The sequence below is a fragment of the Lepisosteus oculatus genome, chromosome 8 (genome assembly GCF_040954835.1).
Source record: "Lepisosteus oculatus isolate fLepOcu1 chromosome 8, fLepOcu1.hap2, whole genome shotgun sequence".
Taxonomy (NCBI): Eukaryota; Metazoa; Chordata; class Actinopteri; order Semionotiformes; family Lepisosteidae; genus Lepisosteus; species Lepisosteus oculatus.
In genome coordinates, this window is record NC_090703.1 from 36,882,550 (window position 1) to 37,164,283 (window position 281,734).

Consider the following 281,734-nt stretch of genomic DNA (forward strand, 5'->3'; position numbering starts at 1 on the left):
TAGCTTGACAATGTGACATGTCTACCGTTCGCTAGTTATGTGGATCTAACAGACTCAAAACCAAATAAAATACAAATTATGACATTATTACGCATATTGTGCATTATTACAATGACCTGACTAGACGTACCCCTGTTTTGAGATCGGTTATCCTACTCTTCTTTTCTACGCTTTAGCAACATTATACTGTATGCTCGATTAGATTGGTTATTTTATTTTAACTGGACTTCTATTAGGATAATTCCCAGGAGCAACAGAAAGAGCCACTACAGGGAGTTTTTTGCTCACATTTGAACATGCAGATTAAAAATGTGGTGTTGCACATTGAGTGGGCCCCCTGGTGGCCTCGGGGTCCTAAGCAGTCACCTAGTTTGTCTATGCCCAGGGACAGCCGTAGGTTTACTGAGAAAAGGGCCTAATAGTATAATAAGGGGTTCTCACACCTTTATTGAGGGTGGCAGAGTTGGACTGCATATATTTTAAAGATATATAATGGGGGAGGGTGTGAAATTAAATAAAACAGAAAAGTACTTAATTGATTTTGTTTATTTTGTGGATTGTGTGTTTTTCATTCTTTATTACTCTTTTTTGTCTTCTCCTCTCCACTCCCCACATTTACATTAACACCTGGTATTATGGACAGATGCTCACATCTGAGGTTCTGTACCAACAGTTGTGTTAAGAGTAGTTATACCAAAATGTAAGATCAGTGAGAATACAGCATGTTTGAATACTGTTTTAAGATACAATGTACTCTAAGGCTTAAATACTGTACAAGGGTACCCTTTCCACTTTGTTTTTAAGAAAAGATAACACTCTCTTGAGTTTTTCTCGTGTTTCTTTTGGGAGTATAGTGACTTGATTCATTTTATTTTTTTATACAGTAGCTTCAGGCCCTTGTGCAAACTATACAGATGAAGCAGAAAGCAATACATTTAAATATTTCAGCTTGATGACCTATGAAGATTCACTAGAAATAAAGAGAGAATCTCGGGAGTACCAATATCTGTCTCTCCCTTATATGAAAGCCTTCAGCTCCTAAAACTGAAGTGAATCAAACTAAGTCTTCCACCCTGTACAAATGGCTTTTAAGACATTAGAAATTCAAATCTGACTTAAAGTATACACATGACTTTCCCTAGAGGCTATTAACCTCCAATATTCAGGAAGAAATCTTAACAATACTGTATTCTTCATATTTGAAATGTCTCTGCTCAAGTACATTTATAGTACATACCTCACGGGTGGCCGTATTTATTTCTACAGAAGGAGGGGGTTAAAAGTCACAGTTCATTAACATATTATAAAATACCCCCTGGCCCTATACAGTCTTTAAGACAAATTCACAATGGGGTCCCGCACAGCAAATGATCCAAATGAAAACTGTGATTTCATGAAAAGACATGAAAAGAGTAACTCATGGAGCTACACTATCTCTTGTGGTTGTTTAGCTGAGTATTGATAAAAAATATATCTTCCAAACGTCTGTGTTCTGTGTGAAGGCTTTAAAGTGATCGGAAGCTTATTCCATATTACTTATCTGGGGTAAAGAAAGTCACATACAGGATTTATTTTGTAGTGTTCAGGGAAAGGTGATGTGAATTTAATCAATATTCAATAGGACTGTGAACTGTGTAAGGCTTTGAGTTATTACATTAATGGTGGACTGTAGTCCTGTCGTCAGTGTACGGAAGCCAATGAAAGAAAAATTACTTTTGATGTCTGCATAACTAAAATGTGAAGCACTGTTCAACAACCCCAGCAAGTTATCCAATACAGTGTAGAAGCCAGCTCTGTTTTAATTCCTATTTTTCTATTCATTTTAAATCTCATGGGTAGACAACAGAATATCATCTGAAATAAATGGTTAAAAAGTATATTTAGAATTACCCTGGATGTATTTCAGAAACTTCTGTAATTCTGTATTTCTGTACAGTAACTTCTATAACTTCTTTAAGGCAACTGAAAGTTTGAACAATACAGTATTACTACATTCAGCTGGTAAGTAGAAAGAAGAAGCACTGCTTCATCTGTTTAGGAGGATCAAACCGCCCTCCTTCTCTCAACTTTTTTTTAAATTCTCATTTATTCATTAATAGGTTTCAGCCTTTCACAGATATCCCTTTGTTCCCATTCTCACCTTCTCTGTCCTTTGTTCTCCTGTGCTTTATATTCCAGCCTACATTTCCCTCCTGCACACCTGTAAGAGGCTCAGCAGCTGGGACATTGTGTTTCTTCTCTCTACTTTTCTGCATGGAATCAACCTTTTATGAGTTCCTGATGCACATTGATGTAGCTCACCACTCGCCTCACCTCTACATTCAGTTGTTAAATCACAGATTCATCCATATATGAATCTTCTAAAACCCCTTTATCCAATATAGGGTCCCAAGGGACCTGGAGCTTATACAGCACCTACAAATAACAGATGCAAGGCAGATATACACCCTGGAGCTGGAAGGGATGCTGGTCTATCACAGGGTTCATACAGACAGAAACACACACAAACGCACACTCACACCAGGGCTGCCAATTTTCCCAGAAGACAATCATCTTACCAGTTTGTCTTTGGACTGTGGAAGGAAAAACATGCAAAGATGGAAAGGACATACAATCTCCATGCAGATACCAGTCTGGAATTGAAACTAGGGCTCCAGCTCGGAAAAGTAGCAGTGCTAACAACTGTGCCTCCTTGATGCCCACAGAGAATTCTGCTTCTTTAATCTGAAACGTGTGGTTTGGATAATTTTAGCAAATATGACCTAACTGTTCACAATTAACTGAATGAATGTTCACACAAGTCACCTAATGTGGTGCATTGCAGAGTAGTTGCAACTATGTACTTCGTGCATTTTAGGAATTCTTAACTTAAAATGTACGCTCTAAACTACATTGATGGCTATGACGGAAAAATAAGAGTTCATAGGGAACACGACACTACTTTAAATACAATTCATGTTATTATGGATAAGAATGGGTTTATGGCTCCATTTAAGCATCGACATTAAGTCAATACGATTTTATGCATACAGTTAACAAGTTTTAAGGGATCCTCCACTGACTTTGTAAGCAGACGTATTTTTTCTCTGTAATTCCGCTGCTTTCCCTTTGAATTCATTCTCCTTTATACGTCTGTTTTATGTTAAACATCATACCCGGCATAAGAACCGAATGGATCGCCTTGACGACGCCTAATAAATTATCAATTAGCTGATTTTTACAGGTTATAATGCTATTTCCTGCTAAAAACTCCTGCGATAGTTGATTACATAGTACCACGCAAAAAGGTAAAGGATGAAATACATGTATCGTAACTCTGGAAAGTAATACATTCTGCTTTCAGAGATTTAATCGTTTCTTGCAATTAGGGTTTTTTTTTCTGAGAGCAAACGATTTATTGTCTAGAGAAGCAGAACCCGAATGGAAACACGGAGGTTCAAGTGTGTTTTGCAGTTTTAAAAATCGAGTTTTGAAACACGCACAGAGCTACAGTACTTACCCACCTTCTTATTGGAATTCTGAATCTGGAATGAATAGGGGGCATATTTTCTTTGGAGATTCTAAAAACCTCAGAGTTTATCCAAACCTCAGATCTAAAACTTAGCAATTTAAACATATTTCACACTGTGGTGAAGGTATTTGCCTTGGTTCTTACCAAATCTATACGTACTTCTTATCTTAAAATAGACTCTGCAACTGTTGTTTGTAATTCCTTATCTGTATCTCACTTAAATCAAAACCGATATACAGTAGATTAGGGACCTGTGATATCACTGTATTTCATTTTCCAATAAAAACATGTCTTTTTACAAACCAGTCTATTCTTTCTTCATCTCCGCAGCGACAGGTACAAGTTCCAGCTACAAGTCGTTGTGTCCAAAAATAATGTATGAATGTCCATGGTTGTAAACTGCAGCTGCAGACGAGGTTGTCAGTAGCGGTGCGTGTAAAGTTCTCCCCCTGGTGGTGATAATAAATCTAAACTGATTTGACCTAATCATTGTACACTTTTATGGAATTATGATATGCAGCAGTTACAGAAAATTGTAAAGACTGTAGATTCATAAAACTATATGTAAAGAACAAAGAACACAGAAGTACAGACTAGTGATATAAATAATATGTTTGCAATGTAACTCATACATTCCATAACGACTTAGTATTTTACTACAAAATGTAGGACAAAATAAAAATAACAACATCTAAACTAATGAAGACAATGTCCTATTTTTAAAAGACTGTGCATATTTGTACAAAAAACACGTTTCTAATCATATTTGTCACATCTTTTACATGCATCAGTTTTATTCTGCCACATCCTTGGTGTGCAATTCTATACTGGTTTGTTTCGAATCTTGAATACATTCTTGAAGAATAACCTTGAGGTTTAGCTAAAAAAATGCTACAGTTTGGAAGGCTAGAATGTGCACTGCCCTATTAACTAGAAACAGAACATGCCTATGATTTTGTTTAATGGTTTTGTTTAATGATGTCACAGTACAGCATGGTGGCACAATTATTAATACCTTGGAGTCCTAGGACCCTGGGTTCAGTGCCAGAATAGCGGTTCTGTCTATGTATAGTTTGTATGTTCTCCCTGTATTTGTGTGAGTTTCCTCCTGCAGCCCAGCATCATTGTGCTAGGTTTACTGGCCCTGCATGTGTATGTATTTGTTTCTGTCTGTCTTGCGATTGTCACGATCGTCATCCCTCCTCTAGTGGGCACTCCGACCCTTTTGTATTTCAGTTTCATTTTTACTGTATGTTCACCTGCCCCTTGTTCCCTGTCTATTATTTAAACCTTGTGCCTCTGAAGCTCAGGGCTCTGCATTGGAGGATGGACGCCCGGAGGCCTGGAGGCCCGGATGCCCACCTACAATCAAGTCGCCCCACGTCCACTGCTTGAAGGCACAGGCTTCCGAACGGCGTCCTGACCAGCTGAGTCCGGGGCTCGGAGCACCTGGCCTCGTTACTCTACTTTTAACTTCCTTGTTCCTGGTTCCATGTCCCCATTCCTTGTTTTTATTCTTGTCGTCATCTTGGATGGACCTCCCAGTTTTGGATATTGGACTGTGCCCTGGTTTCCCTATTTGGACTCGTTCGCCTTCACCGCACCCCCTGAGCACCGGATCACTGTCGTCACGCCCCCCGTGTGTCATCCTGTCCTGAACCTGCCGTCTTTCCCACGGTGTTCTACTCCAATCACTTCCGGATTATACCGTCTGCACAGAGTCCTAAACCACACACTTCACGGGAGTCAGGACCAGCTCCCGTTACAGTGATGGACTGGCGTCCCTTCCAGGTATTGCTTGCCAGGATAGGCTCCAGCTCCCTCGCAACCCTGACTGATTGATTTGGTTACAAAATGGATGGAGGTGGTGTCACATAAAGTATATAAGATTTACTTACATTAATGTAGAACTTCTTTGTTCTCAAAGGATCAATCTCAAAGTGTTCTACATATGGTATGAGACTCACGTCATCCATCTCTGACTCACAGCCCCCCCCTGGAAACACACTACTGCCAATGTGTGCCAGCAACCCCATACACTACAGATCAGTCGTAGAATAAGAAATTGCCTGCAGAGTAAGAAATTGCCATGCCTGTTGAGTTAAGGGGGAAATCTAATAATACTGGTTTGCATAAGCCCAAAGCAGAATTTTGCAAGGATCCCAGGATTCATACCCTACTCTTAGGAACAGTGCTGTGGGATCTTAAATAATGAAATAGACAGGATCTTGATAACTCCTACAGTACAGTGTCCCTTGTCAATGTACTGTGGGATTGTTTTGAAAATTTTGATCCAGCGGAAAGATAACCATCTATTGGTCCACCAGCATCACAGCTGGAACCTTAGAGGTATCCCATCCCAGCACTGACTGGCCCCAGCTTTGTTTAGCTTCTGAGATCTGTTGAGACCAGGCTACAATTGTAATGCTGTTCTTGATATACACAGTAGCAAATCAAACATTCTGCATAAAAGCTGTGAAAACCTGTCTTAGAAATGTAATTAAATTTAAATTTGACATGAAATGGACAGTTTATAGTGGAATATTAGTTTCCTGGACAAGAAATCTATTACCTTATCTTCAAGGAAGCAGTCCCTCGGATCCACTGTTCCTGAGGTACTATTTGTGTGGAGTTCTCCCCAGGTTTGCATGGGTTTATTCCAGAAGCTCCAGTTTCCTCACACTGTCCAAAAATATACTGGTAGGTTAATTGGCTTCTGGGAAAATTGGCCCTGATGCGAGTATGTTTGTCTGTGTGTGCCCTGCAATGGACTGGCATTCTGCTCAGGGTGTATCCTACTGTATCTTGCACATAATGCTCCAGGCCATAATGGAACTGGATAAGTTGTTATTGAAAGTGATGTGATGTGATAAGCATACAGTTACTCAGACCCTCCTAGACAGTGAGACCTTAGATCTCAGGGTGAGATTAGTGGTGGCAAATTCTTAGGGGAAAATGGATGGAATAAAAAAACTAAAATTAATACTTAACTCATTTCATTAGCAGACTCAATCATTGTTGATCCAGGCCACCCATAAAAAGAAGACAGACTTTTCAAGTGAATTGACAGGATACAAACTTTCAAAAAAGGAGAAATTAGGCATGCACTTAAATGGACAAATAAAGAGTTGGGAAGGCAGTTTAGCTTCAGGGTTGTTCTGTATGCCACCAAAATGCGCATGTACAGGGATGGTTTTGTGTGCAGATTTCCCCTGCTATGCTACCAACAAAGGTGGAGCGCTTATATAGAACTATTACTGTCCAATAGCTACAAACTGTAAATTTTGGCTCCTTATATGCAGCTAAAGCTATGTTTCTCACAGTAGATAGGGGAATGAGGAATTTCTTTGTTTTGAAATGCTTTGAATGTTCTGAAACTCAAGAATACTTACTCCTGCAATCTGTCTAGGACACAGTACTCCTGTATTCTTTGTCTTAATTTGTATCACATAGTCCAATTTAAGTTTCTTACTACCCTTATTCTTGGAACCCCTCACAACCATACATTAAATATAATACATTTTGGAATTAAAGTCCTGCAATAACAATTGTAATGTACTATATTAAAAGAAACCAAGCAGCAGACACAAAAAGCATTACAGAACAATCCTCCCTCCCAGAATGCAAAGGCAACTTGTGCTATTGCTCGGTTTCACTATATGTGAAAGAATGTATTGGCTTCCCTTGGAAGATTTTCAGCTTCGACAGGTAGAATCAAAATTCTGTTCTCCTAACGGAAGAAGAGATATCTGCACCAGGGTGAAGCAGTTTCTGCACTGTACATAGAGAGGGATAGTTCTGGAGGAACAGCAGTCAGCCTCTGTAGTCCTGTGGTGGCATATGCAATCTCTGGCAGTTTGCTGGATGAGCTAGCAACATGTTAAAGGAGTTTAAAAATACGTGTACTGTATGAGGACTGTTCATCTGAGAGCCAGATCCAGCATTGATCCTATGTGCTCTGTCCGATTCAATGTGCTTCCTGGTGCTCTACAAGAGGGGACATTTTTTGAGACACATCTTTTTAAAAAGAGAAGAAGAATGCTGCACAGCCAAAACGTTGTGTCTCTTTTTTTCAGAATGAAATAAACCTTTACTTGTACCTATTTAAACTTCTTCAAGGTAAACATTGCAATTGTTTTTGATCATGGGATCACCTACATCTCAGAAAACATCCTCTCTGCTTTGTAGCTGGTGATTTTTACACTGCCAGGCATTACACATTATTTAAACTCATGGAGACACTTCTTAGTCACCTGTAGCTGTAACAATATTTATAATTAATTTAGGAGGGATCTGCAGAATTTTGTTTTCAATTTGACATTATAGAGTTAGAAAAAGATCTAAAACAGCACAAAAGGCACTTGAACAGATGTAGGGGATCCTGTACACAAGACTCCTTCTCCAGTAAAAGAGCCTGAACAGGGACACCACATTTTATAGATGACAAGAGAAGTGTTGTCTTTTAGTGGGAACCAGATGTCGAAACTCCTGACATAAGACACAATACCTTTATTTCATATCATAAAGATCAAAAACCATACATGCAGACCCTGAGTCTGAGTCCGTATCCCAGAGTTTCAGGCTTCACATGTAGAGTGTATGACTATGACAATAGTATTTAAAACAAGCACATTTCACTGAGCTCTGATGTATTTCATGTACCGATTTCCCCCATAATAAACTGAAGTCCAGTTTCTCAAGAATGTGACCAGAGCTCCACACAGGTCAGCACCACCATACTAATAACTACTTGTAGACTAATAACACCAACTAATTGGGGAGTCTAGTCTTCCCCATGTCTAATAACTCTGTCGTTACCATGGCAACGTTCTTGCACAGCTACCCCTTAGGTGGCAAGTTGCCACAGTAACATGGAAGGATTGCATTAATCACTAGTATAAGATTTGTACGATAACTATGCTCTTCTAGTGTGTAGTGTGATGCTACTGCAATTGTAGAATTTCTTTTTACATTAATAATGACTTCGTTTTTACTTAAGTTGCAGTTTCACCTTATAAGTGATCAACTGTACTTAAATATTCCTGGCTTAAATAAAGTTAACTAAGTCTGTGCAGGGCCTAATGAATAAACACCTGGTAACAGAGGTAATAGAGACTCTGATGGTCTCCTATTAGTCCACAGGTGCAGTCTATTCTTTAATTTCCTTCTGATAATGCAGAGTTTGCTGTATTTGGACTGTCTTAAGACCGCCCTCTGGCAGCTTCACCTATTTTCACAATTTGGCTGCCTCATTACACTACAACACGCAAAACTTTTAGGCTTGGAGATAGTTTTACAGGGCATTAATTACTCCAAGTGAACCTAGATGGGTGAAAGCCAGTTAAGATATCTTTGCAACAGCTGCAGTTGATAAAAATGAAGAGTCTCCACATGTCTGTGTCCTGAGAGGCACAGAAGCACTGATGTTCTCAATCATCATTCTTAACAAAAAATTAGTCTAAAATATGCACAATAACAAAACAAATGTGAATTATGGTTATATATTGAATTTTACTGTAAATGCAGAATGATGGATATTTACAGTATTTAGCACAATTCAAATTAACATAGGTGATTGGCATGTTAATTACTCTTTGTGTAAAGGCAGCTTCTAAATCATCTATTCAATTCAATTTATTTTTATAAATACAACAAGGTGGCCCCAAGGCGCTTAACAATGTAAGTCACCATACATGTTGTATGCACAAGTCAGGAAATACTCTTAATGGGATGCCAGTCCATCACAAGGCACACACAAAGACAGACATGTACACACTCACACCAGAGCCAGTTTTCCCAGAAGGCAATTATCCTAAGATTTTATCTTTTTACTGTATGAGAAGACAGGAGCTTCCATAGGAAACCCAGGCAAACTGGGTGAGAACAGCATTTTCTTGTTCTGTTCTTAATCGATACAAAATGTTTAGGTCGCAGCAATGGCACCTGGAAAAAATTGCTGTTTTATACTGTCAAAAATAATCACCTCACCATTCTTTCATATTGTAACCTTTCTTCACCATATCATTATAGTATCTTATAGTACATATTGCATGGTTCATATCTATCAAAAACATATTGTGTGTATCCATCTCAATCATACCTACAGATACAGACTCATACACACAAAACAATAATTACAAACGTTTTCTGTAAAAGCACCTTTTATTTGCAAAACAAAATCTTGGAAGTCAGCTCTAACCTCTTCATCAGCAAAATGTCACTCTGCCTGTCAACAGAACAGATAACTCTAACTTTTATTTGGAGCATTTTAAAACATTCAGTTTTTTTAAATAAAATGTGAACAAAACTGTGCAAGTTACAAGTAATGTTAGCATCAAAGCATTTTACTCTTAACATTTTTTCCCCCATAGCTTACAATAATTGAAGCAATCTGAAAATCACCCAGTAAAGGTTATCTATTGGGAAGCTGGTTTTCTTGGAGTGGGCCAGAGAAGGCAATGCACAGAGTGCAGGGTAGAACTCTGAGCTTAAGACTGCTCTGTCCCTGTATAGCACAAAAGGTTTTTTTTTTTAATTAAAAAAAATATTTTTATATTTGGGATAAGAGGTATTATTATTTGCCTATCATAAGTGCCTTTATAGAAAATAATTATTGGGACAACTGTATTCCCTGCATAAACATTAAGTAAAGTTTTTTGCTTATACTCAAATTACCATCACAAATGGTCAGTTCCATCAGACTCCCTGAAACAGTACCTTTTGTTTTGCTAACCCAAACTTTAAAACTCTGGACAGCTTCATCTATCCGAGTTTGAAATGAAAACTGGTTTATTTTGCTCACCGACCAGAGATGGAACACTTGGGATATGAGAGAATCTAGTGGGTTTTCTGAATTTTATCTGAAACTTGATGTATTGAAAAGATGAGTTTATGGTGAAACTGACTGAATATAAATCAAATAAAATTCTAAAACATAAACATTGTACTGTATGCCTAAACTAATGTTATTACTTTAAAGGTCTTGGTCTTCTTGGTGTATTCCATTAAGCTCTTCAGCAATTAAGCAATTCTAAATCCAAAGTAAGGCTGCTTTGGAATGAGATATGTTTCAGCTGGGCACTCTTGGTGTAATTTTAAAACTGCCAAACTGCAGAGCAACGTCTTGAACACATATTCAATTCAAAATAAGCAACTGACAGAACTGCTTTTGGATGCAGAGTACTGAAATGTTTTGAAAGTACTCTACGGAAATAAACAATGCATGTAACATTCATACAAGAAGAGAACACATGAATAAATGCCTAAAAACATTAATTTATTTCTAGTGCTATATCTTTAGTTGTCTTGAATAACAGATTAATGATGTTTGGCTTTAATAGCATCACGTACATCTTGAACAGTATGATGGGAACTATTAACCCATTTGACCACAAAAAGAAGAAAAAACACAGAACATCAACCAGTGTGCTTATTCTTTGATTTAGGGCTTTTAGGTTATTAAAGGCTTTGAGAAAAGTGCTGCAAACGTGCCAAAGAAAACTGCTGTAACTCACAGAGAACAGTGAGGCTCAATATAATCTTGGTTATCCTGCACTCCCCCAGTTTGAATCCTAACCAGGACATTATTTTGTCTTACGTTTTACCTTAAAACTGCTTCACTGAATTAGATGACAGTATCTGGTGTTTCCTGTTCGACGTGTGACTAGATGACAAAGCCAAGATCACAATCCCATTCCAGATTATGAAGTACAATACATTTCAAATTCTACAGTCTAACTTGTAACTAAGGCTGAGGGTGAAGATACTAGTGAATTATCCATTTGACCTTGTTTTAGATGTGTGAAAATGCATATATAATTTACTTGGGGACAAAAAAATAAAAGAAAATAAACACATGAAACATCAGTACAGAGAACTCTGATGAATGCACTCCCATGCATTTAAACTTAAGGCACTTTTTATAATTTGGTTCAAGTGTTCCACTGGTTAGGCTTCTTGCACGTAGAAGACCACAACAGACCAGATGAATGCCTCTCCTTTGATGGGACAGTCAGATGCAGATCCCCATTCTCATCTCCCTTTGAGGTCTTTTTCTAACTCAGAAGGAAACTGCAACAGAAAATAAAACTGCTGTTAACCGGTGAAAACTTTTTGTTGACTGACAACTAGTATTGAAATGCAACGCATCCATTATGCCCCGTGAGAGATTTAATAGTACAGTGTGAGCAAACTCACATTAATTTACATTGATCAGTCACCATAAATGGCCTCTCAAAAAGGAAATGAAAGCAGTACACTTGACTAATAATGGTCAACAGAGTTCACTAACCTTTTCAGGTTTAAAAAATAATGTACATAGCAGAGACTGGCATGGACATCCAAAAGCTTTGGTGATCGCTGGGCTTAAAATATCCTTCCTATATTGGGTCTCTGTACAAGTCAGATATTGATAATTTGAGAATTTAAAGAAAATAGGGCAAATAATACAATACAATGGCTTGAATAAGTGTCCCTTTTGCTGGAATAAACTTTAAAGAAGTGTAGCATCAAGCCTTTTCTTATCCGACAGGATACTGAGGTTTGAGTCCCCTCAATGGCTCAGCTGGTAAAGAAGAGCACTGTGGTGGTCACTAATGTAAATCATGAGTTTGTTGGTTCAAAGCTTCCAGCTTGGGGGAGAGTAATATAGCTGATTAGCTCATTTTGTTATCCTAGACACATTGAATAGCTGATGTACCCTTAGTTTTTCCAATAGACATACACATCGTATGATATTTCCTATCTATTAGCTATGAAATCCAAGATTTTTGCCGCATTCTCAAGTGTGAAATCTCCTTTCTTTGAACTAAGCATAAACAAAATGTACCTGAACAAGCTTTTTTGCTACATGTTGAAGGGACCTTCCAAATCTGAAAAAATTGCATTTTAAAACCTTGATACATGTAGGCGTTAGGTGCTCTCACCTGTAAGGATATCCATGGTATTTGGCTCTGAAAATCGACAACAACCAGCTAAAGAAAAACACCACCAACGCAACGCCAGCAACACACATGACTGTAGGTAGACAGAACAGAAAAACAGCAAATAATCAAAATGGCTGGCTTTCACCAAGGGAAAGAGTATGTGAGTTCTTACTTTGCATTAATCTAGCCACACCACTTGAATACTGGCTAAGTGTTTAATGTACAGTAAAAAACACAACCTGCTACAGCTGTAAAATACAGCTAGTTGTTCTAATACAGGGCTTCAATCCCTTAATACATTAGACAGCTGTCAAATAAAAAACTGAATGATTGGGGCTTGTATTTGGATTTTGCCAAGGAACACACTGTCGTTTAACAACAAATGACATAAAGATTTGCACTAATATATTGAAGGGACTCATTCATTCTGGTTTAGTCTGGTTAAACCAAGAAGCACAGAGTTAAATTCAAGCAAATGGTAAACCCCACTAATTAAAGTGGGACATGCTTCAGATATGTAATTATATATGTGTTACATAAATCTGCTGGATAAAAGAGAGGTGGTTACCAAGGAGCACTCCCAAGAGCTGGAGATGAATAAGCTCCTGGAAAGCAACCCGGGGAAAGGAAGCCTTCTCTTAATACGGGAACAGAGATATTTCTCCATCAGGTAAAAATACGGAAATTGATCATCCCAGAGAGGGAGAAAATGAAAGAATCCAGAATCCAGAAAACTCCAGGTGTCACTAAAGGCTTGATATCTGGTCCCACTGCCTCCAGAACTCTGCATCTTCAGCAAAGTAGACTTTGGGAAGGCCTGGAGTAATGACACCCCAAGAGAATGAAAAAAAAAACCCAAACACCAGCTAAAAAGTGCTGGGAAACCGCAAGTTGCAGGTGGTGGCTGACAGGTGGTGAGCTGTGTTGCTTTTACGCCAAACATATCGTTTTGCATTGTGGCCAAAAAGTTCGATTTTGGTTTCATCTGACCAGAGCACCTTCTTCCACATGTTTGGGGTGTCTCCCAGGTGGCTTGTGGCAAACTTTAGACGAGACTTTTTATGGATATCTTTGAGAAATGGCTTTCTTCTTGCCACTCTTCCATAAAGGCCAGATTTGTGCAGTGTAAGACTGATTGTTGTCCTATGGACAGACTCTCCCACCTCAGCTGTAGTTCTCTGCAGTTCATCCAGAGTGATCATGGGCCTCTTGGCTGCATCTCTGATCAGTCTTCTCCTTGTCTGAGCTGAAAGTTTAGAGGGACGGCCAGGTCTTGGTAGATTTGCAGTGGTCTGATACTCCAAGATGATCGCTTGCACAGTGCTCCTTGGGATGTTTGAAGCTTGGGAAATCTTTTTGTATCCAAATCCGGCTTTAAACTTCTCCACAACAGTATTACGGACCTGCCTGGTGTGTTCCTTGGTCTTCATGATGCTCTCTGCGCTTTCAACAGAACCTTGAGACTATCACAGAGCAGGTGCATTTATACAGAGACTTGATTACACACAGGTGGATTCTATTTATCACCATCAGTCATTTAGGACAACATTGGATCATTCAGAGATCCTCGCTGAACTTCTGGAGTGAGTTTGCTGCACTGAAAGTAAAGGGGCCGAATAATTTTGCACGCCCCACTTTTCATTTTTTTATTAGTTAAAAAAGTTTCAAAAATCCAATAGATTTCGTTCCACTTCACAATTGTGTCCCACTTGTTGGTGATTCTTCACATAAAATAAAACATTTATATCTTTATGTTTGAAGCCTGAAATGTGGCAAAAGGTTGAAAAGTTCAAGGGGGCCGAATACTTTCGCAAGGCACTGTATATAATTAGTACTTATATCCACAGCACACACCTAATTAAGGGATTAAGAAACCAGTTCAAGAATGTACCAACATCTGATACCTGGCATGTACATTCTTTTTCCTATCTAGAATGGAAGTAAGTAATGTACAAACAAATCAGGCCAATAATCTTCTAGCTAAAGGCAGAAAAGATCAAGTTCTCTTCAATTGAACTGCTCTCTTTTCAGATTAAAGGTCTGACATGGTATGTGGTTAAAAACACAATAATGGAAGGCAAAGATGGCCTTAGGCCAAATACTTACTCTTCCTTTTTCCAATTTCCATATCTGAAGTTGCTGCTTCATGCAAAAGTACCATTCCCAAGGTGACAGCAGAATCTGAAACAACTAATTAAGGAATCAGTTCACGAGAACCAGAGGACCTATCATGGTCATGAATGAGAGCTAGTCCAGCAAATACACTTCACAGGCCAGAGAGACCTTTTTTCCACCATAGTTCATTTGCATGCTATACAATTCTGCAACCAATTTAAGAGGTTCTAAATGCCCTGGTAATAAAACAATTCTGGTTGATCCCAGAGCCTTCCCACAGTGACTTCATTGTCCTCACCACAGGATGGGCTTTGGAGAGCTATCTTCACCAGATGGTGGCTAACCTGACAGTGCTGGGTGATTACCCCAATAGTGCTAACAAACCTGACATTGCTGGGTGATTACCCTAACAGTGCTAACAAACCTGACATTGCTTGGTGATTACCCCTATAAAGCTAACAGACCTAACAGTGCTGAGCGATTACCCCAATACATCTAACAGACCTAACGGTGCTTGTCGATCACCTCACCCACCTTACAGTCTGGATCTAGCATCAGGTCTGATACTGGACTAGGATATATATTGTTTTGAAGCTTTGAATTCTACAACCCCAAAAATGCTAAATATCCAGACATTCAATCCCCTCACCTTTAAACATGAAAAAATGGTTTAAGTCAACTATGACAAATTAATAAACAAATCACCCAACTAATGTTTGTGATTCACACGTTTGTGATTTGCTGTAACCAATCCCAATTGCACCATGGAATTTGGTGACATAGCATTCAAGTATGATGACTACTTGATCATGTGTGGCAACTGTGCAGTATTTAAGCAGACACGTGAAGCAGTCACAGATTAACAACAAACAAGTCTACAATATATCCCACACGCAGTGATGCCATGATAACACAAACATATTCAAAGGTTGAATGCTTTAAGCTTGAATGTTTCTAGATGTTGAAAATTGGCTATAGAGTATAGATATTCCTGAGATGTAAAGATGTCATCTGCAATATTCATGGCAGTGCACATGCAGGAGGCCCAAGTCAGGGTGGACATGTTTCGTGGCGACTCTGTAATGATCCTGAGAGACATCCACTCAAAGAACACATCAGGGATAATTAAGAACTTGTTTCCCTGACAGCCACTGCAGACCAGAGACTTGTATGCTGCTCTATTTGTTTTAGAAATTAATGAGCACTAAAATATTTGCTCGCTGAATCTGAGAAGTGAAATTTAAACCATGAACATTAAAATATTTTCAAATACTCACCCCTAGCAATGGCAACCAGGTGTAAGAGGCAGTGAAGTGATGACTCAGGGACTAATCAGAATAATGTTGTCAGAGGTAATATCCCAGTGCCAGAATAGTGAGGATGTGCAAGGGGACTATGTTGAAAATCAAGTCTTTTCCATTGTGCAGGATACTTAACAAATTAACTTTACCTATTGACTTAATTCTTGTGTGTATGGTGTAGTATTATTTCATTTTCCAAGGTATTCAAACTCTTTCTCATTAATTAACTTTTTCATGCTGCAAAGCTGCATTTTGAATTCAGAACTCAGATGCAGAAATTTGAGTCTATGGTATTAGGTTTATATCTCATGGATGGCATGAATGTTATCACTTGTGACACAAATGTGGCATCACTAATAGAACTATAGCCTGGAATGACATTTGTACTCATTCTGTTTAGACATGATACGTGTGCTTCATTTGCCTTCTCAGCATTTTTATTCAAAAAAGCTGCATTCTTTGGAGCTGCTCCATAACGGACTGGCTCATTCCTCTGCAGGCCTGCAGCTGAAGGACAATGTCCTTTTTCATAAGAAGGTCAAAGTGTTTGTTCTTCTATGCCAAAGTGCTGTTTCTTCTCGTCTTGTACGTGTTTAGGTGGAGATAGCGCACTTGTAAGTGTAACTAGATACTGATGATTAACACACATACTGTAATATAATAATAATTGCTTACACTTATATAGCACTTTCCTGGACACTCCACTCAAAGCGCTTACAGGTAATGGGGACTCCCCTCTACCACCACCAATGTGCAGCATCCACCTGGATGATGCGACGGCAGCCATAGTGTGCCAGAACGCTCACCACACATCAGCTATTAGTGGGGAGAGGGCAGAGTAATGAAGCCAATTCATAGATGGGGATTATTAGGAGGCCATGATTGGTAAGGGCCAAGGGGAAATTTGGCCAGGACGCCAGGGTTACACCCCTACTCTTTTCAAAAAACACCCCGGGACTTTTAATGACTACAGAGAGTCAGGACCTCGGTTTTACATCTCATCCGAAGGACGGCGCCTGTTTTACGGTATAGTGTTCCCATCACTGTACTGGGGCATTAGGACCCACATGGACCGCAGGGTGAGTGCCCCCTGCTGGCCCCACTAACACCTCTTCCAGCAGCAACCTTAGTTTTTCCCAGGAGGTCTCCCATCCAGGTACTGACCAGGCTCACACCTGCTTAACTTCAGTGGGTTGCCAGTTGTAAGTTACAGGGTGATATGGCTGCTGGCAAATACTGTAAAATGGAGCTTTAAGACACCATTTTATAGAGGTGTCCACTATTGTTCTTTGTAAAATCCAAAATTTTTATTATACCTTTACTTACTTTTTCTTTATTCGTTTTTTAACGAACAAAAATCATGTTTAAGGAAAATTTAAAAAAGAATCCTTATAGTAAAAGGATACTGAACAACAGAACAATATGAGTTTCAGCAACAAACTGGGCCTGACTGCTGCCATGGATGTAACTCTATAAGACAAAAAAAGGATTGAGAAGGATTGAGAAGTATGGCTGAGAAAATTATCATTTCCATACAATGATCATTTGATCAATTAATAACATTTCCCATGGTACAGCACAGAATCACAGTTTTAAATGTTTTTTTTGTGATCCCATTTGTATATGACACATTTCAACACAGTTGAAAATAACTCTTCAGTTAATGGGAATTATTTAAAAGGAAACCATGGGAACTGCATATTATAAAAGTGCAGTTATAAAAACAGCAGGAATGGAAAAGTACATTGCTGGCATGAAAACAAATCTGAAACTATATGGTGATTATTAAGTATTTACATGAAAGGTAAAACAATTGTGATAAGACCATCATATAATTACATTATATTTTATCACATCATTATGTAATTAAACAATAGCTTTGGAGACCACTGAGGTCTGTAATAGAAAATCAGACACAATCATTAAATGACAATTAAATTAGGAGAAAGGAAAGGCCAAGACAGTCCTGGTCCCTTCTGAAAATGTACATTATGCAGAAGTGCCATGAAGAGACGTAACTATGCTTACCATTATATGTGTTTTTAACTGAGCTACCCTCTGTTAATGTTACATTAATAGATTATGATAAGCTTTAACAGCAGTGAAAGCATGGGTAAGAGGATAAGCTATGCCCATACATTACGTATTTCAGTACTTAAACACCCTTTTAAACATTTTAAAAGATCTGTGGTACATGTATACTAGTACATGTATCAATCAAGTAGATAGCTACACCAGCATGTGTAGGCTGCAAAGGAACAAGTAAACGTTTACTCCCTGTTGAAAAGAGAAGAAAAGAAACACAATGTTTCGGCTGTGGAGCCTTCTTCAGGTGTGGGACGCCCAACACCCAAAGAAGGCTCCACAGCCGAAACGTTGTGTTTCTTTTCTTCTCTTTTCAGAATGGAATAAACCTTTATTTGTTCCCATGTATCAATTAATCCGGGACATCCTGTTCCTATCACCTGTAACTTAATACCCAAGACAGCATTCTGATGTGGGTGTAATATGGTACAGTATTATTGGGTATGACCTCTCAGATCATTATGCAATCCTGGCTTTTTTGCAGGCATCTAAATGTTTAAATTATCATTTGTGTCTATGTAAATGTTGCATATAAAACATTCATTTTTAAATAAGTATGTTCTAAATATTTGGAAATGCACTGTCTATAACCTACAATGCATAGTGGTCTAATCCATACACAGATACTTCTTATTTCATTGAAGAAACAGTGCACTTGCTAAATGAGCACAACCTGGATTGCCCTTTCTACAGTAGTATCACAGCTTTCCTACAACATCAATATTATTTATTTACACTGCTCTAAAAACAAGAAGAACCATGAAAAATGACCCACTCCCACAAGCAGATTAGGAGTTTCTGAATTCACTAATCAAAGGGTTACATGTAATTTCAGTTCTGTAAAGAAGAATGTCAGCAGTTTGACTGCAAATAACAAAAGACAAAATACACTGATCGTGTGTTAGATAGCCCTTTACAAATCCTCTAAAAAAAACGAAAAAGATGATAACGGGAAAAAAACAAAAGCAGCACCACTGCAATGGTGATTCTTAAGGCCGAGAGTTATAAAAACGTCTGAATTGTCTGAATGTCAACTAGATCACATTACATCTTGGACCTGTGCAGTACAACTTTCACAAAGCACTTTCTTACCACTTGTCCCGTGTGCGGATTCTTGTGAGCATACGGAGGGCCACGAATGTGGTTCCACATCTGTCCTGAAGTCATGATCAGGACAAAGCACTGTTGAAATAAAAGCAAACTGGTCTACAAAGTGCCACAGAAGAGATGGCAATTTACAGGTAGGGGGTCTGATGAATCCGAAAAAGAGGAATTTATTTAGTTTACGACTCAATTCATTTCCCAGGCTTAGAAGGTTCTAAAAAACAAGTTCATGTGTCGGGGCTTACATAATTACTGCCAGTTGCAAATTAAAATTAAGAATCATCACAGCTTTGAGAAGAATGAGCGAGGATCCAAACTTTAATATGGAAATATTTAATATAATTTAATATGAAAGGGGACACTTAAGTAATAGAACTATCCTAAACATTTATATTTGGTGTGTGTACCTCTTGGCATGAGATCATTTGGACATTTCCACTTTTATAATACTCATAAAAACATCCATTTTCTGCGGACCACAAATCCTGGTGAAGGTTTTATGAAGCTAGTCTGTCTCCTAGAAGCACAGGGTTCAATGTAGCACTCAGTATACACAACTCCTTTGTTTCAGTCCATTGCAGAGCCATAGAGAATGGAAAAGTTTAGAATAGACTAGGAAATTTAGCTATCAAGTCCTCAGGATGTGGGAGGAAAACCAAGTGTGCACACAAGGGGAGAACGTCCAAACTCCAAACAGAAGGATGCCCAATCGCACAATCAAACCCAGGACACTGGCACTCAGCGGGGCAGCAGTGCTAACTGCCATGCTCCCCATTTGGGTTTTAAAAACAACCGATGAATAGACATTCATTCTACTGTACGTCTAATAGAATTGTTCTAAATACTTACTAAAGCAGCGAATGCCCAGGCATTTTTATTGTAGAGAAACTCCAGGTTATTTCTTCTGAGATACACAAGCCCTCCAATCACAGCAAGCAGGAAGCCTAGCATCAGAGGACCAGCGTAATTTGGAGGCCTGATAACTCGGATCTGGAAAGAGGAAAAACAAAATAAATTGGAATATAACTACTTTTAAAGCAATTTATGTTAGTGGGAAGGGTATATATGATGCTCATTTTTTAGCCCTCTTCCTTCAATATATGTCTGAGATTGTTCTGAGCTTGACAGCTTTCTGTTTCTATCGTAATTTGGTCAAACACCCTCACAGTCATGATTTACAAGATGTCTATTAAGTGCCATATAGCGTTTAAAACAACTCTATCTTGGAGCAGGCAAAGTGCTCTCTCAGTTGATGCATTATGTGATGTAACTCCTGAACATGCACAATAAAAATATAAAGCTTACATCATAACATAATAGCAAGGAATACATGCAAACACATACTATACATAAATACTATAATAATTTAAAAATTAACATTAATAGACTAACTCAAAAATACCTCCCTACATACCACAAAAACAACAGGCACCAGAACACATCATTAAAAAAGTACAGGAAGTATAATAAGGTACAGTTTACAATTAGCATTGCATTCATTTACTTAAATGTATAATGATTTGCCATAACCCTGCAAGCTGTCCACTTGGAAATGTCAGAGGGGAAATATGGAGGTTGACAAAATGTCCTAGTAAGTGACTTGCTATATCAAAGACCCAGAGTTTCATTTAGCAAGCAAAACTACAAATACGTTTCTATAAATTGGTTCACAAAGTCTTAGGTTCAAAATTTGTTTTACAACTGTGATAATTCTAAGTTTCACAGCTGGAGAAATTGCTTGTTGAAATATTCAAATTATATAAGAGGAACCACCCAGAATTGAGTAAATTGAACATGGTATGTGTTTTTAAGTTTTGAATTAAGAGAAAGTAGTACAGAAAAAAACAATTTCATTATTTGTTCTAGACATTTACATATTGGTATAAGCAAATTACACACAGTACTATTAAAATATTCAAACCTCAACTTAATAAATCTGTACTCTGAAATGCCATAAGTCAAAACTGACCCTTTGTTACACCCTAGTGCATTGGTTTTCTAGGGAGAATGAATTCACTCTAGCTGTACAAGCTCAAATAATACTTTTGCAAAGCAAAACAATTCTGGCACCATTAAGGACCAGACTTAAACTGGATGCTGCTTTTACTGAATACTACTTAACACTACAGAACGTATAACCAAGCAAAATGTACATTTACAGAATCAAATATAGAGACCCAGAATTGGAAATGAGTTTTCCAATTGCATGTTAACATTTTAACACGCACTTGTCAGGATGGATAAGTGTTCAAACAATGCAGATCACATTTAACAATCTAGTAAATGTAGCCGTTCCAAACACAGATGGCCAATACGTGTATGCGACTGCTTCAGAAACACTTAATTGCTGTGTTGTGACAAACTATTATTTCTATATTGAAATGTTCAAGCCATAAAAAACCCACAACACCTGACGTATAAAGAGATTTATCTCTACAGTTAAATGTTTGGCTTCATAAGAACTGAAATCCCGTCCATGACTGTGTTACTCTGTGGTTTTGACAGGTCACAGTATTGAGAATATTATCCTCAGCTTACATTGACGTCAGTTCTGTCAGCAATCCAACGGGAAATCTGTTCAGCTGCAAATCCTCGCACCTGGAGCTCGTATGTGTCAGCTCTTTTGGGCTTTCCTTTCGGGGGAAAGTGCATGAACGTGGGTGCAGAGTTCATATTCAGCTGCAGAAACAAATGGCACAAGATGTGGTCATACATGGAAAAGTGAATTTGTGCTTTTTGTACAAATTGCTATCTCTGCAACGTATCAGAAAGATAATTGAATCCCATTTGAAAAACATGACATTTGAATTGTGAATAAAATAAATCTGAACAAGGAAGTCTAAAAGAATCTATTAGAACAGCACATTAAGAGACTACTGAATTATACAATTCAGAAAAAAACAAGAAATTAAGATAAATTATTTTTTCTTTAGAGCTACTTGAGAATTGTATAGTTATTAATATATAGGTCTCCATTAATTTATTTCCTTTGATAAGGACACATCATTCCAAAAGATGAGAATAGTTAAGGTGTGCCTCACCTCAGTACATTTGCAATCGTCTCACAATTTGGTCTAATTATTTTAATTTGATTAATCTTTCTGACTATACCAATCCTTAGGGGCAGCTACAAGTTTAGGGGCTGCTACGTGTTTCAAGACAGAGGAAATATCTGTATTAAGGATTAAGAAATACATAATGTAAAGCAAGGCTGATGAAACTCGAATGACCCGATCTATGGTGACCTTTCCTATATAGTACAAGAGGATAGAAACAAAAAAGACAAGTACCATGTGAAACACGTCTGAGCCATCATCAAAGTCAACAGTTGCAAAAAAGATCTTGTTGGTGAAGGCACTAGAGTAACGCCACGAATTGGCCAGGATCTGATATTCTTCATCTGCCTGCCTGCACAAAGAGAGATTAAAGTTTACAAGGTGGATTTGACCTTATTAAAAGAACATCAGTATGCTATTACTCTTATAGAGATTAAATAGTATTAACTACTATATGTTGTCAATCAACTGTCTTTAAAGGGGGAAGGCCAGTTAGTTGACCCCCATTCATAAAGGAAATTATCTGAATGTGTTGCCAAGATTCAGGTCTGGTATTATTCTTTCATATAACTTATCTACAAGCTTGTAAGTGGTGCAGGGGGCTGCATGATTGCTGTGGGAGAGTTCCTAGAGGTATATCTATCTGACACCCCTGTGAAATTGCATTATATTTTATAGATTTTTCTACCAATTATTTAATAACACCCTCCATATTTGCAATAGCCAAGTGTGATTTTCACATCTCAGCTCCCAGTTATGGACACCGTGACCGCACACGGGGGAGGAAGAGGAAGTGTAAGCTCACTCCTTTGACCCCTCTATCCTTGAGTCGTTCCTCCTGTAACATGACAGGTGACACAGCCCCAATCTAGTATTTACAGTGCCTTGCGAAAGTATTCGGCCCCCTTGAACTTTTCAACCTTTTGCCACATTTCAGGCTTCAAACATAAAGATATAAATTTTTTATTTTATGTGAAGAATCACCAACAAGTGGGACACAATTGTGAAGTGGAACGAAATCTATTGGATTTTTGAAACTTTTTTAACTAATAAAAAAAATGAAAAGTGGGGCGTGCAAAATTATTCGGCCCCCTTGCGTTAATACTTTGTAGAGCCACCTTTTGCTGCGATTACAGCTGCAAGTCGCTTGGGGTATGTCTCTATCAGTTTTGCACATCGAGAGACTGAAATTCTTGCCCATTCTTCCTTGCAAAACAGCTCGAGCTCAGTGAGGTTGGATGGAGAGCGTTTGTGAACAGCAGTTTTCAGCTCTTTCCACAGATTCTCGATTGGATTCAGGTCTGGACTTTGACTTGGCCATTCAAACACCTGGATACGTTTATTTGTGAACCATTCCTTTGTAGATTTTGCTGTATGTTTGGGATCATTGTCTTGTTGGGAGATAAATCTCCGTCCCAGTTTCAGGTCTTTTGCAGACTCCAACAGGTTTTCATCCAGAATGGTCCTGTATTTGGCTGCATCCATCTTCCCCTCAATTTTAACCATCTTCCCTGTCCCTGCTGAAGAAAAGCAGGCCCAAACCATGATGCTGCCACCACCATGTTTGACAGTGGGGATGGTGTGTTGAGAGTGATGAGCTGTGTTGCTTTTACGCCAAACATATCGTTTTGCATTGTGGCCAAAAAGTTCGATTTTGGTTTCATCTGACCAGAGCACCTTCTTCCACATGTTTGGGGTGTCTCCCAGGTGGCTTGTGGCAAACTTTAGACGAGACTTTTTATGGATATCTTTGAGAAATGGCTTTCTTCTTGCCACTCTTCCATAAAGGCCAGATTTGTGCAGTGTAAGACTGATTGTTGTCCTATGGACAGACTCTCCCACCTCAGCTGTAGTTCTCTGCAGTTCATCCAGAGTGATCATGGGCCTCTTGGCTGCATCTCTGATCAGTCTTCTCCTTGTCTGAGCTGAAAGTTTAGAGGGACGGCCAGGTCTTGGTAGATTTGCAGTGGTCTGATACTCCTTCCATTTCAAGATGATCGCTTGCACAGTGCTCCTTGGGATGTTTGAAGCTTGGGAAATCTTTTTGTATCCAAATCCGGCTTTAAACTTCTCCACAACAGTATTATGGACCTGCCTGGTGTGTTCCTTGGTCTTCATGATGCTCTCTGCGCTTTCAACAGAACCTTGAGACTATCACAGAGCAGGTGCATTTATACAGAGACTTGATTACACACAGGTGGATTCTGTTTATCACCATCAGTCATTTAGGACAACATTGGATCATTCAGAGATCCTCGCTGAACTTCTGGAGTGAGTTTGCTGCACTGAAAGTAAAGGGGCCGAATAATTTTGCACGCCCCACTTTTCATTTTTTTATTAGTTAAAAAAGTTTCAAAAATCCAATAGATTTCGTTCCACTTCACAATTGTGTCCCACTTGTTGGTGATTCTTCACACAAAATAAAAAATTTATATCTTTATGTTTGAAGCCTGAAATGTGGCAAAAGGTTGAAAAGTTCAAGGGGGCCGAATACTTTCGCAAGGCACTGTATATGAACATCACTCTCCAGTGTAATAAAGGTAACTTACTTGCACACCCCACACTGCCTCTGAGGCTGCAGAGCAGTAAACATGACCACCACAGAGTAGTTCCTCGGGGGCGCTTTCACAAACCGTCGAAACTTCTCCCCATTCATACGAATGACCGCTCTTTTACCAGCCCAGTCCATCAACTGTCCCACCTTCTCGGACAGCATTGCCTGAAGGAAAAGAAAAAGATTCCAATTTCATTCAAAAGCTACAATAATAATATTCTGCATGTATTTAAAAACGTTTAAATAAACTATATAGAGGTGGCACAGTGGTAAGTATTACTGCCTTGTAGTGCTGGGCTCTGGGTTTAATTTATCTGTGTGGAGTTTGTATGTTCTCTCCATGTTGAGTTTTCCTCGAGGCCCCTCTGTTTCCACCCACGACCCAAAGACATACTAGTAGATTAACTGGGAAAACTGACCCTGGTGTAAGTGTGAGTGTGTGCATGTTTCTGTCTGTGTCTGGCTGGACTGACCAGCATGTACCCTCCTCCGTGACCCTAACAGAAGCAGTTAGAAAATGCATGAATGGGTTTGTTGTATATTCACAGCCACAACACTTTGTATAGATTATTTAGAAGTTGCCTTTACACAAAGAGTAATCAACGTGCCACTTACCTCATCATTCTTTTTAAGAAATCCAATATAAAATCATCAATTAAATTGGTTTTGTTGTTGTTCATATTTTAAACTGATCTTCTGTTAAGAATAGATGTTATCAGTAACACTGCTGAACTGTTGACAGAATTGATAGCAGGACTTGTGATCAGCTCACTTCTATTACTTATCAGCTGTTAGTGGCAATTAAACAGGGTGGCAGAATTGCACTGCAGTGAAGAGTATTACTGTCTTCCAGCCCCAGGGGCAGCAGATCAACTCTGGCCTCAATATTCTGCCTGTGGGCAGTGTGCATGGTCTACCATGTTCATATGTGTCTGAAAAGAGAATGTTCTCTTTAAATAAAGATAATTTGATTTCAGATTTCATTCAGAATTTGGACACAGAAAACCAGGGACACAAGAACATATTAAAATTAATAAAATGTGTCAATTTAGGACAGAAAATGGGAATGTGCCTATGATCAGAGTACTGGGTATTGTGGAATATTGTGGAATAACATACACAGTCATGTTTTGAAAATTATCCTTAGGCTCATTCAAGAAGGTTTAGAAAATCAGTAAGTTATTAGTCACCGCATGCAGTCCATCACAGTAACCACATAAGCCTAAGGATAATTTTATAACAGGTTACAAACGAAAGGAAGCGTCTGGACCAGCCTGCATAGTTACAATGATTGCTGCAACTTTATTTATCTGTAACGTCATTTGCCTTTTCTGGTCATTTTAAGAACACTTTCAATGTGTCATATAAAAACCTTATTCATTAAAATTGTCCAACTGAAAACTGCAATGGGATTTTTTTTTTACTTAAGCTTCAACAGCAAAATATCCTTTAATAAGTAAACGAAACGCAGGGTCTATATGTCAAAGAAATAATAGAAAACTCTGTAACTTCCTAGGAGATTTAGTTAATGCTATTACAAATTTGTTTCATTTATTGCTTATTTTTTCCAAGACCTTACGGAAATATAAATACTTGAATTTAGTTTCCCTGTAGTCTATCTGCTCAAGATTAAAATATTTCAATTATTTAGCGTGTCAATACAGTGCAATTAGTTTAAGCCCGGGAATGCCTGGTCGCACTTTGGACGATTACAGACCATATATTTTTGTAAGATAGTAACCAGAGTCGTACACAATATTCTGCAAGAGGTCTTACTAGAATAGTGTACAGTTTTAACATAAGAGTTACTTGCTTCATATAGTTTCACTTTCAAACTATAAAGAAATTGGAAAATGTCCTAAGGTGTCTATAAATACTGTAGCTTTTCGCTCAGTCTTTTTGCTGATTGGGATAATCAATGATATCGGAATAATCGAGTACATTGCCCAGAAAGTTTATCCCAACGCATTTAAAACCTAGAAAATTGTGATCCCGTTTACTTAATTACGAAGAACATCAACAATATAACTTTTTGGAGATGGATTGGAATCTACTGAATGAAATGAAGCCTCTCAAAACACTGAAAACCTGTCACTTCCTGATTAGTTAACACACGAGTCACCATAAAAGTGCAGATACTCATTTATATTAGATCCCACTTTACAATTATAATGTGCACAGTGAGGCTGTAACCCACCTCTTTTTTCTTCTGTCCATGTGTAGATATTCCGCAGAGTACTAAAATTAAAACGGTTATATACAAAACTTTACACAAAGCCATGTCTCCACTTTTCAAAAGAGACCGAACTAGTGCTTTAATCGTATACATTACGTATGGCCTAATTTTCTGCTGTAATATTTCTATTGGCATACTTTTCTGTCTATCGTCCAATCAGAAGCCCGTTGTCATGTATATGACGTAAAGAGGCGGCCAGGTTTTATGATTGGCTACAAACTAAATTTTAGCCAACGAATCATCTAGGAGCAAGCTGTTGCTCTGTCATTTGTTGGAAAGTGCTTTAAGGAGGGGCTTAATGAAAAAAAAGTTGTAGAGTTGTATAAAATACAGCAGATTTTTACAGACAAAACTTGAAACGTTTTTGCTGCTTTCATTTCTTAGTTAGAAGTGGCATCTATTTATTTTTACAGAATTTATTATTTTGTGCATTAACTGATGAAGAAAACAAATTGCGTGTACGTTTTTGCTAAATTAACCCTGTAACTTTGCGAATACAAAAAATCGACATATTATCAGCTCGAAAGCACGCAGCCCATCCTAAAGTACCTTAAAAGGGTAACAGTCTCCAAATGCTCACAATGTTAAATCTGGTCTGTCAGCATCTTGACCAAGACAGACATTTGTAAGAATCTTATTTCTTGATTTTCCCTCTGCTTTTAATAAGATAAGATAAGATCACTTTATTTATTTATTAATTCCATATACAATTTCTTGTATTAGGAATTTGTCTTTACGCATGCCCCAACACAGTCTCCATGAGACACACAGACAGGGAGAGAAGTATTCCTTACACTTATGGACACTCCACTCAAAGCTCTTTATAGGTAATGGGGACTCCCCTCCACCACCACCAATGTGCAACCTCACCTAGATGATGCGACAGCAGCCATAGAGCGCCAGTACAGTCACCACACACTAACTATCAGTGTGGAGGAGAACAGTGTGATGAAGCCAATTTATACATGGGGATTATTAGGCAGCCTTGATTGGTAAAGGGTAATGGGAAATTTGGCCAGGGCCCTGGGATGACACCCCTACTCTTAAAGAAATGGCCTGGGATTTTTAATGACTACAGAGAGTCAGGACCTCAGTTTTATGTTTTATCCGAAGGATGGCGCCTTTTTACAGTATAGTGTCCCCGTCTCTATACTGGGGCATTAGGACCCACAAAGTCTCCTGCTGGCCCCACTAACACCACTTCCAGCAGCGACCTTAGTTTTTCAACAGGAGATCTCCCATCCAGGTACTGACAAGGCTCACACCTGCTTAGCTTCAGTGGGTTGCCAGTTGTGAATTGCAGGGTGATATGGCTGCTAGCATTAAAATATAAATATAACTATAAATATTCCCTAGGTTAAAAGGGGTTTATCCTTGTTAGTGTAGACATTTTTAGAATTGCTGTCAGAATTATTGGATCCCTTGTTTCTAGAACTTGGTGCAACCTCCTCTGACATGGATAACAGCACACAGCCTTTCCCTATCGTGTTTAATAAGGTTGGAGAACACACTGGGAGGGATTTTGGACCATTTCTCTATGCAGAAAATTTCCAGATCACTGATGTCCTTATGGACTGCCCTCTTCAATTCAGACTACAGGTTTTCAATCGGGTTTAAGTCTGGAGACTCAGACATAGATTTTGTTTTCAGTCAACCAGATCTTTGTTGATTTTGAGCTGTGTTTACGGTCATTGTCATGCTGAAAGGTCCATCAGTGACCAAGTCACAGCTTTCTGGCAGAGGCCACCAGGTTTTGTCGAGTCTATGATGCCACTGATCTTAACAAGGACCCCAGCGTTAGTGGCAGCAAAGCAGACCCATAATATCTACGATCCACCACCACATATTTACAGTAGCTAGGAAATTATTTTCTTTGTATGCATCTCCCTCTGACGCCAAATGTCCTGATGGTGTAAGTGGCCAGTGAGTTCAGTTTTGGTCTCATCTTACCATAGCACCCTCTTCTAATCAAATCCCCTTGGCGTCCGGCAAATTCAAGCCGCTTCGATTTATTTCTTCTTGTCAGCAAGGGCTTTATTCTGGCAACCCTTCCAAATAGTCTCTTGGCATGGATGCAGCTTCTAATTGTTGATTTGGAGACTTGGTGACCCCAAGATGCAATCAGACGCTGCAGCTCTCCAACTGTGATCCATTGTTTCTTTTTTGTCTCCCCTTCAAACAGGATGTACATGTGCCCTTTTCCTGGTAAGTTAACCACTTTAAGTGGTTTTGAATTTCTTGATTACAGCCCTAATAGTGCTAAGTGGTATATTTAACCTTTTAACTTTGAACCATTTTTTGTATTTTTGTATTCATTACCTGATTTGTGATTTGTCTCTTTGTCTTCCCCCATGGTGATGGATAACAAAAGGTTTTGTCATACTAGCTGTTGAGAAAGTATAGCTGAGTATAATACCTATACTATCTCAACAGCTGCTAATTGACTGCCACTCGACCCCCCCTATTATTTTAGTGTACTGTGCACACCGAAGCCCAGGAGGAACTATATTTCGTTCTCTCTGGTAATAATAATTGCTTACACTTAATAATTGCTTTTCTGGACACTCCACTCAAAGCGCTTTACAGGAAATGGGGACTCCCCTCTACCACCACCAATGTGCAGCATCTACCTGGATGATGCGACAACAGCCAGAGTGCTCCAGAACGCTCACCACACATCAACTATCAGTGGGGAGGAGAGCAGAGTAATGAAGCAAATTCATAGATGGGGATTATTAGAAGGCCATGATTGGGAAGGGCCATTGGGAAATATGGCCAGGATGCCAGGGTTACACCCCTACTCTTTTCGAGAAACGACCTTGGATTTTTAATGACCACAGAGAGTCAGGACCTCGGTTTTACATCTCATCCGAAGGACAGCACCTGTTTACAGTATAGTGTCCCTGTCACTATACTGGGGCATTAGGACCCACATAAACTGCAGGGTAAGAGCCCCCTGCTATTCCCACTAACACCTCTTCCAGCAGCAACCTTAGTTTTTCCCATTTCCCATTGCTTAGCTTCAGTGGGCTGCCAGTTGTGAGTTGCAGGGTGATTTGGCTGCTGGCTGGTGGTACATTGTATAAGTGTAGAATGACAATAAAGTGAATCTTGAACCTTGAATTTCCATTACCCCCATTTGGGAGACTCCTCTGTGTCCACAGGTGTGAAAGTAGCAGACTCAGAAAATCTTTAATACCCTCTTTAAATTCTCTCTGAGAAAATGTAAAGTAACTCTCTTAGCTCCTGTAACTCTATTTTACTGTCTGCTTTGTTGGTAATGTTTGTCTCTCTTGTTGTTATTGTTGAATTGTTTACTGTGTTGTAAAAGTTCCCCTCTAGGATAATAAAGCTATAATTGAATTGAAAACATTCCACAGAGGAGATTACAAGGACATTACTGAAATTTACAAGAAGACCCTGGTACTGCCTATTAGATCAAAGTTAGATAAATATCATACTGATGTGGTTTTAAGGGAAACAATGGAAAAGTAAATTGGTAAAATGAAAAAATCGAGTTTAGATTACAATTAATATTTTAATTCACAATGTACCTATTTGTTATGTTCAAGATATTTTTACTGATTTCAGTTTTACACTTTTATTTCTCGAAGCATTTTTTAAATCATTCAAATAAGCTATTTTCTGTAGTCCAGCACCACTCATTTTGTAAGGAAAATTACTGCCCACTTGCATGTCGTCTTACACTTCCCTAAATTCCCCGGTTTCTGAAAAATCATAAATAGAATTGAATACTGTGCAATTCTATTTATGATTTTTCTGCTCCTATATTTTCTGACAATGTGACATTTGCTAATTATACCAAGTATATGTTATCAAAAAAGGATGATAAATGAGTCAGTTTGAGGTTTATCAACTTATTAGTGCTGTTATTTGGATAATATCTGTTTTGTTTTACTTCAATGTTTATTTCATTATATTTTATTAATAATACCTTGCTTGTTTTAATAATTATACTCCGATAACATTTTACCCAGGGGATCCCAAACCACTTTCTGTAGAAAAGGGCACCCACTTCACCCACCAAGTACTAGTGAGGTATCACTACTTGTGATACACTGCAATCACTGCAATCATTGTGCTCCAGCAGCCCCACTACACAGCAGATGAAGTGGAGAAGTGAGAACTGATATAACAAGTTGAATTAAGGCCTAAATTCAAGCAGGCCAGGTTGTGGAGATCCAAAGTCGAATTTAGCCAGGACACTGGGTTGACTACCTTTACTCATACAAAAAGTAATATGAGATCTGTAATGGCCATTTAGTCAGACTTCTGGAACAAAACCATATTTTAACATCTCACCTCAAAAAAGTCATTTACTGGTGCACAGTGCCCCTATGTAACTATGCTGGGCAATTGGTTTGAAGTTTCTGGTCTAGAAGTAAGAGTGCCAACGACTAACCGATTCGTACCAAGCACAGCAGCAACCTAATGTACAGTGCCTTGCGAAAGTATTCGGCCCCCTTGAACTTTTCAACCTTTTGCCACATTTCAGGCTTCAAACATAAAGATATAAATGTTTTATTTTATGTGAAGAATCACCAACAAGTGGGACACAATTGTGAAGTGGAACGAAATCTATTGGATTTTTGAAACTTTTTTAACTAATAAAAAAATGAAAAGTGGGGCGTGCAAAATTATTCGGCCCCTTTACTTTCAGTGCAGCAAACTCACTCCAGAAGTTCAGCGAGGATCTCTGAATGATCCAATGTTGTCCTAAATGACTGATGGTGATAAATAGAATCCACCTGTGTGTAATCAAGTCTCTGTATAAATGCACCTGCTCTGTGATAGTCTCAAGGTTCTGTTGAAAGCGCAGAGAGCATCATGAAGACCAAGGAACACACCAGGCAGGTCCGTAATACTGTTGTGGAGAAGTTTAAAGCCGGATTTGGATACAAAAAGATTTCCCAAGCTTCAAACATCCCAAGGAGCACTGTGCAAGCGATCATCTTGAAATGGAAGGAGTATCAGACCACTGCAAATCTACCAAGACCTGGCCGTCCCTCTAAACTTTCAGCTCAGACAAGGAGAAGACTGATCAGAGATGCAGCCAAGAGGCCCATGATCACTCTGGATGAACTGCAGAGAACTACAGCTGAGGTGGGAGAGTCTGTCCATAGGACAACAATCAGTCTTACACTGCACAAATCTGGCCTTTATGGAAGAGTGGCAAGAAGAAAGCCATTTCTCAAAGATATCCATAAAAAGTCTCGTCTAAAGTTTGCCACAAGCCACCTGGGAGACACCCCAAACATGTGGAAGAAGGTGCTCTGGTCAGATGAAACCAAAATCAAACTTTTTGGCCACAATGCAAAACGATATGTTTGGCGTAAAAGCAACACAGCTCATCACTCTCAACACACCATCCCCACTGTCAAACATGGTGGTGGCAGCATCATGGTTTGGGCCTGCTTTTCTTCAGCAGGGACAGGGAAGATGGTTAAAATTGAGGGGAAGATGGATGCAGCCAAATACAGGACCATTCTGGATGAAAACCTGTTGGAGTCTGCAAAAGACCTGAAACTGGGACGGAGATTTATCTTCCAACAAGACAATGATCCCAAACATACAGCAAAATCTACAAAGGAATGGTTCATAAATAAACGTATCCAGGTGATTGAATGGCCAAGTCAAAGTCCAGACCTGAATCCAATCGAGAATCTGTGGAAAGAGCTGAAAACTGCTGTTCACAAACGCTCTCCATCCAACCTCACTGAGCTCGAGCTGTTTTGCAAGGAAGAATGGGCAAGAATTTCAGTCTCTCGATGTGCAAAACTGATAGAGACATACCCCAAGCGACTTGCAGCTGTAATCGCAGCAAAAGGTGGCTCTACAAAGTATTAACGCAAGGGGGCCGAATAATTTTGCACGCCCCACTTTTCATTTTTTTTATTAGTTAAAAAAGTTTCAAAAATCCAATAGATTTCGTTCCACTTCACAATTGTGTCCCACTTGTTGGTGATTCTTCACATAAAATAAAAAATTTATATCTTTATGTTTGAAGCCTGAAATGTGGCAAAAGGTTGAAAAGTTCAAGGGGGCCGAATACTTTCCCAAGGCACTGTACACCTTTACCAAAAATCTTCTGGAAATCTAAACACTATATTATGAAACACCATTCAGGAGAAAAGTATTGGGTAATAAACAGCGATGTGAAAAAGAAAGTACTCCTCCTTATGGTTCTATAGTTGTACATATTAAGACATACAGTACCGTACCTTTATCTAGTTCTCACCAAATCATAGTAAGTGCCCCTTGTGATTCACTTACATGTGGAACCTCCTTTAGCGGTAAGAAAATGTTTCCTGTAAGAGTTTATCAGTCTCACATTGCCTGGGAGGAAATATGGCCCACTCATTACAAAACTGCTTCAGCTTGGTGATGTTTGAAAGCATTAGTTTCTGATTCTTTTCTTTTTCAGCCATTCAGTCATATGGCGTCAATGTGTTCTGGGTCGTTGTCCTGTTGCATGAATAATTTTTGGTTGGACAGATGGTCTCATAAGTTCCTCTAGAATTGTGAGGCGTCCAGGTCCTGCAGATAGAAAACAAGCCATAATCATCACCCTTCCACCATCATGCTTGATAGTTTGTATGAGGTTCTTGTGATGATGCACAGTATTTGGTTATCGCCAGACATGTCATTTTGCATTACAGCCAAACAACCTCACTTTGTCTTGTCTTCTCAGAGGATATTGTTCAAGAGGCCTTGTGGTTCATTCAGGTACTGTTTTGCAAACCATGTAGCAATGCTCCTTTCAGAGAGAAGGGATTTTCTCCTGGCTACCCTTCCACAAAAGCCATTCTTATCCATTTTTTTCCTAATGGCTGAATCATGAACTCTAACGTTTACCATTTTGATAGATGCCTGTAGATGTAGCTTTGGGGGTCTTTGCTATCTCTAGGAGCAACACATGGTCTGATCTTGGTGGGAATTTCTTGGGATGCCCAATCCTAGGTATATTGACAGCCATCTGGAACTTAACTATCTTTCTCACTATGGAATGATAGACTTCATACTGTTTGTAAATGGCTTTATAAGCCTTCCTAGACTGATGAGCAGCAATGATTCTTTCTCTGAGACTGTCTCAGATATCTTTTGACCTAGGCATGATCTAGGTGCTCCAGACCAAACTGACATAATTTCTGATTTTACATACAGATGGAAGCACTTCCTGAAGATCAACTAATCATGTGCAGCCATTAAGCAGTACCTGGTTCTAATCACTTTCTTAACCGATGTGGAAGCAGTAAGCGTGCACTTACTTTTTCACACAAGGTTTCATCTACTGTTAGCATTTCTACCTCACAGCGCTGGAAGAGGTGTTAGTGGGGCCAGCAGGGGGCGCTCACCCTGCAGTCCATGAGGGTCCTAATGCCCGTGTATAGTGATGGGAACACTATACTGTAAACAGGCGCTGTCCTTCGGATGAGACGTAAAACGGAGGTCCTGACTCTCTGTGGTCATTAAAAATCCCAGGGCGTTTCTCGAAAAGGGTAGGGGCATAACCCTGGCATCCCGGCCAAATTTCCCATTGGCCCTTACCAATCATGGCCTCCTAATAATCCCCATCTATGAATTGGCTTCATTACTCTGCTCTCCTCCCCACTGATTGCTGATGTGTGGTGAGCATTGTGGTGCAGTATGGCTGCCGTCGCATCATCCAGGTGGATGCTGCACATTGGTGGTGGTAGAGGAGAGTCCCCATTACTTGTAAAGCGCTTTGAGTGGAGTATCCAGAAAAGCACTATATAAGTGTAAGCAATTATTAAATATTAATTACTAATGAACCTGATACCCTGGTTTCTTTCAAGAAATGGCTGGATGAGATCCTTGGATCAATAAACGACCAACTACCAAATGGGTTAGATGGAAAACTTTCTTATTGTCTTGTGTTCAATGCTTCCGTGACTAGGGTAAGTTCTGGGTTACCATAACCCTACATAACTAGGAATTAGCAGTTTTCAGATAATGAACAGGTTTGATATCACTTAATATACCATTTCAGGGAAAGGGAATGAAAAAAACTGCAGTTAGGTCGGTCAACGCATTGTTTTTTAAATTATTTTAACAACATAAAGCCAGCTCATCTTAATAATATGTCAAAAATTGTTAAAAGCACACATACTATGACTAGACTATTAACCGAATCAATATTAAGTGTGTCATATTATTTTAATGTAGCTACAAAACTTTATGAAGCAATTTACGATGGTGTTCAGTATACAAAAATAATAGCGGTCTATGCAAAACCTCACCCTCTCACACATACACAAAAAGTCTTCAGAGGGGAAATCACAGCCGCACTTCATTAAAACGTAAAATGAATGAAACAAAAATAAAGAGTTGGCCAATCAGAAGAAAAAACAATTCTCTATGCATAGTGTACCAATGATATTCAACAGTTTATACGAGAGCCGCGTCTACAAACCAATGCACAATGAGTTTTGCGTTTGCCCAGTCAAAAAAACCCCGCTGCTCTCTGCTAGTTTAGCCAATCCGGCAGCAGGTGAAATCTGAGCAGGGTGCGCCATTTTAGTGCGTCTCTAGCCATCCGGCAAGATGGCGGGCTTGCTTTGTCTACCTGGATCTGGTTAATTCAATATTCCTGTTTTTTTTTCAGTAGAAACCGGTGAGATTATCTGAGACATCAACTCCAATGAGAGGCGAAGCGCGCCCCTCGTGTCTTCGATCGGCGAGAGATGACCGCAGAGATCAGGAGGTACGAGTGAAACTAAAAATTGGCTTATTTATTATGTGGGCCTTTTTTCTGTGGAAACCCAGTATAGAATGTTTAGTGCGCACTAGCGTTATATGCATTAGCACCGGTGGTGCACTTATCGTGTATTTTGAAGTATATGCTGGGTTCTCCCTGTAAGAACGATTGCAGGGTGTAGTTTCGGATGGAGGGTTTCGTTTCAGACACCAGTAAACTGCATTATCTTCCGTTTTATATTTTTATAACCACTTACGGTTCTCACTTGCGATTGTGCATTTTTGTTCAAGCTGCATGGTGCTCGAAACTGACTTCATTTTATATGGGTACACCATCACTCCTGCACAGTTATATTGTGTAAAGTTTTTAAAATGATTTTGCAGTGATAGGATGCAACAACAATGCATGTGCAGTATGAAGCGAACAGTGATCTCATTAATGTATCCAGTTCAGTTCAAGTCTGTTGTTTACCTCTGTCCTAGATCGTTTCAAATGATTTCTTAGGTTTCGACATCTTCCAGGATCCTGTTGTCCTCAAAGTTATCATCAATAATGTGTCTATTTTGAAGGGCGCTCTGAAAGCGTGGTGATGCTATCAATACAAACAGTGTTTCCCCACTCCGCTTTTGCGCTTTGGGATTTGTGGGATTGCAGTAATGATCGAGCATAGATCTCCTCTAAGAATGGAAGAATAGAGAATATTTTGTGAGACGTTTCCAAGAGGTCTATATTCAGCGTTTTACGTGGGTACATAATGATTAACTAAAAGAAAATGAAGCCGTTTACTGTGGTTTTTGCGATGGTGTCGATTTATCTTTTAGTTTTTAAAAAAAAATAAATAACTTGGAGGCGAGAAAATCGTTAATTTTTGTGGTGTGCATTAAACTTCCGGTGCTCAGAAAAATCCGCAGCTATAACAAAAGTTGCTGTCAAAACTCCATTGCAGCGCTTGTTTGGATTTCCCTCCGAGTAAGAACCTGAGCAAGAAGATAACGCACCACGGGTTATAAATATTCATGCTCTTGTATATAAATATTGACACCTCTGTCAATTCTTGCGTTTAGAAAGCTATTAGGATGTCGAAAATATTCATTGTGCATTTGTTTTTAGAAATTTGTCATTTTTTTCTGACACAAAACGCTTGGCATTTCACAAGCACTGTTAGTTTTTAAAATGACCGACGGTTAGTGTTTAATACATTGCACTTTTAAAGATGTACATAATAGACTACAAAGCTGACGGCCTGAATTCAGCTCATGCGTTAAAAGTTTTTTGTTTGCCTAAATGTCTCTCTGTTGAGCATGACTGAATTTTGACATAATCAAGGTGTTTGAAAATCTGAAACATTGTTTCATGGCGTTTATGTTTATAAATCTCATGTTCAAATGTTCAAATCTAGATATTTTGTGATATAATAACTCTGAATGTAAGTAAAAAAAATAAAGCATTATGGACGAATTGAGCTTTCAGCCATGGTCATCCAAACAATACGTTTATTCTGGCAGCCTGACATGTATGTCCACTGCTAATAAGACGGGTTGTTTAAACAGACACATTTCCGTACTTGGTGTGATCGTTTTGCAGTTGTGGTTTTGCTGTATTAATGAACATTAAGCAATGGTAAATGTTAAAATGAACTTAAAAGTTGAAAAGTTTTAATTGCTTGCTGCCAAGTTCTTCTGTGAGAAATGTCAGTATTTAACCACATGGTTATGTTGTCTCTGAAAAGGAGAATCCATTCTTAAAGACTCCACAGATTTGGAGATCTACAGTGATTTCCTGCTGCTGTGTGGTGTACTTTTTTTTGTCACTGTTTCTTCTTAATTTACTGGTCACACTGCTAATTATCCAGGGACTGTAGAAAGTATGCATTTCAAGTATCTCTGTATTGTACAGAAACATGAATTTAACATTCATCTTATTATTATCCATTTGTTTGGCTGATGCTTTTGTCCAAAACATCTTTCATTTGCACAGCAGAGTATTTTACGGGAATAATTCAGATGACCTTGGTCAAGGGTACAACACTTGTGTCTGACCTGGGATTCGAACCCAGAGCCCTTCAGTTTCAAGTCCCTTAACCACAGTTCCACAATGCTGCTCTCCATACTTATTCTTCTGTCTGTCGTGTTAGATTTTATGTTACACATTTACGAGTCCACAAATAAAGTGAACGTGAACAATCTTCACAGTTGTCATCCTAGAACAACATTGTGGATTATAAATGAACTTTGATACCATCCCATTTCATCCCTGAGCATGCAGAACTGTCATGACTCAAGTTTCATTCCTCGATGAGCTTTCTCTGTTGGGTCAAAAAAAACCAAAAGGGCTGTGAACTTGTGGTCATTCTACGGTAGATCAAGCCATGCAGCTTGGAGTTGGGCTTCGAACTGTTATCCCGTATCTACAGTCCACATCCTGCAGTCAGATTTTCAAATGTGAAAGAAAACTCTCTGAGGATGGAGTTGAAGCAATGAAGCAGAAGTCAAAGTAGCAGGTGGCACTGCTAGCTTGCAGTTCCATCAACGACTCTGGTCTCAACCAACACTGGTACTGGGTGGGCATCTGTAACCTTGGGAAAAGGTTTTAGAAGTGTCTGGATGTGTTAGGGAACTATGTTGAAAAGTCTTGCCCACCGCTGAATCATGTTTATGGAGGATTATTTAAAAATTCACTCTATTGGCTGTAGATGCCTTATACAAAACCATTGGTTGATTCCTTGAGATGGGAATTCTTAGATTTTTGTTTTTCTAATAGGATTTTGTTAGTTGAAGTTTGATACTGTGATTACTATGGTACAGGGCTCAGTATGTTTGGGGAAAATACAATCTACTTTAAGACAAGAAGTTTCCTACAAAAGTATGAAGAGAATTTGCGTATATTTACTGTGAGTTAAACTGTGGATACAGATTCTTTGTGTTTTATGTTAAAAGAACAATTACAAAACAGCAACTGGTTAACTCTCAGTAAAAAAAAGGGCTAGATCTAGAGTTTCTCCATTTTGTGATGTTTTTTCTCCATTTTGCAAAAACACAACTTCGATGATCTTTTAGAGACATTTTTAATTTAATTTTAATCCCAATGGAGGCCTCTTGTCACACAAAAAGTAATCATTTAGTTCTGTGGGTGTGTAAGGGATAAATACCGGACAATCAGTTAGTTTTGATTGGTTGCCTTGAATACTTTGTATTTGCTGCATAGTTGATCGTGAGTTATGATCAAGTTTCCTATCGATTTGAATAAAAGATAAATAAGAAGCCTGGACTTTTGGCACTCAAACTAAGTTAGAGTACTAGTAAGTGTGATGGTAGTAGAAAACATTAGTGGTGTCTCTGAGCATCAAAAGTTATTCATAACTCTAATTGTGACTCCTGATTGTGTCTGAGATGTCTTAAAACTTTTGCTCAGCAATATTAATCAGAAGAAATGTGGAGAAAGCTGTAATTTTAAATGTGTTTTTTACCAAGAGCAAAGCTTGATGGTGTCAGATTAAAATATTTAAGCAGGATAAACCCATTGTGGTTAAAAGGTTCCAGACCATGGACCCCATTCATCACTTGTTTAAGAGAGCTTTCACACCCAATTCATTTGAGATGGCTGGCTTCAGATTTTGTTTCTTTCAAACTCAGATATTCGAGCTTTTTTTTCCCCCAACTGCTTTCATGACAGAAATTTTCAAATAAACTAAAGATGGAATTCTAAAGATTTCAAGTTTTGTTTGCCGGGATTTTTGCAGCTAGCTTTAGCACAGTGATTTCTTTTCAAGCGAACCCGATTGTCTTAATCTGTGTAAATTAGTATTATTATTTCTGTTGCCTCTGTAAATTTTAGGCTTAGCAGAGTAAAAAATGCAAAATGCAGAACTGCTTTTGAATAACAGTAGCAGTCCCTAACAGTCCACTTATCAGTCATACTTTTTTTGAAATATTGCCATTTTGTAAAGATGCATGGAGTTTGAGGGTGAAGGTGTGGGTCAACGTGCTTGAATTGCTTTTACAGCAGAGGAGCAAGCCAAAGCAATGATGTCATGTGTTAGGATGAAGTTGTGTGGGTGACTATATCTAAGGACTAGATAAAACAAGCATGAAAGTATTGTACTAACCATGTGAAGTGTGTTGGCTTCTGCTTATCTCTTGTAGCTGTGGTCTTTGAGACTCTTATTTTTGTTTCATTGTTTACCACTGTGTGGTTTTGCAAAAAATAACATTAACTGGCCTTCTGGCATCTTATCTGGCATCTTCTTTTTAAAGGGTTATTGCAGTCCCATTTTCTCCGATCATTTATTAAACCTTGGTAACAAAATACAGTCTTTGACGTTATAGAAGAATGTTACAAATTTCTATTGGATTAAAAGGGATGTGTTCACAAGCCTGTTTTTTTACAATGTAATAAGGCTGCATCATATCACTGGAAGTTTTGTTGCCTCTTTCTGAATTGCAGAACCTGGTGCTGTGCAAACTTGTAAATTGGAAGTTTTACAAGTTAATGTGTACATTTTACATTGAAATGCACTCACCAGTGCTGATTCTTTCTAACCCCAAAATATTAAAATAGCATTTAGTTTCCCCTGTGTAGTATTTCTATCATTGTTATGGCATTGTAATTGGTTAAAGGTTTAAACAAAATGTATACTCTTATAGAACAATTTCAATAAAGCCTTGGTTTGAGGCAATGGCTGGTTTGAGACCACTGTGATGCGATGATGTTGTTTAAAAGATAACTTTTTCTGGGCATCTGGACAATTGCACATCGGAGTTACTCAATAGAAATCCATTAACTTCAGCAGATCTTGTTTCAGTTTAGTACCATCTTCACGGAATGCTTTTGGAGACCGGTTATGAATTCACAATGAAGTGGAGAGAACTGTATTTTTACCAGATGTTCTCCTCTCTTGCACCTTAAATAACCTGTTCAACAGTTTGCCCCAAGTCATAAAATCATAGTTAAATGGAAGGGAACACAGTATATTACAGTATCTGTTATCTTTTGAAATTAATGTGCATATTTCTTTTTATTTCTTCACCCAGATTATTTTTGAACGACAGATATTTCATATAATTAAAACGTGATTTCAGCTTCATGTGGTTAGCTATTGCAAAAAAGTGTTTTGGTTTTCAATTTGTATAATGGCATTCCCGGCTACCATTAGGAATTTATCCTTTATTCTCTGTAGTGAATCCATTTCTTGCTTTTTAAAAAACTTTTGCTGTTTATGAGGTTGTAAAACCTCCTTACTCAGACATGCTGCTGGATGCATTGCCATGGTCTTTCTGTAGTTGTGGCTACAAGAAAAACGAATAACTCTGCCCATTGCCTAATGGACCTAAGCAGGTTTTGAATCTGTTGTCAGGCTGAAGTTTCTTGGCTTGGTTCTGTTTCAGCTTGGTTGTTTGCCTATGTTGGGCGCACGAGATGTTACTGTAAAACCTTCCTGATGGGCCAGCTCTATGTAGCATGGCAGACAGCCACATCACCTTGTACAATGTGCAATACAAACGGGCTCAGACCTTACAGCAAGAATCCAGGGAAACAGCCAGTGCATGGAGTCTGGAGCTTTGGAACATAAGGTTTTTAGGAGATTAATCAAAAGTGACACCATCGGTGGGTATTACTAGCATGAGAATATCAGATGTTACGTTTCTAGGAAAATTAAAAGTCCGCAGATATGCGTCAGTAAATGTATTGCAAAAGGAGAAACGGAGAAATTACGAGGTATTCCTGAAATAGTTTGGAAACTGTCCTTGCCTAGGACTGTTCATCTCAAAGTAACTTTGTGATGGTGATAAATACTTAAATGGTATACTTTGGCTTTGTCTTTGTTGTTGTTTTGCTCCTTTCTTCTTCTAATACAGAGCATAGTGGAGGCTCTGGTGTCTTGTCTGAACATTGAATGCAGAAAACCAGTTGTTTTCCACCTATGTGATTCAGACTTGCACCACCATATTGTCTCCAGCTACTGCCCTCTTGAATACCCCCCTCAATAATTGAGGCCATCAACCAACTGATGATAGCCATTCCAAGGCCTCCTTCATCCCCTGAGCGATAGAAGAAAACAGAGGAGGGTAGGTAGGGCAAATGGCAGACTCCTCCTAGATCATGACCTCATCGCTTTTCCTGGTCTGTTGCATCAAAGACCAGTGGCTGCGGCCACCCCCTCTTCTGGGGCATTGAGCCCCAGCAGAGGCTATGTGCTCTGATAGTGCTTCCCTTCTGGACACTTGGAAGGATGCAGCAGTATCCTCCTTTTCTGGGTATAGTACAGGACCTAGTTGTCCTCCACCTATTCCTCTATTGTTAGTAGACTGGCAGGCAGCCTCTTCTACTCCTGTGTAAGAAGACAGTTAGGCAGCCTCCCTCTCTTCATCCTCTTCCTCTTCCACACTCAGAGGAAAGTCAGTTTTGAGGCAAGAATTGAAAGCTTCAGAAGAAGATATGCTGTAATATGATCAGGACGAGTATCCCAAAGACAAGGTGTCACTGCTAGGAAAGCTCAGTGCCCTAATGTACTATGTGAAGTCCTTGAACATTGAGGAGTCTAGCCAGTGGAACAAAGTAAACAAACTGGGACATGAGTCGACAGTAACTCTTCAAGCCCGTGGTCAGGAGACAGACCATGCAGTGCCTGGTAGGTCAACTGGAATTTTTAAAGTCAATCCTGTAAGAGACTGGTAGCCAGTGCAGGTTGTTCAGCATAGGAGAAATATGTTTGGATATTTTAGACTTGGTCTGTATCCACTTAGCCCAGTCCTGGGCATACTGTAGTTTCTTGGATGACCCAGCAAGTGACGCATTGCAGTATATAGTAAATATTACCAGGACCACGTTATCAAGTTTTGAGGAGATGAAAGCATGAACTAATTTCTCAGCATTGGTAAGAGTAAGAGTGGAAATGTTTCAGAATGCAAGAAGGATGTGCTCTAGACTTATTTGAAAGATAGGGTAGAGTCAGAAATCACCTTAAAGTTTTTAACAGAATGCGATGGAACATTTTTTGTATCACCCAAAGTCAGTTTTAGACAATTCTATTTTGAGACCTGAAGGGGAGAGCCAATTAAAATCATCTTGGTCTGATGCTTGTTTTTTAGTCTTGTTTAATTAGCAACACTTTGGAGTCATTCACAACTGTATGTCTCCTAGACATTTGATTAGCATTGAACAAGTAGTTGGAGAATTCAGTGATGCATGCAGGTAGATTGGATTATCCTCAGCATTGGACACCATATTTTTTGTAACCTGGCCTAAAGTCCATATTGAAAAGATAAGGGTCAAAGGACTGAGCCCTGAGGGACTCCAGATCTAACAAGGGCAGGATTGCTTTTTAAAGTTGATATGGTTAACAAATTGTTGTCTGTCAGAAGGAAAGGCTTACACCTGTCTAATGCTCCTGTCAATTAATTAAACTGCCATGCTTTACGGTGTCAATGGCCGCGGTAAGATCGAATATTAATATTTACTACTAATAGTAATAGTACTTTAACAACTGACTAACTCTTCTTTTCCTGGTTTGGGATAATCTGGCATTGTTAGTTATCTAGTCACCTTGACATATTATACCAAATTAGGAGGCTAGGTAAATACTAGAAGCAATAGATTATTTCAGAAATACTAAAGTTAAAACTCAAAGACCAAATCATTGCTGTTTACTGGAGACATGTTTGGGGTTTTGTATGCTATAAACATAACCTGAAATACAAAATGGGAAACGCTGAGCTAGAAGAGGCTGTGAAGAAGACTTGGGTGTAATACTGTATGCCAAAATAATCATTCCTCTAATCAATGTGGGTAAGCAATTAAAAAGGCAAAAAATGTTGGGCTATATAGTTAAATGTGTAGAATTTAAATCAAAGGATGTGATGTTAAAATTGTGAAATGCACTTCTAAGGCATCATTCAGATAATGTACAAATTTGGGCACCACATTCTAAGAAAAGATAATGCTGTTCTGGAATTGGTCCAGAGTGAGGCAACACGATACGTTCCTGTGCTTAGGAGAGTCTGACACTGAAGGAAATGAACCACATTATGGTTTTGTAAATGCTGTCCAACCATTTCTCTCCCTTCTGCTGGTCAGGTGACTAAGGATGGCAGGTTATCTTCATTGCATTCTGGAGAATGTTGTTCAGATGAACCACCATCTTGTCTGAACATAACTGCCATTTTACAAAGGTGACCCATTGTCATTTGAAGAGTACAGGATTGTCAAAAATACACTATTTAATGTAGCTAATAAACCTGTTTAGTGAGACAAAATGTAAACTGTTGCAGCTAAGTTCAAGGCAATGCAAATGTCTTTTGACTGCTTATCTTTTTAGAAGAATGTGTTCCCTATAATTCTTGGGTTTTGTAAAATTTGAAGATCTGGCATCAAGCACTGCAAAGATGTTTTTCATTTTGCTAAAGCATGGTTATTTCAGAATTCTAAGTGTACAATGAGGAATATTTGGCAGTTGTATGACTTCATGACATAAGAAAGCATCCTGGCCTCATCTGGTTTTGGACCTTGCAATTTTTCTATCAGGTTGGCTCATAAAAAAAAAAAACAGTGACAGTGAACATGGGGGCCATACCCAAAGATTGGAGCAAAACAAAAAAAAGGGAACTTGCACTGTTCCTGTTCAGCACCTTCATGGAATTTGTCAGAAGGCCTTAGGTTGGAGAGATATTTGGCAAATGAAATGTAACATTGGCAGTGTAAAGTGATCCATGAAGGAAGCAAGGACATGCACGGCATAACCTATAGATGATTCTGAGCTATAAAACATTACATTATGTGTTTATGTAGGTCCCTTCTATGTGCATGGAACAGCAATTAATATAGAGGGCTATAAAAATGTATATTTTAAATCGGTGGCTGTTAGCTGTACATCCACGCTGTAGAAGCGTTAGTACATTGTTGCCTGATTTTGTCAAACCACAGTAACAGAATCCAGAATAGTTTCTGATCTCGGAAGCTAAACAGAGATGGGCTTGCTGAGTTCTGGGATGGTGGATCTCTAAGAAGAATGAGGTTGCTGCATAAGTGTTGTTGGTGGACCAGAACTGGATTGTACCTTAAAGTCAGCTTTACTTCTGTTACTCAAATCTTGGAAGGTTCTAGAAGTACAGAATTTAAATCTGATTCCAACCTTGATTCTTTCTTTTCAGTAAGAGCAAGTTAAATACGTTGGTGAAGAAACTGCATGAATATCTCGCCCATTCATCAGAGGAATCTGAAGAAACCAGTTCACCTCCAGCTCCTGACAGATCACTGGGTAAGAGGACTGAAACAGTAGGGGCAGTGAAGTGAGGGAGATGTGGTAGCACTGGGGAGATTAAAGATTGATTACTATTTAAATATACTGCAATGTATTGATTAGAGTGGTACAGAAATTGGTAAACTAGGATATATGTAAAGTACCTGACAATTTTTTTCACTCAACTCAATCTGGAGTTGAAAGTTTTTAAATCAACTTAATGCTATATCCACATACTGTACGACACCTGCCTATTTGACCTGCAGATTTTCTGACATGCTGTGAACACTGACAGGAGAAGAATAAATAGTCTCTCACTATGAATACATTAATCTCTTTCGTGATCCGAATTCGGTGACACTAAGGTTCAAGCGCATACGCTCAATTCCAACGCTGTCCCATTATTTTTTGGAATTACAGATGATGCATGCACATTTTTAAACGGAATATTTTACTGAAAACTCAATTTGAATGATCATATGAGTGATCATTTATATAATTAAATGGACGTAATTTGCTGTTTCCCAAAATGTGAACGATTTAAAAATTAAGGTCAGGATTATGTCCCTGTGGTGTTAGATTAAGCCTAAATATGTTAGAGTTTTTCAGCTCCATGTTTCTTCTCATAATTATAATTTGTTTTGGGCATGTTGATACCAACCAATAATTCTTATTTTTTTATCCTAAATGTCAGAAATATTTTAAAAAAATCAAGAAAAGGGGATATTTTTGCCACTATGGGTTATAAATGAAACTGTGTCATATGTGCTCTCTGATGTCTCCAGTATGTCTAATGTAGGCATTTCTTTATTTTCACAAGGTAGTGTTTAGTTTCAGAGCTTTTCCACGCAAATAATTATTGCTGCTTTAATCTGCAAGTTTTTAAGCCTGTGGATTGGGAACAGTGTAAAGGACTGGGCAGTTATAAATGTGCAATTTAGAAATGCAGTCTGTATTTTTATGGTTCAGCATATGTGACCAAGTTGTTTAAATGCTTGCACTTTACAAACAATATTATCAAACTACAGTAATGAAGGCTGAAATCTGTACTCCATAGATCTTTGGTGTAAAACGGGTAATGAAATATTTCAGTAGATATAGTAGCCATGTCCCATCAGCTGTTATCCTTTGTTGAAATGAAATGGTCTTTTATGAGATATCAAAGAATGGACTGACTGGACTGCATGCATTTCTTTGCATTAGTGTCTTAAGATGTGTGTGCACATTTTTATCAGGTGCAGGGTAGGACATCTAAGTACATTATGCTGCAATACATACAGTATGTGTTCGTGCTCAGTAAACTTTAAACTCCAGGCCTCCAGCTGCAACTAGAAATGAGTGTAACTAAAGTATGTTTTATGCTTCTTTTTGTAAATACATAAATATAACATGAATACTCGGCTCTTCAAGCAACTTCATGAGCTTAGCACTCAGATAATAGGACCGTACGGGTGGTGACTATCTTAATCAAGGTGAAAAATGTATGTCTAGTCGAATGCCTTGTCACAAACTTGTATTTATTTTTTTGCTTTGTACCAGTAGCAATTGTGTAATATTGCTGATTTTGGTTAATCTAGTATGGATGGTCCTTTAAACGAACAATAAGAAATGGCAACGTTCTGCACAAAGTAAGAATTAGTAGGTCTGGGATCAGAAGAAGGCAAACGCTGAGAACAGTGGTTTGGCAATATAAGAACAGTTTCAGTTTGTGCGTTCACTGGAGTGTTTGAAAATGGTAACTGAAACAGCAGTGGCAATTATAATATTTGAATGATTTTAAAATGCTTACTAAGAAATGTCTATATAATAATTAGAGGTGCCCACAGGCTAAACATTAGTAGAACATGCAACAATATATTTGCAGACTTGCGTAAGCAAGTAACTAGACAATTTCCAACAGGTGAAATATGTTGATCTGAACGATTTCTGAAAGTAAAGGCTATGACAGGCTATGAGATTTGGTGTTCTAGGTGATGGCCTGGATCATGGAAGTAGCTGAATGCTCTTATAATTTTTCTTCTCTTATAATTTGTGACCTGCGATAATTACAATTTGACCTTATTTTGCAAAGCATTCACTCCTTTTTTTAAAATCATACAATGATTTCTACTATGTTTATGTAGGCTTTGATGTGGTGTGACACCTTGTGATGAAATGCCTGATAACCAATGATAGTGTAGTACAGTATGCCAGTGTTCTATTGTATTAAGTTGCATTTCAGATTTATAGAAAGTTGGCAATTAGAATGTAGATTTTGCATGCTATACCCACCATTTGTTTTCATAATTTACAATACCATGTGTCCATGGTATCCAGTAACATTTTATACACCTGTTTTATGGAGTTGAGCTCCATAAAACAGGTGTTTTATGTCTATATCTTATAGATGAGCAATGGATATAGACCATTTTATTTAGGTCTATATCAATTGCTCACGTTTCAAAGACGGTTGGAAATTGAGACCAAAAATGTTTAATTTCCGCAGTTTTCTGTTAAGGAGCTGCCAGGTTATTGGACCCTCCTCCTGAACTTATTCAGGTGCACTGAACTACTGTTTTTTATCCACAGGTAAAATTAACAAGAGTTTAATTAAATTGCACAGAAAGGACCAAGTCATGGAAGAGGTATGTTATCATGGTTTTCTCATGTTTTATAATTTAGATTTTTATAAAAAGATCATTTTTATGTAAACTTTCCATCTGAAAGTGAAACAGTGGTTACTTACCAATTCTAATGAAAGCAATCTAAAGAATAGGCGCCAACACCCAGTCCTCAAATATGTCATAACTGTTGACAACCTGTCCAATGTGAAGCCTGCTTTTTATGAACCAAATTACTTTATTATATGTGTAGTTAAGGGTGAGTAGCAGAGTAATGTTGATAGCACCTGGGAAGTTTTCAAGTAGCTTATCTCATGAAGATCTTCAAGTTAAGGTTAGGTGAATCCCACTTTTATGATTTCCTAAGTTCTCATGGTGTGATTAAATGCTGCTGAGGTAAAGGTGGTTCAGAACTGGCCAGGGTCTCTTCAGCATACTGTGTAGCATCCTTGAATGTGTTGGTTTATAGTCCCACACTGCGGCCTGAGTTACTTGTCCTGTGCCACCTTAAGTAATCATCTGGAAACCCTCCTGTTGTATTTTTCTATTTTTTTTTAAATGAGATGAATGAACCTCAGGTAATGTTTTTTTTGCTAAAATGTCAGGATAACAGAAGTATTTGTTCTTCACAAGTTGCAAGTTAAAATTGTGACAAAACTGTGATTTCTTACTATTATGCAGTATTGTATGATGTAATTCTTAAAGGAGAAGGTAATGTTCATGAGGCTGTAAGATAGACACTCTGAGGCATCACCTAGAAACCCTCCCACTGTATTTTTTTCTCATTTACAAAAGAAATGAACCATTTAAATAAGAAATTCAATGTGGACTCATTCTCAACATGCAGCTATTGTACCAGGCCTCCACCAGTGAAACCATCAGGCCTCAGCAAAATCAAAGGATTTTACAGCTGACAGGCAGCTAAGCAACTCATGACATAGACTTACTACAGGAAGCAATCCAGTGGGTTTAGGTGAGGAGAACAACATCTCTGACCCATACCAGCCAGTTTTCTGAACCCGGGTCTCCACAATTTACAACCTGTACTTTCAGGCTGGTGGTATATAGTAACAACCAGTGCTGACAGATTGTTCTGTTAGTGCAGAAAGGGGGAAGAGTTCAGTGGTCAGTGTTGCACTGGCTTCTACTGAAACATGTACACAGATTCTGGAGTTGGCAACTAGCCTAGATGGTGATTCCTGGATGGGAGAAACTTAGAAAAGTCTGCTTGCCCCTATTTTTTAGCTATTGTGCTGAATATCCGTTGGTATTCAGCAGTGTCGTCAAATGTCCAACTGAGCTATTTCAGCGATCGGGCTAAATTACAATTGGGAGATCATCACAAAACTTGTCACATTGCAGAGGAGGTCTTGGACTGAATTCTGGTTTATGTAGTCCAGCACTTAAGTGGTGATCCATTAATTGTCAAGTAGTTTGGGTCCTGGAGAGCATTGTAGTATCCCTTGAGCAGCAGCTTTTATATTGCTTCACTATTGGTGATGACGGGTCATGACGTCATCAGATTTAGTGGGCGTTGACTCGTGGCATGTTCGTCACTGGTGATCCTCTCTGGGCCCGTCAGTGGATTTATGAGAGATGACCACCAGCTTGTGTCCGAGTCCAGATATGCCTCCCTCTTGGAGCTGCAGACTAAGAGGCGTCAATGTAGGCACTCTATCACGGGGAGGCGTCAAAATGAGTCCAATTTATGGTGGCCTGTTTTGTGTTAGAGTCCCATCTCAACAGCATTCCTAAGAAGCTGAGTCAAAGGATTTAAGCAGTCCCAGGGTCTTATTTTCAGTTCAAGGAAAAAGAAAGATTGTAATCTTTCTGAACACATAATTCTTAGCATATTCATAACCTTGGAGCTGCAAACAAAATCTTTCTCAGCAATGTTCTTCTGTAATATATACCATGAATGTGTTTTCAATCCTTAAATACATTTGATTTGTTGTAGGTAGATAGTAAGGTAGGACGTATATTACAGAATATGTAAACTTGCATGCACTGCATGTTCTACAGTTTCTGTGCATTTAAGTACAGTTCTGTGGATAGTAAATTAAAAAGTAATGCACAGTTAGGATATCCATTAAATTACTGTGGAAATACTTGTGCCAATCTAGAAATGCTGTGTAGAATTCTTTAATTTGCTGTATGATTCATGCTGTGCCACTTAACATTATTTACAATCAATTCCAGCCATGTTATTTTTTTATTGAGAATTATAATCTGGTCTGTCAACTTGGTATAGACAGAAATATCTGGTTTTAATTACTCTGAGGTTTTTCCACATACATCCTAAATTGTATTTTAGGATGTGGAGCTTCATCAGTGTGCAAGCTGAAACTAAATAACTAGAAGTTAAATCTTATATTTAAATCTTATATTACTGTATGTTCTAATACACCCCTAGATGTTTGGATGTTTTACATAGCTTGCTGTTCACTCCTGGCACAGAACCTATTAAAGTTGCTGAGGAATAAAAGAAAAGCATCACAAAAAGCTGTCCCTTAGTGACAGTTATGTTTTAAATTTTTATTATTGTGGTACCACAGAATCTCACCCTGCAGGTACAGAAAACGAACCCATAACAGAATGGAATTGACCGGTGTTTTCCTTGCAAAAATCCATTTAAAAATAAATAGAACTCCAAGAAATGTTTATTCTAGTGTGAAGGACACTTGGCAGACTCCTTCAATTAACCAATCCAAGCAAAATAATTGCACATCACTGAAAAGTGTTTACAGTATATGTGACTTAATTTATATTTTGAATAACTTGGTTTTCCATAATTACATATCTATTTTTATTGTTTTAAAGTTTGAAGATAAAGCTTATTTTTTGTTCAGGGTTTTGCTCTAGTTGCTTTAGAAATTTTGCGTGAAACATTTATGGCTCTGGACAGCCCAAACATTTTTCGCCCAGTATTCAAAGGTTGTTTGCAAAAATTGTGGTATGTGCTCTTCTTAAGTCTTCCGATTCTGGTGCTCTTTCTGTTCTTACTCTCCTTGAACTCAATGTTGCTTTTGACAGTGTTAACCACGACATCTTACTTTCTAGTCTTGAGGCTATGTTTGGAGTTTCCGACATTGCTCTTATAAATGGTTCAAGTCTTACCTTACTGGTTACCGAGACTTTGTCTCTCTTGGGGGGGTTTCAGTTCTAAAGTCTGGTGTTCCTCAGGGCTCGATACTGGGCACCCTGCAACTTCCCAGCTGTTCAGTAATTAAGATCACATGTCTGAATTTTAATTTCTGTACTGATGATACTGGAATAATGATGATTTTTATTGTGGTTATTTCAGCCTTTAAATCTCAGTTCCTGAAGTTTAGTTTGAGCTTTTGCTTGATGTTTATAATGTGCCTCAAGGCCAGGTTTTCACATGCTGTGCCTTTCTGGTTCTACAGCCTGGCAGCTCCTTGGAGAGAGCCAAGTCTCCGTCATCGTCCCGGTCAAAGAGGTTAGTTCTGCTTTCCATCGTTTTCATAAAAGACAGTTCTTATAAGTGTATCCACGGTAAATTTCTATGGTTGTACTTTAGATAGATACTTTATTGATCCCGTGAGGGAAATTGCAGTGCAACAGCAGCTTAACACAGACAACACAGCCACAGTGTAATGAATGATACAATAATAATAATACAATACAATCAGTACAGTGGGAAGTGCACTAAGAAGTGTTACTCACAGTCCAGAACACACAAAGAACAAACCAAAACAGAACAGTACACAAAAAAGTCGTATTGCACAATATGACTATAAATATAAATGTATTGCACAGGTCCCTGGCATGTATTGCACAAAAACGGTTGTAAATGGGAAAAGAAAAAGAACAAATGTATCAGTTAACTGTTCAGTCCAAAAAGAGGTAACTGTCAATGTTGCCTCTGCCTAGACGCGAGGTGGATGTGTTGTACAGTTTTATGGCAGAAGGCAAGAATGACCTCCTGTAGCGCTCCCTGTCGCACCGCGGATGAATCAGTCTATTGCTCAACGTGCTCTTCATTTCTTCAAGCATGTCATAGAGGGGATGGGAGACGTTGTCCTCTAGTTTGGACACCATTCTCCTCTCAGCCACTACATCCAGGGGGTCCAGGCAAGACCCAATGACAGAGCTTGCTCTACTGATGAGCTTGTTCAGCCTGTTAGAATCCACTATTCTAATCCCAGAGCCCCAGCATACCACCGTGTAGAAAATGGCGCTCGCCACCACTGACTGATAGAACATATGTAGCATTTTACTACATACATTGAAGGACCTGAGCCTCCTCAAGAAGTAAAGTCGGCTCTGACCCTTCTTGTTAATGGCCTCGACGTTCTTAGACCTTTCCAGTCTATCGTCGATGTGCACTCCCAGGTACTTGTACGAGTCCACCATCTCCACACCACTCCCATGGATAAAGACAGGAGTAGGTTTGACCTTTTTCCTCCTGAAATTTACTACCAGTTCCTTCGTCTTTGTTACATTCAATTGCAGGTGGTTCTCCCCACACCACTCCAGAAACCTGCTGACCAGTCCTTTGTAAGAAACCAATACAAAAAATAAAGTGATTAGATGGTGGTTCTGTGCTTTGTGGAAGATATTTTTACAGTGGAAGACTTTTTTTCTTGTTCTCCATATACAAATAAATTTCACTGTGGTGAAATGTACTCAACTGGAACACATGAAAACTTCCACCTACTCACTGTTCATTCCAGATTTCCTCTTGAGACTCCAAATATACCATTTGAAGGCTGCTTTCTCTTTGCCAGGGGTTTTGTGAGTTTGGGTGTTGTTTGATGTTTGCAGGTAATAGACAGGTGAAGGTTTTGGTACAGGTTCTGAATCCAAGAGCGAGTATATTTCTAAACGCTTAAACCTGTCAAAGATGTAATTGTTTGAAGTGCTTTAACTTCTTATCCATCTTGAGCCCACAAATCTGCCTATCCTGGGGAATACCCTCGTTGTGTAACCTTCAAGACTTTCAAGAGAAATCGTTTTTTTTTTTATTTGAGCATTTTGTTTATTTAGAACAGGCCCAACTGCCTTATTGTGCTGTATCTGTTGCTGTTCATGGCTTTGGCTCTGACAGAATGATTACAAATGGCAGATATCTGCACGGAAGCATCCATACAATATCCCAAACATGTCTTTCATGAAAGCAAAAGATTGTTTTGCTCATCATGCAGTTTACCAGTGTGCCCATTTTGAATCCACATTTTTGACACTTAAGAGTAGTTCCCACCAGGTGTTCAACAATACCAGTAAATACTATTGATGTTAAAAGATCATATTCTATCCCAAAACATTGTTAGAGACAGTGGCACTTCATTAAGATGGCAAACCTCTTACTGTACAGCATGTTGTACCAGAATGAATTGGAGATTAAAGAATTTGCTTATTTTAAAAGGACATCTTTTGATTAACATTTTATCTATATTAATCCCCACATTAAAGATGCCTTCAGGTGTTTAACTTATAGTCACAGAGGAAGTTGGGAAAAAATGGTCTGCAAGTGATTCTGTAACTTTAAACAAGTTACAGAATCACAATATATACACATATAGAAATTCTTCTAATGGTATGACTCCTCTGGGTGTGCAACAGCCTCTTCCGTCTTGTTTTAAAATTGAGCTGGTTGTGGTCTCAACCAATACACCCCATCCTAGGGGAACCTGTTGAGGTACACCAAAGTCATGGTCTTTAGTGCACTGCTTTTTTTCCATGATTCTTTGAAATAAGTTGAATTGAGGTGTCTCTTTTCTATCTTTTTTCCTCTCTTTATGCAATGCATCGAGTGTCATTTTAACAGGGAATGTATTTTCTAACTTGAAGGCTTGTTGAGGTTTGGAATGTGTATCTGCAATGAGACAAATTTCACAAAGTGGAAAATGGAAACCATAATCGTGTTGCATTGCTGCCAGTTCTGAACTAATAATAATCGGACATGTTATAGTGGAGTAGGACATAAATAAGTGGCTTGACTTTTGTATTGCACTTTGCTTCTTCATATGAAATGTAAATGTAAGTTGTCAGTGTGTTACAGTATGATCTTCCTCAGGTCCTCTTTTGAGTACTAAATTTACACCTTTCATACAGTAATCATTCTGTCAGCATTTTTGAGATATTGCAGGATAAATTTTAAAAAAATCCAGTTCAATATTCCTGCCCCACACTTCCTGGCAGAAAGTTTCACTTTGGATTATTTAACGTGAAAGATAACATTAAATTTCAAAGCTGCTGATGTGGTTTAAATGCCTAGTGTGCACAAGGCCTTTGTTCTGTCCTCTCTAGATGTTAAGATTATTTTCAGAGATTATTTTTCATACTAGCTATAGTAACCAAATCTAGAATCACTGTAAGTGTAATTCTTAAACCGTCACCCCATGAAATAGAAATATCCATCGGAAGGTGAAAGAATAATGTAAAAGTGGAATATCACAGGGTCAATCCAGCAGTAGTTTTGTAAAAGTGAAAATTTGTAATGAAATTTGTGAGGACTCATGAGCAGTGAGTACGAGTATATTTAGTACTCACTGGGTTAAAGTCTACAGCTTTCCATTTAATATGTTGATGATAGGTACCACTTGTCTTTTACAGGAAGCCTTCAGTGGTAACCAAATACACTGGAATAGATGATACAGATTCTTCAAATGAAAGTGGAAATGAAGATACAGTGCCCAATGACAGTGCTTCAGAGAGTAAACTGGATGTAAATAGATTGCCAAAAGGTAAGATTTATTCATCCTCAAAATTTAGCCTTAATCTGTACAATCCTAAATTTCACTTTGCAAAGAACAAATGAAAGCTTAAATGATTAGCTGTGTTCACTATCATTGGAAATTACATTTGAAAGACATCAGGAATTTTGAGTACTTTAAAGGGAACCTGTTGTTTTCAAAAGAACAGTTATGAACAGAATTCTGAAATTCAATCTGTAAGGATACCACATGCCAAAGGTTGATAGTTTACCAGCAGACCAATACTCCCTCATGTTAATGACTGCACATATGTGCGTTTACACTTGTAACAATGAAATTGTTACAAGACCCAGCAATATTTTGATATTGATAAGAACCCTTAGTTTGCATTCAATAAAAAGTTGGAAAATTCCAATGTCTACAAAATGTTTACATTTAATTAGCTCTACCTTAATAATAACCTTAATTATTTACAGTTGATTTACAGTAAGCACTTTGCAATATTAAGATGTACCTAAACTAGTTGCAGTGCATCAAAAGTTTGGAGCTCTGAATTATGGTTAAATTAAATGGCTTTTTGCTCTGCTGTATTGGAAATATTTGAGTTTCCCATGTAAACACCATATTTAAATAACATTAAGCTTCTGTTGGAATACTGGGGGTGTGACATTCCGCAGAAGTTCTTTGAATACAGAGCTGTGTAAAAAGCACCTTACAGATATTGCGTATATCCCAGGGTTTTCAGAGGTGAAAACTAGAGATGGGAGGGGGGGGTGCAAATTGCAAAAAAGGCCCCACCAAGAAAGAAGCACAGTTTGTAACTATTAAATTAAATACAAAACCGTACTCCTTCATGTATGACCATGGTCATGTGGGAAGCTGCTTTGACAAAATATGCTTGTGTGTTATAATCCTCATGCTCAATGGACACAGGGTCACCAGTATAGATATTGATTATTTATTGTGCCTGGTCTATCATAAGCTTTACTCTGGCAAGTCTGGGTCCTACTCTGTCAGGTTCCCAGTCCTGATTGTACAGTGTGGACTCTTTGGTAAATATTTTATGGAGGGTTCCTTGTCTCTGTTTTTTATTGATGATTAGAATTATCCCATTTTACACACACCTACACCTACATTATGAGCTTTATCAACAAAAAATGTAAAGTATTGGCAGCATTAATAACCCTTTTTAGAGTTTCCAGGCATATACTTGTTTTCTGCTCACAAATAAGTTGCTTTAACTGTTGGGAACTTGTCAGGGGATTCTATTTAAAGGTTTGAGAGCCTCAATCAGATCCTCTCTTAGACTTCACATCAAGAGACTGAATATTTCTGCCTCTCTGCATAACCGTACTCCTCAAGCCCTGCAATGAGTCTTGTGGGTCTTCTCCACCTTAGAAAATGAGAGTGAGGTGTGGAAAAGGAGGAAGCAGAAGATAATCACAAAATCTCTCTCTCTGAATTCCACTCAGGAACAGTGGTGGTTCAGCCAGAACCTGTGTCAAACGAAGTGAAAGATGATTTCAGAGGCCCAGAGTTTAGAAGCAGATCTGGCAAACCTAGACCAGAACTCTCCAAAAAACGAGGAGGTGAGTAGAGCTATGATAACTGAGTCTTTTTTTAAGGGAATACATACCTGTCAATGCAAGTGGGTATTGGTTTTCATTTTCTTTCTGGAGATTTTCTTCTTTTTTTTTCAGGGATTCATAATCTCTTACAATACTTCAATTTATGTGGTAAAGTATTGGTATTTATTGTATTATGAGCTCTGTAATAATTCCATTTGAAATACACAAACCAGCCATCCTCTAACTGGCCAATCTGTCCCTAAGGGCTGTACACTGAAACAATTCTAATCATCAGTCCTAATTTAGCCTAATTTGTTGCATGTGGTATGCTTTTGTATTTAATAATATTGTGTGGGTGGTGACTTCCTGGCTGAGTTGCTGTCATCCCTGCACAGATGTTCCTGATTGGAGGAGCTTTGGAATTCAGATAGTTGATTGGAGAGATACCTACAGTTGATAGTTACACAGCTATTTGTAACATGCAGCTGCATTTTAAAGGCTTTTCAGTAAAAATATTAGCTGTGCAGATGTTTAATGTATCCACTTTGAAGTTCAGTCCAGTGTGAAAATTTCAAGGTGCTTCACATGAATATAACTTCAATCCACAAGCAATGCACTATGCTGAAGGAATTTAAAAAGACAAACTTAGAAGATCATCAGGCTGCCCTTTTCTTTTCTCTCAGCTGTTTATGGTGCAATCATAAGAAATGTGCCTGTCCTAAACACAGATGATTTAAAAACATGCTCCTAAACGCTTTCTGATTCATAAAGCAAACCTTTCCTGGTAAAAGTCACATATTTTCCGGTGTATCTCAGCCTCCACTTGACCACTATAAATATGATTAAAAGCATCTGGTCCAAAATGCCATCTTTGTTTAAGATGCCCACCTGCATTATTTTTATTTTTAACAGACGAACGTTTACATGGAATTGTCAGCTGCACCGCTTGTGGACAACAAGTCAACCATTTCCAAAAAGATTCCTTTTTTCAACATCCTGTGCTTAAAGTGCTTGTTTGCAAGGTAGGTTTATGAGTAGTTGGAATGATTGTGGCACACCTGCTGTCATCATAATGTGAATACCTAGAGGGCATCTTTCAGTTAAATGGGAACTAAAGGACAGTTTCTCAGACCGGTTATTAAATCTCAGTAACAAAGTCAATTCATTGGGGGTGTAGAACAAATTTACAAATTTATAATTCAGCACAAAGTTGCGAACTTTGTGAAAGTACTGTATGTCACAAACCCCTGGTCTCCCCACGGACAAGAGTTCCCACAAATTAATGGGAAGCAGCCCCATCCTGTTCCCTAGTCACTGTATTGACTGTTATGTTATGCAGTGTTAGAGTAAATTAAGTACAGGTACTGCAGCAGACATTTCACTACAATAAGTTTCCAACATGACCTGCATGCAGAGTTAACAAGTAAGTTCCATTTATTTGCATATCTGTCTTGAAGTCTAGAGCAATATTTCTATTGGGTTGAAAGAGATGTGTTCACAAGCCTGCTTGGTTACAGTGTAATAGGGCCGCTTCACACCATTAGAAGTTTTGTTGCCTCGTTCTGAATCGCAAAAAATGACGCTGTGCACGCCTGGAAATTTCATCTACGATTTATGTAAATTAGTGGTTTTGCAAGTAACCGTACATTTTGCTTTGATTGCGATTGAAAATGTACTCATGGATTCTGATTCTGTCTAGCCTATCAATATAAAAATAGCTTTGTTGTTCCCCTTTAATTTGCACAGTGGTCGAAACCTCATTACTTGCCCTTTAAACTGTTTTGTCACAATTTCCCATGCTTCTTCTTTATAATCAGCACATTGTAATGTGCTGATTGTTGGATGAGAACACATTTTAGATTAGATCTTTTAATTCAGTTTAATTAAACTAAAAACCCAGACCATAAATGAACCAGGATATAAATTATTAAATGTTTTAATATAGGTATCGAGTGTGAAAAGATTTCTGTAGGATTATTGTACATTGGCCTCTAAAATAATCTTACATTTTTTTTTATAATACTACACAATATAAATTCCATTAATTGTAATTACTAATCAGGTTTACCTTATATTGTGGCAGCTATCACAGATGTATAAAGAATTCCCTAGGTAATATGTTAACTATTGTAATTAATTTTTGTTTGTGGATTTAACATTAATGCTTCACATTACATTTTAAGTTTTGTCCATGTTAAGCTGTGGGGACAGAAATTCCCCAGATTTATATATCAGAATTTTATGTTGATGCTAAAAATATCTTTTGTATGTTTGTAGGCCTGCTTCAAGTATTACATGAGTGATGACATCAGTAAAGATGCCGATGGGATGGATGAGCAGTGCAGGTAGGATGTTAAATATGTAAAATACAGTGCTAAAAGAAGTAGAGCACAAGGAGATTAGCATGCATTCATAAAATCATGTACAGTTGCATGTGGGGAAAATCCCAGCTGAGTGGAGGTTGTGTGAGTAATATTCTTTGAATGTGATCAACAGTTTTTCTGTAATTTTGTAGCAGCTTCACGTCTCAGATGCTTCACACAACACCTTTTCTAGCTCTGAGGCTGTAGAGCATTAAAATTTAACCTTTAAATTCCATTTGGAAACCTTGTATCTTGAGCTTGCCTGCTCAAACTGTGCAGTATGAGGGTGAATTGTATGAAATGTGTTTTTTAAACTCTTTCTTAGTCCTGTTACTATAAGTATGAAGAAGACAAATTCTCATTTAAGATTTTAAACTGTATTTTACAGTTTAGTTGAGTTATTGTTACTGCAGTATGTCCAAATTCAGCAGCCAGAATCCTGACCAGGTCTAGTGCAAGTGATCAAGTTACTCCTATCCTGGAGTCCTTGCACTGGCTTCCTGTCAAATTCCGTGTGGACTTTAAAATCCTCATGCTCACCTGTAAGGCTCTGCATGGCTTGGCACCTCAGTACCTGTCTATTATCGCCTTACTCCACACCTCGCAAACTTCGCTCTTCTAATTCTGGTCTCCTAACTGACCCCCAAGCCTCTCTACATTGTATGGGTGACAGGGCCTTCTCCTATTATGCCTCAAACCTCTAAACTCTCTGCCCAAGGATATCAGAGAGTCACCTTCTCTAAACTCTTTCAAATCCAGAGTCAAAACCTTCTTCTTTAGAAGAGTGTTTACTTAACTGGTTCCATTTTTCACCCCTCTGCTTTTCTTAGTACTACCATCTATGGTCTCCTCTGTGTATTGTAATTGTGTTTTATCTTATGTATTCTTCTTATTTATTGTTGTTGTCATTCTGTAAAGCGCTTTGAGAAGCCACCTTTAAAGGCATTATATAAAATAATGTTTATTATATTGTCATTATCTTCTGATGAATGCAAGGTTGTGCTTTTGATTATGAATTTATTTACATGTGAAATTGATCCTTTTTTTTTTCAGGTGGTGCGCCGAGGGCGGTAACTTGATTTGCTGTGACTTTTGTCACAATGCCTTTTGCAAAAAATGTATTTTGCGTAATCTGGGAAGAAAGGAACTGTCTAGCATCATGGACATCGAAAGCAAGTGGTACTGTTATGTATGCAGTCCAGAACCTCTACTGGACCTGGTTACCGCTTGTGACAGTGTGCTAGAAAACTTGGAGCACTTATGGAGTCAAAGCAAAAAGAAAGCAAAAGCTGAGAATGACAAATCAAACCGGGATGAGAACTCACGCAAGCATGTGCAGAAAGATAAAGCTGCTTTAAATGGGAAGGAGAATGGTTCAGACAACCTAAGTTCAGGGACTATTACTTTTTCTTACAAAGCATTGAAGGTACCAAAAGAACTCATTAAAAAAACTAAAAAGCTAGTGGAAACCACAACTGGTTTGAATGCTACTTTTGTCAAATTCATACAGCAGGGCTTAGAAGAGCAAGGAACCAACTTGATTAGATTAAGACATTTGAAAGCATTTAAATCAGTATTAACAGATTTAAAGAAAGCCCATTCTGCGCTAGAAGAGGCCTTGGAGCAGGAATTCAAGGGCTTAGAGCTTTTAAACGGAGATGAGACTGTCTGTGAGGTCAATAATGGTAGCTTAAAGCCACAAAAGGAAGATACTGATGGTGAGTTGTTTGTTACTGACAGTACAGATGTTGGCTTTCAAAAAAAAGATGACCCTGAAGTAGAGGACACTGTAGATTTTTCTTCAGTGGATGCTTTGGAAGAAAATGAACATGGAAACACTGAGTGTGCTGTCCAAGATGATGCTGAAATGAGAGAAAGTCCCGCACCCTCCCCTGGAGAAACTGACGAGCCCATGGAAGCAGAAAGTGAACCCAAAGAAAAGAATTCCCGGGATTCTGAAAGGAGCTCTGACTGCGAGGAAGAGTCAGCTCCAGCCTGCGAGTCCTCCCTTGATAAGGAAATCGTCACGGTGCCTTCTTCTGTCCCTGACGAGCTTTTTGAAATGGCAGACTCCTCTGTCGACATTTCTGATATGCCAGACGAGAATGTACGCAGTCCTTTGGAATCTCGTAAAACTTTGAAATTGCCCAGTATAAATTCGGTTAAGTCCTCAAATTTAGACACACCCACCGCCATGGTAACTAAAGAGCTTGTGGTGAAGTTGACCCCTGTGCCACTGGATGGGTCACCAAGTTCCTCCTCCCAAAGAAAAGAGGACCAGGAAGATGAAGACTGTGAAGAGGAACCTGCCCATGAAGAAAATGAGGACTCGCTTGCACTTGAGGAGGGGCTAGAGAATAGACATTCTCCTCGAGTCAAGACTACACCCTTGAGGAGGCCCGCTGACAGCAACAGTGTGCAGACGCACACACCTGACAACAGCGAGAGCGACACAGACCATGACGGCCCTGGAACTAAGCTGCAGTCCAAGCGTGGGGAGAAGCCGGATGGGCCATCAACGAAGGGGAACAGAAAAACAGTAGCACGGCCTGCTCAGTCCAGCAAAAACACAGAAGACTCGGATTCTGAGGAAATTCCTGCCATCCTACTGCAGACAGCAGCAATGGCTCCCACCTCCCCTGAAGCAGAAAGTAACGAGGGCTCTCCTAAAAGCGTCAAGAGGAAATGCTTGTTCAGCTTAAGGAAAAGCACCGCGCCCTCTCAGGACAAGAAAGCAGCCAAGCGCAAGTTGAAAGGGTCATCCTCCGAGTCTGACCCTGATGTGAAGGGGGTGGCCAAGAAGGCTACAGCTGCAGCCAAAAAAAGAAGGCAGAAAGGTTCAGACTCCTCAAATTACGACTCTGACCTGGAGAAAGAAATGAAGAGCCTCAGCAAGCTGGAAGCTTCCAAGAAGGGAAGTCGGCGATCTAAAAAACAGAAAGAAAAGGATGATGAAAAGGTATCGACTTCCCTCTCTAGCGCATCGCCAGATGAATCTAAAGAAAAGTCAAAGACTGTCAAAGCAAGAAGCAAGGCACAGAAACCCAAGAAGACTGAAGAGTCCTCCTCCTCCCCGTCCTCTTCCAGTGAAGATGAGAAGGTGCCAGGGGAAGACAGGGGAGAGGGCAGCAGTGACGATCAGAAGATTAAACCCATTGTAGAACAAATCACTGGGCCCAAAGTTGAAGCATTTTGCCAGTCATCAGGTATGTTTTAGACGACGCTTGTGTTGACACCACTGCTTAATTCGTTCTCTGCCCAGCGACGGTGCTGTGAAGGTTAAAGCTCATAACTGATCCATTAAAACCAAAATATCATTAGTTCTGTTAATTCACTTGCTTGTGTAACTCATTGTTTTATGCATATACAGCAGGGTCTCGACAGTGGTGTCTGAGAATTTAACAGCTGAAGGTTGTTAACCGCAACTTTGAAATTAGCTGCACAGCAGATTAGGATCATGAGACGAAACTAGCCAGTGAGCGCGCCTCACCCTGACACTTTCGCAATTACCCATTACATCCACATCTCAACATCGTCCTGTTTTTATATTGTAATGAAGACTCCCGTTTCGTGTTGGCATGGGGAATGACAGGCTGGAGACGACTTTACAGGCTCACTGACCGTTTTATTGCCCGTTTTATTATAGTGGGGCGTGATAATCATGGAGGTGAAGACAGAAAGTGTCAGTTCATGTTTTAGCTGGTTGCTATAGGTTTGTAATTTCTGCTGTTTATTTTAGTTGATTAGTATTAATTTAAATGAACTTTTAGCCAATGCATTAGTTCTTTAATTGACCTATGTAACCCTTCCTTATATGCTTTTTTACCATGAGTACTGTATACTGTAGTACATTATGAGATGATATGGGGATGGGCTTTGTTTATATGCGAATCCAGCTATTTGCAGCAGTTCACTGTACCAAACCCTCACGAAAGTCGAGACCATACTGTATTTGATTTTTATAAGGAACATCTAGCAGAATTAAGGTTACTCTGCACTAGTCATGTGTTTACCGTTTTTTAGGCACTTCTGCCTCCCTGATATGACCTTGTTGTGGTCAGTGATGTTATCTACAATGGCAGCACACGCCTGTTAGTGAGAGGCTCTGCGTATTGTTCAGTTTTTTAAGTCAGCAAGTAAATGGAGTGTAAAACACTGCTATATAAAAATATGCTATGTAATGCTAGGTACGCGTTTCATTTATTCAATACTAAACCAATATGGTGTCCCAATAGCCCGCTATACCCCAGACATAATAGGATGGTTGTAGAGCTGCGGAGGGGCCTGTTAGTCCCTAGTTTCTGTGAACTGTCATTCAAATTCTACGGTTGCAGTGCTTGACAAATCGATGGGCTGGACAAACAATTGGGTGTCAAACCACTTTTTAGATCCTGTTTGGAGTGAAGTTTATTTAGAGAATTGTTTCAAAGGTGAATTGCTTAAAACTCACTGTGGAAGTGAAGCACTACAAGGTGCTTTACAGGCTCCGGTGTTCATCGCATAGTGACAGTGACATAGCCTGGAATAATAATGGAATTCACATAGAATTAAATGAATTAAATAGTACGTTCTTTAATTACTGACCATATTCTTTGTCTATGTGGTTTTGGCGGTATATTATCATTGAAAGATAAGGAGAAGAGAATAATAATAATTGCTTACACTTAGCGCTTTTCTGGACACTCCACTCAAAGCGTTCTACAGGTAATGGGGAATCCCCTCCACCACCACCAATGTGCAGCATCCACCTGGATGATGCGATGGCAGCCGTAGTGTGCCAGAACACTTGCCACACATTAGCTATCAGTGGGGAGAAGAGCAGAGTAATGAAGCCAGTTCATAGATGGGGATTATTAGGAGTCCATGATTGGAAAGGGCCAATGGGAAATTTGGCCAGGAAACCGGGGTTTAACCCCTACTCTTTTCGGACGGTGCCCGTTTTACGGTATAGTGTTCCCGTCACTATACTGGGGCATTAGGACCCACATAGAAGAATGAGCGCCCCCTGCTGGCCCCACTAACACCTCTTCCAGCAGAAACTTTAGTTTTTCCAGGAGGTCTCCATCCAGGTACTGATCAGGCTCACACCTGCTTAGTTTCAGTGGGTTGCCTGTTGTGAATTGCAGGGTGATATGGCTGCTGGCTGAAATGGTGGAAAAGCTTACTTTAGGCAGTGGTTCAGGACACAGATGAATAAAACGACTAGTATAGATTAGTATCTGTGGAAAGATGGGTGTGGGCTTAAACCACATGTCAGAAGCAGTGTAGATCTGCCTTTATGGCTCTTTTTAAATGCAAGAGGTCACTAAATATAAATATCGGTTACCTCTTCCCTCAATGTAATTAAACAGAACCATCAAAACAAACTTCATTTTTAGATTTAGGTATGCAAAGTCAAACGTTAGCTGACATGTACATCCGTTAATATTGATACTGTTTGTTATGCAGGCTGGGTTCCTGACACAACTTTATTTTATGGTCAGAATTCCCCACACTTTCATATTTTTAAGTCTACTCAAATATTCATGCAAACAAATCCAAGAACTAAAAAAAAATATTCACACATGAGCAGTGAACAAGCTCAGGTGTTAATGTTTTTAAAAATCAATACAGATGTAAAACACTAATAAATTTTCACTTCCAGTTGATTTGCTAGAAACACATTTGTGACTTGCTGGCCATGCAACATATGTGTATTGTATTCAGTATTGGAAATTTGACTTAGTAAGAACTCTGCTAATTTAATAACTTTTATGTATAAAATTAAATTATACCATGTGGCATGGAGGCATTGTTTCCTCAGCGCTGGGAGAGGTGGACTGCAAATATTTCATATAGATAAGGGAACGTGCTGAGCAGTGTTAATCACTAAAGTCATTGTCACACCAAATGAAGCAAGTTATCCACAAGGAGTGCAATATAAAAAAACATTCTCCAACCACAATGAGAAGCATTTAAAAGTAAAAGATACGAGAATGTGTAATTAGTGTTCATTTGCAATTGCTCAATATGTTTTATGCATGCTAATATATGCAAACGATGAAGAAAGATATTACTGAGGGGATGCATGCGGTATTCAAAAGATCTTCCTAACAAACATAAAGCGCACCTTAACTCTCTTGTTATCACTGATAGAAAGCAGATGTAATTAAATACAATCCTTAGCTTTGGAAATGCTGATATGCTTTCAAACCTGCAACCATGTTGTATCTCATGACTGTGGCACTCCTTGAAAAGTTACAAATATCATTTATTAGAGAGCAAGAAAGGTACAGAGCTGAGAGGACTGAGTTCACTGAAAAATACAACGATACAAACAAATGTGTATCAAAGGAAGAAATGTTCAGACATGTTAAGCAGTCTTTTATAGCACAACAGAATTTTGCTTGGGAAATTTGGGGTACAGTTTTTGGCCACAAATATTTGTACTTGTTTAATGATACATTTTTACACAGCAGACACATTTTTATAAGTGATATATTTCACTGTAAAGGTTTGCGGCTTAAAAAAATTGTTAAAAATGTTTTAATGATAAAATATTTACAATATTTTGTTATGCTCCGAAAAATGATTGTTCTCCTACACTTTCCCTCACTTCTATGCTTTATAGCTGTACCTTTTATAATAAGTGGTCCCTGTGTTAATTGTAATTTCCTTAAGACACACCTTATCTTAGGGGTACTGGGTGTTTAGACACCCTTTACCTACTCTTTGAGTAGGTGACTATAAAAGCTGAGCTACTCTTTGACAGACAGCCTTCTGAGAACACTTGTCTTGCTACATCAATTAAGAATTCATCACCTTGTGAATACTGCCTTACGTATGCTTGATAGACATGTCTTACAAAATAGTTTTTACACCTGTTTTTTTACACTTGATTTTTAAACACCTTTTGTGAGTAAGACGGTCCAGCTTTTAAGGCTAGCATAGGCAATAGACTTGCCCAGAATGCAGCAGATTCTCTTGTTCTGTACTTTTAAATTATTAGGCAGCATCAGTAGTAAAAAAGACAGATGACTATTGCTGGGAGACATTGAGTGCAGGTGGTTGTTTGATCTTAGGAACACTTTGAAAGTATTTCGGATTCATTGATGCATTTGATGAACTTTAACAATCAGTAAGGATAGTGGTTAGTAAAATAAATTGGTAGGAAATGCCAGTTGCTTTGTACACTGCGTTTGCAGATGTCAAGAAACCTTGCTGAATTCCTTGCGAGAGAATTAACCATTGAGTTCCATGTTGGTTTGAATGGAAATATTTTCCTACAATTCTAGCTTAATGCAGAGCTGCTGTTCTAAATTGGCAATAATCAATCTTGGTCATGGATTGCCACATTCTGGTATGTGTTTCAAGACATTTTTAAATCTTCCATGGTTGAAAATGGGTTATATTTAAAACAAAATGCTTTTATTAAGTGAGGAGGAGCACATTTTGGAAGATAATGTGACAGCTGTGTACTGGTGCAGATTATGGGCCTTGATCACTAAATGGATTATCACCATAGGTAAACTAAACTGCTTTGATCAGTTCATTTTTACTTATTGATTCATTGCATCGTATAAAAGCTAAACTTATATTCTTACAAATGGTCTATATAAACAGGGCATAAAACATTTGTTGCCAGAGCTTTGCGTCCCCCACAGGTAATTAAGATTGTGTCTCTACATCAGCAGAAAGTTTGGGGATCAGATAGCAGATGATCTTTACTGCTAGGCCACGGTGCTGTTTGTAAAGATTAATGTTGTAAAGACTAAAGTGACCAGCTTTTGTTCTCCGTTTTAGGGGATGAAGCAGAGGTCAAACATGGTCCTGCATCACCTGCCGACGACGACGACGATCCGGAGAATAGGTATGATTCCAAGAAAATGGACATAACGATTATAACACACCCTAGGCGTGGGGGCAAGGCAAAGCATCGGAACTTCAAGCGGGGTGCAAATACCGGGACCTCCTGCTTTGTCAAGACTCGGTCACAAACGACTTCCTGCTGCCTTAGCCAAGCAGCCACCAAACACAGACCTCTATTGCGGCAACGAAAACGTATGAGATAAACCTTTTTACACACCTTGCTTAGGGTGTGTTATAAATGTTATAGAAACGTTCTGTCATTTTGGATTGTTTACTGAGCAAACAAAACAGGACCATAATAGAAAATGCTTTAGTCCTGTGGTTTACTGTACAATTAACATATGCAACTGGTCATCCTTAAACTGAACATTTGGTGCCGGATGGCTGGGCCACACTAGGTACACTTTTAAACGTCTGTAGCTAGAAATGTTCTTCACACATTTAATTTTTTCAAAGTAAAAAAATGCTGTCACATTTTTGCACCAAACTGTGCTTTAAGGATGGCTGATTTGTACACCTGACAACATTAATGATCACTGGTTTCAGCTTAGAATTTAAGTGTTAAATAAAACCTTACTTGAAGTATTGTCCGTTAAGGGGATGGGTTGTGTTAAGTCTTTCATTCTTCTTTCCTAGTTCGGTATTATAAGTATCATTGAAACATTCGTTCTGAAATGCTTTTAGATTGCGATGTTTTGTGCCTGGCTTTTGTTAATGGAAAATGAAACTTTTCAGTAATATTTTTCTCTTATAAAGAAAGGCATGAACCAATGTGGTAGAATTCTCAAGTCATAATAAATCCCTGATGTTTGGGAATCCTGAAATACACCAAAAAGAATATTCAATGTTAATTTTACCATAGAAAAATGTATTTAGTCGCTTAAAATGTAGTCACATTTGTAAATAGTCTAAAATAATTTATTATTATAATCAAAAATACATTTTAATATAAAAGTTGGTTCACCACAGCTGGGCATTTCTTTATAAAAGCCTCTTGGTTTTAGAAATTATCGGCGAAATGGAAACACATCTATAGCCTACACTGCAAACATCCAGCTGCTACTGTTGCAGTTTAAATAGGTAATACTGTAATACTGAGGTCTGTTTATTTGTATGAAGAGAGGCCCTATGTCAAAGTATTTCTTAATTTCCTTATATGATGGAAACAAGTTCATGATAAATCTTTTTATAAAATAATTAGTACTAGAATGGAACCTATTTATACCTGAGGAAAAAGAGATTAATGTTTCTTTGGATCAATACCTGACTTGCATTTGTTATATAGAGTGCTGCACAGACTATTTTTTGATTGACAAATGTGAAGTGGTAGAATTCCTATTGGACTATGTGTATAAAAAGGGTGGTATCTGAGGCTTTTGAGTGACTTGATCCTGTTAGACTTGTTTGTCCAGAGGTTTCCTAAGGGGCGCTGGTGAGTTTATACTGAGCTTTCCTGGATTTGCTATGCAGCTTTGACCCCAGTGGCTTCCTGTGTATTAAGTGATGTTGCCATTTTCTTCTTAATGGCAGCATCAGGTGTCCTTCTGATGACATAGAATTTCTGCTGGTGCTGAGCTGTGGCCTGCTGGTGCACTTTCCACCATGTTTTCATTTTATCTTGTGCTGAGTGAAGGTTTTTTGTGATGACCCAAACCTATCAAAAGAAAATCTGGACTCACTGACAGGTTCGAGAGCACTGGAGTTCCCAGAGTTAGAAAGTAGTCCCAGAGAAGAGGATGGGGGTCCTGCAGCTTGAAAATAGCAGGGTGTCATCCAGGCTAGTTGAGTATTCCCAGTAACACTACAAGAAAAGGCCATGCCCTCAAGTGTAGAGGTATTTGGAAAAAGTAGCCCTTTGTGTGGTGCAGGAACTACAGCTATCATAAAGGAGGTTCCTCTCCTTCAGTTGCCTCTAGTATTGATTTTCTCTGTGGGTGCATAAAAGCAATCAAAGTGTCATTACCATTCAGTCCATCATGGACGTTTGGATCCTAGTAGCTAATTGGTCAGAGGGTCTCATCTGATAATTTTTTAAGAGAAGCCAGTGCATAGTTTTTACGGAATTGCTAGACAACTCATTCCAGATTCCCCAAACCCTTTGTGTAAAAAAAAAAAAAGTGCCTCCCTCAATTTAACATTAATCTCACATGTCTAAACACTTAAACATGCACATTCATGTATATACGTGTAACATATATGTATTATATGCTGTACTGGAAAGTCTACATGGGGAATTTAATAACTTTTATTTATAAAATTAAATGGTACCAGGTGGCATGGAGGTGCAGTGGTTAGCATTGCTACCTCTCAGAGCTGGGGCCCTACCTACCAGTACTGGGCTGCTATCTGTGTGGAATTGGTATGTTCTCCCTGTTAGTGTGGTTTCCTACAGGTGCTATATATGAATTTCTGTCTTCTGGAAAAGAAGTGTTACACGAACAAGAGTGTAGAAATCCAAGTGTAGAAAGGACGGTTAACTCCTGTTAACAGCAGCCCATGTTATATGTTTCACCCATGGCTATATATAAGACAGGCTTGCGAGAGTTCATGAAATGAGTCAGATTAACAGGAGAAGAGGCGGAAGATAAAAAAAAACTACAATACCCAAATGTGCTGTTTCCTCACTGCGAGTTCTCTACATGATGGTACATGAGATACATGTTGAGTCTACTGACTCTTGTATCAGCTATGGGCGATAACAGATTTTCAAGAAAATTAAGATGCACATTAGGACAAAATGGTCTGACTAGCCCATTTTGGCAAATCAGCAAAAGACTCCACACAACTAGCTGTCCATTGGACCATTTTATGCTTCAAAATTTCCAATACATCCTTTAGGTATATATACATGTGTGTGATTATATATTTACTTTGTTAATTTGATTTTATATATGCAATGTGGGTTTAGAAGGCTCTTCAGACTGTCTAGCATTGTGAAATGACCAGAGATAATTAATATTCACATTCCCATAATCTTCAGATATGTCATGTTTTATTTGTGCAGAAATGTGTATATATATATCCTATCTGAAACTAGGGGTGCCTTGATATTCTTCATCAAGAGCTCAAGATACAAAAGGGTTAAAAGTAGGGATCCTGTTTTGGAGTCTGTTGTTAAGTGCATCTTCTTGCATGACTGTCTCAAATAAACTTGTAGGACTAATCAATCATTTTTGATGTAAGCCAGCAGAGAACCTAAATTTACAAGACAAAATCCACCTAACTGGAACTCTCATGCCCAGCTTGACAGCATGCTACCAAAACTATTTTAGGTTGTTAGCTTTGAAGTCGCACTTTATTATAGTTATTAGGGATTCTCATTCCTAAGACATAACCAGTTTAACTTGATTTCGCATCCAGTCTGTGACTTCGAGTTAAACGGAAAGCTGCCTCAGTGGGTCGACTGTAGCCAAACAGATTCATGTGCAATCAAAGGAAAATGCCAAAGAGCTGGTGTTGATGCTCTATATACATGTACTTGAAAAAAATAAAACTATGATATTTACCTTGTCTAGTTTGTTATGGTTTCTGCTGCTCGATGATTAAAGAATGGTAGCCGATGCTACAGGATATAGTCCAGCTCTTTTCTTTTTTTTAGTTAGAACACTGTGAAATAGTTTTGTTTTCTGCATACTCTAGCACAAAAATAAGCACCGAACAGTGGGAGCCTGCACATTGTCACCAGTGTGTTCCCGAGTGCATTCAGATCCCGAACTACAGATCAGTCTACAAGTTGAGACAGATCCTAAATTCTTCATTAAACTAAAACAAAAACCCTGCTACAACTTATTTTGAAGAAGGTACTCTTTGAAGGTCCAGGATGATCCCAAATAGTAATAATAATAATTGCTTACACTTATATAGCGCTTTTCTGGACACTCAACTCAAAGCGCTTTACAGGTAATGGGGACTCCCCTCCACCACCAATGGGCAGCATCCACCTGGATGGTGCGACAGCAGCCATAGTGCGCCAGAACGCTCACCACACATCAGCTATTAGTGGGGAGGAGAGCAGAGAGTAATGAAGCCAATTCATAGAGGGGGAGAAGAATCAGTGGACATCTTGAGGCTGAGACTTGTCCTCTGCAGTTAACTGAGGTGTAAAGAATTAAAGCTTCTAAAGAATTAGAAGCTTCTGGATGTAGCTTAGTCAGTGCTCCCTGTGTGTAGGGGCAACCAAGCATCCACTGCTGAAAATGGTTTCACCTTCACTAACATAATCTCATTTAGAGCCTTTTAGGGTTCAATGTTGCTTATTCCTTTCTATTTGAAAGTAAAATTTTACTCATAAATTGGCTTCACTAACTTTACTTGGATTTACTACCTTTCGTGTGATCAGTATGAATATTTTTCTAATTTGAAAATGTATCCAACCATGTTAGGTGCTTATAATATTTGAAAAGAGAGTAAAAGGTAGTTTTCCTGCAGGATAAAACCTTGAGTCTCTATAGTGTTGAGAGTTGCAGCTTAATAGTGGAGATTGTTTTCTGAAACAAATCAGTTTGCTACATAAAAGCAGTAGATATATTAGAATTTACTTTATTTACTGATACAAATGTATCTGCTTTTATAAAAGCAACATAAAAAGTGGCGTAGAGGTAAGAGGAAAATTAAGACAGTGGTAGATTAATATTTGACCAAAGAATGAACAACCAACTCGCGAAAGTTGAGTGAAAATGACTTTGTCAAATTTTTATCTCAATTATCTTGAAGTGTGTCTTAGTTTTTATACTACATCAAATGTGTAAGCAAAGTATTAAATACTACTAAATATGACATGATGGTGTTTAAGAAACCTCTTCATGTCAACTACTACATGTGCGTGAATGTAGTATGCAATTTTTGTTAAATATTTTTGATTTTTTTAAGTAGCTGGGAAAAGGGATCAGAAAATCACAAATCAGAAACCACAAGATAAAAAAGGTTTTCTAAAACAAAATAGTAGAAGAATTCATACGAGTGTGGCATATTAATGAATTTGAGTAACACTCAAATGTCTAGACAGTTTTGAAATATTTTTTTCAAACAGCTGTAATTAGGAGTTTTATAACTGTGGCAGTAGGTGACTGTTACAGCATTGTATTCACATTGATACAGTAAAATTTCTCTTTCACGTTCTGAGGTCTTCCATCACTGAAGAGCTCAGGCCTCAGTCCCCATGACTGCCAGTGCCTAGAAGAAGCTACTGTGTGGTTATATGTTTAGGCCTGAATGCTGGAAGAAACGGCAAATAGGCAGATATTCACCACGGGGTGGCTTTGTGAGGTTTCTTTTATAAAAGATAAAAACAAGCTGCTATACTTCTCATGAGTGTGGAAGATCTTCATTTCAAACCTGCAAAAATCACTTGTATTACAGAAAAGTTGTCTGTGACAACAATAGCACAGTTTTCTCTAAACGGAGTTGATACAGGAGGTTGGTGAAAGCCCTGAAAATGTGCAATCACATGTTAAAAAGCAAATCAGTATGATTTAATAGTTTGACAATATTTTTTTTTAATGTGCCTGCTTTTTTTACCCTTAATTTGTATGCCTGGTATGTATGCTATCATTTTGTGTGTGATGTGTTAGGTGCATTGCAAGAGCTATACTTAATTTGAAGTATTGCAAAAAGGTCATCGTGATTTTTGTTTTCTGTAGTTTTTTCTTTATTTTTAACAATACGTCTTACGTCATCCTTTTAGGCATGCCTTTTTATTTATAGGACAATACGTTGCAGCTTGGTTCTTGGACTTTTCGTTTAAGATTTTTAAACATGTTTAATCAAAACAGACTTGAAATAGAACTCCTTCTGAGTACATGAGCCCTGCATCTCTGTGTTGTGTTATATATACATTTGAGGTTTACTTATTTTACTGAACACTCAAGATGAAATGTTTGTATCTGATGTTATGTTCTATTTAATGTTTTGTGTCACTCAAATACCATTATAGACAATTGTGATTTTTAGATATTGGGGGTTAATTGGGAGAAATGCAACCTTTGTACTGAAGCACAGCAGATTCAATTTGAATTTCTCAGCCTAGTCAGGTTTTGTATGGAATTGAAAATGGTCTATGACATCTTTTCAGTTAACACAAAGATTGTTTAAATTGGAGCAGTTTATATATTTTGTATTGTTTAACTGAAGCAGTGTTTGAGACTCTGTATCTTATGTAATATTATACCCTTTTATTTTTTTATTTCATTTAAAAGACATAAACATTTGCACACACGTCTGTCTCTTCAATGCAAATAGTTCAATTCATCATGATATTACCACATAGAGATAAGGTGATATATCTGCTATAAATGAAAATTCTCCACATGGAATTTCTAATTATACTAAAATCTATTGTATAAAATCTTACAACAATGAAGTGAAGGCAGTGTTTTTTGCATTGTGGTTTTGTAGTTCTCATATGAACAGTTAAGCAGGAAGTTAATTTGTTTCTTTAACGTGTTGATTTTTATATGTAGTGTTTACATGTTTTCTTGGCTGTGGTAGTGTCAGCATGAATTAAAGCAATTTGCATCGAAGAACTTCTGTTCACAGCTGTATTCAGCATTTCTTTTTTTTTAATTGTATCTGTGACAATGATAGGCATGCTTTTTAAATGAGTTACGAACAAAAAATGTTTATTCATATCTGTAAGAGCTTAATTGTGAAAAGACACCATTCATTGTAATAAATGAATACTATAAGTAGACTTTTTGTGTCACTTTTGTCTCACTTCTTTCTTAAAGATGCAGACATTTGTAACACTAGTATATAGTATGGTGCGGTGAAATTTCACAAGAAAACCAGTTCAGCTTCAGATCACTATAATCGAAACTGTTTAGACTTCAATAATCTGAAAATATTACATGTGCAGGTTTAAGCATTTAGTATGTGTAGTATAATTTTAATGTTTTGTAGCTTTAACAAGATTTGGGGAATTTAAATCCAACAAAATTGATTTTTCATCAATAATATGGAAACATAAAATTCCACTTTTGTTTTAAGAAGGAAGTTAAAATATTAGTCTTAAACTTTAGCAGCAAAAATGCTATGAGATAATTCCGTTTGTTTCCCATATCAGACTAACTGCAGCATCCTTTCATTTTGTTTTTTTCTTGTCATTAGCAACATGGCTGGTGCCTAGTATGTAGTTAGCATGGTTCAGCTCTGACCAGTCTGCTTATTTGTAAGTTGAACTGACTGTTTAAAAGAAAATCTGTCCTTTAAATGGCAAGTTTTGTTCAGAAATTAAAAATTTTCCAAAGCTTGTTCCTGAATTTTCACCAAGCCTAATCTCAAGAATCCCGGGAGCTCTGTTCTTTCGCCTTGGCTAAATTTCGCCCTGGCTTCTTCTTGAAATAACTTATCAAATTCCACTTTTGGTCCTATGTTTCCCTTGATCATCAAGTTTTTGCTTAAGACTTACATTTTCAGTACTGCTTGAGGATTTTGAAGACAAGAATCACATGAACCCTCTATTATCTCCTGGGTGCAGTCTGTGTTGTGGTGAGTTTTATGTTTTTAAAAGAGCAGTGAGATGAATCCACTAAATTACTACAGACACTGCACAAAAAACAACTAGATATTAGGTGAGCATAGGTGTTTTACTGTATGTATGGCAAAGTGTTACAAACCTATTAAATGTATTTTGTAAATATCTCACATAATGTTGTATAAAACCATAGGTTGAGGCTTGTTGAATAGCAGTGTCCTTAAGTGCCAAGCACCATCATTACCTTTTTCTTTTCATCTCGAGTGTTGGCAATCTCTATATTGTGACAGTCTCTTAAGCGTGATGGAAGCAAGTAAAGTTCATTGAGCAAAGCCTGTGGACTTTTCATCTATCAGATTTGAGCATAGGAGGAATTTAAAATGAAAGCATCTTGTGACATCTTTATATGCCAGTTCTGCTTTACTGTCCCTGCAAACAGACTGAGTGGCCATTTTTGAACTATTTGAAAATTCCATGGGTGGCACAATTTGCGCAGTAGTAAGCATTGCTGCCTCACTGTGCTGGGGCCCTGGGATCAATTCCAGGTGTTCTATCTGCATGGAGTTTGCATGTACATCTCGTGTTCATGTGGGTTTCCTCCCACAGTCCGTTGTCATACTGGTATGTTGAATGGCTTCCAGGGAAATAAATTGGCCCTGGTGTGAGTGTGTGTGTCCTGCGATGAGTCCAGAGTGCTTTGTTCCAGTTGCATGCCAGTATATGTTCCCACTTGATCCTGTATTGGATAAAGCAATTAGAAAATGGACAGATTAACATTTAGTGCCATCATAGGATGAATTGTGTTTGAAGTTTAAACAGGGATTCCTTTTCACCCATCAATTGTATTTCCTAGGCCCTGGAGAATATATGAATTAATCAACAGAGATAGTGCCTTTTAAACAAGCCCCTGCATATGACGCGCTGTGCAGATCCAGAATTTGAATTGTTTGACTAACTCAAAGCTGGCAACATTTCTAGCGGAGTTGTGTTTCTGAAGTTGCTAGAAAGGTCAATATAATATGATTAACGGGTGACATGTCGAGATCCACATGTTTCGCTTTTTATATCTTGTAGTCCTTAGTGATAGACCAGCTTCAGAAAACACATAGGTTCTTAAACAATGGAAGAGAGAAGCAAAAATACAATGGTAAGTGTTTGCCAGTTCTCTTTTGGTACATATTCACTTTTTTCTAAAAGCAGTCTTTTTTTAAACAAAGACAGTGATTTCCTTATTCCAGACTCTTATCAAGTTGGTCATAGCTTATTAATAGCTAGGAGGCCAAGCTTTGTATTATGGACTTCTCCTAGTAAGCAAAACATAGTTTTGTGAGTTAATGGTGCTGTGTGGTTTGTGCTGTTTTAAAGAGAAGTGGAGATTTATTTGACAAACTGTTGTCCTGTACTGTGAAGAGATAAACCCATTCCTCTGGGGAATTCAATGTAAAAGAAACAGCTAATGCGTTGCTTTAAATTATGTACAGATGTGTTTTGCAATCAGAACACCTAGAACTGCAGCACTTCATCTTATCAGATTTTTGTTGTCCATGATCCCACTTCGATCTGTTTCTTTGCAATAAGTGAGAAATAGAAGATTATTTGTTTTGTTTCTTTCACTAGCTTGGTCGAAGTGCTTCTTTTCAGTGATGTGTAGATCCCTGTCTGTTCCAGTCCACTGTAAATCATGTACTTATGGTGCATGTGAGAATTGGTGTTGGAGTCCCACAAACATTGGTGTCCAGTCTGGACGCACACTTGTTTTTTCTCATTTTTTAAAAATGTCTTAAGGTTGTTAGTGGCTATGCGTACAGCACTGATATTACAGAAACATGTTGCTTCTCTAAATGCTGGCACATATAAAGTCAGATTTGGTCCACTGTGCCATAGTGCACTTGACTGAACCAGTTATTTGCATATTTAGTTTTTGACAATCCCTTAATTCACCTGTGGTTATGACATCTGAACCTAGAGCAACAGGCCTGCCCAAAGAAGTAAAAGATGTTTCCACCTACCTGGGTTGTTCTGTCCTGATTTCCTATTACTGGCTTTCTGTTGCTTGTCAGTGCGATTCATCCTAGCCACAGTTTGAACTCAGATATGCTTTAATGACAATGGGTAGCAAGACTGGCCCATGCAGAAAAGCCTGGCTCTGACCTTGACCTGTTTTAGAAAGTGGGTGTAACAACCCTGAGCATTATGGAATAACAATGTATTAAACTCCTGTTGTACATAGTTCTGCTGCAATGTATGTGTGACCTACTGGTTGTAGTGTGTAGAATGATATTTTTAATACAAAAGAGCTTTTAGACTGCAGGAGGACCAGTTAACAAGGATTTTGGGGCATGACTTCTGAGTAGATTTATTTATAAGAGTAAATAATCCAAAAATGAAACACTTGATACAGGCATGGGTGAATCAGTAGTGAACATAAAATCCACAGTGTAGGAACACCAACTTTGAATTTAATTCAGGACTGAAGACATCAGAGGATTACTGCACTAGTAGATTTTAGTAATGGAAGAATACAGTAATATGGGGAAGCACTTTCCTGTGCACTTCTCAAAGGTTTTTATCCGTTTAATGTTAAAATGTTATGTTTAAAGTTAGGTTCAGCCTTTTTATCTGTTGATGATGGAAGGTAAATGAAACCTCTCAGAAGGACAAATGAACTATACGGAACAAAACCTGTCATAATTTTGTATCGGATATGTTGCTAAATGAGGATACAGTACGGTAGAATTAAAAGCCCATCACTGTGCTTTGAAAACTCTTGTTGCTTTTCTTATGGTATTTTCTAAGAAACCTTGAGTTCCTTTTGTAATTTGTATCATTTGAAAATGAATGGTTAGGTTTGAAACGACAACTGCTGACTAAGAAGCCCCCGTTTGTTTAGATTTATTTCTATGAGCTATGTTTTACTCAGTCAAATGTTTATTAGCTTAATCTATTTTCTGGGTCAAAATGCTTATGGTCAAAATATGGTTTTCTTTACCCCTCGTTATGTAAAATGACCTGCTTTTGCATTTAAATGTGCATTAAAATTACAGATTCTGATATGTGGAATTTTATTTCTGTATGTGTGTGAATCTGTATCTGAGCAATATAGAAATATAGGTTGTATATAATATATAGGCTGAAAGGGCTGTCAATGGTGACTTAGGATGCTGATTAACCTTAATTGTTATTTTATTTCTGGGTTATCAAATCAGTATAAGGAGCATTGTTCCCTTTGTTCAGTCTTCATCAGCCATAAAACCTTAAAGAAACAGTTACTGATGTTCATTCATCAGATGATTAGCTCAAATGTCCAGTTTTGTGAAACTATTTATAAGCTGTGCACCTCTCTACATGAATGTGTAACCAGTACATAATGAAATAAGATTTCTGTATAACTCTTAATTAGATTGGGTGGCTTCTGGAGAATCTGAACTGGCAGGCTGTTTTTGTTTTTCAAACACAACATTACAGACTTTTTTCTTTTTCCTCATTCATGAAAGAATCGCAAAGAAAATGCTATTGGCCCAAATTAAAGCCAATTACTCATCGGGAGACGACGGCTCTTCGGATGAGGAGGAATCGGAGAAAGATGGCAAGAAAACAACAGAGACCGTGGAAGAAAAGGAGGAGAATGGTAAGTTGTTGTTTCTGGGACGCAGATAGAGCAAAATGGTGTAACACTTACTCTAAGACAAATAAAAATCTCTTTGGGAATTGTGTTATAGCGGTTCAAGTCTCCCCCCCCCTCCCTTTTGAATATATGCCTTTGAACAACATATGAGAATTGTACTGTTCTCATAGCAGCACAGGGGCGATTGAATCTATTGTACACAGTACATCCTGAGTTGGCACTGTTGGCAGCCAGTTCATTATGGTATACTGTAGGCCTGTAGGTCATACAGCAGAGACAACTTAGGAACAGCAGACTTATCACAGATATGCCTGATATCAGTTAACAGATATCACTGAACCAGGGATTCTGTAGTGTGTAGCTGTGCTATTCCAAACTGAGGAAGATAGGCTAAAGCCCAGGTTCACACCAGCATTCTCTGGAACCGGGATCTACAGTACTTGACAATTTATTCCACATGAATGCTTGTTTTCCACAGGAACATCTTGGAGTTCTAATTTGCCTCTCTTCTGTATTTGTTTTGCTTTAAAGCCTCTTCCAGAATTTGTACTGGAATATGCAATTTGTTAGGTAAATGACACGCCCAGGAAACCTGGAACACTTCAAACTTATCAGCTCTGAAAAAGTTTTGGGATTTGGAGAAAACAATTTTCTGTCTTGGGAAAGACCGTGGCAAACTAAAGTGTACAGTTGTTTTGTTTTTGTTTTTGTAGACGATACAATCAATTGTCTATACATTAAATAAATAGGCCTTTTAAAACAAACTTCTCCAGAATCACAAAATGCGCATTCTAACCAGACAAATTCCCCCCCAAAATTTTTAGTTAACTATGAAAAGTAAAAATTAAAAAGACTTTCAAATTACAGCCAAAACTGTCTCTACTCGGATATCCACAATCACTTAAGTGGGTGAAACAAGTTCTATTTTGCTCCAAAGAAGGAAGACCGATGAAATGAGCTGAATTAAAACATTTTGTGTGTCAGACATTAGTTTACATGGTGAAGTTCACATCCTCATCAAAAGTGCCTTTCCTGTTACTTACAACATATTGGATATGAATCGGTATTCTTCAAAGTTTGTCAAACTTTGTCACTCAATATAAAAATCTTGAAATTCCCTTGAAGTTTGTTGCAAAGGATTTATTTTTATCTTCCTTGTCTTGGAAATTGTAACATAGGCGTTTCAGAAGTATTACAAAGACAAAAGTCAATCTCTCTGACTGTTACAGGTTGTCTTGGAACATTGCAAGACACTAGCCTACACAAAAGGAACCCTCCCATTTGCAGTACTGAAGTAGCCTGTGTTAATTTTTAGTTCATGTTCTGTTTTGATCTTGTGTTGTGCTCTTAAATTCCAAAGTACAGACAGAAGAAGACGGGAATTTTTATACCAGCATGTCTTTGAGTGTTATTTTATTTTGTCTGCAGAAGACGAGGCTTCTGAGTCAGGCTCGGAGTCGGACTTCGAGATGGCCAAAAAGACACGTTACCGCCATCGTCTGCTCCGGCACAAACTGTCCTTGAGCGAAGGAGAATCTGAGGAGGAGAAGTCCACCAAGGAGAAAAAGGATGTGAAGAGGAAAGCAAGAAGGAAAGGTGAGTGAGTTTGGTGTTCCTTGCAGACTCCTCACATTTCTTTTTTCAAATTAGTCAATCCCATTCACATATGATGGGCTTTTCTGTTTGATTTGGGAAGAAGGGACTCTTAAAGAAGTGTTTCTATAAAATAAAAAAATATAAAAGCAGTGGCATCTGTACTGTCAAGAAGTCAGGAAATAGAAGTGAAGTTTGTGAAGATATTTTTTTATGGTCTTTTCACAAAGCATACCATTTTTCTTTAACCTGATATTTATCATAATTGATATTTTGCCATTAATTTTCAAGTAAAAGCTTTTAGAATGTCTGCTTGAAATCCAATTAAATATAGCTCTTTAATTGTTCCAAATTAAAGAACAAATACAGTTGGAAATGTTATTTTGACCTCAGGACCACAATCTTTATCACCGAATATTCACCATTGTAAGCAGTCGATGAAGCAACTAGTTTATTGGTATGCAAATAGGAACAGCAGGAGGTATTTAGTACTAATTTTCAAAGTATTTATGCAAGCGGTGCAACTACGCTAGCTAATCAAAATCGCTAATGATCTGATTCAATAAAACAAGTTGCTGTTAATTCCTACACTTCTTCAGAGTGGCACGGAATCTCTACTTGTTTCTTCACGACTCACACCTTTCAACTTTTTCCTCTAATGATGGCTTGTTTGTAACTAGTTTAACAGTTTCGCACAAAACAGAGAAGGAAGACTGCTTGACAGATGTTTTGACAAAGCACAAGCTCCCCTGTAACACTGCAGAGCACAATTCTTTTTTGACCTTTCCTCCATGGATTGCCTGTTAAAATGCCTGTTCTGGTTTGGAGGCAACTGAGGCTTCTTCAGGTAAACCAGGTATTCTTTAAACCAACAGGGAGCTGTTTGGCAGGAAACTTACATTTCAGTGTCCTTACCATTTGTGTGAAGTCCTGCGTGCATGTGATGTAGATGTCTTGAGTGGCACTGTAGCTATAGGGAAACCAAATCTGGTTATGCTGGCGATTGGCTGTCTTTGTGTCTCTGTGTTGTGTAATTGTCCAGTAGCGCACTCATGGTGTGGAAATACAAGCTTTTGACCTTTATCATGTCTTTGGCATCTGGAAAGGTGGCCATGTTTATTTAGCATGTGATCCAACCTTTTTGTTCAGAGACGACGTTTCCAAGCATCTGTACTTTGTGGGTGAGAAGTATATTGTCAGGAGCCTTCCTGGATTAGTTCTTTCTAAACTATGACTTTTGTATTTTTCTCATTTTGCTTGTCTGTCAGATGGGGTTAATACAGAGCTATTGCATTGCAAGTGATGTTCACCTGTCTGAATCTTTAAATTTTAGATTTAATTGATTTATATTTTATATTTTTTAATTTATATTATAAATTTAATTAATTTAAAGAATCCATTATTTGCCTTATGGACCTCACTATGGATCATTGCATTTTTACACAAGTCTATTGCTTATGTGAGGTTTATGCTCAGAGTACTCACAGATTTCCAAATGTGATGATAAACCATTTCTGTTAAAGTCCATGTTTATACACGCATTTATGTATCTAGTGGGACACATTATTTAATAATATTTCTATTATCCGATAGAAATCTGCTTCTTTTCATGTTGAGAGCTTATCATCTACTCTTTAATTCTTTTTCTGGACTTGGGTTCAGGAAATAATCTCACACAAGTTGTAAAATACAGTACAATAAAAGCTAAACCGATTGTCTCCCTCTTGATTGTTGTGTACACTAATATACACTACAATCTGTAGTATATGTAAAATGTTATTACAGTTATGATTGACATTTTCTATGAAAGTCAGTGCATACCAGCCTGAAAAGTGAACTAGTCAGGAGAATGTTTTATATATACCTTGACAGCCTCCCAAACATAATCCCTCAAAAGGCATAAATAACTCAGGTGAGTACTATGATTTATGGAAATGGAGTATTTACATTTGCAGATAGACAGGTGCACTTTGAAAGGCCTTGTTTTGTTCCTTCCATTTTGCCAAACTTTTTTAGTCATTGTTAATGTGACTTTCATGTTCGGAATCGCAGCATTGACAGTTTTATGATTTTGTGCAGTCCTTCCACGGGTTGAAGGAAAAACACACCATGATCCATTCTTTCTTTTGGACTTGTGCATTCATTTGCTGAATTGTTGTTTTTGCGGTAAGCAGTAACCTCTTTGGTTGATTCTGTCCTTTGACAGTGAGCAGTGACGATTCTGCCGACTCTGATTTTGAAGAGTCTGGAGTGAGTGAGGATATCAGTGACTCTGAGGGAGATGATCATCGCCCTAGAACCAGGTAAGATTGTTTAGAATTTGTAGTGTAGAGGGATTAATAATTCAGAAGGTGTTTCATGCAGTTTACCATTCTGTCAGAAAAGCTTTGGTATATCCAGAGACTATGCTTATAACTGAAATTTTCCTTACTTCCAGTGAATTTGAACTTTATTGCCATATGTAACCGATACATGTATTGGTACAATGGAATTCTTACTTAGAGAAAGTCTCTCGATTGTTAAAACAAGTGTAAAACCACAAAGTGCAGACAGCGCATCAAGACAATGTACAAACAAACAGTAGTCAATGTATAAGCAAACAAGTAAACAGTAAATAGTTTGAATGTACTTCTGTATTTATTTTATATACTTTTAATACTTTCTGTATTTACTGTAATGTACTTCTGTATGTCTTTGGAAATGAGTTGTTAATGCTACTGATCCACTACAAAGTCAGAGGATTTCTTTTTTTTTTGGTAAACCTGATAAACTTTGGTAAACTTGCTTCTGGTATCTATGACCTTGTGACATTTTTATGCATGATTTAAATGCAGAAATCCTCAAAGTACTGTTAGAAGATATAAGACTAACGTCATGATCTGAAATCTCATTTTATATATTTTTTCTGCCTCTAGATGTCAGTAGTGTCTAATATTTTGCAGTTAACATTTATAAGTTTCATTGTAGTACCAGCAAAGATATAATTAACAAAATGTACTATTTTCAGATAAGGCAAGGCAGGTGGGTTAAATTTATTTTTATTCAATTTAAAATGAGAATTGTAATGACCATTTCAGTTGTCTCTGATGTGGTATTATGTTCAAGATAATTCATGAAGCGTATCCACTTCTACTCTTCTGTGACATGTTTTATAGAAATTAAAATCTAGCCCAAAATACCTCATATATTGTGTTAAATTAAACACTGAACAAATGGAATCAGTTAATTTAATGGTTATTTCAGTTAATTGTGAGCTCCTGAATGAAGGTAGAAGCCTTTTGAAAAACCTTTATTTAAAATTAGTATCTGATTATTCTGCTTGATGATGATAATTTTAGATTGTTGCCTTCGGTCATTCTTATAGCTTCAAAAGCTGACATAGTTTCAGTAGTTGACACATTTTCATATTGTCTGTAAATGAAAATGAGAATTGAGAAGTAGTTTGTAGAGCTCCTTTGTTAATCTTGTTACTGAGATGAATTTGACAGTAAAAGGGATCTTGTTGCTTGGGTGCATACAGGATTGAGATTGTGTTTTTTGTCCCAGAAAGTGGGAATTGTTTGAGGTTCAAAATATGTGAGGCCACCAAACAAAGATGTGCTCAAATAAGCATATGTGCAGAAGTCTTTCTCAGTTTTTGCTTCAAAAACATGTCATCTTGTACCACCCCAGATCTTCAAAGAAAGCCGGGTCTGAAGAGAATCAACGAAGCTACCAGCAGAAGAAAAAGCGACGACGCATTAAAGTACAGGAGGATTCTTCCAGCGAAGAAAAGGTGCTAGCAGGACTCAAAGCAGCACATTTTGAATTCAGTTTGGAATTTAGATCTTTCAAAACTACTGTGCCGATGTGTGTAAAAATGTTAAAGGGCGGTTTTACCTTGAGATCCTGTTTCCCAGTATTACCCAGCCAAGTCTAATAAATTCTCCTTTGTCCTTGTTAACTTTTTCATTATGTAAATTTCTGGTCATAATATCACTTTTTGCCTTTTTTTCTCTCCTTTTACAGCAACACGTCCTGTTACACTTAAAATATTCACAAGAGAGGAGACTGCTAAACTCTTGTTATTGCGAACAGAAATGACTCTCTTATACTTAGCACCCCCAAGTCTTTGTACAGAGCCACACCTTATGGACATTTTAGATTTGAAAAACAAGAGGTCTGTGTAGGTAAAGAGATTTGTGTGGTGAATGTCAAGTTAACCCTGTAGTGGGTTCACGGTTTATACCCCCCTAGTGGGCTGGCGCCCCACAGTGTTGTAGTTTTTCTAAATGCGTGTGGCGGTGTGGCAGCAGGCTGACAAGGATTTTTCTGTTCAGAGTGGCTCCGAAGAAGAGGAAGATGGTGATGGTGACGACGACGACGATGAAGAGGACGAGGGCAAGGAAGACGACTCCAAGTCCGCGGCGAAGGGCCGCAAGAAAATCCGCAAGATTATCAAAGATGACAACCTGAGGTCCGAGACGCAGAACGCCCTGAAAGAGGAGGAGGAGAGGCGAAAAAGAATTGCAGAGCGAGAGCAGCTGAGGGAGAAGCTGAGAGAGGTGAGCTGGGAAGCCAGTTGTGTCTTCTGCTGGTGGAGATCTGCTACAGAGCAATAAAGAATGAAAGCTATTGCCTATACTGTTAAATATTATATTTTCATTTGGACCTTTTCCCTTTTATATACATTCTTTTTGCTAGATTACATATGTGGAAATCCCTAATAAATCTACGCAATTTATATCTTTTTAAAGAAATAGTTATTTGCATGCTGAGGGATCTGAGTTCATACGCATCTAAAAGCCTTTAAAACCTGACCTAGTAACAGAAGTTGCATTATTGGAATGTTTAAAAACCACCATTTTAGAAGCCTTTGTTGTTGAAATGTCCTGTATTGTGTGGTGTTAGACATAGTTTGTGTGTGTGCAAGGTTTTATTTCAGAACAGATTCTCGTATGCGATAATTGACCAGACCTCATAAACATGCTCTTTGCAAAACAATAAAAAAAAAGAATGGGCTCTCCGTGTACTGAAGTGCACACAATGTTTTGTGTGTTTGTTAATGTTATTAATATGTTCCAGATGTGTGTTCGTCCAGTATCCTGTTGCTGAAAACTGCTGTGCTTAATGCTTGTCAGGTCATTGTTGTTGAAGAAGCCTCCCAAGTTACCTGTCCTATAACAACCAAGCTGGTGCTGGATGAAGATGAGGAAACTAAGGAGCCCTTGGTGCAAGTCCACAGGAATCTGGTCACCAAGCTAAAGCCTCACCAGGTCGATGGTAAGCTAGGGTTTGTTTTGGAACGCGTTCAGTGCCTTCATTGCGCTTGTCCGATAACAAATTTTAACCACAGAGAAGTGTGTTATAGTCGCAGGGTACAATGAATCTTTTGCTGAGATGGTTTTGGTGCTTAAACCATTGTTTTGCATTATTATTTTAATTCAATGAACCAACTTCTCACTTCTCCACCGGATCTGCTGAGTAGTGGGGCTGCTGGCACATAATGGCTGCCATGTGTCTCTCAGTTGGGTGCCATACTTCAGAGGTGGGAGACACGTGCTGCACAAATATAAAGAATGTTTGATACAGCATTAAGGTTTTGCACCCAAAACCCAACAGACCATAGCTAGCCTTCACACGGACCATGAAATCTGGTCTATTTTGTGTATTTGTACTGTACTCTAAAATGTGGTGACGTTATATGTGGTTACAGGTTCCAGATGTGATTGTTTCAGTTTGGGGAAAAAATGCTCGCTGTACACTAGATAGGATTTGGCACTTGCTCGTCGATTTCACTGATTGGTCTTCCAGTTTTCGTAATGTACGAATCTCAACTTTTAGCACAGTTGTACGCTTGAAAACTAAACTAAAGTGTTTTACAAAAAGCAAGTTTTACACAACCTGTACGTGTTCCGTTGGCTCAAACATGCTGCACAAAATATCAGCTTGACATGGGCACCCACTGAAGCTGAAAAAGGGTTGCTCATAGTGCATTCATATAATGAATATGGAAAAAATAAAAAAAGACTGAATTGTCTTTAAAAAGAGAGTTCCCATTGCACTGCATTAGGACTTGCAGGTTGCCAGTGTTTCTACTTCCATTGGAGAAACTGTAAGAAATATTTCAACAAAACCTAAACAAGTTCACTTACCATTAAACTCCAGCAAAACTTGACTCTGTGAATGACTCAATCTTGCAATGTTTTCCCTAGTTTTGGCAAGCTTTGTAGTCCAACTATTTCTGCTTAGAAATCTTTTGATCTACTGTTGCATGATTAATGGTAACCGAAACCAGACCATAACAACCTTCTCAGTCAACTGCAGTCACCTTCTTTTGTTAATTTCAGGACATCTCTTCCTATATTCTGCTTTTTTTATAACCGTGTGCTTGTTTTGTTACATCACCAGGAAATGTTCATTAAAGCTTGACAACTGAAATTCAAGATTTTCAAAAGATTATGATTGGAAATGTACAATTATTCTGAATTTGGCAGGGTCCTACTGTTCCAGCTTAGTTCATCAATTAGCTCTAGGTTCATTGGATAATGAAGATTTGTCATTTTCCTATTAAAGTTTTTTTAAAGCATTTCAGGTAATTTGAGGTTAATTATATTCTCCTTGAAAGATGATTTAAACATTTATATGTATATTTTACAGGAGTACAGTTTATGTGGGACTGTTGCTGTGAATCTGTAAAGAAAGCAAAAAATTCCTCAGGATCAGGCTGCATCCTTGCTCATTGCATGGGTCTTGGAAAGACATTGCAAGTAAGTGTATAAAAATGGACTGCTACGTTATTCAGAAAACCCAGAGGAAATAGTTTGTTCTAGTTTGTTCATCATAACTTGATTATGTATTGTTATTGAAACACATTTATGTATACACGTTTCTATATAAAATGTAGCAGTTTATATTATATTTTAACCTTATCCTACTAACTAATGGAGATTTGAGATGATCCAAATTGAGGATTTCCTATATCCTGCTCTCGATCTTCAGAAAAATGGGTTTGTATCCTTGTGTCCTCATGCCTTAGGATTATAATGGATGTATTCATGTAACACACATTCAGGATTTTATTTTTCCATGTGACGTTTCATGTTGAACAACATCTCTGATGCACTTTCCAAAATCTCCAAGCAGAAGGGAAACAGCTTTAAGCAGACAGTTGTATTGGCTGTTGTAATGTTTCTCTTGAGAGATGCATTCTGTAAAACATAGGGGAGCTAGGGCAGCATGATGAAGCAGTAATTAGCAGTTTGAGAAAAAATATCTTCTCGAGGGCACAACATATCTCTTGTAAAGGGTTTGAACGAGTCTTTTGAAATGTCCTTCGCTATGTAGTATGTAATGGTGTGTCCCTCTGTGTGAATCTTTTGCCTATTGAGTGGCATTAGTAAATGGTTGTGTTAGAGACCACTGTTTGGGGGGAATCACTTCGGCCATGAGCATGCTTGTCAGTCTTTTTTTTTTGGCCATGCACTCTTCGTATTCCACAACATGGTTGTGTTTCAAAGTGATGAAACAAGTTGCTCGTCTTACGTTTGGGCACAGAAACCTGTTTTTAATCAGAGTTTACATCTAACTTCTCTTTGTTCGGTGTCCTGTTTGCTGAAGCCAAAATATGACCAAACGATCGACACTGCATCTTTTTTAGATACCAGCTCGTCTTCATTTGTACTTGAGTCATCCCTGCCTGACTGGGGTTCAGCATAAACGCTCATGTTGTCTCACGCCTGGCATGCTTCTTTGTGTTTTGAATGAAGAAAGAAGGTTGGACAAGGCAGAAGCATGTGACTGGATATGACAATTGGGTGTTGTAGTTTTTTAAGGGGACCGCTCATGAAAGCACACATTGGGGAAAGCTTTTACCGAACATACGGACATAAGCAAAATGAGGTCGCTGAGAGATTGTTAATGTCGCTATCGATACATTTTCTATAAATCGCCCAGCCCCATAATGCACTATAACAGTTTACAAATCTGTAAAACTGTAAAAAATCTGGAGAACACTTTACAGTGATTGAATTGTACTCTAATTTAAAGTTGTGCACTGTTCTGGAAGCACCTGTTTGCAACTGTAAATGTGGGTTTTGCTGTGTAAGCATGCTGTCCCTGGTCTTGGGGGAGTGTCAGTGTGAGAGGATAGTGAGGTGACCTTTGTGTGTGCTGTGTTCCAGGTGGTGACATACCTGCACACCATGCTGCTCTGTGAAAAGCTGGACTTCAGCACCGCCCTGGTGGTGTGTCCCCTCAACACTGTCCTCAACTGGCTGAACGAATTTGCTAAATGGCAGGAGGGCTTGAAGGATGAAGAAAGTTTAGAGGTATTGCAAAAACAAAAACAACTAGAAAAAAGTCAATGTTCTTTTCCTGGGTGTCTAACAAGTGGAGGTTCTTCTCATTCTGGTGGCTTTTGTAAACTTGTAACAGGGTCTTATGAAATCCTATAACATTGTAACTTAACTAAAATAAGTATAATAGTCTTTTTAAGAGCTTATAAATCTATTTCTACAATCTCAATATAGGCCTTCATGAATGCTGGCAGGATTTGACCCATTTCACATTTACAGGTTATAGTCCATTACAGTTCCTAAAACAGGGTTCTGTATGAAGTATTTTAACTTATTTTAAGTGATTTATATTGATATTTAAAATAATGTAAATTTTATTACCTATGTCTGCTATCATTGTTTACAAGAACCTCCAAGACACAAATCTGAATTTAATTCCTTTATTTCCATGTATAAGTGGACATAATTCCTTTTTTGTGTAATAAACAGGTGACACAGAAGTGATCGTAAAAGTAAGGAAACGCAAAAGAGGTTTTTAATGGCAAGAATTCATAGTGATTCAAAACCTTTTCCTTTTTATTGCTGGTTATGTGAAAATCAGTTTCTGATGTCAGAACCATAATGTTTTTGTTAGCTTTGCATCATATAAAAAATCTGTAACATGTTGCAGAGCTTTCATAGGAAGGCTACAATTGAGTGGAGGCCTTTTGGCACACCTAGCTCTTTAAGAAGTTAGTAGTTATTTGAGCCAAAGATCACATCCATCTATTTCTTGAATGAAACCAGGATATCAGTTTTGACAATGTGGCTGGGTACCTTGTTTCACAATCCCTTATATTTTCTTACAGAATAGTTTTTTTTTATCATCACTACATACTCTAAACCTGTAAATTCACACTTTCAGGTTCTGAAATGAGAAGAGGAAGGTGACAAAAGTACACTAGTGTCACAGAAAAAACAGAAAGAAGCCCAAAACGATGACAATTGCATTACATGTTGGCCTGCTATTGTCAACTTTTGCTTGAAATATCTTGTTCTGAGCCGTGTGGTTTAGAAAATGAAGCTCCAGCTTTCTGCCATCTTGATTCTTTCCATGGCTTCTTTTTTAAAAACTCAAATTTAAGACCGATCTCCATGGCGGTGACATTCTAGAGTTCCCGTTTTGGCCGCCATGATGGATCTGCGTTGTGAAAGCTGTGCTGTGTTGCAGGTGAACGAGCTGGCTACAGTGAAGAGGCCGCAGGAGAGGGCTTACATGCTGCAGCGCTGGCAGGAGGATGGCGGGGTCATGATAATGGGCTATGAAATGTATCGCAACCTCACTCAGGGCAGGAACATTAAAAGCAAGAAGCTCAAAGAAAGTTTCCACAAGACTCTGGTTGACCCAGGTACATTTCACAGAGTACCCCTGAAGTTTGGGATTCCTCTGAGACAAGGGCTTGTAGAGGCGTTATAAAGCAATGCAGTTTTTCTTGGTATTTAAATCGCACGTGAAAGGACTGCGACAATCGTGATTGACTTGTCTTCAAACCAGTATATTAAAATGGTATAGCTAATTTTCTCTTTACCTTATTTTTTATTAGAACTATTTAAGTTGCTCAGTTGAACAAGTACAGATTTAACTGTTTTTGTTTTCATAGAAAAAGTCGAAATTCTGTGTGAGTTTTAAAAGCTGCTTAATTGCTAGAATTTGTAATTGAATTAAATCTTTTGCATGCCTCATTTGAATTATTATAATATTTTTTTGCTATCTGTGCTATCTTTTTTGTACAGAGTAAAAAGTTCAGTTGTACTTCTGCTGCTTTGAGAAATTTGTAACCTTGAAATTTGTAAAATAAGAGACTGAAAACTAAGATGGTTTTATTTTGACCAAAGTAAATAACTTATTTACCTGAACTCTTGAGGTCCTTAGTTCTATCTTCACAAGCAAAAATATGTATTTGAATCTTTTTTAAATCAAATTGCCATGGTTAATCAGCTTTCTCAAATGAAATATCAAAGCTGTTTGAAATTGATCAGAACAATTTGTTAAATTTGTTTGTTTAATTTGTTCAATGAATGTACCCTAGCCATAAGTAATCTCCAGGATCATTTTCAGTGGCAGACGTTGTAGAATAATATTACATGTAATGTAATATTATTACATGTACATGTACAGCTGACATTAGCACAGTTTCTCTCTTAAGTCTTATTTATACCAGTTGGGTTTCTGAATTTTTAAGAAGAATCCCATACATCTTTCTTGTCTCACTTGCATTAAATTAGCTAAAAGTGGAGATTTTATTAACTGGATTTTTTACTTCTTTTTTCTCTCTTTTAGGTCCAGACTTTGTAATTTGTGATGAGGGACATATCTTAAAAAATGAGTCCTCTGCAATATCAAAGGCCATGAATTCCATTAAAACGAGGCGGCGAGTTGTTTTGACAGGAACTCCACTGCAGAACAATCTGATTGAGTGTATGTACAGATGAAAATCACCTTGTTTTCTTTTCCAAAATAGCCACACAGACAGAAGTAAAATGATAAAAATCCCATTAAACTAACCCGGCAAATTCAAGAGTAAAACTAAATTAGCTATTGTGAATAAATAAGTGTTGAAGAGGGTTTTGAAAGTATTTGGGATTCAGAGTTTGAAATGGATTTGGGTAGAGAGCTCCACAGACATTGTGCTGCACAACAGAAGACTCTTTTGCCCATTGTTTGAAATTTGGTCTTCAGTGGCATAAGATGGCATGAATAAGATAACAGAGGTTAAACTTTGCACTGTAGTTGTACAGAACTAGAGCATTCAGTATCATACTGTATATGCAAATAGAACATTGTTATAGTCCATTTTAAATTTCACAAGGAGCAAGTGCAATTTAAGGAGGACAAGAGTTACATGCTGATGCACAGTATTTTTAAGTAACATGACGTGCAGAATTCAGTCATCTCTGGTGCCTGTTTTTTTATCTTGATCGCCTATTGAATAAGGCGTTAAATTAGTCTTTTTCAATTTGTTTACTTGATGTAACTAACTGGCCTCGAAAGTAAGGAAAAAGAGTTGACGTTCTCGGGTTCAGCCCAGTTACAATTATAAAGTCAAAATCTTGTTGTTTTTTTAATACACAGAAAATGTATTTACTCATTTCCTCATCTTTCAGACCATTGCATGGTAAACTTCATCAAAGAGAACCTTCTGGGATCAGTGAAGGAGTTCAGGAACCGCTTCATCAACCCCATCCAGAATGGCCAGTGTGCCGACTCCACGCTCAGTGATGTCAGGGTGATGAAGAAGCGAGCCCACATCCTGTATGAAATGCTGGCCGGTTGTGTTCAGGTGAGCGTGTGGGCCCTGTTTGCACTTTAGAACGGTTTGTCAGACCCTTCGGTTCCTTTTATAGATGGGAGGATTTCAAGTCTTTTGTTTTCCGTCAGCAAGCCCATAATGCAGACAGCAGATATTAGCCGCTGGTTGAAGTACTTGACGCAGCCCTCATGAGAGCGCTGTGAACATACAGGCACCTGGCCAGCTCCAGAAGTCACTGTTGCATAGCAGGCCAAGGAAACCGTGGCCGGCTCTTGAGGCTGCCAACTCTGGCGGTTCTTGGCCAGTTACAGGCTGCCCCGCGAGGAGTCATAGCTGGCGGAGAGCATAGCACAGATTAGAATCAGCAGTCTCTGCACAGAAAGGCTTGACCTGTGCTCAGAGCAGAGGCCTAAACCATTTACAGCTTTAATTTGTGTTTTGTTATGCCTTCCTTTGGTTTCCCAGTTTTTTTTTCCCTTTCTGAGGTTAGCTTTAAAAGACTTAGAAATCTGGAGATGTCTGCCTCAAGTGCGTTGCTCTGACATATGCTTGTCACATCATGACTGTAGTTCTCAAGCATCACATTCTCCGAGATGGTACGTTGTTGCATTGTTAGTGCCAGAGTGAAAAGAAGGCCTGTGAGCAGATAGCCTACCTTGCACCAGTTAAAAAGCCCAAGTTCGCCCAAGAATCCATTTTATTTTGCTAGAGTTGTAAGTGAGGATTGAATAATGGTTTTGTTTTATCTTTCATAAGCCAGGAAAATGGAAAATGAGTGCTGATCTGCACTCTGAAGCTCGCTTAATTCTGTCCTGTCACCCTATTTGCTTTTTCATTATTTAAGCTGTAATACATTATCTCAGAATATACATAGAATACAATTAGTGAGCATTCTTTTAATCTGTGTGTCATTCAGTGTCCTGTTTTTACCAATATATTAAATATTACTATATTAAATATTAATATATAAAATTTTACAAATATTATATATTACGGTTTTACACTATTTGACTTTGCCTGTATTGTGTTTTTCCACAGTAAGCATTTAAAAGAAGAAGGAATCCTGTTTTTGGTAAAACGACATTTTCAATAAAGATGACATTTTCATTTACAGAGACGGGACTACACAGCTTTGACAAAATTCTTGCCTCCGAAGCACGAGTACGTTCTGGCAGTGAGAATGACTCCAATTCAGTGCAAGTTGTATCGGTACTACCTGGAGCATTTCACAGGTAAGGACAGAATCAGCAGTGCTTGAAGGAGGAAAAAAAAAAGGTTGTTGGCACCTTTCCCCAGTTGTTTCCATCAGAAACTTTAGTTGGTAAAATATTGGTTGGAAGGAAGCCTATTTGTTAGCTTATTTTGCCTGGTAAAAATAATGCAATTGAGTTGTTGTAGAAATTTGCCCACTTCTTCATTGATTTTTTCTTTTGAATTGTAGGAAAAATTATCCCTGTACTCAGTAACGGCTCAGAATTGGTCAAAATAATCGCTCAGGAATTAAGCATTTTTCTGTTTCTCGTATTATCTGAACTCAAGGTACTCATTTACAGCACTAAAAAACACACCCATACTAACATGTTAAGCATTACAGTTTAGAGTCAAATGTGTTTTGAATAGGACATGATTAAAACTGTAAGTGGGTAGTTATCGGAGAATTTATTTAGTTCCTTGAACCAATAAGGAAGTGCCAATACACAAAAATGAGAAAGTCCATTTTTGTGTATTCCATTGTTCAGATAATGTATTGTAATTATTGTCCTTTTAAAACAATTTTTTACTTATATTCTGTCATGAAAAATCCAGATACATGCAGTGTTGTGTGTTTCTGCTTTATTAACAGTCATTCCGAGTAGTGATTTTTGTTTGGCTAAATCTCATTTTGAACTTAAGCCCTTTTAATTTGTAGTAATTTACATTTTTTGGGAGGAAATGTGCCTTACGAAAGGGCTGAATGGTTAGTTTAAACAGGTGCCAGAGGACTTATCTTTCGTTTTAGAAAGTTAGAGTGCCAGTTTTGACATTTTTAAGTAGAGCTGTAGTCTATGATTGTAAGGAAATAAGATTTCTGTTGTAACGGTGAGTGGCATTTGGCAAAGTTCTATAGGTTAACTGAACAAGTTCCCATGTCCTTTAAAATCAAATGCTTTAGGGATTGTTAACGTTAGTAATTTAAGCTGTCCAAGAAGTTTTCACTTCAGGAGACTAGAAAATTGCCCATGATTGCATCATGACTTATTCTTCAAAACCTGTGTAGCTCTAACTTGGCAGCAGGCTCGGTATTCTGCACCTGTAGCTGTAAAGAAATTTCAAATGATTGTAATCGAAGGAACTTTTTTGACTTTCATAGTGTGAATATTTATATGCAGATACTTGTGGTTTTCAGACTACTTTTGCTGAAATTCCTCCAGTGTACGAGGTGCTTACTAAAAACAGTCTAGATCTGCATCACTTGAGGACAGGAACCAAAGAGCACTAGTGATCAAATAAATACTACTTATTTCTAAATGCAGTTTTTTACTGCGCTTTCCAAAAACGTTTTCCCATTGACTGTCAAGATAGAATGGTAGGCAAATTTTTAGCATCTTTTGAAAATGCTGTGTTGTCAGTAACTTCCCAATCTCAATGTTGTGACCACACAAAGAATGGTAGGATGGTTTGATTTGAGATAATTGAATTAGTTTTGAGTTTCAAAAAGTAATTTTAGTTCAATGCACTTTTCATCCAATTTCCTCAGAAGTATTTTTCAATAGTTTGAGCAATATAAAGAAATAATTATTTTTTATTATTCTATTTGGGAGACTATCTGAATAAGACAATAAAGGATTTGTGTACTTGTAGTAAGAAATAAGTGAAACAATTGGAATTGATGTTTCACTAATCTTACAGAACACAAGGTGCGCATGCTTAGTTAAAAAATGTTTACATTTTTACTAGCATACAACACATACATTACTTTGGCCTGTATCATAGATAATGCTTCTTGTACTTTTACAAGTAATGATAAGACCTGGAAAGCTTTTACTGAGGAGTGGAGGTTTTACCAGTATGCAGGTACAGCAGACCTGAATTTAGCAGCACTTCAAGGTGACCACATTTTTAGTCTATTAACAATTAGGGTTTGTTTTTTAAATTGACCACCTCTACACCTTGTCTACATCACATCCAGTCTGTGTCCATTCCATATATGGGTGTGGATTGTGCTTTCCTCCATGTTGTGCCTTAGGCAGTTTTTCTTGGGCTCAATCATTTGATTGCTACTGCATCCTTCAGTTGTACTTCATACTAAACCATTGGTGGTACCACTTACACAGCTAAACAACTCAGCCACCAGCACTGTAAGGCATCACAAGCTGGTACCACTGTACATGTCTACAGTTCTTACCCACCGGCACTGCAGGCTTCACTCACTGTGTTGTGACCTAGATAGCTTCCATACTTTTTACACTTGTAAACCCATTGCATTCAAATTAAATAGGCTTATTACCGTACCTTTGCATTTTTTTATTTAAAAGTTAATATGGTTTAAACCTCTAGCTACCGTCAGTCTTTTATAGAAAACGAGGTATTCTTGCAGGTCTGCTTCAAAATGCTACAGATACTAGTACTTCTACCTCTACTTTTAATAGTAAGGTTAAGAACAAGGTTTTAAAATAATACATTAACATGTCCCAGGCCTTTTTGATCTGGTCAAATCTTGAGAAGTATATGCAACAATGTACATTATTTCAAAATAATAAGGTACTATTACTTTATTACATTTCTGTGTCATGGCAAGTGTAGCAGAGTACAGATGCTGCCCGACTTACATACTGTATGTGTAATAGAACCACAGAAACTTAAGTCAAAAATTACAGTTGGAAAAAGCCTTTGTATGCTCCATTTGTACTTAAAATATTTATCATTGGACTATTATGATAATTGAAAATTATACCTTTCAGATCACTAGATTGTTTTTTAACCACGATTCAAGGGTTACACTGCAAACACATGGCAGACATGACTTCAGACAGTGCACAGGTAGTGAAAATACTCACACTAGGCAGTGAGGAACAAGACACAGGAAGCTGACTGCAAAATGCATGACGGCTGCCTCGTTCCTCCACACAATAAATAGTTCTTATGCTGTGCACTATTTTGAATGTTCTTTGTGTAAGTCTGAGAGAGTCTGTACTCTGTTTCTAGAGGTAAATGAGAATCTGTTCTGGAAAGAGTTATTGCTCTTGCATTTAGGACTTCACACTTCCTTTACTCAAAAAATGAAAAGCTTGGTGTGCTCTGTGGCTGCTAAATAGGGTGTACTAAAGTGAATCTCTGGACAGGTGTGGGCAGCAGTTTAGAGGGAGGAAGAGGCAGAGCTGGGACCAAACTGTTCCAGGATTTCCAGGTGCTCAGCAGAATCTGGACGCATCCATGGTGTCTTCAGCTGGACTACATCAGTAAAGAAAACAAGGTAAATTGTACCTTGTCTTTCAAGGCATCCATCCATTTTCTAATTGCTTTATCCAGTATAGGGTTATGAGTGAGCTGCAGCCTATCCCGGGAAGCAATGGACTCAAGTTAGGATACAGCCTGGAGCATCCCATCACAGGGCGCAAACACACTCACACCAATTTCACAGGAGCCAGCTAACCCACCAGCATGTCTTTGAACTGTGGAAGGAAACTGGAGCACCCTCCAAGAATACCTCACCAACATAATAATTCCACAGATAGCACCCGGGTCCAGAATTGAACCTGAGGCTTCAGTGCTAAAAACCAGCAGCCACTGCATCACCATGCTGCAACAATCAAGCCACTGTTAACAGATTCTGAAAATAAATGTTAAAACATGCTGAAAACACACTTTTTAAAAAACAAAATATAGACAGACAATCATGAAACTTCTTTGAAGAAAGCAAAGGTATGGAAATTGTTAATCAAACGTGCTGCTTTAGTACAACAGGGAAGAAAAGAACATAATTCAAATTCCTGACTGCTTTGACACTTTGAACATTATACAAAATTGTGTTCATACTGTAGTGTTCACATGCACTTTTAAGAACTCCACTTCACATGAATTCTCAGATCACCTTGTAGGAGGAGTGCTTTTTAAATGTATGATAATGTGGATAATATGATAAACCTGAATTACATTAATTTTGTGTTATTACCTACTAACATGACATAATTGTGCCCCAAAATATTGTTAGGAATTGAAGTTCTGAAAACAGAGAAATACCATAAAATGACTGAGCAGGTTGATTAGTAATTAAAATAAATAATCATAACCCCCGAATTGTAAAGATATTCCAGGAATATTCCGGAGTGATTGGTTTAATTAGAGGCACCTGAGTCTCTTCAGGCATACTGGGTTAAACAAATATTAATATTGACAATGAAACAAGACAACATGCAACATAAACATACAGGTTATGCCATGTACAAACTTACAAACAAGGTGCCTTGAAGGTCTTTCTTTATTAACCAAGACAGCTGCCAAGTCTTCAAAACCAATGTAATGCCTATGACAACCAACAGAAGAGATAAAGCTTGCTTCTAAATTAAACAGAATATAACCTGTATTTAAATCCCTCTCTATATAAATTGGGATACTATTAACTTAAAGAGAATCTCCCTATTCTAAAAAAGCGTTCACTAACCTAGAGTCTGTTTTTAACAAAGGGATTCTCTGTACAGGAAAACTGAGTTTTTTTTTTTTAATAACAGAATGGCAACTTTTCTTAAGGTTTAAAAGTTTAACTTGAATCTGGTCTTAAAGGCTGATCAGAGAGAGGTGCTCCCACATTCTGTCTTCCTTCTATTTCTCCTCTCTCACTTGCCTCTCCTCTTAAGTCTTCTTCTCTCCCTTCCCTGTCTTCCTACCCTTTTATGCTATGTTTCTGGACTGTCGATGACACTTAATCATTTACCCAGAACTTAATTAACCAAGGTAAAACAGAAGATCCTTTGATCAGTGTCTCACAGACCTAATACAACTCAATAAACACTCCAGTTCCTTTCTTGATTTGAAGCTAAATGTTGACACTAGTCAGGCATTAATTAATGTCTCTAGATTTTTAAGACACTTTTATAGACATTTCCAATAACAATATATTTTTTTACATATTTACATCTGTTGTTGTGATCATTATACTACAATCTGAGCAAGATATACAGTGCCTTGCGAAAGTATTCGGCCCCCTTGAACTTTTCAACCTTTTGCCACATTTCAGGCTTCAAACATAAAGATATACATTTTTTATTTTATGTGAAGAATCACCAACAAGTGGGACACAATTGTGAAGTGGAACGAAATCTATTGGATTTTTGAAACTTTTTTAACTAATAAAAAAAATGAAAAGTGGGGTGTGCAAAATTATTTGGCCCCCTTGCGTTAATACTTTGTAGAGCCACCTTTTGCTGCGATTACAGCTGCAAGTCGCTTGGGGTATGTCTCTATCAGTTTTGCACATCGAGAGACTGAAATTCTTGCCCATTCTTTCTTGCAAAACAGCTCGAGCTCAGTGAGGTTGGATGGAGAGCGTTTGTGAACAGCAGTTTTCAGCTCTTTCCACAGATTCTCGATTGGATTCAGGTCTGGACTTTGACTTGGCCATTCAAACACCTGGATATGTTTATTTGTGAACCATTCCTTTGTAGATTTTGCTGTATGTTTGGGATCATTGTCTTGTTGGAAGATAAATCTCCGTCCCAGTTTCAGGTCTTTTGCAGACTCCAACAGGTTTTCATCCAGAATGGTCCTGTATTTGGCTGCATCCATCTTCCCCTCAATTTTAACCATCTTCCCTGTCCCTGCTGAAGAAAAGCAGGCCCAAACCATGATGCTGCCACCACCATGTTTGACAGTGGGGATGGTGTGTTGAGGGTGATGAGCTGTGTTGCTTTTACGCCAAACATATCGTTTTGCATTGTGGCCAAAAAGTTTGATTTTGGTTTCATCTGACCAGAGCACCTTCTTCCACATGTTTGGGGTGTCTCCCAGGTGGCTTGTGGCAAACTTTAGACGAGACTTTTTATGGATATCTTTGAGAAATGGCTTTCTTCTTGCCACTCTTCCATAAAGGCCAGATTTGTGCAGTGTAAGACTGATTGTTGTCCTATGGACAGACTCTCCCACCTCAGCTGTAGTTCTCTGCAGTTCATCCAGAGTGATCATGGGCCTCTTGGCTGCATCTCTGATCAGTCTTCTCCTTGTCTGAGCTGAAAGTTTAGAGGGACGGCCAGGTCTTGGTAGATTTGCAGTGGTCTGATACTCCTTCCATTTCAAGATGATCGCTTGCACAGTGCTCCTTGGGATGTTTGAAGCTTGGGAAATCTTTTTGTATCCAAATCTGGCTTTAAACTTCTCCACAACAGTATTACGGACCTGCCTGGTGTGTTCCTTGGTCTTCATGATGCTCTCTGCGCTTTCAACAGAACCTTGAGACTATCACAGAGCAGGTGCATTTATACAGAGACTTGATTACACACAGGTGGATTCTATTTATCACCATCAGTCATTTAGGACAACATTGGATCATTCAGAGATCCTCGCTGAACTTCTGGAGTGAGTTTGCTGCACTGAAAGTAAAGGGGCCGAATAATTTTGCACGCCCCACTTTTCATTTTTTTATTAGTTAAAAAAGTTTCAAAAATCCAATAGATTTCGTTCCACTTCACAATTGTGTCCCACTTGTTGGTGATTCTTCACATAAAATAAAAAATTTATATCTTTATGTTTGAAGCCTGAAATGTGGCAAAAGGTTGAAAAGTTCAAGGGGGCCGAATACTTTCACAAGGCACTGTACATGTTAGTCTGAAAATATTAAATTGTTTTGACATTTCATTGCTTTAGGGATACTTTGACGAAGACAGCATGGAAGAGTTTATTGCGTCAGATACAGAAGAGTCTTCAATGAGTCTGAGCTCTGAAGAGGAGAAGAGTAAAAGGTATTCTTGCGTTCCAAGGAAGGAGTAGTAGTGATAGAGAAGAGGGGTTTGTTAACATCTGGTCTAAGTTGTTTAAAATAGCTCATTGGAAACCACAAAATGTGTGTTTTGTGTGTTATGTCAGAAAATAAACCCCTTTGGCCTTTAAGGCCTTATTCATTAAGGAGGTAAACTCTTTCACATAAGAACCCTTTGCCTGTACTGGGTCCCATTAGGTTGTGATATGTAAATTATACACAGCCACACATCAATTTAGTGAATACATGAGGAACCACTTAGTTTTTCCCAAAAGAAAGTGTCTTTCCTCAGCTTGTGGGGAATTTTACTAAGATCTTGCTCGACATTGATTTAAAAGACGTTTGAAAAGACCATAGTAAGATGTTTAAGTTTGTACCACACAGAGGTGTCCGTTCCACCTCAACGTTCCCCCCCCCCCCCCCACTTAAGAGATTCACTAAAACATACACTTTGACTAGGGGAGCCTACACCTTTGCATACAGTTGTATTGCAGGAATATAGAGCTGCCATGAGCACTCTGGAATTTTTGTATTTTCAGTAGACAGTTGTTGTGAATGAACACACAAGTCCCACAGCCTCCTCTACTTTTTAGTCTTCCTGATGTTCTAAATTTGGAGTATTTTGCCCCAAACCTGTGGATGTTCTTTATTCTGATCTTCTCAGCAAGAAGAAGAAGGGCAGAGGGAAGAAGTGTAGCAGCGCGGAGGGGTCCGACAGTGGAAGTGATCTGGAAGTGATCAAGGAGTGGAACTCACGGTCTCGTGGGGGAGGCGGTGACAACCCAGAGGGAGGAAGGAACAGACCCGAGCCTGTTGAAGAAGGTGAGATCACTCTTTCTTGGATAGCTGTGCTTTTAAAACAGCCAGAACCCTGTGCCTTGGGGCTGCCATCAGTGTAAAAGCAAAGCAGTATTTACACCAGCTTACCCATAAATTCTGATTGTTTGAATTGGGTTTGACACTGACATGGCGGTATGAGTGTGCTCATTGAACGATTTATATTAGAGCTTTATTGGGAGTATTTATGAACGACTAATTCGGATATCTCAGTGTGGCCGATCAATGGAAAAATTAGGGCTCACCTAAAAGCAGCTCACTGCTAGTTTTGGTAAAAAACGTGTTTACACAGTAGGAGAACAAAAGGTTCATTTACCACCCTCGAGGCAGGGTTGACCGTCTGGCTCTATAATCCCCATGATTTGGATTTTAAATGTGCCCTTAAACTGAAGGAAATTAACTTGTAAATTAAGTTTTAAGCCATTGCCAAATTGATATCGTTACCACACACGGCATATACTAATACAGTAAAAACAAATGTGCATCATATTGAATTGATCATTTATATTTGTATTATTGTAATGGGATAATGTAATGTAATTAGGGCATAATCTTTTTTTTAAGTGCATAGCTTCCTTTGAAAGTACAATTAATGATTTTTTAGTGATCTCTGCATCCTAAGCCAAACACATTCTCTCTGAATTCATTCTACAAATCAGTAGACATCTGTTCTCTTCAATATTTTTCAAACAGCATACAAAGGTCATGGATAATTTATGTTAAGATAGTATTTGGCGGCCAAACGCCTTTACCACACATGGTAAAAGTAATCAAAACCTAAACATGTACATTAGAAACCATACTGGAAGAATGAAATGCAAGCCAAACTTGTTTGAGGATAAGTAATCAATGACATCTATTAGCTGTATTTCAGTTAGAAATAAAGCAGAGAAATCGAAAGTTGTGCTTGTTTAATGTACTTAATGTGGTTTCAGTTATCAAATTCAATCAGCTCATAAGTTTAAAGAACCATAGTATGATTTCACCCATTATAGGTTTTGTGAGTTAGATTAATACAATCCACTTACAATATCCTGAACTTCTGAATTGTGTGACATGAGTTCAGAAATTGGATGCTCCTTGATTAAATGTGGCTTTTGCTAAATTAATTGACAAAACCAACTGCATCTCTTCTGGCCTCAGTATAGCCAGGTTCTTTTAAAAACATGATAGTCAGACTTGAGGCCATTAGATTTCTTCTAGCAATCCCCAAAAAACAATGACCATAAGAATATTCCAACTCTGAGGACATGTTCAGCAAAGTATACCTTTGAGAGTTTCTAGGAGTATTGAACTAAAATGTCCTATACCACACAAATGTCTTCTAAATAAAAATATTACTTATAGAGGTTTTTGTGACTTAAAGGATTTTATTGTGACGTGATATGCATTAAAACTAAAGGCATAATAAAGAGCATACAAAAAGTGTATATAAGTCAGATTTTTTAATCTTTTTAAAACTTTCCAGTTCAATCACTATATACATAGGAGTGTCTGAAATCTTTTTTATGGACTTTAAGAGCTGAATTTAGTTATACAACAGTTTTTCACTCCTCTTTTTCTTCCTTTTTGATTGATGTAGTTAGTAAACCTACCTCAAGTTCAGGCCCAGGAAGTCCCTCCCCAGACTGGCACAAAGATTTTGTCACGGAGGCAGATGCTGAAATATTGGAGCACTCCGGAAAGATGGTCCTGCTTTTTGAAATTCTCCGAATGGCTGAGGAAGTGGGTGATAAAGTGTAAGGCTTCATTGTTTTCATACCTCCTTTGTATGGTCTGCTTTGGGAACTAATTTGGTTTGTGCTTCAAATAGAAGGTTCTCATTCTTAGAAGGAGCAGGGTAGTGTTCTCAACTACCTTAATGTTTTTAGTCCCAACTATATAATCGATCTCATTATTTGCTAATTGGATCAATTTGTGGCCTAAACCTGTAATGGGTTAAATTGACCTAAATCCTACATAGACTAGTTTAGGTTAAGTGTTAAGGAATAGTATACAGAAAGAGAAGGTCACAGAATATATATGGACAACCATCATGGTATAAAACATGTCTGGGGACTTTCATTTTGACACACAAAATCTATTTTTTTAAAGGTTTTTTTCACAGCGGGCTTTATGACTGTTTTGTAGTCATAATGAGCTGTTGCAATGAAGGTCGAATTTGCAGCACAAGTTGTGGCTGCACATGGAGATTATAATGTGAAACACTCATCTGTATTTTATTTGCCAAAATGGTTTGTTTTAGGTCTGTTTATATCTGAAAAATGTTCTCATATGTAAACAGTGTTCAGCCACATTATAACCATTTCTAGTTTGGTTGATTTGAGTTCTGCTGTATTATCCAAACAGTGCTGTTTCGCTCCACAGTGTGGGTAAGCAATTTTTTCAGAGGAATAGCTTTGGGAGCACATTTTGCAAACTTCTCTGTTTTAGGAATCTGAACATATCTGAGCAGCCCCAGAGTTCCAAATCTAAGAATTGACCAGCAACGTCAACCCAGTGGAGTCTCATCAATGAGAGAAAGAGGTTGAGGTCACAATCAGATTAAGACCTTGTACACTTAAGTCTCCAAAGAGAATTGGGACTGTCTGGAACACTTTACGCAGCCAAATTTGTGAAGTTGCATTTTTGGGGATCTTTCAGGAAACATTTGGCAAAATAGAATTGTAATGCAAAGTCTTACTGGGATGAGTAGAAAAAAAATAAATAAATACTGCACTCTGGCATTTGCTTCTATACATTGGTTTCCTTTTCAGATAAGTGACAAAGTTTGGGTATCTGACCTGAGAGTCAATAAGTCATCTTTCACCTCTTTATCTGCCACTTTTGATTGGCTCCATGGGCCCGTCAGTTCTCTCATTATGTGCTGCAGGGGTGTATGTAACGGACATAACGTTGTGGGCTTCACTTGTCAAATATAGTGAAATATAGGCCTTTCTGATCCATTTGGTAGCAGGAATGTGGCTCACCTGGCTTGGTTTCTGTTTTTAATTCTTAATTGATGTAATTTAAGCTTTTTATGGGGGAGCACTTGCTGTGGCTGTTTTTAAACCGAGATGAATATCTTTTTTTATTAGCTTGTGCACTATACACTGTGTTTTCTAGGCTGATAAAAACATTGTCTGTGATTTAACACTAGTACAGGGTGAGGTATTTTTTTTACAAAAAAAAATTGGGGTTATGTTCTAAATATATTTACAGTTGTCTTGTGTATTGTTTTTTTTTCTGTAAAACAGGACATGCTGTAAGTACAGTATGTGCATCTATGGGGCTGGCCTCCCATCCATGGTGTTATCCTACTTTGTACTCTTTTTTTTATCCCCTGGTGTGAACACTGTGCTGCTTGAACCCTAGCTGGCAATAAGTGCTTTCTGATGATGAATTTACTTTATTTCATAAACCTGTGTCATCCCTTTTCTAACTAAATGCCAAGTGGCTTCAAGACAATTGTTTTTTTTTTACTTTTTTGTGCTCATTTATGGTTTCAGGCTTGTCTTCAGCCAGTCACTAATCTCATTAGATTTGATTGAAGATTTTCTGGAGCTGGCTGACAGGGCGAAAGAGGAGGGGAAGCCTGATCTATATAAAGGTATGCCACCTTAAAATATGTACCCGTTCATTTTATAAGATCTTTGATGGTCTTGTAAAGTGATGCTGCTGTATTTTGTGCGTCAGGGTCAGTTTCATCTAAGGTTGTACCTTCCCAAGGGCCAACACACTGTTACAAAAACAGCCTTGGTCAGGACCAAAATGGAGCCATTTCTAATACAGGCTGACCTTTTGAGGCAGGAATGGTAAAGAAGAACAGGAGAGTTCTATTGATCTATGATTTGTGTGGTACAGTTTTCTCTTAACTAAACTGATAGCCATTATGTATGGATGTCACCCCATCGCTTTAGCCTTGGAATTCGAGCACACTGACTGTGAAGTTTCTCTTAGGCCTGTCCTGTTCCCCATTCTGTTTTGTAGTTTTGTATCAACTTGCTTGGCATCAATTAACAGATTGCTATTTTTGCAGATCTCTAGTTAACATTAGTGTTCAATTAAAAAATATATTCTTTTAATTCTTCCTTGGCTTTATTAACTCCATGACATATGTTGTATATGCTTTTAATTATGCGGTTTAATGATGTTTTGGTGTTTCTTAATCCAGCTGCTTCAGCCTTTTCTCCAAGGGTAGGCCTCATTTATAATAATATTCACTGAAATGGATGAGCTTTTACTAGAGTTCTGTCCTTTATCGTGCTGTTTTTTGAAGGTGCACCTGTGTTTCCCTTGGCTGGGATCATTGCTACTGTTTTGAGCTGAACATAAGTCTTAATTACCTTTGATCCTTGGCTGGAGCTTCCCAGAAAAGGCTTGAACTCAATATAGGCAGCTGCCAGCAGTGTTGCCACCCACTAACCGCTCTCCTTCCTGGTCACATAACCCCCATCCATGTTAACCAGCAGGAGGGAGTGTATATTATGCTCCCCTGCAGCTATGTGCAGATGCCCTTATTCATATCCTTAATCCTGCTAGAGTCCTAGCCTTTAGTCTGGACAGATCCCAATCCAGATCCAAGGAAGATAGGAGAGGAAATAGTGTCTACTCTTACTGGCTAGTGGATATCTTAAAAGAGGTAGATATATTCTCTAGGCATCTAACCAGAGGGGTCACAGTGTCCTGGCCTGGGACTTCAGTAATCCAGTTTAGATATCCTGAGATATCAGTAATGGCTGTTGTCATGTGAAAGGAAATTGGAAATTGACTTCAAGCAACACATTTTTTTCATTTTGGTTTTTTGGAGATGCATCCATATGAAAATGAAATAACACTAATCCAAACTATCTTGAAATCATTGTCGATTAAAGCGTTGACTCATCATGTGTGTTATTTAGTGTCACTTTTTTATAAATCATCGATAATAAATGCACATGGACTCAATATGAATGAATGTGTAGAGTTCACTGTAATATAAGATGCAGTTGGGTATTTTAATTCTTTACACAGTCTGCCAATTGCAGACTGTCTCACACATTCTTAGAGCTGCTTTTCCAATTTTTCCCAGCCTTGCCTAACGTGAGCTCATCTCCTCTGGTCTCCTTCTAACTTGACAATATATCACTCAGTTCATAGGCTCTTATACACACCAGTGCAAAAGTGAAAATAAATCGCCTCAGGGAATAGGCTTTATAAACAAACTTTGACTTCAGCCAGAGTGTCTTTGTATATTATATACATGTATAATTTTTTTCCACCCTGAGCATCTGGTGTGTGGTGGTGTTCTTTCACATCCTAATTAAACTGCAGCAGCTGTTTTTGCTTTCATTTCCAAAATGATTAGACCTTGACTTTTTTTTTAATTCCCCTAAAAATGTTTGCTTAAGGGTTTGCAATTTAATGAAAAGATCACAGTCCAGTAATTAGAAACATGCCGAAACACAGAATGCGAACACAGTCCAGGGTTAACTGAGTGATAGGAAGGGCTCAGTGCCTTCTGGACAAGTATCTGAGCGTACATACACTTCTCTTCAGGCCCACAAGAAAGACTTTTTAACTGGAGAACTGATTGCAAGACCGTTCCCTATGCCACAGTGACCTGTAACTGTTAGGGCTCATCACGATTGTCAATATTGTTACATTTTCATTTGTCCTCCATAAGAAGCAGACAAAGTGAGTTTACCAATATTTTTAAGCAGGTTGTTTTTCTTTTTTTTCGACTGATAGACAATCTTTAACAGGTGGTTGGTACAGATACAGAAATATGTTGCTTGTTTAGTGTTATCTATAAGTATAGTATGCAGTTCGCATTTCTCTACACATATTTCTGAATAGAATTGAAAAGTAATGTGCAGAGAGTGAATTTGTGTGCATGTATGCGTTTTGAATATGGGGAAAAATTAGCCTCTGAAATAATTTTTATAACCTATGGAACATGATGTGTATGGTAAAAAACTTTTTCAATTCTTGTTAGTTATCTGCACCCCAACGGCACCAAATAAGCTGTTACACAAGGATCTCACAACTGTTTTCTGATAGTCAACCCTTTGTACGGAGTTCGCTATATTCCAACTGTTAATGACTCGAAAAAAGTGCATAAAGAGGACTTGTGACACTTATCTGAAGCACCAGAATGCTTGGGAAGCAAATCGTAAAAAATAATAATGGCACCTGTTGTCAGGGAATACTGAGCAGAACACTTACAAGTTATTAAGTACTTTGTTGCCTGGCACAGGTAGATGACAAATAAAAACCAGGCAGAAAATGTTAAAGACAAAAACACAAACATGTACAAAAGTGTGAATCTTAGAGTTGAGCTGTTACACATACCAGAAAAAATAAAACCCGGCTTGTGGGAATGTGTGTCTTGTAAAATAAAGGCTCAGCTCAGGACTAAATCACTTCCTAATCAACCTCATCACTAAACCAGTAAGAGATTGAGTTTAGCCTGGTGATTACAGCACATAAAAAATGACATTATTATAAGTTTAGCTGAAAAGCTACTTTACATCTGTAGCCCCAGGGTAGGAAAAACTATATATATAAAAAATACATATAAAACCACACAAAACCATACCGTATGATAAATAGATTTTAAAGATAGTAAAGTACATGGTAAATTTATAAATATATTAAAGGTTGCAAGAGTTACATTAGAAGTCAACCACTTGTCAAGATCATTGGCATTGTTAGTCATTAAAAGAGACATCCAAAGGTTAATGATTAATATTATTAATCTTATTATTATATTAAAATGGATTTGCTTTAAGTCATGATTTCACTTTAGTTTTGCTCTTTCCAAATACTGTGGCTCTATACTGCACCAGTCCCTGCTAGTTTTGGCACTTCTGTTTCTGATATTGTTAGAACAGAGTGATTTAAAATGTGTCAAAGAAGGGGGCTAAGATAGTTTCTGAAAACCTGACAGGCATCTGCAGAATACATGAAATTATCATGTTTATGGATTGTACTTGTTCATTGGGTTGCAGTGGAGGTAATATGCTGGTTTCTCATCCAGTAGTTTCAGTGTTTTATTGTACAGTGTATACAGGACACATATCATAGTATTTTGTGCTTGTGACTAACTTGTTATACAATACAGAAAAGGTGATATGATCATTGAATGCATATATAATTAAGCAGTATTTTCAGTTCATAAGATGATATCTAACTATTTGCAATCTTTTCACAAATTTCTTGAATGTATGATTTAAATCAGTAACAATCCCAGGATATTTAAAATGAGACACAACTTACAGTACATTCACTGTTTACAGTAATATCAAGTTCATGTAACTGTTTTTTCTAGAAAGAAGTATATACAGACTATTTTGCTTACAATTAACATAAGGCATGAATTTGAAAGATCTCACTTCTGATATCTGATTTATGAACTACTTGTTTGGATTTTGCATGGAGATAAAGAACTGTGTCATCAGTGTACAGCATATCAATTGCAGGATATAAAAGTGGGAGATCATTAATATATAGATTAAACAGAAGTGGCACTAAAATAGATCTTTGAAGTACCCCAATATGACACACAACACAAAAATTAATATTGGCAATCTTAGTATGCCACTTTCTACCAGTAAAAAGACTCATAAAAGGCAACAGTCCCTACACAAAAACAGAAGTTCCTTTGGAAGTGTACAGCTCTTATGATGTTAAAACTTCTCTCTTCCTCTGTTCCTCTTTTCTTTGTTCTGTGTAATTTTCGTATTACTCTATTGATCCTGCCTTGAGTCCAGTTTTCCTCTGTACCATACCTCAAAAGGCTTAATGGCCTTCCTGTTAAATATTAGTAGAAGTGCTTGTCCACTTGGGTGTCTGGCTATTGTGGATGTCTCAGGTTACAAGACAAGATAAGAGACAGTTTACAAAGCTCAAAGAATTGTCTTTCCATAATGAGCAGGGCACTGTGAGAAGTGAAATATACACAATTTGATATCTACAAGAGGTATGTCAATGTTAGAACGACAAGGTCAAATACCTGGACATTTCTGGCTAAATATCTCAGAAATGTGACTTCTGCTAGCTCCATGCACTGTAATGCAAAAATGCATTTTTTATTGTTGTTGCCCTTAGTAAGAGCAGAGTTTAGAGTTTTGAAGTACCAGTCATTCACTGGAAAAGAGAAATGCTTGAATTCTGTAGCATGGCTATTACTAATTCTCTTTACTGCAACATTTCCAGTGTTTTGTTACATTCCATGTTGTGTCTTGTTCAGTGCAGGCATTTCCTGTACAATGTAAGGATTTAGAAAACAAACCCAGTGTATCAAATAAAATTAATGTAAAGCAACCTTCTTGAAGTCACCAGGGTTTTGTTGATGGGAAAAATATTAATCACATTATTTTTGTTTAATGATGGCAGGTGAAGGAAAATGGTTCAGAAATATTGATTATTACCGTCTTGATGGCTCCACTAGCGCAATGACAAGGAAGAAGTGGGCTGAGGATTTCAATGATATAAGCAATGCCAGGTAATCTTTTTAATTTATCCTATGCAATGCAATGATGCCTTCTAAAAGCCTCTTTATGCCAATCAAGGCATTGTTTTAGGTACAGTTTTCTACACCTTCTTGGTAAACAAAATGGGTGCTTTTTGAGGGCCTGTATTCAGAACCACATGTAACATCCACATACTATAGCTTAGCTGTGTGTGCTTCTGACTCCAAAAGTATATGAGATAGATATAACTGTATATTTCCAATTTGTTAATAATTCTCAAATGATGATCTCATAGCACATGTGAACAGTGGCTACTGTCAGGGTGACAGGATCTGTTTACAAAACTCTGGATGAAATACTGATTAGGCAACATTAATTCCAAAAACTGTGCTTATAATATCTTATCCATACTTGCAATAATTTCTCCTAGTGCAAAGAGGCTGCTCAGATTGTTAAAACAACTGGACAAATCAATATGATTTCTGTATTAATTACTGATAAGCTTTATTAAAATATGTCAAATAAATATTTGTTTATTGTATTTTATTGATTTTATTGTTTGAACCTATGACATCAAGCGGTTGTGCATTTTATGGAACCTTGTATAACAGCAGGTATAAAATGTTAATATAGAAAGGCAATAAAAATATAAAAAATATTTAATTCTGTAATGTAAATATTAAAGATATGTAAATGTATGTGATTTAACATCAAAGCTGTAAACTGTGTACAGCGATGTTGGTTTATTGCAGAAATGGTTAATACTGTATTCACATACAGTATAGTTAATGTTACTTGTTAGTATCTCATTCCAGAAACCATTTGCTCTGCTAGCTAAGAGACTCTGCTAACAGATCAGTGTTTAAATTGTTACTGTTGAAAACCTAAAACTTGAATCTAACCCATTTTATTAACAAATCCATACCTGCCTTTCAGCTTCCTTGTTCGGATCTTAGTGCAGGGCTTTGTATGTTTAAAGAATATGCTTAGTATCTAGTGCACCTCATAAATGCCCTTTATCAGTGCTCTCGCTCTGAAAATAGAATCAAAAACTTTTATTTTACTAGTTTGCATTGAAGGATTCTCTGCTGACAACTGCCTTATCACAAACCTCAACAAGGGCAAACTGGATGGGTTTTTTTTCTAATGGTTTTCTCTATTCACTATGCAGTGACAATCATAGACAAAATGTTATAGCAGTGCCATACTTTGCCTACCTCTACTGCTTGTTCATAACACAGCAGTCAGCCCAGTCTTCATTGATTTGTAACCACACTACATATCTCCGAACTAGCTGTTATCTATCTACAGTATCTATTATCTATCTCAGATTTATTGTGTATGTATAATTCACCAACTCGGTTAAGATTTTTGAGCTGACAAGTTTTTTTTTATTTGAGCACTGAAAAATCCATGCACAGAAACGAATAATGATAAAAACAAAACACATTGTGCACAGTAAGCATACATTGGGCCAAAGAGCTGCTTTAGAAGGATGGGTTTAAATCACCTGGCACTTCTTCAACCAGTCTGTTTTTGCTGTTAACTGGCCTGAGGTGCTTTAGTGTCGTGAATCTACAGTTCTCAATCTTTGTTGTTTGCTTCACAGTTGCACACCTTAAAAGCATGAACTACAGGTTATTTTGCTTGAACAGTGATTGCCTTAATGTGAGACATGTACTTGGACATTACTATGACCCCCAGGATATTTTTATTTGGTGTGTCTATTGAAATCACGTCCTTACTAAGGACTCCCTTAAGAAACTTCAGAAAGTCAAAAGTTTTAAAAGTTTAATTGACAACCCTGCTTGATTTTTAACTTGTGTGTAAAGTTTTGTTAAAATCTGCAGTTTTTCAGTACGAAGTCTCTGAAATATACTTCAACAGCAGCATGTGTAAGCTGAGGTTTTTCATTTCCACTTGTCCTTCTATACAGTTCTTTCTTTCTTTTTCTTTTAGGGGGCGCTTGTTCCTCATCTCCACTAGAGCTGGATCTCTTGGGATCAATTTGGTTGCTGCAAACCGAGTAATTATATTTGATGCCTCTTGGAACCCGTCATACGACATTCAGAGTATCTTCAGAGTGTACCGCTTCGGCCAAACAAAAACTGTGTTTGTGTACAGATTTCTGGCTCAGGTAATTCTCATATCTTAATGTGATATATAGCCACTGGACATAAACTTTATCCTGAAAGATACTAACATTTCTTATTGAGGGGCTTTTACTGATGAATATCTTTAGATACCACTTTGATTGAAATGTTATGAAAGAAAAATATTTCTATAAAAAAAGAATATTTAAATTTCTTGTAAAAATATTGTAAACATTTTCTCCTAAATATCTTAAGTAAATGTAGACTTACCCAGATAAGGTAAGAAAATATTTGATGTTATGAGCTCAACTATTTTAAGTTTAAATAATGCTCTTATTCCCTGTGAATTTTCTTTTAACACGAGATGTTGCTCTCTAGCTGTTTATATCTTGTGATGTTAAAATGGAAGAACAGGGTATATAGCACAAGAACTAATAATTTCTCAGACACCTAATAGGTTCTAAAGAAAACATGTAATTAACAATAACAAGTAGGATTAAACATCCTGTGATGTTTTTATCACATTTGTTTTAAAAAACTACATCTCACAGGTACATACTAAATCAGTCACAGTTACTATAATAGCCTTGTAATATACCATATCCCATATCTATAAATAACTTTAAAGTTTTGGCTGTTATTATCTGCTCCCATAGGTGTTATTTGTGTTGTAAATGCCCTTGTAGTAAACTGTGAGTTATGGTGTCTACTAAACCGCTATATCTATATGAGAACTGTGTAGTATTGTATTGTTAAAAACCATTCATCGGTTCATTGTCATGAATTTAAAAAAGTTGGAGAAACTAAGATATGGTCGAGATTTAAAAATTTTTTTTGAGCAGAAATGAGTAACTGTTACTTGTTAGCAGTTTTAGTGATTTAATGATAAATATGTGCATTATTCCACTTTTAAGATCTCTGCAATGAATTAATTTTCTGCTCTCAAAAAAGGTTTCCTGCATTTGTAGAATATGGAATGTTATTCTAGCAGATACAGTGGATTTTTTAAAGAAACAAATGGGGGAGTTCCTTGGATCCGTTATTCAGTAAAAAACAGACTAAACGTGATGAATGGCCTCCTCTCAATTGTAATTGTTACAACTCATGTTTAACTGACTTATGTTTTTAAAAATAATTTTTCTTAGTTTGACTATAGTATTGCAGCCTGGTCCCATTTAAAGTTTCATCTAATAATGAATCATTTGTGCACTATAATGTAACTTAAAGCAGTGTTTTGAATAGCATAAATACACCTGCTTGCTCTAATCCTTGAAAATGATTTGTCTTATCCTGCTTGTGTGAGCAAATGCTATAAAAATGTTTACTTTTTCAGAAGCTATATATAATATGTGCAGGAAATGATTATTTTTGTTTATGCTTTTTGGCTAGTTTCCCAGCATGAAGAAGGTGACCGCAAATCTATTGATTTTGCCAGCACAGACTTAAATCACATAAGAAATGATTCTTCCACCTTTTTTCTGTAGGGAACCATGGAGGAGAAAATTTATGACAGACAGGTTGCCAAGCAGTCTCTTTCGTTCCGCGTAGTGGACCAACAGCAGATTGAGCGTCACTTCACGATGAACGAGCTCACTGAACTGTACACTTTTGAGCCAGACCAGCTGGATGACCCCAATTCGGAGAAGAAGAGCAAGAGAGCCACTCCTATGCTGCCAAAGGTAAGTCCTATCCCAGATTGCTCCTGGCATAGACAGCTGAGGAACCGTGTAGCACCAGGCTGAAATTACTTTTATTTCGGCATGGGGAAGAATGGTAGTGTAGCACACATGAAACATTCTTAATGGTACTGAGTAAGCGTCTTTGCCCCATGTTGCAGTGTTTCTTTTCTGCCCCAAAGGCCTTCTTCCAGGATGACCATCTCCACAGAAAACATGTGGTCAACCCCAGTGTGATGAGCATGATTTGTGATGTTTCCTTTATGTCATTGCCTTTACAGTCACCAGATCTGATCTCAATCAAGCAACGTTTCCACCTCTATAGCCAAGTGTGATTGACTTTTGTATGGGGAACATGGTGTCACATTGACAGAATTCCAGACGCATACAGACTCTGTGACACTTTGCATACAGGCCGTACTGTGGCCCAAATCTTTATTAAGTGACTTCATTTGTTGTTTCCATTTTTTGTCCACTAACTGTATGTGTCCTCTAAAAGGTACACTTAACATGCTACCCAGTTCTTCTCTCTGTGCAAACCTGCTGTGCAAACAGTAGAATCAGCATGTCACACTGATCCCTTGAAGCAGTGCTCTCTGATAGCACTGTAATTACATGTGCACCCCTACAGTAAAAGGGATCACAAACCACCTATAAAGAACTGCTGGATGCACCAAAAGCCATTAGATAACCAGCACTTTCTGGCCTTCAGGGCTCAGTCTCCACTGATCTTCCCAGAGACTAATTGCTTTTACACTGATTAACATTATCCTTTTAAACTCTGAGACAATTAATCTTTAATAAGATTGTCTTCGTCTGAATATGGAATCTTTGAGGTGAAGAACCCAAACACGATCGCTTGGGAAATAAAAGCTATATAAAATAAGGATGGGTAGCTACTCATAAGAATACTGTGTTCGCGTGTGGGAAACTAATGTCAAGTGAGACGTAAAATTGAAAACCAAGAGGAGGCAGTGTTAACTGTCATTTAGCCTGTTTTCTGTTTTCTTTTTCTTTTAAGATTGACAGCTGTGGTTCAGTGCAGTCCAGCTTTTTTAACAGAGTGTCAAGCAAATGTGAACCACAATGGGAAACATTTTACACTTACGTTTTTTATTGTGATTTTAAACACCTTTACTGATCTTTTTGCCTTTCTGTGGCATAGGTTCTGGGTGAAAGTGACAGATGGTTTGTTTGGGGAATCCTGGGAGCTGTGTTGTATACCCTTGTGATGTCACAATTAAACTTGGTGGCATTGCAGTACTCGACACAGCAGTCTTTAACAGTACTTCACGCTAACCATACCTGCAGTATATTTGTTTTGTTGGACATGGTTAATGCACCTCTGGTTTGATGAACCATGTTGACTTCATTGTTTATTGGCTGCTTCCTGTCTCATGCTCAAATGTGCCTGATTTGAATTTTATTCCAGAAGTGTCTGTTATCCAGAAGTTATGGGATTCAGCATTGGCACAGCAGCTACATTCCTTCTCTTATTTTAGAAGCACGACTCACTGAGTGCAGGTGTGCAGTTGTTAGAGCCATCCCCTGTGGTTTACAAGCAGACAGACGCCTTAGATAGAAGGTCCAACAGCAACAGTAAATTCATTTTTGGGAGTAAATTCATTGTTTACTTTTGTTTACCAAATAGTATGCTTATTACATCACTAATGTACCATGGCTGAAGCAGAAAGCACTGTTTTTGTAAAGATTGCAGCAGTTTTAAAGAGTGGGATTCATTAACTAGAAATGAAACATTATACATCATCACATTGTCACAGCTGTTTAAGAAGCATGCCTGGATTTTTTTTTCCTTCACTTGCTCTCCCTTTGAAAACTTTTTAGCCGTGCATGAGTCCAGTGCAGCCACTTTCAAGTTGTCAGCTTTCATTCAGCACAGTAGGAGTGTGTCCTTGATGCTGCTGTCTGTCTAGAGCTCCAGCTGCTGGAGAAAAACCAGCGGCAGGCTCTTCTGTTTTGTCAAGGTCTGGAGTGTCTCTAGCAGCTGGGAGCGACATCCAATCGACAGCAGTTTCAAGGACACACCCCTACTTTTAGGGGAAGCAAACATCTTGAAGTTGATTGCCCTGGATTTATATAATTTTAAAAACCTGTCAGGATGTTAAAAACTGTACCCATTCCAATCTGTTACACAGTCCAGCATCTGTATTTATAACCTTTGTAGGTCTTCTTAGTTAAAATAAAAATGTTAAAATGCTTATCAAAGGCACAACTTTAGAGCAACACACTGCCTAAATTTAAGTGTAACTTGAAGTGTAAATAAGAACTGGTATTTGCACCTGAGAGCTGCCATAATAGCAGAAGACCATTAGCAGGCCCATAAGCAGTGTGCTTTGATAGTAAGTCCTACTTTTGATTTATGTTCTTCAGCTAAGGTATGTTGGATACTGTGTAGGTGATAAATCCCATACTAGGTTAAAAACAGTTAAGTTTCATGACTTAATTTTCAAAGAAACATTGGCAAGATTCAACACAAAAATGTAAGAAAGGTTACGAATGAGAGCAGGACATTTGACCCATCTTGCCAGCTCCATACCAGACATTTCTTAAAACAAGCCAGGGTATTGGCTAGCAGCATGGTTGGGTAGCTTGTTTGATACCACAATCCCTTTGGTCAAGAAGTGTCATCTCTTTTCAGTTTTAAATGCACTTTCCCATACTTTTTGCTTGTGCTCACTGGTTCATGTTCATTTTGAAAAGCCGTTTTGGAGCTCACAATTTACATGTACACTAAAGCCTGACTTCCAGTAACAGCCAACTAATATTACAGCCATGGTAACTCCAAATGGAAGACTTCCAATTTTTTCCCTTCATGCCTAGGAAGGCCATTAGAACACAGCAGCTGGGTTTTTTGTTGAAAGCAGGAAATTAAACCGGAGACTCATCTGCGTGTAGGGAATGGGAACAATGAGAGATCCCAATACTATGGAGAAATCAAGACCTAATAGTACCATATTCCTGAAATGTGGTGTGAATACACTTGTTTTCACAATAATTACTGTGTGCACTGCCTACAGATTGCTGAGGTCAGACAGATATGGTTAATGAAGTGGTAAATATCTGACCATAGTAGAATCAACCAAGCATGAATTCTCTCTAGTTCAAAATGATAAACATTTGTCAACCTTTCAGCGAACGCAAACCTTCACTGGGAATTGTGTGTTTTTTATTAAACAACACCTCTCTAACTTTGAGTGTGGATTATTTTTCTTTTTTTGTAGCTATCTGTCCACCTCACTGGTATTGCTGTTTTTCTCCTGTTTGAGAGACAGCAATGTCATCCTCAGAAAATATATTTCTAACCGAATGTAGCCGAGTTACTGTCTTAATTCTGGTGTCTTATGAGGTAGACCTTTTTTTTAATTCTATAATGCTTCTTTTAGTACATTCCTTCCAGTTCTACATCTTACTGGGACACAAGGCCATCATTTGTGAAATTCAGCCCAGTAAATTTCCACTTGGGGAAAAAAAGGAATTAATAAAAATAATGTAATAAAATTTAAAATGCATATAATTTGCCCTCCTTCATAAGGTCTTGCAATACAGATGCTGAAGCAAGTCTGCTAACATCAAGAGACCCATTTCAAACAAATACAGTAGACAAACAGGACTAGTATCTGAATTATGTATTTCTGTGAACAGTTATCAGCAGGAGGGGGAGTAATACAGGGGTTTTCCTTTATCACTGACTTAAAAAGCTCATGCCCTTTTATGGATACCATGAACACATCAACAAGCGGACTTGTTTCAAAGACAGGTCCTTGAGGTCAGTCGGACTACTCGATAGTGTGTTTGGAGTAAGGGGATAGAGACAACATATCTACATGAATATCCATGTAAGGCTCTATCTGTCCTGAGTAAGAAGGTATTAAATGGCATGAACTAGAGAGCAGCAGTGCAAACCCTAGTAAGTTTTTATGTGCATCAGAGGGGAGTGATTCGGTAATGTCACCACACTTTGAATTGTAATTAAAAGAAATTAAAATACAATAAATAATACTGGTACCAGTACTCAATTGTACAGTAGTATTTTAATGCAACTCAGTCTATTTTCAACAAGATCCCTGTAAAGCAAAAAGAATGGATGTGCATTGAGCATTAAATACTAGCAAGTAAAGACTTGTATTTAGACAAAGCTTTCCAAAATAGTGCTCCAGTACACATTTCTGAAGCCTGATTCCAGCTGGTGATGTTCAACGATGAAAACATTTTTACTGAAATTAATTATTCCAGGAAGTTGGTGGTAGTTGCTGGGTGAGGTAGAAATACATTTCAGTTGTAAATGAATCTGTTGACACATAGGTAGAGAAGAAAATATAAAGACTTATGTATTTTCTGCGTCATCACTGAGCCTTTTAGATAGGTAGTCACACTACATAAATGACATTGTGTTTGCAAAATTTCTCTAAGAAGAATTCTGATCCAGGAATCTTATGGGCAATGCTAATTCAGAGGAAGTGAGGACTTTAGTGATAGTACTGTGGAGGAGTAGTGAGTGGCTTTGAACACCTGTCCAGAGACTTGTGGCTTCAAATCCTTTGAATTTGTACCCCTGCTGTTGTACCCTGGAGCAAGGTACTTCTTAAAGTCACTGATGTAAATGAGAATTTCTTCTAAGTTAATGTAAGTTGTTAAATGAAGGTTTAAATTAAAATATATTACAGTACCTTTGAATAATGGAAGTTAGAAGTTTGTTAAATGCTTGACATATTTCTATCAATGTAGACAGCAAATTAAAATTTTAACAGATAACGTGCCTGAGGAAAAAGATCTTAACACAAGAGACTTGGAGAGTTATACAGCTGGAGAAGTTAAAACAGTTCTAATTTAGCCAAGCAAACTGTTATGAACTGGAACATTGGCCATCCTACGAATTAGCCATTCTGAGACAGAAATTGGTCTTCAGTAGATAAAAGAAAGGGGTTACCAGATTTCCTAGCTGTTTAAAAAACAGAAGATTTTTATTGGTAACAGTTAGCAGATCAGGAAATGTAAGTGCAGATCTAAATAACAGCTGTATCTCAATTTTTCTGTTTATATTAATGCTAAATTGAAAAGATGCATATCAAAGGTCACTTATTGTGAGGTTTTTTTATGTGTACTTCCCGTAAACAGTATTCACAGGAAATCCTTCTCTAAATTTGCCTTGGGTATTATATTTGCAATGTTTCAAATTCTGCCACTTGCATTTAATGCACATAAAGCAGTTCACTCCTGTCACGTATCCCTTTATGTTATGGTCAATGCAGAAGCAGCCTACACCTCCCCTAACAGTACCCAGTCTTCCTCAAAAGCTCCCCATGATCCACTACAGGAACCAGGAATGTCGATGTTAGAAAGTCTTTTGGTCTAATTCATGGCTAATGTTTTGAAGGAGCTGTAGAAAAGATAAATTTTAGGTAAAACAGAATTTAAGATTATCTTCGTAAACCTAGCTAAAAAGGGTTGAAACTTATTAAAGAAACTTTTTTTGTACTCCTAACGACATCCACTGTACACACAGGAGCCTCACAGCATGGTATGGGATCATTTCTGAGGTCTGCTGGAGACCGTTTATGAACTTGAAATGAAGTCTAGGTACAGGAGAATTTGCCAGAGGGTGGGAAGTGGCTTGTGTTTTGTGCCTGTGCGAATGCGATGCATTCTGGTAGGGGAGGAGTGCCTTGCGCTGCCCAGCAGGCAATTGGTGGGAAAGAGGTAATTTGCTACCGTTTTGTTTTCTGCCGGCTGTGACTAATTTTAAGAAGGAAGAGACTCCTATATTGATAATTAGATACAGGAATCGGCTCCTAATAAGCTCCCCAGATGTTTCTTGCATGCGTTCTTTTAAAAGGCATTAAAAATCATTAAAACAAGAGACACAGGGGTGCAGTTCAAGTCAGATCACTCCTCTAACTTAAGATCCATATTCCAGGAGCTTTATAGGCCAAAGCCATTAAGTAAATAGACTGATCAGTGCTTTAAAAATACATTGTACTCTAGGGGGCTGCATAATTAAATTGACCTCTGCTGACACACAATATGAAATTTCTTAAATTTGAAAATTAGTTCAAAATTGAAATACCCATTCACCTATTTGTCCACCCAAAGCGTAAAAAAGGCAATGGTGGTAATATATATATATAGGTTGTAAAAATGCAGTATGAGTAAGAATGTGTTGAGTGAGCTTTATTTTACCCCCCAGCATTTACTTTTAAAAGACCACTCACCAAGATGAGTCTTTGGGCAGGGAATGTACATACTGATAGGAAAATTGTAAATGTAAAACACATTCATAAGAAAAAACACAGAAAATGGGATTTATAGACTAAACAGCCTCACCTCAGTTAAATACAAAGTTTACAGAAAGGGAGATAAGGCTTAAGAAGCAAAAAAGAACAGCTACTTATTGAAAATGTTTTTAAGAAGTTTGGCATCATGGATTTAGAAATAAGTAGATGATGTGTAACTACATTATGCAGGATCCAAGAACCTTTACAGGAACAGGTTGAAAGAGCTGTGAATGAGTTATTGAGACTGCTCTTCAATTCTTCAGACATCCAGACAATACAGGAGAACATTTACAAAAGCTCCATACAAGTCTTACATGATGTTGCTAGAAGTGTAGGATGTAAGAATTAATCTTAAAATTGGTTAGGCCTCACTTGGGATATTGTGCTCAGTTTGGTCAAAGCCCTACAAGTAAACCATTTCTGCTTTAAACTGCAAAGGGGGACAACCAGACCAATTCCTGGTCTGAATGGAGTTTCGTTCTTGAACAGACTAGCAGACTTGACTTGTTTTGGCCAGGAACAAAAGCTATTATGTAAAAAATATGTTTTATGTATTCAAAATCCCAAACTGCATGCAGTAGATCAAGTCAATTTAAGATAAACAGTATAAAATACAAGGATCCTGGGCCATAATTGGAAATTAAGTTCAGGAGTGCTAAAGAAGGAAAAGGAAAATATAGACGTAAGTCTTTTCTTTCTCTTGCACAGTCCCTCCTGTGGGTACTATATTATATACAGAAGAGAATTGCTTTTAAAAGAGTTTGTAAAATGCCAAAATATTATTTAAGTATAAGTGGGATTTTTTTTCTCTGAGTGTGCATTGCCCTACAGGAGATTCAGTATTTAATACAGTAATTTTTAATTTTGATCTTGCCAGCTAATCCTAGTTGAAACTCACTGAACCTGTAACTAAATCACATGCAAAGCAACCTTTAATCTTGGTCTTTTTTTGAATCACTGTAATTGAGCAACACCTTTTTAAATTATTTTTAAGAAGCAGTGCCAAGTTGTTTGTAATCAGTACTGAGAAAAAGACAATCTTCTTGATTGTGTGATAAGGTATTCTAAAATATTAAATATTTTTTTGCAGAGGGGATTTCTTTCCCCTTTTCTCATGTCTGCTTCCACTGTGACTTATAACCAAACTATTTCCTCCAACTTGCATTTTTTCTTATTAATATGAAAACCACAAGTGTGTGATGTACAAAATGCTTAGGGGGTAGCAGCCCTTTTCTGTTTTTAGTTGTCCCATTTAAAAAAGCACATGTAGGTCCTTCATGTGCTCAGGAATGTACTTACAGCAGTGTCTGTGTTTAGCAGAACTTACAAACCCACCCATGGAACTTCAGCCTGATGGAGACCCAAGCCACACATAATGTAGTGTAATACAGTATAATGTCTCATTGAATGTTTAAGTGGTTGAATGTTTTCATAATTTCAGCAAGATGGGCTTAATAGCCTTCTTGAATTTTGTAACCTTATGTAATATATCTCAAAACTATTTCTTCTTTTGATTATATAATTCAGATCTGAATAACCCTGGAAGGATTTGCTACTGTTTTTTCTTGACACATCATTGAGACTGTTGTCCTGTAAATGATGTATTTTGAGAAGAATGCTTTTTATCAAGGGTTATACCTTTGTTAGAATAAGGGAGCTTGTGCTCTCTGCAGAGCCATATTAATATTTTACCAATGGGAAGCAAAAAGTAGGAAGCTTTTTTCAAACTGGTGTGTTGTGCACATGTTGATTTTCTTTGTGTTGTTTTAATAAGAAGAACCAGCTTTCCTAAATAACAGGCAAGAGAAAGCTCGGAGAGAAATGGACAGAGCTAAGGGAGAAAGATGGACCAAGGATTCTTTTCACCCAAGTTAAAAATTGATTATAATTATAGTAATGTAGTAATCCCTTGTTATACACCAGTTAACTTACATGGTTTTGATTGTGCAGAATTGTCTACCTTTTTGCAACCCCAAAATTCTTTCTCGGTCAGCTTCCTTTGCAACTAGACGCTATTTCCATTAATATGATTCCTCAGTGTATGATAGGATCACTTTATTAGCCGTATACAATTTCTTGCATTAGGAATTTGTTTTGTTCGCATACCCCAGCTTGCTCTCCATGAGACACACGGACAGGGAGAGAAGATTGGAGTCAGAGCGCAGGGTCAGCCATTGTACAGTGCCCCTGGAGCCCAACGGAGTAGGATTCCTCTACTGGCCGTGGAAAGCAACACATGACTCTGGACCATAAATGATCTAGACCTGTGATGAGCTTAAAAGGAAATATTAAAAGTGCTCGATAAGTTGCGTGAAGGACTAAGTAATAGGGCTGTTGGTTGGTTGGTTTTGTGGTGTAAATGAATGTACAATAAAGAAAAGTGAGTAAACTACAGTATCAGCCATATACAAGCCATGCGACCCAATCTAATTTGGCATCAACAATAAAGGTAAGAATTATGCCATCTATTTATTATAGATGAAAAAAAGTTGGATGGATTTTAATAGGTTTAAATATGACTTCAGTTCCCCTAACCCTATCTTTCCCATAAGGTCTTACCAACCTCAAATTTACCTACTGCAGGAATTATCAAGAACGTAACTGTCGCAGTTGGAGAGGGTATACAGTTATATACTGTATAGTGTCTCACAGCAGTTGCATGACTTGATCCTTTATTAAAATGTTCTACGAGTAAAAAAAAACTTTTATTTTGCAGATGTTGTCGATTAATAAAAGGCTTAGAAACAAGAATGCAGGATGATTAATGGAAACTGAAATTCAGTTACTGTAAATTCTAATTTGAAAATAGTGTTATTTGCTGAAAAGTTAAACCCACATTTCTATGCTTTCTTGAGAAATAATTGATCCTCTATTGTGCAACCATAAAACATACATATTCAGCTACTGAACAACATTTGCTATACATTAGCACGGTTGAACAATGTGGTTTTACACGTACAGTGTATGACAGTCAATAGGAGAAGGTTTAAACCATATTTTTCTATCAAATATTGAAGGCTAATTCATGCTCAGTACAACTCCAGCATGATGTTATTAAATCATTTTACCATTTCAAAGTTTTCTGCTCATATTTTTTGGTGCAGGAATTCCCCTGTTTTAGTGTGTGTTCTGCAAAGTTATGTAGCTTTGGGCAATATTTTGTTTTTACGTGATTAGCACAGACATGCATATTCCAAATAAAGGAATACTTTTTATTAGCTCTTTACCTGTTCTTATTTTTTTATTTAAGGGGGGATACCACATAGCTAGATTTAATTTTAAAATGGCATTCCATTACAGTTTCAACTCATTTTTATGACCCCATCTGCTATAGGATCTCTATAATTGTCCCTCATTTTCAGGAGATTACAAAACTCAAATTATTTTCACTTTAATTATTCTTGAAATCTTATTAATCACCATAGTTCAACTGATGTATCATTCAGATTTAGTGGTAAATTACACAGGACTTTGATTGTAGCCTACCACAGCAATCCAGAAAAGTAAATAAATTGTTGAAAGAGGCTTGTTTTGTGATGGGCAGTGTAAGAGGACAATTATGGTAGCAAGGACCCCGTTTTGTAACATATCCAAATTTTATCCAAATTTTCAATATTGTAAGAATGTTAGAACTTAAGAACATGAAAAGAATTGCAAATAAGGAGGATTCTTTAGCCCATATTATTTTTTAGTTGCTTTTAGACTGTTGATATAAGGAACTTATTGAGCTTTTTGTGAAAGACGAGATCCTTTTTTGTACCTGCTGTTCTCAATTTTAAATGCAGTTTATCCTCTGGTTCATGGCTTCTTGTTTGACATTGGCATGGCCTTTGAAGATTTTGACTTCTTGAATCCAGTAGTGTTATGGTTTATACACTGATTGTATATGCACATTTTGTAACAGAAGACCATGTGGATAAAGATATGTTATGGATGTAATCTGTGTATTCTGCTTATCAAAGGTGTACATTGTAAGCTTTAAGGAAACCCAGAAGTTCATTAGAGCCTTGAATTTCCCAAAATTAATTAAAGTTTTAATGTAATTCAAAATGACTACACACTTTAAGAAAATACTCAACAATGTGCTTAGCTCAAATATACCTACAGATTGCTTTCCTGTAAAGTACAATCGAGTAACTGTGTCTCTGTGTAACTGTGTGTCTCATTGACTTTTCTACAGTACAGGGAAACAGAATTACATCTTAACGTATAAATGTCACATTATCCTGGGTATACAGTGCCTTGCAAAACTATTCAGACCCTTGCACAGTTTTTGTGTTTTATTGCTTAAAAATTTCCTGTCAAGACACTTACTGTCAAGTAATTATTTGTTATACAGTATATACAACCTGCTCTACACGTTCAAATCACAACACAGAAGCAAGTGCATAATGTGAACGCAAACTAGAACATTCATAATTTAATTGAGTAAGTATTTAAACCCTTTGCTGTTGCAACCCAAAATTTAGGTGCACAAATCTTCCTAATCAAGCTACACTATTAGTTGAGCAACCTCTGTGTGTCTGCAGTGATATTGCTTCTCGAGATTTTTAGAATACTCTGAAACTTCTTTTTTGAGATTGCTTAATCAGTAATTGAATTTAATACAAAGACACAACTGTTACTTAGACCTTTCCCAAGTCAGGCACAATGTCGTTGAAAGCACAGATCACAAGAAGGGTCCAAAAAGATTATGAAGTCTTTGAGTGTTCTGGTGAGCACAGTCTGCTTAACCATCAAGAAATGGAAGGTGCATTGTAGCACCCTAAGACTAACTAGACCAGGGTGTCCCTCCAAACTGAGTAGCCAGACGAGGAGGAAACTGGCCAAGGATTCAACACTATACCTATAGGCAAGCATGGTGGTGGCAACACTGAGCTATGGGGATGCTTCCCTTTCGCAGATACTGGAAAGTAAGGATTGAAAGAAAAATAGTGTGGCAACATACTAGTGGAAATCCTGTTTCTGTCTGCAAACAGAGTTAAAAATTGGGAACAAATTCACCTTTCAGCAGGACAGTTACCTGGGGTGATTTAAGAATAGGAAAGTGAATGTCCTTGAGTTGACCAGTCAAAACTCTGACTTGAATTCTATTGTGAATCTGTGAACTCGAAAACTTCTGTCCGTAAGTGATTCCCAAGCAACTTGAGAGAGCTGGAGCAAATCTGCCAAGAACAATGGGCAAAATTGCACCAAGCCAGTGTACAAGGTTGGCAGAGACTAAAAAACTCTTGCGGCTGTAATTGAGTTTACGAATGTGAATGCTTGCACAATCAATGAATTTTTTTCTCTTTAGTTTGTGCTGACATTTGCTGTAACTTATCCTTCGAATTCTTCAGTTTGAGCATTCAAGTTTTGCATAAATAAGATTTAAAAACCCATCAGTTTTGTAATTTCACAAAATAGAACACCATAGTAAGGGTAACAATTTTGCACTGCATTATATTGGTATTTACCACTGTTTCACCTTTTGTAGTTATTTTAGTTGTGCCACTTCATTGAATAGCATTACATAATCCATTCTGTGCCTTTCTAGTATACGTGGCCTGACTTTGTAGATTTCCAAACTGTAGTCATTTGTAAGATTCCCCAAAATGTCTTTCATCATTATGTGTTGATATTGTCTTCTTTTTATTGTTCTTTTTTAATTTATATTTTATAGTAGTGCTTGTTCACTCAAAAGAGTTAAGAAATTGTTTTTTTTTTCAGTACAGATAAACATGCTTTCTGCCAATTGATCTTTCATGTATTATGAGACTTAAGTAGATCTGACTGCCTGATAGCGCACAGGCTAATTCGAAAATCATTTATTTCTAGCATCGGAAAAGGGACCTTCATTATAACACTCATTTCTCTTGAAGATTTAACGTGACCACCCACCAGTCCCTTCCGTGTCATCCAACAGGAAAATTCTTTGCTTTTCTCAGTCCAAAAGGGATTTTTTTTCCTCTCACAAGATCAAGCAAATTTAGTTGACCGCTGCACATTCAGCGATTGGAACCTGCATTCAGAGACGTTCATCTTTATTAGTTGTTCTAAAAAAAGAACAAGAAAAAGAATTGAGTTGTGTGGGGCAGTTATAAAGAATTGGGTTTTTTAGTGAAGTCAAGTTTGTGTAGCCTCATAAGCACTCACTTTGTATTACAGTTATTAGTCATGGCCTAGTTCTGCACTAGACTGACTGGACCACCTACAGAGCTTTGGCAGATAGATTAATTAGAAATGTACATATCTCACTGTGACTGCAATGCTGTCACTTGACCTTAAGACCTTATATTACATTTACAGCTTAGTATCAGACACCCTTCAAAAGAGCTCAGATGGGCTCAAGTTCAGGCTCAAGCTGTTAGTTTTGAAAAAGGCCTTGTGAAAGAATTTGACCATTTGTTTGAAATATGTTTTCAAGGAAGCATAAACAACAGTTTAATCATCTTTGTTGCTAATACCATTTTCTTGGAAAAATTCAATGTTTTAAATTTATTTTAGCACGTTTCTTTTTTGGCGTGAATGATTACCCAAGGACAGTATATAGTTTTCAGCAATTACAAGGTGGATAGTACTTCTGATTGCATGTTTTTATTTTTCTGCTGTGTAATATAATCTTTGCAAATTCAAAGATAAACATTGTGGAATATACCCATGAAATTATTTCCGCTGCAGTGAAATAATTCAGAAAGGATGGGTGTGGTGTGATAAATGATTTCGAAATTCTTCTTTAATTCTATTTCTTTGTCATTCATTTACATTGGTACTGGTCAGAGTATTTTTGTTTTACACATGGCAAATGCAGTAGGAAAATATGATCCATCCTGGTAATATACCTTGAGCATTTTTTAGAAACTTAAATAAGTTTGATTTTTTTGTAGTTCTCAAATCATTGTTACTCTTCAATTAGAAATAATTTTAGAGATGAACATTCTTCATGTTCATTTTTATCAATAAAGAGATTTGGCTTAAGATGATACTGTTTCTTAAATTTAGAGTCTTATTTAATGCCAAAGTAAAACTTAAGACAAAGGAAAGCAAACAGACTTTGTTGAATGTAATTTAAGCCACGTTTGGGTGACCATGCTGGCTGAGAATATAATATTCAGGTATTGTTTTCAATAACAGTGTTGTCATGGAAACCAAAGTCATATGAAAATTTAAGAACCTCTTCAAAACCTGCACGCTTCAAACTGTATAGTGCCAGGAGCTTTTATACAACATTTTCAGGAGCAATCCATCTGCTTTATAACTGCATTTTGTAAACAGATCATAGTAAGAAGAAATAACTTCTTGTTGAGTTCTGTTTTTTGTTTTTTCTTTGTTCAGTATTAAAGTTTCAAAACAGTTTTTTTTTTCATTTTGGATGGTGCTCAATAAATAAACGTCTTCAAACAAAAGTTTTCAACATGTAATACAATACAGTAAATGACCAGATGTATTTTTTAGTCTGCTAGTACAATGAAACTTACTTGTGTGAAGCGGTCCACAGGGTTATTTTACTCTGTGTGTAGGACCCAGCATGCACTGCTGTTCCTTGAATGTAATATTGTTAAGCATAGAAGCAGGAATTCGGGCCTAAACTATTATCAGACTACTACAAATACAAACAATTGTTACCGAGTCACCCAGTCTGTCTACTGTACAGACTTACATGTTTGAACCAGTCTAACCATAGCTTCTGTTTCATTGACTGTAAAGCATTAACCACAAAATAATTCATAAAACTAAAAGAATCATAGACATGAATTCTGCTGATTTTGTTTGTGCTAATAACCTTTGAACTTCAGGTTAAATGTCTACAGGTGAAAGTCAGGGAAAATAAGTTGAAGGATTGTTCCTGAAGGATTTTGAAACCTGATCACTGGGATTTGTAGCTGGAGACTGATAAGTCTGCACATAAGTCTCCCAAAAAGATAATTGTGCACAGTTGAAGTTGAAATATTTGAATAATGCAAGCCTAAATTTTACTGTTTTAGATGAAAAATACAGTATCCATGTTTTCACCTGTATACAATGTATGTAAACAAAACATGTATAGATCATTAAAAATTCTCAGAGTGGTAAACCTACGTGTCTACAGATATTCAACAAAAGCTTCACGGACAGACCCATTTCCTGGTCATTTAATATAATTACTTTATTACGTAGTGATTACACTGTTCAGCTGTCTTTTTGTGGTTTGTCTCTATCTTTTCATATTTTAGATTTTATCAGTTGAACAAACTGAAATGAATGGTTATCCAATCCACACAGGACATTAATTAAAAAGCAAAGTTGCTTCTACATGCACATCAGGTGGTTAACAACTTAGTAAATGTCAGATAAGTTTAATGCTAAATGATGCATACCATGCTGAATTATGTCAACGGCTTACTTTTTGTGCTTAAAAACTTGTAACACTTGTAAACATCAAGCCCATCATTAGAACTTTACAAAATGATTATTAAATTGCTATGGTTATAAGGTAACGTTGGTTGGAATCTGTACTCATGCCTTTGGAAAATGTACCTAGGATACTCTTCGCATGTGCTGAACCTTAATATACTACTGAATAGTAGTCATCTTCCTTGGATTTCTCTACCTTTACTAGCTTTCAACAAATTCATAAAGAGAAGATAGATATTTGATAATAGTTTAATCTAATTAATAATTTAGCAGTTAAAGTTTATATGTATTTATTTAAAATTAATATACTCCCTTATATTGATTTATTTTCATGGTACGGATTTCACGTCCATTGAAGTGTTTTAGTTTTATCTTTTAGTTTTTTGGGGGTTTGTTTTCAGGAGCTTAACCTTACAGCTCCCAAACATTTGTTAGTGTGGCTGTGCCCAATTTTGATATACATATATTTTTAGATATAAAAACAGCCTTTTACTAATTATTTCCTGAGAGTTATAAATAAAATATATAGTTCCAAAATTAGGAATATAATTTCAAAATTATAGAATAACCAGCTGTGTGGTAGTTATTGTTGGAATGTACAGTAATCTGGGGCAAAATATTTCCTATCATATCTAGATATAAGTTAGTTCATTTTAAAATTACATAGAATGTTTCAAAATACCAACACTTTCACAGATTTACTCAAGCTGTAAATGGAACCTATTTACATACAATATATTAAAATATTCCAGATTTTGGAAGTCCTTTAAAGGGGCATTTTTAGCTCTGTAAAGGAAACTAGTGTAACTATACCATTGAACCTCAGACTCCTGTTGCTCAATGATGACTTCCAGATTTCAGTCAATTTTCAGGTATAATTAACCATCCAGGTGGATGCTGCACATTGGTGGTGGTGGAGGGGAGTCCCCATTACCTGTAAAGCACTTTGAGTGGAGTGTCCAGAAAAAGCGCTACAGTATATAAGTATAAGCAATTAATTAATTCCTCATACTGGCAGGCTTTCTGAGGAGCTGTATGGGGACCAAGATCTCTTTTCTCCCCTTACTTGTTTTTAACTCTTTTCTTCAGTTTTTTTCATCTTTCATTTAATTTGGTCAGTTTTTGTATTTTACGTAACTTTCAATAACCGTTTTTAAAGTAAACTTAAAACAGGCCAAATTGCACCTTAGAAGTAAATTTGCACAATATATTATAATAAATGCTTTAATACAGGTGTTAAAGTTATTATGTTGGCATTGCTTGACTCTTGATTTTTCTCTTACAATACTGCAGTACATTGCTACTTCAAATTTCTGTTAATATGGAGCAATGTTTTTAATGAAGTATTAGGTTTATTCACACTCGGGTAATTCAAGGGAAAGTCAGTCAACTGAATTATAAGGTCACTGCTATTGAATCTGTCATGTTTATGTGTCATACAGTCGTGATATGGCAGGTTCCTGACTTATGTTTGGTTCAAAATTTAGTCTAATGGGGCAGCAAGAACCTTTCAGGATTTTGCTGCCATGAAGATGTCAGACTAGGGTGACAATTGTAAGCTTTCTCTTTTTCTTAAAAAACAACAGGGACTTCTATTTTTAGAAAGCAAAGAGAGCTTTTGTTACGTAGTGATAATCTAATGCAGTGGTTCTCAAACTGTGATACGCGTACCGGCAGTGGTACACGGAGTGCCGCCAGGTGCTAGAGCAATGACAAGCCAACAGCGGTGTAGTTGCACGAATTAGAGAGATTGCTCCAGAAATTAATGGACGCATTGCAACATCCACTGCGAGACCTTTACCGTCAAGAAAATGCCTGATGATTTAAAATCTGTTAGACTCTGTTGTGAATTGTATCATGGCTCGAAAAATTAATTCACATCTGCTTTGCTCGACTAAACAGGCTCACCCCTCTCACTGAAATGGTGCTTTTTTATTAGTTGTTGTTACTGTTTTTTTTCTGTAAAACACTTTGAGAAGCCACCTTTAAAGGCGCTATATGAAATAAAGATTATTATTATAATATTTATTATATGTATGTGTGAGTGTGTGTGCACGCGCGCTCATGTTGGTCATAGAGAATTTCTGGGGTTCCTATGAGATGGTGACTTGCAGATGGTTGGATTAGGGGTTGTACTTGGTCCAAAAAGTTTGAGAACCACTGATCTAATGCAAGGCTTCTTTTATTCTTTTAATGAATAAGGGGTCGTACCTACAGTCTGTGAACTAGCCTCTGTATGGTACGCAGGCCTTATAGTCTAGAGAATGCTGGATGGAATAGACCCTTGCAAACAGGATTTCCCAAAACAACCATGTCGTAGATTGGGAGTTATCAGTGTTATTGGAGTTCAGTCTGCCTGTGTTTTCTGAGCTGACTGTGTACCTGTGAGCTTACTGTGCTTTCAAAAGTACCTAGATTAATCCTCCATTTCTATGAACAGGTGTAATTTGTTGGTACTATAAAGTTCACAATATGCAGAGCATATTTAATACAGCACTTTGACGGTGTACATGCTTATTTAACATTCCTGTGCTGATATTAGAACTGTCTAAAGTGAGAGAGAAAAAATACAACTTGTCACGCAAACAGAAAAGTTTAAAACGTGAGGATGTAATAGGATGCTATAGAAGGTTTAAGGACAAATTTAGATTTAGAAAGGAAGGTAAAACAAATGAGATGGGGGAAAAAGATTAACAAATTTAATCATTTTTATGGCCTTATGAAAACATTTATTTCTTACAAGCAAGTTAAATATGAGAAAGCAGGTAGACAAATTATTTTGCTTCTTAAGTGTTCTTTAGCTTAATAAACTGTACTGCTTTCCAAATGCTGTCTACTGGAGGAGATTTGTGAGAATTTGAGAGCACATACAAAGAATATTGTCAATCAAAAACATGTTTTGTTTCTTTCCAGGATCCGTTCCTCGCAGAACTGCTCCATAGCTTCAAGGAGCAGATTGTCGGCTACCATGAACATGACTCCCTGCTGGACCACAAAGAGGAGGAGGCCCTGAGTGAGGAGGACCGTAAGGCCGCCTGGGCAGAGTACGAAGCTGAAAAGAAGGTCAGTGCAATACACTTTGCAGAAACCCCTCTGATCACCTCCACACCCCTTGCATTTATTCTGCAGTGTGGAAAAGTATTGTATTTTCCATCCGTGACAGGTTGGACTAATATGTGATGGTGCCTGGCCATAGTTTTACAAAAAATTGACACTAAAAACCTTTTATTTAAAAATAAAGTTCTTCAATTTCGTCTCTCAAACAGCAGCCTTCTAGAGTCTAGTCAGGCTGTCTCAGTTGGCAACCAGTTTATATAGAAAAGACCGCACTTGCCACCTGTCACAGCCGCTGTGGCCTCTCATTAGAGAGTCCAGCATTAGCCAACAGCCTCCGGCAGTATCATTCAGAGTTTTCATTGGTTCAGAAAACTAGATCCAGGCACACTTAGTCTAATGGTATAGTCAGAAAATGTTGCCCCTAAGTTGAGGGTTAAGTGGCCAACATGTTTTGTATAATAGCAGTTTGTGGTGTAGAAAACATGAAAAAGAAAACCATACTGGTCAGGCAGCCTACTTGGATAAATCTGTTATCATATAGTAATTGAATTGTCACTGGAATGGTACCCATCAAGTTTGAAGCAAACAGTTTTTGCTCAGGAGTAGTTCGCAGTATGGGTTGTGCAATGGCAACAAATTTTAAGTCACACAGCCTCCCTATTTTATGCAAGAACCTTGTTTTATTTTAATGAAATTTAATGAAATTCCAGTTTTGATCAAATGATGCCTACCAAGTTACATGGCCAATCACTCCACGTTGTAAGGCAGTGGTACAGTGATGTCCAAGTCAGAGGCAGTGCTAGTTATGAGAGCAGAATGGCTGTCATATAGCCATTTGGGTTTAGGCAGATGATCTATTTAATCATATTAAGATATTAATACAAGAAGGATACCTACTCAGTTTGAGCAAGTAGTTGTTGAAGAGAACTGCAACATATCAGGACATGACTTACCAAGTGATTGATTAGCTCATGCCTGCCAAGATTTTCAGCGTAGCAGCTTGTTTCAAACTACTTTGATATGGATTGTGCCCTATTATACTTGTGCCAGATTTCATTCCTGTTGCCTTGTGGTCAACATTTGTTGACAAATACAGTATGGTGGTCAAACTATGTCACCAGTTCATCAGTTCTTAGCAAGTCCAAATCTTCCCCTAGGCCTCTACCATCATGTCCCTCAAAGCACAGCAATTTTATAGACATTTTAAAAATGTAAAACAATAACCCACTCCTCCAGCAACTTTCATAAATAAATTCACATTGTTATTCCTTTGGTTAAATTTTAAATAGCGTGTGATATTGAAATGGAAAGAATGATCACTTTTATCATATATAAAACAGAAAAACATATTTGTAACCCATACCAAACATGCACGCACAATAGCAGTGAGATAGCACACCCTTCACAAATTAGAAAAATATATCATATTTACTGCTACCAAAACATTAGAGATAATGAACTGTTTGACACTGATTTTCCGTGAATGTGGAATTATTCACAGTTGCACAAATGTAGACCTTAAGCTCATGTCCTCCAAAAATCAAAGGAGATGGCAAACTTTGGATTATTAATTTTATTTTAAACTAGGCTCCAAGTGCAGATGTTGCTGTTTAGGATCAAGCCGACATGGATGCCAGAGGCACTGCGATCAGGTTCAGTCTTGTTAGGACTCAGAACAGTAGGCACTTGCAGTTTATCCATAGGGTTGCAGGAACATGGAACAAGCTACCCAGCTACAGGCTAAATGGCCTCCTTATTTGTAACTATTTTAAAACATTTTGTCATTATCAGAAATACTGATACTGAAATGTTGATAGTCATCTATTACTTGGCATAGCATAATTAATACAGTGTGAAACAGAAAGAAAAACAAAATTGCTTGAAGAACGGCAGTGTCACATAAGAACAATGGAGTCTCAGTGATATATTATCAATTACAAAGTATACTATATACTGGATACAGTACATGGGAATAGATAGTCTTGTGGTACACAGTTAATATCATGTAATCATGCAGAAATCGTGAAGTATGCTACTGAAGTAAATTGTAAGGGTTTTAGATTGTAACGATGCCATTAATTCTGTAACCTAACACAAAGTAATACAGTAATTGTTCTAGAGCTAAATCCTGAGCTAAAAAAATAATATTAAACTAAGTTTGTGAATTTGTATAATCTCTTTGTTAAAAGGCTTCTTAAAAAGTCTGTTCTTCATGGATTGGGGTGTTAAAAGTGTGCTCATGAAACTCTTATGAAATCACTTCCCAGTGGAATATTAATAGTGATAAAATGTGATCTTTCTGTCAGCAGTATGAAAACACGCCCTGTTTTATTCGGCAGTCTGGTTAAGTTTCACTGTCACGGTGATATGTTGTGTAACCTTGTGAACCTTACTAAAATTCATGCTATTATCTTAAGATTACCGTGAGAGTGCGCTTGCAGTCCATGTCTTTCAGAACATTTCATCAGCTAGTTAATAAGAGTTTATTTTGAAAGGAAAAACTCCACTCAGCGGGACCTCTGCGGTTCTTGAGTGGCAGGGTAATCCTAGAATTCATTCTATACAGTACTTTTTTTTAATGATTATTATTCCTGCTATTCTTGTGCTTTCCTCTCGTGACATTAAGCTCAGCTTTGTCATGTCTATTATTAGTTTTATAGAGAACACAATTATATTTCAAAACCTTTGAATACTTTTCATCTCCTGCCATTTAAATTTGTTTTGACCCCATGCAAGGCACTTTTATTTGAGGTATTCAGGAATAATCCAGAGGAAAACAATTAACATGACCTTAATTCAACAGTATTTACAAAAATAAGCTTCTTTGAGATCAGACTTTGGCTGAAACAGGTGCTAATACCTTTTTTGAGACATGCATAATGAATTGCTTGTGTGTCTTTCTGTCACATTTCGTGTACTGGACTGAGCTGTCCTGTCTATTTGTGTTATTATTTCACTGCGTAATGTTTATTCATGCAAAGAGATATTTTCCAAAAATTGTTTTTCAGACAAAGTGAAAGTGAGAAATACATAACCAGAAGTTACTGGGACTGTATGAAAGTTTAAACCATTCAGTTGAGTTAGTCTGTATTCTGTACAAAGGTTCAGGGTTCTTGTATGTAGGTCACCACATAGATTCAGCTTTAAATACTTGCTGTCTTTTCAAACAGAGAAATAGGATCGTGTCTTATGCCATTAACTTGTAATTTCATTAGTCTATTCAACACTCGCTGAACTGACCTGATAGGAACGCCTTGCTTCCACATTTAACAGCAAGTAACCCGTATCTATCCAGCTTGCTCCAGTGCAAATGTTAGATCCATAGGTTTTGCACATTATTCACATGAAAAAGAAGCTTTTATTCTGTTTTCCATTTCTTCCATTCAGCTCATTTACAGTACATTTTATTGCTTTAATAACTTATTTTCTTTCTGCTGTAAAGGCTAAATCAAGTTGGAGATCTTTCCTAAAGTGATATGTAACCAAACCGAAAGCTTGATTTTTATCTCAGTCTCAGCCCCCTCAATAGTACACACATGCAGTGTCTGAGTTGCCAAGTCATTTCTGCCTTTTGGTATCATTCTTTAAAATATAACAGATTTATTTAGTGTAATGCAGTATGTCTGTTTGGTCCTTATTGCATCGAAAAACGTTTTGAATACACAATTGTTTTAAAACATTTGTTAGTGAAACAATTATGCTTCTATACAGTGTTTATGTTTCATTTGCAATTGTTATATTTTTTGATTTGCTTATATATAAAGATTTAGACGATTGTCATTATTATATATAGATAGAGAACAAGGCTTTGGAAAATGATATTTACATTCACAACAGTTAATTAACTATCCAAATTCAGTCCAGTTCAGTGGGGGATATACAGTTATAGTAATTCTACATATAGTATAACAATAAGCAAACTACTACAATGATCAGCAATTATACCAGACAGGGATGAATCCTGGGACCTGTGGGTGCAGTCTGAACAGGTTTGTCTTGAAGAGGTGTTGGAGATGTGTAGCTTGAGAACTGGCTGAGGAACAGTCAAGGAGGGAAGAGATAACTAGTATCTTGTTAGTTACCGTCCTGTGGGAGATGATAAAAGGAGAGAGGAGAGGTTTGAAGGTAAGGCCAAGGATTTAAATCTGAGGTGAGCTGAGAAAATATACTGTAGAGTGAGTCAGTAAGTTACATCAGTGTTACATCTTGCAGCTTTTAAAAAAATTAAGCTTCTTCTAACTTGTCATTTTGAATCGTTTTTGTCATGACTGCAGTTGAAAATTTTAATTGCTCGCAAATTGTTTTTGCTAGTATTGGTGTTTTATTCTGGATTTTCTGTCGTTTTCGCTCAGCGGGAAAGTGCCTCATCACTTCCAGGCAAGAAAGGGTCAAACGGCCTTTTATATTCTTTTAAACATACAACTTTCTTTTCTAGGGTCTCTCCATGCGCGTCAACGTGCCATCTGGGTTTCATTATTCACATCTTAACACGGGCGCTCCAAATGCATATTTCCCCTTCAATGTAGCTGCACTGACCTCAATGACTAACCAACAGCTGGAGGTACGTAATGAGATCCAAATGGACTCTGCATTCTTTGTGAGCTAATTGCGACATGTATTCGTGTGTAGAGAATGGCTTGTGCTGTGTATTTTACGGATTTTATATCTCAAAAAAGAATGTTGTTCCCAAAAGCAGTGACTTGTTTTGATAGGCACACTGCCGACGTTTTAAGGGACTGAAATTTTTAAATGGAAATAAATGTACCCTTTTTTCTGTGTGTCATTATAGTCTGGGTGCCTAACATTGTCTGTTTTTGTTTTAGTGCTACAGTGCATCGAATTATTGGAATAAGTGTTAAAGTATAAACCTCATGGCTTTGCTCAGCTCTGTGCTCTATACCATGTTAATGCTGTTTATTCCCGGCATATTTATTGTGCTGTGATGCCTTTTTATCTGGTTTGTCAAAAAGGACCTTATAAACCAGGGACGTGAGAAGGTTGTGGAGGCTAGCAATGCAGTCAAAGCTATCCCAAGAGAGAGCCTGGAAGATATCATAGGAATTGTGGTGAGTAGATTGAAACATAGTTTACATGTTTCCCATTGTTCATAGCAGATATTACTGTCCCACAACCTCCCATGAAGGTTTAAATTTCTAGACGGTGACAGATATGTCACTTCTTCATGTAACTCAGCTACAAACAGATATTTTGTCATCGAAATCATTAGGCCCTCTTACTTTTTCCTGTTAGTAGGCTAAGACCTCGTTAAAATACCTCCTGAAACATCTTAGGTTATTATATTCCAAACTTGATCCAAACTCAGGTGTTTTTTAAGGCAGTTGGTCACATTAATGAGCTTAATTTCTTTCTTTTTCAGGATTTTGACTATGTGTATTTTATCTTTTTGTCTACATATCCTGAACTGTTTCATTGCTGTGATCTTATTTGACGACTTAAAGTATTACTGAGAATGATATTGATAAACTGTGGATATTATTGTATCCTTATTGGTATAGATATTTTGTGCCTTGTGTTTGCTTTACCACTTAATGGAGCTGTTTTTTACTAATTGATGTAACATTATGAGGTTGTGCAGTTTCCAAAAAGGTGGTTGTCTCAGGATGACATTGAACCCCTGGCCCCACTACCTCAAATATCTTGGAGGGTTGTTCCAAGAGTTAAAATGAGGGGCATGGCATCTAGATGTCTCAACCCTTTAGGAGGTAACTTGAAGAAACTTGAAATACCTCTCCACAGTATAGCACAAATGTAGTTTCACGTTAGGTTCTCCATAGAAGTATTGGAAAAGATTAAAATTAAACAAAAAAATAAAGGCTTACAGTACAGCCAATAATATATGTTAGTAACTCTCCTTGTTATTGCTGTCAGCCATACTGTAGTGTTCTATAACATGAATTTTCAGTTGTAATACCTTTAATCAAATCAGTGGAATGGTGATTAAATGGAAGGAAAAAGAAAAAAAGTTAGTCTGTGAGTACATTCTGTACATTCTTAGTGAAGAGCTGGACAATAGGTTAGAATACGATTACTGTAGTATTGTTAATGGGTCTATAGCTGGATTACATTTAGAGTTGTCATTCTTAAAATTCCATTGTTGTGTGGAATGAAGAGTCAAACATAAGTAATCAAAAGCATTTATAATACATAAAAGTGTGACCTCCTTAAGGAAGACTGTACTCTTCAGAAAGTGGATGTATTCCAGGAGCAGTGTAATGCTCTTTTTCTATTTCACAGTGGTGCAGAAACAAGTCTTCATATGTGAACAGATTTGCTGGCTGAGTTTCATTATCCAATAGTATATATTCAATTAAAATGGAACACAAAATATCCTGTGACAGATTTAGATGCTAAGATCAGCATTGTGGATTGGAGAGTATCTTACTTAAAAATTAAAATATTATTTTAATTGGAATGTCATTGGAATAAAAGAAATACAATTCCTCAAAAATCTATATTAACATTCTGCTGTTTGGAAATGCAATGGAAAGCAGATCTAGGCAGAGACCTGAAGGTTTCTTGTTCTCCTAGGGTATAAAGGGAGGTGATACAAAAAAGACAGTGGGTGGAAACATGCATCATTTTGATTAAGGTCACAGAGCTCTCTGAAGACAAATGAGAAGGCAATGGCTCTATAAACGGGGGAATGTCTATAACAGAACACTCAAGAACCTGAATCTGCCTCTCTCCACTTCAGTATCCGTTATTTTTAATTTAAATTGAAGTCTACTGGTATAAAGGAAAGGCTGTTGGATAGAAGATGCAATTTATTTGGCCTCCACGGGCTGTGAGGCAAGAGATTCAGGTCTTCTGTAATCTGAAGTCAGCACATGGTCTCCAACAAACTAGAGTCTTCGATATTTCAAGTGTCACCAATTACTATTTTGAATTGCCATTCATTTCCTTTGTGAAATGTGACAGGAGGACTATTATGTTTTGGGGTTGTTTTGTACCCGTGAGTCCTTGAGCCTTGATAAAGATAATGGAGAATTCTAAACTCCAATATGACCTGGACATTTTGGCCAGACACCGGGTTCTCTGAAAGCTCATGCTTGGGTGAAAATGAACTCAGTAACATGACACTGATCCAAAACATGCTTCCAAACAAAACAAAGAAATGGTCAACTGCACACAAATGTTCTTGACTGGCCATCTCAATCTCTAAACTCAAAGCAGTTGCACATTTGTGGTTCAGTCTCAAGAAGGCTCTGAAGGAAACTAAAGGGTCTAAAGAGACTGAGAGCAATGCTACCTGATGACCACAAACCCCCTCATAAGTGCCAGAACATGATGTCACAGTACAGGACACGTTTTTCGTCAGTGTAATCCCTGTCAGAGGAGGATTTACAAAATAACTACATGGATGTGAATAAATGTTACACTTGTGTTTTCTGGACATAAATTAATTCTGACAAATATGACATTTTACTCTGTATAATAATATAAATTATTACAATATACTGTTTTTTTCCAGAAAGAACCCTACCTAATCCATAAACCTTTCTTTTGACATAATACTTCTGGCCCCATTCCATAGGGTTGTGAATAAATCTGGACAAATTGGAGCACAAATTCTTAACTTCCTGTAGCATCATTCTAATTCACTGTTGTTCTTTTATTAAACTACTGCTTAATCGATTGCTGCTCATGTCAGCTGGAGGTTAGCATGTCCAGTTGAACAGATGAGCTAAAACTACGTGAATGTAGTATTGCTTTCCTAGTTTTTTTCAATTCAACACTTTTAATTTTATCATGAAGTAGTATGTCAGGTGTAAAAAAACAGGAAAAAGATAAGGTGGCATTAAAACCATCAACGCAGAATCATGAAAATTTGTGATTTGCATAGTATTGCAAATGGAAAATGAATAGAATAAAAATAGACTTGCGACTTAATTTGGGGATTTAGTGATTGCCCAAACCTAGGTTACTGGCCTTCAGAATCTAGTAATTTGTAAATGGAAAATGGTACACTGGAGTATGGGAAATTGCGCGGGGTCATGAAGCTGGTGTTGTGTTGTGGCATTGACCAGTGTGTGTGAATTCTCTTCCAGTGGCAAGAGAACCCCAACCTGAATGAAGCGCAGGTTCAGTCCATGGCTCTGGGCAGACAGGCGAGTCTCGAGCTGGAGCTGAAGCGCAGGGAGGCTGTGTACAGAGATGTCCTGAGCAAGCAGCAAACAGTAAGGTCATTCTGTGGTTTTTACAGGAGAGGCTGAGAAACATTTGCATCTTGGATCTACACTCCCTTTTCATGTCTTTGAAATTTGATGCTTTTAAAAAGCAAATGGCTTTTCATTGTTGAGGTTTACCTGCTTCCAACTTTTACACTAGTTTGCATCCAGCACTGTTTTAAGTCACTAACAATGCTGAAGACTCACGCAAGCTCCACTGCAATTAAAATACACTGTTTTGTGCAGAGAGCAGTGTCTTTTAATATTTAAAAAAAGTTATGATCTCAGTGAATAGTTTATATATAATACACATTGTAGTAGAATAGAATACATCAAAAGATAAGAAAGATTTAAAGTACTGAATATACCTTTAAGGTGGTTTTGTAGTAACATCCCTTGCTATGTAGTGTACTGTCAGCTCTCCACAATTGGAGCATCATTTACTTCATGCAGGGCTCAAAGTCATTTCTTTTGCTTCTCTTACAAGATCCTCTTACAGAAATTTGCTGACTATGTAAATCTTTACATCTTTGTCTTTTGTAAGCACCACTTTAACTTGCAAGAAAGTCTGTTCTAAATCTACAAATATGAAGACTTTTTAAGAGTAGTTCATCTTTCTGGAGTGTGTGATCAAATAAGAAATACATTTCTTGATTTACTGCTTTCCATCACTCTCTGCAGGGCCTGATATCTTAAACCAAATATTTAGATAATTTATATTGATGCTTTGTGACATGAAAGATGCTGAATGAGCGACACAGTGCCCCGAATAGAATTTTAATTTTTAACCCATTTGGCGACATTCACTTTTGGAAGATCTTTTTTTAATGTCTTGAGCACTGAATGTTATCTTATTTTAAGCAAGTCTGTACTTCCTGTTAGCACTTCTTTGCTTCAGCAATGTATAATTGACTTTCTGATATCCAGATTTCACTGTTATTGGGCAGGGAGGCACTTAACACAGTTTGACATTTCTGCTGAAGTTTTCCAGCAAGATCTAGAGAAAATATGGGATTGGTTAGAACTCCTTTCAATCACCTTATTTACTAAAGTTACAAAATACTGTTACTGGAGGAATTAAGTAGGTGACAACCTCACAAAGTGAAACATAGTGCATTGTCTTCACATACTACTTCAACTTACATGTTCCAGAACAAACCGATTAATTGTATCACTTTTAATGAGCAATTTTGCATTGCAGTTACTTACTCGTTCTATCTCGTATTGTGATAATTAAAATACTGCTTAATCAATTGCTATTAATTTCTGTCCAGTTTGACAGATTCATTTTGCATGTAATAGCAGTATATATTCAATCATCGCATGAAATAGTACACCAGTTGTAAAAAGCAATAGAAAATGGGTAATGTAGCATAAAAGCCATCAAAACAGAAAACGGAATAGATGTTTTCGGAGTAGACTGGAGTACGGGAATTTTTGCACGGTCATTCTGCAATTTCCCTCACAGGATCAATAAAGTATCTATCTAACTAAGCTGGTGTTGTGCTGTGGCATTTGCCAATGTGTCTAAATTCCCTTGCAGTGGCAGGAGAAGCCCAACCTGTATAAAACGCAGGTTCAGGCTATGTTTCTATCCCTGCCATTTATTGAAACACAACCACCCTGGTCACTGGTCACACCAAGGCTGGCCAGTGTTTTATTTCTGTGACAATCAAATTGAAACAGAGATGGCGTGAATAATAAAGCCTCCTTTTTTTTTTGACAGCTGATCATGTATGTCCAGAAGGTGCTGACCAACCGAAAAGTCCACGAGCAGCAAATGGCTCTGGCAAATCGGGCCAACCTGATGAACCAAATGGCCATGCAGAAGGGGGTCATGGGCGCCCATGGCTTCAACCAGCTGGATCTGCTGAGCTTGTACCAGCAGCTCAGTGGTGGCCTGCAGCCTCCAGGTCTGCAGAGGGTTCCATCTCCCACAACTCAGATGAGGAGCAAAAACCCAGGTCCGTCTCAAGGGAATTAGAAAAGGCAGGCACTTGCAGTTTGGGAAGTGCAACAGAACAAGTGATTTTGAAGTCCGTACTCCTTAACAGACTCCAACAGCTGAATTATACAGCACCACTCCATCTAGAAGAAAGGCTGTCCTGAGATGTATGCAAAGCTTGAAGACAATTTGAAGGGATTTTGCAATTGTTTTGAAATTGTATATATAGCCTTAATGTTATTCTAGATATCATATTCTCTTTTAAATCTTTTAAATAGATTTTTTTCCCCCAAAAAAATGCTTTTGAAGTTTATATTATTTTATCGCCTGTAATCTCCCGGACTATGGTTTTAACTCCAAACAAGCTCACACACACTAAAAGGAAAATATTGGAGAAAGTATAGGACTTCCTCATATTCTGATCCAGAATGGTTTCTTGGGACCACAGTACTGCTCGCTACACATTTAATTTAAAAACAATCAGGTGGAATAAATAAATCTAATGAAATAAATTCCGCCTGCAGTTTTCTTGACGTGTTAGTACAGTATGTTTATCTAGGCAGTGGTCCTTTTTTTACCTTTCTAAAAATTCCCTGCATTTCCGGCTGGATGTGACCTGAACTTTTATTTTGTGTGCACGTACAGTACAGTTGCAGATGGTATGAACACCCTTTTTTAAAATTAATTTATGAACTGCTGCCTTGAAGAGAGGTGTTCCTTCCCTTCTAAAATACTTTTGCCAATCTTTAATTAGTGTTTCATGGTGAATGATATGGTAATTGTCTCCAGGAGACAATTGTATCAACACCAAAAAGGAAAAAAAATGTTGCAGCCTTATAATTAGTTCTTATACATAAATACAGAATTATTAATAAATGTGTTGAATATTGGACTTTTTTGTATAATGCTTAGAGGTGATTATTCTAGATGTTGCTAAATCAAAATAAATGACTGCCTGTGTTGTGTTTCAACTGCTTGCTGTATTCTATGAACTTTTGTAATCTCTTTGAGTTTTTGTTGTAAAGTGTTAATTAGCATAGTACTGTGGTACTGTTCCTGGTTTTGTCCCACTTGTGTAGTTGTTTTGGCACATCTAACTTCAAATGCTGAATTTGCGCAGCTGTGATGACAGTTTGATTAATTGAAAACAATGTAATTCGTACTGGAGACCAGAGCTCCTCTAATTGCACAAGGTGTATTTTAGAAAATGTACAGGGACTCTTTTTCTCTCCCGAGAATGTTTTCATGCTAGAAATACACCTAACTGTGTTTTGCCATTAACCTGCTATTTACTAGATACATATTTAATATCAAGATTAATAAAGTGACCAAAAGGTGTTTTTCTTGTATTTATAACTGTGTTTATTGCACTTGTCAGAGTTCAACATTACTGTTGCCGCAAGGTGGAATTATTAGAAATACTTTTCTTTGTCTCATGAGTTTTGATTTCCTTTGCCCAGGGTTACCCTTTTAACCTTGCTTTGACGGCAATAACTTGTTAAGCATGCTCAGTTTGAATGGAGACAAACGCCTTGAAATAAAAATTCTCAAACTAAAAAGGAAGCCAAGAGCGTTATTAAGTATGCCTGAATAGTCCATCCATCCAGGATCAGAGAAACCGCTTGTCTGTTGAGGTTCTTGGCAAACCTTTTGCCAGAGTGTTTCCTCTGGGAAAACACAGGGCCCAGGGCGATACTACACCCTGGATGGGATTTCAGTCCTTCAGAGGGAAGACACACGGACAGCTTGTAGACACCAGTTGACCTAGTGGAAGGAAACAGGTGTACCGCGTTATTATGGAGAGAATATGCAAACTCCACACAAAAGGTACCTCAGTTCAGAAATGACACCAGGACCTGGAAGCTCTGAGATGACAGTTCTAACTCTTTAAGTTCTAACAATGTTCCAACCTTGTGTGAATATTGTTTTTTTTAAAGAAAGCATACAAAAAGGCACCAATATAATTTCAATCCATCCCTGTTGCTTCCGACATTAGTAAATGTACAATACCTGATCTACCCAAGGGTAGGGCCTGCCAGAGTTTAATATTATGCAGTATACACAGATAAACCAGATTTTAAGAACTATTTATGCACCAAAGTTTTTTTTTCAAGGGGGCAATATAAAGCTAAGGTAGAAGTTAATAGTTCTATTAGGAACTTCTATGAGGAATAGTAAAAGGATACTGCAAAACCAAATAAAATCAAATGGAATATAATTTTGTGAGTTAACATGGCAATACTTAAACAGGGATACACAGTGGTTTGCTAGTCAGACCCATGGGCTCACAATTTCTGAGTCTTCTGCTCTGTCCCCGTCTGTGTTGTGTGCTGTGTGTGTTCTCTGTCATCACATGGCTTTCTGCTCCATGATCTGGCTTCCTTCCAGTTCCCAAAGTACTGCAAGTGAGCTTTGACTGGGTGTGTTTCACCCAGGTCTCATGAGGATGGAGGGTGCTTTTGGCTCCTCCCCTTATCCCTCCAGTATGATCAGCTCTACTTCTGGGACTACACAGGTACAGCAAAACTGGCTTATAAAGTTCAAGAGTAGAAGTACAAGAAAAATGCCTTTTTCATCACAAAAAGCAATGTTATATGGTCCTTCCAAGCATTATTAAATCCAGCTGCTGGGTGAATGCATTGATTTGTGACATTGATGTTCACTAAAATGAGTGAAAGTCTGCAAAAAGATCAAATGGAGGAGGAAGAAAATGCACAGATTATTAAAAAAAATCTCATGTTAGCATTGTTTAAACTCAGATAAGGTTATCCAGTTTGCACAAATTGTACTAAGGTTTGTTGGGGTGCTGGAAATTGCCAGTTTGTGTCTTGTATGTCTTGTGTGGGAATGGCAATAACATAAAAATGTAGGGTGTAGGAGACTGGAACAAGCTACCCCACTTTTCTTTTTTTTAGTTTTCTTAGTCTTTTTACCTTAGAAATCCTGATTTAAGTGGATTTTTTTCCAAAGCACAATGAACCTGACTCTTTCCCAGTGCTACATTTCAATGTATGTTTTATATTTTAAATTCACACAAACCAATATGCACTTTTTCCTTGTTACCGTTTAGGATGTTGCTAACGGAGGGTTTTGGTTTTAGACCAGCGTTTGAAAGGCTTACAGCACAACAGTGTTTAGCTACAAGAGGCATAAAGGCCTGCACAGTTTGGAAGCGGATTGCAATTCATCTTGTATGCCACAGTGCAAGCAGAAATATGTTAATAGTGTGTGACAGTGCTCAGAGAAATACATTGTAAATCACTGCAAGTAGAAATGTATTCAGAGAGCATGTTGAACTACACGTAGAAATATATCCATGGTAAATGTCACAGTTCAGGAAATTGAGAAGAAAACAGTTACCATCATCAGTGTACCATATCTAACCCATTTACCATATGTGGTTTTTGTCCATCATGGTCAGTTGTACACAGATAAAAATTATTAATAATTAGATGCAAATAATGAGAGGTTGCAAACCACTCGACCCACAAAGCTAGTTTGGTTGCCTGTACCTTCATGTTCTAAGAATTCATCAGTCGCACGCTGTTTACTCCCACAATTCTCTGTGTTACATCATTTCCAGTGGTGTCCCTGGGTCTTCATTTACACTAATGTATTGAGTGCAAGTATTGTGTATTGAGATATTCCATTTTAATTTAGAGGGACTTGGGCCTTGGCTTACATTTTCCACTGTTGGTTTCTGTCCTCCCAGTCCCCCAAAATAAGAACTGACATGAAAAGCAACAGAGTAACACTATCTTAATTAAAATGAATTCATAATTACAAATTTAACCAACATTGATTAATCCACTGATACATTAGTGTCAGTTTAATTGCTTTATTGACAGGTGTTCCCCACCTTTATTTCTGAATTCTGTTCCATTATTTCTTGGATTAAAACCATCTGAGCCATTATGAGCTCAGGAAAGGATCTGTGGTAACAAAGATTGGGTTTCAGGACTTTGTCTCACTCAAGTTTCTGTTTCCACATGTCTGGAAACACCTGGGCTCCTGCAGAAATAAGAAACATGATTCCAGGGGTACTGATACAGTACATTGTAATTTATACCTGTGCCTGGATATCATTAATTATCATGTACAGTATTAAGAGCTGATAAGATAGTTGAGAACAATTCCATCTGTTTTTGTAAGCAGTGAACCTAGTGCTGGAGGTCTATTTCTAAGACCAAGAACTGAGTGAAGAAAATCATTGACTAATAATGTAATCCTTACACACATCATGTTAATTAAATGCTGTGATTGCTTAAAAACCATCAACTCTGAGGATTCTCTAGGAGCCAAGAGCAGGAAGCAGGGAGTGGGCGTGACATAGGTTAGCAATGATCATTATCCTTAGGTAATTTTCAGAAAGACTTGTAGATGGAAGGCTGTATTTAAGAAATGGAACAAAAAAAACTTACATATGAAAGCACATTTTGGCTTATGTCTCTTAAAACACGGGAACATAACCAGAAGTAAATCCACAAAAAGCAGGGCTTAATGTTATTAAAAATTGTTGATAGTGATCACCATTTTGTTTTGATAGGTAGCATACAGTACGTTGGCAATAATACAGTACAATACAATAATAAAGCCTGAAAGGGTCATATTTTGACTGCAATATTTCCAAAAATGTTCTCTTTATGTCTTGCACAATAGAGTGGTTTCACCAGAGGAGCGATTATGTTATTCAAGCTGCGGTGAGAATCTGTTCAGCTCATTCACCTGACACTATTGCTACCACTGTATCAAAGTGTGCCAGTGTCAACACTAAGGTCTGAGTTAGAGGGGTACTAGTGTTGAAGAATTTTTTAGCTCTTTGGCAGTATTCCATTCAACCTATCACTGATTCTCAGGCTTTTTCAGAAAGTATCTTTTTCTAGAGAGTGGTGGTACTATGTTGTGCTACTCTGACATTTTCATCTCACTCATATGACTCGATACTATTTCTGTACATCTGATGGGGACTTTTTTTCTTTAATGTGAATTTTTCAGAGGTTGTCATATATATCGGCAAACCAATTTTAAAGTGATTGATGAAACAGACTATTTTTACATTTTTACAATTTTACAGAAATATTACAGAAAAAGTGAATAGCTCAGATAAAAGGAATCAATGTATATGTATGCCACTTCATGAAAAGTCACTTTGATACTGCAATGTTCTTTGTGAAATCCAATTACCAGAATATACAATTCAGTAACTATGACTATATCATGGCAAAATTCAGAGAATTTCCTCTCTTCCTTAATTTTTCCTAACATCATGCTGTGAAGTGCTGCCTGTAGGAGATTTGCACTTTTCAGGAAATGAGGTTTCATTTGAAAAGTTTTTCAATTTTGGTTTTCCATTGTGTGGAAATTTCTTCAGCAGGGAGAGCAATTGATATGGAGCCTGGTCATTCTCAAAGACCTTTGGGATTGGGGACTTGGTATCATTTAATTTACATTTCTTCTAGCACATCCTAATGATGATCGCAATTTCATACTGCAGCACGTCAGCAGTCAAATTCTAATCCAGAGCGCAGATGCTCAGACCCCCTTCTTGATACCACCATGATGGTAGCCTTGATTACTTTAATTTTGTACCTTACATGAGTCACAGTTACCATTTTCCCCCAGATCTTTAGAGGATGAAAAAGTAAAGAGACCTGTAAATCCTGTGGGATCTGTCTTTTGATGACCAAATTCTCCATATTTCTTTTCCAGAGAACTTCAGAGCATTCCCAATATGCACTCCAGCAAAACAATTGACTTTCATTACCTGTCAACCCAGGGTCGTCCCTGTGGGTAATTAGAGGAGCCACACCTGCTTGTAGTTCCCTCCATACCTTCAGAACGTCATCACAGACAAAAGCATTTTTTCTTTTTAATACACTTCATACTTTTTAATCTTTCTCATCTTCCTTTGTGTTCCTATGTTTAAATTCAGGAATACGTAGGTGGGTTTTTTTGCCATACAGGTAGTTTGAAATGAAATAGCTCCTTGCATTGTCTTTTAAAAGCCATTCCCAATCGACTTTTCCCCCCACCAGTACCGTTTAGTGTAAACTGTAAACTGACATTTTGTTCATGTCTACTGCGTCCTCACACAATAACCTATATGAAAAACTGAAAATGGGTTCCTTACAAATCTTTAAGTAATCAGGAGTGTGCAATGGCCAGATGAATTCCTTGTGGAACCGTTTCATTTTTCACACCATTTGCTTCTATCTCAACACCCCTTTCCCTCAATCTTCCATCTGCAGTTTTTTTTTTCAGAATTGTTTTCATTTCTCCGGCTGCCAGTATGTTTTTTTTCCTTTTTTCTCTTTTGCTTTTCCATTTCCTTCCCAAGGGAGCTTGCATTTGCAGCTTACAAAAATGTGCCAAGAAGAAACATTACAGCTATTGCAGATGTTGAAATGTTAATCCCATCCCATCACAGTTCTGAGATTACCATCTGTAGGCCAAATCCACAGTCTTACTATTGCCAGTGATGGCCATGGCTCCCAGTGATTCTGGCATACATATGGTTTCTGAATATACTTTTTAGGCTTTGGAAGGCAAACTTAAAATGTTATAATGTTCATTTTGGAAACCTTCCAAAATTACATAAAGAGGTCAAAATGGAAAACAAGATAAGAGGTGTTGCATCTTTGCAAGACAAGAAGCTGAGCAATTTCGATTTCTAACAAAGCATTGGATAACGGCAAATTAGGTTCATCAGTTCTCCTAAATCCAAACGTACTATTTGAATGTTTTAAATCTAAAGGGCTTTCAATGGGGGAGTCACGACATTGCACTGGTTAGTATTGCAGATCTGTTTCAATTCCAGATCTTGGGTGTCAATTGCATGGAGTTTCTACATTTGTGTGGGTTTTCTTTGGGTGTTCTGGTTTCCTCCCACAGTCCAAACATACTGGTACAGTAGATTAATTGTCTTCTGGGAAAACCGGCCCTGGTGTGTGAGTACGTGCTTGTGTGTGCCCTGCGACAGAATGACGTCCCATCCAGGTTGTATCTTGCCTTGCGCCCACTGCTTGCCAGGATAGACTCCGGTTCCCCAGAGGCCCAGAACTGGCTGAAGGGGTTGGAAAATGGATGGATGGGTTTTCGATGGATTGTTGCAAATAAAGAATATAAAGTACCACAAGACTGGCCAGAGAGTTGACAAAGCAAATGGGGAAATATCTCTGAAATCCCATCTCCCATATACAAACAGGGCTGCTTTTTTGTACTCTGTATTTTTTAAGCAGACATTTTTTTTCTAAAAAAAACATTCACCACAGGCCTAGAAGCCTCTCTTTTAATATTGGCACAATAGCGTGATTTATTTCTCTACAAGTTACAGAAAAGCTGTCTCATACTGTAGATGATTCAAGACCATGTTTGAGTTTCCAGGTCTCCTGAGAGATAGATCAGAATGAAAGCAATTTTGCATTGTTTTGGATTTCAAACAAAAGTGGAAAAACTGGGAGTTTCTGTAAGCCTGAGAATTTTAATGTTTGCTCTTTATATATCTTGTAGTTTGTTTTTAATGTTATTGATTTACACTGTACTCAATTTGTCCACCTTTGTCATTTCGCCATCTTAATCTTGCAAAGCCCAATACCCCTTCAAGAAATATAGTTAAGTTTTCAATGATTTCTGCTCATTGTATTATTAGGTAGTCATAACTTAAATGGCAAAATTTAGAACAGGCCATTAAGAGCCCCTTGTACGCTAGTAATAAAGACGTGATATAACAATTCCCATCATAAGGCTTTGCAAGTAAAGTAGCTACAGGAAAAACCTTTCTGAAAAGGCCAAACTGTCATGATGTGCTCATTAGGAATATGAGCTTTATCACAAATTATCAACTTAAATGTTCATACATATATTTAGTATAGAGCTTATCAGAAAAAAATACATTTTGGCCAATTGTAGACTTTTCCTGAGTTTATTGAGCACAGGTGTTGTTAACAGAAGTCAAGTGCTCAGCGCATATAAGAGTGTGGCATGCCGCATGAGGTATCTGTTTGAGACTAGGTATTTCTCAGTAATAGTCATATGGATCGACACCATGTTTTCATGATGAGTACTTTCTTGTTGGTTTTATTATGAAGAGACGTGAAAGAGAAAATGTGTTGATGCTGGTCAGATAAAATGTTGGTAAAAGACATTTTCAGTCACAGAGTTTCAGATTTCAGGACAATTTTATTGTCGTTCATTCATTTTTATTACTATTTTTAGATCTAGTCCTTTCAGTAGAATACATTTTGTTTAATTTTCAAGTTCATTACAAAATAAATTTCTTTTCAATAAATAAATATATAGAAAATAAATATAATGTACATCTCATAAATAGTTTTATCCAAAACATACACCACCTTTGCTCACAATTTAATAATGTTCCCCACACCTGGAACATTACAAGTCATTCTCAGTTCAAAAGCCAACATAACATACTTATTGACTGCTCTCAGCAGGGAAAACAATAGCTTTTTGTGTCTGAAAAAGCTGAAACAGCCTGAAGCTTAATTGCAGCAGCTTTTCTTTTAAGTGTATTTTGTTAATTGTCAGAAAGATGGGTGCTTGTCTTCCAATGATTTGTACTGGAGGTTATCCAGTTCTAGCAAGAAAGACTCCCTTTTGGGAAAACTGATCTGGGAAATACCCAAGTTGGGTTTGGGGGAACTCCTTTTTCTTGTCCTCTGTCATTTTTATTAGTTTATTCAAACGCGTTACTTCAATTGCCAGACACCAGGTGTATTCCATCTGTGTTATCAATGATGGCATCTAGCCATCATTTGCTAACATACTGTAGGTTTCTGTAGTCTATTGCATAGGCCCCATCTATGTCTTTATCAGGATCTTCCTGCCAATTGTACATATTAAACACATTACTTGATGGCAGGTTTCTGTTTGTCAGAGGCTCTTGTATTTAACTAATGGACTGCTGCCCAAGTATAGTGGATTAGACTTTGTGACTAGCAGGTGAGTTGACATTTTGACTTAATCTGGCCCATGGTTCTTGCAGTTTCTTAAATATTCAATTGATTCTGATAAGCATTTGTTAGAAAGTTAACACCATTTATGGGAATAGAATTCTGTACTGGAAGTGTTTGACTAGCCACTGCTGTCTTTCAGACTTGGTAGAGGTTACCTACAGTGTGTCAGCAGTACACTGTTATACTGTATTTCAGTCTTATGAAATCTACTAGACGGGCTGCACTGACAATAATCTATGTGTCATCAGAATGGCTACACATCTAGCAGTTACAATGTGCCTATTAGAGGTTTAGTAATTTACCACAAGACCAACCTGGATGGACCATTCATATAGGGGTTTAAAGACCATTTTTCTATCAGACCCTAGATTACCACTTTAAGTCTACCTCAAAAGCCACTTAAAACTCTTTGTTTGATACAAGGAAAACCACACCATAGGGGCTAGATTGAGAACAGCAGACTCGGCAGTCAGCTATGATATCTCCCAGCTGTACAGTACCAAGAGGTGCTTATCTTTTCATCCTTTCTGGCGTTATATTTGCAAGTGTTTTATTCTTCCACAGATCTTTCCTTGGCTATGTTTGTAAGGCACTTATAAATGAGGGACTAAAAGCAGTCTTTGCAAACTAAATTTGTAAAATTGCTACACAGAGATAAAGAAAGCAGAATTTAGATGGATTTCAGCCTTGAGAAGTTAGTCACCTGATCTAGGATCAAGTCATCTGACACTGTACCATTTAAATGTCTAACTGGAACAATCTGATGTGGTATTAAAGTATCTTGGTTTTTCATATTTTTGAGATGTTCTTCAGGAAAAAAGTATAACACCTGGGAGAGATCACCTTAAGACTGAGCAAGATTCAAATATTCACATGAAGTTACATGAGCTGCCAAGTTGCTCTAAAACAAATGCAGACGTTTGTTTGACAACTATTGGCATTAATATTAATAGTTTCTTAACTATGAAGTGCAGTTTGTAACAGGAAATTGAAATGAATAAATCCAGGAACACACATTTATATTCATAACCTTTGTAGTGCATACTAATGATTATGCATTTTGATAACGGAGAAACAAATACAAAACACACAACTAGATGAGGGACAGAAGAGATCTTCAAACCTTCCCTGCCAGGGTTTTCTCAAAACATGCCCCTTCCACACCGTGTGAGGAATCCTGTCACCTATATTGAAACAGGTCCCTGTAAGCCAAGGGTATCTTCTCAATCTCCACTGGCCTTGGCAGAAAATGAGTTAGCTTCTGATGTCTCTTAGTCCTGTTTCCTTCTCTTGGTGAGCCATCTTTGTTTAAGGCAACGTAATAATACCTTCCTGTGTCTGAGTGCTTGTAGAGTGTTGAAGCATATGTGTTGTACCAATTCTCTTCAAACTGCTCCCTGAACACGCATTCTGCTGTCAACTTCTTCTGCAAGAGATAGACAGGATCAAGGTTAGAAAATTATTTTAGAAAAGTCCCTAACCTAGGCAGGGAGCAAGAGGTGTTAAACAATAAAGACCCTTCTTGCTTTCCTGCAATGCTACTACATATGTACAGTAGGAAATGTTATATATAGTAGAGCGTCTACCATAAGTATTTGGACAGTGAAGTCAAAATTGCTATTCTTGCTGTATACTCAAGAATTTCAGATTTGTGATGAACAGATGAATATGAGTCAAAAGTACAGAATATTCTATGTGCTTAAATATTTTAAAACAATACCATTTCTTGTGGCACTAAGACGTTTCAGATCTCATTCCTCATCTAAGGAATGCACTGTCTGTGCTCTGTCTACACCTGGCTCTCACATCATCCAGTCTCTTTCTAACTTGTCACCTTTCTATACATAACACTAATTTTACCAATTCTTAATTTTACTTTATTTGTAGTTGAACATTGAATCTTTTCTTATTGTGAAAAGTAATAAAAACCTATCCATATAAACACAGTTTTCTTGCCTTAATACTGTCTTTCTATCTTGTCTACATACAGAACATTTACTTAAGTGCACAATTAAATGCAGTATCATTTTTATGCCTTGTCCTTATTAGTAGAAACATGGGTTAGATTTTTCACAAAGAAAGGAAGACTGCAGCAAAGCCTTTTGCAGTTTTTTTTTAATGTCAGAAACTGTCTTAAAATCCTTTTACATTTCTATACCCAAACCGACCTGCACTCAGTCAGTCAGGAGTCCTGCAAGTACAGGTAGTATTGTTTTGCTTAATGTTAATTCCAAAGAGACCCTCTACTGTCTGACCTCTTGTTTTTAGTTAACATTCTAAATGATCTTCTGATTTTTAATCAGTGTTATGGTGTGAACATGTAACTATCCATCACCTATGCCAGCATTTTATTGTTAGTAAAAATGTATTTCCTTGACTGTTCATTCTTGAAGGAGTTAGCAGCAGTGCAAGCAAAGTAATCTGTGAAACCAAACTACTCTGTAGTACCTTAATGTCTTAGAAACAGCCTCTACATCACATGACTTGAGCTCTATCGGCTATTCTGAATATTATACCTAATACTGGCATGTAAATGGTTAAGGTGAATCGATGCTGTAATTTTCAGTTTTGTACTTGAAAGCAACATATTTTTTTATTTTTGTGAACACCAAAACTTGAAATAAAACTAGCAAAAAAATAGGAAAATAGGCAATTAGGGTCAGATCCTTTCCATTTAGAATAATGCTGGAGGGAAAATCTGCAAACCTGTTATAAGCATTATGATTCTTCTGCTATAGTGCATACATCATCAACTACAATCTTACATCCAGGGATTTTGAGCTGTGATTGTCAACTTGGCAAATTGGAACAGTCTGGTGACTGCAATTAGGTTTATATTCCTTCAGTGAAGCCCAGACCAGCTATGATGAAAGCCATTGCTGATAATATGCAGATTGGATTCCTCAGATTGTTGATGGTTAGTAATTACTTCTGCATCACCGACTGTCTCTGAGGTTCATATCAGTTGGTGGAACTGCTGGAATCTAGTGATTGTGGATTAAGGGATGCTGCATTCTTCATGTTCTGACCTTTATGCCAGCATCATTCCCTGACTATGACACCTCTTGCTATCACAGGGTTTGGGCCTTTGCTACAGAGTGTCTAAAACTGAAATGATGTTCCATCATCTTTGCTCAGGCCACCTGACAAGAACACATTTTCTGTCACGCAATGCAATGTTCAAAGTAATTACTTGTTTGACAATGAGCAGCACAAAGGGGACAGTCCTAGCACACATCAGAAAAAACGACAGAAAATACTGAGCAAGCTCAAGATAGAAAAAATAAACCTATTAGACCTTTACAATGTTTCTCATAACAATTTAGAGTTAATCCTATAACAGAGCATCAGATTAACTACTGGTCCTTTGTCTGAACTTTATGATTATCTGGTATGTAGTGTGGTTACAAATTATTATTTGAACAGCGATTTTTGATGCGTTTTAAACCACATTTATTAATCCCTTTTCTTTTTTAGTATTTTGACAAAAACATATGATCGCTTTTAATTAGGTGCAAGCTGCCTTCAGTTGTGAAAAAGACAGTCAGTCACATCTTACTGAATGGATTGAAGCTGACCAAGTCTAGACACCATCAATGAAGGAAAGAAGAGTGTGAGAGCAACCATGTGTTTGACCTGGTCAGACATACTGGAGTCACAGTAAATTTCACCATTATGCAACAAGGTATACATAATTATTTGAACTCTAACTTTACTGTATAACAGAGCCATTTGTGTGCAGTGGTCCTGTGTCAAATACCACACCATGGTCAGCAGAACTTTCAGCTATGATTTCAGTATAAAACTGGCTTCAAAGTCCTGCCAGTTTTCCAAAACTATTTTCCAAAAATAATCAGTTCATTTTCTTTTCCATACCACTCTTGTCTTCTACTTGATTTACACCGTCATTATTTTATAGCCACTTTCAGACAATGGAGAGCATGTTTTGTTTCTCAGAATTAAAAACCTTAGAAAGTAAACCTTGAATAAGCACCATTCTCCATAATGTTAAGTGCACATCCCTTTCTTAACTACTTGCAGAGTAAAACTTGCTTTTTACATGTCTGGGAAATAAACTTATCTGGGGGGTTTGAGAGATGTGTGTTCTAGTTTTACACCATTTGATAGCGACAGTGCTGGTGATGAATTGAGTTTGTATCTTAACCAAATCAAGAATCCTGTACAAAGGTATAAAAATGAGCATTTATTTCTGTGATATTGCATGCTGTTCCTTTCTGAACTCCCCCTGCCATTCATCTTGGGGAGTACATACTTTTTTCTGCTTTCTATTCCTTATCCAGGCAAGTTAACTCCAAACGTTAAATTAAAAACATTAAAAACATTAAATTTAAAAACATTAAAACATTAACTCCAAATATTAAATCTTCTGTTCCTCTGTATGCATCTTTTTGAGTTCATTAGAATTTGACCAAACTAGTGAATTATATTCTATTCTATACCCACCCAGTTTTTAATCATTGTGTCTTTAAATCTTAGTCCAGAGCAACACCCCCTGTACAGATACAATGAGGAAGCACAGGCAGGTTCCTTTAACCCACTCAGTCATCAAGCCTTTCATCTAATGACACACCTCGGGATCGACTGTGATTGACAGGAGCTTTAGCACCCTTTACAGGAGCAACATCTCCTCACTGACATCACTACAGGCAGCCTGAGGTCACAGGAACAAAGAAAGATCTGGAAAATGTTTCCTAACCCTATCGCTGGTCGAACTGAGCCAACTGTGTCTCACTGCCAAAGGAATCCCCATCACATTCTGGTAGTGACATATCCCAGACTTTAACTCTGGATGTCAAGATCATGAGAGTCTCAAATCAGGCATCTTCACCAGTCCAGTTGAGCCTTGATTTCAGGTGTACTGTATGTGTAATGGAACGAAAAATGAATTTTTGCTTCATTTGTGTTTAACTAGAACGTTTTATTTATCATTGGCTTTCTTGCCCTTTCAACTTAAATTAGAATGCCCTTTCACTGCATTGCCAAAAGACCCAATCGTATGAACATATTTCTCCTTGCTTTGCACTATCCCCCAACTTTTTCATATAAAGTATGGGCTCTCCTTAAAACAGGAAAGGTATGTTGTATTCCCTTTTGTGGTGTGGCTTATCAATTTACATAATGAAAAAGAACAAACAGTGTGGCAAAGAGGTAACGTCTTACTATTATTTCTTGAGTGACAATTTCTTGGAGGTGAAATTGAAATTATGTTTGACTGTCTGGTGGGTTTCACAAGAACATCACGATAGAAGGGAAAATGTAATCACAACTGGGTTTTAATAGATACCTCAAATAACCCCACACTATATTACTCTTCCTTTCTGCATTATCATTTAGATTATGTTCTTTACGATGACACAGTAAAAGGCGACCCAAAACAACAGCCACCATGAAAAAAATGACCTTCAAAATGTTTTCTGTAACTCTGAATTCGTTATGTTTTATGGGACAATATGTACTATTAATGCTGGCTTCGGCAGGTGAGATGTCAAGATTTAAAATATAAATGCCATGGGAAATGGTAAAAGCTTCTACCATTGTAGTATTTTAAGGCTACTAAAACCACAGATATCTTATCGGGCTGGTTTATGTAATGATGTTGTCTCACTAAAATCAAAAATTCAAATTTCTTTTAGTGTTATAGTAGTCATTTCATATTTTTATATATCCCACACTACTGTATCTTCATGGACGGATTCGTTATACACATTATTTCAGAGTGCTAAAAAAAAAAAAGATGTCTGCCACAGACACAGAGCAAGTAATAGTCCCATATTATAACCCCTAAAAGCTGATTCAAGGGGGTGGCTGCAAGAACTATTTCAAAACTAAACACTTTGGAAAAACTTACTGTGAAACCAAATAGATGAGGTGATGCAGTAAGCGTTTGGTGGATTCTTTAGATCTGAGATCCAAAACTTGTGATAATTTTTATACTGCTGTAAAAACAGAGATGAGCAGAAGGCTAAAGACTTCAGCAGAAATATGACGCTCAGGTTTGCTGGGGCCTTTCTTGTTTTCACTTTCTTCTGACACATTGAGCAGAGCACCTCACACTGCCACTTAACAACTGATGCTGAAAAGAACCTGAACTGGTGCCAACTTGTCAGACATGAACACAATAATTTCACACTTAAAAAAACTAATTACAGGCTGCTTTTGTGTGATTTATGGCAGTGCTGGTGGTTTCTTTAGAACATGATTGCTCTTTTCCTCATGTTAAAGAGAATATTGATTGCTCTTCAAGTTTAAGAAAGCAACGTTCGTGTTTATTTAATGGATGTTTCTTATTTTTTTGCAATCAATATGAGGTATTGGTTTGATTATTACAAATTCATTCCTGCTTATGTAATTCTTTCCCCCAAAACAGCCGCCGAACTGACAAAGACCTGCGATGTGTTTGCTTTATGAAAATACGGCAAGACGAAAAGCATGCCTCCTGTAAATGCTGTACTGCATTATTTCTGTTTTTAGCAAAGACACGAAAGTGAACTTTGAAAATAAATCCGTTATGGAAATAAAATAAATTATGGACACTATGGGAAAAAATAACTCATGGGTGTGTTTTCATGGAAAACAGTGTTCTTGGTACAGTTCTAAATGTTTCAGGAATGCACATCTCAGGGATCAACTGACACTGAGAAACCCCAATGATGTTACTGCTGTGGTTTGCATTGTCTGAGTGCCATTCAAACACTCTCCCTCACACTCCCACTAATCAGTTTACATATCTATAAATCATTAAGAATTTGGATTAGAGAACAGAGACTGTACAAATGCAACATTGGATATAACAAGTAAATAAGAAGAACTTTAAAGACATTTAATTTCACATTTATTTTTGCAGTAAAATGTAGGAATCCACCTCAGTTCCTGTTCCAAATCTGTCTTTCATGGAATGCTTTGGGGTCAGGAAGAGTAGTAAGGAGAGCTCTCTGCTGTGTTCTTGTACATCACTCAGACCAAAAAAGCTGCAATAAGTGTTATGGATCCTTGTTGTCACCTAGTGGAAGCCATTAAAAATCTAAGAATGGACCATTGTATCACAAAATCAGAAAAGCTAAAGCACCTGTTATGTTTTACTGGTGAGTTGTTGTAGGGCATATCAGAGGAACAAGACACACCACACCATTGCTCACTACGTGGTGTGTGTTCGCACAGTGAGAGGTGACTTGTGAGAAAGCCACTATTAATGGAAAAACCTCTGTAATGAGGCACACCTGGTTTGATTGAGTAATTAGCACTGAGGGAGTGAATTTCCATAATGGAAGCAAGCTGACAGGATAGGCTCTGGGTGGATTTAGTCACTTCTTTGGACTTACAGTATTAAGAGGCTTATAAGAACAACAGACCTGAGACTATGGTAAGAATTCTTCTCATTAATGGACTGAGACAGTTTACAGGTCTGTATGGGTCAGAAAGAAAAAAACAGTTTAGGTTTGTACTAAGTTGCATCACATGAGCTGGACAGGTGACATTTGTTTGGGTACTTTTTGGCAGGCTGAAATAAGCTTAAGTGCACTCCAAAGGAACAGGATGGGCTATCTGAATCAGGGTTTACAGATGACAGGTTAGGCATTGCCTGTCACTTTTGCAGTGCAAACTTTTCTCCAAGGGAAGAGACAGAAGTCTAAATGACATAGGTTGAAACCTAACTGTTCCCTGTGTCTGAATACTGTATCTGTGGGCAGACAGATGGTCTGAGTGTGTGATTAGAGTGAAAACAAACTGGCTGCTACTGTGTCAGGGAGCAGTGTTTCTTGCCAAACAGGATCAGCTGAAAAATGTAGTTTTTGGGGTAGGGGGAATCTGAGGGTTGCTAATGCTGGTGATGAATTTGGAAGTTGTTGAAGTGAAATTTGTGAAGTAGTTGTGGGGTGAGTAAGGCCAGGGTAAATGCAGAAGAGTCTGTGACAATTTCAGTAAATGTTGCTAATAGGTGGCATGGATGTAATTAAGTTAAATTTTCTAGTGTCAACTGATTAAGTAGCTGGGTGTAACTGGGGTTTGTTTAACATACACCAGTGCTTTTGTATGTTGAAGTAAAAAAACAGCAAGGAAGGTGACTGTGTAGACTTCACTGAGAGATGAACGCGTGAAACAGGGTTTCTGAGGTGGGTTCAAAAGGTGAAAGACCACTTAAAATGTGAGAGAACTAAGGTAACACACGTTGTGATTATGGTGGTATATGTTCTGGCATTGTCACATATGGAAAGCAGCTTACGAAATAAGAGATCGTAATTAACTGTAGAAAGAAAAATAGACATCACTTAAAAGGCTGTATCAACATGGGTCAAGCACAATGTATGATACTATTTTATTGAGAGTGTCACTCCTGTATTCAGTGTGATATAATGTATGGCATCACTGAAGCTGTAAATTTTCAGTTTGAAGTGAGTCAGTCACATTCCTTTTCCAATCTGGAATTTAAACCATAACATGAAAATTCCTGAACTGCAATGAATTGTTGTCAGACATTACCTATGCAGTTCTCCGCAGAACCACTCCTAAATACGGTTCATGCAATGTATCAAACTTACCGACCCATAGAGCTCGCCCCTCTCATTCATTCCAAGGTAAAGTCCAGCATCAACACCACGGATACTGACCAAACCAACAGCCAGGCTAATGAATTCCAGGATCCCTAAGAGAAAACATAACTATATTCATACTCGGATCATGATGCTCCATAAAATACAGTAGGTTTACTACTGTAGTTCATGAATTGGTAACTAAACATGTCCAAAATGATTTGCTATTTTTTGTCATTTTTAAATAGTAAATTTGTGACAAATCTTTATATACTTTTGACCGAATAAGAACAAGTCAAAATGTGAAAAGTATAGAATTATCTCATGAAATTATACAATGCATTAGTAAGACCTAATTTCACAGAATTCTGTGTGCAGATCGGATTGACACATTTCACTAAGGGCATTGTACATTAGAATCATTTAATTATAGCAACTGAACTGCTTTGGTATAAAAAAAGAAAGATTATTGGGACACTTAATACAACTTCAAAATTCTGAAAGGTACTGACAAAGTCGAACTAGAGATCTGCTTCAGGACCAACAGTGTAACGATTATCCAAGGACATCATTAAGAACTACTGTAGGTGTGAATGCATTCCAGATTCCAATCAAGAAGCAACTTTGCTGAAGCTGTTTCTCTAGTATCCTTTATAAAACAGCTAGATAAGATTCCTAGATAAAAAAAATGGCAAAAAATGAAGCATGATAGGTCAAATGGCCTCCTTTCATACAGTATGTAACCCTTCTTATGTAACAGAGATCTCTGCTGCCAAGACTACACTACTAACCCTTCATGTGAATGCTGAGATGCATAAACACTAATTGCAAATCAGCAATCCATCCATCCTTTTAACCACTCCAGGGTTGTGGAGCCAGAGCCTATCCCAGTAAGCAAATGGAGCAAGGCAGGATACATCCTGGGTGGGATGCCAGTTCATTGCAGGGTACACACAGACACAAAAACAAATGCTTACACTAGGGCCAAACTTCCCAGAAGCCAATTAACTTACCAGTACATCTTTGAACTATGGGAGAAAACTGGAGCACCTGGTGAAAAACCACACAAACATGGGGAGAATATACAAACTCCATACAGATAGTACCCAAGGTCCGGAATTGAACCCAGGGCCCCAGTACTGCAATGCAGCAACGATAACCGTTGTGCACCTGTGCTGCCCGATTTTGGAATCCTTGGTTGATACTGTAATAGATAAATGGGAAAAATTTCCAAAGAACTTAAATTTCTAAGAAGGGGTGTTATTCCATGACAAATTAGGACATGGAACCTTTAACACACCACTTTAGCTGAGTTTTATGAAACACGTTACACTTTTTAATTTGTTTTTGACTTTTGAGGTACGTTTTACGTTAGAATTCAGAATTTAAGGTTTTAAGCAAAACTCACTCACAATCAAACATAACGATTCATCAAGGGACTATATTTAGAATTTTTTTTTTAATTACTCAATGCAATTAATAAGTTAAAACCCTGTAATGTCGTTAAAGGTGTATGACCTTTTTTCTTGACCTGTGAATTCAAAACTCTCAAAATCCCATATTTTTAGGAATCTGAAAAAGACTGCATTGACACTAAATATATAGGAAGGTGGTATAGGCCAAAATCTTACAGCATCCTTATGAAACCTTTACTATGCAATGAAATAAGAATGCCTGGAAAACGGCAAAGTTCAGTACCATGGGAGACATTAGTTTCCCTCATAAATATTGGGAATGTCCAACTGTGAGTACAGAGACTAAATCTGATGTTGTGTCATCAAACAGATAGTGGACTGGGAAACAAAGGTATAAGGGCCAATGTCTACCTCCTTGTATTTTTAAATAGAAATGACCAATTTTACTTTATTCTATGCCCAACTAATATGGAATTGCCAAATGTTTAAAACTTACAGCTGCAACAGTTGTAAATCATGAGTAAAATAAGAATTGGCAAACATGCTCCTCATCTGCATATTGCAGTCTTCACGGTGCCTTGCAGAGGTATAAGTGTTGAATGGAGAAGCGCCAAAACGCTCGCTGACATCACTGAACGCCTGCAGAGCCACAGGAATTGCTATTTTGTCAAAAGCTGAGATCCTGGCTGGGGACTCCTGCTTAAAGTCACGCAATTGATTCTGTGATTGAAGGCCTTTGCTGATTGAGCCTCTTGAGTTGCTCAAGCTAATATTTTTGAGGTATATCTTTAACACTAGTTACCTAGTTTATGTCCTTGTCTTACAATTCCATCACAGCAGAATGAAAAACTGACACAGTAAGACAAGAAGACTAAGAAACAATAGATGGGGGATAGGGAGAGAATGAGTTGATACATTAACACCTGTTTTATTGGAAGCTCAGTGGAAATGCAATACACAACTATAGCTAGCAAAATTAGGTCTATAAAGCAATGGCCTAATAATTTAATGCGTTATATTTAAAAATATTATGAAAAATAAATAGTAAAAAGGATGTAAAGGGGACCAAGACCAAAATGAACAAGAAGAATATATACATCTCTGAGCTAAGCTTAAAAAAGCATCCAAAAGACTACTATATATGTATAAATAAATAAAATGGAGTACCTTGGAGTACCTTGTAAGGAAATAGCATATGCACTGATTATTTTACATAAATACCTGTATTCAATAATGAAGGAAGTTAAAAGCAAGGCTCAGGTTTCAGAACATTGTGACATTATATTGAGTAAACTAATTGTTTGATCTGTTTTTGCTCACACTATATTTCATTGTGATGATTTAGGTTGCACTAGGTAGTAGCCATGTTAATTATCTAATTTAAACATTGTTTAACTGTGTGTCCCTGTTCATGAATGCCAACACTGACAAAAAAGACTTTGCAAAACAGTGTTTTTCTTAATTCAATGTCAATTTGAAAGTGATGGTGAAACATCACTACCACTTTGCTACTCTGATGGCAACACAATTTCTAAACTGGCTTAGTGCTTACTTCTGTACGGTCTTGTAATTTAAATAATGGCACACTAAAATGAATAAAATCCACAGCAACTGTATTGCAATTGTGTTGTCTTGGTCCTATTTCTAAAACAAAGGAGTAAAAAAATGACTGGCAATCTTGTCTATGATTGGGATCATAAATGGGATTTTTTATGTCATCAGTGAGAAGTGTTCATTTCTACTAAAAGGAAATTTAAGCCATGTCTATTTCAAAAGACTCCTAAGACAAAACACTAACCAATTCACCTAAAACAGTCTTCCTTAACTTCCAAACACTGATATAGACAAGAAGTAATCTGAAGTATGGAGTTTTCCATCTTAAAATTATAGATATGTACAGTACAAACACACATACACTGCCTAACCAGATGCAGGGAAGAATTTGTCTTCTATTGATAAGTTGTTTTCATCTATAAACGAAGCTAAGTCTACAAAGTAATGTACAAGAAACTTCATAATCTTAAATACTTGTCTACTTTCTTTACTAGAAAATGAAAACTAGCAGTCCTTTTCACAAATGCCAAAAGAGGCCCGCTTTTTTCATTCAGAAGATTGAGACATACAGAAGAGATATGAAGATAACTTTGAGCTATCACTGTTCATTTTTACATTTTAATTGACGTCTTTCCTAGTTTTATTTTATCTGTACAGTTTTACAGATAATACATTACATAAAAGGCATAAAAAGGACTATAGCTCCAAAGTAGAGAAGTATTGTGTCAAAGGGTACACACTGAAACAATTTTGAAATAAATATTAAATTAAACTTAAGCAATGACATCATTCTGTTGTTTTTAAAAACATGTTTGACAAGAAAGTACAAAATTCACTTGAGGTATGGGTCACGTGGTGCGTTTAATTCAAAAATCGGAATTCAAGTCTGAAATACAATGCCGAGTGAGATTTAGTGATAGGAGGTTTTCTCAAGATGCTTTACAGCAGTGAAAATACCAAGTCAAAGAGATAAGTCTTGAGCTGGGATTTTAAAATAGATACAGATGCAGACTCCCTGATGTAGTTTGGGAGGCAGTTCCATTAGCACGGAACATGATAACAGCAGACTTACCACCCACTGTGTTAACTGTTTCACACTCTGGGAACAGCCAGAAGTTCTAAAGTTAGAAGTCCTAATTCAAGGTGTAGGAGGGGGTAGAAGCTGTCAGGAACTTGGAAAGATAAGATGAACTAGAGCTGTGCTAGCAAAAAAAGTGCTAGACTCAGTACATAGTAAAATTTTTTTTTTTTAAGAATCTGAGTTCTGTTCTGTGACCCAAATATTAGATTGTACCTGCCACTGACATTTGAGACAACTATGATTTTTAGACTTAAAAGCTAGGCAAAAGATCAAGCACAATATAACTCTCAATGCAACATATAAAAACACAAAAATGAAACAAGGTTTGATGAATGAGCTGATTTTCAAACATTTCTCTGTCTTCTTTATTTTATACAGTAGATACACGCCTATATAATTGTCGGTTCAAACTCTAGAACCAAGGGTTCTCTTGGGTAGATATAATATTTAAACAATTATATATATTTATACTTCATGAAAAAAAATAGCACTAACACTATTCTATCCTAAATACAGTTACTTCTGCTTTATCTGAATTAAGAAAGCAAATTGGAAATGCCTAGATCTTAATTTCTTCATGTAGGTTTTAGTCTGTACAGGACATTTAACTGATAGTCTATGTAGCAGTGTGTCAGGAGAATAATAGTGAAAGATTAAAAAGCTGTCAGTGGATAAGATAAGCCAGGGTCAATAAGCAATCCTAGAACCATCATAGAACTGAGCCCTGAGGTACACCCGAGATATGAAGTTAGTTTAGTTTCCTAAGATGAAGTTTACAGTGAATGCACAATGTTCAGAAAATATGTGGGACTTAAATGTAGAAAGTGCACAGACCAAAAGCTACTATATAATCAAACAACATCCTAACAATTAACAATGTCAAAGGGTACTGAAAGTTGATACATTTCCGAACTATCCAGTTGTCTCTGACAATATGGTAATATTGATTTACTGGTACTACTGTTAATACGGATATAAGGCTTATTGGTAATCAACCTTTTAAAGTTAAGTAATAGAAGGTGGCTAAGATTTAAGAAACTGACAAGCATTGCAGAATCCTGAGTTGAACTGTAAAATTGAAATGGATAAGTAATGTTAAACAAGTTTGGTGTTTACAATGTATCTCTGTTTAAAAGCCAATTATCAGCCACTGTCTCGTAACCCGATTGACTATTAACCATAATTAAAAAATACTTAGGTAATTTAATTTGTTGCTTGTAGTTGTAATTAGTAAACTACACTATTAACACTATAGATTGAAAATAATATTTTGAGACATCTTGTTCAGCAACAGGTGAAAATAAACACACTATTTTGCATATACAGTAGTTTGCAAACCTGCAAGACTGAAATGTGAGTTAAACAAGTTCAGGGATCAGTGATTGGAAACAGCTGAAAACTCTACCTTGGGGATGATGAGTTGTGTTAAGTGAAAACGTGTTCACCATGAGTGGATGTTCAGTGATTTCTGGGCATGACAATTGAGCAGAGATAAGTTTAAAAGACATACAAAATAACACTGAAAAGAATATGGTCTAGCTGAAGAATGTGATTTATTTGCAGCAGAATCAACAGATGGAACACTGACACTGTCGCTTGTGCTACGATTTGTTATCTGAGTAACTAACTATAAAGATGGAGACACAAAAGCATAGCACTTAGTTCTGCTGTCTCACAACTGAAGAAGAGCACCTTCCGTTTTTCTGTGTTTGAAGGTTCTGTACACATGCACATTTGCTCCGATTTAATTCTTCAGTCTTAAGGTGAGCTATATACAGTAGCTACAGTAGATATGAACAGGTGTCCCCAAATGGGCACCCCAATTTGTGTATATCCTTTCCTATTCCTAGGTTGGAGGCCCAGGGTGGAGTCTTGCCTTGCATCTTGTACCTAGTGGGTAAGTCCCCAGCTCATCACATCCTTCTAAGAATCCTTCTACTGAAAACAGATGAAACGTGCAACACTTTCAGAACGTTATACTTCAAAAGATACTATAATTGCTATATTATACATCACTATACTAACATTTATACTATCATCATATTAGCACTGGGCCATTTCTTCTTTGGTAATTTACCTATACAGATAAGTCTATTCTTTCTAGGCCATTGCATTTTCCATCGCATGACCCCATATTCAGCACACCATAGAGTTCATAACTCTTTCAAGCACTATGAAGTAAGCATGATGGTAGCCACTACAGAAAAGATGTCTTTTGTCAAGTCTGATATAAAAGGTTTAAAAACAATTTTAGAAATGACAAAATTCCAACTAACAAAAAGAATGGACTTAAATTTAGTAGCAAGTAGTAACCAAATAGTAATTAGCACAGTTCGAAAATAAGTGACAAGTAACAGGATAAAAACAGGACCATGGACAGGTCTTTATCCAAATGCCACTACGTTCTCCATTTATTTTTAACATTTATTTTTAATTTCACATAAATATACAGTATATACAGTGATGTAACCTTAGAGTTATATGCTAAATATATGTCAATGCAAAGATAAGATACAGAAATATCCTTTGTGCAATGCACTAAAACTAATTTTTATAAACCACATAAATGGGATGTTCTCACGAGAAATGAAACAGTGAAGTATGTTTTAAAAAACTAGTTTTATTAGAATGGCCAGTCTACTGTCTCTGTTTGTCACTCATTTCTGTATGCAGCAAGACTAGAAAATGCAGAGCAATTAAAATTTCAACAGTGCAATTCCAGCTGACCAGCTGCAACACTGAAGGCACAACTGCCTTTGTCCTGCATAGGATAAGACTGCTTTTTAAGATTCTACTCAATTCCAGTACTCAGCCACTGTTTAAGGAGCATCTGCAAAAGAGCCTAATGCACCATGATTGTTTGATGTTTTACTGAAACTAATATCTTGAGACACTACACTGGAATTAACACATGGACTTGATTCATGATCTCAGAAAGGTTAAATCTCAAACCTAATTGGGTTCAAAGTTTATTTGGTCAATACACAGTCCTCTTGTATAATAATTAATGGGATTAGCAGTTTGTCAGTGTAATCTTTTATGCAAAAATATAATCCTTTACATTTATGTCAAAAGACTTTTGGAAGACATACAGGTTTGCTAAACTCTTTCATTATGTGGCACTAGAATGTAAAAGTCAAACAAAAAGTGTAATGAAAGCATTTGAAAGCCCACAGAAGAACAATATATTGAGTTAGTGAACACATAAATATAAGCGTATTATTGGCATGAGGAATGCATCGTAAACCGCAAATCATAAAATATTCTGTCAGGTTTTGTATGTTTCTAATCAGTGTTGCCTGAAACACTTCAGTTGATTGACAAAGGGTAGTATTGTTTTTAATATTCCTTTTCACCGTTTAGATAGACATGATTTATAAACTACAGAGAAATGACTTAGGTGTATTTTCCGTGAAAAGACGGCACATTTCAGTCTAAATAAATTGGCAAATGTAATGCTAAATCGCGTGTTTTATATTTTTTAGTAAGGCACCCTGCCCTTACTAAATGAAGCACACATTTCTGTTGGGATTTCGTGATGATAAAAATCAAACTCTAGTAACGCGCTTGTTTTGGCTTAAAGACCAAGCATTAAACTTCCTTGAATTCCACAGTGCTTTTAATTTAGATATTTCACTTTTTTTTAAAGAAAAGCTGCACCTGCAGAATTACCACGAACATGAAAAGCAAAAATGCACATTTCTGCGTCCTGACCTCATTTGTTTATAATTCTAATTATAACTGTTCCTTGGGATGATTTATATTAATAGTATAATTAGTAGTGTGTGTGTGTGTGTAACTGTGGCGGCTGGATCCTTTGAACCAGTTCATAAAGAAAAACAGACCCTCTTGCTGATCGCTTGCTTCCAGTGGAGCAAAGACACCCGGGTTCCCCGAAGATCAAGCAGCTCGGAATTGTTCAGGCAAGAATGGCTAGTAATAATAACAGCGGTAATGAAGCAGACGTGCCAGGGTAAATACCCCTTTGAAAACTGAAATAACAGTTACCCGCGACAATGTGCTTACCTTATTCCACGTCATCTAAATTAGCAGTTAATTAACTGGATTCATTGCTGTCATTTAGGGCATTTCTAAAGTAGGTTCTCACCCACAAAGAATTTCCAACCATTTAAAGCTTTTTTCTCCAACATTTTTCAGATGTACTTTTATTTTACATACAGTAGGCTTATCGCATGTCTTTAAAATCTGTTTTAATGCACAAAAAAAACTGCGCCGATTTCTTTCTGCACGAAGATCTAGTAACGTTTTTAAAAGCAAGTCCTAAACTCAACTAATAAAAAGTAAATTCTTTTGTCTTTTAAAAATACAAATTTACAGTTAATTACATTTTAAGATTAAGTTCTTAGCATATATAGTGTATATACTGAAATGTATTTGGTCTCAAAGAATCACAAGCTCCAAAGTGAGACACATTTATTCTGTCTTGCTTACCAAATCTGCTGTGGTCCTGTCTGGTCCCATGTACGGTGGCATTGGGAAATATCTCCAAATGGAAACCAGTCCTACAGTAGAGCTGCCTTCTCCGCAAAATACCTTTCAGGTGTCCAAAATCCGTAAGAGAGCCTCTTTGTAACCTCCCTTCAATCTGTCCCAATCTCTCATTCAAACCCACAGGCGACTCCGGCAGGGGAATATTCCCGAAGGCTGGAAACCCTTGTAAATCCAAATCGAGCGCCCCGAGAAAACCGCCGACTTCTGCCATCGCTCGTCGTGGGAAGAGTTGCAAGTCCAATTAAAACTTTAATCGACTCAGATATTAAAGTTTGCTCTGAAAGGTGTAATACAAACCCATATAGATGCTTTACAAATCGTAACACTTCACGCAAGGCTTCTGGCTTCCTACAATGAACAGGTTGTCAATAATATTGTTTTCATTTATCATCCCTTGCTATTCATCACTGTGGAAATGTCTGTTTATCAGATGGAAAGAGCCTTTTATATACATACTCCCCAAGCATTCACATATTGGATATTCAAATACAAGCCACGCCTGGCTGGCATCCCTACTTTACGCGGATCTATTTGCTTACTGAAGAAAAGTGTAGCTTCACTCCCTCTTTTGCTGTTATTATTTCTATGATTATAGTCAAATTCCATAAGAAATCTGGACATTGCACCTAGCCAATGGTGTGTAACAGCTCTTGGCAAACATGAGATACCGACTGATGAAACCGTACTAACATTGTGAATGCAATGCACCTTTTAACCAAGTTTCAACTTTTTTTAGGATGCATACAGTATAAAAAATTGAACTCGTTTAAAAAAGGCAAAAATAACAGCTCTCAAACGCTCATCTCGCTTGCATACTGTACAGGATGAACCTGGTTGTAAATGTTCAGTTGCTATTGCTGGGATGCCTATGATACAGTATGTCAAGGACTTGAATATAACTCAAAACTATCCGCAGAACCCCCCTAGACCATCTGTCCAGCCTTTTTTTTTTTCCTGGGAAGAAATGAGAAGCAGCAGTTTCTTCGCCAGTTCTGTGTCAAATCAGAAATGAGCTAGTCCTCAGTCCTGCAGATAGGAATTATTTGCTGTTAGTACACAATACGAGCCACTGGAGAAGTTGCGGAGTTTGAAGTTTAAATAAAAGCTTTCTCCTCCTCCTGGTTGGAAACAGGTGCTTCCTTGGTTTTTCCCTCGGTGGTTGTTCTATACTTTTAAAGCAGCTGTTAGGTCCCTGGAATGGGGCTAAAATATCTACAAGAAAGAGCTGATGATGAATTAAAAATGACCAGCACTAAAGAAAATCAAGAAATCGTTGTTTATGGTAAAGTCATGAAGTCTTAAAAACAGCCAATGCGATATACAGTAGTAATTTTTCAATACCAACAACAACAACAATAATAATAATATTAATAATAAAAATAATAGGAACACAACAGTAATGTTGCAGTTTGCGTAGATGATTATGTTGATAACATTGCTTTATTATGCTATCAGTTTCTACCTTTTTAACTTTTGCTAATAAATATGATAAACAGGCAATGAATGAACATACTGTAAGCCGCGTACATGATATGTGGTTGTTTGGAGAAAATATCAATTGTCCGTTAGGGGACGCCGTTGTCCCCCTTTTCAGAACACCGGTGTGTGAATATTTAGGTTTCGGCGAAGCTTTTGTTGAAGGTAAATGTAACACGTTTCTTGCTTCTGTTTTGCAATACATAGTCGAAACATTTTTGGTTACAGGGTAAGCGACATACAATACTGTAAGTTCTGAACCTGCAGTATTACAACGTGATGGCCCGACCTAGACTATGATTAGTTGTTGATTGGAACTAACCAAGCACGGGTTAATGACAAGTCATACAAAGTGTGATTTGACATTGTCCAAGACTACTAGGAATTACAACTATACATAATCAACCTACACTCAACCAGGTAATGACTGATTAATTTATTGTACATTGCTTCTCTTGTTATTAATGAAAATAATGTTGACAATGCAAATTTGTCAGGTAACAGGTAAAAAACATAAAAACAACATCTGCGATTTGCTATTGCTGCACAGAAGAATGTTCCAAAAAGTTGCTCAATCAAAAAACTAATATCTTCAATAATAAATAGTTTCAGATTATGGGAATATCCCTAATGTTTCAGTTCTCAATATGTAACATGTCACATCATGTGCATAAAGCAAGTAAAAATGGATTACTGTTTGTTGTTCTTTTCTAACAGTAGAAAGGTATGATTTAATTAGTCAATTATTATAGCAATACATCATGGACAAACGAATGTGGTAGGATAAAAGGAAAGAAGAATGTTTTCTTACATCTTCTGCATGTTTTAACAATTAGATCTGTTATTGTGTTTCTCTGTCAAATCTTCAGAAACTCCCTCCTGGTTTCTAAGTATACAGCACGTCTAACCTTTTTAAATGTATCATATCCCTTTTTCTTTTGCAAAGGACAATGATTAATTATTGTAAGATTATTGCTGCCTTGATGAGCATCAACATGAATTATACTAGACCTCGGAAGACTGCCAGCAGTATAAATAATTATTTTTTGACCTGACTACTGGGGGAAGACAAATTTTCTCATATGCAAACTGATACGAGACAAAGGCCAAGAAATCCTGAAAAGACCTTAAGTATTGAATTAGAAAACTGGTGTAACTACACACATTGCAGGATGCATTTTTGGGAAAAGAAAATTAATATATTATCACTATCGTCAAATTAAGATAATATATTACTGTATCTTCACTCTATTTTCTGTGTTAATTTCCCTTAGCAATTAATACAGCCATCTTCTAGTGTTACAGACTTACATGATGATAACTCAATGTGTGTTTTTTTGCTTAGTACGGATATGCAAGGGGGTGACATGATTTCACAGTGGTAAGTGCCTTCTGATTTCAATTTCTGGGCTGGTATCTGCATTGAGTTTTATGCTCTCCACATGTTTGCTTGGATTTTTAGTGGGTGCTCTGGTTTCTTCCCACTGTACTTTTTGCGCAAATAAATTTCATTACACCTCTAAAGGATATACAGGTTAGTTACATGCAATGCATGCTGTTTCATACAATTAATTCCAAGTCTGTAAACATTAGTTTCTATTGTCAATTAGATGTGTGAAAACACTCTTCTCTAATTTCCAAAGTCCTTCACCAGTCTTTACTGGAGACATATTGGTAGGTTAATTGGCTTCTGGGAAAACTGGTCCTGGGGTAAGTGTGTGCATGTGTGTGCCTGTGTGTTCCCTGCAATAGACTGGCAACCCATTCAAGGTGTACCCACCTTGTGCCCATGATGAGAGGATGAATGGATAGATAATCAAGAATTTCCTCATTATCTGTATTTTTAAGTTTCTCACAGCTTTCAGTTTATGAGATAGACTCATTTCTGCATTATTAAGTTGTTAATGTGAGGTAATTTAAGCTTGTGAATGTATACTGTAGTTCTTTCTGCCCAACTAGGGTCTTTACATTATACTTTATATAATTATACATTATATAATGCATTATATAAATACATTAGGTCCACAAAACATAATTTTGTTTTGCCTGTAAGATCCTACTTGAACCCTTTACTAACACATTTTAATATAGTAACATATTCAAAATATAAGCTTTTAGTATAAATCAACTATTGGTAAAATTGTGAAATCACTATATAGTGCTCCAAATATGTTTTCACAAACAGTCAAGCAAAGAAATTGATTTAATACTTTACAGTTACTGTTCAGATAGTTTGATAGTTTCAATTCGGAACTATCATGCTGGATTTCGTGAAAGATGGATGATTTTATTTTTTAAAATTCTGTGAAACTGAGGTTAGTGCATATCCAAGCTGTAAAAATATGTCTTTACTTTAGAAATGACGTCAGTGGTCTGTTTAGTCAGCAAACTCTGTTATTCTTTATTAAATTAAAAAGAAAGGTTTAACCATCCTGCTATCACTTTGCAAAGAAGATTAAACCAAATTCAGACTCAAAGTATGTACATTTCCATGAAATCAGATAAGACATTTTTCAAATTAAATATCATATAAATTGACTGTTGCAGCTGTATTGTCTTTTGTATGGCTGTTTCTCATCCCATTATCCTTTAGAAATAGTTATTTTTTTGTGAAAGTATTTAATTTATTTGCAGCAGAACATTAACTATAGGTAAGGTCTGCCACTTCAAGTTTATGAACTTTTTTTGGGTTTTCAAAACTTTGACAACTCAGGGAACAACTCTCTTGTCACCTGTGTCATTCCACTGCTTTGCTACTGTATTTCCACACAAAGGTGGAGTAAGTGACACAACACTGTACCCATCATAACGCGACCTTCCAAAGTTATGAACCCCTTTTGAATAGACTTCATATCATGACGTTACTAGAAAAAAGCTAGCAATTCATGTTGTAAAAAAACTACAGTATGAACGATAATACTCATCACCAGTAATGACTTGAGAATTGAGGATGGGGTTACTGCCACAGGCTTGTAACTTTATATTTCATGACTGACAAATGAAAGTAACAAATGGAAGACTTACTGTTTCTCATGTCTCGGTGCCAACACCAACATCCACACCTGTGATGTAAGAAAAAAAGGGAAAGTAATCAATATTAAGTAGCTACTGTAAGACATTCATTGTCCATATGTTATCTTATCCAATTTGCATTACACAGGGCTTATACAGTATGCTCCAATCAACCTACAAACACATAAACAAAGGAGCAATTACCAGATGAACTCTGAGTATGTTATCTTCTCTTCCACATAAAAAATATACAGTAGCTCCATTGGCAATTTATGAGAGGAGACAGCCTCCCTACTATACACACCTTTGTGCATATAAAAATGGCATTTTTCCATCCATCCATTTTCTAACCATTGTTTTCCTAGCCCAGCAAGCAACAGGTGCAAGACAGGGTACACCCTGGATGTGGTGAAAATCCATTTCAGAAGCTAAAAGCATTTTTTTAAGAATATACAGTGCATGCTGATAAAGGACAATCATTGAAAAAAAGGTAAAACACAACAAAAATGACAAAAAATAAAACCTGTTACACTCGACACCATGCCTTCGCTCTCTCTCGATCACCATGGATACAGTTTATGCAGAGCACCTGGCTGTTGTAAGAACTCTCATGGCAGCAGGTCCTCTGAGGGTATGTGAATCCTGCACAGTCTCTCCTCAGTGAACCAGCACTGAAACGTTCACTGTTTCACTCTTGAGCCGCCTTCCAACATTCCAACGGAGCCCTTCGTTTTCCTCGTTTCCTGTTTATTTTGGGCTCTGTCTGGGGGCTCAGGCTGTAGTTCTGCTGTCCAGGACTTCACCAAGCAGCTGAATGTAGATCAGAGGTCTGGACCCTTATTTGGACCCAGGCCTCAGCAGGCTCCCCCCTCGGCCCGGTCTGTGTATATCTCCCTGTTCTACCCCGATGGCACACGCCAACCTGGTCTCCGGAGAAGACCTCCCCCGATGAACACACAGCCCTTTCAGCCCCAGAGACTGATGTGTCTCATGGATGACCACCCCAACTGGGAGTATTCTGCCTGGCTTTAGTGCCAGAATCCTGAGCATTGTACCACACCCTGGAATGATGCATAGCTCATAGCTTTGGTGGCTCTTCCCCATCCTGCACCAGCTTTCTCTGCACATCCTCTCCATCCTTTCCTCAGTCTGTCTGTCTGTATCCAGGCAGCTGGTTGGCCCTGCTTGCAAGCAGCCATATCACCCTGCAACTCACAACTCAGCCCACTGAAGCTAAGCAGGTGTGAGCCTCGTCAGTGCCTGGATGGGAGACCTCCTGGGAAAAACTAAAGTTGCTGCTGGAAGCGGTGTTAGTGGGGCCAGCAGGGGGCAGACACTATACTGTAACAGGCCCCGGGAATACTATACTGTAAACAGGCGCCGTCCTTTGGATGAGACATAAAACCGAGGTCCTGGCTCTCTGTGGTCATTAAAAATCCTAGGGCGTTTCTCGAAAAGGCTAGGGGTGTAACCCCGGCATCCTGGCCAAATTTCCCATTGGGCCTTACCAATCATGGCCTCCTAATAATCCCCATCTATGAATTGGCTTCATTACTGTGCTCTCCTCCCCACTGATAGCTGGTGTGTGGTGAGCGTTCTGGCGCACTATGGCTTCCGTTGCATCATCCAGGTGGATGCTGCCCATTGGTGGTGGAGGGGAGTCCCCATTACCTGTAAAAGAGCTTTGAGTGGAGTTTCCAGAAAAGCACTATATAAGTGTAAGCTATTATTATTATTATCCCAGGCAACACCAGCAGGCTGGTGTAAGTGTGTGTGTGGTTGTCTGTTTGCGGCCTGCAATGGATTGGCCTCCCATCCAGGTGGTATCCTGCGTTGCACCTGCTACTTGCCAAGATAAGCGCCAGCTTCCCCACGATCCTAAATTGGATAAAGCAGTTAGAAAACTGATGCATAGATGCAAAATGTCCCTCTTTAAAAGCTAATTGTTACCTGAGAAAAGGGGAGAAGCTCAGCAAGTACTGTATAAGTCTGTCTCTGAACCTGCAAGGTCCAATTCTTTTTTATATCTCGGAAGGATAGATGTTGCTGCCTCCCTCATTCTTACCTCAAACTCACTGAAGTCTGGAGACTATAGTTTTAGGAAAATAGTTTGTGAATTTTGGTTTCTATTTGTTAACTCTGAATATTATAAATATGCTGTTTTGTTTGCACCTATTAGACTGTGCAATCTTTTTGGCTTTAATTAGACCTGCGACCATTACCGTACGTTTGGAGAAGGGTACCCCCTAACATTGACACCATTGGAAGATATGAACCTCTAAATATTTATATACTCTTCACCTTATTTCAGTGTTGGATTAAAAAAAAATGCACTCTGTTTCTTTGTTGGGTTTATTGTCATGTAACTCCATTAAGATATTACAATGACCATGCCCCCCTAGAGGTAGGAGATGGGAATCCAAAGCACAAATGATTACATGGGCTTAAAAAAAGCTTGAGTAGAGCATGATGAGTTGTAAATGTTCCACCTTATTTTTCGAATTGCCTGTTTTTGACACTGTGCTGTTCTGTTAAGGATTTACTGAACGTTAGAACTCTTGGTAGCACTTTAGATTATGGGTTTCAAATGGTATTTATACATTTAGAACGTATTAACAGGGAGACATACACTTGTTCATAACCAACAAATTTTCTTTTATAAGCAACTGCACTATCACTGATTGGTTTGTAAAGGGTGATGGAAATAAAGACACATCAGTTCAATTCTCAGGTAAATCAGAAAATGATTTATGTGCTATTGCAGCAAACCCTATTCTTCACCTCAGTACTTTTTATTGGCAGCCTGCAGTTAACTTGCATTAGTATCTTCTCACGAAATTTACGTGCTTCCTTTGGGGTGGTAGAAACTTTCCCATGCCTACAGTTTTTGACAAAATAACCAACTGAGAAATTCTGACAGGTCTTTAAACTTGTTTATATTACTGTACGTCTTAGTGAATTTGCCCTATGAAAATAATAGTTGCAGTCAAATTAGGAAAAGTCTGCCATAGCACTGCTTTTCTAACATATACTGTAGGTAAGCAGTTATGTTTTTACTAGCAAAACTCTAATGGTTACTTTACTTACAATTAAGTCATTTTCATTTGAATATTGAGCAGTGAATTACTTACCTCAAGACTGTTATTTTACATCCAAACACTGTATTTCACTGTAAATAGCATATTCATAGCTGGCCAAAAATACACCTAAATAGTGCTCCTGAGGACCCTAATGACAGAGCAGTATGATTTTGTTAAAGGGTTCCCACTAATAACAATGCATGGTAAACTGTCAAAATAAGTAAGAGAGTTTGTTTACAATTTAGTTTTATCTTCCTTAGTTTTCAAGACATTGTTAAATGTTAGTTTTTTTTATATAGTGGAATAGTAAGGCCAAATTTCCAAGCCATTTGCAATATCGACCTTTAATTTGATTTTGGATTGTCAATCTTTGCTTCATTTGAAACATGGTTACAGGAGAATGATTCAGAATCCCCATGGTCTGTATTTTTATCTGTCAGGACTCAGTGGGGGGTGGTACAGTTGCGCTGTGATTAGCATTGATGCCTCAATCCTGGATCTAGGGTGCTGTCTGTGTGAAGTTTGTACAGTATGTTTTCCTTCTACAGTAGGTGCTCCAGTTTCATCTCAATGTCCAAAGACATAGTGGTATGTTAATTGTTTCTGGGAAAATTGGGCTTGGTGTGTCTGTGTCTTTGCCTGAGTGTGCCCTGTGATGGACTGGCATCCCATCCGGGGTGTATCCTGCCTTTTGCCTGGTGCTTGTCTGGGTAGATTCTGGCTGCCCTCCACAAATCTGAATTGGAAGCAGCAGTTAGAAAGTGGATGGATTGGATTTAGTGGATGGTTCTTAATGTGGCAGGTCAAAGAGGGGGAGGTACAGGCAATCTCTGTCCGGCTTGACAAATTTTTCTTCTTAGCATAGCAATCTAACCCCTGGGTGATTCATGGAAACAACGAAAACATTGACTATCAGTGTGTACCAGGGCCAAGCCTGTGGCAAACAAAGCAGGTTAAATGTCTCACAAATCACACATGAATGGCTTACAGTGGGATTTTGAATATCAGACAGTATGATAAGGAATTGACACTGATGAATCAGAAAGTCAAAATGTGCATGTTCTTGGGTAAGACGTGAAGAAACAAAATTCTCTTAAAAATCTGAATAGTGAGAAATCATGCTAGAGTAATAACAGTCTATTCGGTGTGTGCACCAATTTTTGTTTCTTGGGAATTCTGGGGGAACCTCCTGCAACACGGGTTGTCAACAGTAAAATTTAGTGGTAGCAAAACGTGGATTTGGATTTTCTGTAGCTACATCTGTTGTTGGTCAGCTATATTTTATAGTTGACATTGTGGATTTATTGCTGCATAGAAAAATTTTGGACTAGAAAACGATCCCATATGTCAAGGATGTTTGATGGTAGCTACAGCATGAAGATAATGATCCTAAGCTCACAGCTCGTATTGTAAAGGATTTTCTTCAGAAAACAGTAAGGCTTGAATTTTAACATAACCTTTCTGGAATCATCAATTTCTAATTGCATTCCCATCCATTTTGCAATAAACAATTATTTTATTATTTCAAGATACAGTACCTGTACACCCTAGGGAAAGATTAAGACTACATGTTAATGTATTCCTGCTACATTCCCATCAGCAAAGACATTAACCATGTGACATATGCAAGCTCTAAAATGCCTGGCAAAGAGAGATGGTCCCAACTGAAGAAGTGACACATTTCTCATTGACATCACTGCATACCTGAGAAAGAGTTCTGGCTGACTAGTTCGGGCCCAAACCTGTGAGCACTTAATATTTGTACAGGTGACTAATGAAATGACCAAGGCTCAAACTTGCAAAATCTGAAAGATCTCAAGATGAGCTCCAGGAGAGAGCTTTTACTGTTTGAGACAGTCCCTGATTACATGATACTAACCCAATACAGCACAGGGCAAGAGCTGAAATGAAGACGCTTCACTTAAACATTAAAATGAATGTAACTGCATAGACTGTTGTTCCATAGAGCTAGAAACTATAAGATAGGACACCTCTATGTGATTAGTCTTGGAAACACAACTGCTTAAAATCTTCATTCTGCAAGAAGTAAATGGAATAATGAGATAAGATGTTATTGATGAAGTGGGTCATGCAGTGTCACTTGTACTGCATGTCTGTGTTGGATGCAGATGATGTTCTTAAACCAGAGCTGTAAAAGAATGAGCCCCCTAAACCACAACGGCTGAAAAGGTTACTGCATCCAAGTGTTCATTTCAAGGAAATTCCAGCTCCAAGAGAGTGATATCATCTGCTCTTATTTTACCTTTGTTGAGCTGTTCTCGGAAAATGATCTCCTCTGTGAGCTATTTGCAAAGCTGGATTTATGTTATTTTATTCTCTAACAAAGACATAACATTAGGTTTCTCCTCTTTCACGCAGGTGGTCCTGTGCTCTAATTCAAGGGCACACTGTACAGAGAGCTGGAGTGCATAAGGACACTAACAAATGCATTTGAATTTAGGTAATGGTATATGATTTCAGCATGCGCTTTACTTGGCCATCCATTCTAAAGATAGTGTTAATTTATTTGTTTGCTTTGTTTAAAAAACTGATGAATGACTCTTTCTGCCACAGAGAAGCCATCAGAAACAAGGAACACTGTCTAAAACCAACATTTATTATATAGATTACTTTCATATGTGTTAGTGAGACAATAGCATAGATGTCAAGTAAGTCCCATAAGGGATGGTGAGCTCTAAGTTCTAAAGTAATTTATCTGTGAAGAAAAAGTTTTTCTGTTTTTATTTCTCTGGTCCCCAAAGGACTGTTGTTTCCATACAAACTGATTTAACCCTTAACCCTTGCTTGCTGTTCACACATTTTATGACACACCTGATTAAATCCCACTAGTGAATCCTTGTTTAGAATTTGTTACCAAACTGTCTGATAAAATATCCAATTTTTTCCTTTTTTGCTGAACATTTTGGCTTGCACTGTAGGCTTTATAAAGATGTGGCTTTTGTTGTCTAACTTGCACCAGCTACTGCATTAAGTATGTATTTATGGAACTTTGTGCTGAAATAAAGATAAAAGATAAATTAAAGAATTGTTTTACTTTTTTAAAGGCAGTTGTCAAAGACAAGCTGTTGTATTAGCTACTTCAAAACTTTATATTGCATTACCTCTGCGGAGGATGGCAATTTTGCTCAAACAACCCATTTAACGTTTTAAGACTATTAACCCTTTGTCCTTTTGGTTATACAGTCATTACTGGATTAAATTCAAAGATTGACTGACCAGAAAAATGTAAATTTAAAATTAAAGATCATTGATCATATTTACATCACCCAAATCTTTCTTTTTATATTGGGGGTTGGGGAATATAAATTATACATATATTATACACTGCTGTCTTGTACAAGCCTATTATTATTTTTTAAATAAGAATTATCAGCTGTTTTGCCTTTTATTAAGAACTCATTATTTGTTTTTGCCAATTACTGTTCAACCTAGTAGAATACTGCAAATACTGTCTTTCTTCTTGTGTTATCTAAAAAGCGCATTAAGAAATGGTGGCCTTATTTTTATTCTGTAAGCACAGGGAATTCATAAATAGCTACAGATCAGAGAGTGGTGATATGCAAACAACTACTAATGGAATATATAGATATGTGAGTAAAAGAGTAGACAATAGGATTGGCTTTGTGAGGTGTGACTTTTTGGAAGTGGAACTGGACCAGAATCCTAGCTGTTATTATTATGTTATTACTGTAATTGTTGATTCTCCAATATGCAATCACTTCATTTTTTATTCAGGGAGCAAACAGTAGAAAAAACACCTCAGATGGAGTACTGACATAGCTCTAACTGATAATGCTACAAGCTCATAGATGTCCAGTTTAGTGCACAATGAGATGAACACTACCCAACAGTAATGGACATTTTTAACCGCAGCTGTCAATGACAAGAATAAAATTCAAACAGGAGGTTCTCAGGGCACATCTTGCACTCTTAATACAGGACTTGTAGGAACCTGTCTTTAAAGGGAAATACCAAATGTATTTGAAAATAATATAATGGACTTAATTTGCTGTGACCTGTTTTTCATAGGTTTCACAGTATATTTAAATATAAACTAAAATGTTACTTTTTTTATTTTCTTGTCCAATTTAAGCTTCACAAAAGTGGAAGGAAAAAAAACAGCCATAGCCATATTTTGCAGAATCCCGTAATTTCATCATTAGCTTGGGCAAAGCAGAATGTATGCGAGCTCATGATCTGACTAAGAAAACAACTGGCAAAAGAAAGAGAGTTTTTCTTTTTACAAGACAGACCACGAATCTACCCTTAAACAGATGTTAGACGCCCTTTGCAGAACTCTTGGAAGTGTGCCCAATTCTACCTATCTTCACAACTATTTTATGGCATTCCAGCTGGTCTTTTTTTCCCCCAGATCTCCTCATTCCCTTGCATTTCATTGATTGGAATTCTGAAAAAGTAAATTCAAGTGTTTGAAATAAAAAAAGGCATGTCAATGTTTTCGCTAATATTCTAATTAAAACTAATAAAAGATTATAAGATTCTTCTGGATCATTTATGCTCACTGCATGTACAACAGCACCACACTGCATTTTAAGATGTTTAAAGATATACAGCACTTCATAATTGATTTACTCCGGTACAAATCAGTACACTGTCTTTCTGATTTTTGTGGTTAAAGCAATTTATTGTTAAGTTAAACAAGCTTCCAGTGCCAAGCATGAGCAATTTCACTGCCATTGAACAAAGTTAGACCTTCATAGCACTTCATCTATGGATTAGTAGGTACTTCATATTTTGTGTTATACCACTGTTATGTTTACTAAAGTCACTACAATAACTTGCATTCTTGACTATTGTCATGCAAAGTTGGTTCTGGCATCTATATTTTGTCCTGTCTCTTATCTGTAGCCATTGGCCGAGATTCTGAGGACTCAATGTGCATCCTGATGTTTCCATTAGTAGCAGCAATTCTGCTGCACAACATTGAGAAATGTGCAGCTGGGTGTGCTGTTTCAAGGGTTCCTTGTACATTTTGGAAGTTTCATTGTGATTTGAATCACTTGGGAACCACTGAATTGTTATTTAGGTAGTGCCTTGGGTCTTTTGCCTGCTGCAATATTTATTTTCTGTTACTGTGGTTCTAATGTTCGTTGGTTTAATGGGAAATGAAATGTATTGGCAGCAATTGGAAATTATGCCCTTGGTCTTTCCTACATGCAGTATGTCTTATATGAGAACCTGGATTTGTGAGAATGGGCTCAAACCTAGAGTGCAGCCAATCAATCCTATCCTGTCTTTTGAAGATGGGAGGAAACTGGTGTGCCCATACAATATCAATGGACATCCAGAAAAGATATTCAAACTCCATTTAGAAGAGGCACCAGTCCAAGATCTAAACTAGGATATTGCAGCTGTGAGGCATCAACCCATTGTAGAAATGGCTCTCAAGTACATGACCTCACCTTCTCTTTTGCAGGAGCAACTCACTTTTCAGAAAGAATAGAATTCCCCATATTACACACAGGAGCTCCTATGAGACATAAGAAAACATAGTTTCTTCTTGGCCTGAATTAAGAAACATTTTCAAAACCTTTGGAACTTCAACTGATGCACTTTAAAGGCTGAAGAAACTCCAGTATGAACACTGGACCTACTAATCTGTACAATAATCTGTACAATAATCTATCAAAATCTACTTTGACTTGTCTCTTTGGACTTCACAAATGTACATTTTGTTCTATCTGCATTCATTGTGTATATCAATCTGAAATTTGTGTTGTGTGTCTATCTAAATCTTTAGATATACGGGGTTTTTTTGCAATGCATCCAAAAAACCTGCAGGCTTTCCTTATGGTTTCTTGAAACTTATTTGGAGAAGGTGGAAAGCATATCCAAATGTTAACACCAGCAGATGGTGCTAAAATGTCCATATTGTTTCAAAAAACAAACATCTCGTATTGCTTTAAAACCATGAGCTGTCATAGCAAGATAAATGGAGACACATTAGTTAATTACTGAGGAAGGTTCAGTCGGGGGTGATGTGAGCAATCTTTTAAAATTTCCTTTTATTTTTAGATTTTCCAGTGCACCATATTTTAGAACCTGAATGAAATCCAACATGTTTTATCCAGCTGGTTCCCTTTTAGTACCTAGTCATTTTCAATTCATTCCAACTTCAATTGCATTCCACCATAGTATTTACTCTGTTTGCTGTGAAAAAATGAATTCTTGCACTCAACCTTCATGTGTATTTATACCTAATTGGGATAAAAAGCAGGTACCAAAACATGGATAGAGTACAGAAGTTACCAAGTTCTTAGTATACTTGGGAGTCCTTCAGGGAACACAATATTTTATTAAATGAAAGATCCAAAATTATATACTAGACACAATAAATAATAATGCTCTGTAGCACCATGATTTATTTCCCTCTTGCCATTTTATTAAAATCTATAATAAAACGTATAAAGTTGTATAAAGTTGAAAGCAAAATTTTTGGCATTAGCCAGACATCTTTTTGCCATGAATATATCTTTTTATAGTAAACTGTTGTTCATTAGGACACAATACATGTCATTACATGAACAATGACACATTGGTACAGAGAAGATAGTACATCGGTCTTAACCCATTGCAGTCAAAACCTGTTCTTGTACATCTTGTAATGCAACTGCCATTTGTTATTTTCAACTAAGGGTTTATGCAAATATATACAAAATGTCTAGAAATAATAATATTTTTTGTTTCTAGTTCATCTTATCTTACAGCAGTTGCAAAGAAGTTATTACTTTGGGTTTTTTTGGCAAGATTTCTGTCATTAACACATTTACTAGCATGCTTTTTTTGATTGAATCTGTTACCTTTTGGTGAAATAGGAAGAACAACAATCCCAGCACCAGATTTACACTTAATGCACCTCCATCTATAGTACATAGGGTACCCTCCATTTCTATAGCTTTGAAATTAAGCATTAAGTACTACAGTACCTTTTCAAAGATTGAAGATAGTCCATAAATATACAGTACAGTGGGTATAGTAAGTCACCACCCCCTTTCAAGATGTTCACCTTTGCTTGCCCTAAAGCCCAAAAAGAAGACAAATAAAATCAGACCTTTTCCAGTTTTATTTACAAATTGTACTTTGCAAAATCCAAGTGAAAAAAAGAAAGCAAAATTTCTGAAAAAAAGTAGAATAACTGGGTTGGATAAGAGAACACCCCCCTGAGTTATACTTGGTGGAAGCACCTTTTACTTGAATTACAGCCTTGAGTCTGTTTGGATACATCTCTACCAACTTTGCACACCTAGAGTGAGGAATATTTGTCCATTTCTCCTGTTGTTCAAGCTCAGTCAAACTGCATGTTGACCATTGATAGACTGCCCTCTTCAAGTCATTCCAAAGATTTTCGATGGTATTTAAGTTATGGGCTCTGACTAGGCCACTCAAGGACATTCACCTTCCTGTCCTTCAGCTACTGTATGGCTGCTTTTTAGCGGTGTGCTTTGGGTCTTTGTCATGTTGAAAGGTGAACCATCTTCCCATTTTCAACTTCCTGGCTGAGGGCTGCAGGTTTTTTTTCCAAGAATTTGCATGTATTTTGCACCATTTATTTTCCCTTCTATCCTGACAGGTACCTCAGTCACAGCTAAAGAGAAACAACCCCACAACATAATGCTGCCACCACCGTGCTTTACTGTAGGAATGTTCTTTGGATGGCAAGATGTATTGGGTTTTCTCCAGACATAACATTTTGCATTCCTGCCAAAAATTTCTATTTTAGTCTCATCTGACCACAACATCTTTAAGGTGCTTTTTAGCAAAACATAAACAAGACTTGTTGTGGCTTTTTTCTTGCCACCCTTCCATACAGACCAGATTTATTGGAGCACTTGTGATATTGTTGTCACATGCACAAAATGACCAGTCTTTGCCATAAAGACCTGTAGATCGTTTAAAGTTGCCATCAGCCTCTTCGTAGCCTCTCTTATCAGTCTCCTTCTTACTTGGTCATCCAGTTTGGAGGGATGGCCTGATCTAGGCAAGGTCTGGTGGTGCCATACACCTTCCACTTGTTAATGATGGTCTTGACTGTGCTCCATGGGATACTTAAAGTCTTTGAAATCTTTTTATACCCATCTCCTGACTTGTGCCTTTCCACAACTTTATCTCAAACTTCTTTTGAAAGCATGTTTCTGCCCATACTATATTCTTTGCTTTGAAATGCACTTCCAAGTAGTGGAATCCTCTAGAAACTGCTGCTTTTATTCTGAACTAATCAAAATCCCCACACTTGATGACAGGTGGGAGTCAGTTAGTTTGTTGTGTGATCTGTAAGGTGATTGGTTATACCTGAGCAAGTTTAAAAATGCAATTGTAAGGGGGGTGTTATTTATCCAAATAAGGTATTTTACTGTTGTAATATTAATTAATTTTCATAATATTTTGGTATTTTATTTTCACTTAGCTAATGTGGGTTACTGTGTGTAAAACAAAAGGTACACATTTTGAAAGGGGGTGGTGACTTTGTATACCCACTGTTTTACCATAATCCCAACATGATTCAGAGATTTTTCTAATGTCTTCAGAAAAATCATCAACATTCAGTCCCTCCCTGTCTACTTCTATGAAAACTATGCCAGCATCCCCCCCCATACTGTGTCAAGATAGGATTCTAGTTTGTTTAGTCTTTTCACGGTTGTGGGAAACCACTGTGTACAGCAATGTTTTTACACTGCATCAATTCTTTAATGTCCTCGGCAGTAAAAGGAAGCATCTTGGTCCTTTCCTCATGAAAGAAGACATACTTTGCAAAAATAATCTTGGTGCTATTGATTGTATTCTGCTTTTCCAGGCATTGTTTTAGTTACACTATAAGTGATGTAAGGGAGTAGTGCAGGAAATGTTTGCTCTCTCTTACACTTTTACTTGCATGTCATCAGCAGGCATATCCATTCACTGCTTAAATTTTTGTAATCCTACAATCCATTTTCCTATGGAAGCAATATTTTGGACCAACAATATACAGTAAATGACAAAATGATACTGGTTCAAAGCGTTCTAACTGGTGACACTTAGCCAGAAGCCCAGTGCAGTTGGTTCTATTATCCTATGTCCGTGACAGCAACAAGTTTAGAAATTAATTAAAAATCAAATACATATTATGAATTGAATGATGCCAGTTGCTCCATGAAGAGCTAATAGTTAAAGCTTTTCAAAAATACTTTATTTTGTCTTATGACTACCATTTCATGTTTGCTTTACTCAGAGGTATGTTATCCATATAGTTGTTGTCTGAACTGGCAAATACAATACCTTACTCTTCGTTTTGGTGGAATAAAATTACATAACTTGTAAAAGAAAGAAAACCTGTGTACCAGATGTTTTTAAGTCATGAAGAAAGCCTAAGATGAGGTAAGCGTTTGACAAAAATGCTCAGAGAGATTAATCATGTTTCTTAACTTTCCATTACTAAAAACTATTGTTTCTTCTCACAGTGCTTTTGATTTAACACAAACATTTTAATTTCTTAGACAAAACAAATTAATATGAAAATTAAGCTTTTGGCAATGTGAAAGTAAACATTTGTGACTGCTTTTTCCCCTGACACATCTTGTGCATATGTCTAGGAAGGCAGGGATAAAAAAAATTGCAAAACAAGATAGTGTTGTCACAGTGATAAGAGTGTATACTGAATGGCCACAGCATAGGTATTTGTGTTGTGTTAGCCAATAAAAAGGCTAATAATGTATTTTGTGTTTTATCTGTGTTAGTTCTCTAGTATTGGCATAATCCTTGGATGATACTAGTTTAAATCCAGGAGGGCTCAATTATTCTCTATTACAAATCCAAGATTCCACAAATTGCCCTTTTATGTCTTTTAGACAGAAATGTAAAAGTAATGATAAGAAGCTATACAGTAACTTGTGAATCATAGAAAGAAAAGGTACAAATGAGAGGAGGCAATTGAACTCATTTAGTTAGAATAGTTGCTAGGAGCTAATTGAGTGAACATCATATCACAAAAAGGCTGGATAGCTTGTTCTGGTCTCTCACAAACAAAAGTTTAAAAGTGCTTCCTGTTCTCAGTTTTAAGTTTCTATTTGTGTCCTGTGGACAGAAGACCTATGGGTTGACTTTATAACTTTGAGGATTTTGGATACTTGTAACAAGTCCCCTTATGCTCGTCACTGTTCAGACCTACAAAAAATTAAATTTATTTAGCCTCTCAGAGTAAGACATTCCTTTAGCCTGGGAATGTACTTGGTTGCTCTTCTGTGTACTTATTCCAGAGCAGTAATGTCATTTTGTGTATAAGCCAAAAAAATCATGTAACAACTTAGAGGTAAAACAATACTATACATAGACAAAATTGTTATTTTAATTTATAATTGTTGTTGCATTATTACAATTTTTTTTAATTCCACTCTGAAAAATATTAGTAAAACAATGATATTAATTAATAATAACATATACCTGTAGCAATACATATCAATGTTCTTTTGTGACCATTTTTCATTAACTGTATTTCCTTTTTATCTCATGTTTTTGTCAATGATTCACACTTCTGTCATACATTCGTGCTAAAATAATGCTGGAAATTATTTAATTTTGACCACTGAATTATCATGGTAAGGAAAATGCACTGGATGTTCATCTCACATATAACTCCACCACATACAGTATATAACATATAAGATTTTAAATGATTGATGATGAAATTTCAAAATTAAATATGTACTTTCTGCTCTGAAATGATTGTGACTCTCAAATTTCAAATGCTGATTCTGACATCAGACTGCACATGTGGTTGGAACATAAGTCTTCAGAACCACACAGCAACAATGCCCAAATGGTGAATTTTGCTATCCCAAAAGGCTGGGCCTCTTACCACAAAAGAATTCAGTGTTATCTCGGTGACATTAACCTCTCTATTAAGCTCAATGCCATATGAGTGCTGTTCTGCTTAACAAGTTTGTACACAAAGTGGGAGGTCATGAAGTTCAGTAATTCTACAACATAAAGTTGGTGCACTAGAACAACAGAAACAGCTGTGTTATTCCTTAGAAACCTAAGATATGGGTTTTATTCATAACAGTGACATTTGTTTACTTTTACATGTTGTAATGAGTATCAAACATACCAGCTCTGGCGTTCTTTACACCTTTTAAGGACCTGTTTTGTTCCTCCACTGTGCTTTGCTTTCCGCAGATGCTGGACTTGTGTCCTTCGTAAACTACAGGAAACATTACAAACAGACAGCTTTAAGTTATAGTGTATTGCATGTGGTGGCATGGTGGCTAGGATTGCTCCCTTTCAATGCCGTAGCACTGGGTTCGATTCCAGATTTGGGGTGCTATCTGCATGGAGTTTGTATGTTCTTGGCTCTGGTGTAAGTGTGTTCTTGTCTGTGTCTGTGGGTTCCCTGTAATTTACTGGCTTCCTGTGCAGGTTGTACCTTGCCTTACACCTGTTGCTTGCTGGCCCCCACAACCCTGAATTGGAAGAAGCAGTTAGAAAATGGATGGATGTGTTGCATGTAAATGTGTACTGTACAGCTATTTTAATTATCAACCTCTAGCAATTGCAGTCAAATGTATTTTTTTCCCCCAAGACTCAAACTGCACAGAGTAAGAAAGCAACTTTGAACTAGACAGGTATCCTGGGACGCATAAGCTATTAAATCTGAGACAAAAATGGAGTAACATTTCAAATGTTCTTCTATGGCATTGCACCAAAGGATTCAGACTTGAACCTACTAAATTGTTGCAATACCTTGTGCTCCCACACTGGGCCATCAACTGCTTGGTGAAATGAAGCCTTTTCTTAAAGACCTTTTTGGTCAATTACATTTCTATCTTGGTAGATATTGTTACAAATGGGGGGCTACGAAAATGGTGAATATACTGTACCTGTGCGATATACCAGAGCGGCTTGTATAATTAGAGGCAAGAGAATTCTTTGTTCCCCGGAAGTTTTGTTGAGAGGAGTAATAATCCAGGCACATTTGGTTAAACAACTATTTATTGTAATGACACGCCATAAACTACTCTACACACAACATACAACACACACATTACTCTATGTACAGTTTTTACTGACAAGGCGTTTCAGAGGCCTAACATTCTGGTCACCCAGAAAGCCCCAAACTGCTACTAAGCATTAAACTCTTAATATGCCTACAGAGGCCACACAAGAGATGAGCTGCCTTCTAACAAAATACAATGCAACCTACAGTTAAATCTCTCTCTCTGCACTCTGGATGCCACAAAATAAATAGGAGCCCGTATCCCTATCCATAAAAATGCACCTTAAGCAGGAAAGACGTTTCTTACTGAGGTATCTTTTACCCAGAAAACCCACATTCCCTAAAAACAAAGAAAAGCACACACATTCACACACAGCTTAATTCAGGTTTGATTTGGATGATTATGAAGCAGGGAAAGAGTCCCAACTCCTCCAGACTTCTCTCTCCTCTCCTTGTTGCCTGCTTCTTGTCCCTTCCTCTTTTCTTGTGCTCTTCATGAGATCTTATATTGTGTGTCTGTACTGCCCCTTGCCAATCATTAATCCTCAACTTACCTAGGTATACTAAGGTAAACCTTACAATTGTTTCTGCTCAAGGGACCTCCCAAACCTCAAAAAACATCCTCTCTGCTTTTAATTTAGAGAACTGTTTACTCTTCCAAGTGTCACAAACATTCTCTAAGAAAGTAACAAAGCAACTTCAAACTAGGCAGGTATCCTAAGAATAAGCTGTTAAATTTGAGACAAGAATGAGACAAAAATCTTTGCCGTCTACCCTATCTTTCTCACACCTGAAGAAGGCTCCACAGCTGAAACGTTGTGTTTCCTTTCTTTTCTTTTCAGCATGGAATAAACCCGTTACCTGTTCCTTTGCAGCCTACACATGGTGACACAGCTACTGTACCTACATGAACTACATATAGCACACTGTTCTATATAACTAGCTTTCATTTGTTAAAAACCTAATTGTGTCAGAAATGCTGCCTTCTCGTTGAAAGAACCAGAGGAATGAGTCACAGTTGCTCTATAGGATTAATCAGCACTTAAAGGGACAGGCATTTCACACGAGGGAAATGAGCTGGTGTGATTTGCTTACAGTGTGATTGGTCACTCTTCTGGGCTATTTTTTTAAGCTTATTAGACTAGCTGGAAGAAATAATAAGATTGCACACACCAGTGTGAAAATAGATAATTAATAAGAGCTACTGTATTCAATATCTAGCTTTCATTTGTTAAATGACTAGCTTTCATTTGTTAAAAAATTAACTCTGTCAGAAATGCTGCCTTCTCATTGAAAGAACCTGAGGAATGAGTCACAGTTGCCCTATAGGATTAATCAGCACTCAAAGGGACAGGCATGTCACACGAGGGAAATTAGCCTTTTTTAGTGTGATTTTCTCACAGTGTGATTGGTCACTCCTCTCGGCTACTTTTTTAAGCTTATAAGACTAGCTGGAAGAAATAATATGTTTGCACACACCAGTGTGAAAAGAAATATTGAATAAGAGCTATACTACAGCAAACTCTATAGAATGAGATTGAGTTGGGTTACAGGCCTGCAAATGAGTGTTGGATTCTTGAGAGAAAACAGTATCAGTTTGTATTGAGGAGAATCAGGATGGGCCAGCTGAACTAGAGCTAATGGGGGGTGTTGGTACCTGAAGGAGTTGGGCATTGCAAGTTTGTGTAGCAGTTTGCTATTCCACCTACAAGGTGGGGTACAGCAGTCAATCGCAACATGGATTGACAAAAGCGCACACACTCACACAAGAAACAGTTTTTCCCAGAACCAAATCAACCTACCAGTATGTCTTTGGACTCTGTGAGGAAACCAGAATACCTGAAGGAAAACCATGTGAACAAGCAGAGGACATACAAACTCCACACAGATATCACTGCAGGTCCAGAATTGAACCCAGGGCCCCAGCACTGTAACGACAACCACTGCACCAGTGTGCCACCCTGTAATCACACTAATATATTATAAATGTGCTGGCACAATACATACAGAAAATGTACTTTGTGAAAAAGGAAGTGTCTCTACCCTTCTACAAAGTGATGGATGGGAAACCAATGTCTCACCCCAACTTCCACCCTTACGCTTTCCTGTGTCCTGCATATCTCTTCTTCTGAGCACCCCTTTGTATGTTTACCATCTCCCTAACTCCACCCCATTTTCATTCTTATATTATAAGCTATGCCACATAAACCCCTAATATGTCTATCTCTATGTTGACGGAAAACCGTCTTTGAGAATACAGACGGAGAGATTAGAGTGGTCGTGGCCGTCAGAGGTGAAATGAGAAACAATGGGCTTGGAGAGATCTTTAATCTTCACAGCCCAGACATGTTCTCTGAAGCGGTCTCCGAGTCTCTTTCCTGTTTCTCCAATGTAGATGGCTGGGCAGTTACTGCAAGAGATACAGTAAATAAGATTACTGGAAGTACAAGATGCCCTCTGGGTTATGCGGAATTGTCCTGAGGGGCCTTGAATGAGTGTGGTGGTGGATGTGTACTTGCAGGTGATACAGCGAGCTCTGTTGCAAGGGAAAGTGCCTGGTGTGGATGGTTGCTGAGGGTGGTCAAGGGGAGCTGTGAACAAGAAGGTTGCGCAGATTAGGTGCTCGGCGATATGAGATGATGGGGAGATCAGAAAAGAGGGCCCTGATGGAGGGATCATCCTTTAGGATGGAAAAGTTGTCGTTAATAGTCCTGGGGATAGGAAGTGTTTTAGGGTGGTAAGGAATGCGGTTATTATGGCAGGAGTTCCTGATTGGGTTGATGGTCCGAGGGGTGTTTTTGGCTTGGGCAAGGGCCCTGTCAATAACACTGCTGGGGGAATGCTGCCTATTCTGACTTCACACCTCTTGATTGGCCACTCTTTCTGTCCCCTGCTCCCGCCTCTCACTCCTCCTCCCTCCCAGCCTTTGTTCTCCCGCTACATTACCTTTGCCTACTGCCTTGTCTCTCTCACACCTGAAGAAGGCTCCACGGCCGAAACGTTGTGTTTTCTCTCTTCTTTTTTTCAGCATGGAATAAACCTTTTACTTGTTCCTTGAAAACCAAAGACCTTTCCATTGAAGAAAAGAAAAGTTCAATTACAACCATAGCACATGGTACAGCTTAATCAACAATGTGAAATAGACTGATGAAGAAAGTCTCACGCCCTCTGCCTACCACATTCTCACACGGAAACGCACCCGCGCTAATTACACTCCAGCACTGTGCAGTACTGCCAAACGACACCACTCCTGCAAATCAGCCAACCACGACACTCCATCAATCAACGCGCCTTCTTCCTCGCACAATACTTAAACCCTTCAGAACGTGTTGTTCTTTGCCTTTGTTTCCTACCTTGCCTTTGTTTCTGTATTCATGCTCCCCTTGTAATTAACCTTGGAACTTTTCTTTTTACCATGTCTACTGTCTTGCCCTTTTGGATTGGAAGCCTTCTCATTGACCTTCACCTTTTGAATAATGGAACTGCCTTTTGACTAAACCTTCTGCCTTACCCTGTTCTGGATTGGAAACCTACTCACCTACTTTTTGTTACTAACCTCGGTACTTGCCTAGCTCTCATTCCCTCTGGGAACCTCACCCTCATCCCCTAAGGTACTGCATAGGGTTCATCTTCCTGTTTGCTCAGCGGGTCATTCGTGACAGATAGAAAGGGGAATAATTCAATCACTTTGTCAGCCAAAAAAAACTTCTGCAGTTGATGACAACCAAATTATCAGAACTGTCAAGAAAAACCCTAATGCAAGTGTCGGTGAAATCACCCCAAAAAAAACAGAGTAAAGGGTGAAGACATCAAAATCCACAGATGACTGAGACAGCAGAATTACAAAGGCTATACTGCAAGACCTAAATGTCTCACCAGAACAGAAAATAATCTGCAGAGAGAAGTATGAAGATAACCCAGAAGAGTTTTGTAACAGATGTGTTAAGGATGGATATGACCCAGACAATCCTTTACCAAAGTGATGGAAAGGTTAAAGTGTGGAGAAAGAAAAGAACTTCAAATGCTCCAAGAACACCACTTCATATGGAAGTTGGTGGAGGGCACTCAGGCTGCCTCACTTGTCTTTACTGATGGTGCATTTAATAATGGCATCAGCAGAATGAATTACAGTGTAAAGTTTACAGAAACATTTTATCTGCTCAGATGACCATCTGCTTTAGTTTTATATGCTGATGAAAACTTATAGAAGTCAGGATATCCTAAGCACCGCCAAGAAGTCAAAGTTACTGTGGCTATGCTTTTGGAAAAGTATCTCAGATAATTATAATGCAATTAATTTGATTAACTCAAAAGGTTGCTGACTTCATGGACTATTGCTTTAGAGTAATATACAACCAAATACTAAATGTTAACCTGAAATTTACCCAGTATTAATGTTTCCCAATTGTTTGAAAGCTGTACAGTATGTTCCTGGTACAGAACATCTAAACCCAGGGACTATCCTGGAGGCCCAGGGTACAAGTCTGGAGACCCTGAACACCCAGTCCAGCACAACACACACACACAGAAGCACACATAGACTACAGTAGTTTTAGAGACTCATCATAACCAAAGTCTTAAGAAAGTGAGAGTTAACTGGAGCTCCCAGGTGAAATCTCTGCAAACATTGGGACAACATGAAACTCCACACAGAAGCCTTCCTACTCTAGAAAGGAACCTGGGACTTAAAAGCTGTGAAACCACCATGCTGTGAAAAAATTCCAGGTTCTATTCAACAGTCAGACTTGCAGGAAGAACCACATAAAGTTAAAAAAAATCATGACCAAATAATATTTTTGTCAACAGACGTTATTTAATTCTGAATTCTCAAGCATGGCAATATACCTATATAATTGCCATGCCATCCATTTTTGAAAATATTTTTTAACAGTACAATACACAAGCAAAGCCCACACTGGTAGATTATACTTCTGTTCTCCTATACTGAATAGAAACTGACTCCAGGCAAACAGCTGTCAGAGTCTGGACAGAAAGCTTATCAGTCATCAGCAGATTTTGAATTAGGCATTAACAAACCAGGCAACACATATTGCTTTGAAAGGTCAAAATTTAAAGATATGCAGTTTCCATAAACAAAGCTTTGCAAAGCTATTCACCTGTTGTTTCACAGAAAATCAAATCCTTCAAGATACCAATTAAAAAATCTGTATACCCGTTCATGGAAATTATGGTATATATTGTACAATGGATTCTGTCCTCAAGGGACTCATAGAGTGAAATACTACACACAGTTTTAAAAGGCCTAGGAGATTATATCCAAGGTTTAGTGGCATATAGTTCACAGTTAATGTTTCATGCAACAGATTCTTATAATGATTTCTGCTGCTTTAACTTTTCCTAAACAAGAATGTTTCCCAGAGTCATTGTTTTATCCGAAACCTTGACAGTATAAGTAATAAATTACAGCATTTCAGCTTGAACCCACACAATTATTTGTATACCCAATATTTCTTACTTGAAGCCTTTGGATTTTCTTTGTGTACCGATTGAAAAATGAAAAATGATTAGTCTCCAGCCTATTTCCCGTCCCACCCACATAAAGGTCAAATATAATATTTACTTATGAGTCTTTTATGCTGGAACTGACCATCAGTTGACTTTGCTGCGGTACATTAGCTATTGACCTCATCATCCATCTGATCTGCGTAGATTCCCAATGCACTCCAGGGCACATAAGAAGCAGTAAATCTGCACAAGTGAGCAGTGGATAGCCAGTCCCTCCATTGGAAACTATTTGACTCCTCTCCTTCTACCAGAAGCTCCTGTGTTTGAACAGTGAACAATGAGCACTACAATAAACAGCCTTATGGTACACTGCTACACTGAACCTGAGGATTATGGTAGAATTCAATACAACAAGTGTACAGCCAACAGCAGAACAATGGCCAGTGATGCAGTTACAAGTAGGCCTGACATTTTGGAAAGGGCGCTCATTGCTGAAAAGTGAAACAAGTTTGAGGAGAACCCTCAGGAAACCTGCAGTGGGGCCCATCACACTGTTTCTCTGCAAATGTGTGCATTTTGACAGAGTGCTTTGTCTTGTTTTACCCATTACCAGCCAAGAACTCTAAGCTGTACTTGTATCAGTTGTATTCTCCTTAAATTACATGTAATCTCATAGGTTTCAAACAGCACTGCTTATTGTGACTGCCAGGCTGCAGCTGTTAAAGGTGGTTTGATTACTGGAGGGAGGCGAGTGCTTCACTGTGCCAAACAATCTCAAATTGCATACTTGCTTATTCGATAGATTGTTTATGTGGTAAATGTTTAACAAGATTGCACTTGCATATTAAACTATTTTTGGATCCTCTCTAAATGTGTTGTCTCTTTAATTGAAATTGCAGAATTCTTTCACAGAATATTTTCCTAGAGCTTTACAAGGAGGAAAGCTTTACTTTTAACTCCCACTTCCAACAATTTTAAAACGTTGTTATTTTCCTTGCTGCTAAATATGTCATTCACATAAATATTCTCTTCAAATGCAATTCAATTTGAGATTAACATTGATGTTCAGATTGAAATGAACAAGATGCTTTTCCTCTCTGCATATGGCCAATGTCACTCAATGGGGCAAATGTCTGTCTTCAACAAAAATCCCTGTTAATGATTCTGTAGTCAGTATGTCGTAAAATACTGTGTGTCATACAAATGGGGCAAAATTTATCATGTACATTATTGTTGTTAACATTGCCTTGCAGAATTTACTTTTACTTTGATTATAGTCAAGTAAATTCTTCATAATTCCTTTAAAAAATTAGACTTGTGTTATATTTTCTATGCTTTCAGTTAATTTTTCAAAGTATTTGTGTTTGCAAGCAATGTGTTTAACACCTTTGTGAAGATCCCTGGAAGCCTTATCATTAGGCAGAAAACATTCAGCTGCATTATTCTCTCTGTATAATGCCCAAAGGACAGATTCTTAGTATAGTTTCTCTTCTCTGTGATTCAGAACAATGGATGCATTTACACTTGACAGGACCACTAATCGGAGCAAGAAACTAAAGATAGCAAAGTGACCTTCGCTTGAATATCCAGAGTACAAATACGGAAACCAAAGAAACTAATTTCCTAAATTAGTTGGAATGTATTTTCCTAAATTCCAACTTGAACCATTGCTCTGCTCAAGCCAGTACATTCACACTTAGAAAAAACGAGTAACAATAAAGATTCTACATCTTATATACTAGTTCAGTAGTTCTGTTAGATCCTAATGAATGTGATAGAAGGAAAAAATATGTGGAGAATTTGGTGTGACTCACCTAGTTGAGGGAATTGTAGCCTAACCACGGATAAGGGTGTCCATACCTCTAACTCTTTCACTGAGGAGTTGCTACAATGTTGTAGATGAGGTGGTGGTGGTGGTGGAGGGGGGATTTGAGAGCATTACAAAAAGGGAAGTACTGGACGCGAGACTTATATGTAGGAGAGTGGAAGTCTGTGAGACTAGGATCTAACCTTTCTCCTTAGCAACTGGTATAAACTTCATGCTGTTTCTGTGTGACCGTGAAATTGCTTATCACAACCCGTTTTCCACAAAAACATAAAGGTGGCTCCATTACCTTCCACTTCATTTATTCTTAGTCATCCCTATGTTAAATGAAGCCTTTTCCTTTTGACAGATCGTATATCCCTAACTAAGCTTTTCAACATATACAGTAGCTGGAAAAATTCAAACTCCTCCATTTCCTTTCCTTGGCTCTCACAGCAACAGAACTTTTCTTGAAATACTGTAAGACCTGTTTTATATATCCCCATCATTCTCTATTTTTTTGTAGGATTTTGTAGTGAATTTAGCATCAGGGCAATCATGATGCCATTTCAAGGCCATGGAAGTGGAATGTGTGAAACATCTTTCTAACTTGCAGACTAAAATGAGCACCTGTGTCATGTGCTTGTACCACAAGGCATGTGTTTAGACTGTTGATTCACTTGTGTGATGATGGTTTACTTATTTAATATTTCTCATAGGTCTTATAAAGGAAGTAACTGTGTCAGAATATATCCAGATATCAAATGGGAAAACTGTGCCAGGAGGGTAACATTGGTGACAAACCAAGTTTATTCATTTTCTAAATGTGTGCAAGTTGCACAAAGGAGGAATTATAATAGTATAAAGCAGACCGTCACTTTTTTTAATTTGGTTTTCAAAAAGATCTGATCTTAGAAAAGATAGTTTCAAAACTATCAGCATTTATAATTGTAAATCAGGGGATATATAAGACACTTGTTGCCTTTGACAATCTCACAAGGCCACTGTGGTTGGTATCAATAGCGAACAATTACATGTAATTAAAGTAAAGTGAAGAAAGAAGGGATCAGGTTAATTCTGAAGCTTTTCCAGTAGAACAGACAAAGCTATTTATAGCTTTTGTAATCTGATAAGGAGTTGCTTGTCTGCACAAAGGGTGGTGTGGAAATAACAGGAGTGCACTTAATAATGTGCGAGAGGATTTGTATTTAACATAAAAATATTTTTTTCACCTTGCTAAAACAAATACAGCACGAAGAACTGGTGCAAAAGCAATAAATTCAATCAGAAATAGCACAGTTCATAGTTGTTTCATTTTCTTTGCTTTTTTGTTTAGTTACCTGTTCATATTTAACTGTACAGCTGCTGCTATTTAGAATGTACACAGAAATGCGGAGGGGTATCGGTTTCATTATCATTAAAACCAGCAACCTTCATAATAAGATTTCCAAGTTTCAGAAAAAAAGTTTCTTGGAAGACATTATAATCAAATGCAAAATGGATTTTATCTGCTGTATAGTTAAGATATTGGATTATTTTTGTGGGTGACGATATTACTTCAAAATTTGTTTCAATAAACTATCATCAAATTAAGCATGGATAAAATAGGCCTATTCAACAATTAGAGGAGAGCATGCATAATATCAAATTTGGCTTGGAAAATCAATGTTACAACATATGATAGTATCAGTTAAACACACAAAACAAAAAATACAGTATGGTATTACTATTTTTATTAACAAAATCTAAATACTGAGTAATTTGGATGATAAACAGACTCATTCATATGCCATATTTGGTCTTCTCGGGTTGAGTCCCTGTCTGATATCCAGTGTTATCAAACTAAGTGCTTTCACAGGCAATTTGTTCTCGGCTTATTCTTTCCATTTTCTTTCCATAAATGTTGCGAGATGTAGAAATTCTTAAATTGCAATTAAAATGAAGGTATCTTTAGGACACTCTCAGCAAAATAAGATGGGACAAACTGTCATTAATAAATGATTAATGTGAAAACTTACTACCTCACAAAATTACATAATAGAGGATATTCTTTTCTATTCCTTTGCTGCCAATCTTTCTCATGAAATAACAGCTGCAAATTCTGCCTCGTACATTCAGTAGTTTATCACAATCTATTGACTGTATCACAGTCCCAGTTCACAATCTTTTGTTTTTTTTATATTATTAATATAGTTTTTTTTTCTATATAATTTAAATAGTTTAGTTTTAGTACTGTTGAGGCCAGCAGCCATGTCACCCTGCAACTTACAATTGGCAGCCCACTGAAGCTAAGTAGGTGTAAGCCTGGTCAGTACCTGGATGAGAGACCTACTGGGAAAAACTAAGGTTGGTGCTGGAAGAGGTGTGAGTGGGCCAGCAGGGGGCATTCACCCTGCAGTCCATGTGGGTCCTAATGCCCCAGTATAGTGACGGGGACACTATATTGTACACAAGCGGTGTCTTTCGGATGAGATGTAAAACTGAGGTCCTGACATTAAAAATCCCAGGGTGTTTCTTGAAAAGAGTAGGGGTGTAACCCCAGCATCCTGGCTGAAATTTCCTATGCCTCCTAATAATTCACCTCTATGAATTGGCAACATTACTTTGTTCTCCTCCCCCCCCCACTTCGACGGCAGGTGGAGCAACGTGCCGGTTGGAGTATTCTCAGTCGCATTTAATGGCAACTTCAGCTAAAAAATTTGGTTCAAACCACCAAATGGAGACGGACCCTGCTGATGTGGGATTAATGCTCGGATATGAGAGTTTTAGTCCTGTTGAGTCTGTGGGGTCAAGGCCATGTTAAAAATGAAACCCTCAATTTAAACATTTCTTTCATGCAATTATTATATACTGATAAAGAAACATTATTTTCTGCATTTAAAAACACACCTTTTCATTTTATTGTACCATTGTACCACGTTTCCATGCTCCAATCACTTTGGGCTAAGTCTGGACTGCAGGGCGGGCGATTCAGATGTAGAAAAATTGCATTCATGAATGGTACCCATTTCCACTAAAGGCAACAACACACTGGATCACTGTTACACCACCATTAATGGAGGATATTCCATTTCATGTCCGCATTTCGGGAAGTCTAACAATGCCTCTGTGCTCCTTCTTCCTGTCTATAAGCAGACTCTAAAAAGTGCGCCACTTGCAGTAAAGACCATGCAGTGCTGGTCAGACGCTGACGAGCAAGAACTCACTGTTTTGAAAGGACTGATTGGTGTGTATTCAAAGATTCTTCCAGTGATCTTATTGAGTATACAGATGTGGACACATCCTACGTCAACTGCTGTGTGGACAGATGTGTTCCTACCAGGATGATCCGGATATACCCCAGCCAAAAGACATTCAAAGACATTCACTGCAAACTTAAAGAGCGGACTGACGCCTTCCAATCAGGTGGCAGAGAACTGTAAAAAAAATCAAAGTACCTGGAGAAAGCTATTAAACTGGCAAAACAGGAAGACAGGGGCAAATTAGAAAAACAGCTTGGAGGTGACTCAAGGCTTGCAGGCTACAACAAACTATAAAGGCAACACCAGCGGTATTTCCTCCACTGATGCATCTGTACCAGAAGATCTGAACACCTACGCCTGCTTTGAGGAATCTGGGCTATGCAACTCTATCTGCGACTGGGTACTGGATTTCCTGACAGGTAGACCTCAGGTGGTAAAAAAATGGCAACAATATCTCCTTTACAATGATCCTAAACACTGGAGCTCCCCAAGGCTGCTGTTTTAGTCCTAGGGTATACTACTTGTTCACTTACAGTATGATTGTACAGCTACTTACAGCAGCAACCACATTATTAAGTTTGCAGATGACAGCACTATTATTGGGCTGATTAACAACAACGATGAATCTGCATACAGGAGTGAAGAGGAGCTTCTTACAAGTTGGTGCCTTGACAACAATCAGGCCCTGAACGTCAAAAGGACAAAAAAGACTCATTGTGGACTTCAGGAGACCCAGAGTCAAACTTTCAGCTTTTTCACGTTCCTTGGCCTGCAGATTTCCACAGACTGTAGATACACTAAAAAGGGTTGTGGCAACGGCACAGAGGATTACAGGATGTGATTTACCACCAATTTGTGAGATTCACTCCATCCACTGTCGCAATAAAGTCCAATCCATCATTTAGGATCCCAACCATCCTGGCCACAAACTGTTCTCCCCCCTGTGCTCTGGCAAGCGGTACTGCACTATTAAAGCAAGGACCACTAGACTTTTAGTCTAAATTTTAGTCTAAAGCTGTGAAAGAAAATGCTTTGCAAATGTGCAAAGGAGTCACAAAGTGAACTATTGTAATGCATTTATCTATGAATGTATTGACCAACTTCTGTTTTATTCATGTCAAAGGAATGATTGCCTCTAATCTGACTGGCTAGCAGCACCTCAGTTATTCTTCTTTGGTACCAAGATTGGTACCAAGAACAAATTCTAAAAATGTACCTTGGCTAGACATGTAAATGTTGACATACATATTTGTGTAAAACACATAAAGGTTGCCTCAAAATACATCTTTGGATGTATTTTTTTCCAACAGTAATGATACAAATGTTAGTTTTCTACTGCTCTTATCAGTTTTCAGAACTCTGTTTCACACGCTGACTCTGTCATGAAAATAAAATAAAATTGAAAACAGTTTGAATAAGTAAAAATAGTGGTCACCAGTTGTATAGCTAATGCTTCCAAATTTACATGACAATGTGGCTTAACTTTGGTAAGCTTTTACCAGATTTGCAAAGCATCCTTTAAATCTCTCATCTCTCATTTTGAACACGTGCAACAAAATAGTTTGCCTGGCAATGGCAATATTCTGTTTTTGTGTTATTTATAAAGTCCAGAGTTTCTTTTAGATCTAAAAAGATCTTTCCTGTTTGCTTTGTTATCATGAGACTTCTTTGACTGAATATGTTTTTCCTTTCTAAAACGAACAAGCCAGAGAATTAACTGGACCTTCAGTCTCAGAGGTTATTTAAGTAGAATGTTTCGTAACTATTTCCATGCCCACACTTTGGCCCTGTTTACTTTAATTTTATCAGAAGTGGTGTTGACATGAATTTTCGGTACAGAAAGAAAACGGTCCAGGGAAGTCTTTTGTCACTCAAAGTTAATAATATCAAATCCTCCATTAAACATGAAAAACTAGCCTAACGTGGGCTTAAAATTTGGTGCCATTTCCTTCAATGACAGATTTATTTTTGCTTTTTTTGCCCTTTGGTTTTGATGCTGCAAAGGAAAGTCTAACATGCAGAAACCTGCTTTAATTGTCAGCTTTCAACAGTATCTGCTTATGGAAATACACCTTTAGCACATGTGAAAATGCTTTGACAAAATAATGAGTTTTCCATGGCTTGAACAGTTAATTAAACGTGCATGATTACTGTTGAACTCTATAACAATACAATTTGTTTTCCATTTGTCTTCAGTTAGTTATTTTTTGAAGTACTGTAGTGAATGAAGGCTTTTCCAACCCACAAATTCAGTTTTCCATCCTTGTGTGAAGGAACGCTCACCATTGTTTTGTACTGTAGTTTATAGAGTTTTATAGGTACTGTAGTCTTTCATGTGGCTAAGAACAGCTTCTAGTGATGTTTATGGTTACAGATATGAGCTTGTGCTACACTATACAAAGAATGTTTTTACAGTCAAGAGAACTCATGAATATGTAGCTATTTATAAGCACTAACGTGTCAGACAAAGATGGAAAAGCAGGAGGAAGCTGGGGAATTCAAACATAACAAGACGTGATGGTTTGAGGGAGGAAAAGCCTATACCACAGCTACTGTGGCCAATCAGGCTAGAGCTTACCCAGCTTTCAATAGCTGAGCACATGACTCCCCCCATTGATGCATGGATGGGATGCTGGTAAAGCACCTTCCTTAAGAGTACAATAAATCCTACTCTGTTGGGCCCCTGAGCAAGGCCCTTAACCCCAACTGCTCCAGGGGCGCTGTACAATGCCTGACCCTGTGCTCTGACCCCAGGCTTCTCTCCCTGTCTGTGTGTCTATGTGTGTCATGGAGAGCAAGCTGGGGTATGCGAAAAGACAACTTCCTAATGCAAGAAATTGTATAGAGCTAATAAAGTGATGTTATGTTATGTTATGTTATGTCAATAACATCTGCAATGGGGACTCAGTCATCAGTCAAAAGGCTTATCAGCTGTGGTGTGCTGCCCCTGTGTTGGTTTGAGGAAGCACAGCATAGAAAAAGTCTCTTCCATGCTGTTGATTTGACAGTGTTGTTTCATAATTATTAAATGGTTTTCCCAGTTACTGAAGTTGACAATATAAGCAACCTGCAAGCCTGATGTTTCCTAGAATTGTATTTAATGAGTTTCATGTGAGTTACCTGCCTGAATCTTAACTTTTCCACCTGCCCCAGTAAAATTACCCCACAAAAAAACGCAATTTCAATTTGATGTAATTGCTTCCATAAAACTAACAGGGATGCAAAAATAGCATGTGTTTTAGCACCGGTAATCAATTCTAGATTTACTTGAGAAGAAACAGACTGATGCAAACAACACTTATCTTTGAACATGAGGCAGTTTTATTTTCAAATTTTAATTTTGTACCCATAATTAACTTTCCCGAGGTAAAGTGATATGTAAACCCATTAAATATGAATAAAGAGCATTCAAGTTAGATTTCTGATGCATTTCAATTTTATATTCATCACCACAATGTTAGCTGGCTAACTTCAGTAATCAATAAACAACCACTTCCTCCCTAGACTGCATTATTTGCTTTGTCTTTGATGACCCCAAGGAACAAATTCTTTCTGAGTTATACTAAAGGGTTAGGGCAAAGAAAAAATGTGACAATGTAAGGTAATAACAGAAAAGTGACATATAACATTTAATATGAAGTACCATATTTAATGACAGCAGCAGAAACTGCAAATTAAGGTGTTGTTTTTGACATGCACTGTTGTGTTCATGTATTTTGTAGCAGGAAATGTCTCAAATGTAATGTTTATCCTTATAGTTTTTACTTAGCAATTATAAATCATTAGCATAAGCAACATTTCAATAATCTCTGGCAAATAAGCGGTCCTTCTTCTATAGCTGTACACAGTGATATACTGACCCAGCATTCTTTTTGTACCTGATTTATCTAGTCAAAACTGGTTGGCTTGGACTGGTTTCAGCTTTTTGTCATAGAGGAATGAATGTACTATATTAGACATTGTATGGAGTTAGCTGAGGTAATGTCAGCTTGACTGTAACAGAGAGGCTGAGCAACCCCTCCCCCCTTTTCACTTGACCTCTCTTTCGCAAGGAATGAGTTTAGGAGCTGCTACAAGGGTATAGATGGGGTGTGAGAGAAATATGCAAAGGGAAGTCTAGAAAGCAAGTGTGACAAGATGTTAACAACATAACAGGATGTTTTTTTTTAAAAAAGGAACAAGTAAAGGTTTATTCCATGCTGAAAAGTGAAGAAAAGAAACACAATGTTTTGGCTGTGGAGCGTTCTTCAGGTGTGAGAGAGAAACCGGCAGTTGATAAGGATGGGAGAACAAAAGAGAGGAGGCAGGAACAGGAGAAAAGCAGTATAAACACTAAGGTGGTTTGAAGAGATGAATAGAGGTGTGAAGTCATAACCTGCAAATGAATAGAGAGGATTAGAAGGAAACGAGTCTGTTGTTGAGTGAAGGGGAAAGGTGTGAACCTAGTTTCAGGATAATTTTGTTTTCAGATATCTTTCTTCAATAGGAGTTCCAAAACCCCTCTTCAAGAACGCAGATTTAGAGATCAGTATGATCATGGCTGTTAGAGGTGAAGTGGGAAACTATGGGCTTGGAGAGATCTTTGATCCTCACAGCCCTGACATGTTCCCTGACACAGGAAGTAGACTGGGAGATCACAGCCAAAACTTTGTATTTCTTTTCTTCTCTTTTCAGCATGGGATAAACATTTACTTGTTCCTGTGCAGCCTACGCATTTTGACACAGCTACTAACTTGAACTTGTTCAAGTGTTTTAAAAATAGGCATGTCCAAACCAACAAATCAAATGAAAACACCTTTACCCCAAAGTTCTGTTATAAACTCCATGAAGCAAATTGCATGCCAGGTTCTGTCAGCATTGTTTTACTGAAAAAAGATGGTACCAGTTGTTAATTGGAAGACAATTTTAGATAGGCAATATTGAAGCAGTGTAATGTCACATTTAATAAAGAAATTTGAAAAAGCAAAATGTGCCAAAATAATAAGTCATTAGTTTATTTTTTCTGAAATTTTTACTTTTTAATTTGCCTTTCCCTTTTCTGGTAAATGAAATTAGGACATAGCTAGGTTTTGTCCATGTTCCTCTACAACCAAAAATTATCTCATTACACATGTTTAGACCTTGGCTAAAAAAAAGTGAAACATGCAAAAAGTACATTAATGTGTTAGCTAAGTTCAATCTGTTTTCATTTAGAGGTCATTTTCAAACCATATTTAGTACTATCCATTTAACATTTAATATAGGGTATGCTCTCTTTGCCCTCAACTGAATATATGTATTATCTATGTAAAACTGAACTCAAAGTGTAGTTAACATGCACAGGTGACCAGCCATAATACATTGTGAAGAAAAGATCAGACATTCAGTGGAGATATTTGTTGGGTGATTGGCCTTTATAAGAAGGTTAACCATCTGCGTAGTAAAAACAGATGCCATTTTGAATGCCAAAACACAGTCATTATAATAAAATGAAATGAGTACTGACCTTTTAAATCTAAATGAATAGGAAGTGCACCAAGCTTTAAAACAAATTGAAATCATGCAATAAACATAAAACAGACATGTTTTATCTGATGTTCAAATGATGTGATGTGATCAAGCACAGATGTACAGTACTTAAACATCAACTAACAAATACAGTATTTACCTTTTAAGTTGTTTTCACCAGGTTTACATTGCAACTGCCTAGTATTTGCCTCAGCTCCTCTCTCATTGTAATAGAAGCTGGTGCAGTACAATTCCTCATTTCAGGCTGAGGCTTGAGCTCACACAGACACTACACACAGTTGAGCAGGGGCTACTACAGAGGTGGCAATATTAGGGGAGGCTGGGGGAACCAGATTTCAGCAGAATGGGAGGAGATTAGTCATTGTAGGGCATCCAGGACTTCACACTGAAAATATAAAACAATCAACTATATTTTTATAATCTACACATACTACTGCTAAACACAATAACCCATTTGTAAAAATCTTTAAAAATAATATGGATTAAGAAAATAATGAAAATTAGCCTGATCACCTTAACATGCATGGCAACTGGCATACTTTTCTTGAAAAATGTCCCCTTTGCTTGGTAACATGGCTTCATAAAATCAGTAGGCTTAGTGCAGTTTTCAGAATTCATTACAACAAACAGCCAGACTGCTAAATAACTGACTTGCTGATAAATGAAATACTCTTGATGAGTATGAGTTCTCTTTATGAGAAAGCCACCCATTAAGGACAAAGGCTAGCATAAAATTAAACTCACCTGGGCTATTTGAATATTTGACATTGGGATGAGATTTCACTTGAGGGAACGCAGCAGAAATGATAGACCCTATGTGGAATTGACCACTTCCCTGGATTATTGTGAAGCTTCTGTATATAAGAATAGCTAGGAGAAAAGGGGTTTCAATATGTATCTTGGCTTCAGAATGAGAAGAAGGAGAGTAAGAGCCCCAGAGGGAGTTATTAATAGTTGATTATATCAGTTGGTTGGGCTGGCTTACAGGTATGTTGGACTCAATGAGCTAGAGATGCTTGAGAAAATACAACTTAGAAGACTATAGTGAGGGACATCACAAGTGCAGGACAGGCGGGCTGTAATGGGAGATACGTTTGCCAGGCTCAATGTGGTTGAAGTGCACTGCCAAGAAAGAGGATTTGCTACCTGAACCAGGGCTGACAACATGCTGTTAGCATCCTGAAAAATGGGGCATCATCTGGTAAAGTAGCAGCATGAGAGCAAAAGGAGTCTAGAAAGCATGGGGAGAGTATGAGTACTCCTTGGCTATACCATCAACAGACAGGTCTGCGGTGTAAGAAGAAGAGCGTGTGAAAGAGATCAACTAGCTACTGCTGTGTCAGGTGTGCAAGTGATGATTAATGAAGACAGAGATGTGTACCTGGCCAAACAGGATCAGCTGGTATAGCTGGGAATGAAAAAAGTGAATGGCTGCTGGTGAAGAGCATGCACTTAGGGAAGATAGCAAGAGACGATTTGAAAGAGCAAAGTTGATTTAAAGTAATTATATTTCTGAAGAATGATAAAGGAATTGAAGTGAGTATTGTTATTGGGCAACATGGAATGAGACATAGGAATACTCCAGTGCCTAATCAGAATAGTGAACCCACTTAGTACTTTTTTTAAATTGTATAATGCGACTATGCCCAGACGGGTTGGGCAGCCAGTTGATTTTGGACCCCCAGAGGTTTTTTTTCTCCTTATTGAGGAGTTTTTAGTTTGCTCTTCAGCATTTACATGTTCCCACTTGGTCAGCTTTTAAGATCACATGGCCTCAGCTTTCATTTTTACGCTGACGATACTCAAATATACATCCATACCAAACCCGACACTGACGTGGCTGTCTCTATTCTATCTAACTGCATCTCTGACATAAAAATTTGGATGACTCAAAACTTCCTTCATCTTAACTGTGACAAGACTGAGGTCATGCTTATTGGTACCCCCCATCAACTTCGTAAAGCCAGTCCTGTAACCCTGTCTGTAGATGGCTCTGTACTAGAGCTTCAATCAAAATTGAAAAACCTTGGGGTTATATTCGATTCTGGCTTAACATTCGACCCACATGTACAGCATACTGTCAAAACATTTTTTTTTCACCTTAGAAATATCGCAAGACTACGCCCTATGCTATCATTAACTGTGGCTGAAAAGCTGATCAACATATTTGTATTCTCCCGAATTGACTACTGCAATGCTCTGCTCCCTGGTGTATCTAAATCTACTCTGAACAAGCTGCAGTATGTCCAAAATTCAGCAGCCAGAATCCTGACCAGGTCTAGTACAAGTGTTCACATTACTCCTATCCTCGAGTCCTTGCACTGGCTTCCGGTCAAATTCCGCGTAGACTTTAAAATCCTCATGCTCACCTACAAGGCTTTACATGGCTTGGCACCTCAATACCTGTCTGAACTTTTATCGCCCTACTCCCCACCTCGCAACCTCCGCTCTTCAAATTCTGCTCTCCTTACTGTCCCCCAAGCCCGTCTACATTGTATGGGCGACAGGGCCTTCTCCTGCTATGCCCCCAAGCTCTGGAACTCTTTGCCCAAGGATATTAGAGAGTCACCTTCTCTAAACTCCTTCAAATCCAGACTCAAAACCTTCTTCTTCAGAAAAGCCTTTACTTAACTGGTTCCATTCTTCACCCCTCTGCTCTTCTTAATACCATCTTCCACGGTCTCCTCTATCTTTATTGTTGTATTGTTGTAATTATAATTGTGTCCTGTCTTGTGAAATTTTCTTATTTATTGTTTAGTCTTCTTATTTATTGTTATTGTCATCCTGTAAAGCGCTTTGAGAAGCCACCTTTAAAGGCGCTATATAAAATAAAGTTTATTATTATTATTATTATTCTCTCCTCTGTTGTCTTCTGGCTTTGTCTCTTTCTGTATTGTAACGTCATGTATTGTCACACAGCTTTGTTAAGTGCCTTGTGGCAACCTTGTTGTGAAAGGCACTATATAAAAATAAATTGAATTGAATTGAACAGTGATAAGTGAAGATATGGAGTTAAGAGATATGGATCCAATTCAGGTGTGAATCAACAGTAATGTACTGTATGTGTGAAGCACAATAATCAAAATACCATGCAGACGTCCTAGAGAGGGGACCCAGAAAAGACCTAAGAGCCCAGAGGGACTCTGCGTACAAGATACAATGACATATCACTTAAAACATAAAAAATAATACAGCATGCTAGCACTGCTGTGACTATCGTAGTTAATGAGCTGGCATTGTCACATTGTGGTCAGAACATGGCTAGAAGTTTCAGGATGTCAGGAAGATGGTCTCCTAATAAACATTTAAAATGCATTTACCTACTGTATGGCTGTCTCAATTATTTTCCAATTACATAATATAACAGTTACTGTTAATATCAGGTACAGAGGCCATAATCCTTGCTCTTGAATTTGAGATCTTTCTCCATATTATTTTCATGAAAGTGATCAAATGGTTCTTCTGGAAGTCCAAGATACAGCATTCCTGCAGCCTTTATACGGATAGCATTTTGATGTTGTAGGTTATATTTTATAAATATTCATATAATAGAAAATAATCCACAAATTAAATTAAAAACGTAGACTTACGGATTCCTAGCAACTCATGGGGAATATAAAACCACATTTTTAGAAACCATGATATTTAATGACAAATTAGTAAAACAAGGAGGTAATTATTTGTGCAAAAATAGATATCACATCACAATATCTCTCTACATACTTAGCAATCATACTTGCTCACACTCTGACCATTCTATGATTAATTTAAAAAGTTATCAGTTTCAGTGATCTGTGTTGTCTGTAGTGAGTGTAATTTCTATATAAATAAATATCTAATTAGAGTAATAGAAATTCAGAAGGACAGATGGATGGATGGATTTCTCAAGACTCCCTGACCTTATCCTATATTGTCACAGACTGTATAAGTCAAATAGCAGATGAAATCTAAGTTAACAAGACTAGAAAATATCATAGTTCTAGATATGATCATTTGTGCATATTTGGTAAGGTTGTTGTCTTGTTCCAAACTCTTTTTAAATTCTGAGAATTAATAGGTTTTCAATTGTACTCTATTCTGAAGAGACATAGCATAGGAATATTTTATTTATACTATTGCTTTAAAAAGTAATTTTTACATTCATATTGACAATGACTAATTTTTGCCCCCTCTCTAAAACATTTACTCTGGTCATCCGAAAAAATAATGTGACAAAATTAGATTATTCCATCTATACTGTACTAGTATTTACACTGTTGTTTATTTTCTCTGTTTCTGTGTTTTTGTTTCTTACTTTTTATTACATTTCACTGTTTTTTATTGTTTTCTGATTTCTTTATTTTTACTTTTTTATTTTAACAAATAACAAAATCTTATAATTAGGCAGTTATTTTCAAAACTCTAAAATAAAAATGTAGGTTTCCAAAATATGTTGGTCCTAGGACGTTTTGACTCGGCAAGAACCTCAGTACAGTATATAGTAATGTCTGCTGCATTACTAGACTATTATAAAATGTAATTTGCTATTTTAAGACCAATGATTGTTCTGCTGTCTGCTATGATACAGCATTGTAGTTGCAACAGGATTGCAATATCCTCTCTCTTTGAGTCTTAAACTACAACGATAAGGCTTATTTTTCTGTAGAAATCAACCTACGCTTTTGAACAATGGGCCAGGAACATTGAGCCAGACATGACTAATTTGAGAAATGAAGGTAATAAGTATTTTGTTTTGTATAATTCCCATGTTTCATAATAGATGACGCCAAAGCAAAGTTTAAATTTCCAGAGATATTTTGAAATATGCAGATGCTGTATTTTTATAAAGATTTTTTTTCTTTTCATCATATGGACACAATGACTGTGGACAGCCTGACACTAAAAGAGAATGCTTCATGACTCCACAGCTGTTGGAACCTGTTAGAACAATCCCATGATTCTCATGGCAGATGTTCAATTCACTTTGCTTTGTCTTTAAAGGTCTAAGCCATTGCGTGATTCCCTCTACAAACCTCACTCCTGTCAGGTTATGGAGATATTAGTTAAGTGTCCTATAGTTAATAATGTGCCGTTCATAAAAGAGAGTACAACAAGTATGTGAATTTGTCTGTCATTATGCCCAAGTTTGATCTGAAGGTTATCTATGGGTCTGTAGTTAAAGCCACCTTTCAATATTCTTTTCCTAATGATTTCATTTTGTTTGGCCTAGTCACTGAAAACAGATGTCCGACATATTCAGAGCACTTCTTTCATGTCTTTCAGTACATTTGCAGTTTCACAAATGTTGTTTGAATGCTAAATTTACTTTTAAAATTGCCTCATAAAAATCTCTTAAAATATCCTTCTAAAAATAAATAACACCAGAAAAAGAAAAGCTAAATGTTTAATATATTTTTACCAGCTGCCTATGGAAATAAATATTGTATAATTCTGTAACCCAGGAGAGTGATTCAAGGCTGTTCATATGCCTTTTATTTATCTACTTTCTCATAAAAAATGTACTTTCTCACAAAAATGCAACTGTGCCTTTGCCCAACAAATTTTTAAATTATTTAAACCAACAATCCAAGGAATGTTTTTGATAAAACACAAAAATTGTCAAGTAATGACAGAATCCATTTATTGAAAAAAACTTTTAACTGCCTTGTCATTTACAGCTGTGTTCTTCAATGCATTTTCAGGGAGATATGATGTCAGGCCACCCATTATTTCATTCAACATGGAAACAACATAACTGCAATTTTTCTCTGCTGCGTACGTAAGTGCAGCATTATTGGACAAACTGTTACAGAGCACGTAGTGGGATTCTCAAAACATAAAATTAGACTTTACAAGTCCTTTATCGGAGTTGCTTGTCATCGTCCTTTACCACTGGAGGAATGTCCATTACAGTTCCTTGTCACAGATGTGGTTCAGCAATCCTTCCAAGTTAAGACCCTATACGAGACGATAGAATCTGAAAGAGACAGGAGGTGGACTTCAAGGAAGACACACAAGGGTTTATTAGTGATGCTAGTGAACAGTGACAGTACGTGAACAGGTGCACAGGGGAATAATCAAAGGCAACCAAGTCCAAGCAGGACCACACAAACGTCAGGGCACAGTCCAAAACTCTGATACCAGGAGATCCACCCAGAGACAAGGACAAAGGCTAAAGTCCCTGGGATGTCTTCCAGGCCCCAGGCTCAGAGTTCAGGGATGCCCTCAGGCAAGCCATAGACTGGTAGTAGGCAGGCCTCTAGACATCTGCAGTCCATTGCTGAGCCCTGAGCCCTAGAGGCACTGGGGTTATATAAGGAAAGACAAACAAGGCACACCGGGAAAACATACAAACAATCACACAGAACTAATGACAAGAGAGTGGTGGAGCGCCCTGTAGAGGAGAGATGTCAACCCTGACAGTCCTTCTATTGCATCGAGGTTTAGAAAAGCATTTCTCTAGAAGCTATGAGTGACACCAGACAGACAGCAATCTGCACGTGTGTAAGCAGACAACATCTTGAGAGTAAGTATGCTGGAACAAAAGCCTGCAAAGTTATGAAGAAAGGAAAATAAATATTGCTTGTGCATTACTTAAATAGCATAGCAGTACTTGGATTATATTAATGCCAAATTAATACTGAAAAAACTGTCTCTCTATAACATCTGGCACACCGATCTTGCAAATATAATAGGTTTAAACTTTTTTTATTCTTTTTTTGATAATTCAGCATTTGGACTGACACAACCTGCGGAATTCCTCCTTTTCAAATGACATCATGCCTGCCAGTAAAAGCTGTTTCATTTTCCTGACAGTTTTTTTTTCACGTGTCCATGCTACCTCACAAGAAGAGTGTGAATACTGTTTCCAGGGTTAGGTTTGTTGTCACTAATTGACACCTTGGTCTTTGATAGAGAATAAGGTCAACAGATAAAGTCATTGGTCTAGCAATGGAGGGAGTGGATTGTCCCAAGAAAATGTCCCCATGAAAGATACAGCACAAACAAAATGTGGCTAAATGAATTTTTTGTAAATCAGTCAAAAGGGGTTATCCGTGAGTCAATGGTACACCGCTTACATAACCCTTAAGAGGTTGTTTGTTACTGCAATTCAGTATTCAACAGCTATGAATGGGATACAAATGGGTAGAATATCCTCATTTTTTTAACTCTGCAGCAATACTGAGTAGGAGCCCTTGAACAAGAGATAGCTTTAGTAAATGGCAAATAGTTGAGCTCACATGAAATCTACATCGGGCACAGACTTGATGCCTATGTGAGATCAATGGGTTTTGAATGGACTGTGTGCAAAATCAACACAAATTGACAATTATGTGTTGATTTCACTAAACCAATGCAGTGGATTCTCAGTGTCTGAAAGAGGTTAGGAGAATACTAGAGTACTAATTTGTGGAGTTAAATCCATCCATTCATTTTCTAACTGCTTCAGCCAATTCAGGGTCGCAGGGGAGCAGCAAACTACAGGCGCAAGGCAGGATACACCCTGGCAATGTATCACTTTCCTTATTTTATAGTAGACAAACAGAACTGCTTGGAAATGAGAGATTGGAGGAACAAGGTAAAAACTAAAAACATTGTGGCATACTGTAGGTATTCATGGAAAATGAAAGGGATTTTAAAGATGCATAACAATGGAAGAGGTTTTTCAGTCCATCTCAGAGCACACACAGACATGTACACACTCTCAATAAGGCCAATATTATAAAAGCCAATTAACCTACTAGTATAACTTTGAGCTTTGGAAGGAATTCAGAGCAACTGCAGAAAACCCACACAAACATAGGGCAAACATACAAACTCCATGCTCATAACACCCCAGGAATTGAACCCTGAGCCCTAGCAGTATGATATACTGTAGTAATGCTAACCACTGATCCATTGTGCTGCCCTTAGGGATTTAAAATAGGGACAAAAAATAATCATTTAAAATACTATTGTGTTGATTGCATCATATTAAAAAATGCAAACATTTTTATGAAAAAAGATTTACAGCATTGATTGCAATATACTGCTTTATAATTTTTGAAGCATAAACGTATTAGTTGAAAATCACAAAATATATTTGAATATAATGTTTATTTAAAGGATTTTTACTGCAGTGCCAATTACAAACATCAGGAGCTGCTATTATTTGTTTGAGCTAAAAATTCATACATTTTCTAATGACAATACTGAATTTCAACTTCAGAATGAAAAAAAAGTGTGTTGAACAAGTACATCTCCTTAAGATTTTGTGGTTTAACATAATTAACCTTCACCTCATCCTCACCAAGTCCTAATTGTACATAAAACAATCTCAAATGACACATGAAGCTTTGTTCTTCAGAAACCCATTCCTAGCTTTTTCAAATGTATCTTCTGCAAAAAGAAAACCACACAGTTTACCAGAATTAATAAAAATTAAATGGCTGTATTTTACCACAATCCTTTTAACAAGCATGAGTCATATGCATTATCAATGCACATACCATGTCTTAATGGAATTTAGTGACTGCAGTTTTCCATTCAAGTACTTTGCAATAGATTTGGAATACAAAACATTCATACTGCTCAATTCTCTTAAAAGTCAGAAACCCCTAAATAATACTAAAAACACTTATAGTCTGATAGCAGAGTTTTCAATGAAAAGAAAACTACAACAGGGCAAAGACCAGGAATATGCTTCTAAATTATACGCTATGCAGAAACAAGGAAAAACAGTTTTCCAAAACATGATCTGATTGAAAATCCATGCTCTATCATTTGAGGTTTTGTGTGATGATCTGTAAAGTAATGTTAGAAATTATAAAAAGTGTCCCTAGGAATAATCCCTAGGAATAAACCAAATTATTAGGTGAGAATGCCATGAAAATGCAATGCTGTTTATAAAAGAAAAGGTGTTTGACTAAACATTTCTTTTGTTAGGTAGGTACTTTATTAATCCAATGTGGGAAATTCAAGTGCTACAGCAGCCAGGCACAATCAACACAGTACAGTACAAATGTTATAATAAAGTAATACACTACAATAAATACATTTACAAAAAATTGAAATAAAGAATTACAAACAAATCAGAAAAGGCACACACACACACAAAAGTATGAATGTACAGAACACAAGGAAGATGTAATACACAGTATAGATATTACACACTCCCAAGCTATTGCACAGAGTAAGTACAGTAACTATTGCAACTATTGCACAGTTGTGAATAATAAATAAATTGCCCATTCCACTTCCAGATAGTGCACTTCTATAAACAAGATGTAGATAGAATACCAGTTAAACAGAGCACCAGTTGTTACAGAGGAATCAGGTTTCAGGTGTACAGGTATGGTGTCACAACAGGTCAGTGCTGCCACTGCCAGGACATAACGTGATTGGGTTGTAAAGTCTTATGGCAGTAGGCACGAACGGTCTTCTAAAATAGTTTGGAAATACAACTAAGTTACAGTTTTGTGTTTTGATATTTACATTTAGAGCACAGGTATTTCTCTAACCAGCACATCACATACTAGTCTTCAAAACAATGACTTTAGTTCCTCTTTTACAATTCTGTTAAACATCTGGGCTGGATCAGAGGTTCTTAATGTATCAATCGACTGTGCACACTGCCAGCAAGTGTTTTTATTCAGAAAGCCTGGGATCCACAGACATACTGTTTGTTTTCTCCCTGTTGTTAGCAAACTGTTTCTTAGTCATTTAACTGCAGTGCATGTGCAATCAAAGTGAAGGAAGAATAGGCTATATATTTCCTCCTTAAAGATGGCACTACAAAAAAGTCATTCTTTTTAGAAACCCCCATTAAAAATGAGGAATCACAATTTTCTATCATAGGACAGGTGAATTTAAGACCACCCTCTAAAACATGTACAGGGTACTTGCTCTGAATGTAATTTTTCTGCATTGTCATCTGCTAGGCAATCAAAATGCTACTACTTCTATCTGTCACCACCCTTTCATCCTGGGAAGACCAATCAGCGTGTCTAATTGCTTGCAAATCACTAGGTTCAAACAAATTCACAAGTATTACTGAATCTGGTGTTCATTCTGAAAGATGCTAAGATGAGTATTGTCGAACTTTTAAAACATTGTTTTTTTGCCTTCTCTGCTTTCACTTTCTGCAGAATAAAAAAGACAAAAATATTCATGAAACTTTTAACTGACTGTGCACGTTATGTGACAGTAGGCGCATAATCCATGATGGATGAAGTTTAATTGAAGAGAAATTGACTTTATATTGTAACAGATTGGTCCCAAAGGCCTTCTTGGATCAAGAGTTGATTAATGACACAGCTTGGTTTTGTATTAAAAATAAAGTTTTATTGATTCATTTGCTCTAAATTAGGACAATAAGATTGATGTGTGATGAAAGAATCCAAATCACATCTTGGTTACAGTAAACTACCCTCTTGCTCGTAGATCTGCTGTTGATTGTCCACATTTCTCTGGCCAGTGTGCTGAGCTGACTGTAAAGACTGCTGTGAGAGCCAGCTCAATATTTCTAAAGGCCATGGAGAGAGCCAGCGCAGTGACTCAGATGAATACTTTAATCTCTGGTGATGATGCATTACTAAACAGTTATTTTCCTAAGGAGTGAAAAGCGTAAATTTCCAGATGATCGTTATTACCTGATTGATGCACATTTTTCCTTTCTTCACTCTATCAAAGGCTGCAGCCTAAAGTCTGTTTCCACTGTCTATGCAGGAAGTTTGGCTAATTTATCTTGCTCATTTGCTATAAAATATATTAATTTTCATCTAAATTTAGACCAACATTCTCTGAATGCTTGTGTTTTTCTTATTATTGTTTCTAATTAGTACATCAAGAAAACTCTCAGCAAAAGCTATCTCAATCCTATAGTGAATGTTAGGAAATTATTTCCATTCATGCACCAGAGTATTACAGTTCACATTTAAAACAATTTTGGCAGCAAATAAACAATTGAGCTTTTTTGAAGTTTTAGTTTATTATACTTGTGTCTCTTAGATTTCATTTGAAACTGAATGCATGCCGTGCACTTACATGAGTGGTAATTAAGAATCTTTTGATCCCTTACACGGTAAATTTCACAACTTTATTTCAGCACACTATGCTGTAATAATTATGAAGGTAATGGGGAAAAGTTGAAGGGATCAAGCAATGGACCACATGTGTATGTAAAAGTGAAATGTTCTTCATATATTTTAAGTAAGACTGAGTTGGAAAATTAACTGAAATTAATTTGGCACTAGCAGTAGTGGGGCACATTTTAAAATGGAAAATTTAAAAGCCATCCTGATAAATCTTAAAAAAATTTTGTCTAGTCTAACAATTCGGTGACAGTTGATTTGCATTTTATGTGCCTTTGCCCAAGGCAGAGAACATCAGAGTAAGTAGATCAAAGGCAAGAAAGCAATTAGACCCTGTCAATAGTCCTTTAAACGATTAAATCTGTGTATACTGATTGAACTATGAATCAAATGACAACATTATCAGTCCCTTAGTTGTGGTGTGGTATGTCAGATACAGTATGAGAGGACCAAGGAATTCAAGCATTTAGGTATTAAAAAATATGCTCTTGTACTATGTTTTGAAAAGGTTTGTAAAACATGCCTGAAAGAATAAAAAGGCAAACAGACATAGTTTGGATATGTGGTGGTTTAGCATGGCTATCTCATATTTCCAGAATCCAATCTGGGAAGAGTTCACAGGTTCTTCCCATGGTTGTGTGAGAACCCAAAGAAGTGCAGGTTAGGTTAGTTTAGCTATTTTAGATTACACCCAGATTCTATTTTATTCAACCCCATTTTACGAATTAAAATGACAAACATGCCAATCAATATTTCTGTTTGTCTTAACATATTTGTGATCCTCAGTTTAATCTGGATCCCTAGACTTAGACATGACCTACTTTTTACATACTTGTCATGATTCCGGAATTTTCTGACCCAGTTACGATGATGACATTGTCAATGCTCAACTAAATGAGCACTGTGGACATCAAGGAATGCCACAAGTCCTGTTCTACCTCTCACAGGCCACAGTAACATTTCCCATTTAAGAGAGGGAAGAGATTATTCATAGGTTATCAACTGCTGGTTTGAAACTAAGCAGTAGGAATTTTGTCTTCATGGCTTCAAAAACATTGACTATTTGGGACACAAAACTGATCCTGATGGCCTGCACCCAATGGAATACAAACTACAAGCCAATGCCCCTGCATTTAATAAGAAATTAAAGTCTTATGTGGGAATGATAATTTACTATCCCAAGCTCCTGCCAAATTCCCCAACTGTGTTGGCTCCTTTGCACCACCTTCTGCATAAAAACATTCCTTGGCAATGGAATCAAGAACTCAAGGCTGCCTTAAGGGCCTCCAAGAAGTTACAACAGTCTTCAAAGTTACTAATCCACTTTGATTCACAGAAGCCTTTTGTCCTAGTCTGTGACACCTCATCGTATAGTGTTGGAACAGTGTAATCACATATAACACTCAGCATTGAGTGCCGAACAGCAACTAAGCAAAGTTGTTCCCACTTAGAAAAAGTGCTTGCTATGGTTTTTGTAAAGAAAGAGTGTAGAATGTCTGGTGTAAAGAAATCCCAGCAGTATCTCTATGCCCATCATTCAGCAATTTTCAATGCCTGCATAGCCCTAATTAGCTTCCAATGAATCTAATGACCAATGACCAGCTTTATATAATGACAACATCAACATCCCAAGCATCTACAGTATAGAGCACATAATAGTGTACTCATTTCACTTAACTTTCTGTTGGAGAAATACCTACCTTCCTTGATACCGATCCTTATGTAGTGACTTTTTTCTTTTCAGAATGGCTATTTATACATGTTTCCTGGCATGCAAAGAGTCATTGCCATGGAGTTTTTATTTTTGTTGAATAAATGTGAAAACTTTTTATTTGGTGTTCATAGAGTATGTTTTAAACACACTTTAAACCATAATGTTATAAAAAGATATACAGGTAGCTGTGTTGGAGTTTGTAAAGGGAAGAGCAACCAGATATATTATGGTTGTTAAAAGTTGAATGCCATTTTTAGTCTTGAATAGAGAAGACTATGAGGGGTGCTGATCCAAGAGGCTTTGACTCAAGTGGTCATTACAATGAAATGCATTTCAAGTAAAGAACAGAAGGTTCCCAGGCGGAGGTCCCTGGCCCAGATGGAGAGGCTAGCAGGAGGAGCCCGCAGAGCAGCCTGCCTTCCGCGTGCAGCCTGACGGTTTGGGGCTGGCGGACGCTCGACTCTTCAGGCGGGGGCAATGTAGCGCCACGCCGGGCACTTTAGCCATGTGCACGCAAGGCGGGCTGAGAACAGCGCCTAGGGGCGGGACTACGGGACTGTACATATACAGTATAGTGGGATGGAGGCTGGGCGACAGTCTCTTCCCTTCGCGTGTGTGTGTTAGTGAAGGTGCAGTGCTGTAACCCCTGTCCCTGTGTGTGTACCTTTCCCCGGTTCGAGTTAATAAATGTGTTGTTCAACCCCATTGCCTGAGTCCCATGCCTGCCTGGTCATTACAATATTTAGAGAAGCCCCTTATATAATGCTTTCAGAAACTTTGTGAAATTCATGTATTACAAATCCAACAAACACTAAAATCATACCAACTAATTAAGTTCACTAAGACAAAATGCAGATAAAATGAGACAGTTACAACCAGTGAAATAATAATTCATTTACAGAGACATTAGTAATGGAGAGCAGTACGGTGGCACAGCTGTTAACATTGCTGCCTTGCAGCGCTGGTGTGAGTGTGTCCCAGTTGTAGCTGTGGTGTGTGTCTGTGTGTGCCCTGTGATGGACTGGTGTCCCATCCAAGGTATATTTTCCACCTGGCCTTTATCAACCATGGCCTCCTAATAATCCCTATCTATGAATTGGTTTCATCACTCTGTTCTCCTCCCCAATGATAGGTGGTGTGTGGTGATCATACTGGCGCACTTTGGCTGCCATTACATCATCCAGAATGTATTGCACATTCTTGGTGGTGGAAGGGAGTCCCCACCAGTAAAGTGCTTTGAGTGTCCAGAAAAGAGCTATATAAGTGTAAGGAATTATTGTTATTATCCCACCTTACATTCAATGCTTCCCACGGTAGGTTCCTAGCAACCATAATTCTGAATTGCATAAGCAGTTACTGTATTGAAAGTGATGTGATACAGTATGTGATCAATAATGGATAAGTTCATCATCAACAGCATGGCAAGCTTAACAGCAGCCACTCATCCCACTGACAAGTCATATTAGTCCATTGTGGATCGAAAGTTGCACAAGTTGAAGCTTGAACGTTATCAGCCCAGGCACTTTCATGTTGAGAAATTAATTTTGTCACCATCATAGTGAGGAAAGGCAAAATGCAACACTGAATGATTTATTCCTTAATACCTACAGTTTGCAGCCACTGCACAAACTTGAGAAAATGTGCCAGTTAGAATAAATGGGCCCCATATTAAACTTGAGAAGCAATAACAGGATGTTCTCCCCATGACATCACTAGCATAATTATGTTAGAAGCCTTGTATGAAACTAAGCTAATCTAAGACCACTGTTTTTTGTGAATCAGTTATCTACATTAGTCTCGCCACATGTTCCAGTATGTAGTCTATATGAGCAGCATAGAATGGATGGTTTGGATGACAGGTTCTCTGATTCTTGTGTAACAGTTCCATTGTCTAGTCATTGGACTAGCTGTGGCAACTTCAAGTGCTACTATAGTTTCTGATTTTATCTGTTTTTTTCTGATTCTGATTAGTTCCCTAGTGGTCCAACAGTTGGTCCTGATGAATAGCTGAATATTTATATTATGATTATCTCTGATGTGCCTTGTAGAGTTAAAACATCCTTCAGTGGTGTGGTTGTGTGCTTGAAAACCTACAATGTACATTTGAGTCTTCTGTCGGCTCCTCTGTTTTTCTTTGCTCAACTGTTGCAAGATTGCAGCAACCAAATGAATGCATGTTCTTCTATGCCACTTTTTTGATAAAAATATTGGATATCTTCGCATTTCAAAACAACAAAAGCATTTTCAGGAGAGGTTATATTTTCCACCGGCTTGTATTCATTTTATCCTTGCGTCTACATTGAAATGACTAATTTATACTAGAAATGAAACGAGCAATTAACACTTTGGTTGAATTAGGACACCTTTCACTTCAGATGGGATATTCTAAAAAGATTCATTTAGGATTATTTTTTAATCATTTTAAGAAGATTTAGTGCTCTTTTTCTTGCCTGACTATATAGTTTTGAATTTCACAGTTCTGTGTTGAAGTCAGACATCCACTGTTTTTGGGAAGCACTGTGTGTGAGTATAGACTTATAAAGCTGCTATAAAATGTTGGGGAAAAAAAATAAAATTCAATTAAATTAAAACTTAACTATATCTTACCTTACATTCTATGACATTATATTCAGTTAATTTCGGTTAGTACTGTATGTTGTTTGCAAGTATTAAATAAGTGGTCATTGCAATCACTGCACTTACAAATCTTTTTGTGTAGATTGCTGAAGTTGAATTACGACTTCAATAAATGGAAAGAATTAAAGTCACCAGCTGTTTTCATGAGGACTGTTAATTACCTTCCTTACTTCACAGAATAAAATATGGCCTTATGGCTGGGGGTTCTGAGTTCACATGTAGAAAACAGAGGACTTCGCAAAAAAATGTAAAGATTGTCAAACCTTACTCATTATTAATGACATTTAAAAGAGGTTTTCAGATGTTTAGTTTGAATGTACTGTACTAAGTCAGAAGGTAGGGTAGTGCAGTAGTAAACATTGCTGCCTTGCAGCACTGGGACCCTGGGTTTGATTCTGGACCTGGGCTGATAGAGTATCTCATTAGTAATATTAGTATGTTCTTCTCATGTTCATGTCGGTTTTCTCCTGGTGTTCTGTTTTCCTCACTGTCTGAAGACATCCTGGTAATTAATTGGCTTCTGGGAAAATTGGTGTGTGTGTGCCTCTGTGTACCCTGCAATGGACTGGCATTACATCCAGCATGTATCTGGCCTTGTGCCCATTACTTTCTGGAATAGGTTCCAGCTTCCCCATGGCCCTGTATTGGATGAAGTGATTAAAAAATGTATGGAGGACCGTTCACCTGGATGAAATGAATGTGCTGTCCAATGATTTAGTTACGAACTAAATAGTTGATGGTAACCTTCTCTTTACCATTAGATCATTAGTTTGGCCCTAAAGGAAGCTTGAAATCACATCAACATGCAATGTGTGATTAGTGAGCAGGTTAAGGCTTAATTTAGTCTGGTGTGGTGACAAAAAAATGCCAGCTGATTGGTCTGTTATTGTGGTGAATAGATGAGCAGTAAGTTAAATCACATTGTGATATAGAACACCTTGTGCTCTGCTGTCATTTTCAATTCTTCTGAAAGTGACACATGTTAAACTGTGAAAGTTTACAATATCAAGGGAATTGCCGTTTTTCACATTTTTGCAGCACTTTCTCTCCGTATCATTTTGCACCTATTGATATGCTTTTTTTCATTTCTGAAAAAGGTACTACCTCAGGCTATATAAACATTTAATAAGGTTTTTTTTTTTCTTTTACTGTTGTACTCTGTGGCACTGTTAAAATTGTTTCCCACATGCAGGTGATTTTCTTTATTGTGTTCTAACATTCCACAATCTCTGCTAGATTCCAGCAGGACATTTTAATTACGATATGCTTCAGAATTGGAGTAATTTCCATCTCTGTTAGCGTTTCAGGTAGTCGTGTTTGGGCTTTGCTTACATAACATTTACTTGGCCTCCTTAGTTAGGAAAATATGGAATTATTGTAATCCTTTCATTAGGCACCCACAGAATATTTCCCTTGGGATTCCAGCTCTTTTGTTAATTTTAGAAAAAACATTCCTTTCAGTCTATCTTAGGTGCATGTGCTTAGTTTTGGCAGCACCCTCAAAAAGAAATGACATACTCAAAATGTTCCTTATTGAAAAAGCTCCACACTTAATCACCTGTAATCCCTAGCTTTTCAGTCATCCCACATGGCGTGTAGGTGGCTGGAAAGATCTTGTAACCAGTAGTGAAGTGAAGATGTCTTTCTGTCAAGCTTCAGGTATGCAAGTCTTGTCAGGGAACCTTGAACATGTTGTGAATGTGCTGTTTTTAGTTTCAAGTAAATTAAAAACTTTCATTGTTTCACAGGACAGGAGATTTAGATCCCAAGGGGTGTGTTTCAGAAGAAGAGTCAACCTGAAAGTCTGATTAAATCATCACATTTAGATAGCCAAAAAGCAGAAAAACACAATCTTGATTTAAAACTAAATTATTTGGAGTTACACAGATTGATAAATGATCTTAATTCAGATTAGGGAAGGCTCCATCTATCATTTAATTTATCCATTGATCACTTTCCAAGAAGTGACTGACCAGACCAGTACTGGATCTGCACATTCTCTACTAGGTTGTGCAGTTTTGTTTTACAAGACATCTGATCATGTGTTGTCAATCCACTCACAGTGAGCTCTCACTTTCCTTCTTTGTTCTGACATCTTTAGGTCTCAGAATGCTGGGCTCTTTTCTAGCGTTCTGCCCCAATTTTGTTTAGACATGGGCAACAATTTCAAAAATACAGTATATTGTTCTGAAGATGGCATTTCTTTAGGTTTTTTGCTGCCTTATCTATAAACTGTCCTGCTCTGTTGCAATTGCCACAGCTAAGCTAGCCAGCAGCCATATCACTCTGCAACTCACAACTGGCAATCAACTGAAGCTAAACAGGTGTGAGCCTGGTCAGTACCTGGATGGGAGATCTCCTGGGAAAAAAAAAGGTTGCTGCTGGAAGAGGTGTTAGTGGGGTCAGCAGGGGCCGCTCACCCTGCAGTCCATGTGGGTACTAATGCTCCAGTATAGTGACGGGGACACTATACTGTAAACGGTGCCAACCTTTGGATGAGGCGTAAAACTGAGGTCCTGACTCTCTGTGGTCATTAAATAAAATCCCAGGGCGTTTCTCGAAAAGAGTAGGGGTGTAACCCTGGCATCCTGGCCAAAATTCCCATTGGCCCTTATCAATCATGGCCTCCTAATAATCCCCATCTATGAATTGGCTTCATTACTCTGCTCTCCTCCCCACTTATAGCTGATGTGTGGAGAGCGTTCTGGTGCACAATGGCTGCTGTCGCATCATCCAGGTGGATGCTGCACATTGGTGGTGGTGGAGGGGAGTCCCCATTACCTGTAAAGCACTTTGAGTGGAGTGTCCAGAAAAGCACTATATACAGTGCCTTGCGAAAGTATTCGGCCCCCTTGAACTTTTCAACCTTTTGCCACATTTCAGGCTTCAAACATAAAGATATAAATTTTTTATTTTATGTGAAGAATCACCAACAAGTGGGACACAATTGTGAAGTGGAACGAAATCTATTGGATTTTTGAAACTTTTTTAACTAATAAAAAAATGAAAAGTGGGGCGTGCAAAATTATTCGGCCCCTTTACTTTCAGTGCAGCAAACTCACTCCAGAAGTTCAGCGAGGATCTCTGAATGATCCAATGTTGTCCTAAATGACTGATGGTGATAAATAGAATCCACCTGTGTGTAATCAAGTCTCTGTATAAATGCACCTGCTCTGTGATTCGGATCTCAAGGTTCCGTTGAAAGCGCAGAGAGCATCATGAAGACCAAGGAACACACCAGGCAGGTCCGTAATACTGTTGTGGAGAAGTTTAAAGCCGGATTTGGATACAAAAAGATTTCCCAAGCTTCAAACATCCCAAGGAGCACTGTGCAAGCGATCATCTTGAAATGGAAGGAGTATCAGACCACTGCAAATCTACCAAGACCTGGCCGTCCCTCTAAACTTTCAGCTCAGACAAGGAGAAGACTGATCAGAGATGCAGCCAAGAGGCCCATGATCACTCTGGATGAACTGCAGAGAACTACAGCTGAGGTGGGAGAGTCTGTCCATAGGACAACAATCAGTCTTACACTGCACAAATCTGGCCTTTATGGAAGAGTGGCAAGAAGAAAGCCATTTCTCAAAGATATCCATAAAAAGTCTCGTCTAAAGTTTGCCACAAGCCACCTGGGAGACACCCCAAACATGTGGAAGAAGGTGCTCTGGTCAGATGAAACCAAAACTGAACTTTTTGGCCACAATGCAAAACGATATGTTTGGCGTAAAAGCAACACAGCTCATCACCCTCAACACACCATCCCCACTGTCAAACATGGTTGTGGCAGCATCATGGTTTGGGCCTGCTTTTCTTCAGCAGGGACAGGGAAGATGGTTAAAATTGAGGGGAAGATGGATGCAGCCAAATACAGGACCATTCTGGATGAAAACCTGTTGGAGTCTGCAAAAGACCTGAAACTGGGACGGAGATTTATCTTCCAACAAGACAATGATCCCAAACATACAGCAAAATCTACAAAGGAATGGTTCACAAATAAACGTATCCAGGTGTTTGAATGGCCAAGTCAAAGTCCAGACCTGAATCCAATCGAGAATCTGTGGAAAGAGCTGAAAACTGCTGTTCACAAACGCTCTCCATCCAACCTCACTGAGCTCGAGCTGTTTTGCAAGGAAGAATGGGCAAGAATTTCAGTCTCTCGATGTGCAAAACTGATAGAGACATACCCCAAGCGACTTGCAGCTGTAATCGCAGCAAAAGGTGGCTCTACAAAGTATTAACGCAAGGGGGCCGAATAATTTTGCACGCCCCACTTTTCATTTTTTTTATTAGTTAAAAAAGTTTCAAAAATCCAATAGATTTCGTTCCACTTCACAATTGTGTCCCACTTGTTGGTGATTCTTCACATAAAATAAAAAATGTATATCTTTATGTTTGAAGCCTGAAATGTGGCAAAAGGTTGAAAAGTTCAAGGGGGCCGAATACTTTCGCAAGGCACTGTAAGTGTAAACAATTATAAATTATTGTTATTAAGCTGGGAAACCAACCTTCTTTGGGAACCTGGAGTCTGATATCCATATGACACATGTGGATAATGGCGGGTAAATGTAATTCTGCTTGTTGTGATTTTATCTCAGGCATATGTTAAAGGAAGCCATGGTAGCTCAGACAGCAAGGGTGTCTAACTCCTGACTGGAAGGTCTCGGGTTCAATCCCAGGTAGGGGCAAGCGATGTAGCTTGGTCTAACTCCTTCCAGGTGGCTCCCAGGTCTACTCAGTCTGCTTTCCAAATGAGTAGCAGCGGTTAATCCTTCTGGGAGTAATAGGCCAGCTGGAGTGTGATGCTGACGACATCACCTCCACTTCCAGTGTGAGATGGTCAAGAAAAATGGTGGTTCTTGGCCCCTATTCCCCATGGGCCTTTATGGCCTGAAAAGGGACCTACAGTACCTACCATATATTCAGGGACAACATGAAACACAACCTTATTGCTGTCTTGTGTTTTGTATGCTCAATGGCCCAGCAGAACCAAAGCAGAAAGAACAGGAGTGAACAGGTCAAACCTTTACAATCTGTGTAATGAGTGCACTTGCAATAGCTTACATAAGGTAATAAAACTGAGACACAGGCATGTAATAAAAGAAAAGGTTTTTTGTTTTTTTGTTGAGTGAAAGTGCAAAGCTAAGAATATGTAATGAAGTGGGGAATATATTGCATTGTATTTAGGGCAGTACAGTACCATCATAAAATGTTTTTTAGAACATTGTTTGTTCTTGGTATTTTCATTTAATTTTTTTTTTCAAGCTTAAAATCTTTCAGCAGTGTAAACCAATAGCTCTTTTACAAATCCATTGTAAATGTCAATCTTTGTCAAATTTCATAGCAAGCTAGAAATGTGGCCTAGAGAGTTGTCGGCCTGGACCTCCCCTTACTTCTGTTTTCAAGTGCTTGTGGGATTCCACTGTGTGTTCAGCTGGTTTACAGGATGTTTGTGTAGGAAATGATCACTCCCGCTCCCAGGACTCAGTTAGTGCTGCTGCTCAAACTGGAGCTTGTTTCATCATTGGAGCCATAGAGCACATGTGTGCTCCACCAGGGCTAACTCTCGTCCCCCGTGACTTAAAACTTAATAGATTTCCCACAGACAGACTGACATGATGGGCAGACATTTTAAGCTGCTGTTAGTTTAGTTAACCGTCTGGCAATGCGCAGTGGAAAAGTGCACTTTTGGTAAAAGCAAGCAAGAGTTCATAACAATTTAATTGGCTTCAGAAAACTTGCTATGACACTACTGTGTTAAGTCCATTAGAACAGTGGGAGTTCAAAAGTGAAACTCTTTGAAGGGAATCATAACTAACCACAGTTCTGTTCCCATTCTGACAGGTTTGGGTTTAAGGAAAATGCAGAGATGAGAAAACCAGAAACATCAGAACAGTGAGAATGCTACCAATTCGTTTACCCCACATTTAATCCTTCGTCAAAATAATGTATGCTCCAGTGTCTTTTAATCACCAAGTAAAATGGACTTTTGTCATGGGAAAATTCCATTCAGTTTTTATAAGAATGTAGCTGTATTTAGATGACTAAAGAAAATGTTACACTCCTTCAAAAAGAAAGGAAATTAATACTTTTTACTTAAACCTAGAAAAACATAACAATTTATAAATACACATTTTTTCTTATTTCCCTTAAACTTTAGCTTCCCTATTACTTTTAATCCTAGAGTACAAAGGATCTTTAAAATAGAACAGCTGAAAATAAAGAAATTAAAATTATATTTGTCATTTATAATAAATAATTATAATGGAAAATTGCAATTAAACTGAATAATCATATCATTCATGAAAAAAGAGAGAAAAAGAGAGACTTTTTCAGGCAGAGAACTAAAGACATAAGTGCTTCCTTAGAACAACATGATGACATCTGAATAACTTACAGGAAAGTAAGAACAACTCAATCAATTGGTAATCTCCTTAATTAAACAGATTGTATGTAATGTGTTGGAATATGCTGTTGTAAAAAAAGCTAATATTGCGTGGAGTTAATATTGGTTAATTGGTTAATATTTCTGCCTCATAGCATTGGGGCCCTGGGTTCAATTCCAGACCTGGGGTGCCATTTGAGTGGAGTTTGAGTTTTTATGATTATTGGAAGTGACTACTGAAGTGTCTTCAAAAAATGTGATACAATGGTAAACCCATGGCTAGGTACTGTACACATTTGAAGTTCTTGGAGCTTCAGAGCAAGAAAGGAACTATGGTGTGTACTTAGTTGTGCTGGGTGTGAGTCATATTGAGCAAAGGAATCACCTGGTTTACCTTGGTTAATTAAGTGCTGGATAAATGATTAAGTGTCATCAACTGTCCTGGAACACAGCATACAACAGGTAGAGAGAGAGGGGAGACGGAAAAGACAGAAAGTAGAGAGAAGACAGACGTTAAATAGGGACCTTTGAAAATGGATGGGTATCACACAAGATGGGATAATAGTATTACTGGTCGTGGCAGAAATCTATGAGCGATGATATTGTGCTTCATTGTTTTTGCAATGGTTCTGTGCTGTAAGAGCAGCAAAGTCTGGGGTGCAAAACATCATTATTGAGCTGTTCCAAACCCAACTGCAGAAAGATCAGACAATACATACACTGTATTAGGCTAGTCTCCACAGTACAGGCAGAAAAGTCCTGATAGCTCTGCTTCTGAGACTGTAAATATGTAAAAAACATATTTTATATTTGAAAAAAATAAAAACTTGCATATTAAGTCTTCTATTATGATAAATAAAGCACAGACATTAATTATGGACCCCTGAGAATGAAGCATACAGTAACTGAAAAACATCAAATTAAAAAAAAATGTTGACCTCTCTCTTCGAACACTGAATATTGATAGTAGGGGAAATTATTAAGCACACCATCAGTTCAATAATAATTTTCAAAAAGGGCTTAGGACTTTATGAACTGGTTGCTGTCTTAGAGCAAACTGGATCCTATTTTCAACTGGTTCCCATCTCTGATCCTGTGGGACCTCTGTGTTTCAGTTCTTTAAGGAATAGTGACATTTGGTAGCAATGTTATACCCATTTCAGAGTTGTGAAACTGTCTTCATTTAGATGTGCTGAATGAAATGTAATCAATTAGACCTCTGCAGGAGAGTAAAAAGCTCATTATGGGAGTGTCTGATTGTCAGTCACACCTGTGTCTGTGTTTTTTCATATGTTGAGAATTTAAGAGCTTGTGAGAGACATATAATCTAACGAATCCATCATTTTAACACAGCATTTTTCAGCTATCCACTATAATAGATTTTAAAGATTTATCTTTATTGTTATCTTTTACATGGACAGATTTGATACCAGATTGAAGTGGAGTTTCATATGAGGACTTCAAAAATCACATTTTAATTTTATGAGTTTTATTTAGATTTTAATTTTTTATATACAATTCTTCACTGTGTTACTGTATCTACAGATTTCTGTATCTGATGAGTTTGCATTCCATGATTCAGGATTCTTCTCATGAATTAGATTGATAATGAGGATCTTGAAAAGGAAAGTTATTGATACACAATCATCATATTTCATTGTCATTCTTAGAGCTATGGCTTTAAGAAAGACAATGAAATATTGTACACTTTATACACTTTGGCCCAATCCCTAAGTCTCCCCATCTGATTGTCCAGCTGCTACTACTCTAGGACTTTTGAAATGGTGAGAAAGATTCAAAACTTGGGGGAAAGCATTGGGTTGCTTAGTACAGTACATAGGGTAATTATTTAATGGGAAATGAAACTGGTGTAAAATAACAATAAAATAGATCCATTATGCAATGTTTAAATGGATCCTAAACGTTTGTATTAACCAAAGATTAAAGTAAATTTTCCCTTTTAGTACAGTAGGTTTGCTATAGGCACTCCAGATAGGTACCTGTTTGATCACCAGCTTATGCTTTTCTTTAAATTCCATTGGATGTACAGTATTAAGGAACTGTTGAAGTGCTAATATGATTCTCTTTGATCTAATCATATAATAGTAATTGATTCTTGTTTTATTAAATAGGATCAAAGTACAAATAAAAGAACGCAACACGTCACCTCTTCTGATCCGAGACCTTCAGCTCCTCTTGAGCAGCCCTTAGTCACCATAGAAATGAAGAAAGAGAAACACAACAACTACAAAAAAAATCCAACAGGGCAAAAGTGCAAGAAAAAAAAGAAATGACTGTGAAAATCCATGAGAGGTCAAAGTGCCGGTTAACAAAAAGAGAAAAAACAGTGAAAGTGTCAGTGTGGACTTCATGACGCACAGACAGAGTTGGGTTTGCCTGCAAAATGGAATGGGTCTCTGGGGCGTTTTATTGCTGGAGTCTGGCTACAGCTTGGGTAATAACTAAAGGTCCTGTACAAATGGATGCCAGAAAAGCCTGTAGCTTATTGAAGAGGTAGAGGCACCATTAGCAACCAGGGAGGTATATATATATCCTGTGCACTCGATGTGTATCCTAAGAAATGACCGTTCTTTCTTATGTATTTAGCGTCAAGTTCTCATGTGCTCAATTTAATTGCAGCCACGCCGTGTTTTCCCTGCCCTGAGTGCTGTCTGATTCATCAGTAGGGAGGGTTCAGGCTCCAAATGATAGACTAGTAAAATGTTCTGACAAGAAAAGTGTTTCTAATGAATGCAGTGGCCATAGAAACCGACATATCAAAGCAGAACTCGCTGATTGCTAGAGGACCCAAAATACTGTTATATTTTTCCTGTTTATTTTCTTCTCGTACTGTCTGTATCAAACAGTAATATGCTGTACCTTAATACAGAACAGGTAAAGTGACCATGGAGAGAAAACAATGTGTCACTGCTTAATTAAAAATCTGTTATAAGTCATTTATTGGAGATCTGCTATGCTTGTCATATCCAATTCATTTCCTTAGGAAAACATTACACAATGTGCTACACATTGATTTTAATCCCTTATTAAGATATTACAGTTCAAAGGTCACCTTGGAATGAACAGACATGAACAATAACCACATTTTAGCCTGTGTTGGGCCCCTTTAATACAGATTCCCAAATAAGAACACAAGATAGTCTGAAAATAATAAGAGTCATTTCAGCCCACCTTTCTCGCGTAGTAATTTAGCAGCTAAGTAAATCTTCACGTTTTCTCGAAGGACCCCAGAGTCTGAGACTCAAACATCTGGCTGAGAAGTCTATTCCACACAGAAAACTCTTTATGTGAATAAATGTTTAATTTTCTCTGTGCTACATGAATAAGTTTCTAATTGTGAATGGATATCTTTGATTCATTGCTAAGTCTGAAATAGTCTACTGAGCTGAACCTATCTCATACCCTAAGGATTTTATATAATTGTGTAAAATTGCCTCCCATTCTCCTACAGACTACAGAGATTCAGTTCCTTTAAACTATCTGTATATGAATCTGTTGAGGAACCAAGAATCATTCTTGATTCATGTTTATGAGATCTTCAATTCCTTCTAAGGCTAAAATATAATCTTGTGGTATAGTGACAAAATCTCAAATTTATTATTCTAAATGAGGTCTTACTAAAGCATTTTAAGCTGGAATACAACTAAACTTCCTAGGATTTAGTATCTCCAGCTAGCATGCCTACTTTGCAATATTCAGAGCCAGTACTATCGGCCACTGAGGTCAGTGAATCTGGAGCAGCACAGCACTGTGAGACGTGTTGCTGGGTGATGCTAGAAAAAGGTCTGACATACAACATTAATTCCTATTACTAAGTCATTGTGTGATCTATTGGTGTATCAGAAAATATTAAGAACGGTCTCCATTAATAAATGAATATATTAAGAAAGAAAGAAAAAGAGAAAGATTTAATTTTATAATTAGACAGGGGCCATTGATCCTTGAGGCTGGTACCAAATGCTAGAACTGCAGTAACTATTCCAAATGATTTCACTGTCTCTGAGTTAATCTGAAAATTACTTCTTTAAATTCCTAAATGGGAAACCTTTTCTAAGAACAAACAGGAAACAAGTATGATATGCTTTACTTGTGCCTTACTTTACTCAGCACAGCCTTGGTCTGCGGTATTGAACAATTCTTACCTAAAGTATTACTTTAAAATCATTAGCAATTTCCAAGTAAAGTAAATTTATAGCAATATTTTGTTATAAATGTTATTTTGCAACATTTCGAATTTCCTATTCAAGTCACTGTGATATATTCTATGATTTAGGTTCACCTGGAAAAACAGAAAAATTGGGGGAGCATTTCTACCTTTCTCTTTGGCCCTGGGTTCAATTCCAGACCTGGGGTGCTATCTGCATGGAGTTGTCCAAAAATGTAATGATTGATTAATTGGTTTCTGGAAAATTAATATGTGTTTTGTCTGCCCTATTATACCCTGTCCAGGGTGTACCCTGTCTTGCATCCATTGCTTGTCGGGATAGGCTCTGACTCCCCCACAGCCCTGAATTGGATGAAGTGCTTAGAAAATGGATAGATGGTTAAAAAATCTGGGAGTGTGAAGAAGGTTTTGCCCATTCAAATATATAAACGTGATCTTAGTGCATTCACAGCTGCACACGAAACGTTTACCAAGAACCATCTAAAGCACTGAGAATTTTTTTTTTATTTTTGTTGTTTTCAGAAAAACAGGCTTACCCTTTTTACCTCATGATTTTTTTTAACTTAGAAATCCTCACAGAATTAACGTGGAAATTCTGTCCAAGGCAAACATGGAAACATAAGTCATACCAGACTGGAGTTCCAAATGTATTAAGTTATTGTTGAATGATTGTATGCTCCAAAACAACTCCTGTACTGTAACACCTTACTGTCCATCTCAAAAATCACTATTCCCAGCACACCATCTTGAATCAGAAAAGCCTTCCACTGATGCAAGAAGAAGCAAAACCTGTGGTGATGTGTCCTGCCACATCATGCCTGTTGCAGCATCTGTGGACATAAAAAAAATCTTTAGGGAAATAACCTCAAATAAATGTTTATGATCAAGACCTGCCTACTTGCATATTTAGGGGGGAATAAACCTTTGTTACTCTTCTGTTTCTACACCCTACATGTACTGTAACTCTTAGTTGACACTGATACCACATTGACTTCCAGGGATGCAAGACATCGCAGTTATGAAAAGGCCTTTTCCGAGAGCAGAGAGAATAGAGACATCTTTTCCTATCTATTTTACACACAGACATTTACAAGCAGTTTATTTACTTTAAAATATGTTCATCACCTACATTTAGGCTTTGGAGAAGTTTCTTGAGCATATATTTAGCACTGGTATAAATTTATAATGGATGGTACTATATACTGGCACAGTGGTTAGCATTACTGCTTTGCAGTGGTGTGGCCCTGGGTTAAGTTTTCTGGACTTGGGGTGCTATCTCCATGGAGTTCTCATAATGTATACATGTGGTTCCTTGTGGTGCTCCGGTTTTCTCCCATGGGGCATACTGGTACTGTAGGTTATTTGGCTTCTGGAAGTGTTTGTAAGTGGCCTGTGATGGACTTGTGCCCGTTGCTTGCCAGGGTAGGATCCGGCTTCCTCACAACCCTGTATTGGATAAAGTGACTATAATATGGATGAATATATTTAGGAAAAACAAAGTTCAACATACAGATTACTAGACATAGTACAATGATATTTCTGACAAAGCTTATCCTTTCCTTCCAATTGTTTTGAAATTTTGCAGTTTTTCCTGCAAATATTCCACACAACAGGTGTCTACGTCTGTTCAAACTAATTACAGACAGCTGCTCATTGGTCAAATTTACTTTCAGGTGAAAAAGAAATTAAGCCTGAGAGGAGCATTAGAAATAGAATATAATTTTTTATCATTAAATATTTTATAAACTGAATATATACTGTATATATTACAATGTGGTTTTGGATACCAAATAAATATCTGTGATAAGTATTTGATATAAGTATGTGATGTAAGTATTTAATAGATATTCCACTTGAAATGTTGTACTTGAAATAATGCTTGATGATATTCTAATTAAAAAGAAAATTTAATTAATTAATTTATATCAACATGGAAATAAACATTAAATACAACACAGTCATTATGAGGTTATAACATATATAATTTGGATGTGGGTGGATTTATGTCTGTATTACTAATTCAACTTAGAGGAATTATCACATCTACTGTTTTTTACACACTATTAGTATTTGTCTTATTGGCGTGAAGGATTTTGTTCTTTGAGCTGAAAGGATTTTGACAAATCTATCATGTCAGGAATAGCTGCTGATAATTACCACCTCCAAAATGTAAAAAAATATATTTCCAGCATTTATTTCTACACTCCACTCAGAGCGCTTTACAGGTAATGGGGACTCCCTTCCCCTCCACCACCAATGTGCAGCCCCACCTGGTGGACCCTAGTGCGCCAGTACGCTCACCACACATAAGCTATCAGTGGGAAGGAGAACAGAGAGATGAAGCCAATTCATAGATGGGGAATATTAGGCCATGATTGGTAAAGGCCAATGGGAAATGTAGCCAGGACACTGGGCTAACACCCCTACTCTTTTCAAGATATGCTCTGGGATTTTTAATGACCACAAAGAGTCAGGACCTCGGTTCTAAATCTCATCTATTGAACGACGCCTTTTTACAGTATACTGTCCCTGTCACAATATGTTTTAGAATCACTGGATATTTTATCAACTTGGGAACTTGAATATGTTTGTCAAACTGAATGATCTAGTTTCCATAAACGTAGCTAGACATCACAAAAGCAGTTCAGTTTTACATAAACTTAGTTACTAGTTAATGACAATTTACATCCAGTATAGTAGTAAACAACCTGAAGAAGATTAACATAGATTACTTATGGTAAAAGTGCTTGTTGGAAGCCAAAATAAAGTCAGGCCAATGGCAAAATGTAGAAAATAATGTACAAAAACTGCAAACTGCAGGAGGCCATTTAGATAGTTTTTGTGTTTACTTCAAATATATTGATTCAAACAAGTCTTTATCTAAAGGCTATTTGACAGTTTCATATGAATCAGCTTCCACAACACAAAATCAAATACAATTTGTTCTTTGTGTAATTAAGGTCCTTTCCCATTTGGTCCTTAATGAACTTTCCCTCTACCTTCAGTGGTTTCTTCCTTGTGTACGAAAATGTTGTTTTGGCAAAGTTTATATTATATTATGTTTATGGCTTAAATATGAATTGAATAACTGCCGTTCTTCAACTAAAATAACACAGGTAAGCTTGTCAGTGATTGAATTAGCCTAAAAACATAGCAATGAGCTCATGTGACTTGTTCTTCAGCCACAGGTCTAATTTTCCAGGTCTTGCCAAAACCACAGTAACTTATAGTTTCTCTGATGTAATGCAGGTTCACTAAGTAGGTACAAATGATTTCTCTTTCTTTGGAACATGCAATTATTTTTAATCCTTCCCATTTAGAATGACAGATTAAGAAACAGGGATGCTTGTATCAGCACATGCCGAAAGAGAGCACTACATTCTTTCCTCCCAAATGTTCATACCAAAGCCTTTTGCTATTTTCACACATTGTGAGTCCTAGATTGCTGTACAGAGGAGTCAGCATGAGTTGGAGCTGTTATGCATTACTTGTTGACAAAATGACAAACTCACAAGAGCCAGGCTTTATACTAGCATTAATGACAAGGAGCCCTCTTTAACCAAGGGCATGTACTGTATTGTAATTAAAGCTTAATGTCTGAATTTGGTAAGCAAAGATTTTTTTTTAATCAATAAAGCATACAAGAACATTTAAATCCAAAAGCTAGGATTAAATAAAAAAAATTCAACTGAGAACCAATCAGAAATTCTTAACGTAATGCTTCATAGCTGTTTTCCAATAGGAAATGGCAAACAATGCTACCATCCAGCAATGCCTTTTGTACTGAAAACATAAAAGGATCTGCAATATCTACCCACAATCACATGTAAAAAGTGTCTGTTAATTTCATTCTTGTTTATTTCTTACTGTAATTAAAGTGAGTGGTCATTGACACTGCTGCTGCACAGCTCTGAGGTCATAGGTTTAATTCCTGATGGAGTGCCTTCTGTGGGAGTTGGCCCGTTTCCCTTGTGTTGCTCAATTTCATGGATGTCGGAAGGGACGAACTGTGGAATGGCAGGAGAGCGAAAATATACCCTATGCATAGCGTTGAGACGGGGGTTAGCTGTTCAGGAAATGCCGTATAGAAACCTGTGTCCTCAGGCCAAGGACAGGAGTGACCTGGTGCTAGGCGGGTCTCAGAACATCTGCACCTCAATGCTGAGCAAGGAGCAGAGCAGAAGCAGGAAAGAAATATGCTACACAACAAGACACACCAGAAAGACATGAATAATCACAGGGAACTAGGAACAGGAGAGAGGTAGAGCGCCCTCTAGGTGTACTGGGCGTGACACTCAAGGTGCTCTAGTTTCCTTTCACATCTTGAACACATGCTGATAGGTTATTTGACTTTGTTAAGTTGTCCATTCTATGATGACCTGGACTGGAGCTCCTTCCTCATTAATCCTCCCTCTCTGGGACCCCAGTGTATCTGGGACAATGTTCAGAAGAAGAAGATGATGAAGCATTATTAGAGACTTATGCAGCTCTACATTCTTAGGACACTTAGCCTCAATTACCTAATTTGTAACTGGGCAAGATTTACTTTATTTGTGAATGGGAGCCTATTGTCCTCTTTTCTTCTCTTTTGCTTTTGCAAAGATCATTGCTTTATTTTTGTTTATGCTGCCTCGTGCTCATTCCTTGCTTTGATAGGCTCTGGCTGCCCCACAGCCCTTTGTGTTGGATAAAGTGGTCAGAAAATGAATGAATGGAGGGAGAGCCACCCAAGAGGCAGTCACGAGGTATTCTGAGTTAGTGGAGCTCTTTGACCAAGTGTCAAAGAATCAAAGGGGAAGGGGAAGAACTGCTGAACTATGGCCTTGGTATGACATTTGTCCATTCCACTTTTGTATATTAGGGAGTGTTAACATTGATGTCATGATCAAATACAAAACATAAGAACATATAAAAGGTTACAAACCAGGCCATTTGGCCCTTTTAACTCATTTGTAATTAATTAATTAATTAATCCAATGATCTCTTCTTTCTTACCAAAAACTCAAACACACATTGAAATCTACCTCTACCTTGCATGTCAAAAAGCTCACTCCCCATAATTTCAATCCTTTTATTTCATTCTGTTGATGGCATGTTTTTGCACATCTGATGTTGTTTTGCACATACCTGTTACCTTTTTGTTGTTTTGCACATTGCCTGTTGTTGTTTTGCACATTGTCTGTTGTTTTTGCACACTGCCTGTTGTCTCTGTCTTTCTTTTATTATACAATTGTATTGTTGTTTTTTGTACTACTTATCATCTGAGAGCTAGCTAAACAGCATTTCGTTATACCATATACCTGTATATGAGTATAATGACAATAAACTTGAACTTGAACTTGATCTCATTCAGCCATTTCTTAAAAGCAGTCAGAGTGTCTGCTTCAAGAACATAGCTGGGAAGCTTGTTCAATATTCCCACAACATGCTGGGTAAAGAACTGCCTCCTTTTCTCAGTTTTACATGTACTTCCATGTACATGTACAAGCTTCCCCTGTGTCCTCTAGTTCACGTTTCACTGTTTATTCTGAAGAAATACTTTGGGTTGACTTTGTCAGTGCCTTTAAAGATTTTGAACACTCAGATCCGGTTCCCTCATAATCTTCTCTGTTCATAACAAGCTTCAGTTCCTTCAGCCTGTCAGTGAAGGACATTCTCTTAAGCACAGAAATGTATCTGGTTGTTCTTCACAGGAAGTAAAGACCTACTGTATATCAAATGTTCCTGAATTTATTCTGTAATACATGCAAAAAAGATACATTGGCTAGTGATAGTTTAGTACACTGGTGGTCATCCCTCAATGCAACGTGAACAGCATTGCAAATCACATACAGTCCAAGGGCTGACTGTGTTCGGGGGTGACATAATAATATAAAGGAAAAGTTTACAGGCATTTGTGGGAAACAGGTGGGATATTGGGTTGGAGCCTAATACTGTCTGTGTTACCCTGTGTCTTAACAGCTCAATTCCAAATAACAGAACTGCTTCCAATCTCAGAAGCCACTGTGGGAAATATTAAGTAACAGCATGCTTTGTTGATTTTTTTTCCTTGCGCTTAACACAGATTTATAGGAATCCCTCGTTGTAATAGAGCGGTTGGGGGTTTTCAATGAAACTCAGCCGGGGATCGGCCCTTAAACTTGCTGAGGTTTAATCTAATGCAGGACTGAGATCACACATGGGATGGAGAGTACAGTAAAAGATGTTGAGACCTGGGGATTGCAGGCTCTCATTGTGAGGCACTGGAGGCTATTCAATCTGTTACATTGTAATTGTTAAGGTTTAATTTTTGTGCTAGGTACTAAGGTGTTGGAGCAATCATTGCTTATGTTCGATTAATGTAGTAATAAGATAAGAAACTGTTTCTACAATGTGATTGATTTTGTCATCTATTTGTTGAATGATGCAAATCCCTGCACACTTTCAGTATTGGATAGAGTTTTAGCAGAAGAGTGATCTAATGGGATCAACAGCAAGTTCAACAGAAATTTAGCAAAACGTGGACTTTTTCCCAGCATATCTGCAAGAGCAAGGGTATGTGGTACTGACTGGAAATTCAGAATGGCTATTGAAATACAGTGCAGTTCTTTGGCAGGAGTAAAAGGAAATATTAAGCCTTTTGGGATCTTCCTAAGCAGCACAAACCAAAGAATTTATTAAGTATTACGGCTGCATTTTAATTTTATAGCCTTTTTTAGTATTGCACATGACATTAATGTATGAATAAAGCAATCCACACACTTGAAGCACAGAAATCCAAATGGATATAGAAGTATCCACAAATGTAATGAGTTTCTGAAAGGAACTGTGAGGCACTTTGGGGACTGAAAAAAAGCTTAAGTATATGAGGACAAACATAAGTGAAGACAGACCTTTCAGCCTATAAGATCTCAGTGCTTTACTATAATCTTAATGAATTTAGCAGCATCCATGTCCTCTTAAAGGATCCCTGCATATCAGGCTCAAAGGCTCAATGTCTTAATTCAGTTTTACAAGCACTGTTACCTCCTTGGACAAAGTGTTTTCTTGCATCCATACTAGTGCTGAATTGCTGACAAATTTAGTATGCATCTCTGGATTAGAATTTTTTAAAAAAATGTCTTTTAAAACCTATAGTAATTCCCTTTTCCATACCAGGCACTTCCAATTAGCACACACTCAGCTCCTCTTGTGATCTAGTGATATCAAAGAAATGTATTCGCTATGACTAGTATTTGCTGCGCTCCAGGTGAGCTAGTAGGCTTTTGTCCACCTGTTATGTCACCACCTCCTGGCATCTCTACACCACACTGCGTCTTCTGTGTGCAAAGAACTGTCACGGATGTCGGAAGAGACGAACCATGGAATGGCAGGAGAGCGAAAAATGACCCTATGCATAGCTACGAGACGGGGGTTAGCCAGGGCTCAGATGTTCAGGAAATGTCGTGTAGAAACCTATGCCCTCAGGCCATGGATGTGGGGCGACCTGGTGCTAGGCCGGTCTCAAGACATCCGAACCTCAATCCTGAGCAAAGAGGAAAGTGTGACCCGGAAATATATAGCCCCAGACAAAGACAAACCAGAAGGACAAGCAAAGCACAGGATACTATGGACAGGACAAAGTAGGAGCTGTAGAGGGCGTGACATGTGCTCTTGAAAGATATATACCTGTCTCTCTCCTGCCTGTCCTGTTCTGCCAGTCCTGTCAGGGTTTGCATGGGTCAGGCTCTTGGCTCCTGTCAACATAGGTGGGCTGGGCAATCGAGGTTGTAGGCAGGTGTGGTGCTGTGTCAGACCAGGGGGCGCATCTTGGCTGCACTCCACCTTGCGTGTGGGTTTTTTCCCATCTCTGGAACATGCCCCTAGCTCCTCCTCCAGAGTGCAGAGTAGATCCTTGAATTTACCTGATTTCTGCCTTCTTCTCTGTGTTTTCTTTATGTAAATCACTTACCGTAAGTGATGTTAGCCCTGTTCATGCATCTCCTACAGTCATTTAGGGACATTATCAGTCCAATGTGAATATTTACCTCAGGTTTTCTTTAAAAAAATAGTTGTTACTTCAGCAATGTATTAAAACATTTTACATATTAATTTGTTGTAATTAAAAAAGATAATTACCCCTTAGTTTTGGATAAGGACCAATCCACCTGTAATAATTTAGCAATTCCATGAAAGATTGTACTTGTTGCAACAAGTTACTGCTTTATCCATGCTTTAAACTGTATTTTTGTTAGGAGCCACTATCCTTCACTAACCATATGCCCTAAAACTCACCTCATGCTGGAAAAGTTTGCCTTATTCTAGATATATGGAGTCCATACTATCTTTGTGAAAAAAATGTTTCCAGATCCTTCAGATGTGCAGTAAAATCATGTAAATATCCAGGAACACTCTCAATTCACTTGAAAACTTGCCACATAAAACAGCCTGCATCAGTAGTTGGAAGTTTACAGTGGCATTACTTAGACTGAACTTCATCCTTACAATTTTACTCAAGTCAAAGGGTGGAATGAAAGGAGCCTTTTCCGTACCTTTAGGACAAATTTCCACCTGTGTGGAACTACTAACCAAGTCCAAGGTGGATTTAAAATCTGTAGTCAAGGTTGCCTCAATTTTATGGTGGCAATTGGCTTCTTTAGGGGATATACAGAACTTCCAAACTCACAAAAATCTTTTCCTTTGTTTTGTATACGGAAGCAGCCTCTGGTACAGCTCTCGCAAATTACTTCAGTCCACCTTACCTTACCGTAGCTCTTATAAAAGGTAGAAGCAGAAGGTTGCCATCTTCCTCTTGTAGGGTAGCATCGTACATTTTTAGAAAGCAGATTATTCCCGGTCAGGGTTACAGCAACCCAAAGTCTGTCTTAGAAAATTGACTGTGAAAGGGGCTACAATCTGTACAGGATTCCAGTCTATCACGGGACACACAACACACTCAAGGACAATTCGGAGGCACCAATGTCTTTAAAGGAAGGACAGAAATCATAAGCAGAACATACAATTTCCATATAGGAGAGGACTCAGTTTGGAATTAAATCCAGGACCCAAGAGTTGTGACTCAGCAGCTGCTCTAACTACCATTTTGCTCTGAACCCATGCAGTCTGTCTATAATACTCCTGTGATGAAAATACTCAATGACATTTCTTTGAGAAATGTATCTATTGCTCTGATACCCAGCTATCTTCATGCCAGAGGGAATAATCTGGACCAACAACCACATTTACAGATTCGTCATGCACTAAATCCTTAATCCATGCCTTCACCATCAGAGGCAGTCAGTTAGCCTTAATCTTGAATGAGTTTACCTCTTATGCCCATGTGATCTTCTTAAACATTTACCGAAAACTGTTAAGGCTTACGATGTGAGGGTTCAAATTCCTTACTGTCATAGGAATTCTCTCACATTTTACAATGCCCAAGGTCCAGGCTATTTCCAAATGCCTAGCTCCCTTTGCCAGCTGCAACATGCTGTAATTATGTCTCAGATCCTGAAGACGAGGCTCTCACACTACCACTTTTAATTGTGCTGGTATTTTAACTGCCCATTGATAAGCAAACTGTGCCATCCTCCCATAAGACCATCTTCTGTCATACAGTACCAAGAAAAGACTTCTTCTATCCTTCCCATGTCATTTATTCAGGTGGAGAAATTAAAGTCAATGGGTGATTTCCTGTTAGCTAAAATAATTCTTTGTAACAGACAAACTAATCGCGTTCATTTCCAAGATAGCTTTGTGTGAGCCCAGATGTACATGTCTTACAATGACCACTCCATGTACAGAGACATTCACATCACTCTGTCAAAATTTACAAACACATCAGTGGCAGCATGTAAAGTTCCAAAACAGAGAAAAAAGATCTTCACCAAAAAAAGGGAGATGCTCTTCAGTGAAAAATAAATACAATTGCAAAATCAACTGGATGCTCACTTTCTCTATTCCAAAAATAATGTATTTATTAACTCTTGTCAGTGTTTTTGCAAACAAAATTTTGCAATCTGCATGTATACCTTTGGGTAGACAAAGATCTTATATACTGTAAATATGTTTTCCTGAATTTTTGGCATTCCATGTAGGAGGAAGCCCTGTTATCCAAAAGAAACAATCAGGGAATAAACAAACTCATCTGGCTTTAAATGTAATTATCAATCATCTTATTAAGACCCCTGTATCAAAACATCAAGAATACATACCAACACACACAAAGTTTAAAATTCCAATTTCTTCTTAATCAGCTTCTATTTACAGTACAGTATAAAACAGGCTTGATCTAATTCCATGTTCTATCTATTCTTATCTTAAAGTATTAAGATAAGAAATCCATAATGCTTCCCTCCTTAGAAGCACTTTGTTAATATCACCACCTCTCCATTAGAATAAGACAGATTTTTGATTTATAAATAGTAATTTTATAGTTCAGATGTAAATGTAATTATGTTTTTTTAACATACAGTAAGAAGATTGAGTTGTTTCTGATAAAAAAAGAAGTAAATGTAAAGTAAATCAAGAAACTATAAATCAACAAATGTTAACAAATATAATTTGAGTGATGCAAAAAATATAACCACACTTCAACAACTAAGCCATAGTTGCAGTATGTAGAACTGTAGATTTAGTATCATTGCCAAGGCATGAACTTGGTACTTAAAGGGATACTGTATATAGAGTGTTTACTTGAAATGACATGTCTTTGTTTTTTTTTTCCTATCAGTAAAGAATTTTTACTCTTTTTTGTTTCATTCTGTTTAAAGCTTTACTTTTCCTCCTGCTTAAATGTCCTTAAGTGTCCTTTAAAATGTTCCATAAAGGAATAAAGACACTGATCACCTCAGCTCTAAAGGCATTCCTGGATCATTTTCTTCAGTGTTTCTGGCAATATATTGTGTGAAATCCCCAAAGAGATGGAAACAGCAGTGTCTACCATGCCATAACTGGCTCATAGCGGGTTTGTCAATGTGCAAAACAGCTGTGGAAAACCCTTTGTGTGTTTTACTAGAATATCCCCTTAGAAATGTTTTCCTATTTTTTTTCCTTTATCAAAAGTATAGAGATACCCACCCACTTCTGTCATGTTTAATTGGTTTCTCTCCAAGTATGACATGATACACCACATCTGGTTCTAATTAGGGTGGGGCACCCTATGGAGATGTGAAAAGTTAATGTGAAGTCATTACAAAGCTGATCAAGTCTTATTAAGATGTTTAGGCTCACATGACAAATGTTGCTAAAAAATGTGTGCAGCCACCTTGAAATATACCACAATAAATTTCTAGCTCGACTTATTGCTTTTATCTCTCTTTTTTGCTTGTGTGTTAACTGCTGAACCACATGTAACACAACTTTCAATGCTATTGCAATTATTGCTATACTGCTGCTTCTTCAATCTACTACTGGATGTTTTGGCATGAATCTGCTGGAGCTTCTCTTGCTTTCTAACCAAATCAGACAAATCAGACAATCTCCCATATGATCTTAAATTCCTAGGCATTGATTTAGTCAAATGACTCATAAAGCCATTGGAAACAAGGCTGGGTTTGTTGGAAGTATGTTCCGTTGTCTGCAGTAAGTGTAAACATAATGCAACTTAAATTCTAGAACTACAGTATTTAAGTGCTTATTTTGATAGAAATACAGCATGCTTAACAAACATTTTTGCAATTGACTGAACAAAGCTGCAAGCTTCATTGGGCTTTTCCATCACTTTCTAAACATATTTATTTTCTTAGTCTTTTTAAATTCATAGCAAACCATATTTATTGTAAATTTTCATTTATGCTACAAGTCTGCATTCCAATAACCAGCTGTGGTTCCATAAGGCATCAACATGGCCAGTGTGTGTTTCAATGACTGCATAGTTGTACTGCAGTCAGAAGTCTGACCCACCACTTACTGAACATGCCCAAGCTCACAGGAGTCCCTTCTGAGGCAGCCCCTTAAACATTAACGATGATTATACTGATGTTCTATAAATGCAAGAGATTGAAGTGGAAATTAAAAAAGAAGCACATTTAAGATTTCAAAATGAAGATAATTACTATGCAAAAAGCTGTAGTAGTCACATACTGTACACTTGAGCCATATTGCTGAACTTCTTCCATTGAAATCTTTCAGGCATCTTCAGATCATTAAGCTACTAGTAACTGAATGAACTGGGGTTTTATGTATAGCTTTCCATTCATCCATCTATTTTCTAACCACTTCTTCCAATACAGGGTAGTGGAGGATCCGTAAGGGTGCAAGACAAAATATACACTGGATGGGACACCAGTCAGTGACAGGGCAATGTACAGCTTTCCTTATATTATAATAGACAAATATTATCACTGGAAATGAGACTGTGAAGTAATAGATTAAGACAACAAGGTAACAAATGAGAGATATGTGGCATGGGTTTTTAGGGAAAACTAGAGTGATTCTAAACGTGCAAGACTATTGAAGCTTTTTTTCATTTTTTTTAGTTGTCATATTTGTAATAACAGGAAATGGACTTTGAAAGACAGGATAGCTGGCCAATGTCTTCTGAATTTCCTTCGTGGATAAGCATGTTTTTATGCCTTGGAGACTCATTGAGTAACTACTTAATAAATTAGCTTTACAATTTCCTATTGCCTTAAAAATTTCCGACAAAAAACCCACAGCAAACTCATAATTGATTTCACTTGGCCAGACCTATAATGATGCAAAAACAAACAGAAAGAAACACAGAAACAACAAATCTTTGTAATTAAGAGTGGAAGAATGGAGCCACTAAGATAAATATGGTTCTTGTAATGTGATTACACGTTCTTTATTGATGTGAACATCTTAACCTTTGTATTAAATCTTCACATCTGGCTCATCACAATTTCTGCATCACTGCAGGGCACAAACAGACACAAACAAGCACACAATCACACCAGAGCCAATTTTCCCAGAAGCCAATTAACCTACCAGTATATCTTTGGACTGTGGGAGGAAACCGGAGTACCCGTAGGAAAACAACGCAAACACAAGGAGAATGTGCACATAGCAGTCCAGGAATTGGGCTCAAAATCCCAGTGCTGAGAGGCAGCAATATTAGCCACTGCACCACCATACCACCCAGACAGAAATAATATACAGTATATAATTTATGACACTTATCTGTATGCTGATACATTTCACCATACATATGTACAGAGTGACGAAAAAGTACTCTCCCTTATGATTTTAAACATATTTAACACATTTAGACATATTTGACCTTCACATAGACCCATAGATAAAACTATTTGACAAACAACACAAAATCTGCTTTTTCATTACTTACTTAAATAACAGCCAGAGTTCAATATCTTTGTGTGAAAAAGTAAGTTCACCCATTGATTCAGTAACTTGTGGCACCACTTTAAGCAGCAATAATTTGAATTAAAAGTTTTCTGTAAACATTGATTAATCTCTCACTTTGCCATATTTATTGTAAATTTTCATTTATGCTACAAGTCTGCATTCCAATAACCAGCTGAGGTTCCATAAGGCATCAACATGGCCAGTGTGTGTTTCAATGACTGCATAGTTGTACTGCAGTCAGAAGTCTGACCCACCACTTACCGAACATGCCACAAGCTCGCGTCCTGTCAAATTCTGTGTGGACTTTTAAATACTCATGCTCACCTATAAGGCTCTGCATGGCTTGGCACCTCAGTCCCAGTCTGAACTATTATCGCCCTACTCCCCACCTTGCAACCTTTGCTCTTCTAATTCTGGTCTCCTTACTGTCCCCCAAGCCTGTCTACATTCTATAGGTGACAGGCCCTTCTCCTGTTATGCCCACAAGCTCTGGAACTCTCTGCCCAAGGATATCAGAGAGTCACCTTCTGTAAACTCCTTCAAATCCAGACTCAAAACCTTCTTCTTTAGAAGAGCCTTTACTTAACTGGTTCCATTCTTTACCCCTCTGTTCCTAATATACTTAGTGTCACCATCCACGGTCTCCTCTGTGTATTGTAATTGTGTTTTATCTTGTGTATTCTTTTAATTTATTGTTGTTGTCATTCTGTAAAGCACTTTGAGAAGCCACCTGTAAAGGTGCTATATAAAATGTTTATTATTATTACACTCTGAGATGTGCAAAAAGAGGGGTGAACGCCAACTGAAATCTGGCACTGTGGTCAAAGGCAGTGTTTCGTTTTTGTCAAACGTGCTTTTTTTGCTTAATGGGCTGACAACTCCACTGTTGACTCATTTGTCCAGGGCATATTATTCCAGAAATATTGGTTTTTATTTAAGTGTTGTTTTGCAAAATTATGCAGTGAAGCAATGTTCTTCTTGGAGAGCAGGGGTCACCATAGTGAGAGAGGCAGATGTGTAACCTTGGGGTTCTTTGAGACATCGAGTGGCATTATACGGTCAGATCCAATGGAGAATTTGATAGAATAGGCACTCTTGTGTAGATTAACAACGGTTTTACCAATCTTTTCCATTTATCTTTCTTATCATGGAATGACGGACTTCACGTAGTTTGGAAATGACTTTGTGTTGATTCCCAGACTGATAAGCAACAAAAGGCCGTCATAGATTTCTTTTGTTGTGGGCATGATGTGTTATCAAAAACCTGAGTGCTTAAGACCTAACTGAAAAACTTTCTGATTTTATATATACTGTAGTTGGTATCACTTCCTGAGGAATAACTAACCCTCTTATTGATATACTTTAGTGCAATTTATGGTTCACTTACTATTTTACACAAAGATACTGTATCTTAATATCACAAAGATCTTAAGGGGCTTGCCTAAGATTACCTACAGTAATGGTTTGTTTCATCAATTTAATTAATGGGCATGAGGAACTATTTTTTTCTGTTATTAATCTGTTGCCTAAGTCTATATATATCCCATATGTATATATACAAAAAATAATATCTGGTACTCATGAATAATGGAAAGGATACTCCTGTGAATTCAGGTCTGTTGTCATAAGTCATTTAATATGACAAAAAAAAATCATAAGGTTTTACAACTCTTGATATTTGTTTTGTAAGTTTTCTTATTAAGTCATTATAATCACCTGTTTTCAACTACTGTTATTACTAATTCACTATTTACTAATTAATTAGAGATGTGTTAAAAAAGATGTGAATTTCAGCAGAGGTAGGAAATGCAACAGGTAAAGACCATAAAAATCAAGCAGTATAAATACAGAAAAATTAGATATAGCACTGCTGCAAACAAGTAGCACAGCATTCACTCTGTTAGAGCCACTTGCAAAACATTTCAGGCGTCAAAGCCATTTGTTCAAAGCCATTGCAGAGAATCATATTTTCCAAGAGGTTATAAACTAATCCCTGGACTGTCACATTAAGTGCTGATGAACAACGGCTGATTACACATGTCAGATGTATCACTGGAAAATGAAACAGACTGTGTTGAGTTTCCATTTTACCTCCTTAGTGTCTTAATCTGCTCTAATCACTTTTATTTTTTGGCTGCCATTGAAGATTCATCTATCCGCATAGTCGTTGAAGGGTAATTGCATTGTGTCTTTTTGTTTAGCCTAGGCCTTAATTCTCCTGCACAAAACAGACCCATCCTCCATAAAGGGCAATGAACAAACTACTCCAGAAAGCCAGGTATCATGAATCATTGTGCTGTTTTAGAGTATTTCACTGTTATTATCCTTGTTCACCTAGGTGACTGATCTACAACTAAAGGGATAAAACTGAGGAACATCAAAGGCCAATGAAATACAGTAATGTGTTTAGAAGTTGATAGTCCAGTGATTGCTGACTTTGTATGGTATTTTATATAAATATATTTTAGATTATCCTTTTTAAAAATGGGAAAAAAATATTGGTGATGCCTGAAATATTTTAAGAGACAAGAAAAAGAGGGTTAAATGCTACTTAAAATGGCTACTTCCTCCAAATACAATATGTTATATTTTCAATAGTTATAAAAATATATACAGCAAGTTCAGAAAATACATACAGCATGTTCTCTATGTGTTTCATGTTCTGGCTGTTCTAAATGGTCCTTTTCTCTATGGCTGTTTCAATACACTGGTGTCCTATTCAGATCAACACTATTCATGGGCCGTCATTCCCATCTATTCTGTTCTTTCATGATAGGCCTTCTGATAGTGGATGGACTGAACTTTTATTCATCAAGTGTGCATATGGGACAAAATCACAAGATTGTTCTTAGTGAAATATACAACTGTCTTGTACATGAGCTCAAGTATATTTATGATATTCTGAAACACTGCAGGGTTTTAGATGTCATTGAGTATTGAACTAATTTAGCCATAGTGCTTTGATGGGCATGCACTAATAACAGATAACAAAATAAAATGATATGCCTCAAGCTTAATGTTTCCTGCAGAATTATGTTTTTAGACAGTACTGTACGCTGCAGTAAGTGAAAACTTTTTGTATTTGTTTCACACTACATCTAGTAAATATTTTGTAGCTGTAGTTAGTTCTGTCTGTATCGGTACTTTTAGAAAACTTCGCATTTTGAAAACCTCAGGTGATATTATAAAGATGGATAGTTTGGGGGAGTTAAGCTAACAAGTTAATATCCATGAGTGAAATTCTACAACACAGCAGAAAAATTCATGAAATTTTTTTAGGCTCTTTCTTGAAGCGCAACTGGAAAACATTAGATATCTATTTTTCTGGTTAACATTGGAAGCAATTTTCAGTACACAGGCAGGCATGACTTCAAAGTAAGGTTTTTTCTTTTTTCTTGCAAACTTACTAAATCCATGGCTCAACTGGTAAAAACTTAACAGTACAGGGTGGACCTTAAGGTCCAGACACTACTAGTCTGAATTCAAACTATTTCATTTGCCAGTTGTGACTGTGATCCAAGGTGTGACATGCAGCAGGTTGATCTGTGCCAGGGCTGGCAAAAATAGTCAGGGCATTCTGGGATTGTCATATACCCTCAGCCCACATGGCTTGCTGGACACCTATCAGCTTACAGTATCATCAATTGGGTATAGTGCTTCGCTCTGCTGTAGGATTGCAATGTGAAATGAAGCAGACGATGTAAAAGTAAACTGAGTTGATTAAGAACTGGCAAGTCCAAATTTGGAAAGTAAAAAAACCATAAGGCTAGATTCTGAAACTTTAAAATGAAGGACAAAATAACATAAAAGGCTTCTGTGTCTTTAAAATGGTGTGCTGTTGGGAAGTTCTTGTATTTGCGGTGGTGTGACTCTCTACTGGCATCACCCCTTCTTGACTCTTACTGATAGATTGCTCTGTGAGACCACTGAGCTCCAGTGTCTCACTGGCTATAACTACTATAATAATGTCAATAACAGCAACTCAAAAACTAAACTTAGAACTGAACTTGATTTGAAACTGATCAGGATTGTATAGCCTCAGCACCATCACCTAACAAATTTCCCAAGAATTATGTCATTTACACTGACATATGACTCAGATTGTCAAATGCCAAAGACCTAAGATTCTTCAGTTTTCCAGATTAAAAGGCTGTGAGAAAGTGAAGATTTAACCACAAATTAAAACTAAATTGATCAAATTAAGGGAATCTACATTGCAAAGTCAGTATATGTACTACTTAATCGATTTCAAAGGTACTAAAATTGAATGTAAATACAGTTTAATTTATGAGAAGGGTACATTAACCCATTGCCTTAACTGTCAACAACAAAATTAAGCTCAGTTAGCTCGAAGCTATTGAGAAGCACCACCTATACTTGGATGTTTTCTAAATCTTTTTCAGAAAACTTATGTTTACAGCATGATCTGTCTTCCAACTTAGGATAAATTAAATGAATATGATTTTTTCTTATTCTTTCGATGTATTTATGTTGATCACATTTTCATTAACATATGTTGTTCATGAAAGGAAGTGTAAGATTTTTTTAATTTCTTAACTGTAGTTCCTGAAGTGACAAATACAGTAAATGTGCCTGAGGTGGCCTGGCTTAATTTTGAGAGTAGTATCTGCTTCTACTCTTGTTAATCTAATTTAACAATCCAATTTAACAAAACACAACAGCCTATGGGAAACTGGGAATCAGAACAGTGGTAAGGCAGCCAGTGGCATTAATTTTCTGTTTTGAAGGAATACCAACGTCTGATGTTTTGCAGGGTTCTACCTGTTACTTTTATCTGCCTTGCAATTTATGTGAGCAAACTTTTTTTTTTAGTTCAGTCGGTGCCACTGGACTAACGTCTCCTTTGATTACATCGTAGGCAAGATCATTAGACCTTTCAGACTTGTTTTGCGGTAACCCAAGGTTAAAAAATTTAATGCACGATTCATGTCCATTCTACCATTGTTTAATTGCAGCAGAGAACAATCACTATAATTGACTATGGCAACAGTAATGAAATATGTTAGACCAGGGAAAACAAAGAACTGGAAAATTAAATCAATCTCATTAATCATGTCAAAGAATCCCATATTAATTGAGTCTGCTTCCCATTAAATCACAATCGGACGTTTACATGCCTCATTGTAGATGTAGTTATCGAGACAAAAATGAGGGAGCACTAGTGCTGCTGTACAACTTCTGACATTGCATCCTGATTATAAAAATAAATGAGTGGAAACCTTTCTATAATCAGGTAAGCATGCTAAGATCACATTCCCCTATTTGCCCATGCAAAAACATTTGCAGGATAGAAACCAAGATTTATAAAAGGGGAAGGAACAATTGTTCAAACCTCACAGGGATATCAGGTGATGAGAAAATTGAGGAGAATTATATTTAACAGATGGTTTACATGATCCCTCAAATCTGAGTGAAGCCACTGACATCTAGGGACTGTGTGTGAATCGATGTTAAGCTTGCAGGCTGATCACACAGGAAGCAGAACATACAGTATACAGTACAGTACCTGGTGTCAAGGAATGCTTAAGAGGATCAGACAACCTAGAGTACCATCCACCCTATTGGATTATCTCTACTCCAGCCTCCGACAGAGAGCAAGAAGGCAACAGGTCCAGTTTCTTGGCAGAGATCTATGCAATTATTTTTACAGTTACTGCTTGGAAAAAGAGTGTGGACTATATAGAAAGAATAAATTAAGAGATACAAAATGTGCACAGGCACTCTGCTATATTTTTTGCAAAGCCAGTTCCCAGTAATATTTCATAGTAGAAAGGAGAATGCTCAACTGCTTTCATAGTTTTTAGTTTGATTAAAAAAAAGAATCTTCCAAATGTTGTAGCACTGTATTGGGTCCATTTTGGCCAGATTTATTGATATTGTTATTGTGCTAAACTGGCTGTCTCATACTTTAGATGTCTCTTAATTTTTTATGTTAGCTTTCTTATTTCCAAATTTGCATACTTCGTATACTTCTCTTGCCTAAGTTGCTAAAATGAGGACAGATACGCTTGAGCTCGTCTGGAAAAGGACCCAGAACTGAACTCAAAATGAAGAGTGTCTGTTGTTTTCAATCATGCATTTCCGTGCCCTAACTTTGCAAACTATGTGAGACACCATCCCTTGTGTCTTGAGTATAAATTCCTAACCATATGAACAATTTAAATAATATAACTTTCACTTTGTTCGTTAAGTTCAACACTCCTCTGGCATCTTAAAATATTTTAGTCCTCAATCAATTGCCGCCCACCAGCAATTAATTCACGGAAGCTTTGTCAGTAAAATCGTATAATATGTGATTGAAGAGCACCTACTCCTTAGTTATCCAGATTTAAGTTTCATTTAACAAATATTTTATTTTTCCTTCCACCAGATATCTGATTTGTGTTAACTTCGTGGTATGTTTTTGCTTTCTCGTAACATCTCATTTTCTTGAAAGCTTTGTAGTTTTAAATTTTATGTTGAGCAATGATCAGCCTCACAGTGCAGACTTGTTAAGCTCAAAGTCTTCCATTGTTACTCTTTTTGATTATACAGCATTTTTAAACACATAGAACTCTCAGTTTGTATTGCAAATACTGCTTTGTCACATTTATTTCTCACACTACCACATTAAGCTACTGTAAATAAACCATTTATTATTCATACATCTGTGCTATGGACCTGTAATAACATATTTTATAATACTAAAGGTCTATGGTATATCCATGCAGCCATTTTCTAAAAGCTTCATCTAATTCAAAGGGGAGCCTGAGCCTAACTGCAAGGAATGGGATACACCCTGCATGGGACACCAGTCCATCAAGGGCACATGCCGATGCAAACACACTCATACCAAGAACTACTTTCCTAGAAGCCATTTAACCTACTGGCATGACTTTGGACTGTGACAGGAAACTGGAGCATCCAGAGGAAATCCACACAAACGTGGAGAACATACCAATTTCTACAACGATAGTACCTCTGGAATTAAACCCATGGCCCCAGCATGATAGCTATGGTAACCACCGCGCCACTGTGACACCTGTCTGTAGCATAATAAAAACAAAATTTTCAGGACTACAACAAATTATGGATACATGGAAAAACAAGAATATGATATGAAAATAGTCTATAACATATACTGTATAAGCTACATAAGGGTATGATGCCTGGCAAATATGATTATTTCACAAGTGGGTTGACAACTTTGCCAGGTGTTTCGTGCTCATCTTATTAATTGTCTGCATCCAGCTTTGTAGAGCACTGCACTGCATTTCGGAAAAAAAAATGAAAGTACCAAACCAGCCCCTGAAATGCTTCAATCAATTTTACTGCTCTTTTTTTCAGATGGCTTACAAGACTTGCTGTGCTCTAATAATTCAGTCTGGAAACTTTAAAAACAAACCTTGTATGATAAAGACAGGGAACTTTAAAGGACTACCTCAAGTGGAAAATTCTTATGCAAATGTTGTAAGAGTTGGAGGAAACCTGTCAAACATTACGAACAGCTGCTGAGCATAGGGCTGTCGTTATTGTGTGCTTTGGCAGGGGGTGTGTGCACAGGAGCAAGGAGAGCAGGAACCCAGCTTTTGAAGTGTGCCTGCTGATGTGATATTTTTCTTGGCGACATGGGCAAGTGGAAAATACATTGTAACAAGCTCTCATCACTGCCCAAGTGCAGAGCTTTTCTCAGCGTAGTGTTTGGGTGATTTTAATGTGACATTGACACAATAAATCTATTAATCTCATCAGTGTGGTGAAAAGGGCATCACGTCCACACCACATCCCAGTGAAATGTTAGGTGGATGATCTTACATTTGCATTTTGTTCTGCCAAAAAAATACATTTCACACGGAAGCATCACACCACAGAGTCTTTCGATCAGGTCCTTTTCAACAAAAATGTTTTCTCTTAATCATCAGTGAGATTTAATGTAATACTGATGAAGCCATTAGTGATTTCCCTCCCAAATTTGTAATATTATGTCAATTAACTATTTAAGTTAAATACTGAAATGCAAAGTTTTAAATTCATTATAAATGTAAAAAACACTACACTAATGTTTATATATAGATGTGAAGTGCACCAATCGTAGCTGTACTGAGTTAATTCAAACAAACATTCTTACTAAACATTCAAGTTCAAGTTTATTGTCATTATACTCATACACAGGTATATGGTATAACAAAATGCTATTTAGCTAGCTCTCAGAGAGTAAGTAGGACAAAAAACAATAATACAGTTGCATAAGAAAAGAAACACAGAGACATCAGGCAAAACAACGACAGGTAATGTGCAAAACAACAACAGGCAATTTGCACAACAACAGATAATGTGCAAAACAATAACAGGTTCCAAGTAATGTGCAATACAAAATTATGAGGAGTGAACTTCTGAGGTAGAGGTAGATTTCAATGTGTGTTTGAGTTACAGTAAACATACTGTAAATGTAAAACTTCTCAATACATATTGAGCATCAAAGAAAATATAACTTACAACTGTAACAAATTCACAAAGCAACTCTTTGGGAAATGACACCCTCGCGTTTGTAACAGATGGCAGTTTTATATTTATTCAACAAATTGTCACGCCTTCTGCAGCCAGAGGGCGCTCCTTCTCTGTCCTTTCCCTAGTTTCCGGTCTGCTGTCCTTCCTGTCCCTCTCTTTCCCTTGGGCTATATATTTCCGGGTCTTGCACTCTGTCCTGGCTCAGCATTGACGTTCGCATGTCCTGAGACCCGCCTAGCACCAGGGCGCCCCACGTCCGCTCCCTGAGGACATAGGTTTCTATACGGCATTCCTGAACTCTTTGCACTAATGAGCCCGGGCCTTTTTCCCGTCTCGCTGCTACGCATATGGGTCTTTTTCCGCTCTCCTGCTCCCCACGGTTAGTCCCTTTGGACGTCCGTGACACAAATATGACATGGTTAAGGTGCAGTACCGTGGTGCAGTGGTTAGCATGGCTGCTTTGCAGCCCCGGGGTCCAGGCTTCCATTACTATCTGGGGTGCTATCTGCTATCTGGAGCTTGTATGTTCTCCCTGAGTTCATGTGGGTTTCCTCCTGGTGCCCTGTTTTCCTCCCATAGTCCCAATACATGCTAGTAGGTTAATTGGCTAATTGCTGGTAGGTTCATCTGGGAAAACTGGCCATGGTGTGAGTGTGTGTGTTTGTGTCTGAGTATGCCCTGCGATGGACTGGCATCTTATCCAGGGTGTATCCTGTATTGTGCCCATTGTGCTGGGTTAGGCTCTGGCACTCCTGTGACCCAGGATAAGTTGATTAGAAAATGGATGGATGGTTAACATTTGTCATCAATAGGGTTGGTCAATAGAGGGTGTACTGTGAAAGTCATAGGTACTTTGTGAAAAGCAAGCTTGTGAAAGCTAGTTTGAGCACTATTGGAAGCGATTCTTGCTTTGCATCTACCCGTATAACATATACTTTACATGAGTCTGAAGATGCATTAATGGGTGATTCTGTCCCACTCCTTTTGTAGATCCTGGACAAACATGTGTCTTTTCACTGGTCTCTGAACCTCATATGCCACACATCATCACATCTGAAGCCATAAACAGTCAAAGGCTTTCTGAGTAGGTTACCCTTGACATAAGTGTCACGTTCTTACCTCATAAGAAAGCTGTTGTTCCACAAGCAGCATGAAAATGTGTATCATCCTACTAGAATGTTGTTACATAGGGATGGTCTTGTAGTAAGGGGCGCAGGTGAAGTCCTAGGACTTGATTGACACAGCCAGCATGTGCTGTCAATCATTACAAGTGATCAATGTACTGTAAGTGATTATTGTTCTTATGTCATCATTGGCTTGTCGATGAGGGAGATCTTCACAAATCCTTAATTCAGATTTAAAGAAGACTTGGCTTCACTACTTCCAATTGACCAAACCATCTAATACTGTTGTTGTGAACATTGGTGATCCTGTTTTATAAAAGATGACAGATCAGCTTGATCCTCGCAGGTAAGCAGCTGATATGTGGGTTTATCACAAAGATGGGGTGTGCTGATGTGGTCAAACTTTCCACTGATGTGGAAAGACTCATTTTATTTTTCCATTATACCAACTTCAAGAATGTCCCCAAGAGGGTTCTTTAAAATTAAGATTTATTCATTAGTGATTTACACATGATTACACATGCCTGCCTAACATACAATCAGAACCTCAGAAGGGTAATAGAGAATATTCAGAATAACAACATCATTGAAACAACTTAATTGTTTATGTAATTTCATTCATAACAAACATGTATGTGTGCATGCAGATACCTCTCCAAAGAAAATACTAACTCTTACGAACTACATCAATTAATTTTCAATGTGGTGTGATACTGTACTCACACACTGGACCCCTAGATTGTATCACTACAGTATGTCAAGATACCAAAACACATAAACATTTTGTAAGCAACCAGTAACAGGTTCAATTAAATTTCAAAGAAAAAAAAGTAAGAAATAATTCTAATCTCTGGTAACCCAGATTATATGCATTCTTCCCATATGGTTTCAATTTAAAAAAAAAGTTTTTTGGGGGTGTGAGAGGAGGCAAACAATCCAAAAATAATCCAGAGAGGGAATCCAAAAACACAAGAATAAGTCCATAGCCAGGTGATCCATCAAACAAGGAATTAAAACATGAACCGGGTCGGAACCAGCAGACGGGGAACGGGAACAGAGATTAAAACCTTAACAGGACCAGGCGCTTCTAGGTCCCGGACTCGCACAGTGTGGAAACCAGATGCAGAGCCAGGATGGCAAGCGCGTGGACTGGGAACAGGGGTCAGGTGCACAGAATTAAATCCAAAGTGAAAGAGCCGGAGTGCCCTTAAGGAGGAGGGACTACAATAGTGACTTGTCTGAACCACATTCTTCAGAATTCTATAAGAGATTAATTTCTGCCCTCAGTCACCTGACCAGCTGGCACAAGACAATTGGTCAGCTAACAATTTAATAACCTGGAAACTGACACTTCAATCCTACAGTCACTATCTGCCTTCTGATGATAGAGGCCAGAAGTGAGAAAAGGATGGCAAGGTCTGATCAAGCAAGTGACAAACATTCTATGAGCTTGAATCATTTTGGAAGCACTTTTGAGAATTCTTTGATAGATACTAAGAGAAGAGTCCTAGAAAAAAGTTATGGCTATTAGCCAGGGATTTAAGAAATCTAGCAAGAAACTCAAGAAGGAGTCTAAGCTTGCTTTTTTTAATTTAATGGTTTTCTTGTACACTGTAAGTAAAAGCATTTTTGCCTTTTGTTTCTGCTTTACCCTGATGGGTCTATCAAAGTTCCTTTTCTCACCCCCCACAACAGGGTGTCACAAGGGATTTCAAAAGGAGCAAAATAAGGTATCTCTTAAAAGGACCTTTATATGATGTTAAAGAGCAGCTACTCTAATCTGATTGTAAATAAAGCTGATTTAGTACCACTAGGTTGGCTGAAATAACTAAGACTACAACAGTGGAACAACATCAAACTGCTTTTTAACACAATCAAGTGTTGCAGTATTTAGTTAATTAGCCTGTAATCCAATATTCCCTTATTATGGTAGAATTTACTTTTGTGCTGTTAACACTTTCTGTCTCTGACTTATTATGGATGCATTTGACCAATACTTTTATCCAAAGCATCTATATTTGAACCGTTAGAATTTTTGTCATAATTTGATTGAAGTCCTTTGCTCAGGGATATGACAGCAGTGCTTTGTCTTTCCAGTTATGTCCTGAGTTTTTATCCACTATTTCATACCGACAGTGACATGGCTTTGTGTTCTATGCAGCCATCATGGCCATAAATATCGAAGTTTCTTTCTTTTAACTTAACTTCTGAAGAAATGATGGCTATGAAAACTGTTCATGGCACCAGATGAAACCACTTAAGGGATATAAATATGTTTGAACTTATTAATCTAATTCTCAAAAAACGTTTTTAACATCCACAAAAAACATTCCTATATTACCTCCTGTCTCTTCTCCTTATGCTGAGATTCATTTCATACCGTAAGCTTTCCCACAATATTTTTTCTATTGTAAAATTTCTATTTTCATATCTTGTATCCCTAAAAACAAAAAACATAATTGACATTTCAAAATGTCCCTGGAGTCCTTCTCAAATTTGAAACACATGCTGTATCTGTCACCTCCTCTTTTGATCTTGGTATTTTTGTTTGTCAGATTTTAGAGTTAACTTTAAAATCTTGGTTTACGATTATAAAGTTTTGACTGTCTCTTCGTTGATACTTAAGTAAACTTCAGAACTGTCGGCTCACTCTCCAACTGTTGGCTCTTTACACTCAGCTGAGATGGGTTTGCTGTACAGTATGTGTTCAAGACTAGTTAGCAAACTATGAGAAACCTGATCACCAAGAGTAACCTGATCACCAAGGTTGTGAACACCCTTTCTCAGTGTATCCTGGAATCTGGTCAACTTTTAAACCTTATGGATGTCCTGTCACTTTGCACATCATGAGTGCTCATTTTAAAATGCCTTTCCTCTTTTTATTACTGTAGCTTTTATAATGCATTGTTTGAGGTAGTTTGTATATTAAGAGATTAATCTATTGGTGAACCAGCCTTTATTAATTATTTCACTAGCAGAAACATTAATGTGATAAAATACAGGATGTACTTCACAGTGCTAGGGTGGTTAGCTGTACTGCCTCAACTTTACTGTCCTGTTGATGGATTCTTAGCAGGGATCCTTCTGTGTGGAGTTTGCATGCAGAAAGGATCCATTCACATTTTGTCTTTGGATGTCGATCCAGATTTTCTTTGGATGTTGATTTTTTTTTCCTGCTTTTTTTCTACCTTCCAAGTCTATAAATCTGTCTCAGACAAATGCCTATCTTGTATGAGTCTCAATATCCAGCTCATCAAAATAAATTAAAATGAAGATATTTTAATTGGAAGGCTTATTCATGCAGGCTTAGACCAGTTGATTTTATACCCAGAACATGCATTTACCACAAATACATAATAGATAAGGCAGAAATAGGGAGACACTGCCTGCATGTCACAATATACAGTTCCATCAACATAGATCGATTTGCAGTTTTTATTATTTTTAATAGAAATATGGATGAAATGATGGACAGATTTCACCATCAATAACAACTTGCATCCCTGACAAGTGCACCTAGAAATAATCTAATAATAATAATACAGCAAAATATCATAATTACCTGTTATGTGTTAAGAACATTGCTGAGGGCAGATGAAAAAGGTTTTAACTGTATGAATGAAACCTGTTCCCAAGAGCAAGAGATCCAGAGACATATTTCACACTTGAGCTGTCTAAAAAATACACACACTGAATCTAGCTGCATGGCCCATATAAAATTAAAGAGAAATGCCATTGATGTAATGTGATTTGTCCTTTCTCATTATCTGCATCATCTGACTTTAGCTCAAACAAAGACAACTCCAGTACAGCCAACTCTGCAAGAGCAAAACCACATTCTTTATATTGCAGGTTATCCAAATTATATCATTTTGAATGAAAAAAATATGTTTTCAATCTCACCTGTATCAGAGCTGGCAATAATACCTCCTGTGCTGATCTAATGATGGGAATATCTGCTTTATCTTTCAAATATGCTAAACTTGTCCTTTTTTGGCATTGGTCTCCTGTTGATGGATCCAGCTTATTTATGGTTTTATAAAATAGCATGTAGATTTCTATTGAATTAAAGCAGCTGATATGAAAACTGAACATTATTATTTTGCAGTAACATTATCAAAATCCTGATGTTTATATTAGTGATATCAGTGTAGAGCATTTATTAAAGGACATTTGTGAATGTGAACTTTAATACTAATAATAATAGCCTTAATGATGCAACCTTATGTAGAAAACTATGGAGAACTAAAAATCCCAGATTGCATACATATAATGTGTTCCAAGTGAGCAGAGTGCACACAGCACAGGCCATTCAATTTTGAAAAGCACATTGTACCATCTATCTTGGCTGGGGGATGACAATCAATTACATTTTTAAATGCTCGTGACAATCCAACACAAACACTTTTCTGCTGCAGAAAATGACGTGTTCCCTCTTTAATACTCTCTCTCATCAATGAATCACGCACATTTAATGCATTTACTGCTGAAATAGTGATTCCCCCTATGCGTCTCTGTGAACTCGCCAATGCAATTTGTAACTGTCTTTGGAAAAAGCGAAGTTTAGCAGGGCCAGTGGTAGTGATTCCTAAATGCTGGACTTGGAGGACTAAGGTTTGTATTTGAGACCCTGTTGTGAGTCGGATGCCCCCTAAGAACTCCTTCCAAGCGCATGTGAAACCTGTTGCTTTTCCAGACGAGTAGAGCCTCTGTCTCTGTAGGAGTCCGATGATGGAGATGTGACTTTATTTTTGGCATTGGCACAGCCGCATAAATCAGCACAGAAGCTCAGCAGATCGTCTTGCCTGAACAAGGGAAAGGTATTGAACTAAGGGTGCACATGCTTCATGAAGTATTAAGGATGATTCAAATGCAAAACCTCCCATAAGCTTTTAAATACTTGACACGTTCAGGATCCAGAAAGGCATCGATCCCCAGTTGATCAACCAGCAATATTAATACAAGAGGCACAAGATTCCCAACCATTTTCAAATCACTATACAGGGTCGGGAGTGATCCAGAGCCTAACCTGGAAAGCTACAGGTGAAAAGCAGGATACACCCTGGATGGGTGACTGTGTTGGTGCCAGTCCATCTCAGGGAACACAACACAGACACACACATACTCGCACCAGGGACAATTTTCCTTGAGGTCGGGCAACCTACCAGTATCTCTTTGGACTGTAGGAGTAAAAGTGGAGAATACATGACCTTATCTTGAATCCTGTATTGAGTTTTGGTCACTGTATCAAAAAAAAAAACTATATTGCTTTAGAAAGATTTCAAAGAAGAGCAATAAAAATAACCTCCAGTTCTTAGAGACTGGCCATTTATAGACAAGATGAAGAAGCAAACTCTCCTCAGTCAAGAACACAGGGAATGGAGAAGAAATCCAATAGTACAAAATAAGGGGTATAGAGAGGTTCAACTTAGGGGGCTGTTTCACACTCAGTAGTGAAACAAGGACACAGCTTCACAACCGGAAACAAGGGGAATTCATTAAGAACAGAGAATAGGAAACATTTGTTACTCAAAGAGTAGTGAGCATCTAGAACAGGCTTGCCACCTAGGGTGCTGAGGTTCAGACTTTGAGTTCCTTTAAGAAATGGCCGGACAAAATTATAGATTCACTCAGCTAAGCAAAGTACCAAATAAGCAAGATGGGCTGAGTGACTCCTCTTATTTGTAGTCCTTTCTTATGTACTTATGTGCTGTAATTGCAGGACACACATGAAAAAATGATCAATGTAAATATTCGGTAAAAGTCTGAATATGTAAAATGAATTAAATTAAAAACACAAGCTCGGTTCTCTCTTATTGATTAGACTAGCATGGGGAATGAGTAGTTACTTACGAGTGCTTTTATTAATGATAATGTAAGATTCTATTGTATTATGTTATCCTTAGTCATTTCCTGATGTATAACGGTGACCAATGGCATTGACATCTCTTAAAACAGCTGGATCTTAATTGCTTTGTATTGTAACAATAGCAAATGTATTGTCTATGGAAACAGATATCAAGTGCCACAACAGAATAGTTTCCACACTGCAAAAACAAATTGGAGGTGGGAAAGGTCACAATGTGTCAATGAACAGTAGCAAAGTAGGAAGCGTAATGTCTTGAATGTTCTTGGTGTGAACTCTCTCAGAGTTTCTAAGCATGTGACTCATTGCAGTTACTAACAGGGAATAGTCTTTGATCACACTGTTGAATGTCAGATGAAAATGGTTCCCATGGTGGAATGTTTCTGACAAAAACAAAGATGATGAGAGCAGGCCAATAAAGAAATAATAAAAACATTATTGTGTGGATCAAAAAGACGAAGGCCTTTGTGAGTTTAATCCAGTTTCCATCAATTTGTATTTTTATGACTGGGAATGCAAAACCATGTGTCACAAAGTGTTCTTGTTAAAGGTCAAGTTGCATGTTGAAAGGCTTTGTGTTCACTTACTTTGTACAGAGTATGCATGGGATTTGTGCCCAGGGAAGATAATCCATAAAAGTCTATTTAAGTATTCTCCAAATACTCCATCTAGTTAAGTAATGATAATGACACTGAAATAACACATTGCCTGCATTGCATTGTTAAATTTGGTCACACAGTCAAAGCCAAAAAGCCAACTACTGTCTGATATTAGCATGCCAACAATTACTAAAGAACACATTGCATACATTTTTTCTCACTTGTCATATACGAACGCACTGGAGAAATGCTTCAGCCACAGGTTTGGTCCTTTAATTAAAAAAGTAATAGTAATCTTTCAGAATAAGTTATCCAAAGAGAGAGCAGGATGTGAACTTCCGCATGTTTCTAATCCAGCCCCTGCAGAGAGACTTAGAATGGACCTGTGGCCTGGCCCCTCACTCCCATAGCACGATACACACAGTTTGTGGGAGACCCAGGAAATCTGTGAGCGAGGGTCTTATCTCCAACCCCTGAACCTCCTGCCCGGTTAGATTATACAGCATACTGTATATGGCTGCTTGTGTTTGAACAACACTTCTTATCTCCTTCAAAGTAGTGCATAATGAAAACATGCTAGTAGAGCTCATAACCAATTCGTTGGTTTGGCCAAATTCTATTAAGGATGAAACAAATAGAAAGCTTACACAATGTTTCAGCTGTGGAGCCTTTTTTGGGTGTCAAGACCCAAAGAAGGCTCCACAGCTGAAATGTTGTTATTCTCTTTTCAGCATGGAATAAACTTATTACTTGTTCCTTTACAGCCTAAGCATGCTGACCAGAGTTCAACCAGGGAGCTGTTATACCTTGGGAAGCCAAGTTAGACTTTGGTTTAAACTGGCTTGCATTCTTTTGAGTAACATTTTTAATTGTTGTTGAAGCCATGTATACAGTATAGATGTTATGATATAGTAAGCCCTTATACCAATTACATTATTTTTCAAAATAGGCTTTTACATTTGCCTTTGAATTATTTGAATTTAGCTTATAATATTAACCAGTGAATGGGATTTCATCTGAAGCAAAGTATAAATGCACCATGCGTTGTTTCTGAAATCCGATGCAACAGAAGCACCAGTACAAACACAAAAACACAGTGTCATGCAATAAATGTACACCCCCTGCATAGTTTCTGCATTTTGTTGTGACTTGATACCATCTCTAATTCATTCACTGAGTACCAGCACTATTACCTCCCGTCAATTATGTATTAATATAGTGCTTTTCATCCCAATGGATCCTCAAGGCTTTTACACAGGACACATATGTCACGCCCTCTGTAGCCAGAGGGCGCTCCTTTTCTGTCCTGTCCCTAGTTTCCGGTCTGCTGTCCTTCCTGTCCCTCTCTTTCCCTTGGGCTATATATTTCCGGGTCTTGCACTCTGTCCTCGCTCAGCATTGACGTTCGGATGTCCTGAGACCCGCCTAGCACCAGGGCGCCCCACGTCTGCTCCCTGAGGGCATAGGTTTCTATACGGCATTCCTGAACTCTTTGCACTAATGAGCCCGGGCCTTTTTCCTGTCTCGCCGCTACGCATATGGGTCTTTTTCCGCTCTCCTGCTCCCCACGGTTAGTCCCTTTGGACGTCCATGACAACATACAGTACTGATTGACATACTCAGAATCTCAGAACTGGTCAGTGTTGTGATGGGAGACCTGTAATGAAAAACACCTCACTGCTGTAAGTAATGCTGGTGGACCAGAAGGTGGCACTCTTCCCTCTGGACTAGAATTGTCAAACAAATACCTCAGTGACAGGCAGGCTGCAGTTTTTCGGGGAGAAGGAGTGTTAATGCTGGTGTCCAGGCTAAAATTCACTGAGGTCTTGCACAACATACAGTACTTTAGTATAATTTCACATTTAATTCAACTGACAAAGAGGTTTCTGACCTCTCCACCCAATCTGATATATAGTGGGAGTCCTGACTTATAGTAGCTGCTGTATAGGACGGAGATAATAGTGCTGGTACTCAATGAATGAATTAGCCTTGGTACAAAGTCAACACTGCAATGGACTGGTGTCTCATCCAAAGTGTATCCGCCTTGTGTCCATTACTTGACAGGATAGGCTCTGGCCCGCCCATGTCCCTGTACTGGATAAAATTATTAGAAGATGGATGGATGGATTAAGTTAACAGTTGCATATAACTCTAGTAGTTTCCCATGCAAAAACACAAGATAAATGAAAACATTTTAAAATGTATTTATTGTTTTGGCTGATATCTTTATGTGAGACAAAGTTAAGAATGTTGTGTAATGTTGACTGGAATCATCAGTCTCGGAACAAAAACTGTTGTGCTTTATAATGGTTACACAGTACTTCCCTCCAGAATGTTGTCAAGAAACATCTGGGTCCTAAGTTTGCAAACGGTGGGGTACAATGCTCCTGTCTGATAGGCCTAGTTATTTTCCAGCTTCTTCTGTTTGCACAGTAGCATCTGTGTATTGAGGTTGGAGTTTCCCTCATACAGAAGGTCTGCAGAATTATTGCCACAGCTCCAAATGTCAGGGGGTTGAACTTCAAAGCAATTTTTGAAAATTAATTAGTTTCTCCCAATGCAACACACCCCTGCTTCAGCATTTTCCAACTACGCTCTCAGAGAGTTCCAGGGTGACCTTGCTCCACTCTGCATCACAGTACATTACATCAGTTGAATATATTTCTTTATTTTTTTATTTGAAAATTGCTCCAACATTTTTTTTTAATGCCACAACAAATGTGTGTGTACTATAGCCCGGCAAAATGAAAATGCGTCATTTAAGGAAGCAAAAAATATTTTTTTCAAACTGTGTTAGTTTAAGATCTATTCAAGTCTTTTTTTAAAGTGATTTCCAATTCATCAGCTAAATCAGCTTTGACTCGCATCTAGTTTAATGCCTGCTGACTGCTGTTTGCGGTACCACAAATATAATCTAATGCCCATTTTTAAGGCCATATCCCCTTTGCTCTCACTGGTTTTTAACCCCAGAGGACTTTTCTGCTCCAGGGGCTGAGGGCTGACTGCCGACTGCCAGAATCACTCTGCCACAAATGAGGTAATTGCCTCTCTGTTGCTTTGTGCATTATTTCCAACTTTTATTTCTTATTGCTTTTATTTAATGCTGTTGTCACTAATTTATAATTTGTGGAGCATCCTATAACAAAAGTAAAAAAAAAATCATTTTTTTCACATAAATAACTGAGGATTTTTTTGGTTTCTCTCAACTCTTTAACTGATTTCACAAGAACAATTGAACTTCAGTCAAGAGAGAAAGTCTGTCTTTGGCTTATGTTTCTAAGTCCACAATTAATCCTTGATTTATCTGATGATACCACATTGTTTTGCTCTTCCTAGACATTGAGAAACAAGTGCAGATTTTGAAGCCCTTTTGAAATTGTCAGAAGAAATTTGTTTGAATGTTGCATAATGTGACAGAATTATTTTTAATTAGAGCTTTCACAATGGTGAATTTTGAGTTCTTTTTTGATTGATGATTTAGCTCAGAAGTCCATTGCTCAGACTGAAAGACAGGACTGGTAAACATGATTGGGAGATGATCAAACAAAACAAAAAATGAATAATTGGGCTAATTTGAAATAAACAGCATATTTTGTAAATGACTGTATCTTCCTTCCAGAATTGGGTCCTTTGAGTGATCAGAGAGCACATTTACCTACAGACCAGATTATCCCAGTGCCGTCCACACTCAGTTAATTTCATGTATCTTAAGGAAGTTAACTACCATTCCATCCATGCCAAATGATGATATACTGTGCTTAATTTTGTGTTGACAGCTTAAGCAGTGAGCTTATGTTGTTAGCAAAATCTTCATTAAGCTTTCAGCTTTTCTCACATTCTTTCCCTACTGTACATGCCCTGGTACTTTTACTGACAAGTGGATGCATCACTAAACAATAAATCAATTGCTTTTAGCAAAATAAAAAGATGTCTTTGTGATGTCAAAATCTCTTCTTTTAGCTGACTCAAACGTAGCAATATGGTTTTTGCTGACCAAATTCGAGCACAATATTCTGAGATTACATCAGTGTAATAAACATCTATTCTCAGTTACAATTCCACATGTCATTATTTTTTTTCGGTTAGGACCTTTGTATTGCTTCCCTGCAAAGTCTACTGATGAGTCAACATTTGTTTTCTCCCACATTCAACAATACCAGTGGCTATGCATCATATACTGTAACATTTCTGCTTTTGGACTTGTCAACACTTCAATTTACCCTTGTAACTCCTCTGAACTGTGTGGGATGGACATCTCCAGCCCTTGTGGGCCACAGGTTTCCTTACATTTAAATCCCCTTTGAGCTTAATTACTTAACTGAATAAGTCATTTGGATAAGACATCAACTCACCAGTGCTTTTTCAGGCTTTAAATGAATTCCCAATTACAAAGTCCTTGTAAAACCTGCACGAGTCCAACCCTCAAGGATTAGTGTAACCCTTTCATCTAAAGGCAGTGCTAGATACTTCACTTATTTTTATACCATCTGCACATTTACCATCATACAAATGCTAGATCATCGGCATAAATCAGAAATGGCAATGGGCATAAAAGGTCCCTGTGGTACACCACTAATTAAATTTGCCCAAATAGTTGTTTGCCCTTTTAATTACTTTTATTTAAAGTCCTCTTTGAAGAAGGTTCCTTTTTCTTGCCCTGTTATAGTGCACTGTTGTAGTCATGGTATTTATTAGGTCCAGATTTCTTAAATTTAGATGTATTTTCTTTTTGGAATGCACTTGCTTTGCATATTTTATAATAATATTATTTTTTTCTACTGATTCTATAAATATCAACCCATGCCTTCAATGTGGAAATTATGTCCTCTTCCTTCATATATTCCTTTACATCTTTCTTCCTTCATCAATTCAAAGTATACTGTATTTTGAATGATACCACATCATAGTCACATTTATCTGGCAGATCTTTCAACTCTCTCTTAGTTGTTGAAAAAAGTGATCTTTTGTAGGCACCTTTACAAAGTGGTTTAAAAAACACTTCATCATGCACTTTTAAGTCTTCCATCTTCCCAGTAATAGTCCAAATCATGCAAAATAAATCCAGGGAATTGTGATGTTCCTCATTGTTTAAACATTTGCCTTTATTGCATTCATTATTGTTCTTATTGTACAGTAAAAAAAAAACTGTACAATTTGTATGTAACTTTCATGCCCTATTCTATACTAGAGAGTTAAGCTCCTAAAATCCTAAGCTCCTGCTATTAAATCCACTGTCTGCAAAGGAGTCTGAGCTGCATTCAAACTGTATTGGATCTTTCTTACAATGCACAACATACTGTACAAAGCTCTCATTCCCATAGCTACGACCTGAGAGGTCTACGTCCACAGTAAAGTAGATCCACATACGCTGCAATATCCCTAAATGCCTCTGTTATTCTCACTCTTCAGTTAAGTCTTAGTGATTAATGTATGTGAGCATTCTGGAGCTCACTGGACCAAATGGTTTAATATTGTAACGCATACGGCCGACAGGCACTGTGTAAGAGCCGTCTTACCAGAGTGGTGACGTCACCGCCCTTCCCTGTAATAGCAGGACCACAGCCACTGGGCTGGGGAGAGATCTCTATTTAGCTCACCAGGCTGGGTCCCTGTTGAGTGATGCCAGAGTCCTGGGTTTGAGCCCCCGACGGTGGGGGGCCAACCTGATGCAGCAAGGGCGCCTACCTGAACCCCGAAGCATTACAATATAAATATCATGACTACCAAGAGGGCACAACAATGGAAAGTATCATTGCATTTTGTTGTAACAATGATACAACAATGTTACCTTTCATGAGGTATATGAAAAAATAGTTTTTTTTATCTACATGTGTGCAATGTGTTGCATCGTGACTGTAGTAGAAATGAGAAGATTACACATAAATGCCAGGCACATGGTCTACATTCAAATTAGCTGAATGCAAATACTGTACTTTGCCATAATAGTCTGAGCATTTGATCCAGAAAAACATTATTGTGGCTTTATTGTTAATCAATATGGATTCTAGAAGTATTAAACAAACAACCCAGCCATGTTGAAGCCGATCCACTTGATTCTTTCAAGAAACAACTGGATGAGATCCTTCAATTAATTAACTATGAGCTGCCAAAAAGGCTAAATAGGCCTAATTGCCTCTTTTCTGTTGTGACCTTTTTTGCATTCACCTTTTAGGGTACTTAATTATTTGGGAATACAACAGAATAGATTTTATGGTAAATTTTAGTTCTTGGCTAAGCAAGGCTGTCACATGGGGTGATAAATCAAATATGGTAGAGATCTAATTACTGGGATTCCAGATGTTAGGATAAAATAATCCTGATACATTACATATTGCCCAGATTAATAGTGTGTCTCTTTACACGAGTAAAGTCAATACATAAAGCAAACTTTTAAATTGTCTACACCAAATTCGCTTCACAGGTGGAGATGACATATTTTTAACATAGCCTCCTTACACGTCCACGTGCTCCTGCCATTCCTTTGCAAGATTCTGAATATAATCTTGTGCTCTGTGCTCTGACCCCAGGCTCTCTCCCTATCTCTGTGTCTGTGTGTCTCATGGAGAGCAAGCTGGGGTATGCGAAAATATAATTCCTAATGCAAGAAATTGTAAAGGGTTAATAAAGTGGTTGTTGTTATTATTATTATTATTATTATTATTATTATTATTATTATTATTATTATTATAATATCATGTAACATTCCATCACCTGCTTGGAATCATACGCCCAATCCCATAGGGAAGACAGTGTCCCTACTAAGAATACAGCAGTCATCCATCCAGTTCATAACGACTTCTTATGATTCAGGGTCACGGGGGGGGGGGGCAGGAGCCTATCCCAGCAAGCAGCAGGCACACGGCAGGATAAACCTGTCCTTCACAGGACAGACAGACATCCACACACCAGGGCCAATTTTCCCAGCAGGCAATTAACTTGCCAGTATGTTTTTGGAGTGTGGGCGGAAACTGGAGCACCAAGAGGAAGAAGATACATAGACTCTACTGGTTAACAACCCCAGGTCCAGAATTGAACCCAGTGCAATATTGAGAGGAGCAATGCTAACCACTTTGTCACCATGCCCTTCATTAGATGGCCCTTCGTCTGTCATATACAAAATATATTCCTTAAAGTAAGCAAATATTACAATAACAAATATATTTCAGTTATTCTAGTTCTAGCCTTAGCATGAAATCTTTTTACAAAGCCTAATATATAATGTAATCATATAATCAATCACCTTAAATCAACAATGATGCTATGCTTGCTTTTGTGAAGCTGTGGAAATGGAAATCCAGATCAGGCCTACAGAGGAGTTTGCATCATCGCTTGCTTACATAGGAAAACAAAAGGAATTGTGAAATATTAGGGATGACAGAGTTTACAGAAACCACAATTTTCTCTGTGTTCCCGACAGCTGAACTGGGTTTTAGGTGTGTGAGGTTTACCTTTGTAGCTACGGAAAAGCATTTCCTCATCAGTCAACATGAACAGCAGGTATTACAGATGCTGGGAGTATTTATGGAAACTTGAATGTGAGAGATGAACCTTCATTGAAAGTATACAGATTTGAGTTGTTGTTCTTTCCTCCAGTAGAGAGATTATTTATAGTTCATATTTTCCAATTGATATTCTTTGTTGCAAAAAAGCCATAAAAGTCAGACTAATTCCCAATTAAACTTTCCATTTATGAAAAGCTGTCTAAAACAGAATGCTTGTGCATTTGATATCCTTTGAACTTCCTGTGCATGTATTTTCTTGTCATCTTTAAATATGTTGTTTTTCCACAGAAGCTTGACATATACTAATGGGTGTCTCAAGTTATACATTTAGCCCTTACCTGAAGCAAGTCATTCTATGACATAAACCCTATGAACATGCCATTTTTCAATAACTCCAATAACATCTAAGAAAACCTCATTGGACTGAGTAAGCTGGCATTGCTCCTTTTCATGTCTGATGAACCTGTGTCAAGTTGTTTAACATGTATAAACTCTTTCCTCATGTTCAGTTTGAGTATTTCATAAAGCACATACTCTTCTTAGAATAAAACACAATTAGTTGTATCCAGGACACTGCAAAAATATTGTAAAACATGGATCTCATTCTATAAAATATCTGAATGTTAAAAATTATGTTGCTTTGTTTCTTTTTTTTCCTGATGCTGGTTTTACTTACAATAGTTTGCTTGACATCATTGTCATATTTTTTTCTAGACCTGTCCTTCTTGTGTGGAGGAAATAAAGGTACATTGTGTTGCAGCTTTAGGTGACAAGGAAGTATCTCTAAGATTTAAAAATAAAGTATGTGAGACCTGGCAGTGTAAACACTTCTAGCTTCAAAGCAGAGGGAATGATTGCTGAGATAAAAAACAATTGTACAGTTTACCTTGGTATATCTACAGTAGGTAGTTGTGGGTTAATGATTGTCAATTAACAGTCCAGAAACATGCTGTACTATATAAGATCACATTACGACCAGAGAGAAGGGGGAGAAGAGGACGAGGAGAGAGAGAAGAAAGAAGGGAAGAAAGGACAAGAGCAGAGAGGAAAGAAAGGACATGAAGAAAGACAAGAGAGGAGTCAGGAGGACTTGGAACGTGAAGGTTGTGCAAGGCGATAGACCCTACTTCATGATCATCCAGACAAAATCTGACTGGAGCTAAGTATCTGAACCTTGCTAAAGAGAAATTGTCAGCTTCTGTGTTTTAGGGAAATTGGGTTTCTGGGATAAAAGATACTTCAGTTAGAGACATCTTTCCTGCAGTGGGCTCCCATTTATTTTGTGGCATCCAGGTTTACAGAGAGAGAGAGATCTAACTGCTGGTTGTATTGAACTTATTAAGTAGTTTATTAAGTCTCTTATTTTGGCCTCTGTGGATTATTTAAGAGTTCAATACTTAGTAGAAGTCTGAGATTTTCAGGGTGAGTATGATGTTAGATGTCTGAAACGCCTTATCTTCACTGACATACTGGCTTGATCTTCCATCCAAAGTTGTCTTCCTTCTTTAAGTTGTCCAGTTTTTAATGAGATTTTGAAAAGAAGAAAATAAATAGTCTTCTAGAGTTTGCAGTGTTGTGTAAAGCATGCACCAGAGGCCTACTGTACCTATCATGTTTCCTTTCCCTGCTCATGTCCTCATCACTTGACCTTCAATGAGGTATTTCACATCATACATAACACTGTTTACTCCCCTGTTCCATATTGTGAATGTTCAGATGCTTCATCCATCAACACAGAATAAACATAGAGGACTATTTTATTATGATTGTATTTCTTGTTGTTATGGATCTACAATTATTGTCATGCCCGTGTTTGTTCTCTCTCAGTTCTACTATTTTGTGACCAGACCCTGAGTCAACTATCAGTGATGACCTAATCTGACACTCATGGTGTACATGGAGTCAGTCTTTGTTTGGACCTTATTATATATAATCAATCCTTGTCTGTATCCTTATTCACATCATAGGTTTAGCTTTTCCAAAATTATTAAAAGGTAAGTTTGCTGCAAAACTACAGATTACACTACAGTCTTTTTTTCTCTCTTTTTTCTTAATATTGTTCTTTACTGGACTGCTGAGTAAATTGACACATGTTTTGCATTACATTTTGGCTTTCATTGCAATTTTTATGATTTCTGTGACCATCACTTGACCTACAGCAAAGCAAGAAACCAGCATGCATAGGCTCAATGTTTGTGAAATGGCAGGTTTTAAAAATAGCATCGGTACATGCAACTTATACAGTTATATTCACAAGAAAAGCCAGCATCCCAAATTAGATGGCAATAGGGTAATTGGATTCTGAAGTTTTCATTTGAAGAGTTCATATCAATTAAGGGTATTATATAAATGCATCATGCTTCAGATAAGGTATTAATGTGAGCTTGTTAATTTCTCACTGATTTTTCTCTATAAAAGAGGTTAACAGACAATAATATTCTCATGAACAGCCAGCATCCCAAATTAGATCACAGTAAGGTTATTGGATTCTGAAGTTTTCATTTAAAGAATTCATATAAATTAAGGGTATTATATACTTCAAGCACATCATGCTTCAGATCAGGTATTAATTTGAGCTTGTTAATTTCTCTGATTTCTCTCTGTAAAACAGGATAACAGACATCAGACATATAAATTATACAAGATCAAGCCACCTGTTGCTGTGACAGGGGCATAGTTTTGAAGTTTGGGTTCCTGTCCAAACAGGATTAGGCAGTATTAAAAAAAACTCAGCCTAATTAAATCCTTCACCCTGCTAAAGGGAAGAGTTTATGTACTATACATAGTACCCCCACACCATATTACCAAAAAGAAGGGTCTGCTACATGATCATTGTCCATTATTTCTTAGTGCACTTTTATGGCTCACAATTCTGGTTCATATTTCGTTGATAGTTTTAACTACGTATCCTACATATCCCATCAGGACAAATAATCAATCGTGTTGTAAATGAGACAGTGTCATGCCCGATCAAGCACAGCATATACACGCAGAACAACACACCTCCAAGTGCTGTTAGAACATGCTCAGGCAGACTTTCATAGCAGATGGGCATTGTTTATTTATTGTTTCTCTATTAAGTTCCATTTCTTTTAAAGACTTCCCTCGCCCTTCACTCAGGGCTCTGTCATGAGCTGAGCTACTGTACGTTTGTTATCTCATAGTTTCATTATGCCAGTTTTCTTTTTTCTCAACCTTTTTTTGTGCCTGCTTCCTTCTTTCAGCGTTTTCCCTGTTCTTTGCCACTACTGCTCTGCAGCTCTGGAGTGTTGGATATATTTTTTGTCTCTTTCTTTTCTTTTCAGACTCCCTTTTTTCTTCTGTTGCAGTGTTTCCCACATCACCACTGCCTGAGACCTGATTGTGAGCTTTCAGTCAGACACGGCTATTTTTTGACCTCACCATGTTTTACAGACAATCCTTTAAATGCGTATTTTCATACTGGATCAGATCAGAAAAAGTACTGTTAATTATTGAATTGGATCATATCAAGGACCTTGAACTGATATCACCATTTTTGATGCATGTCATTATAGATATGAATCACCCTTATGCATAAAAAACCCAAGAATATGTTTCAAGGATGATGTCTTTTCTGTGCTGCTTTTTAGCCTTTTAGCTTCATCACCCATTTACCCTCCACTGAGTTGAGCATATTTTAAATGAACTATTCTCAAATTCATTTAATGACATTTGAAAGTTTCATCCAAAATGTAATGCTTAAACTCAGTGCCGATCCTCTGGGCAGCATCAGACAAAATGATTTGACAGTGATTTTCAGTAACCAAAAAAGGTACTGTATCTAATCAGCTCTGAGGCTGTAATGTTCTTATCTGTTGTCTATTTGAGGCCTGTGAATGACCAACAGATATAAGATGCTGAAGAGAGTAGTGGAACTCCCACAGGGCTGCTCAGATTCATCAATCTTTATCCATTTTTTAACTGCTTCATCCAATTTCGGGTCACAGGGAAGCCTGGATAGGATACCAGCTCATTGCTGAGCACACACAAACACACGGGCACATCAGGGCCCACATAAACACAGGGAGAACATACAAATTTCATGCACATAGCACGCTAGGTCTAGAGTTGGCCACAGGGGCCCAGCACTGCAAGGCAACAATGCTAACCACTGCACTACCTCTTGATTGTTGCATTATTTACAAATTGCAGCTCTGCACTATAAAATTAAGACCTTTGTGTATTTTAAAAATAACATTTAGCCAAATTGTGTTGTTCCCATTGTCTCATGAAAGTGGAATGCCCATTTCGAGTACCACACCACCAGTACCACATCACCAAACATGACTAATAAGACTAGGGCTGTGAGGTTTCAGTGTTCATCTCTGACTCATAATTGTCTTTATTTCATAATTAAAACACACATTTTCTTGACAGCCTAAGCAGAAAAATCTCATTAGTGAATACCAGGGGTGGGAATATGGTACTGCAGAATTTAGCTGTAATCATTAATTTGCTCCTTAGATGATTTAAAATGAGCATTTGTGTGGAGAGATGTATTATTTTTAAGGAAAACACCCTACAATTTTAACCTGTACTGTAAAATAATGAGAAAATGATGATGGACCATCTGGCCTTTTCTTGTTTGTAACTCTCTGTACTGTATGTTCAGGATAAATGTCTTCACCAACAAATATCATGCAAAAAGAAATTGAATCAATCCCTTCTCCTCTCTGAGGCTTAAAACTGTTTTGTCTATTTAGTTTTTCTAAGTTAGTTTTATCTAAGCAACATTTTCCAGGTTTGGATGTGGGGGTGTTTGCAGTTGTATGGTTAAATGTCTGCTTGACACTTGTACTTCCAAATGCCATATTGTCCTGTTATATTTAATTTGATTTGGTTTCTTTTTTTTCTTTCATTGCTATAGTATGTTTTCTGTGCTTCATCAGTAGGGGATTTTTGGTCAGGTTATCCTTGTAAATGGGAAGTTGTTCTCAGTCGAATTATCTTGCTAACCAGAAAGTATTCCTGCCTTAAATTATCTTTATTAGTCATGTTACTGTATATATATATACTGAATTACATCTGGACTTTTAGGCCTGCTGATAAACAATTGATAGCCATTATGGTTTATACTGAGAAGAATAGTTTTTTATTGTCTTTAAACAATTAGTCGTTAAAAATGTGGGAATAAAATGTGTAGTTGACCAAATAAATCTTTTAACCTTTGCAAAAAAAAAAATCAGTGTAGCTGTACATTCTTGTAGCCTTTGTTTACAGCAGGGTTCTCGAACTCTCAAACTCTGTAGCAGTTTTCTGTTTCTTCTGCCATCAAAGTGCTTAGTTAATTAATTTGTTCATTAGTTTATGTTTTCTATATTTAATTGGATAAATATAATACTTCACTCTTGGCTTGCACATGTTTAAAGGTACTGAACATGAAATGAATTACATGAAGTAATAATCATGGAGATGTACAGTATACTGTAAATAAACCTACGTCTGCCTAAGAAAGTTAACATTAACTTTGAGAACTCAGAACTTGAACTGCAACAAAGGACATAGTGTGCCCCTGCCCTCCACCCACCCTCCAGGTACTGAGTTTCAGGGCTCTGGATTGGTGTAAAGCAGAAGCAAGGGCTGTATGTTACATTACAGACCTAAGTAAGATACAATAAAGGTATTTTCTCAAGCCTTGGAAGCATAATTTTCTCAAAGAAAAAAAAACATGAAATTCAGAAACCATACGGAAATAATGTTAACTTTGTGAATGAGGCAGCCTTTAAGTGTTTTAGCAGAGTTTTGAGTCACTTATGAATTTTTTGCCAAGGTGTTCCATAACTGACTCTGAAGTACCAAAAGCCAGTTACCGTTGGGATAATCCAGGGAACATTAGAGGTCTGTAATTGCAGTCTGAGTATGGATAACTTGGAGGGGATGGAGGGAATAGTTCAGTCAGCGTAATGAGCAGGGACTGAGAAAGTTGTAAGTTTCATTGTGTGACCTTTTTTTACCAATGCACTGTGCTGAATTCAGAAAATAATATCTCACACCATCTCCCTTAGAGTTTAGCTGGCTCTTGAACAGGGCAGTATTATCCAATAATCACAGTAGGCACTGTGCCTAGGGCTTATGAAAAGAAATTGACCATGTTTTTCTTTATTTGTTTGATAAAAGATGTGGGCAGCATGGTGGAGCAGTGGTTAAGATAAGATCACTTATTATATAATTGTTAATATACAATTATAATATAATTGTATATTAGCCATATACAATTTTTTGCATTGGGAATTTGTCTTTTCACATACCCCAGCTTGCTCTCCATGAGACACACAGGCAAATACTATAGATGGGGAGAGAGAGAAGCTTGGGGTCAGAGCACAGGGGGCCCCTGGAGCAGCTGGGGTTAAGGGGCCTTGCTCAGGTGCCCAATGTAGTAGAACTACTCTGCCAGCCACAGGTTTGAGCCAGCAACCTGCCAGCCACAGGCACAGATCCTTAGCCACAGTGCCACCACTCCGCCCTGTGAGTTAGCATTGCTTTAGGAACCTGGGTTCAATTCCAAACTTGGTGTGCTACCTGCATGGAGTTTTTAAGTTCTCCCCATGTTGATATGGCTTTCCTCTGGGTGTTGCAGCTTCCACTCATAGCCCAGAGTGGTACTGTAGGTTAATTGGCTTATGGGAAAAGTGGCTCTGATGTGAGTGTGTGTGTCCGTATCTGTGTGTGTTCTGTCCAGAGTGTACCCTGCCTTGGGCCTGTTGTTTGCCAGGATAAGCTTTGATTCCCCACTGCCCATGAATTGGAAGAGTGATTAGAAAATGGGTGGATGAATAAAAACTGTAACAAATAAATGTATATAGCAATGTTAGGCTATCCCAAAAATATTCAAGATAATTTAGATCTCTCATCTACCCATAGAAACTGATACTGCCTTAAAAATGCCTCCACCAAAGGATTTACTCAACAGAGGTGTCAAGGGCTTACAATGACCTTAATCCGACCCTGCTCTTGGACAAAAGGAAAGCCCAATGATCTAGCTGAGAAGACATCAACCCCCAGAGCTGGGAATTGTTGATTTGAATCCTACCTTTGTAACTTAATTTTGTTTGATTGTAACAGTTTTGTGTGTACATGTGTACACGACTATGCATTTTCTGTTTTTTTTTTTTATAATAATACACAGTACATCTAGAAACCTTTTTGGAATTCAAGATCTAAAGATGTTTGCAGCAGACAGATTATTACTACAAACTCAGCTTTAAAGTTCCTATTTAATGGCTGCCACAAAGGTGTGATTTATTATATTCCTGATTTTTCAAAAACAACATCCAGCTGAAATAAAATCACAACTCCTCACCTTACAGTTACTGACAAACTGAAGACTCTATAACAAATATGTACATTTAACTTGAAATGTATTGCATCCTTACCATAGAAAAGATAATATAACTCACTCTCCAGATATTTGACATTCTAAGAACTAGAGCAAGGGAGTCATGAAAGGCTTCAGTCCATTTCAGGACTTTTTCAGAGAATAGTCTCACATCTGAATTCCTCCCAAAAGACATAGGCAAGACATATTTAAACAAGCTTTAAGAATGTGTTTTTTTTTCAAACCCAGGCAAGTTCAGGCAGACAAAAATAAAAATGGAAAGTCTGAGAATGTGAGCACTTGTACATACACATACAGTGCCATGTGAAAGTATTCAGACCTTTCCTATGGTATTCCATTTTTAGGAAATTGCAAAATGACGCATACAGATTTTTTAAATGTAATATTTTATTCAAAATCTGAATGCTAACGCTGTATACTTCTGAGGGTAAGATACTGTAAGGTACTGTAAACGTGAGCAAAAAATGACAAGAGGACACATTAAATATATTGATTGTTTTAAGTATTCAGACTCATGAGCTCAATATTTGGTGGAAGCAACTTTGGTAGCAATTACAGCTACTGTACAAATCTTTTTTGGGTAAGTCTACCAGCCAGTGGCTTGGTGCAATTCTCTACCAATCGCTTGGGCACATTTGTTCAAACTCTCTCAGGTTGTTTTATGATCACTAATGGACAGCAGTTTTCTAGTCTTTCCACAGATTCTCAATAGGTCAGGACTTCAACTAGGCCACTCATGAACATCCATCCACCCATTTTCTAACCGATTCTTCCAATTCAGAGTCAATTCAGGTGGAGCTGGAGCCTATCTGGCTGTTGGTCTCACAGGAACATCCCTTAAACTGAACATCCCTGCCCTTTTGCCTGACTGCTCATTTTGAAGCCACAGCCTGATCTCCTCTTTTCTTTATCTGTGCTGTGCTTTATCTCAGAGCTTTTTGAAAAGTGCCATAGTCTTCAGGGTTGAGCTTTCACTTGAAATTGACTTTGTGACTGATTACCTCATAGAGAGAAGCATTTAGTCTGCAAACATGTGGCCCAATGTTAATTCACAAAACGGAGCTCACTTAACTAACTGTTTAATTAGGGTAAGAGTGGACACCCAAATAAATTTAGGTTTGCCACAGCAAAAGATTTGAATACTTACACAATCATGACTTTTCAATTTTTATTTCATATCCGGTCACTTCATTATTTTTGTTTTTCACATTGAATGTGTGGAAAAGGTTGCATATATAAAAAATATACATTTCTACCTCAAAATCTCATGACTGCAAGCTGTAAAGCAACAAAGTGTAAAGACTGCGCAAGGGTCTGAATACTTTTGCAAGGCACTGTACACTCTGTGGAGGTGGAGTGGAAAGCGCTTTGAATTAGGCAGAAAGGCATAAGAATGTGACAGATTATCATTTTTGATGCCTCTCAGTATATTTAGTCAAATTGCAGATAACATGGTTTTGTAAAAATCTGTGAAGTGATTCTTCATTGTATTCTAACACACTTCCCAATGAGGGTTCTTAAAACAAGGATGCCCCACACACTTCAGCTTTCTAAGGCACTTCAAATAGGAAGAAAATGTAAATATTTAGCACATTACCTTGAGTGAAAAACTCTGCTTATAAAGGGGTCTAATGCCTTAATTTCAAAGGATAATAAATGTACTGTACTCTACATTCCTCTGCAAGAAGTGGTATCTTTTTGACCAAATCTTTTGTAGAAAGTCTGTCTATAAATGGAGTGTTTATATACAGTATACTATAGTTTATATATACATGGGACATCCATCACAATCACTAATAGCTCACACCCTTTTCCCATAAAAAAACGGTGCCGACCAGAGAGGTGTGCTCTTTCCTGATGAACTTGGTCAGGACCTTTCTAGTATTTTGAAAAACCTCCCATGTGGGTGTGAAAACTCAAACAATAAGGATAAAACAAGGGAGTTCCAGCAATTAATCATTTTTTTGCCATGTAAACGCTGCATGCTTTCCAATTTAATGCAGTCACATTGGGAAGATGTGTAGCACAGATATTGAATATTGGATAATTCTGGGGTTGTATTTCATAATGGTATAAAAACTTATGGGCAACACAGTGTGGGTTCAATTCTGGACCTAGGTTGCTATCTGCAGCGAGTTTGTAAGTTCTTCCCATGTTCACATGTGTTTCCTCCTACAATCCAAAGACATGCTGGTACTGTAAGTTTATTGGCATCTTCGAAAATTTGGCCCTGCTGTGGGTAATTGGGTATCTGTGTGTGTGCCCTGCAATGGACTGGTGTCCCATCCAGAGTGTAAATAGACTTTGTGCCCATAGGCTCTGGCTCCCCCCTCAGTTGGATGAAGCAGTCAGAAAATGGAAGAATGGATAAAAAAAAATCAAATTAAATGAAGACACATCATAATGATTTTGTATTGTAGCTGTGCTCTCTATGACTTCAACAAATTTAAAACAGCAACTTAGACATAGCAATACAGTAATTAAAGTAAATACTAGCAACAGTCAAGAAACTACTGTATATAGCAAAAGGGAGTTTTCAAAATCTGGGGAATTCTTCTGTATCATGTTTCTTTTCTAGAGACATACAATAGATGAGCTGTTACGTTTATTTTAGAACATAACAAAAGTTACAACGTGAAGAGGCCATTCAACAATCTGGCCTTTTTTAGTAGTAGTTAATTGATCCAAGGATGTCATCCAGTTTCAACAACATGGCAAGGTACAGTAGCTTATTTCATACACCTGGAACCTTTTGGGTAAAGAAGTGCCACCTCTTTTCGGTTTCAAATGCATTTCTACGTACTGTAGTTTGTCATAAAGCGTGACTGGAATCAAAGGTGGTTCTTATTTCTGTTCAAGGTTTTAAGGTTAAGTTGAAACTCAGTAGATACTGTACATTAGTATTCATAAGGACATAAAGGTTGGAAACAAAAGGCCGCCAATCAGCCTATCTACCCTTTTTGGTAGTTAGTAGCTTATGGATCCAAGGATCTTCACCTACTGTGTCTTGAAGGAAGCACTGAAATTAATTTTCAACACATGGCCAGGTAGTTTGTTCCATACATTTTATGTCCTGTGTGCAAGAAGATTCTGTAACACCGATGTCTTTAATATGAGGGATGTGTTAGAAAAAACAGCTCTGTGCTCTCTCAAGGTACTTGGCTCTGTGATTGCTTTAAAACTATCTCTGATTTTAAATATTCAAACCACAAAAAGAATGTTATGTCCCCTTTTTTTCTTCACTGTCTTACAGTAGGCATGTTTTGAGTCGGTCTGACTTTGGTCTGAAAATGGCAAGTGTCAGCAGCACTCTACAAGTTATCTGTAGTGCCTGGGTAGTAGGTAGATAATGTGGTATACAACAATCTATACAATTTCTGTGGTATACAACAAAACTAGCAACATGGAAAAGCAGTAACTGATGCTTTCAAACAATACAAAAATGACAGTGATAACCGTAATAACAATGTGTACCCTATGTGCAAATATGACTAAATGGATACTTTTAACTGACTACAATTATACAGTATTTATTGTTATATTTTTAGACTATAGAACATTAAACCTTACACAGGATGAAATTTTGATTATTATTATTCTCATTGTCCCAGGAAGTGATACAGGTAATACTATTCACATGTTAAAAAAACACAATAAAAGCAAAGTTAAATTAAAATATGCAATTTTACAGACTAATGCTCTGGTACACAGTGTGGTGTGTTGCACTTAAAAGTCATTCTTTAAACGAGTTTTATCATTTGCAGTGGTATTATTACCTTAAGTTGAAACCCACATTTTATTGTATACTTCTGCTACAGATTGTCCACTTGGAATTTTTGTTTTACAATCTTTTCTGTCTCAATTTGTTCTTAAAATCCAGCTCCCACTGAGAGTTGAGTGCATGTGTTTGCCCTGCGTTCTTGTACTAAAACAGCTTTCATGTGGCTTTTAATTATTTTTGGGCTACAGTTACAACATTGAACCCAGGACTGCTGAACTTTTGTACAGGACAAGTAAATATATTAATCTGTTGCACAACACAAAATGTGAATCCTACTAATCCAGTGTTTTTTAGTTCCAGAATAAACAGGTGTACTGTACATCCCAACTTGGTTGTGTATTTACTCACGTCAAAAATGCCCATATCTCTTTCTTAGCTGTAGGATTTGTAAATGGGTAAGGTTCAAACTTGTTTCATGTTTTAAAGTAAATGTTTTTTTTTAAGCCCGTTACTATTTTTCTAGTCACGATCAATTTGTAGCAATCTGGGTGCCGCAGTGTTGACTGATTTTCACGCCCACTGCACCAAGCCGATGTCTGGAGCAGTGCTGTTGTCACGCTGAACCAGCGGAGGAGAGAGGAAGGCTTTTGTGCTGGAAGGTCACCGGTTCAAATCCTTACAGCAAGGTTCTGGCTGTAGTTTGGCATATACTGTAAACCCTCACTTGTGGAGCTCTGCTCTTCTAGTTCCCGAAAGTCAACGGACTGCAGCAATAAAACGTCGCAAATAAACCACGCTCCAGTGCTCGACTCCTCACTTGCTTAAGTGCATCCATTTATTCTGGATTTGTAATCATAAATATGCTTCCTACCTACTGAACCATAGTAAGGGAGCTATTTTGATGGCTGCCATCTTTCGCTGAGATGGTGGCAACACATACATATTATTAAGAAAGTAAAGAGACTAACCAACGAATTGCATAGTGAAAATAATATAGACTAGTTACTATTTATGTTTGCTGATGAAATCGATTACTTTTTTGTAGGTAAAAACTGTGATTTCGGAAGATAATGAAAAGATAATGGAATGTGTTCTACAGGTCTACTTTTTTCTTGATGTGATTTGGGCTTGGTTTCACAGGTTTTCACAGACAAGCCTTGTTAAAAGTAGCGTTTGTGGTCCACCTAGCGGCAATATTTTGCAACTACATTAGTCACCAGAAAAGCAGACTCTTGTGGGTGATCAACAGTAACTCTGGATAAAGGCCTGCCTATGGGCCCTCCAGTGGTGAAATACTGTATGTACAAACAGGACCATGTGAGTTTTATTAAACCAAACTTAAAAATTGGCTAGAACAAAAGAATCTACAAATGACCTATTAATCCATATTCTAACCCATTCAGCCGATTTCTAACTAGGTTTGCAAGGGAGCCAGAGCTTTTCCCAGCAAATAATGGGTGCAAGTCAGGGTATTCACACACTCACACCAGGGACAATTTTCCCAGAAGCCAATTAACTTACCAGAATGTCTTTGGATTTTGGGAGGAAACCAGGGCCGTCGACAGAACCAGTCGAACAGGTGGGCATTTGGTTTTAACCTGGATGCGTTTCAGCGTCAGTTTGGGACACGTGACTCAGCGGACACATACTGTAGTAATGATTTGTTCTGAACTGGTCTGCGTGAAGGAGAGGGAAAATGTCCTTGTCATTTTTAGTGCACATTTCTTGCTCCTTCCATAAAGCAATGCAGGTTAAATGTTCCTTTGGAAGTGGAGTGTTTATGAAACCCTTTGTATCCCTCTGCGGCGTGTTTCCAGTCATGGTACCCCCTAACTGTAAAAGTTGAGTCAGTTGCGCGGGCACTGTTGAACTTCCTACAGGGATAGCAAAATGCTGCGTCAGCTTTGACGCTATACTCGAGAGATTCTCGATTCTTGACCTGAAACAGACGGACAGGGTATCGATGTAGAACGATCTGGTTGGGTTTTTCCGTCCCTAGGTCATCAGGGGGCTTTGGCAGTGGTCCATAAATGAGTCTTTATATGTTAAACCGGATCCGTCTTTAACAGCTTAGCATAGCTGGAATTAGCATGTGCACTTCTGCCGTTGTCGATGTCGAGCACCTATCTGATTCCCTTACTTCTGCTCCATTTTTCCCCCACTCCTTTGGTGGGGACTGAAGATGGTCCTTTGAACCATTTTCCTATATCCATTATTTAGACTACTGTTGGCCTAGCTTTCTGACTAACGAAATGAGATTTTAAAAATTCTGGCTACAAAACCGCCTTGTGTGTTGCATTATAAATCCCTTACTGAAACCTCAGATGTGACACAGGGCCCATGTTTTTTCATTCAAAATGACAGAAAAAAAGAATTGAAATGTTAGTTTAGTTACACAAATATTTTTCAAAATTTTTAAAAAAAACTAATACAAATACGTTTTTGCCACTTTATTAGAAAATTCTTTGGAGGGGCAGGAGGAAATCTGAGCACCCAGAGAAAACTCACACAAAATGAGGGAGAACATACAAACTCCATGCAGATAGTACCCCAGGTCTAGAACTTGACCCAGAGCCCCTGCACTGCAAGGCAACAATACTAACCACTGCGCCACCATAACATCCTAAATTTCTTCTATCCACTTAGAAAGAATCTTTGATAACAGCTTTATGACTGAGTTTAACAGTAATAATGAACAAAAAATCTATAACATTTAGAACTAAAGCAGATAGATTTAGAATTCTGGAAGGCTTCACCAACCTGATTTCAGAATTGCAACATTCTAACTGCAATTGATTTAATCAATTCAAGTATGAATTCTACTCTAACATGAATGAGATTTATTAAAGCAATTTTCAGAGTTACCAGCTGTCTAGCTTTATTCTCTTTGATGTTACATTTGTTTGTCTGTTTTCGACCGCAGGATTGTAATTCTTTCGACTGCAGGAGAAATTCTGACTCTGTCAACTTTTTTCTTGGTCAGTAGAAAGCTGAGCACAACATCTCCAGATAAAGTATTTAGTAACCTTCCATACTGAATGATTTCAGGATTGTTGTTGATACCTAAAACGATTTTAAAACTCTGAGACATGCTTCAAAGGGGACACATTCTGCAGAAAGAATTAGAATGCCAGTTTTTAGCAGGAGCTATTCCTACAGTCAGGTCAAATAAGGCACAATCAGGAATGTTTGGAAATTTGGAAATAGTGTACTGTAACAGAGTTGGGAAAATACAAATATAGTTGACAAAGCTCTCCAAAACTGTTACTACAAAAAATCAATATACTGTAATTGTTCACTTTGTAGAGAAAATAGATATGCTATGCATGCTATACATATACACCTACTGTGGACACAAGCAAATTTCAGATTATGAAAGCTATCAATACATTAGATTGGTGGCTTTTGCCTTTCAATTTGGCTGGACAGGAGTGCAGTAAAGCAATCCACTATTAAACTCCTTCACTAGTGGATCTGTGCTTTTGAAAGCTATCTCTAGCAAAATCTAACAGATAATAATAATTAATCCTAATAATATGATTAGGTAGTGTAGTTCCTCCAATAACTTTCAACAGGAAAGATACAGTATGGTGCAGGATGCTTTTGGATTTTCCCTTGCTCACCTCTCTCGTAGTTGCATCGTATTTCTCACTGGGCTTGCATTGAGAGTTCTAAGCCTAAACTGACTTTTAACAGAAAAAATGGGCACAGGGTGTGAAAGGGTCCATCATCGTCAGAAACCACTGGAAGTCTGATATATTAGTTTATCTGTTTCAAAACATTTTACAGTTGCATTTATTTAACACTCAGACTTTGATCTGTATTTCATTTCTGTGCTCTTTTCTTAAAGATGGTTATTGTGATGGCATGAGTACACAATTGCAGTGCTAGAAAATGCCAGCAAGGCTCTTGCAATGCAACAGATGGGTTTTACGTTTTTTAATTGGGCGCATCTACACGAAGGCTTTACAGCAGGGGCTCCCAGTTCCAGTCCTGGAGGGCCGCATTCCTGATTCTTTTATAGATGTCTTTAAATACGTTGCCCTTGAAGAGCTGGGAAAATCTGTTAAACTGCTCCAACTAAGTTGGTAATTAATTTGATTAGATCATTAAGAGTGGTGCTGGAATGAAAACCTGCAGGATTCTGCCACTCCTGGACTGAGTTCATAAACCCTTGCTACCAGGTTGTAACCACACAGCAAGCACATCCCGAGTACAGTGCTCACAATCCCTGGAGTATCACCTGCCTCTGAGCAAGCTCTTCATTCATTGGAACCACATGCACAGGGCAGCATAAGAGGACAATAAGTAAAACAGACAAAGAGACAATAGCACCAATTTACAGACACTTACAAGTCCTAGGGTCAGGGTTTCTGGGATTCTATAATAGGATAACCTTCCCAGTGTTCTCAGCTGCTGTTGTCACTGTCCCTGAACCATAGCTCTTAGTGATGGTTCTACAAGACCTTTGTGGAACACACTATTTGGCCTTTTTTGGAAACTTCTGATGAGCTAAGCACAAGCAGATTTCCTCTCCATCGTAAGAACATCATTTGCATCCTTTATCAAGAAGGCCAGCAAACAGTGGCTGGTAAGTAATAGGTCAGTAACAGCAAATGTTTAAATACTATCTTGTTTCATCATTGAACATAAAGCATAGCAGTAATGGGTGAATTAGACAGAACATTTTTCTTGACCTTTGTACATATAAACCAATAAAACAGAAACAAAGCTGCTTCGATTCGTGAGCATTAATAAAACTGCAGTTTATAAATAAAAAGGATCTATGAAACCCTTTGACCAACCCCAAAGCTAGTCCCAATGTGTGCATTTGGCAAAACTAGTAGGATAAAGCTTCCTCATCCTTTTCAGGTATCCGAGCCCTTAGCAACATTGCTTGTTCCATTAAGATTGATGTGTACATTCAGAATTGGATTATTATGTGACTTAATGTGAACTGGTATTACAATGTTACTTCTTAAGACATTTACAGTATTTGTTTTAGTTTAAAAAAGATTTGGCAATACATTTTTTTAAACATAGTAAAATGTTCACCACATCCAAGTCAATCACAGACACACACACACACACACACACTCATCCATGTGCCAAGCTTACCAGAAGCCAATTAACTTACCAGTAGGTCTTTGGACTGTGGGATCGAGCCCTTGTGACAAGGTGAATGTACACATTTCTTGCAGATACCAACTCAGGTCTGGAATGGGACCCAGGGCCTCAGGGCTGTGAAGTAGCAATAAGCACTGCACCAAAGTGACCCTCCCCACCTACAACAGCTACTAATAACCACCAATGTTATTTAATTTGCCCTTCGAATGCCAAACATTTATTTGTAAATTGTAGTAAAATTGTTATCAAAATGCATTGATACAGTTACAATCACTACCTGCTTACCATTGTATAAACCAATGGCATAGAAATTCATTTAAGTAGAATGATTTTCTTGGTTGGGCTCTGCTGAGTGTTCATGGTGTTCTATGCTGTTTTACCAGCAGACGTCAGTATCACCTACTTTAGGGTTACATTATTGGACAGACACCCTCATAAACATCCTCATTTTCACTACACAGCAAACAACAGTAGAAATTACTTTGCAGTATATATAAAGAGCAAAATACTTTTTAAAAATACATTGAAATAAATTGTATCTCTTTTTCAACATATTTAGCATAAAATGTTATATAATGTCATAAATATTGTATAATAGTATAAATTCAGAGAAAATACTGCACTGTATAATTTCACGAATACAATCTTTATTTCATAATGCAGTCCAACACACTGTATTAAAATAATGTATATAATAACATATTTGGAAAAAAAACTTATTTTGAATGTACAACTTAATGCCTTAAAACTTTTAGACAGTCATTTTCTTGAAATTTTCAAGGTAGTCACAAACCTAAGACTAAATCATTCACTATACAACAGGGGTAACAGGGTTATTCAAGCCCAAAGGAATGTAATCACTGATCAGCAGAAGACAGATAAAAGACACTGGATGGCATGTAAGAGACACACCATTTGTCCACCATGAGTTTTTCCATACTATAAACCTCCTAATTAAATGTCTGATTTGAGTTGAACAGCATGCTGAACCCCTCTTCTTAGGTTTTAACAATTTTCAAAATGTCATTCATCCATCCATCCACTCACTTTCTAACAGCTTCCTCCAATTTATGATTGTCGGGGAGCTGAAGCCTATCCAGGAAGCAACAGGCGCAAGGCAGGGTACAGGCATGGTCTATTAATAGACGCTAATCCATCTCAGGGTAGACAGACACAAACATAGATACAAACATACTCACACCTTGAGCCAATGTTCTCAGAAGCCATTTAACCTACCAGTATGTCTTTGGATTGTGGGAGGAAACCCACACAAACACGGGGAGAACATGCAAACCCCATGCAAACAGCACCTGAGGCCCAGAAAACACTCACCCCTGGGAGAAGCAGCAATGCTATTGATGAATTGAAACCTGAATTGGATGAAGCAGTTATAAAATGGATAGATGGATCAAATTTACCTACCAAAGGGAAAGAGTTTGATATAAGTTCCTTAAATGAGGAATAACAAGGACACCCAAATATGGAAGCTGTCCCTGAGCCTATTTGAAGGGTAATTTTATTTTAAGATTCTCCAACAGAGAAGGCAGACATTAAAAATACTGCAATAAAAGTTTATTGAAGAAAAACTAAATTCACGTACAGTACGAAGGTCAAAACTGCAGGAATGGATACTTCAGGTTTGTACTTGATTAAAGGGTATCATCAGCATAAAGTCATATTTTATGCTGTACCCCCCCAATCTGGACACTACATATCATTAATTGACTTTCTAGACTCTGCAGGAGGTTTTATTAGAAAGGTTACATGGATGCTGAGGAAGTTAAATGGCAGCCAAACAACTTGAATGAATTATGGAAAGTGTGGTAGAATAATACTCCACAGTCTTTAATTGATTAACTTCATGGGAACAAAGATGCACGAAAACAAGTTCCTGAGCTCCAAAACAGGTTTTACGCCAAAAATTAATGTTCTGAACAATTATTTTATTTTATTTTCTTATGAATTATGCTTTTG

At 37.6% G+C, this 281,734-nt stretch overlaps 3 protein-coding genes across 3 annotated transcripts; 1 reads left to right on the top strand and 2 right to left on the bottom strand.

The window, feature by feature from the left end:
* Window positions 1-9,654: 9,654 nt before the first annotated feature.
* LOC102696772 (magnesium transporter protein 1) lies at window positions 9,655-26,987 on the bottom strand. The gene is made up of 10 exons (XM_006632646.3): window positions 26,848-26,987; window positions 24,646-24,815; window positions 22,331-22,448; window positions 21,579-21,719; window positions 19,890-20,030; window positions 19,029-19,118; window positions 17,258-17,321; window positions 14,542-14,616; window positions 12,436-12,526; window positions 9,655-11,581 (listed from the first exon to the last, which is right to left on the bottom strand). Exons 1-10 carry the CDS (start codon window positions 26,977-26,979, stop codon window positions 11,566-11,568), a joined length of 1,038 nt encoding a protein of 345 aa, XP_006632709.2. The 5' UTR covers window positions 26,980-26,987; the 3' UTR covers window positions 9,655-11,565.
* Window positions 26,988-35,433: 8,446 nt separating this feature from the next.
* On the top strand, window positions 35,434-140,580 carry atrx (ATRX chromatin remodeler). The gene is made up of 35 exons (XM_015351067.2): window positions 35,434-35,632; window positions 44,773-44,879; window positions 47,430-47,485; window positions 50,869-50,921; window positions 54,041-54,171; window positions 55,614-55,730; window positions 56,622-56,731; window positions 57,987-58,054; window positions 59,126-61,278; window positions 65,855-65,921; window positions 76,886-77,019; window positions 78,445-78,612; window positions 80,816-80,912; window positions 82,282-82,384; window positions 82,929-83,153; window positions 83,730-83,871; window positions 85,249-85,358; window positions 86,772-86,918; window positions 88,096-88,273; window positions 89,206-89,343; window positions 90,030-90,205; window positions 91,290-91,407; window positions 94,498-94,628; window positions 98,012-98,106; window positions 98,788-98,945; window positions 100,543-100,699; window positions 102,449-102,549; window positions 107,319-107,427; window positions 109,355-109,532; window positions 110,973-111,167; window positions 128,744-128,893; window positions 133,323-133,448; window positions 133,858-133,953; window positions 136,957-137,085; window positions 138,803-140,580. Exons 1-35 carry the CDS (start codon window positions 35,613-35,615, stop codon window positions 139,058-139,060), a joined length of 6,501 nt encoding a protein of 2,166 aa, XP_015206553.2. The 5' UTR covers window positions 35,434-35,612; the 3' UTR covers window positions 139,061-140,580.
* Window positions 140,581-147,264: 6,684 nt separating this feature from the next.
* Window positions 147,265-165,541, bottom strand: fgf16 (fibroblast growth factor 16). Its single transcript, XM_006632609.3, has 3 exons — window positions 165,045-165,541; window positions 156,552-156,655; window positions 147,265-149,419 (listed from the first exon to the last, which is right to left on the bottom strand). The coding sequence occupies exons 1-3, from the start codon at window positions 165,313-165,315 to the stop codon at window positions 149,174-149,176; spliced, it is 621 nt and encodes a 206-aa protein (XP_006632672.1). The 5' UTR covers window positions 165,316-165,541; the 3' UTR covers window positions 147,265-149,173.
* Window positions 165,542-281,734: the final 116,193 nt, after the last annotated feature.

Bases quoted from the DNA above. Each gene is read 5' to 3' on its own strand.
- LOC102696772 (XM_006632646.3), bottom strand. From the start codon at position 26,979: ATGTATACGATTAAAGCACTAGTTCGGTCTCTTTTGAAAAGTGGAGAC. The intron at 22,449-24,645 runs GTAAGTTACCTT...CTCTTTGTGCAG, and splicing joins AGGCAGTGTGGGGTGTGCAA to GCAGGCAGATGAAGAATATC. The intron at 19,119-19,889 runs GTAAGTATTTAG...TTATTTCAACAG, and splicing joins CCTGGGCATTCGCTGCTTTA to TGCTTTGTCCTGATCATGAC.
- atrx (XM_015351067.2), top strand. From the start codon at position 35,613: ATGACCGCAGAGATCAGGAG. The intron at 50,922-54,040 runs GTTAGTTCTGCT...TGTCTTTTACAG, and splicing joins TCATCGTCCCGGTCAAAGAG to GAAGCCTTCAGTGGTAACCA. The intron at 111,168-128,743 runs GTAAGTCCTATC...GTTTCTTTCCAG, and splicing joins CCACTCCTATGCTGCCAAAG to GATCCGTTCCTCGCAGAACT.
- fgf16 (XM_006632609.3), bottom strand. From the start codon at position 165,315: ATGGCAGAAGTCGGCGGTTTTCTCGGGGCGCTCGATTTGGATTTACAA. The intron at 156,656-165,044 runs GTAAGCAAGACA...GTTTTCTCTTAG, and splicing joins ACAGGACCACAGCAGATTTG to GGATCCTGGAATTCATTAGC. The intron at 149,420-156,551 runs GTAAGTTTGATA...TATCTCTTGCAG, and splicing joins GGGGCGAGCTCTATGGGTCG to AAGAAGTTGACAGCAGAATG.